The sequence below is a fragment of the Rhinolophus sinicus genome, chromosome X (assembly GCF_036562045.2).
Source record: "Rhinolophus sinicus isolate RSC01 chromosome X, ASM3656204v1, whole genome shotgun sequence".
Lineage (NCBI taxonomy): Eukaryota > Metazoa > Chordata > Mammalia > Chiroptera > Rhinolophidae > Rhinolophus > Rhinolophus sinicus.
This window is the reverse complement of record NC_133768.1, coordinates 70,154,390-70,442,747: the sequence shown is the minus strand read 5'-3', so window position 1 is coordinate 70,442,747 and position 288,358 is coordinate 70,154,390. Positions and strand designations below refer to the sequence as shown.

Here is a 288,358-nt window from a genome sequence, read left to right as displayed (position 1 = left end):
TTCTTCTTGGTTACTGAGAAAAGAATTGGTACCTTCTAAAATAGGAGTATTACATAAATGTTTTTGTACTGGTGGACTCTTTCTACAAATTAATTCTTACCTGGGAAACAGAAATGTATGATTTTGTATTCTCAGAATATACTCACCATGTGTATTTTGAAGAGCAGGCCCATTTATTTTAGTTAACTTTAATTATCCTTAAAACATTCAGGACCATTAAGAGAATTAAGACCAGGGGTGTCCAAACTTTTTTCAACGTTTTTTTACCAAGGGCCATATGCAGTAAAATACACAAACAGCCGGGCCATTCACTCGAGGTGAAGTACGTATTGCCTCACCAGGTTTATTTAAGTAAACTAAATATATTTTTGGAATTTGCTGCGGGCCAATTAACAATGGATTGCAGACTGCAGTTGGCCCATGGGCCACCGTTTTGACACCCCTGATTAAGACGTTTAGTATTCTTCAAATGTAGTTCATAATGTCAAGATTCCCATTTATTTTCTAGTTCCTGAATCTGGGTCAAATCTGCATGCACCATACATCCCCAAATGTGCTTTATCCTTTCTTCCCCCCAGTCTTTGTGTCCTGTTATGTGTTGATCAGTAAAAAAAAAAAAAATATTAACATACAGATGCTTGTACTTAGCATCCGTCAGTCATACCATGGTTAATGATGCCGATGTTGCCTAACATGTCCAAACATCATAAGGCTTGGCTAATGTTTTGATCAGGCCTGAAAAGCATGTTTAAGAGCTTCTTTTATGGACAGCTAGGGGGTAGGAAATAATCACATTGAACCAAGAGTGCAAGTTCTTGCAACTTGTGGTGAAATCTTCCTGAATATTGATTTTGTTTGCTAATAAGCTCAGAAGTTCAAAGCAAGGACCAGAAGCCATGGCTCTCCCTTCCCTCCTTCAGACAAAATGTACTCCTTCTAAACAGACAGGATCGTGAAACAACTTTTTAAAGCTATGTACCCCCCTTGACCTCTTTTCAAGAGGCTCTGTTATTAACATTAACTTAAATTCCCTCTGCTAGAATCGAGTCTTCAAATAAATTACACTCAGATCATTCCTCCCACCTCATCCTAGTGGTATTTAAAAAATGATGCAATGTGGAAAGTTTGTATCGTGGGGTCAGACTTTTAAAGTTCATCCTCAGGTAAGTGAGCACTGCTCTTGATGAGTAGCAAGCAGGTGTGGCAACTGATTGATTGCTGAGCCTACAGAGGATCTGTCACTGGTAACTCAGATATTAAGATAATTTGAGGGTCTGCCCATCCCTTGGTACTTAGAGGAGCAGAAAGAAGGCTCAGCACATCCCAGACAGTTGGGGCTGCTATCCTGCCACATGATAGATACACAAAAGTATATGTCAAATAAATCAATGAAAGAATGAATGCCTATTTGATTTTCAATCACAGCAAGGAAAGAAAGTCCACAGCTCCTTCCCCACCTCCACTACCCACATGCCCTGGTGTCATTCCAGGAACAAGCCCCATCATCATGAGTTTTGTTTTATTCCTCAGAAATCAAGACTGGGACTTTTGTAATTGACCAGTGACTGAGAACATCAATGTACCTAGGAAACCTACATTAATTAAACTAAAGGCTTAAAAAGAAGCCACTAGATTGAACATGCAGGAGGCTGTTGGTGGCTTTTAAAAGAGCACTTTCAGTGGAGTGGTGAAGGCAGAAGCCACCCTGCAGTGGGCTGAGGTGAGTGGGTGGGAAAGTAATAGAGGCAGGAAATGTAGGCCACTCTTTTAAGAAATGTGTCGGCAAAGGGAAGGTTGGAGGGGGAGAATAGCAGCTTTAGGGGATAGCAATTCCCTGTATTCTCCCTACCAGGGGAAGGTATTTTTAGGGAAGGCATCTATTTTATTTGGACTAAGTAATCCTTGAGGCCAAGGGAAAATAACTTATGGAATCGGAAAGGTTAAGGATATAGGAAAAAGAAGGAACAAAATCAGGAGAAGGTTCCAAAGAGTACTTGGAGGTTAATCTTGTCCAAGGAGGCAAGAGTGGGGCTTACTTCTTCCTTTGCATGGATACAGAATGAGGAAAGAATACAAAGAGAAATATTGAGAAGAGGCAGAATAGTGATAGAGATGTATTATGGACATTGTGAAGAGATTCAAAAGGGGAGACAAGAATTATGAGGCTCAAAAGGGCTTTGGGGATGGTGGTGACTAGCAGACAACAGAAGGCCTTCTGTTCTCCTGGTGAAGGGCAGTCAAGGGGGCACTTGAAGCATTTTCTGAACCATTGGTCCCAGTAAGAGTAAGGGCCTGACCTCAATAAAAGCAAATGCTATCTGACCAGACCCAGCTCTCCAGGTTTCTGCTTCAAGAGTCTCTATAGAGAAAAATAACCCACTGGAGTAATCAGCTTAGCTTCCATTTTTCCACAGGAAAAACCAAGTGAGTGATATTTTTCAGCCTGTAGGAATCATCAGTTCTCGAACTGTCTTCCTGCTAGTGGAGAGGAAAGGACTAGAACTGTGTGATTTACATAAAGGACAACTTCTGGTCAATAAAGAGTTATTAGAAGTCACTCATGCCTCCTGGGAAGTTTTAACACCAGGCTAAAACATTCTAAATCCCACGTATCTTACCCCATATCCTAAAACTTCACCACTGTGTTTAGACTATGTTGCCTCCCTACCTGCTTATCTAGAACATTCTCCCCTACAGCCAGCCATCATGCCTGAAATCCCAACTATTAGAGTCACTTACTTGAGCTAATGTTATATTTTATGAAGATATGTTGAAATGAGAGAGATGACCTGGCAACATATGGGTACCCAGTGACAGCCACATTTGCAGGGAGCTTGGTGTCAGACTACCTTGCTATCACCTTGGGAGCATGGGGCCTTGAGGAAATAAAGCTGCAGAGAGCTCTGGAAGATTGTAGGACACAGTGTGATGCTAGGAAGACAGATCAGAATCTGACAATACACTGGAAAAAGTCCAGGGCACTGAGCTCTGGACACAGCTCTCAATTAGGGTTTAGAGGCCTTCCAAAAGACAACTTTTAGACACTTTGTATTTTCTAGGTCCAGTATGGGGTCCTGCAAGATGTTATTTCTATGAGAGTACATGGAAAAATAATTCCTCTTCCTGCTAATATGTTCCAGGTTACTGTTTTAACAAACTAAAGGAATGCTATGATAATTCCAATGGAGAGAGAACAGTTACTTAAAAAGCCTCAACGCACAAACAACCTCAATTTAGGGCCAGGCCCAAAGAGTTATTCAGGTGAGGGAAGATACTGCTGAAAGGTCTTACCCTAACACAAAATGACAAAGATTCTTTTTTTTTTTTTTCAATTTATTGGGGTGACAATTGTTAGCAAAATTACATAGATTTCAGGAGTACAATTCTGTATTACATCATCTATAAATCCCAATGTGTGTTCACCACCCAGAGTCAGTTCTCCGTCCATCACCGTATATTTGATCCCCTTTACCCTCATCTCCCACCCCCAACCCCCTTACCCTCTGGTAACCAGTAAACTATTGTCTGTGTCTATGAGTCATTGTTTCTCATTTGTTTGTCTTGTTCTTTTGTTGTTTTTGTTTTATATACCACATATCAGTGAAATCATATGGTTCTCTGCTTTTTCTGTCTGACTTATTTCACTTAGCATCATACTCTCAAGATCCATCCATGTTCTCACAAGCGTTCCTATATCATCTTTTCATACCGCCGAATAGTATTCCATTGTGTATATATACCACAACTTCTTTATCCATTCATCTATTGAAGGACATTTTGGTTGTTTCCATGTCTTGGCCACCGTAAACAAAGCTGCAATGAACATTGGAGCACAAGTGCCTTTGTGGATAAATGTTTTCAGATTTTTTTGGTAGATACCCAGGAGAGGGATTGATGGGTCATATGGTAATTCTAGTCGTAATTCCCACCAACAGTGTATGAGGGTTCCTTTTTCTCCACAGCCTCTCCAACACTTGTAACTATTGGTCTTGTTGATGATAGCCATTCTGACTGGGGTGAGGTGATATCTCATTGTGGTTTTGATTTCCATTTCTCTGATGATTAGTGATGTTGAGCATTTTTTCATATGTCAATTTGCCATTTGTATGTCCTCTTTGGAGAAACGTCTCTTCAGATCATCTGCCCATTTTTAAATTGGGTTGTTTCTATGTTTTTTTTTTGAGCTGCATGAGTTCCTTGTATATTTTGGATATTAGTCCCTTATCGGAGGCACTGTTTCCAAAAATCTTCTCCCATTCAGTTGGCTGCCTCTTTATTTTTTCGCTGGTTTCTTTTGTTGTGAAGAAACTTTTAAGTTTCATATAGTCCCATTCATTTATTTTAGCTTTTATTTCCCTTGCCTTTTGAGTCAAATTCAAAAAATGCTCTTTGAACCCAAGGTCCATAACTTTAGTACCTATGTTTTTTTCTATGCAGTATATTGTTTAAGGTCTTATGCTTAAGTCTTTGATCCATTTTGAATTTTGGTACATGGTGACAGATAGCAGTCCAGTTTCATTCTTTTGCATGAGGCTATCCAATTCTGCCAGCACCATTTATTGAAGAGGCTGTCTTTTCTCCATTGTATGTTTTAGCTTCTTTGTAAAAATTATCTGTCCATATTTATGTGGTTTTATTTCTGGGTTCTCAATTCTATTCCATTGGTCTATGTGTCTGTTTTTCTGCCAATACCATGCTGTTTTGATTATTGTAGCCCTGTAGTACAAGCTAAAGTCAGGAGTGTGATACCTCCATTATTGTTCTTTTTCTTAAGATTGCTTTGGGTATTGGGGTCTTTTGTGGTTCCAAACAAATCTGATGATTTTTTTGTTCTATTTATTTCAAAAATGCCATTGGGATTTTGATGGGGATTGCATTAAATCTGTATATTACTTTGGGTAATATGGTCATTTTAACTATGATGATTCTTCCAATCCATGAACACGGAAAGTCTTTCCATTTCTTTGTGTCTTCTTCAATTTCTTTCAAAAATGTCTTATAGTTTTCAGCATATAGGTTTTTCACGTCCTTGGTTAAGTTTATTCCTAGGTATTTTATTCTTTTTGCTGCAATTGAAAAAGGAATTGTTTTTTGTATTTCTTTTTCTGAGATTTCATTGTTGGTATATAGGAAGGCAATGGACTTTTGTACGTTGATTTTGTAGCCGGCAACTTTACCGTATTCAGTGATTGATTCTAATAGCTTTTTGGTCGAGTCTTTAGGGTTTTCTATATACAACATTATGTCATCTGCAAATAATGATGATTTAACTTCTTCATTCCCAATCTGGATGCCTTTTATTTCTTTCTCTTGCCTGAGTGCTCTGGCAAGGACTTACAACACTATGCTGAAAAGCAGAGGTGATAGGGCAAAGCCCTGTCGTGTTCCTGAATGCAGAGCAAAAGGCTTCAGTTTTTCACCACTAATTATGAGGTTAGCTGAGCGTTTCTCATATATGGCCTTTATTATGTTAAGGTATTTTCCTTCTATACCTATTTTATTAAGTGTTTTAATCATAAATGGATGTTGTATCTTCTTAAATGCTTTTTCTGAATCAATTGATATAATCATATGATTTTTGTCCTTGATTTTGTTTATGTGATGTATCACATTGATGGATTTGCGGATGTTGAACCACCCTTGTGCCCCGGGGATGAACCCCATTTGGTCATAATGAATAATCTTTTAATGCATTGTTGTATTCGATTTGCTAGAATTTTGTTTAGGATTTTTGCATCTGTATTCATCAGAGATGTTGGTCTGTAGTTTTGTGTGTGTGTGTGTGTGTGTGTGTGTTGTCCTTACCAGGTTTTGGTATCAGGGTAATGTTGGCCTCATAAAATGAGTTAGGGAGTACTGTCTCTTCTTCAATTTTTTGGAAGAGTTTGAGCAGGATTGGTGTTAGATCCTCTTTGAAAGTTTGGTAGAATTCGCTAGTGAAGCAATATGGTGCCGGACTTTTGCTTTTGGGAAGGTTTTGGATGACTGATTCAATTTCATTACTGGTGATCGGTCTGTTTAGATTTTCCAGTTCTTCATGGTTCAGCCTTGGAAGGCCATATATTTCTAAGAACTTGTCCATTTCTTCTAGGTTATTGATTCTGGTGGCATATAGTCCTTCATAGTATTCTTGGATGATCCTTTGTATTTCTGTGGTGTCCGTGATAACTTCGCCTTTTTCATTTCTGATTTTGTTAATTAGTGTCTTCTCTCTTTTTATCTTAGTGAGTCTAGCCAAGGGTTTGTCAATTTTGTTAATCTTTTCAAAGAACCAGCTCTTTGTCACATTAAGTTTTTCTATTATCTTTTTGTTCTCTATTTCATTTAGTTCTGCTCTGATTTTTATTATTTCCTTTCTTCTGCTGACCTTGGGTTTCATTTGTTCTTCTTTTTCTAGTTCTTTAAGGTGTAACATGAGGTTACTTATTTGGGATTTTTCTTGTTTCTTGAGATAGGCCTGTAATGATATAAATTTCCCTCTTAAAACTGCTTTCACTGCATCCCAAAAATTTTGGTAGGATGTATTTTCATTGTCATTTGTTTCTATGTATCTTTTGATCTCTCCTCTAATTTCTTCTTTGACCTGGTTGTTCTTTAAAAGTATGTTGTTTAATCTCCATGTATTTGTGTTTTTCCTGCTTTCTTTTTGCAGTTGATATCCAATTTCAAAGCCTTGTGATCAGAGAATATGCTTGGTATGATTTCAATCTTCTTAAATTTGCTGAGGCTGATTTTATGTCCCAATATATGGTCTATCCTTGAGAATGTTCCATGTACACTAGAAAAAAATGTATAGTCTGATGTTTTAGGATGAAGTGCTCTATATATGTCAATTATGTCCATTTCATCTAATGTGTCATTTAGGGCTGCTATTTCATTATTTATTTTCTGTTTGGATGATCTATCCATAGCTGTCAATGATGTATTTAAGTCCCCTAGTATAATTGTGTTTTGGTCAATTTCTCCCTTTAGTTCTGTTAGTAGTTGCTTGGTATATTTTGGTGCTCCCTGATTGGGGGCATAAATATTGATGACTGTTATGTCTTCTTGTTGTATAGTCCCGTTTACCATTATGAAATGTCCATCTTTGTCTCTTGTTATCTTTTTCACCCTGAAGTCTGTTTCATCTGATATCATTATGGCTACACCTGATTTTCTCTGGGTACCATTTGCTTGGAGTGTCAATTTCCACCCTTTCACTTTGAGTCTATGCTTGTCCTTGTAGCTGAGATGTGTCTCTTGGAGACAGCATATGGTTGGGTTTAGTTTTTTGATCCAATCTGCTACTCTGTGCCTTTTTATTGGTGAGTTCAGTCCATTTACATTTAGGGTGATTATTGATATGTGAGGATTTCCTGTCATTCTATCTTTAGTTTTCTGGTAAGGCTGTGTCTCCATTGTTTCTTTGCCTTTTTGTTGTTGTCTATTATTTCTGTGTGGTGGTATTCTATGATGTTTCCCTCTGTTTCTTCTTTTATTACAGTATATATTTCAGTTCTGGATTTTTTTTTTGAGTGGTTACCCTTAAGTTTATGTAAAAGAAAGTTTGATATTTAGAGTATTCCATGTTCTTCATCACACTTACTTTCTCCATTCCCATATTCTGGTCCATGCCTTTACTCTCTCCCTTTTAATGTTTTGGTTGCCACAAATTGTCCCTGTTGATGGTGGTTGAATAGCCTCCTTTAGTATTTCTTGTAGTGCAGGTCATGTATTAGAAAATTCCCTCAGCTTCTGTATGTCTGGAAAGGTCTTTATTCCTCCTTCATATCTAAAGGATATCTTTGCTGGATATATTATTCTTGGCTCATAATTTCTCTCTTTCAATAGTTTGAATATTTGGTTCCACTCCCTCCTGGCTTGTAGAGTTTCTGCTGAAAAATCTGATGATAATCTAATGGGCTTTCCTTTGTAGGTTACCGTCTTCTTTTCCCTGGCTGCCTTGAGGATTCTTTCTTTGTCGTTGATTTTAGACAGCTTCAATACAATGTGCCTTGGAGAAGGCCTGTTGGGATTGAGGTAATTAGGTGTTCTATTTGCTTCTTGGATTCGAAGATCCAGTTCTGTCCACAAGTTTTGGAAATTCTCATCAACAATTTGTTTGAATAAATTATCTGTTCCCTTCTCTCTTTCTTCTCCTTCTGGTGTGCCCATTATTCTTATATTGCTCTTTATGATAGAGTTAGAAAGTTCTTATAGTGTTCTTTCATTTCTTTTAAGTCTCAAATCTCTTTCTTCTTCCAGCTGTGTAATTTCCAGGTTTCTATCTTTGATGTCACTGATTCTTTTCTCCATTTGGTCAACTCTACTACCTAAGCTGGTTATTTCATTCTTAATTTCTTCTATTGAGTTCTTAGTCTCCAGAAATTCTATTTGGTTCTTTTTGAAAATTTCAATCTCTTTTGTAAAATGCTCATGTTGTTTTTTTATTGTGTTTCTGAGTTCACTAAACTGCCTTTCTGTGTTTTCTTGCATCTCGTTAAGTTTTTTCAGAACTGCAATCTTGAATTCTCTGTCATTTAAGTCACATATATCTTTAAGTTCGTTTTCTGGAGACTTTTCAGTTTCTTTCTGAGCTGTCTTATTGCCTTGGTTATTCATGGCAATTACTGATTTATTATTTATCTTCCTGGACATCTACAGGAGTAGCTTCTGCAACAGGTTGATAGGAAGAGGTCTTTCTTTTGTTTTCTAGTACTTTGGGTAGAATGTTTGACTTTGTTTCCGACTGCAGCCTTTTTTTCTCTCTCACATGGTTATGCTATGTTTTCTCTGCACTATTCCAGCTTCTCACATAATGGGGTGATTCCCTGGGAGACGGGCTTCTCCTCTGTTAATAGTTCACCTGGGTAACAGGGCGCAGTGTCCGTGTGGGTATGCGGAGAGCTTTTGATATTCCAAAGCTCTTCCTGCACTTGATTCAGATCCCATATATTTCAGCAGTTCTGTTTCCTCCTGCAGGGACCCGCCCAGATAGTTGGGGCCAGGGGTGGGATAAGTTCTGAGAGGTGGCCCAGAACAATTGCAGCAACTACCACCACAGCCGGTCCTGCTTCCACAGCTCCCTCCACTTTGCTGGAACTAGTTGGGCTGGGAATCTGTATCTGTGGTCCACAGTTCTCAGAACAGCAAATATTCTGTTGTTTTGATCTGACACTGCTACTGTTCCGCTTGTACCACCGGGCAGGTGGGGGCGGGGCAAGCTCTGGGAGGGCAGGGAGGGGATGGCTAGTCTCAGTGCCTAAGGCTTCTGTTCTCTGCTCGGCAGTGAGGGCTTAAACCACTGTTTTCAGCCTTCTTCCTTCAGTCTTTTCTCTGAGGTCTCTGCCGTGTGCGTTGGGTTTATCCGTGTTATATGCTGTCCCCTCAGCCTTGTGGGCCATAAACAGAGCTCTAGCAGTCTGAGTTCTTCCCTCTCCCACAGCTGTGGTAGTTCCGGGATGCAGTGAGGTCGGAGCACTGAGCTAGGTCTGCGTCCTGCACCTGTGCGGCTCCGTCTCCGCACTTCTCCCTTCCCTTCTCCCCCACTCACGCAATTTGCCCACCTTTTAGTGAATTCAGTAGTGGGCCTCTTTGTTTTTCCTATCTGCTGTGCAGGGAGGCCTTTATGGGGTTGCAGTTGTTCGATTAGTTGTAAATTCCAGGGGATATTTACAGAGGCTCAACTCATGCCACCATTTTGATGACCAATGACAAAGATTATTTTCTCCCGGTATAAGATCTGTCACCTTACAATGAGATAGATGCCTTAGGATGCATATACCCCTGGGCGAGGCATACATACGTTAAGGTTTTAATGACTGAAAGTAGAGCCTATTCTGGAAGTAAGATTTTTCTATTTTGAAAGTGGAAATATCTTTATTGTCACTGTGATTATACAAGTACCACATATTATTTGTAAGCACTCAAACAATGCAAATGTACAGTAAGTAAATAATAAAAGTCCTTCATAATGCCACTTTTCTATAAATAAAAAGTTGTGTATATCCTACTATAAATGTCTATAGATTTTATTTAACTATAGAATCATTTCATTTATGCTATTTTGTACCTTAATTTTTTTTTATTAAATTTATTGGGGTGACAATTGTTAGTAAAATTACATAGATTTCAGGTGTACAATTCTGTATTACATCATCTATAAATCCCATTGTGTGTTCATCACCCAGAGTCAGTTCTCCTTCCATCACCATATATTCGATCCCCCTTACCCTCATCTCCCAACCCCCATCCCCCGCCCCCCTTAACTCAACGATATGTTATGACCAATATACAGAAGTAAGCTCCTAACAAACTGACTCTCCTGCAGAAAATAATGATAATCTCCTGATAAACCCAATAAAACTACTACCTGACAGCTCTGGACCTTAAACAGGGGGGTTAAAAAGCATTCCCTTGAGAATTTGTAACCGCAATCTGGCCTCCACATGAGGTTGGGATTCACGCTACATATCCAAAATCCTTAAGCAAAAATTTCAACTTCAAGTGGTTCAAGGTTGATACTGTGTTTCCCTGAAAATAGGACCTAACCGGAAAATAAGCCCTAGCATGATTTTTCAGGATGAAATCCCCTGAACATAAACCCTAATACATCTTTTGGAGCAAAAATTAATATAAGACCCCATCTTATTTTCAGGGAAACACAGTAGTATCCTCCAGGCTACTGACAGAAGCAAGTGCAAATCATTGCTGGAAGAATTTTAACTGAACTCAGGTTGAATGTGTACATATCATGTAGCCAACCCAGAATTCCTTTCCTAGCTGTATAACTAGAGAAACTCTTACACATGTCCAAGGGCAAACATGCATAAGAATGTCTATAGCACCTATAATTTTAATATCAAAAACCCTGCCAATAATCCATACATCCATTAACAGAATAGATAAATCCTAATATAATTATAAGGTTGAATATCACACCAAAGTTAAAAGGAACTATCGCCACTCACATCAACATGAATGAATCTGAAAACATAATATTCAACAAAAGAACAAGATACAGTATGATTTTTTTATACGAATTTCAAAAACATAACGAAACAATATTTAGGAATACACACATGTGTAATAAAAGTCAAGGGAATGATTTATCCAAATTTGGGCTAGCAGTTATCTCTGTGTGGGAGGAAGGGGGATGCAATCAAAAGCAGACAGGTAACCAAACAATTATTCGCAATTTTTATTTTCATAAGCTGGGTGATGATGACTTAAGTGCTCATTTTATTTCACTCTGTTTTCATTCTTCAAAATCCACATACATAAATTGAGGAATACACAAATAAATGGAAAAATATCCCATGTTCGTTGATTGGAAGGATTATTGTTGTTAAAACATCCAAACTACCCAAAGATCTACAGATTCAGTGCAATTCCTACCAAAGTTCCATTGGCAATTTTAACAGAAATACAAAACAAAACAAACAAAAAAAAATCCTCACATTTGTATGGAACTACCAAAGACCCTGAATAGCAAAAACAATCTTGAGAAAGAACAACAAAGCTGGAGGCATCACACGTCCTAATTTCAAACTATATTACAAAGCTATAGCAATCTAAAAAGTGTGCTACTGACATAAAAACAGACACATAGATCAATGGAACAGAAGAGAAAACCCAGAAATACAACCACACAAAAATGGTCAACTGTCTAATTGTAAATTTCCTCTTCTTTTTTTTTTTTAATTTATTTTTTAAATTTATTGGGGTGAAAATTGTTAGTAAAATTACATAGATTTCAGGTGTACAAACTCTGCCATGTATGGACACAGTGAGAAGATGGCCATGTGCAAGCCAGGAAGAGGGTTCTCACCAGAAACAGAGTGCCAGCACCTTGAATGTAGACTTCTCAGCCTCTACAATTGTGAGAAATAAATATCTGTTGTTAAAAAAAAGATGGTCAACTAAATTTTGACAAAAGTGCCAAGAACGCACCATGGGAAAAGGACAGTCTCTTCCACAAATGGTAGGAAACCTGATAGACCCATGCAAAAGAAATGAAACTGGACAGCTATCTTACACCATTCCTGAAAATTAACTCAAAATGGATTAAAGACTTAAATGTGAGACCTGAAAATATAAAATTCCTACAAGAAAACAGAGGCGAAAAACTCTCTGACAGTGGCCTTAACAATGATATCATAGATATGACACCAAAAGTACAAGAAACAAAGCAAAAATCAACAAGTGGGATCACATCAAGCTAAAGAGCTTCTACACATCAAATGAAATGAGCAACAAAATGAAAAGGCAACTTACAGAATGGGAGAAAATATTTGCAAACCATATAATTGTAAGGAGATAATATTCAAAATATATAGGAAACTTACATAACTTAATAGCAAAGTAAACCAAATAATCCAATTTAAAAATGGATAAAGGAGAAGAGAGATCCAAGACGGTGGTGTAAACACTGTGTCTGCTTCCTTGCATGAACACATTACAATTACAATTAAATTATAAAACAATCAACCTGGAGAATGATCTGAAAACTAGCTTAACAAAAGTTGTATAACTAAGGATATAAAGAAGAAGCCACATTGAGACTGGTAGGAGGAGTGGAAATGTGAAATGGGCTGACCCCAAACCTCCATGTGGCGGTTGAGAACCGGGAGGGATATCTCAACCACAGAGGTTCCTGCCAGATGAGCGAGAGACTCCAGCCCCACACCGGCCTCCGCAGCCCAGAGTACAAGTGCCAGGAAAAGGAACCCCCACAACATCTGGCAGTGAAAAACAGTGGGGATTCCAACCAAATGGGTGGGACAGAAGGCTGCAGGAAACCCAGATGTCTTCTTAAAGGGCCGATACACAGCCTAACTTGCTCATATGCACTCACCCTGGGCTCGGGCAGAGGGACAGTAACTCGAGGGGTTTCAGAGGCATACGGGGGACAGACTGAGGTGTGTGGCTTTGCAGCAAGGGCAGGAGGACAGTCGTATTTTCCCTGTGTGGGATCCTTCTCTCATGCAGCCAGCAGGTGGACGCCATCTTTCCTGTGTTGAGCCCTCCCCCCAGAGGCCAAGTCTGAATTTGATTGGACTGAGCTCTGCTGCTCCACCCTGCTGACTCCCTGAGACCACCTCCACCCAACTCGCCCAACACCAGAGGCACTTTTTCCAAGAGGACCTAGCCCCACCTGCATTGTACTCTTTCTTGAAAAACCATCAGAGAATGCAGGACCCAGGCAGGTGGCCGCTGGCCTCTGTGTGCTCTGAGACTTTTGCTGAGAAGCTCCAGGCTCAGCACTAGCACCAAACGAAAGTCCACATTAACCTGGTGACCACAACTCTTTTCCCTCTACTGCCTCCCTGAGACACTGCCTCACCCAACTCATGTACCACACAAAGCTTTATTATTGGCTGAACCATAAGGGAGCTGGCAGGTGGGGTGCCCTTGCTTTTTGTGGAGCTATCCCAGACGTGGTACTGGTGACAGTGTGGCCTCTCCCATGCACCTCCACAGTTCGCACAGGCAGGGAACAATCATGGATCACTTTGTAGCTCATATCAGGTAGCCCCGGATGGTCACAGGCAGTGGGTGAACTGGACCTGTACTGGAGCACCTCACAAGAGGCCCCAAAACCAAAATACTTGGGAATTGGCTTCAGACAACAGCAGAGCACCACCCATTTAGCCCCACAAGTGGTACACACAAAGGGTGGTCTCAACAGGTACCAGAGCCTGCTGGGGTGAATAGCACTCCATGGGGTAAATTCCCAGCAGAGCAGCCTGTAAGCTGTGGATGTAGCAAAATCCCATAGCCAATCAGCCTGAGGATCAATCCTACCCACTGATGTCCCAATAGCAATCAAAGCTCAAATATAACAGGAGGTCAAACACAACCCACACAAGGGACACTCCAGGAACACCCAAAGCAGGTGAGCAGGGAGACTGTGCCAGGGCCCCCACAGGGCACCTACTACATAAGGTCACCAGCCAAGACTGGGAGACATAGCATATCTAACTAATACATAGAAACAAACAGAGAGGCAACCATAATGAGGAAACAAAGAAATATGTCTCAAATAAAAGAACAGGAGAAAACTCCAGAAAAAGAACGAAACAAAATGGAGGCAAGCAACCTACCAGAGACAGAGTTCAAAACAATGGTTACAAGGATGCTAAAGGAACTTAGTGAGAACTTTGACAAAGAGCTATCAAGCATAAAAAAGAATATAGAAACCATAAAAAAGAATCAGTCAAAAGCGAAGAATACAATAACTGAAATGGGGAATACACTAGAAGGAATCACCAGCAGACTAGATGAAGTAGATATCAAATCAGCGATTTGGAAGACAAGGTAGCAGAAAATATCTAATTGGAACTACAAAAAGAAAAAAGAATCCAAAAACTAGGATAATTTAAGAGACCTCTGGGACAATATCAACCATAACAACATTCGCATCAGAGTGGTACCATAAGGAGAAGAGGAAAAGCAAGGGATTGAGAACCTATTTGAAGAAATAATGACAGAACAGTTACCTAACTTGGCAAGGGAAACAGAAATACAAGCTCATAAAGTGCAGAGTTCCAAACAAGATGAACACCAACAGGTCCACACCAAGACAAATTATAATTAGAATGGCAACAGTTAAATACAAAGAGAGAATTCTAAAAACAGCAAGAAAAAGGCAACTACCATGTTTCCCTGAAAATAAGACCTAACCAGAAAATAAGCCCTAGCATGATTTTTCAGGATGACATCCCCTGAACATAAGCCCTAATGCATCTTTTGGAGCAAAAATTAATATAAAACCAAGTCTTACTTTCGGGGAAACACGATAGTAAATTATAAGGGAGCTCCCATAAGATTGTCGGCTGATTTATCTACAGAAAGTTTGCAGACCAGAAGGGATTGGCACAAAATATTCAACATGATGAAAAGCAAGGACCTATAACCAAAATTACTCCACCCAGCAAAGCTATCATTTAGAATGGAAGGACAGATAAAGAGCTTCCCAGACAAGAAAAAGCTAAAGGAGTTCATCACCGCCAGACCAGAATCACAAGGAATCTTAGAGGGACTTCTTTAAGATGAAAAATAAAATCAAAATTATAAATAATAAAACGTCAATAGCTACATATCTATCAACAATTACTTTCAATGTAAATGTATTAAATGTTCCACTCAAAAGACATAGGAGGGCTGAACTGATAATAAAAAAAAAACTTATATATGCTGCTTACAAGAGAATCACTTCAGATTGAAAGACACACACAGATGGAAAGGAAAGGGATGGAAAAGGATATCTCATGAAAATGGAAATGAAAAACTAAAAATAAAAGCTGAAGTAGCAATACTTATACCAGACAAAATAGACTATAAATCAAAGGCTATAACAAGAGGCACAGAAGGACCCTGTAATCCAACTTCAGGGTATTTATCCGAAGAAACCAAAACACTACTTTGAGGGGACATGTGCATCCATATGTTCATTGCAGTATTATTTTCAATAGCCAAGATGTGGAAGCAGCCTGGGTGTCTGTCGATGGAATAATGGATACAGTAGGTGGTACATATACCCAGGGTGCCAAAAAAATGTATACACGTGACTTGTATTCCTCTTATGTTATTAATATGTATTGAGTATTACCATTTTAATACATAAAATATGTATACATTTTCTGCACCCTCTATATACAGTAGAATATTAATCAATCATGGAAGGGAATGGGTTCTTGCCATCTGTGACAGCATGGATGGACCTAGAAGGTACCGTGCTGAGTGGAGTGTAAGACAGAGAGAGAGACTGATGCAATGTGATTCCACTTATATGTGGAAACTCAAGAACAAAACAAACAAATAAAACAGAAACAAAAAAGATGGACAAAGGACATGAATAGACATCTTTCCAAAGAAGACATAAAAATGGTCAACAAGTATATTAAAAGGTACACAACACTACTAATCACCAGAGAAAAGCAAATCTAAACCACAATGAGATGTCACCTCACAACTGTTAAGATGGCTATTATCAAAAAGACAAAAGATGAGTGTTGTCAAGATTGTAAAGAAAAGGAAACCCTTGTACACTGTTGATGGCAATGTAAATTGGTACAGCCACTATGGAAAACAATATGGAGGTTACTCAAAATATTAAAAACAGAACTACCATATGATGAAGTAATCCTACTTCCAGGTATATATCCAAAAGTAATGATATCAGGATCTTGAAGAGATATATGCACTCCCATGTTTACTGCAGCATTATTCACAATTGCCAAGATATGGAAACAACCTAAATGTCTGTTGATTGACAAATGACAGATTAATGATTAATGAAAATGTGACGATACAGATATAGACACAAATGTAGATATATTACATAGTTATCTCGTTGTTCTTTATTTCAAAAGCATTTTAAAACAAATCTAAAGCATGTTTTTTGCCTCTACATACTTCAGTATGCCTCTCTAAATAGTATGTATACGACGTCTCACAATTAAATTCGCGAACTCGTTGAAACGATGTTGCTAACATTTTTTTATATCAGAGGGATTACTCATTATGAATTTGTACCAACTGGACAAACAGTTAACCATGTTTACTATTTGGAAGTGCTGAAAAGGCTGCATGAAAAAGTTAGACAACCTGAACTTTTCGCCAACAATTCATGGCTCTTGCATCACGCCAATGCAACAGCTCACATGGCACTGTCTGTGAAGGAGCTTTTAGTCAGTAAACAAATAATTGTATTGGAACACCCTCCCTACACACCTGGTCTGGCCTCCAATGACTTCTTTCTTTACCAGAAGATAAAGGAAATATTGAAAGGAAGACATTTTGATAACATTCAGGACATCAAGGGTAATATGACAAAAGCTCTGATGGCCATTCCAGTAAAAGAGTTCCAAAATTACTTTGAAGTGTAGACTAGGCACTGGCATCAGTGCATATCTTCCCAAGGAGAGTACTTCGAAGGTGACTATAGTGATTTTCTGCAATGAGGTATGTAGCACTTTATCTAGAATGAGTTCGAGAACTTAATTTTCTACAATTTTTATTACACATCACCAATGGATTATTATTCAGCCATAAAAAGAAGGAAATCTTGCCATTTGCAACAACATGGATGAAACTAGAGGACATCATGCTCAGTGAAAAAGTGAGAGAGAGAAGGACAAATACTGCATGACCTCACTTATGTGTGGATTCTAAAAATGCCAAAATCATAGAAGCAGGGAATACAATGCTGGTGGCCAAGGGATGAAAGAAGGAGGGAAATATGGAGATGCTAGTCAAATTGTACAAGCCTTCAGTTATCTGATGAATAAGTTCTAGGGATCTAATGTAACAGCATGGTAACTATAACTAATGACTGTATAGCATACTTGAAATTTGCTAAGAGAGTAGAACTTAAGCACTCTCACCAAACATAAACACACAAAATGGCAACTTTGTAAAATGATGGCTGTGTTAATTAACCTGATTGTGGTATTCATTTCACAAAGTGTACATATATCAAATCAAAACTTCAAACATATACAATTTATTTGTTAATTAAAAACAAATTGCAGACATCATCAAAATGGTGGCGTGAGGTGAACCTCTGTAAATCTCCCATGGAATTTACAACTAATCGAAGAACTATAACTCTACAAAGGACTCCCTGCACAGCAGACAGGCAAAACGAACAGGCCCACTACTGAATTCACCTAAAGGTGGGCGAATTGTGCCAACGGGGGAGAAGGGAAGGGAGAAGTGTGGAGATGGAGCCGCGCGGGTGCAGGACGCAGACCTAGCTCAGTGCTCCGACCTTGCAGCACCGCGGAACTACCACAGCTGTGGGAGAGGGAAGAACTCAGACTGCTAGGGCTCCATTTATGGCCCACAAGGCTGAGGGGACAGCACATAACATGGATGAACCCAACACACACGGTAGAGACCTCAGAGAAAAGACTGAGGGAAGAAGGCTGAAAACGGTGGTTTAAGCCCTCACTGCCGAGCAGAGAACAGAAGCCTTAGGCACTGAGACTAGCCGCCCCCTCCCTGCCCTCCCAGAGCTTGCCCCGTCCCCACTTGCCAGTGATACAAGTGAAACAGTAGCAGAGTCAGATCAAAACAACAGAATAATTGCTGTTCTGAGAACTGTGGACCACAGACACAGATTCCCAGCCCAACTAGTTCCAGCAAAGTGGAGGGAGCTGTGGGAGCAGGACCGGCTGAGGTGGTGGTCACCACCATTGCTCTGTGTCACCTCTCACAACTCATCCCACCACTAGACCCACGTATTCGTGTGGATCCCTGCAGGAAGTAAACAGAACTGCGGAAATATATGGGCTCTGCATCTGGTGAAGGAAGAGCTTTGGAACTTCAAAAGCTCTCGGCATACCCACACACACACTGGGCCCTGTGACCCAGGCGAACTATTAACAGAGGAGAACCCTGTCTCCCAGGGAATCCCCCCATTGTGTCAGAAGCTGGAATAGTGCGGAGAAAACATAGCATAACCATGTGAGAGAGAAAAAAAGGCTGCAGTCGGAGAGAAAGTCAAACATTCTACCCATAAGTACTGGAAAACAAAAGAAGGACCTCTTCTTATCAACCTGTTGCAGAAGACACTCCTGTAGATGTCTAGGAAGAGAAATAATAAATCAGTAATTGCCATGAATAACCAAGGAAACAAGACAGCTCAGAAAGAAAGTGAAAAGTCTCCAGAAAACGAACTTAAATATATATGTGACTGAAATGACAGTGAATTCAACATTGCAGTTCTGCAAAAAATCAACGAGATACAAGAAAACACAGAAAGGCAGTTTAATGAACTCAGAAACACAATCAAAGAACAACATGAGCATTTTACAAAAGAGATTGAAATTTTAAAAAAGAACCAAATAGAATTTCTGGAGATTAAGAACTCAATAGAAGAAATTAAGAATGAAATAGCCATCTTAGGTAGTAGAGTTGACCAGATGGAGGAAAGAATCAGTAACATCGAAGATAGAAACCTGGAAATGACACGGATGGAAGAAGAAAGAGACTTGAGACTTCAAAGAAATGAAAGAACTCTACAAAAACTTTCTGACTCCACCAGAAAGAGCAATATAAGAATAAAAGGCATACCAGAAGGAGAAGAAAGAGAGAAGAGAACAGAGTATACATTCAAACAAATTGTTGATGAGAACTACCCAAAATTGTGGACAGAACTGGATACTCGAATCCAAGAAACAAGTAGAACACCTGATTACCTCAACCCCAACAGGCCTTCTTCAAGGCACATTGTATTGAAGCTGTCTAAAATCAACGATGAAGAAAGAATCCTCAAGGCGGCCAGGGAAAACAAGACAGTAATCTACAAAGGAAAGCCCATTAGATTATCATCAGATTTTTCAGCAGAAACTCTACAAGCCAGGAGGGAGTGGAACCAAGTATTCAAACTATTGAAAGAGAGAAACTATGAGCTAAGAATAATACATACAGGAAAGATATACTTTAGATATGAAGGAGGAATAAAGACCTTTCCAGACATACAGAGGCTGAGGGAATTTTCTAATACACAACCTGCACTACAAGAAATACTAAAGGAGGCAATTCAACCACCAGCAACAGGGACAATTTGTGGCAACCAAAACATAACAAGGGAGAGAGTAAAGGCATGAACAAGAATATGGGAATGGAGAAAGTAAGCGTGCTGAAAAAAAACGGAATACTCTAAATATCAAACTTTCTTTTACATAAACTTAAGGGTAATCACTAAAAAAAAATCCACAACTGAAATACATACTGTAATAAAAGAAGAAACACAAGGAAACATCAGAGAATATCACCACACAGAAATAATAGAACAACAAAAAGTCAAAGAAACAATGGAGACACAACCTTACCAGAAAACGGAAGACAGAATGACAGGAAATCCTTACATATCAATAATCACCCTAAATGTAAATGGACTGAAATCACCAATAAAAAGGCACAGAGTAGATCAAAAACTAAACCCAACCATATGTCGTCTCCAAGAGACACATCTCAGCTACAAGGACAAGCATAGACTCAAATGAAAGGGTGGAAATTGATACTCCAAGCAAACGGTAGCAGAGAAAATTAGGTGTAGCCATACTGATATCAGATGAAACAGACTTCAGGGTGAAAAAGATAACATGAGACAAAGATAGACATTTCATAAAGGTAAAGGAGACTATACAATAAGAAGACATGACAGTCTTCAATATTTATGCCCCCAATCAGGGAGAACCTATATATACCAAGAAACTACTAATAGAACTAAAGGGAGAAATTGATCAAAAACACAATTATACTAGGGGGCTTAAATACATCATTGACAGCTATGGATGGATCATCCAAACTGAAAATAAATAATGAAATAGCAGCCCTAAATGACACATTAGATGAAATAGACATAATTGACATTTATAGAGCAATTCATCCTAAAACATAAGACTATACGTATTTTTCTAGTGTACATGGAATGTTCTCAAGGATAGACCATATATTGGGACATAAAATCAGCCTAAGCAAATTTAAAAAGATTGAAATCATACCAAGCATATTCTCTGATCACAAGGCTTTGAAATTGGACAACAACTGCAAAAAGAAATCGGGAAAAACCACAAATACATGGAGATTAAACAACATACTTTTAAAGAACGACTGGGTTAAAGAAGAAAGTAGAGGAGAGATCAAAAGATACATAGAAACAAATGGCAACGAAAATACATCCTATGAAAATTTTTGGGATGCAGCGAAAGCAGTTTTAAGAGGGAAATTTATACCATTTCCGGCCTAGCTCAAGAAACAAGAAAAATCCCAAATAAATAACCTCATGTTACACCTTAAAGAACTAGAAAAAGAAGAACAAGTGAAACCCAAGGTCAGCAGAAGAAAGGAAATAACAAAAATCAGAGCAGAACTAAATGAAATAAAGAACAAAAAGACAATACAGAAATTAATGACAGGGGCCGGCCCGGTGGCTCAGGCGGTTAGAGCTCCGTGCTCCTAACGCCGAAGGCTGCCGGTTCGATTCCCACATGGGCCAGTGGGCTCTCAACCACAAGGTTGCCAGTTCAATTCCTCGAGTCCTGCAACAGATGGTGGGCTCTGCCCCCTGCAACTAACATTGAACACGGCACCTTGAGCTGAGCTGCCTCCCAGATGGTCAGTTGTTGGTTGGAGTGCGGGCTCTCAACCACAAGGTTGCCAGTTCAATTCCTCGACTCCTGCAAGGGATGGTGGGCAGCGCCCCCTACAACTAAAATTGAACACGGCACCTGAGCTGAGCTGCCGCTGAGCTCCCGGATGGCTCAGTTGGTTGGAGCCTGTCCTCTCAACCACAAGGTTGCCGGTTCGACTCCCGCAAGGGATGGTGGTATGTGCCCCCTGCAACTAGCAATGGCAACTGGACCTGGAGCTGAGCTGTGCCCTCCACAACTAAGACTGCAAGAACAACAACTTGAAGCTAAACAGAACCCTCCACAACTAAGATTGAAAGGACAACAATTTGACCATTGTTCCCCAATAAAGTCCTGTTCCCCTTCCCCAATAAAATCTTTTTTAAAAAAAATTAATGACAAAGAGCTGGTTCTTTGAAAAGATTAACAAAATTGACAAACCCTTGGGTAGACTCACTAAGATAAAAAGAGAGAAGACACTAATTAACAAAATTACAAATGAAAAAGGGGAAGTTATCACGGACACCACAGAAATACAAAGGATCATCCAAGAATACTACGAAGGACTAAGTGCCATGAAATTCTGAAACCTAGAAGAAATGGGCAAGTTCTTAGAAACATATAGCCATCCTAGGCTGAACCATGAAGAACTAGAAAATCAAAAAAGACCGATCACCAGTAACGAAATTGAATCAGTCATCCAAAACCTACCCAAAAGCAAAAGTCCGGGACCAGATGGCTTCACTATTGAACTCTACCAAACCTTCAAAGAAGATCTAATACCAATCCTGCTCAAACTCTTCCCAAAAAATTGAAGAAGAGACAGTACACCCTAACTCATTTTATGAGGCCAACATTACCCTGATACCAAAACCTGGTAAGGACAACACAAAAAAAGAAAACTGCAGACCAATATCTCTGATGAATACAGGTGCAAAAATCCTAAACAAAATTCTAGCAAATCAAATGCAACAATGCATTAAAAAGATTATTCATCACGACCAAGTGCGGTTCATCCCCGGGCACAAGGATGGTTCAACATCCACAAATCCATCAATGTGATACATCACATAAACAAAATCAAGGACAAAAATCATATGATTATATCAATTGATGCAGAAAAAGCATTTGACAAGATACAACATCCATTTATGATTAAAACACTTAATAAAATAGGTATAGAAGGAAAATACCTTAACATAATAAAGGCCATGTATGAGAAACGCTCAGCTAACCTCATAATTAGTGGTGAAAAACTGAAGCCCTTTGCTCTCCATTCAGGAACACGACAGGGATGTCCCCTATCACCTTTGCTTTTCAACATAGTGTTGGAAGTCCTTGCCAGAGCAATCAGGCAAGAGAAAGAAATAAAAGGCATCCAAATTGGGAATGAAGAAGTTAAATTATCACTCTTTGCAGATGACATGTTGCTATATATAGAAAACCCTAAAGACTCCACCAAAAAGCTATTAAAAACAATCAACGAACACAGTAAACTTGCTGGTTACAAAATCAACGTACAAAAGTCCATTGCCTTCCTGTATACTAACAATGAAATCTCAGAAAAAGAAATACAAAAAACAATTCCTTTTGTAATTGTAGGAAAAAGAATAAAATACCTAGGAATAAACATAACCAAGGATGTGAAGGACTTATATGCTGAAAACTATAAGACGTTTTTGAAAGAAATTGAAGAAGACACAAAGAAATGGAAAGACATTCCGTGCTCATGGATTGGAAGAATCAACATAGTTAAAATGGCCATATTACCCAAAACAATATACAGATTTAATGCAATCCCCATCAAAATCCCAATGGCATTTTTTATAGAAATAGAACAAAAAAACATCAGATTTGTTTGGAACCACAAAAGACCCCGAATAGCCAAACCAATCTTAAGAAAAAAGAGCACTACTCTAGGTATCACACTCCCTGATTTTAACTTGTACTACAGGGCTACAATGATCAAAACAGCATGGTATTGGCAGAAAAACAGACACTTACGTGAATCGAATAGAATTGAGAACCCAGAAGTAAAACCACAAAAATATGGACAGATAATTTTTGACAAAGAGGCTAAAAACAGACAATGGAGGAAAGACAGCCTCTTCAATAAATGGTGCTGGGAGAATTGGATAACCACGTGCGAAAGAATGAAACTGGACTGCTATCTGTCACCATGTACCAAAGTTAATTCAAAATGGATCAAAGACTTAAGCATAAGACCTGACACAATAAACTGCATAGAAGAAAACATAGGTACTAAACTTATGGACCTTAGGTTCAAAGATCATTTTGTGAATTTCACTCCAAAGGCAATGGAAGTAAAAGCTGAAATAAATGAATGGGACTATATGAAACTTAAAAGCTTCTGCACAGCAAAAGAAACCATCGACAAAATAAAGGGGCAACCAACTGAATGGGAGAAGTTTTTGCAAACAGTGTCTTCGATAAGGGGCTAATATCCAAAATATACAAGGAACTCATGAAACTCAACAACAAAAAAACAAACTACAAAATTGAAAAATGGGCAGAGGACCTGAAGAGACATTGCTCCAAAGAGGACATACAAATGGCAAATAGACATATGAAAACATGCCAGAGGGTAAGGGGGTGGGGGGTGGAGGGTGGGTGATGAGGGTAAGGGGGATCGAATATATGGTGATGGAAGGAGAACTGATTCTGGGTGATGAATACACAATGGGATTTATAGATGATGTAATACAGAATTGTACACCTGAAATCTATGTAATTTTACTAACAATTGTCACCCCAATAAATTTAATTTAAAAAAAAAAGAAAACATGCTCAACATCACTAATCATCAGAGAAATGCAAATCAAAACCACAATGAGATATCACCTCACCCCAGTCAGAATGGCTATCATCAACAAGACAAATAGTTACAAGTGTTGGTGAGGCTGTGGAGAAAAAGGAACCCTCATACACTGTTGGTGGGAATGCAGACTGGTGCAGCCGTTATGGAAGGCTGCATGGAGGTTCCTCAAAAAATTGTGAATAGAATTACCATATGACCCAGCAATCCCTCTCCTGGGTATCTACCCAAAAAAATCTGAAAACATTTATGCATAAAGACACATGTGCTCCAATGTTCATTGCAGCTTTGTTTACGGTGGCCAAGACATGGAAACAACCAAAATGTCCTTCGATAGATGAATGGATAAAGAAGTTGTGGTATATATACACAATGGAATACTATTCGGTGGTAAGAAAAGATGATATAGGAACATTTGTGACAGCATGGATGGATCTTGAGAGTATAATGCTAAGCGAAATAAGTCAGACAGAAAAAGCAGAGAACCATATGATTTCACTGATATGTGGTATATAAACCAAAAACAACAAAAGAACAAGACAAACAAATGAGAAACAAAAACTCATAAACACAGACAATAGTTTAGTGGTGACCAAAGGGTAACATGGGTGGGGGTTGGGAGATGAGGGTAAGGGGGATCAAATATATGGTGATTGAAGGAGAACTGACTCTGGGTGCTGAACACACAATGGGATTTATGGATGATGTAATTCTTAATTGTACACCTGAAATCTATGTAATTTTAGTAACAATTGTCACCCCAATAAATAAATAAAAAATGTTGAAGGAACGGAAAGCCCTGTGTGTTTTTTCAGAGGCAAAGTTGAAACTGCAGATTTGCCTAAGCAAAGTCTCAAGCATTTATTGAAAGCCAACTTGGTTGATGCTGTGGGGCTAAAATCATGAATGAGCAATGGGCCATGTCCTTCAAGGGATTCTCCTCCAAGCAGAGAGACAGGACATGAATACATGGAAAGGTTCTCTAAAATCAAATACCCATCTACACCCAGTATGGAGTTCACAGAGGGAAAGAGCACTATAAATGGGGTGGACAGGAAAGGTCTCAAGGAAGAGGCAGTTGCTGAGCTATATCATGAAGACAAGGCAAGATCTGAGTAGGAGGGGGAGAGAGTTCTGTTCTGTTTGGAGTTCATTTGAAGAGCAGATGGACGTAAGGAATCCCAAGCACTTCTTACAGTACTTATTGGCTCCCTGGGCAGCTCTGCCCAGTGATAGACTCCACTTCCTCGGCTCATGACCAAAGAAGGTACAGCCAACATACAGCTCATCTAAAACTGTGAATAATCCAAGAATTATTTCAATTTATCTTTGGAAGGTATCATGTTTTTTTTTTTCTCCAGCAGATTTTATGTTCCTATTTATGTTCTGTTCATCAGATGCTAAAATGAGTTTCCATTTCCTAAGCCCACGTTGTCAAAACTATCCCTGCCTGATTCTCCCTACCTCCTTTCTCCACACTCTGCATCAAACCTTATCTATCTCAGGTCCAACTTAAGTGTGGATCTCACAGATCCCCCTTCTCTGATGATGAGTCAGTGGATGCTAATGAATTAGTCAGTAAATAATCCCTATTAATGTGTTATCACTCCCAAATAATATGCTGGCTTAATCAGGCTAAAATGACTTCAGTATCCAAAACCCCCTAAGAAATGATTAATTGTGGGAATTTTAGACAATAGCTTTAAGCAGAAGCTATTTGGAGACTTTAGTTCATCCCAAAAGTATGTGCCTCTGTGCTAGGACATCTCTGCCTGGGGAAAGCAGGACTTCCAGGCAACAGATGAGAAAAGACTCCCTGTGGCTGCGCCTCTGGCATATCACTTTACCTGGAGCCCTGGAGCACTCCAGAAGGAATCCACAGGCTGGACTCTTAGCAGGTTTCTGGGCCAGTTGGTTCCATGGTGAGAACCTTCTGCTAATGAATCCTGGACCTAACCTATGAGCAAGTTCTTTTTCATGGGCTTATCTTGCACTTACCGTTGACACTAAACCAGGTGCTTTTTTCATCCCATTTGCCCTAATACCCAAAATAGTCTCTACCAAGTACCTAGTGGAGAATTTATGGGTTTTCCCCTCCTTCTGCTTTATTACTGAAATTCAAAAGATGTCTACTGGGGGCAAAATGATATCTTTCTTTACTGTTCCTTCTAGAGAAGTCATTCCCATTTTCAGAAGAAGCAGGCTTTCTTCTCCCCAAATTGAGGAAAAGTCACTTGGTCCAGAGTCACAGCTTTGCTAGGTGCCCACAACCAAGCAGAGGCTAGGTTAGACCTTTTTCCTTTCATTTCTTCTCTAGTCCCTTGAGCTAGAAAGAAGGGGGTGGCCTTGTCCATTACCAGTGATAGAATTAGGTGCATCAGGTGAAAGAATTGGGAAGAAATGAGACAAAAACACCTGAGCATAAGAGGTGCTCCAGGAAGTTCCCGGTGTAATAGACAATGTTTACTGAGTAATCAAAAAGAATATGCTAGATACTCTGATGTGTACTTTTCACAACAGCCTCATAAGGTAGGTACTGTTATTATTATTTAAAGATAAGGGGTAAAAATGAGGTTCAGAAATGTTCAGTAACTTACCAAGGGTCACATAGCAACTTAGTAGCAGATTCAACTGCTATATCATGTTGCTTGTAGGTGCAAGGAGAATGTCTGGGCTTGCAGGTGAAGAATAAGCAGAAAATTGGCAGAGAAACAGTTAAGCAATAGGTAATTGACATCAGGGAAACCCAGTAGTGGCTGGGGAGTAAGAGGAGGGCAGGCAGGACAGTATGTAGAAGTAAAGCAGAACCTAGCAAGGATCCTATCTATCACCAGGCCTAGAATCAAGAGGCAAGCACAGGATAAGAGCACAATTACATCAAGATAGGCATTTAGACATGGGAGGAATCCATCAGGAAGCAGAAGACAAGGCTGACTCAATGCTGACTGCATGCTGTGGGTCAAGGACTCCACAAATCTACCCTGACTCAAGAGAGTACATGAGATAGGACTGGACCTCCATGAATGCAGAAACTAAGCAGTCACAGCTGTGGGGCCAAGAATCCAACTAGGATTAGAACTAAAGGAGGGAGGGTTATTTTGGAGATGTAATTTTAAGATCTCTCAGTTCAGGGCATAGCAAGGGGGAAATAGAATTATTTAAACTTTTCATTATATACTATACATATTGTCTGAATTTATCTTAAAATAAGGCTACTTTGACTTGGTTTTCTTTTTGTGGAAATTAAAATGTCTTTATGTAGGAAATGCCCCTTTTACTCATAGGCAGCAGTGGATAGAAGCTGGAGAATGATGTCCTCTTAAAATATTCTCTATTGCTTTCAAATTTAGCACTATGATATGCAATCTGTTTTCTTCTGCTCCTCTTTGGACCATGAAATGGAAATGAAAGTAACTAGCCTCTATGCAAGAAGTGGAGAAAAGAATCCATTGCCTAAAAACACTATATCCAAGAGCTCATAGCAGGGTAGGACCCGGAAAATGGTACAGAGGCAGTTCTGTTTATTTCCAGCGACCTCTAGTTCCCCTATATCCCCACCCAGAATGAAACTCTCTAGCAACACCATGACTTTGGTCCCAATCCCATGAAAATGAACCTACACTATGTCCCATAACCTCAAGGTCCTGATAAGTTAAGTTCTGCTAATGTTTGGATCACATTACGTGCAATTGGGGGGAAGATTGTTATATCCCAGCTTTGACTACTTTGAGGACCAGAATCTTGACTGCAATAGACAGTTGGGTTCACCCTGAAGTCACTTGCAAAATACATGCCAAGGTTCTCTTATAAATACAGGTAATTAAGAGTATCCATATAATGCTATGAAATGTATTAGAGTGTATTAAACAGTATAGTAGATGTTATGATATGACTCCCACATCCACCATTCAGGACCAAAACCCTCATTTCCACCTGCTGAAAGTATTAATGGCTTGACAGTGCTGAGCTAAACCCTCTCCAAGACTTGTGCAACCCCGGGACGGAGTGCCCCTTTGCCTCACCCTAGTCCTGGTTCTGACGTGAATAGTCTTATCTATAAAGAAGTTGAATTTGTCATTAATAAATCTTCCCATGAAGAAAACTCCATTCCCAGACAGCTTCACTGGTGATTTCTATCAAATATTTAAGGAAGAAATAATACCAGTTCTATCCAAACTCTTACAAAAAGTGGAAGAAGGAGGAATATTTTCCACCTCATTCTGAAAGGCCAGTATTATTCTGATACCAAAACTGGAAAATATATTATAAGTAGCAAACCAAAGACCAATATCCCTCATGAACATAGATGAAAACTTCAAAACAAAATTTTAGCAAATAGAATTCAACAATATAAAAAAGGTTGATACATTGTGATCAAATGGGGTTCATCCAAGGAATGGAAGATTGATTAAATCAATGTAATTCACCACATTAACAATTTCTTTTAAAAAGCACGATAATCTCAACAGAGGTAGAAAAATCATTTGATTAAAATGTGACATCTATTCCTGAAGAAAAATTCTCATAATGCTAAGAACTGAAGGAAATTTCCTCAACCTGATAAAGAACATCTATGGAAATAAACTAGTTAACATTACAATTAATGGTCAAAAAGTTGAATGATTTTTTCCTTAAGTCAGAATCAAGAATTTCTATTCAATATTATACTGCAAGTCCTAATTAGTACAATAAGGAAAGAAAAAGACATCAAAATTGGAAAGAAATTGGTAAAACTGTCTTTGAGGATGACACGATTGTCTATGTAGACAATCCTATGTAATATACATAAAATCTACTACAATGAATAAATGAATTTAGCAAAGTTGAAGGATACAAAGCTACTATAAAAAAATCAAACACATACCTGTATACTAGCAATAAACAATTAGAAACTGAAATTTTAAAATAACACAATTTGCAATAGAATAAAAAATATGAAATACTCATGGATAAACCTGATAAAATATGCATAGGAACTGTATGATAAAAATTACAAAATGATGATGAAAAATATCAAGGAGACCTAAATAAATGATGGAAATATATTGTGTTCATGGATCAGAAAACTCAAAATGTTAAGATGTCAGTTCTGCCCAATTTGATCTGTGAATTGAACACAATCCCAATTCTAAATTCCAGCAGGCCCTTTTTTAGATATGAATAAGGTGGTTCTAAAATTCGTATGGAAATACATACAATGTATTTGTATGTATTGGGTATAGAATACCCAAAACAGCTTTGAAATAAAGAACAATGTTGGAGGACTTCCAGTATCTGATTTGAAGACATAAAACTACTGTAATCCAAACACTGTGGTATTGACATAAAGATTGACAATCAGTGAAATGCAACAGAAAGTTCAGAAATAGACCCACATAAATATAGACAATGATTTTTGACTATCTATAAAGGCAATTCAGGGAAAATAGGATAGCTGTGGGTTTTTTTGTTTTTGTTGTTTTGTTTTGTTTTGTCTTAACAAACAGTGCTGGCAAATGGAGGGGGGCCACATACCATGTTTCCCTGAAAATAAGACCAGGTCTTATATTAATTTTTGCTCCAAAAGACACATTAGGGCTTATGTTCAGGGGATGTCATCCTGAAAACTCATGCTAGGGCTTATTTTCCGGTTAGGTCTTATTTTCAAGGAAACATGGTAGTAAGGAATGTGAGTGGCCTCTATGAACTGAGAGTGGCTCCTAAATGACAGCCACCAAGGAAATGGGGACCTCAGTCCTCCAACCACAAGGAACTGAATTCTGCACCAACAAGAATTATCTTGGAAGTAGATTTTTCCAAGAGCCTGCAGACAAGAACTCAGCCCAACCACCACCTTAACTTCAGCTTTGTGAGACCCTGAGCAGAGAACCTAGCCACACTAGGTTCTTATTTACACAGGAGAAATGAAAACATATTCATACAAAAACTTGTACACAAATGTTCATAAATACTTGATTTGTAATGACCAAAAACTTGAAACAACCCATATGTCCATCAACAGATGAATGAATAAACAAATTGTGGTCTATCCATGAAACAATACTACTCAGCAATAAAAAAAGAATGATCTATTGATACACTCAACAATATGGGTGAATCTCAAAATAATCATACTGAAAAAAGTAAGACCAAAAAACTATACATACTGTATGATTTAATTTGTATAAAGCTTTAGAAAATGCAAAATAATCTATAAAGACAAAGCAGATGAATATTTGCCATGGACAGGGCAGGGAGAATAAAGAAGAGTGATAGGGTGGGTTTCTAAAGGGGCACAAGGAAACTTTTATAGTGATGAATATATTTACTATAGTGATTGTGTTGATGGTACACATGTGTTAAACATCAAATTGTATAAGTTTAGTCACTTAATATTTATGTATGTATAGGCTGCATTTGCATCAAGAAATAGCTTGAGTGATGAATAATCTTAAAACAGATGGTAAATACTGGCTAAAGGTGTTCACCCTCCCAGATATTTGTATTTTTAGCAGTAATTTCAATGCCTTCATTGAAAGGAGTGACTAAATGTCAGGTTGTGATATGGGATAACAGGGTGCTTAAATCTATTAGTGCTTGAGCCAGACTGTATAGGTTTGAATTTCAGTTTTTTCAACTCACTAGCTGTGTGGCCTCAGGCATGTTACTTGACTTCTCTGTGTCTCAGTTTCCTCATCTGCCAAGGTACATAGTAACTATCAATATAAGTAAGCTATTACTGCTAGACATATTTCTTGAATATCTATGTGCCTGATCCTTTCACAGAAAATGGGAAATTTCTGTCAGGAATATTTATGGGCCATTAAGGGATCCCACCACCTGTACCACTAGCACAAACAGGGTCAGGACTCAACTGCTTTCTTCTGACTGCATTGAATTATAATAAACACCTAGAAGAGCATATAATAAACTTCTGTCCTAGATGCAGAACCTAACTTGATGGCTTCTTTGGTCGGTGCCACTACTTTATGCTAAATTCCAAGCCTCTACACTGCTCACAGAGTAATATCTGCAGTATCTCCATGGCCTTTTCTTTCTTAGAATAAACTTTTATAATCTAATCTCTTGATCTCTCAAACATACAGTTTCCATGCATTCATTTGACTGATATTTAATAATCACTATGTCCTGGGCAAGGTGTGAGGAATGGCAATTACAATGTTGAAGCTATATTACAGCCCTCAATAAGTTCACAAGTTTGTGGGGGAGACAGGGAACCCTTCAAATATCACAACCTATCTACAAAATCTCTGTTGGCACTGTTCTCACGGAGCATGTGTGTCTGCAAAACCAAATCTTCCCTGATTACCAGATAAACTCCATAAAGAGAGAGTTGGGGACCACAAGCAGGTGAAACAATGAAAAGGATAGGTGACTTTTGATTCCCTTTCATGTGAAACTGCTTGAGCCCCTGAAAAACTATGAAAAAAGAGAGAAAAATCCTATTCCAAAAGGAATGGGCAGGACTAGCGCTACCATCCTTTCTTGAATACTTCTTTGCTCATCCCCAAAACCCCACCCATTACAGCTGTTCTTTCTTGCATAGAGTGCTCTTTGTCTAGCAATTGTCACAGTGTGCGCTTTCTTCCACATTCTGTCTCTGCTGCCAGTCTATAATTAGCTACTCTGTAAAGATTATTGGGAAATAACACAAGTAATACCAACCCAGTCAACACTCCTGGGGGAGTGAAAACACGATGTTGTCCAAAAACAACAACAGAGGAAGCCAAGTTCAGGTCTAATCTCTCCCCAGCACACTTTGGAAAACCCCATACTATATTCACTCAAAGGCAAATCTCACTGGGGAAGGCCCTTCCCTTACCATGGCACCAGAGCCTTTCACAGGACCAACTCCTAGGTAGTCTTATTCTTTTGAAAACACACACACACACACACACCATTCAGATGGAGAGACAGAGAGGACTATGGCACCATAGTCCCCACAGCTGCTGGTGCCAGGGTTAGGACTAGAACTATGCCCTTTAAACTCCAATTAGCTGCTGAGCCTGCAAAGCTATAATTCAGCCATAAGCTCAGCCACTCTAGTGAATAAGGGTGAGGAAAAAGATCTGAGGTGGGACGTGTAGTAGCAATATAATTTGGATAAGTTGGGAAGTACATCGCAGTCATATCACTGGGGCAAAGAACAATGGAAAGTTCCTTAGGAAGAAAGGCATAAAACATATATGGAAAGCAGCGAGAAGCTCAATTTGACCACAGCACTGGGTGCATGAAAAGTAGTGACGGGAACAAAGGCTGGTGTGCTACATGAAGAACAGCATGGTACAGTGGTGAAGAACATGGGCTTTGCGATGGAACAATCCAAGATGGAAGAGTAGATACATGTTGTGCTTGCCTCATCCTGTGAACACATCAAAATTACAACTCAAGTATAGAACAATCAACTTAGAGAACCATCTGAAGTCTAGCTGAGCATAAGTTTTATAACTAAGGATATAAAGAAGAAGCCACATTGACAGTGGTAGGATGGGCAGAGATGCAAAACAGGCTAGCCCCAAACATCCATGTGGTGGATGAAAATTGGGAGGGATATCTAGACCACGGAGGAGCAAGGAACTCCAGCCTCACACCAGGCTTCCCTTCCAGGAGTACTGGTTTCAGGAAAGAAGCACCCACAACATCTGGCTGTGAAAAACAGTGGGGATTCTGACCATCTGTGTGGGATGGAAGGCTGCACAAAACCCAAAATGAGGTGTGTGGCCTGCAGGGAGGAGGGGGACATCCTGGAGGACAATCGACAATTTCCCTGTTTGGTTCCTCCTCCCATGCAGCCACAGGCTGGCACCATCTTTCTTGTGTTGAGCCCGCCCCCTACACTTACAGCCAAATCTGAATCTGATTGTCCTGGTGAGCTCTGCAGCTCTGCCCTGCTGACTCACTGAGACCCTGACACACCCAACTCCATACCACAGGAGGCTATATCTGCCATTGAACCTTACCAGAACCAGCAACCAGAAGCAGGTGGCAGCAGGCCTCAGGGTGTCCTGGCTTTTGTGGAGCTACCCCAGACCTGGTACTGGTGGCAGCCATCCTCAGTTCACAGCGTGGCCTCACTCACGTGACTCCAAGTCCAGCACAGGCAGCCACCAACTGTTGATCACTTTGTAGCTCTTACCAGGTAATCCCCAAACAGTCACAGGCAGTGGATGACCTGGGCCTTCATTAGAGCCCCTCCCAAAAGGCCCCAGAACCAACATACTTGGAGGATGGCTTCAGACCACAGCAGAGCACCACCCAATTTGCCCTACAAGTGACACAAACAAAGGGTGGTCTTAACAGGCACCAGAGCCCATTGGGATGAGTCCTGCTCCATGTGGTAAGTCCCCCAGCACAGCAGCCTGTAAACTGTGGATGTGGCCAAACCCCAGAGCCAGTCAGCCTGAGGACCAATCACACCTATTGACATGCCAATAGCAATCAAGGCTCAAATATAACAGGAGGGCAAACACAACCCACATAAGGGACACTCCAGGAGCACCCAAAGCAGGTGACCAGGGAGACTGTACCAAGGCGCCACAGGGCACCTAATACATGAAGCCACCCAGCCAAGACTAGGAGATATAGCAGATCTGCCTAAAACAAACAGAGAGGCAGCCAAAATGAAGAAACAAAGAACTACGTCTCAAATGAAAGAACAGGGGAAAACTTCAGAAAAAGAACTGAATAAAATGGAGGCAAGCAACTTACCAGAGACAGAGTTCAAAACATTGGTTATAAGGATGCTCAAGGAATGTAGTGAGAACTTCAACAAAGAGATAGCAAGCATAGAAACCATAAAAAAGAACCAGTCATAAGTGAAGACTATAATAACTAAAATAAAGGTTGTACTAGAAGGAACTGCCAGCAGACTAGATGAAGCTGAGGACTGAATCAATGATTTGGAAGAAAAGCTAGCAGAAAACACCCAGTCAGAACAAAAGAAGGAAAAAAGAATTTTAAAAAATGAAGATAGTTTAAGAGATCTCTGGGACAACATGAAGCATAACAAAATTCTCATGATAGGGTTACCAGAAGGAGAAGAGAGAAAGAAAGGGATTGAGAATCTATTTGAAGAAATCATGACTAAAAGCTTTCCTAACCTGGCAAAGGAAATAGAAATACAAACCCAGGAGGTGCAGAGAGTCCCAAGTAAGATGAACCCAAACAGGCCCACACCAGGACACATTATAATAAAAATGGCAAAGGGTAAAAACAAAGAAAAAATCCTAAAACCAGGAAAAGAAAGGTAATTAGTAACTTAGAAGGGAGCTACCGTAAGATTGTCAGCTGATTTCTTAACAGAAACTTTGCAGGTCAGAAGGCATTGGCACAAAATATTTAATGCAATGAAAAGCAAGGATATACAACCAAGACTACTCTACCTAGCAAGGCTATCATTTAAAGTCAAAGGACAGATAAAGAGTTTCCCAGACAAGAAAAAGCTAAAGGAGCTCATCACCACCAAACCAGTATTACAGGAATGTTAGAGGGACTTCTTTAAGATGAAAAAAAAAAATTTAAAAATACGAGTAATAAAATGGCAATACTTACATTATGTATCAACAATTACTTTCAATGTAAATGGATAAAATGCTTCAATAAAAAACATAGGGTGGCTGAACGGATAAGAAAATAAAACCCTTATATATGCTCCCTACAAGAGAATCATTTCAGATTGAAAGACACATACAATCTGAAAGGGATGGAAAAAGATATCTCATGAAAATGGAAATGGAAAAATAAAAACAAAAAATCTGGGGTAGCAGTACTTATACCAGACAAAATAGACTTTAAAACAAAGACTATAACAAGAGACAAAGAAGGACCCAGTAATTCCAATTTAGGGTATTTACCTGAAGAACCCCTAAATGCTACTTCAAGGGGACACGTGCATCCATATGTGCATTGCAGCATTATTTACAGTGTCCAAGATGTGGAGGCAGCCTGGGTGTCCATCAATGGAAGAATGGATAAGGAGGAGGTGATACATATATACACTGGAATATTGCTCGGTCATGGATAGGAATAGGTTCTTGCCATCTGTGGCAGCATGAATGGACCTGGAGAGTATTGTGCTGAGTAGAATATGTCAGACAGAGAAAGACAGATGCAATATGATTTCATTTATATGTGGAATCTAAAGAACAAAATAAACAACAAAACAGAAACACACTCATAGAAACAAAGAACATTTAGATGGTTGCCTAATGGGAGGGGGATTGAGGGGGTCAGTGAAAAATGGGAAGAGATTACGAAGTACAAATTGGAGGAGGAATACCAAGATGGCGCAATAGGTAAATGCTGTGCTTACCTTCTCTCACATCCACATCAAAATTACAACTAAACTACAAAACAACCATCATTGAACATCACCTCAAATCTTGCTGAACCGAAGCTCTACAACTGAAGATGTGCAGAAGAAGCCACCTGTCATGCGGGGTGTCATGCGGGGTCTCTGGTCCCACTCCCCACATAAGAATACAGGATATGGCGAGGCCAAAAAGGAACACCAATAAAGCCACAGATAGGGGAGTCATACCATTATATTCTCGCTGGCAGCTGGGTTGGAGACACAGGAAGCAGGAGCCACACGATCTGAAATCTGCCATCCACTTCTCTGCCAACCGCTCCTACTTGGTAACTGCAATCGTGCTTGCTAACTTAGCCATGGCAGTTATATCAGTGGCTAATGGCTAACCCGTAACAGCTGATGGCCAACTAGTCACAGATGATAGCCATGTACTACCCAAGCCAGCACCTTTCCACGTGAGGCTAAGAGCCTGGAAACTGCTCTCTGGGACTCTGTCCCCACACCACCTCAAGACTGGTAGGAGGGGCAGAGACGCAAAACGAGCTGGTCCCATACCTGTGTGTGACCATTGAAGATTGGGAGGGAGCAGCAGCTGGAAAGATGGCAGGGACATATGGTTGGGCTTGGGACAGGGGCTGGAGAGGCAGCTTTCTCCTGGACGGAGGAGCTGGTGGAGGCCATTGTTTCTTTGTTGTGGCCTCCCTTTTCCCGGCCTACAGACACAGATGGCCACCATATCTGAGTCTCCACTGTTTGTTCGCCACACCCTGGTGATTCAAGGCCCCACCCTGCCCTACTTTCAGGCACACCCAAGCTGCTTCCAGTGGATTTTTCATGCAAACCACCTGCCTTATCTCATGCTGCAGATTTTCCCAGGGTGTCTAAACAGTTCGCAGAACCCACACAAGCAGCATCTGGCTTGAGCATGTCCTGTATCTCTGGCTGAGCAGCCCGAAGATACTAGCAGCAGCCAGCCTTGATTCACGGCTTGGCCTCTCAAGGTGCATCCAAACATGGCACAGGTGGCAGCCATCTGCTTATTTCTTTGTGGCTCCTGCTGAGTGGCCCCAGGTCAGCACGAGCTGTGGCTGAACTTGACCTACAGCAGATCCCCTCCAAGGTGGTCCCAGGGCTGGTGCCCCCCAGTGGCCAGCTTCAAAATTACCCAACCACCTCCAAGTATGACACACCCAAGGGGCAGATTGGGCAGACACCAGAATCCTGCGGAGACAGATCCTGCTCTGTAGGGTCAGCCCCTGCCCAACAACTCTTCCACTGTAGTCAAGGCCAGTTCTCACAACCAGTGAGCCCAAGGGTCAGTCCCTCCCATTGATGTGCAATTATCAAGCAACACTCAACTACAAGAGGAGGGCACACACAATCGGCACAAGGGACACACCTGGAGTGCACAGCTCAGGTGACCAGGAAGACTGTGCACATGTTTTGTTTTGTTTTTTAAGATACAGTTGATTGTACTAGATTGAAAATGAGGGTAATGAGTACTACATAAGGCCACTCTACTGAGACCAGAAGACAGCAGCTCTACCTAACACATAGAAACAAATACAGGGAGGCAGCCAAAATAAGGAGATAAAGAAACATGTCCCAAATGAAAGAACAGAACAAAGCTCCAGAAAAAGAACTAAACAAAATGGAAACAAGCAATCTATCTGATGCAGAGTTCCGAACACTGGTTATAAGGATGCTCATTGAAAGCAAGGACCTACAACCAAGATTACTCTACCCAGCAAAGCTATCATTTAGAATTGAAGGGCAGATAAAGAACTTCCCAGACAAGAACAAAAGCTAAAGGAGTTCATCACCACCAAACCAGTAGTATTACAAGGAATCTTAGAGGGACTTCAAGATGGGAGGGGATTATGGATGGGTGAAAAAGGGAAGGGATTAAGATATATAAATTAGTTGTTACACAGTAGTCATGGGGATGTAGGGTATAGCATAAGGAATATAGTCAATAATATTGCAATAACTATGTATGGCTCCAGATAGGTATTAGATCTATCAGGGTGATAGATGGGAAAGGGGTTGGTGACAAGATGAAAAAGGTGAAGGGATAAGAAATACAAATTGGTAGTTACAAAATAGTCATGGGAATGTAAAGTATAGGGAATATAATCAATAATATGGTGAAAACTATGTATAGTGCCAGGTGGTACAAGTCAGAGGGATCACTTCCTAAATTATATACATGTCTAACCACTATGCTGTACACCTGAAACTAATATAAAATAATATTGAATGTCAACCCTAATTGAAATTTTTTTAAATTTATTTTTTAAATTTATTGGGGTGACAATTGTTAGTAAAATTACATAGATTTCAGGTGTACAATTCTGTATTACATTATCTATAAATCCCATTGTGTGTTCACCACCCAGAGTCAGTTCTCCTTCCATCACCATATATTTGATCCCCCTTACCCTTATATCCCACCCCCACCCTCCTTACCCTCTGGTAACCACTAAACTATTGTCTGTGTCTATGAGTTTCTGTTTCTCATTTGTTTGTCTTGTTCTTTTGTTGTTTTTGGTTTATATACCACATATCATCAGTGAAATCACACAATGGAATACTATTCGGCGCTAAGAAAAGATGATATAGGAACATTTGTGACAACATGGATGGATCTTGAGAGTGTAATGCTGAGCAAAATAAGTCAGACAGAAAAAGCAGAAATTTTTTTAAAGTGGGGGTAAGATCAATAATATTGTGATAGCATGGTACTGTGTCAGATGGTTGCTGGACGTATCATGGTGATCACTTCTTTAGCATAATGAATGAAATCAATAATGTGGTAATAACACTGTATAGAGCTAGGTGGGTACTGTTGAATAACTTTGATGTCCACCTGAAACTAATATAATATTGTATGTTAGCTGTATTGTAATTAAAGATCTTTTTAAAAAAAAGATATAGTTGATTGTACTAGATTATATGAGGGTAATGAGTACCTAGGATTAAATAGCTCAATGCTTAGCATAATGATCAAGGGGGATGGTAAAAGGGGGTCAAATATATGGTGATGGAAGGAGAACTGACTCTTGGTTATGAACACACAATGTGATATATAGATGATGTATTATAGAATTTGCACTTGAAACCTATGTAGTTTTGTTGACCATTATCACCCCAATAAATTTTAGTAAAATAAAATAAAATGGTTGTGTTGGGACAAAATAAAATGACCTATATAAATCTTTTAATAAAGCATTTAATGAATAGTAAAAAAAAGGGAAGTACAAATTGGTTGTTACAAAGTAGTCATGGGGATGTAGGGTATAGCAGAAAGAATGTAATCAATAATATTGTAATGTCTATGGTGTCAAATGGGTCCTAGATTTATCAGGCATTGGGGAACAGAGTGAAAAAGGTGAAGGGATTAAGAAATACAAATTGGTAGTTACAAAATAGTCATGGGGATGTAAAGTAAAGCATAAAGAATATAGTCATAATTTGGTAATAGCTATGTATACTGCCAGGTGGGTACTAAACTAGTCAGGAGGATCATTTCTTAAATTGTACAAATGTCTATACACCTGAAATTAGTACAAAATAATATTGAATGTCAACTATAATTGAAAGATTAAAAGGGCAGGGGAAAATGAAGGGAGTAAAAGGTTTTCCAGGTATATTTCCAGGTATAAAACAAGCAAGTCATAAGGATATAACATACAGCATGGGGAGCATAGTCAATACTGTGATAGCATAGACGGTGTCAGATGGTTGCTGGGTTTATGGTGATCACTTCTCTAGGTATATAAATGTGGAACAACTATGGTGTATACCTGAAGCTAATATAATATTGTATGTTAGCTATATTTTTTAATGAAAATCTTTTAAAAATAAATTAACCATGTTTATTTAAAAAATAAAATAAAATTTAATGTTGATCTTTGAAAAAATAGATAAATACATAAATAAATAAATAAATAAATAAATAAGCATGGGCTTTTGTGCCAGACTGACTCCCTAGGTGTGACTTTCAGCTCCTGTGTAATCCTGGCCACATTACTAAATTTCTGTGCCTCAGTCTACTCACCTTGAGAATGAAGACAATAACAGAATGGTCTTAATGATGCTTTGAGGATTCAATCGAGTTAATCCATATAAACTTGGAGTACTGCCTGGCACATTGGAAGTGTTCACCAGATATTAGCTGTTTTCATTACTGTGGAGACAGACTGTGAACTGCTTTGAATGGAAGTCTAAGAGGACAATATGGGGTCAGGTCCTGTGTCATCCTAAACTTTTGCTCCTTCCTTCCTCCTCGACTAGAGCTATTTTCTGGAGGCCACGAACTCCAAGCTGCAGGCTCAGATGTGCCTCAGGCTCTAGGATTCACCCTGACCATAGAACTATCAGCCATACCTGCCCAGCATACTTGCCTGGAACTTTTCCTCGGGTCAGCCTTTCTGCTGGGCCAGGCCTGACCTCATGTCCCAGATCTGAAAACTAGCTATTCATTTTGCTTGGTCTTAAGACCCTGTTGTCCCCCAATCCTTCCTCAGTTCTTGCTACTGCCTTTTTCCCTTTGTATAAGTCCCAGTGCAGATAATCTTCATAGTCCTCCCATCCCTCAAGAACTAGAACACTGTCTTGCTCCTGCCAGTTCCGTCCTTCCCAGAGACTGCAGTCCTGGGCCCAAGCCCCAAACCAGTCTAAGTAGGGTCTTCCTACCTCCTGACAGATTTCCTAGAGGCTGGCCAACTGCCAGCCTGTCTGTGTCTCTAGCATCTGCACCTGAATTCCTGTCACCATGCTCCACCCACCTGTCAAGACATCTGTACTACTTTGCACTGAAGCCCCTGACACAGAGGACATGCCAGGATTACCACCTGCCAAGCTCCATTGCACTGTGTTCTGCCTGATGGATCATAATTATTTCTGTCACCTGCACTGTATGCTCCCCAGGGTTTGCTCCTGCTCTTGGTGAGAGAAGAGGCAGGAACAGATCATGCAGGGCCTCCAATGCAATGCTAAAGAGCTTAACCTTGATCACAGAGACTAGTTGCCTCTAGCACTTCCTTTTTTTTAAATTTTATTTTAGTTTTTTAAATTTTATTTTATTAAATTTAATTTTATTTTATTAAATTTATTGGGGTGACAATTGTTAGTAAAATTACATAGATTTCAGGTGTACAATTCTGTATTGCATCATCTATAAATCCCATTGTGTGTTCATCACCCAGAGTCAGTTCTCCTTCCATCACCATATATCATTCTTGTGACAGAAAAGAATTTGAGCACGGATCTCTGATTTACAGATATACTAATTAATTTATATATACATAAATGTTCCTGTATTAATATATTATGGACTTGTGTGATAGCACACAAATATAAAAAATTAAACAATGAATAAAAGCAAATATAAACAGAATCTCTGATATTTTCTTATCACAGAGATTGTGCATTTTAGAAATGTCCCTGTGGAAGGCAGAGTGTAGAATACGGCTTGAAGAAGGCAAACATGGAGACCACAGGAAAGACTGATCTGGGTAAGAGATAATAATGGCCTGAACTCTGAGCTGTGGTATAAAGGGATAAAATAGAGACACGGAATAAATTATGAATAAACATCTTAAGAAGCTCACAATCTAGTGGGGGAGATAAATCAGCAAAGCAACATTATCTAGGACAAATGTTACAATCAGTTCCACTGTTAGTTCTGGACAAGAGGGGACCTGCCCTAGACCCAGTGCTTTAGAAGATTATGCAAATCACTAACACACACACACACACACACACACACACACACACACACACACTACATTTATTAAATACATAGCTGCTTCTGTCACTCCAGATCCAGGATTCAGCACTGTCACCGCTGAAGCCATAACCCTAAAATCCACTCTCATGACTAATACTGTTTAGTCAACGATCTATATATCTTGCCCTATGTTCTCAAAACAAAACACAACCGAGTTTAAATGCTGTTGGGGTTTGGAGATTGCACCTCTGCCAACTTTAAAGATTGACAAAGCCTTAGCATATGGAGAGAATTTGGGTGGGAGAACCATGTTGGAAAGAGAAAAGACAAATTAATTGTCAAATTAATTTTCCATATAAATACAGCAGATTTTTGCATAAGGAAGTATTACTTCCAAGTAATGCCAATCTTCCATTTTCTTGTTCCCCTTTGTATTCTAATTCATAGTTTCAAAGGTATTCATTAATTAACACAGTGTTTGTGACAATTGCACATGGCCACTAAGGATTATTTTGCAATATTGAACAATACTTACTATGCCTAATATGTACACAAAGATCGAGATGTAACACACATTAAGCATGATACCAATACCCATACTGACAACTAAATGGACACTGAACATTAGAATTGATAATAATTTCATTTTTCTGAAGACATTTAATATTTAATAAAATATCAAAAGAATTAAATTAAAATCTCGTCATGTAACTTTAAAATTTAATCATAGTTAATTATAATTTTGTATTGAATTTTAAAGGATAATCTTGAATATTTTTAAAGAAAAATTACTTTTTTAAAACATATGAAAAATAACTTTGGGGCCGGCCCAGTGGCTCAGGCAGTTGGAGTTCCTGTGCTCCTAACTCTGAAGGCTGCCGGTTCAATTCCCACATGGGCCAGTGGGCTCTCAACCACAAGGCTGCCTGTTCAATTCCTCAATTCCCGCAGGGGATGGTGGGCTCCGCCCCCTGCAACTAAGACTGACCACAGCACCTTGAGCTGAGCTGCCACTGAGCTCCCAGTTGGCTCAGTTGGTTGGAGCAGGTCCTCTCAACCACAAGGTTGCCGGTTCAACTCCGGCAAGGGATGGTGGGCTGTGCCCCCTGCAACTAAGATTGAAAGGACAACTTGACCTGGAAAAAAAGTCCTGGAAGTACACACTGTTTGTTCCCCAATAAAGTCCGGTTCCCTATCCCAGTAAAATCTTTTTTTAAAAAAAATTTTTTTTTAATAATTTTTAACTTTGTTCACTTCTACATGCTTTATTTTTCATTTTGATGATTCAATTGAGTACAAAAAATGATGATTCATTTTTTTGTACTTTGAATACAATTACATTTTATTTAACTTTAGATAATTACTGTCCATAGAATAACTTATGTAGAAGTCTTGATTAGAACAATATAATCAATGATTTCACTGACAAAAGTCAGGAAAATAAATTTTATGGAATAAATATACAATAATGTATTAATTATATTATTTTATTATTCATTCTAACATTGCCAACCTACCACAGAAGATATGTACCACCTAGATATGTACCATGATAATTAAATCCAGTTATCTTGATATTTTGCTGACTTTCAGTCATATGAAAACATTTTGTAATTTTTTCAGTTCTGTCATTATGAAGGTAATCATAATGCCTTCTACTGTCAAAGTAGAAGGTTAGAACAAATTTCATTTGTTAACTTGATTAATAATTATTAAATATTTAGACATAAGGTCCATGGGTCTTCATTGTACTCTTGTCCTGATTTTAGTGTTTATAAAACAGAGGGGCTATGGTAAAAATCTGCCCTGCTGTGACCGAAATCCCATTTTATAAAGGCATCGAGGTTCAAAAGGGTTATTTAACTTTCCCAAAGTTACCCAGCTGGTAAATGGTAGAGGTAACACTTGAATTCCAGAATATGCTCTATAAGAGTATTAAGAGTGCAGCCTATGCTCTTAACCATTATGCTATGCTGCCTTCTAAAGACAACCAAGAATCAAAATAGTCAGGAAATTATTGTGATAGTACAAATGAGAAGTGACGGGGGCCTGAACTAAGGTAATAGCTGTGGAACTGTAAAGAAAGGGTCAGAGTAGACTTTTGAGAGAGGGAAAATCTCATGCAGACCCTAGCCTCTCTGATCTACCACTTTTGGCTACCATTACTAAGGCCATGGCTACCCCAAAACATTAGACTTTGACCCATCTTGATCCAGGCCCTAGCTCTACCTCACTAAGCCGCTGTTTGAATTTGAGCAAGTCATCACCCATTCTGTACCTTAAAAGGATATATATTAGCTTATTTTTGTATTCTTCCAGCTGTTGGACTCTATGACTTGATGTGTAAGGCAAAGGTGAACCACTGAGATTTGTTTTTTCTTTTCTTTTCTTTGAACAGGGTATCTGATGAAAGGCATACTTGAATCTAGAAAATTAAGTACCTAGTAATATGCAAGAAAAACTAGAATAGGAAGCAATCAGAGACAAATAGATCCTTTAGGAAGATATTGCAATAGTTCAAGTAAGAGGTAGTGAGGAACTGAGTCATTCCCTTTTATATCATTAATTTATCTTTCTTCTGAGTTTTCTCCATAACAAATGTCAAGTATCTGCCATGTTTAAAAAGAAAAATCTTCCCTTGATCTCTCTAACCACTGTCCCACGTCTCCATTCCCCTTAACTGAAATCTTGAAAGAATCATTTACAGTCACTGTTTCTACTTTACTTCCCATTCTCTCTTCTATGCCCTCTATTTGGGCTTCCATTTCTATGTTCCACTGAATCTGATCTTGCTTAAGTTATCAATGATCTCCGTATTGCCAAATCCAACAGATATTATTTTTCTCTTTATCCCTATTTCTGCACATAAAAAATCACCCCAAACTTAGTGGCTTAACACAACAATCATTTATTACCTCTCCCAATTTCTGAGAGTCAGTTATTTGAAAACAACTCTGTCTTATACACAGTTGCAGTCAGATAAGGGTTAGGGCTGGAATCATCTAAAGGCTTATTTATTCACATGTCTAGTGCCTGATCTGTGGATGCTCAAACAGCTGGAGACTGCAACACCTGGGGTTCCCTGAACATCTCTCCCTATCTCTATGTGGTCTCTTTACCTGGTTTCTTCTGACATGATGGCTCGGAGCCCCAAAGGCTTATGTTCTGAGAAAGACAGAGAACCAGTTAGAATCTGAATTACATTTTATTAGCTAGTCTCAGAAGTCACATAATGCCACTTCTATCATACTCTGTTGGTGAGGGAAATCACAAATGTCCATCCAGGTTCAAAGGGAGGGGATATAGAATCTACTTCTTAATGAGGTAGAGGCAAGGTTACATTGTAATAAAAGCATGTGGGATGGGAGTTACCACTATGGCCATCTTTGGGAAATACAATCTCTTCTTGAAATATGGTTTTCCCTTAGTATCCAGGATGCCATCCTGGTTTTCCACCTACCCTAGTAACTGCCCTTTCTCAGTCTCCCTTGCTTGTTGTTGTTCTTTGCTTGACCTCTAAATGAAGGCATTGCCCAGGGCTTGGTTCCACTCAACTCTCTTCTGTATTTACTTTCTGTCCCTTGGCAACCTTATCCATCTATTTGGCTTTCAATGACAACTCCCAAATTTATATCCCCAGACCTGACATCTTCAGTGAATCTTGAATTTATATACCCAATTGCCTAACTGACATTTCTCAGTGATACAAATCTCATCCTTAACATGTTCAAAATATACTCTTGGTCCCAAACCCCCACCACCACCCAAAACCAAATACCCACTACTGAGATGGGTGATTTTCCTATCTCAGTAAATGTACCACAAGTTACCCAGTTGCATAGGTTCATCATCGACTCTTTATTTCCCCTCATATCTAATGTATAATTCATCTGCAAGTCCTGTCAAATGTACATTCACAATATATCCTATATCCTTCCATATCCATCTCTAACTACCATCATCTTAATTCAAGTCACCGTAATCTCTTGCCTGGATTTTTCCAATAGCTTGCAATTGGTCTTTCTGACTGTGGTATTGCCCTCTTGCAATTCATTCCTCATACAGTAAATGGAGTATTATTTAAAATAAATGTATATTGAATCATGTAACACCACTTCTTAAAATCCACCAATGGCTTCCCGTTGATCTCAGCATAAAATGTAAATTGGTTCCCGAGCTTACAGAGTTCTAGAGTAGCTCAGAGCCTACAAGTTCTTAGTTCTTGTCTCTCCCCACATCTCTGACCTCATCTCCTGCCACTCTCCCCTTTATTTAGCGTACTATAGCTATACTGGCCTTCCTGCTGTTCATCAAACACAGAGGGCTTGTTTCTGCCTCAGAGCCTTTGCACTTGCTCTTCCCTACACATAAATGTTCTTCCACCAAGTCTTTGATTGGTTGGCTCTTTCTTGTCATTCAAGTCTCTGCTAAAATATCACCTCCTTGATGATGCCTTCTCTTACCATCCAGACTAAATCAGTACAAGTATGTGCACATACACATGCATTGTGTCAGTTTACCACATACTCCTGTTTTGTTTTCATAACATTTACCATTACTTGAAATTATCTTGTGTTATGTATTAATTATCTTTCTCCCTCTCCATAATATAAAGTCCACTGGAAGTGGGATTTTTGTCTGTTTGTTAATTGATGTGCACCTCACAAATACGTTGAATGAATGAGCAAACCAAGCTGGGGTGGTGGGAGTGGTGGTGGTGTTGGTGGTATAAAGTGGCAGATGGCAGATGCTATCAACATTTAGAAAATATCAAGGTCTCAGCCCACTTACAAGCTCCACATGCCTCCAAATTGTAAAACAAAGAAAGAAAATCTAACTTGTTAGCACTTTGGGTGGTCCTTGATCCATTTGCACTGCCTTCTCTCTGCTTCTTCTTTATGGTCTCTCTCTGCTTCCTTATTTTGTTGTTCTCATTCCCTTGCTTTATCCTTCTCTAATTATGCATCAAGCATGCCTGTAGCTTCACACCCAGCCTTCTGTGTTAGTTCTTCTTGGAGCCTTTGGAGCTAAAGGGGTGCTGGACCCTTCCTAGAATCCATTCCCTACAGATTCTTTTTTTCCTTCCAAATATTAGTGATAAATCCCCCTTCTTAAACAAAGCATATCACTCAGGGATTTGGCCAAAATGATTGCTATTATTAATTTAAAGATGCCAGACATTCTGAAGGTCAGAAAAGCATTCCCCATTCACTCTTCTAAGCTACTCAAGAACTCGTTTAATTTTTTTTCTTTTACTTTTTATTTCTTTTTGCATTTCTTTTTTTTAAATTTTATTTTATTAAATTTATTGGGGTGACAATTGTTAGTAAAATTACATAGATTTCAGGTGTACAATTCTGTATTACATCATCTATAAATCCCATTGTGTGTTCATCACCCAGAGTCAGTTCTCCTTCCATCACCATATATTCGATCCCCCTTACCCTCATCTCCCACCCCCCACCCCCCACCCCCCTTACCCTCTGGCAACCACCAAACCATTGTCTGTGTCTATGAGTTTCTGTTTCTCATTTGTTTGTCTTGTTCTTTTGTTGCTTTTGGTTTATATACCACATATCAGTAAAATCACATGGTTCTCTGCTTTTTCTGTCTGACTTATTTCGCTCAGCGTTACACTCTCAAGATCCATCCATGTTGTCACAAATGTTCCTATGTCATCTTTTCTTACTGCCGAATAGTATTCCATTGTGTATATATACCACAACTTCTTCATCCATTCATACAACAATGCATTAAAAATATTATTCATCACGACCAAGTGGGGTTCATCCCCGGGGCACAAGGATGGTTCAACATACGCAAATCCATCAATGTGATACATCATATAAACAAAATAAAGGACAAAAATCATATGATTATATCAATTGATGCAGAAAAAGCATTTGACAAGATACAACATCCATTTATTATTAAAACACTTAATAAAATAGGTATAGAAGGAAAATACCTTAACATAATAAAGGCCATATATGACAAGCCCTCTGCTAATCTCATAATTAATGGAGAAAAACTGAAGCCCTTTGCTCTATGTTCAGGAACACGACAGGGCTGTCCCCTATCACCTCTGCTTTTCAACATCGTGTTGGAAGTCCTTGCCAGAGCAATCAGGCAAGATAAAGAAATAAAAGGCATCCAAATTGGGAATGAAGAAGTTAAATTATCACTCTTTGCAGATGACATGATGCTATATATAGAAAACCCTAAAGATTCCACCAAAAAGCTATTAGAAACAATCAACGAATACAGTAAAGTTGCTGGCTACAAAATCAACGCACAAAAGTCCATTGCCTTCCTATATACTAACAATGAAATCTCAGAAAAAGAAATACAAAAAACAATTCCTTTTGCAATTGCAACAAAAAGAATAAAATACCTAGGAATAAACTTAATCTTTTTGCATTTCTAATAGGTTACTGTAGTGTCATTTCTTTCAAATTCTATCGAGGTTTTGTTTGTTTGTTTGTTTGTTTTTTATTAAATTTATTGGGGTGACAATTGTTAGTAAAATTACATAGATTTCAGGTGTACAATTCTGTATTACATCATCTATAAATCCCATTGTGTGTTCATCACCCAGAGTCAGTTCTCCTTCCATCACCATATATTCGATCCCCCTTACCCTCATCTTCCACCCCACCCCCCCCCCCCCTTACCCTCTGGCAACCACTAAACTATGTCTGTGTCTATGAGTTTCTGTTTCTCATTTGTTTGTCTTGTTCTTTTGTTGTTTTTGGTTTATATACCACGTATCAGTGAAATCACATGGTTCTCTGCTTTTCAAACTAATAGACGGGCCCTGGTGTAAATCAACTATTCCATGCTCACTTCCTGCAGAGTTGGCACCATCATTTCAGTAAACCAAGTTACAAAAAAGAAGGAGGGGAGGGAGGGAGGGAGGGAGGGAGGGAAGAAAGAAGGAAGGAAGAAAGAAAGGTTGAAATTGTACGTTAAACCAGGTGCCTAGTTCCATGGATACACACAACCAATTTCAGGTCTTGGTAGTTTAAGGACAAGTCTAGCATAGGCAACTCTCTGAACTGGATATTAGCCCTAGCTCAGATTCAGCCTCAAGTCTATTGACTTTATTCTGATTTTAAATTCATGAATGTCTGATTCACTGTTATTGACAGTTTAGGGCAACTGCTCAGCACCTTTTCTGCTTCATCTGTTCCAAAATCTCAGAAAGTTTGGGTGTGTTTCTAAATAAATTTTGTTTCATGCTGACTTCACAAAACCACCTCTAGGCTCTTCTATATATTTCTATATCTAGCCCTAGTTGCTGAGAGCTATGTCACTCCCCCATCTGCTCTCCTTGGTGGCAGCACTCACAGCATTCCACACACAATGTGATACTGCAAACAAGAATCTTGTTCAAAAAGACAGATTTTGCTGCAATATTGTTCCCATATTTTCCCTTCCTTATCCAGCCTTACTTGACTTTGTTCACCAACTGAGTACAAGAGGTGGTGTGCTACTTTATCCAGTTGAGGAAGCCTTTGTTTCACTCCTAAAGGATTCCTATACCAGACATTCTAGAACAATGTGTGGATGAATATGATTGAGATTGCCATGGAAGGGCCATCCTGCCTCTTTCCCCTCCCTGGCAACCAGTTTGCTGTTCTCTGTGCTTCCAGAAAGAGAGAGGTATTAGAAGCTCAGCCTCAGTGTCATTTAGTGGATTTGAAATGGACCCAGTGAGTACAATGTACTAACACACCTTATTAACTAGCAAAGTAGAGTGTAGGGGTCAAAGAGATGTGTTCCTATGTGTTCATTGCAGAGAGCTGGACATTCGGAGGTTGTCTGCAGTCTCACGGCTGTGATTGGATGCTGTAGGAAGAACAATGAGAAAGAGAGGCATAAGCAGGGAAAATGGAAGCATTAGGGCAAATGCCTTAGGTATTTCCTGGGTAGTATCTGCACCAAAGTTTTAAAAGTCTTCTAACGTCTTTATCCATCACTATAAATTTCACTGTTAAAAAAAAAAAATCACACCTGAGACTTTGTACCTCTACCACACTCTCCTTGAATCAGAAGGGCAGAGGGGGGATTAGGGTTCTCCCAATCTAGTCCACTCCTCAAAAGTGATGGAAACTAGATTCAGGCAGGTGAGCACCTAATAGGGTATACAGATATTGAATTATAATATTGTACACCTTAAATCTGTAAAACGTTATTAACTAATGTTACCTAGATAAATTTAATTTAAAAAAAATAGTGACAGAAACAGACCCCAGCTGCTGCTCTACTACAGCAAGCAATTTAAATTATATGAGATGCCTTGGTCTGCTTGGAACCCACAATATGATGAGAAGACTTCAGAAATCCATCAAATGGAAATTCCTGTTATTTGACCTGCTTAAGGAACTAGGAAATGGGCCTCTCAGACACCCATATGTACTGTCTAGCTTTGTCCATATGGTCTGGCCCAATTCAAAAGGAAGTCTTCCCTGAAACTCCCTTCCTAAGCCTAAGCCAACAGCACTTACATAGAAGACTTTGAAAAGGCAGTCTAACCGTGACTTTCAATTTAGGCCTCTTGCACCTCCTTTCTCCTTTTTATGGGCACGTCATTAAACCAGCTGCCAGACAGGACCAATTCACCTCAGTTCCTTGTTCTACTCTGTCCTTAGCATGCATTCTTGTGACACTTTGTTCTAGATTCCAACAGGAACATCTGTGGGGACAGAGTCCCAGAGAGCAGTGTCCAGGCTCTCGGCCTCATGTGGAAAGGTGCTGGCTCGGGTAGTAGATGGCCGTCAGCTGTGGCTAGTTGGCCATCAGTTTTTACTGGTTAGCCATTAGCCACTAATATAACTGCCATGGATACGCTGGCAAGGATCATTGTTGGTTGGTTGGCAGAGAAGCGGACAGCAGATTGCGGCTAGCAAGTGAGGATAGCAAGAGGATTGTGGAATGCGGATCGTGTTGATCCCATTTCCTGTGTCTCGCCCGGCCGCCAGCGAGACGGGGTACAGGAAGACCCCTCAATGGGTGTGGGGACAGAGCCCCAAAGAGCAGTTTCCAAGCTCTCGGCCTCACATGTAAAGGTGCTGGCTCAGGTAGTAGATGGCCATCAACTGTGATTGGATGGCCATCAGCTGTGGCTAGTTGGCCGTCAGCTGTAACCAGTGAGCCATTGGCCACTAATATAACTGCTGTGGCTATGCTAGCAAAAAATGGGAGCTAGCAAGAAGATGGTGGCTCAGCCTGCAAGTGGCGCAGTGAGGGTTGAGCATTGTGCGGCTCCTGCTTCCTGTGTTTCCAACCCAGCCACCAGCGAGAATATAGTGGCATGACTCCCATATCTACGGCTCCGTGGGTGTTCCTTTTTGGCCTCACCATGTCCTGCGTTCTTATGTGGGGAGCAGAAGCTGAGACCCTGCATGACACCCAACGTAACACATGGTGCAGCAAGCAGGGTCTCCCGCAGGCCGCCACACACGACAATGGGGTACTGTCAGATGTTTGCTTTTGTGTCTCGACCAGCTGCCATCGAGAATATAGTGGTATGACTCCCCTATCCATGGCTCCATTGTTGTTCCTTTTTGGCCTCACCATATCCTGTGTTCTTGTACAGGGAGTGGGAGCTGAGTCCCTGCATGACAGAAGACCACTCCCCTCCTTCTAAAGGAAAAAAATAGATTCTTCCCTATTTGCTTGCCTTATTGACAGAATTTCTAGCTGTTTTGCTGCCTGTGAGCAATTATTTTTAAAAAGTGTGCATCACTCTAAAAGGAGTGGCATGTTAAGGTGCCACCAACCAAGAAACTGTAAGCTTATTAGAAGGAAGATGAAATTAAAAAGGAAAAGTTAGTGTCTTACTTTGGGATGCCACCAAGCAGGGCAGACCCTAGCCAGAGGGCTTGTAAGCAACAGGGTACCAGCAGGGACTTTGGGCATGGCATAGAAAGATAGGATTCCCATCATCATCAGTTTGCCACTTTCTCCAACAGTTTGCTACCAGGTAGAAGAGCATGGGCCTTTTCTATTTCTCCTAAAAAGAACCTTTTCTCCTTCCTCATGTCAGCATAGTTGCATGCTGATGGAACAATCTGATCAATACTTGACAAGACAATGTTAGATCAAACAGCAACAAGTCTTGCTCAGATAATTAAACATGGGCTAGAATTAGATGAGGACAATGAAGACGTCTTAATAGAGGGACAGCAAGCCAGGTACCTTCACCATCTCTGGAACCCAAACTTTCTCCAATGTCATAAGTTTACAGGTCTGTAAATTAAACCCTCTGCACTTAAGTGAGTGACTACTGGGTGTCAAACTCTGTTCTGGGTGCTAGAAGGGAAAATCAGGCAGCAAAAGCCTGAGCTCTGCCTTCAAGTAGCTTGTGATGGAGGTGAGATTATTAGATATATTTGTACCAAACACAGGAGACTTGTTTTAACACACCAGTTGAGCAAGGGTAAGATCCAGGGATCTAGAGAACAACCTAGGACACTGAGGTAATCCCAAATCATGGAGTTTTCAAGTCTCAAATTTGAGTTGCTGGGAGAAAGTAGGGCAAAGGACTGGATCCATGTGACATGGAAGGGTCAGAAGCCCGAAAATGGAATCAGATTCCAGGTGAAGACAAGTGTGGGAGCTGGGAAGATCATAGCTAAACCCTAGAGTCAGAGAAGGAGCCTGATTCAAAGAGAGAATGGCAGACATGGTGACAAGAACCTTAAAGTCAAGGCAGATCAAACCAGGCAATTATGGGATGGCCTGTCAAACAGGATTTAGGCACAGCAGCAGGAAGAATACCAAAGGAAGTCAAAGATAATGTCAAGGTTATTGTCAAAAGTCATGCAAGGGGTTAAGGAACGAAAGAACAATTCTGGCAGCTTAGCTGCTTTTCCAACTTGCTTGATTTTCTATTCCCCAAAGAGCCATTAAGACAAAAGCCCTGTCTTCACATTGATTGACCATTAAAATCAGCTTGTACCAAAGCCCAAGCTCCACCACAGACCAACTAAATTAAAATGTCTAGGGTGGAACCCAGGCAGCAGTATTTTAAAAGTTCCCTGAGTGATTACCATGATTAGTGAGAATCGAGCATCACTGCTTTAAGGTACTGAACAGCTTTAAGAGATTACCACAGAATAACCTTAGTAAGAAAAGCTTCTGAGAGAAAGTGAATGCTTATCAAAGACTTAAAATATAAGTGTTTTAGTCAGGGTTCTCCAGAAAAATGAGCCAATAAAAGATCAAACTGGCAGACAGACAGAGAGATAGATAATTTTTAAAGGAGATTTATTATGATGAATTGGCTCATTCAATTATGGAGCCTGAGAAGACCCACAATGTGCTGTCTGAAAGCAGGAAGCCCAGGAAAGCCGGTGGTATAATTCAGTCTGAGACCAAAGGCCCGAGAACCTGGGAAGCCAATGGTTTAAATCTCAGTGTGAGAGCCACAGAAGAGGAGATGAGATGTCAAGCAATGTGGCAGGAAGCAAAAAGAGATGAATTCCTCCTTCTACCTTTTGTTCTATTCAGCTTTCAAGAGATGGATGAGGCTCACCCACAATGGGAGAACAATCTACTTTACTGAGTGCACCAATTCAAATGCTAATCTCATTCATAAACACCCTCATATACACACTCAGCAATAATGTTTAATCTTGGCATCCATTATGTATAATAATGTTTAGTACTGACTGACACCTAAAATTAACCATTACAATAAGCAATATTAGGCTAGATGAAAGGAAGTGGGTCTTCCACAGTGGATGAACAAGGAAATGTTAAGCCATATTTAGGCCAGAAGCAGAAACCTTATCGTAAAAGCTATATTGCCTTTATCTCCTAGAGGCCTGTGATCAGCAGGCCTTGGCGGGTCCAGACAGGATGGCAACCTGGGGCCATGGTGTGGAGCTGGAGGGCTTGGTCATTCCCTGAAACCCTTTGTCAATGAAAACCCCTGAAGCATTGAAGGGGGAACGGCCTCGTTTACCCTCCTATAAAACTCCACACCCCTCTTTGCTCAGAGAGGTTATGATCTTTTCCCTCTGCTCTCGCCTGACTTCCCACAGCTCAAATACGCCCAATAAATTCTAATAGACCAATCTTGGCCTCCCGCGACTCATTCCTCCAGCCTTGCCCAACAGGAATGTGAACGCAACAAATGATGTGATGGAGATTATATATCTCACCATGCAGGAGAAGGGACTATCTGATATGATCCGACCGCAGTGGACGTGAGAGCCACTGAAAGTCTATGAAAATTGGCCAGGAGAGGAAAAGGAACCTGATGGGGACCCTGAAATTTGGGCCAACCAAGTTGATCTTTCACACCATGTCAGAAGTAGTTGAAATAAGGAATCTATCTATATTCTTGAAGGCTGTTCACTTCTGTGTTCTTTGCCCTCTCCCACAAATTTTCTGTTAAAGGTACCTTTTGAAGAACTCCAAACTTGTTTCTGATTAACTAAGGTAAAAGGCATTTCGTCCCAGTTGGAGGAGAGAGACAGGTAATGCTGACTTATACTCTGTTCTCAAAGCTTATAGGCCATGGCCTTCTTCAAAGATCAGGAAATTATGTTTCTTCATCAACACTGACCAGATGGGCCACGTACTGCATATTTGCTGAGGCCTCTCCCTGCTCAGCTGCTAGGTAAACACTGATCCCAAACTGATGATTGAAGATTTGCAGCACTAAGTGCCCCCAATTCTCTCCCAATATGTTTCTCTCAGCAGATGGTCTGTTTCCTGGCCCAGATAAAATAAAAAAAAAAACATTGGTTATAAACTCTCAACTTCCTGGGTCCCTCCCTACACACTTTTCTATATCTGTACTCGTACCTACCTTCTTGTCTCTCCTACAAGGAAGGAGGGGACCTGCTCATAAATCTGGCCAAGCCCCCACCCGAACATTTAATCCCACCTCTGTCTCCCTAGGAATCCTGCTCCAATGAAGAGCCTTTATCTCTCCCATATCTTTAACATTTAATTGGCTCCTTCCCCTCCACAAATAAAAATCTGAAAAATCTCAATGTAAATAAACACACAAACTCTTACCTCCCTTGATACTCTATCCCTTCTTGATATTATCCATCATCTCTCCTTATATGACCAAGCTTCTAAAGCAAGTAATCTATACTTGTTGTCTCTACTTTCTCAACACAGACTCTCTTCAACCTATAACCTGGCTTTCACTCTCACTGATCTCCTGAAATTGTTCTCACTCAAGTCACCAATGTCTTCCTTATTTCTCAAATACGTGGACCTTTCTCAGTTCGTAGCTTCACCTCTCAGGAGCATGTGATGCTTGACAACTTTCTTCATCTTTATGTTTCCTTTTCCTTTGGCTTTTATTATGCCACCTCTCTGACACATTTTTCAGTCTTCTTTCCTGGCTTCCTTACTTTAGCCATGTTTAAATATGGCTTTTGCTCAGGATTCCACCCAAGACTCTCTTGTTTTATTCTCCCTGGGAGATCTCATTGACTCCCAAAGTGTCTACTAACACCTATATGCTTGTGACTCCCAAATCTAGATCTCAAGTCCGGGTATTTCCCATAAATTTCATATTCATGCATGTAAATACTCGCTAGATACCATCACTTGAAATATTCCACATTGAAAGGCAGTGTAACCTACTAGTTTATAGTGTGGACTGTGATTCAAGTTTTAGCTCGGTCATTTACAACAATGAGGAAGCAATTTGACCTCTTAATGCCTCAACTGTAAAATGCGAATGACAGTAGTACCTACCTGTGAGAATTAAATGAGACACTGGACATAATATGCTCATCACAGAGCCTGATATATAGTAAGCATTCAGTGCATGTGAATTATTGTTGCTACTTATTATTATTATTGCCGATTCAACATAACAAAACTGAAAATATAATTCCACCCCCTCAGAGCTTGTTCCTTCTCCTGAATTCCTTAAAACAGTGCTACCACCATCCTCGCAAACTAAATACAGAAATCCATGAGTCATCTTAGTGTCTCATTTCATCTCCTCCCCTCTCTTCTGCCCTCCCCTCCCTTCCCCTCTTCCCTCACAACAAACATATTGGATAGGTCCATACCACTTTTATCCTGTTCTTCAAATAGTCCAGAACCCTTTAAAATTGAAAAAGACTAACCTAACCTCATAGCCCTCAGACTCCCCACAAAAAGTATCACTTGATTATAAACTTTTGTTGATTCAATTCACCTTTCTAGGAAAAACTTTTCCTACTGCACCTGGTCTCAGTCCGACTCCTGGGTATATGTCATAGCCCCTTCCTCACCACTCCCCCCACTTCCCACTCAAATTTCTTACATTCCTGACTAAGGCTACACAGCCCTCTACCCTATTGGGTCTACCTGCATATCTGACCAAGAACATCTGTTGGCACGGACTCACGTGCACTGGACCAAAAGGGAGTATTCTCTAGACTGTCCCCCAAGAAGTTATTTAAATTTAAATTAATTAATAACTAAATAAAAAAAATTTTCCTCCTTTTCTTTTATTTTTTATAACATTTGTTTTGTTAGTTTCAGGTGCACAAAACAATGTAATAGTTAGACATTTATCATTTATATCCCACACACAGTGACAAACCCCTCCACTCTTAATTACTAATAGTCACTAAAATATGGTAATAAAGGTCTGAACTGGTAGGAGATTAGTATAAGAGCTACTGAGAAAGGAAGAAGATTCTAGAAGACTGGATGATTGACTGCTTAGGTCACAATGGAGAAGAGTAAGTGGAAAGGATTGAGGAAGGAGGGTGAGATGACAGAGGAGGAAGAGGAGGAGAAACAGTGATCAAAACTATGATGACAACGATGATGGCAAACATAAGCTTCTTAGGAAACAGCCGTAGATAAGGGTTAAGGAGAAACATACTTGAAAATGAAAAGAAGGAAGAAGAAACTAAGTAAGAAAACAACCAGGCCAGAGTGATGCCACAGAAATCAAGAAAGAGACTGTTTCAAGAAAGTACAAAGAGGACAGCTTCTTCTTTTTTTTTCTTTCTTTTTTTATTAAATTTATTGGGGTGACAATTGTTAGTAAAATTACATAGATTTCAGGTGTACAATTCTGTATTACATCATCTATAAATCCCATTGTGTGTTCACCACCCAGAGTCAGTTCTCCTTCCATCACCACCTATTTGATCCCCCTTACCCTCATCTCCCACCCCCCACCCCCCTTACCCTCTGGTAACCACTAAACATAGATTTCAGGTGTACAATTCTGTATTACATCATCTATAAATCCCATTGTGTGTTCACCACCCAGTGTCAGTTCTCCTTCCATCACCACATATTTGATCCTCCTTACCCTCATCTCCCACCCCGCTCCCCCCTTACCCTCTGGTAACCACTAAACTATTGTCTGTGTCTATGAGTTTCTGTTTCTCATTTGTTTGTCTTGTTCTTTTGTTGTTTTTGGTTTATATACCACATATCAGTGAAATCATATGGTTCTCTGCTTTTTCTGTCTGACTTATTTCACTTAGCATTATATTCTCAAGATCCATCCATGTTGTCACAAATGGTCCTATTTCATCTTTTCTTACTGCCGAATAGTATTCCATTGTGTATATATACCACAACTTCTTTATCCATTCATCTATCGAAGGACATTTTGGTTGTTTCCATGTCTTGGCCACCGTAAATAAAGCTGCAATGAACATTGGAGCACACATGTCTTTATGGATAAATGTTTTCAGATTTTTTGGGTAGATACCCAGGAGAGGGATTGCTGGGTCATATGGTAATTCTATTCGTAATTTTTTGAGGAACCTCCACACTGCCTTCCATAACGGCTGCACCAGTCTGCATTCCCACCAACAGTGTATGAGGGTTCCTTTTTCTCCACAACCTCTCCAACACTTGTTACTATTTGTCTTGTTGATGATAGCCATTCTGACTGGGGTGAGGTGATATCTCATTGTGGTTTTTATTTGCATTTCTCTGATGATTAGTGATGTTGAGCATTTTTCATATGTCTATTTGCCATTTGTATGTCCTCTTTGGAGAAATGTCTCTTCAGGTCCTCTGCCCATTTTTCAATTGGGTTGTTTGTTTTTTGTTGTTGAGTTGCATGAGTTCCTTGTATATTTTGGATATTAGCCCCTTATCGGAGGCACTGTTTGCAAAAATCTTCTCCCATTCAGTTGGTTGCCTCTTTATTTTGTCGATGGTTTCTTTTGCTGTGCAGAAGCTTTTAAGTTTGATATAGTCCCATTCATTTATTTTAGCTTTTACTTCCCTTGCCTTTGGAGTCAAATTCATAAAATGCTCTTTGAACCCAAGGTCCATAAGTTTAGTACCTATGTTTTCTTCTATGCAGTTTATTGTGTCAGGTCTTATGCTTAAGTCTTTGATCCATTTTGAATTAATTTTGGTACATGGTGACAGATAGCAGTCCAGTTTCATTCTTTTGCATGTGGCTATCCAATTCTCCCAGCACCATTTATTGAAGAGGCTGTCTTTTCTCTATTGTATGTTTTTTGCTTCTTTGTCAAAAGTTATCTGTCCATATTTATGTGGTTTTATTTCTGGGTTCTCAATTCTATTCCATTAGTCTATGTGTCTGTTTTTCTGCCAATCCCATGCTGTTTTGATTATTGTAGCCATGTAGTACAAGCTAAAATCAGGGAGTGTGATACCTCCAGTATTGTTCTTTTTTCTTAAGATTGCTTTGGCTATTTGGGGTCTTTTGTGGTTCCAAACAAATCTGATGATTTTTTGTTCTATTTCTTTAAAAAATGCCATTGGGATTTTGATGGGGATTGCATTAAATCTGTATATTGCTTTGGGTAATATGGCCATTTTAACTATGTTGATTCTTCCGATCCATGAGCACGGAATGTCTTTCCATTTCTTTGTGTCTTCTTCAATTTCTTTCAAAAATGTCTTATAGTTTTCAGCATATAGGTCTTTCACATCCTTGGTTAAGTTTATTCCTAGGTATTTTATTCTTTTTGCTGCAATTGCAAAAGGAATTGTTTTTTTATTTCTTTTTCTGAGATTTCATTGTTAGTATATAGGAATGCAATGGACTTTTGTACGTTGATTTTGTAGCCAGCAACTTTACTGTATTCGTTGATTGTTTCTAATAGCTTTTTGGTGGAGTCTTTAGGGTTTTCTATATATAGCATCATGTCATCTGCAAAGAGTGACAATTTAACTTCTTCATTCCCAATTTGGATGCCTTTTATTTCTTTCTCTTGCCTGATTGCTCTGGCAAGGACTTCCAACACGATGTTGAAAAGCAGAGGTGATAGGGGACAGCCCTGTCGTGTTCCTGAACGTAGAGCATAGGGCTTCAATTTTTCACCACTAATTATTAGATTAGCTGAGAGTTTGTCATATATGGCCTTTATTATGTTAAGGTATTTTCCTTCTATACCTATTTAATTAAGTGTTTTAAACATAAATGGATGTTGTATCTTGTCAAATGCTTTTTCTGCATCAATTTATACAATCATATGATTTTTGTCCCTTATTTTGTTTATGTGATGTATCACATTGATGGATATGCGGATGCTGAACCTTCCTTGTGCCGCGGGGATGAACCCCACTTCGTCGTGATGAATAATTTTTTTAATGCATTTTTGCATTTGATTTGCGAGAATTTTGTTTAGGATTTTTGCACCTGTATTCGTCAGAGATATTGGTCTGTAGTTTTCTTTTTTTGTGTTGTCCTTACCAGGTTTTGATATCAGGGCAATGTTGGCCTCATAAAATGAGTTAGGGAGTACTGTCTCTTCTTCCAATTTTTGGAAGATTTTCAGCAGGATTGGTATTAGATCCTCTTTGAAGGTTTGGTAGAATTCACTAGTGATGCCATCTGGTCCTGTACTTTTGCTTTTGGGAAGGTTTTGGATGACTGATTCAATTTCGTTACTGGTGATCATTCTATTTAGATTTTCTAGTTCTTCATGGTTCAGCCTTGGAAGGCTACATGTTTCTAAGAACTTGTCCATTTCTTCTAGGTTATTGAATTCGGTGGCATATAGTCCTTCTTAGTATTCTTGGATGGTCCTTTTTATTTCTGTGGTGTCCGTTATAACTTCCCCTTTTTCATTTCTGATTTTGTTAATTAGTGTCTTCTCTGTGTTTATCTTAGTGACTCTAGCTAAGGGTTTGTCAATTTTGTTAAACTTTTCAAAGAACCAGGTCTTTGTCACATTAATTTTTTCTATTAATTTGTTCTCTATTTCATTTAGTTCAGCTCTGATTTTTGTTATTTCCTTTCTCCTGGTGACCTTGGGTTTCATTTGTTCTTCTTTTACTAGTTCTTTAAGGTATTACATAAGGTTATTTATGTGAGATTTTTCTTGTTTCTTGAGATAGACCAGTAATGATATAAATTTCCCTCTTAAAACTGCTTTTGCTGCATCCCAAAAATTTTGGTAGAATGTATTTTCATTGTCATTTGTTTCTATGTATCTTTTGATCTCTCCTCTAATTTCTTCTTTGAACTGGTCATTCTTTAAAAGTATGTTGTTTAATCTCCATGTATTTGTGTTTTTCCTGCTTTCTTTTTGCAGTTGATATCCAATTTCAAAGCCTTGTGATCAGAGAATATGCTTGGTATGATTTCAATCTTCTTAAATTTGCTGAGGCTGATTTTATGTCCCAATATATGGTCTATCCTTGAGAATGTTCCATGTACACTAGAAAAGAATGTATAGTCTGATGCTTTAGGATGAAGTGCTCTATAAATGTCAATTATGTCCATTTCATCTAATGTGTCATTTAGGGCTGCTATTTCGTTATTTATTTTCTGTTTGGATGATCTATCCATAGCTGTCAATGATGTATTTAAGTCCCCTAGTATAATTGTGTTTTGGTCAATTTCTCCCTTTAGTTCTGTTAGTAGATGCTTGGTATATTTCGGTGCTCCCTGATTGGGGGCATAAATATCGGTGACTGTTATGTCTTCTTGTTGTATAGTACCATTTACTATTATGAAATGTCCATCTTTGTCTCTTGTTACCTTTTTTCCCTGAAGTCAGTTTCATTTCATATCAGTATGGCTACAGCTGATTTTCTCTGGATACCATTTCCTTGGAGTGTCAATTTCCACCCTTTCACTTTGAGTCTATGCTTGTCCTTGTAGCTGAGATGTGTCTCTTGAAGACAGCATATGGTTGGGTTTAGTTTTTTGATCCAATCTGCTACTCTGTGCCTTTTTATTGGTGAGTTCAGTCCATTTACATTTAGGGTGATTATTGATATGTGAAGATTTCCTGTCATTCTATCTTTAGTTTTCTGGTAAAGCTGTGTCTCCATTGTTTCTTTGCCTTCTTTTGTTGTCTATTATTTCTGTGTGGTGGTATTCTATGATGTTTCCCTCTGTTTCTTCTTTTATTACAGTGTATGTTTCAGTGTGGATTTTTTTTGAGTGGTTACTCTTAAGTTTATGTAAAAGAAAGTTTGATATTTAGAGTATTCCATTTTCTTCAGCATGCTTACTTTCTCCATTCCCATATTCCGGTTCAGGCCTTTACTCTCCCCCTTTTTATGTTTTGGTTGCCACAAATTGTCCCTGTTGATGGTGGTCAATAGCCTCCTTTAGTATTTCTTGTAGTGCAGGTCGTGTATTAGAAAATTCCCTCAGCTTCTGTATGTCTGGAAAGGTCTTTATTCCTCCTTCATATCTAAAGGATATCTTTGCTGGATATATTATTCTTGGCTCATAATTTCTCTCTTTCAATTGTTTGAATATTTGGTTCCACTCCCTCCTGGCTTGTAGAGTTTCTGCTGAAAAATCTGATGATAATCTAATGAGCTTTCCTTTGTAGGTTACCGTCTTCTTTTCCCTGGCTGCCTTGAGGATTCTTTCTTTGTCGTTGATTTTAGACAGCTTCAATACAATGTGCCTTGGAGAAGGTCTGTTGGGTTTGAGGTAATTAGGTGTTCTATTTGCTTCTTGGATTCGAGGATCCAGTTCTGTCCACAAGTTTGGGAAGTTCTCATCGACTATTTGTTTGAATATATTCTCTGTTCCCTTCTCTCTTTCTTCTCCTTCTGGTATGCCCATTATTCTTATATTGCTCTTTCTGATGGAGTCAGAAAGTTCTTGTAGAGTTCTTTCATTTCTTTTAAGTCTCAAGTCTCTTTCTTGTACCATCTGTGTCATTTCCAGGTTTCTATCTTCGATGTCACTGATTCTTTCCTCCATCTGGTCAACTCTACTACCTAAGCTGGCTATTTCATTCTTAATTTCTTCTATTGAGTTCTTAATCTCCAGAAATTATATTTCGTTCTTTTTAAAATTTCAATCTCTTTCGTAAAATGCTCATGTTGTTCTTTGATTGTCTTTCTGAGTTCATTAAACTGCCTTTCTGTGTTTTCTTGCATCTCGTTGAGTTTTTTTTAGAACTGCAATCTTGAATTCTGTCATTTATGTCACATACTTCCATATCTTTAAGTTCCTTTTCTGGAGACTTTTCACTTTCTTTCTGAGCTGTCTTGTTGCCTTGATTATTCATGGCAATTACTGATTTATTATTTCTCTTCCTAGACATCTTCAGGAGTGGGTTCTGCAAGTTTTATAGGAAAAAGTCTTTCTTTTGTGTTCCAGTATGTGTTGGTAAAATGTTTTATTTTCTCTCCGAGTGCAGCCTTTTTTTCTCTCTCACACTGTAGTGTTATGTTTTGTCTGCACTATTCCAGCTTCTAACACAATGGAAGGATTCTCTGGAATCCTCTGGGGTTCTCCTCTGTTAACAGTTCACCTGGGTCATAGGGCACCACGTCCCTGTGGGGATGTGGAGACCTTTTGAAGTTCCAAAGCTCTTCCTGCACCAGATTCAGAGCCTGTGTGTTTCAGCAGTTCTGTTTACTCCTGCAGGGATCTGCTCAGATAGGTGGGGACCAGGGTGGAGTGAGTGATGAAAGGTGGCCCAGAGCAATTGCAGCAACCAACACCACAGTCAGTCCTGCTTCCACAGCTCCCTCCCCTTTGCCGGAACTGGTTGGGCTGCGAATCTGTGTCTGTGGACCACAGTTCTCACAACTGCAAATATTCTGTTCTTTTGATCTAACACTGCTACTGTTTCGCTTCTAGCACTGGGCAGGTGGGGCCAGGCCGTGCTCTGGGAGGGTAGGGAGGGGACGGCTAGTCTCAGTGCCTAAGGCTTTCATTCTCTGCTCGGCAGTGAGGGCTTAAACCACCATTTTCAGCCTTCTTCCCTCAGTCTTTTCTCCGAGGTCTCTGCCTTGAATATTGGGTTCAGCCGTGTTATATGCTGTCCCCTCAGCCCTGTGGGCCATAAATGGAGCCCTAGGAGTCTGAGTTCTTCCCCCTCCCACTGCTGCGATAGCTCCGGGATGCAGTGAGCTCGGAGCACTGAGCTAGGTCTGCGTCTTGCACCCACGTGGCTCCGTCTCCGCATTTCTCCCTTCCCTCCTTTCCTGCTCACGCAATTTGCCCACCTTTAGGTGAATTCAGTAGTGAGCCTCTTTGTGTTGCCTGTCTGCTGTGCAGGGAGTCCTTTGTGGAGTTATTGTTCAATTAGTTGTAAATTCCAGGGGAGATTTCCAGAGGCTCACCTCACGCTGCCATTTTGATGACGTTTCGGATGAAGAAGAGAGCTGTAAGAGAGTCATGCTATAGAAAAATCTATTCAGATGAAAATTGAGAGAAAGCCATTGGAATGAAATCCTGATAATATGCAGAAGAAGCATTTTAGTTGAGTATTCATCCATTTGTAGCTCATTCAACAAACATTTCCTGAGGGTCTACCATGGACCAGGCACTGTGCCAGGTCCTGGGTAATACATTTATGAATAAAATCAAATACTTATTGTCTTCATAGCATTTACAGACTAGTGGAGGAGACAGACAATAAACACATAAACAATCAAATAAGTGCATATCAAATATAATTGTTAGTTAAAAAACAGTATATAGGGGTGGGGAATAATGGAAAGATCCCACTAAATAGCATGCTTAAAGAAGACCCCTCTGGGTTCATAAGTAACATTCAGAGAAGTCAGACTAAAGAATGAAAGACTGAGTGTGCTGTAAGAAAATAGAGGCAGACAGTATGGCTGCTATTTTCAGAACTTGAAAAGAAGCAAAGAGATAAAACAGTAGCTCTGAATGATTGTGAGACTCTTATTTCACCCTAGAGAAGATATGAGTAAAAGGTAATGAAGAGAGAATGTCTCTAATATCAAGATGACATTAGAGAAACAGCAGAAATTGATGGAGTGTAGCCTCACTTTAGGAAGGAAAAGGAAAATTTAAAACTCAGGTGGAGGGACTAGCCTTTAAAGAAGAGGAACAATTCTTTGGCTGAGTCAAGAGGGGGAAATGACAGGAAACAGAAGATACTGAGAAATTCTGAGTAGGTGAAGAAAGTGTAAATAAAATATAAGGAAAGCAGGAAGTATCTGGTGTTCCATGGTGGGTAGCCTTTGTCTTCTCATGATGTACTAAGCAAGATCATCTGCTGAGCGTGTAGGGGAGCAGAATTAAGAGTTTATACACAGAAAATATCTGGAACATCCATTGTAGTGAATATGATAGGATGTCAACAAAGATGAATAGACTAATCGCTGATGGAACAGTAATGGTAGAGAGTAGATAAGATATAACGGGATAAGAACCGATAGCATCATTCTGTAGGCCACCTAGTCAACAAATGTTCGTGCCTTCCTCCCACAACTATCAGCATGCCAATTCTGAGAAAGGAGAAAACAGTGATGACCCAAGGTGGGGACAGACCTGGTGAGCATGTGTCTGTCGAAGAGTATAGAATTCAAGGATATTGGAGTAACCAATGGCATGGCTGGCCATGGGGTCTCTGGTGGGCAGGAAGGTAAGAACAGGCAGGAAGGACATTGTGAACTAGGAAGGATTGAGTATCTAGAGTTATGATATGGGGGAAATAGCTGATTCAGTGTGAATGAGAAAGTAGGAAAGTTAAAGGATCAGAGATTATGGAGAGAGATGGGGGTAGCTCTGAATTTGAGATCACAAAGTTGAAATAATTCAAATTTCAGAAATGTCCCAGGTGTGGTTGTGGTTGGCTGAAGTGGAGTAGAGAGGAATTATATATTTGGCGAGGAAGTCAAGGTGTTGTACTGGCCATCTACCTACAGGAAATAAGAAATAAGATTGTTGGGAGACCTGTAAGGTGGGTACAGAAGTCAAGGGATACATGAAAGAAAGTCATAGAGACGAATATAGAGATTCTATTCCTACAGTTCCCAAATATCACCATATCACTTATCCTTCCAAGCCCAAGATGTAAGGATTGTTTCTCACATTGTAAATAAGGAAACTGAGGTCCAGAAAATTTAAATAGCATTCCAAGTTCACAGAGCAAAATCTGTGTCAGAAACTGCAATCTGGCACTAAAATAACGAAGCTTCATGGAATGCCATTTCCTTCCATTATAATGTTTGCCTACAAATACCCTGACCCCTGAGTTCTACCTATCCATTTCTGCCTCTGCTTTGCTGGAAAGTAGGTAAACTTCGGTGATTAGGCTTCAACATGGAAGGATGGACTATTTTCTTCTTGTTTTCCAGGGTATTCTGAGGCAACTGTTCCTAGAAAGATAATAGAGACATGACTTCATACTTATTACTGTATTAAGCATAAATGTCATGAGAAAGGACAAGTTCACTGGGATTTATTAGGCTTCTTTAAAGTATTGAAAATATGCTGATATATCCATACATTTCCTATTTTATCTAGTGCTTTGTATAAATACAGGTGTCACCAACACAAAGGAAAGATAATATGTAATTGAAAGCAGAGGAAAGAAACTGACAGCAATTTTATAAGCAATAACAAGATCTGTGAAAGGAACATCTTTACAAATTGCCACTGCCTAAGGATAACACAAGCACAGCCTCAAAACACATCATTCCATCTGTCTGGTAGCAACACTGCTGTGGGAAGAAGAGTTTCTAAATGCCACCCAAATTATCTCTGAGTTAGTTTTCTTGAGGGACACCAAAGCTGGCCCATCCCCCAACCCTAAAAAGGCAGTCATTTCTGCAACACAAATCCTGGAGGGCTCCTGAACTCCTCAGTTAATTTTTGTGTGAAAGTTGGCTTAAGAAGTTTAAAAGAGCTACTTAGTTCAATCTAGTTAGTTGTTTATTGTGATGACATAAGATCAACGCTGATCAAATACCTTTTCAATCAATGATTTGGATGATGGGTGGTGGTGCTGTTGCTGCAGCCAACAGGGATTGGGTGTGTACTATGTGTCAGGCACCAGCCTAAGCATCTTACCTAAATAGATTCAACCACCTACTTGACATCACTACTTCTATGTCTCATCATTACCTAGACGTTACGCTGCCTCAAATAAGACTCTTAAAGACAAAAAAATATTTCAGAAAGCTACAATCTAATAGGGGAAGACAAATAATAAATAAGGAAACAAATTATTATGTTGGTGCAAAAGTAATTGTGGTTTTAGCAATTATTTTTAACCTGTTAAACTGCAATTACTTTTGCACCAACCTAATAATATATACTATCAAGCAGTGATGACCACTACAAAGAAAATAGGAAATGAGTGGCTGGAGAGAGATGAGGGAAATCAGGACTCACAGAAGCCAAGGAAGGACAAATTCTTCAGAAAGGAGTGGTCCACAGGGACAAACACTGCAAGGAAGGTCAAGGATATATAAGCACAGAAGACTGTCCATCTAATTTAGTGACATGAAGTTCACCAGTAACCTTAGTGAGTGCCAATTTAGTAAAGTGACGGCAGTGAAAACAGACTGCAGTGGGTTGAGCGAATGAAAGGGAAGTAAGAAAGCTAAAAAGGAATGTAAGCAATTCCTTAAAGAACTATAGCTATATAATGGAGAATGATAAGGCATTAGCCAGTAGTGGACCTCAGATCAAAAAAATATTTTCAAGATGGAAGAGATGTAAACATGTTTATATGCAGAAAGGTAACTGCCCATAGTGAGGAAGAAGTAATCCTCAATTTCATACAATTCTAGATCAACAAATCTAAATCTGGCTTAAAACTCATTCCACACATCTCCTGTAGTGTAAATTGCATGGCGCTGTGACTATTACTTTCCTTGATGCTCTGAGGTCTTTCTCGCTTACTTGCAGTCACAAAATTCCAAGTGAGGCAAGTAAATGTGCTGTTGCTATCTCAAGACCCCCATTTGCTTCAATGTCAGTTTTCAGTCACCTGTAGCCACCAGAAAGGCATGAAATCAGAGGGGTTTTTTGTTTCACTTTTTTATTTCTTTTTTTAACTCATCTATTGCAGTAAGCAACTGCTGAAAAGTGGGTGATGACAAAAATAGCCAAAAACTCCAAACTAAGATTATTGTCAATGCAAAGTAAACTGAAGATTCACTGCTTAATAATAACTTGGAAAAAACAATAAGTCAGTGATATAAAAACTCAGAAGCATTGAAATCAGGGTCTCAAAGAGATATTTGTTACACCCATGTTTGTATAGCATTATTCATAATAGCTACAACATGGAGGCAACCCAAATGTCCATCACAGATGAGTGGATAAGCAAAATGTGGTACTTATGTATACAGACAATGGAAAATTCAGCCTTAATAAGTAAGGACATTCTGCAATAAGCTGCATCACAAATGAACCTTGAGGACATTATGCTAAGTGAAATAAGCCAGTCACAAAAAGACAAACACTGTATGATTCCACTTATATGAGGTACCTAGCATAGTCAAAATCTAACTAACTTCTAACACTTCTAACACAGTGTCATACTTCTAACACTTCTAATAATTGTTCCTGATGAATAGAAATAGAGTTGATTTCTGTATGTTGATTTTTTCATCCAACAATCTTACTAAATTCTTATTAGTTTGAATAATTTATCTTTATCTACTTTAAGCTCTTTATGGTAGAATTACAAATAATGATTGTTTATTGCTTCCTTTCCAATTATTACATATTTTATTTATTTCTCTTTTCTTTATACAATAGCTAGAACTTCTAGCATAATACTGAATAGGACTAAGGAGAATCATCATCCTTATCTTTTTTCTTAACTCAAAGGGGATATTTTTAGTATTCCTCCATCAGAAATAATGTTTGATGTAAGAGTTTTACAGATTCCCTGTATCAGGACAGAAGTTCCTTTTATTTCTAGTTTGCAAAGGTTTATCATTATTATTATTATTAATGCAATTTGTATTTTTCCTGGTGCTTTTTTGTATCTATTGAGATCATCTTATATGATTTTCTCTTAATGCAGTGAATTATATTAATTGATTTTCTAATGTTACATCTACCTTACATTTCTGGAATAACCCTTGCTTGGTTGTGAAATATCACCTTTCTTACACTTTGTTGGATTTAATTTTACAGTATTTTGTGGTTTTTACATTTGTGTTCATGAGTGACTTTGTCCTGTAATTTTACTTTCTTTTTAATTATCTTTATCTGATTTTGTTACTGAGGTTTTACTGGCTCCATAGAAAAAGTTGAGGTATATTTCGTTTTACTTCCTTAGAATAATTTGTATAAAATTGAAATTACCTCTTCTTTAAATAATCTGAGGCTGGTGTTCTCATTACATGATGACTTTTTTCATTTTTTCATTTTTATTAAATTTATTGCGGTGACATTGGTTAGTAAAATTATATAGGTTTCAAGTGTACACTTCTATAATACATCATCTATATATTATTGCATTGTGTGTTCACCACCCAGAGTCAGTTCTCCTTCCATCACCATATATTTGTGATTATTTTAAACTACTGATTTTATGTGTTTAACAGTTATGGGATTAGTTAGTTATCTTGCACCATCCCATTGAGGGTGTGGTCTTTGGATTCCCAGCTTTATGCAGGGATTTCCTATTAAAACTATCTGTCTTGTCTCTAAGCTTCACCTGTGCCCCCAACTCCTAATGTAGGAAGTAGTAGATAAAGACTATGACTAGTATCCCCAGAGAGATAAATGACATTGTATCCATGCAGCAACAGCAGTATGCTATAAAAAGGAATAACCAGAGAATAAGTAAAAGCTCTTAGAAATTAAAAGTATGAAATAAAATATACAAGAGAAGGTTTTAAAGAGAAAATGGAGAAAATCTCTCAAAAAGTAGAAAAGAGACAAAGTTGTAAAATAAGGAGGAAATATAAAAACATTAAGATTAGGGGAAACTGGGTACAGGGCATATGGGAACTCTGCAAAACTAAAATTATTTCAAAGTAAAATGTTTTAAAAGTACAGTTATTGATTTTAAAAGAAAAGCTTCAAGTAGCTCTCCATTGCCTGTAACTGTGATATCCAATATGGTAGCCACCAGATCATGTGGTTATCTAGCACTTGAAATGTGGCTGGTATAAATTGAGAAATGGTATAAGTATAAAATACACACTGGATTTTAAAGACTTAACATAAAAAACAAGAATATAACACATATCACATTTTTTTAGATTGATTACATGTTGAAATGATAACATTTTGGATATAGTGGGTTAAATAAAATACATGATTATAATTGAAAAAACTAAAGAAAATCATTTGTTCATAGAGTGAGCTCTATGAACTGAACCTGTATTGAGCTAAACCTCATAGAAACACACCAACACAGAACTAGTCATCAGCAATCAGTGAAGAGGGGTATAGTCAGTTTCCAACTGGGGTCAGGGACTGAGCCAGAGGGAAGCTGTGTTGGCCTGGGTTAGTACTTATTTGCGGGAGTAGACACATTCTATCCTTGGCTACCTTTCTTATGTGTCTCATTTTCACACTGCTTCCTCTGGTGTCTTTTCATCATATCAGTATAAAACCTTTAAAATATTTGTTTAAAAGGCACCCCTTTTGGTAATCGTGTTCATGGGGAGCAACCTCTCCCCTTGTTCCTCTTACCTCAACACAGCTCTCCTTCTGACAATGTGAAGCCCAGTATTTTACACTGAATGTAATGGGGTTCTGAATCCTATTTAGTACATCACTGAAGTAGGCTTCTTAGACATTATGTTTAAAGGCCAACAACCCAACAGAAAAAATGGTCAAAGAATGCAACAGTTCACTGAAAAGGAAACTCAAATGGGTCTTAAACATATAGAAATATGTGCAACTTCACTAATAATAAAATAATTGCAAAATAAAACAACTTAAATATCCTTTCTATCAAATTAGCAAAAAATTTGAAATCTGGTAACTCACTATGTGGTGAGGCTACAGAGAAAGGAAAACTCATACATTGCTGGTAGGAGTGTAACTAGTACACTTCCGTGTAGAGCAATTTGGCAACATGTAAAATATATTTATCACAAATGCATTTACTCTTTGATCCAGGTATTCTGTTTTTAAGAATTTATCCTACAGATATACTTGCAAACACATGAAGGCAAAGGATTAGGAAAAAAAAAAAGAAAGCAATTCCATCAACAGGGATTGAGTCAGGGGAAAAAAAAGGGTATACTTGTTAAATAGACTATTATACAGCTATAAAAAAGAATAATGAAGCCCTCTCTATATTGGCATCAAAATATTTCCAAGATATCTTGTCAAGTGAAAAAGCTAAGTGCACAATGTTGTATATACTATACTACTATTTGTGCTTTTAAAAAGGTGGAGATAATCATATATTCATATTTGTTTGTGTTTGCAAAACTGTACAATGAGTCTTAAGACCCTAATGAGAGTGTTTTGGAGTATGTTTATAAAAATTATTTCCCTTCCCTTCAGGAACCCATGTACTTCTTGTCAAATCCCGTCCTCTCCTAATTCCCTTCATCAACCGATCTTTTAGAGGAAGTCAGTTATCCCCATCACTCTACCACCCCTCTATATATCTGCCTTGCCCTTCAACATCCTATTCATCTCCCAAGCTTGTGCTGTTAAACTATTTTAAGTTCTGTTAACGGCTTTTATGGGGCAGCACCTGCTCGTAAGATTTTAAGAAGCACTTTCAAAATCTCGAAGGCAATGGTAGTTGTTGGTTACCTTGTAAAACTGACTAGAAAAGCTGAGAACGATGGAGCCAGCCTTTGTAATAATTATGGCTTTGCAAAAATTCAAGTAGTAAGTGAAAGATCCAGTATAGGCAATTTGTGACTCATTGAAATCAAGTCCTCAAATCCTTGTAAACAAAGCCCCACAAAAAACTTCTTTAGAGTCTGAGGCTTTGGCAATTTTTAGCTGTGGCAAGGACTTCTGTAAGATTTGAAGGTCATATGTTGAAAATGAAGCAGATATAGCATTTGGTCTTATGTCTTTTTCCCTAAGCTCTACTTTTCTTCTAATTTCCAGCTCTTTTCAAAGTCCTGACCATCACCCTTGGATACCCCTCCATCACTGGAGGAAAAAAGGCACTGCCTCCATCCAACCAAAAGGAGAATTAGCTGACATGAATGCTTTTGCAGGATGTAAAGACTGAGCAGGGACAAAAGACAATGAAGCTTGCAGAAGTGAAGAGCAAGGCCAGAAAGCCTCACTGGGACCCCTGTTTCTTTTGCTGAAGATGATGACATTGGTAGAAAACAATGAGCTGGGACCATTAAAGCCTTTGAAATGCCTGGGCAGCCAAAGCTCTGCAGATCCATTATGGCAGCCTTCTAAGTGTGAGCCTCTGCCAAGCCAGGGTAAGTGGGTATCTGACACATTGGAATGTGTTCACTTCTTTCTCAGCAAAGGCTGTTAAAGGCTAGGTTGATTTTTGTTTGTTTGTTTGTTTGTTTTTTGAAAGGGTCTGATGAATAAAGACTATTTATGAAAAGGCTGGTGCTTTGAAGGAAGGAAAAAAATACCTGCTGACAGACATGAAAACATGCAATTTCACAGACTTTCAATCATTCTCAGCACCTCTCGTACATCCTGAGCCACATTTCATTTTCTTATCTCTGGGTACAAAAGGCTGTCACCATATTTCTTCAGCATGTTAGCTATCTCTCCGACCTCTGTCACACAGAAACACAAATATTGTGTATGGTACACATGTTCAGTTTCTAGACAACACTCTTACCTTCTCCTCTGCTACTTGACTTAACACTTTGTACCTATGAGATTTTGTATTTTCACATCAAACGGGAAAGATGAGCCATTCTTCTTAGTAAGGTGGGGTGGTAGCTTTAGCCAGTGCCCATTTAAGCAAGTGTTTCCCAAACCTGATCTTGATCAAGCCCCACAGTATCTCCCCATAATTGAAGATGGTCTTGCAAAGACTCAGTAGAAAATCCACCCTAACTTTTGAAAGTCTTAATAGGACCTTAAGGAAACTGGACAAGTGGTTATAACTTCAGCTAAAATATCAGTTTTCAGGGTCAAAAAACAGGCAGCTGTTTCCATGTCTTGGCCACCGTAAACAAAGCGGCAATGATCGATAGATGAATGGATAAATAAGTTGTGGTATATATACACAATGGAATACTATTCGGCAGTAAGAAAAGATGATATAGGAACATTTGTGACAACATGGATGGATCTTGAGAGAGTAATGCTAAGCAAAACAAGTCAGACAGAAAAAGCAGAGAACCATGTGATTTCACTGATATGTGGTATATGAACCAAAAACAACAAAAGAACAAGACAAACAAATGAGAAACAGAAACTCATAGACACAGACAATAGTTTAGTGGTTGCCAGAGGGTAACGGGGGCGGGGGGTGGGGGGTGGGAGATGAGGGTAAGGGGAATCGAATATATGGTGATGGAAGGAGAACTGACTCTGGGTGATGAACACACAATGGGATATATAGATGATGTAATACAGAATTGTACACCTGAAATCTATGTAATTTTACTAACAATTCTCACCCCAATAAATTTAATAATAATAAAAAAAATAAATAAAAATAAAAAAAAAAATAAAAAAAAAAACAGGCAGCACTACAGCTACCAAAATTTTGGAAAGCACTTCATTTGCTCTTTCATTAGGCATATATATATTAAGCTCCTGTTATGTAGCAATATGCTGTTAAGTGCAGGGTACACAAAATAAAATCCAAAACTTGCCCTCAATAGGATTAAAGCCTGGTAAGAAGAGATAAATATGTAAACAGATGAATAGAGTGTAATGATGGAAGACTGCCCAGGGTACAGTGGAGACTGAGGAAGCAGATGACCTTTAAGAAATAAATAGGTAGGAGTTGTTGTGGAACTGCCATTTCCTCCGTTTTCGGTCTCTGCACCTTTCTCGGGCCTCCCAACAGCACTATGTTGGGACAGAGCATCTGGAAGTTCACAACCTCTGTTGTCCATAGGAGCCACTATGAGGAAGGCCCAGGGAAGAATGTGCCATTTTCAGTGGAAAACAAGTGGTGGTTGCTAGTTATGATGACTCTGTACTTTGGATCTGGATTTGCCACACCTTTCTTTATAGTAAGACACCAACTGCTTAAGAAGTATGTTTTACTTAATCCATGAAACGGATATGAAGGGGAGCATTTTAAGAGGTGCAGTCACTTTGAAAAATGGATCAAACTGTTGAATTCAACATACTAGATATGTCTGTAAATAAAGTTATGTCATGACCCTTAATGCCTCTTCCATGAAATACAAAAGATAATAATTTTTTTAAAAAAAGAAAGAAAAAAGAAATAAATAAATAGGTATTGCTTTTTTGCAATCGGTTTGCCACCAGAGCAAAGATATAGTGAAAGCCACCGCTAAATCTAACCCAAAATGGAAAAGGAAATGACACACAATGTCATTGTCATTGGACACGTAGATTCCAGCAAGTTTACCACCACTGGTCATCTGATCTACAAATGTGGTGGGATTGACAAAGGAACCATCGAAAAAGTTGAGAAGGAGGCTGCTGAGATGGAAAAGGTCTCCTTCAAGTAATGCCTGGGTCTTGGATAAACTGAAAGCTGAACAAGAGCTTGGGATCACCATTGATATCTCCCTGTGGAAATTCTAGACCAGCAAATGTTATGTGACCATCACTGATAGCCCAGGACACAGAGACTTTATCAAAAACATGGTTACAGGCACATCTCAGGCTGACTGTGCTGTCCTGATTGTTGCTGCTGGTGTTGATGAATTTGAAGTAGGTCTCTCCAAGAATGGGCAGACCTGTGAGCCCATTCTGGCTTGCACAATGGATGTGAAACAACTAATTGTTGCTGTCAACAAAATGGATTCCACTGAGCCACCTTATAGCCAGAAGAGATATGAGGAACTTGTTAAGGAAGTCAGCACCTACATTAAGAAAACAGGCTACAACCCTGACACAGTAGTATTTGTGCCAATTTCTTGTTGGAATGGTGACAACATGCTAGAGACAAATGCTGACATGGCTTGGTTCAACGGATGGAAAGTCACCCATAAAGATGGCAATGCCAGTGGAACCATGATGCTTGAAGCTCTGAATTGCATCCTGCCACCAATTTGTCCAACTGACAAGCCTTGGCGCCTGCCCCTCTGGGATGTCTACAAAATTGATGGTGTCGGTACTGTCCTTGTGGGCCGAGTGGAGACTGGTGTACTCACACCCAGTATGGTGGTCACCTTTGCTCCAGTCAGTGTTACAACTGAAGTAAAGTCTCTTGAAATTCACCATGAAGCTTTGAGTGAAGCTCTTCCTGGGGATAATGTGGGCTTCAGTGTCAAGAATGTGTCTGTCAAAGATGTTCATCGTGGCAATATGGGTGGAGACAGGAAAAGTGACGCACCAATGGAAGCAAGTGGCTTCATGAGTCAGGTGATTATCCTGAACCATCCAGGCCAAATCAGTGCCGGAAATGCACCTGTGCTGCACTGTCACACAGCTCATATTACTTGCAGATTTGCTGAGCTGAAGGAGAAGATTGATGGTGATTCAGGGAAAAAGCTGGAAGATGGCCCCAAGTTTTCAAAATCTGGTGATGCTGCCATCATTGACATGGTTCCTGGCAAGCCCATGTGTGTTGAGAGCTTCTCTGACTACCTTCCCCCGGGCTGTTGTACTGTGCGTGACATGGGACAGACAGTTGCTGTGGGTGTCATCAAAGCAGTGGATAAGAAGGCAGCTGGAGCTGGCAAGGTCACCAAGTCGGCCCAGAAAGCTCAGAGGCTAAATGAGTATTATCCCCAATACCTGCCACCCCAGTCTTAATCAGTGGTGGAAGAACGGTCTCGGAACTGTTTGTCTCAATTGGCCATTTAAGTTTAATAATAGAAGACTCGTTAATTATTACAATGCATCGTAAAACCTTTAGAAGGAAAGGAGAATGTTTTGTGGACCATTTGTTTTTTGTGAGTGTGGCAATTTTTAAGTTATCAGTTTTTTAAAATCAGTACTTTTTAATGGAAACAACTTGACCAAAAATCTGTCACAGAATTTTGAGGCTCATTAAAACAAAGTTTAATGATCCCTTTTACCCTCATCCACCACCACCCTCTCCCCTTACTCTCTGGTAACCACTAAAGTATTGTCTCTGTCTGAGTTTTATTTATTTGTTTGTCTTGTTCCTTTGTTGTTTTCAGTTTTATATACCACGTATCAGTGAAATCATATGGTTCTCGACTTTTTCTATCTGACTTATTTTGCTTAGCGTAAGATTCATCCATGTTGTCCCAAATAGCACTATTTCATCTTCTTTATCCAATCATCTATCAAAGGACACTGGTTGTTTCCGTGTCTTGGCCACTGTAAATAAAGCTGCAATGTATTGCAGAATTGTACACCTGAAACCTATGTAACTTTACTAATCATTGTCACCCCAATAAACTTTAATTTTTTAAAAAATTAATGAAAAACAAAGAACTAAATAGGTATAAACCAACTAGATTGTGGTGGGTGAGGGGACATGTGTTGTGAGATATATTTCAAGTATACATTTTGTTGATAATAACACAAGCTACAGCACAGAAATGTGAAACAGGGCCTAGGAAGCAATTCTACATGGCTAAAGACGGTTTAGAACCAAGTGAAATAAAAGGTGTGGATGATTGTTTTAGTAATGGCTCACAATTTGTCCACAGATCCCTGTATACACAGCCTTTTGAAACTTTGCCACCCCTACCATCAAAACCTTAGCCATTTGACTTATTTTGGCCAATGTGACAATACCAATTGTGAGGCTTTAAAAATGCTTGTACATTGAGGCTTGCCCTCTTTTGTTGTTGGGTAATCCAGCTACCACCAACATGTGACTGAGGAGTGATACAAATATCCATGAATATTCTCAGTTAAGCAGAAAAAGCAACTCAGAAAACCCATTTTGTTAGTATTATGGGTAAGTAAAAATGGGCTCTTCCCTAACTTCATATAAACAAACTGTACTTCTTATAAGTAAACTGTTTGGTACTCCTTGTTTGCTTCCAGGACAGTCATTTCCCTATGCACAGAAGCAGTACAGTTTTGTGGTTAAAGACGCAGGCTCCAGAATCCAACTGGCTGTCCAGGAGCGTGGTGACCCCGGTGTAAGGTGTCCATAACTCTTGAGAGCTGGCAGAAGATGCATGGAGCCGAAGGCAGAGTTAGGCATGCTTTATTCACAGGCTTTCTGGGCACAGCCAGCCTTGTTAGGGTACCACCAGCCTTGTATGACGGCCGGGCTTTTATACTGTGCTGAGACAATAGTGGCTCACAGACGAGGTGCTTATATAAGTGTACATAAACAGCGACATCTTCAGGATGGACGGTGCCTGCGCAACATTCCATGGTAGGTAACTGGCGGGCCACTGCATCAGGTCTGCAGAATGGCCGGGGAGGGAGCCTGACTGACTCTATTTTCCCTACAGTGGCGTAGATTCCAATCTTGGCTCTATCACTTATATGGTGTGTGAATCAGGGCAAGTTATCTAATATCTGTGAGTCATGATTTCCTCATCTGTATAATGTAGATAATAATGATACCTCATAGGGTTTTGTGAGGGCTGAGATTTGTTATTATTCAGCTTCCTGCCTCTGAAAAACCATAAGCAGCATTTACTATACGGAAGGTATTCAACTGTAACTCTTGCTGCTCAGATTTCACATTTCTCTAAATAACCTTAATTAAGGAGACAAGTGCCCCACTCAACACATAACAAGTGTTATGAATGAATCACTGGATAGTTAAGACCCAGCGGCAATAGGAAGCCACCAGAGAAGCTAAGTCAGGGACTGAGGTGCACTTGCCCTGCGTCTCCTTCCATTTAGCCAACTGGTCTCCCTGAGGTGAGAGGAGAATGACTATTCATTTCCTCCAAGGCATTCAACTGTTTAAAGGAATCCATTACCAAAGTGTGTCACCTCATCTGAAATATTCCCAGCAGCATTTACAAGTGTCATACTCATCTTCTTCCACTGAGAACAAATTGAATCCCTAGGCTGTTATTTGGCACCAGCTTCCGGAAGTCTTCTCTTCTTCTTACCACTATGTCTAACCAAATTTGCTTTAGTATCACGCACAGCACCACCCTGATTTTCCCAAGGATTGATTTCCCTTCATAGAACTCTGAAGAACTTCCTGCTTCGCTGCAGTTCACTGGAAGAATGCCTCCAATTCATTCTAAGCAGCCAAGATTTCATCATCAAAACTGCCATATAAAATTGCAAAACTGTCATGCTACATCTCAGGAACAGTACTTATTAATCAGTCAAGAAGACTGACAGATTTCAGCATTCTTGTGAAAATAGTTAGGTAACATATCTATAACTTTTCCTTAAAAAATAATCCCAAAAGTCCTGACTCATTTTATCCCAACAAAGATAAAGCATGGCAGCATAGATTTCACAGAGGATAACTTTTGGTCCCTAGAGGTCAACCTTCTCATAAGCACCACTGTGAGCAGGGTGAAAGTGATTTACCAAATTTATCTGCCTAGTAGGCTTCTTGCCTCCGACTTGCAAAGCTTAAAGACTCCACCTGCCTTCCATTTCCCCACCAGCTGTGTTATGATCCTTCATGGGAAAGGCTCTGAGGTACTGCTGTCTCTAGTGGTAACACTCAGTCCACCAGTTATGCTTCTTCTTCCAACACTGAAGTTTAATTGGTTTCAATATTCCTTCTCACTTTTACCAAACCTCAGTGGAGTCATCCTGAAGAACCTCATTAAGTTAACTGGCAAAGGAGAGCTACGTTGGCTTCAGACAAGTGCTCAAGGACAAGTGTTCAATGATGCTCCAATTCTCTCAGACCACCTAGAAGAAGCTGACCAAGCAAGCAGCTGTGATTAGAAAAACAAGTAGGTCGATCAGATGGCTCCAAGAATGGGGACGATGGCCCAATACTTTTCATTTCTAGGAGAGGCAAAAGGATGACGAATAGATGAGGATTGATTTCCCCAGCACCATGGGAAAACATAGTCCCAAACCAACTCTCAGCTCAGAAATTGTAACTTTTTTTGCTTCATTTTATGAAAATTCAGAGCTTCATAATTTGTTGACAATACAAAGGAAGATATATGGCAGATGTTGCATTTTTCTATCTGATGGGAAAATTAGCTAAAAAAAACAACACAGGACTTTTGTGTAAGATAACACCAGTATCTTTTCCACAGGTGTCGCATAAGGGCAAACTCAGCTGTAAGCCCTTTTCTCAATTTAATTCAAATTACTATCTCATGGTTCTCTCAAGGTTACCCAACTCAGAAAGAAATAAAAAAAATAGGAAAACACAAAAGATACTTATTCAAGGGATTGGTGGGCACCAACCCTCATGTGTGTTGTATCTGCTGATTCTCTGACTTCCAGGACCCTTGATTTTTATTGCACACTTGACTCAACTGTAACAGCTTTTTTTCCTCCTTAGCAACTGCTAACTTGGAATTTCATCTCTTTATTGATGGCCCACAAAGTTATCAAGTGCCAAAGGAGTTAAGTGCTTTAAAGTTTCCTCATTGAATTATCAGAAAAACTCTATAATGTTTATATTATTACTCTTAATTTTATAGATAAAGAAAATTGATCAAAATGGCGGTGAGAGGTGAGCATCTATAAAGCTACCCTTGAATTTACAACGAATCGAACAACAATAACTCACAAAGGACTCCTTACAGAGCACACAGGCAAGATGAAGAGGCCCACTACTGAATTCACCTAAAGGGGGGCGATCGCACAAGCAGACAGGAGGGAAGGGAGAAGTGCGGAGACGGAGCCACGCGGGCACAGGACGCAGACCTAGCACAGTGCTCCGAGCTCGCTGCATCCCGAACTACTGCAGGTGCAGGAGAGGGAAGAACTTGGACTGCTAGCGCTCTGCTTATGGCCCACAGTGCTGAGCAAGCAGCATATAACACGGCTGAACCCAACACACCAGGTAGAGACCTCGGAGAAAAGACTAGGGAAGAGGCTGAAAATGGTGGTTTAAGCCCTCACTGCCGAGCAGAGAATGAAAGCCTTAGGAACTGAGACTAGCCGCCCCCTCCCACCCTCCCAGAGCTCGCCCCGCCCCCACCTTCCCGGTGATAGAAGCGGAACAGTAGCAGTGTCAGATCAAAGGTACAGAATATTTGCTGTTCTGAGACCTGTGGACCGCAGACACAGATTCGCAGCCCGACAAGTTCCGGCAAAGGGGAGGGAGCTGTGGAAGCAGGAATAGCTGTGGTGGTGGTCTCACCATTACTCTGGGCCACCTCTCACAACTCACCCCGCCCCTGGCCCCACCTGTTTGGGCGGATCCCTGCAGGAGTAAACAGAACTGCTGAAATATATGGGCTCTGAATCTGGTGAAGGAAGAGCTTTGGAACTTCAAAAGCTCTCCGCATACCCACAAGGACACTGCGCCCTGTGAACCAGGCGAACTATTAACAGAGGAGAAGTCCATATCCCAGGGAATCCCCCCATTATGTGAGAAGCTGGAATAGTGCAGAGAAAACATAGCACTACCATGTGAGACAGGAAAAAAAGGCTGAAGTCAGAGAGAAAACAAAACATTCTGACAGAGGAGGAAAAAAGGTGGCGTGAGGTGAGCCTCTGTAAAGCTCCCCTGGAATTTACAACGAATCGAACAACAAAAACTCCACAAAGGACTCCCTGAACAGCAGACAGACAAGACGAAAAGGCCGCCTACCATAGTCACCTACAGGTGGGAGAACCGCACGAGGGGGTAGGGGGGAGGAGGAAAAGGAGAGGTGCGGAGACGGAACCGCGCGGGCGCAGGAGGCAGACCTAGCTCAGTGCTCCGAGCTCACTGCTTCCCGAAACTACCGTAGCTGTGGGAGAGGGAAGAACTCGGACTGCTAGGGCTCCGCTTATGGCCCACAGGGCTGAGGGGCAGCATATAACATGGCTGAACCCAACACTCACGGCAGAGACCTCAGAGCAAAGACTGAGGGAAGAAGGCTGAAAACGGTGGTTTAAGCCCTCACTGCCACAGAGAAAAGAAGACTTAGGCACTGAGACTAGCCACACACTCACTACCCTCCCAGAACTCGCCCTGCCCCAACCTGCCTGGTGCTAGAAACCGAAACAGTAGCAGTGTCAGATGAAAAGAATAGAATATTTGCTGTTCTGAGAACTGTGGACCGCAGACACAGATTCGCAGCCCAACTAGTTCCGGCAAAGGAGAGGCAGCTGTGGAAGCAGGACCGGCTGTGGTGGTGGTCGCCATTGCTCTGGGCCACCTCTCACAACTCACCCGCCCCTGACCCCACCTATCTGGGCGAATCCCTGCAGGAGTAAACAGAACTGCTGAAATATACGGGCTCTGAATCTGGAGCTGGAAGAGCTTTGGAACATCAAAAGCTCTCTGCATACCCACGGGACACTGCGCCCTGTGACCTAGGCGAACTATTAACAGAGGAGAAGCCCGTCTCCCAGGGAATCCCCATTGTGTGAGAAGCTGGAATAGTGCAGAGAAAACATAGCACTACCGTGTGGGAGAAGAAAATAAGTTGCAGTTGGAGAAATAATAAAACATTCTACCAACAAGTGCTGGCAAACAAATAAAGACCACTTTCTATCAACCTGTTGCAGAAGTCACTCATGTAGATGTCTAGGAAGAGAAAAAGTAAACCAGTAATCGCCATGAATAACCAAGGCAACAAGATAGCTTAGAAAGAAAGTGAAAAATCTCCAGAAAGGGACTTAAAGATACAGAAATATGTGACTTAAATGACAGAGAATTCAAGATTGCAGTTCTGAAAAAACTCAACGAGATACAAGAAAACACAGATAGGCAGTTAAATGAACTCAGAAACTCAATCAAAGAACAGCATGAGCATTTTACGAAAGAGATTGAAATTTTAAAAAAGAACCAAATAGAATTTCTGGAGATTAAGAACTCAATAGAAGAAATTAAGAATGAAATAACCAGCTTAGGTAGTAGAGTTGACCAGATGGAGGAAAGAATCAGTGACATCGAAGATAGAAACCTGGAAATGACACAGATGGAAGAAGAAAGAGACTTGAGACTTAAAAGAAATGAAAGAACTCTACAAGAACTTTCTGACTCCATCAGAAAGAGCAATATAAGAATAATGGGCATACCAGAAGGAGAAGAAAGAGAGAAGGGAACAGAGAATATATTCAAACAAATTGTCGATGAGAACTTCCCAAATTTGTGGACAGAACTGGACCCTCGAATCCAAGAAGCAAATAGAACACCTAGTTACCTCAATCCCAACAGGCCTTCTCCAAGGCACATTGTATTGAAGCTGTCTAAAATCAAGGACAAAGAAAGAATCCTCAAGGCAGCCAGGGAAAAGAAGACGGTAACTTACAAAGGAAAGCCCATTAGATTATCATCAGATTTTTCAGCAGAAACTCTACAAGCCAGGAGGGAGTGGAACCAAATATTCAAACTATTGAAAGAGAGAAATCATGAGCCAAGAATAATATATCCAGCAACGATATCCTTTAGATATGAAGGAGGAATAAAGACTTTTCCAGACATACAGAAGCTGAGGAAATTTTCTAATACACGACCTGCACTACAAGAAATACTAAAGGAGGCTATTCGACCACCATCAACAGGGACAATTTGTGGCAACCAAAACTCAAAAAGGGGGAGAGTAAAGGCCTGAACGGGAATATGGGAATGGAGAAAGTAAGCGTGCTGAAGAAAATGGAATACTCTAAATATCAAACTTTCTTTTACATAAACTTAAGGGTAACCACTCAAAATAAATCCAGAACTGAAATATATACTGAAATAAAAGAAGAAACAGAGGAAACATCATAGAATACCACCACACAGAAATAATACACAACAACAAAAAGGGAAAGAAACAATGGAGACACAGCCTTACCAGAAAACTAAAGATAGAATGACAGGAAATCCTCACATATCAATAATCACCCTAAATGTAAATGGACTGAACTCACCAATAAAAGGCACAGAGTAGCAGATTGGATCAAAAACTAAACCCAACCATATGCTGTCTCCAAGAGACACATCTCAGCTACAAGGACAAGCATAGACTCAAAGTGAAAGGGTGGAAATTGACACTCCAAGCAAATGGTACCCAGAGAAAATCAGGTGTAGCCATAATGATATCAGATGAAACAGACTTCAAGGTGAAAAAGATAACAAGAGACAAAGATGAACATTTCATAATGGTGAAGGGGACTGTACAACAAGAAGACATAACAGTCATCAATATTTATGCCCCAATCAGGGAGCACCGAAATACACCAAGCAACTACTAACAGAACTAAAGGGAGAAATTGACCAAAACACAATTATACTAGGGGACTTAAATACATCATTGACAGCTATGGATAGATCATCCAAACAGAAAGTAAATAATGAAATAGTAGCCTTAAATGACACATTAGATGAAATGGACATAATTGACATTTATAGAGCACTTCAGCCTAAAACATCAGACTATACATTCTTTTCTAGTGTACATGGACATTCTCAAGGATAGACCATATATTGGGACATAAAATCAGTCTCAACAAATTTAAGATTGAAATCACTAGTGAATTCTACCAAACCTTCAAAGAGGATCTAATACCAATCCTGCAAAAACTCTTCCAAAAAATTGAAGAAGAGACAGTACTCCCTAACTCATTTTATGAGGCCGACATTACCCTGATATCAAAACCTGGTAAGGACAGCACAAAAAAAGAAAACTACAGTCCAATATCTCTGACGAATACCGATGCAAAAATCCTAAATAAAATTCTAGCAAATCGAATACAACAACGCATTAAAAAGATTATTCATCACGACCAAGTGGGGTACATCCCCGGGGCACAAGGATGGTTCGACATACGCAAATCCATCAATGTGATACATCACATAAACAAAATAAAGGACAAAAATCATATGATTATATCAATTGATGCAGAAAAAGTATTTGACAAGATACAACATCCATTTATGATTAAAACACTTAATAAAATAGGTATAGAAGGAAAATACCTTAACATAATAAAGGCCATATATGACAAGCCCTCTGCTAATCTCATAATTAATGGTGAAAAGCTGAAGCCCTTTGCTCTACGTTCAGGAACACGACAGGGCTGCCCCCATCACCTCTGCTTTTCAACATAGTGTTGGAAGGCCTTGCCAGAGAAATCAGGCAAGAGAAAGAAATAAAACGCATCCAAATTGGGAATGAAGAAGATAAATTAACACTCTTTGCAGACAACATGATGTTATATATAGAAAACCCTAAAGACTCCACCAAAAAGCTAGTAGAAACAATCAACGAATACAGTAAAGTTGCCGGCTACAAAATCAACGTACAAAAGTCCATTGCATTCCTATATACTAACAGTGCTATCTCAGAAAAAGAAATACAGAAAACAATTCCTTTTGCAATTGCAGCAAAAAGAATAAAATACCTAGAAATAAACTTAACCAAGAATTCGAAGGACCTATATGCTGAAAACTGTAACACATTTTTGAAAGAAATTGAAGACACAAAGAAATGGAAAGACATTCCATGCTCATGGATTGGAAGAATCAATATAGTTAAAGTGGCCATATTACCCAAAGCAATATACAGATTCAATACAATCCCCATCAAAATCCCATTGGCATTTTTTAAAGAAATAGAACAAACAAATCATCAGATTTGTTTGGAACAACAAAAGACCCCAAATAGCCAAAGCAATCTTAAGAAAAAAGAACAATACTGGAGGTATCACACTCCCTGACTTTAGCTTGTACTACAGGGCTACAATAATCAAAACAGCGTGGTCTTGGCAGAAAAACAGACAGATAGACCAATGGAATAGAATTGAGAACCCAGAAATAAAACCACATAAATATGTACATATAATTTTCGATAAAGAAGCTCAAAACATACAATGGAGGAAAGATAGCCTCTTCAATAAATGGTGCTGGGAGAATTGGATAGCCATGTGGAAAAAAATGAAACTGGACTGTTAACTGTCACCATGTACCAAAATTAATTCAAAATGGATCAAAGACTTAAGCATAAGTCCTGACACAATAAACTGTATAGAAGAAAACATAGGTACTAAACTTTCAGACCTTGGGTTCAAAGAGCATTTTATGAATTTGAAGCCAAAGGCAATGGAAGTAAAAGATAAAATAAATGAATGGGAGTATATGAAACTTAAAAGCTTCTGCACAGCAAAATAAACCATCGACAAAATAAATAAAGAGGGAACCAACTGAATGGGAGAAGATTTTTGCAAACAGTGCCTCCGATACGGTACTAATATCTAAAATATACAAGGAACTCATGAAACTCAACAACAAAACAACAAACAACCCAATTGAAAAATGGGCAGAGGACTTGGAGAGACATTTCTCCAAAGAGGACATACAAATGGCAAATAGACATATGAAAAAATGCTCAACATCACTAATCATCAGAGAAATGCAAATCAAAACCACAATGAGATATCACCTCACCCCAGTCAGAATGGATATCATCAACAAAACAAATAGTAACAACTGTTGGAGAGGCTGTGGAGAAAAAGGAACCCTCAGACACTGTTGGTGGGAATGCAGACTGGTGCAGCCATTATGGAAGGCAGTGTGGAGGTTCCTCAAAAAGTTACGAATAGAATTGCCATATGACCCCGCAATCCCTCTCCTTGGTATCTACCCAAAAAATCTGAAAACATTTATAGATAAAGACACGTGTGCTCCAATGTTCATTGCAGCTTTGTTTACAGTGGCCAAGACATGGAAACAACCAAAATGTCCTTCGATAGATGAATGGATAAAGAAGTTGTGGTATATATACACAATGGAATACTATTCGGCAGTAAGAAAAGATGATATAGGAACATTTGTGACAACATGGATGGATCTTGAGAGAGTAATGCTGAGCGAAATAAGTCAGACAGAAAAAGCAGAGAACCATGTGATTTCACTGATATGTGGTATATAAACCAAAAACAACAAAAGAACAAGACAAACAAATGAGAAACATAAACTCATAGACACAGACAATAGTTTAGTGGTTGCCAGAGGGTGAGGGGGGCGGGGGGTGGGGTGTGGGAGATGAGGGTAAAGGGGATCGAATATATGGTGATGGAAGGAGAACTGACTCTGGGTGATGAACACACAATGGGATTTATAGATGATGTAATACAGAATTGTACACCTTAAATCTATGTAATTTTACTAACAATTGTCACCCCAATAAATTTAATAAAATTAAATTTAAAAAAAAAAAAAGACACGTGTGCTCCAATGTTCTTTGCAGCTTTGTTTATGGTGGCCAAGATATGGAAACAACTCAAATGTCCTTCGATAGATGAATGGATAAAGAAGTTGTGGTATACATGGATGGATCTTGAGAATGTAATGCCGAGCGAAACAAGTCAGAAAGAAAAAGCAGAGAACCATGTGATTTCACGGATATGTGGTATATAAACCAAAAACAACAAAAGAACAAGACAAACAAATGAGAAACAGATACTCATAGACACAGACAATAGTTTAGTGGTAACCAGAGGATAAGGGGGGTGGAGGGTAGAAGATGAGGGTAAGGGGGATCAAATATATGGTGATGGAAGGAGAACTGACTCTGAGTGGTGAACACACAATGGGATTTATAGATGATGTAATACAGAATTGTACACCTGAAATCTATGTAATTTTACTAACAATTGTCATCCCAATAATTTTTTTAAAAAAAAGAAGTTGTGGTATATATACACAATGGAATACTATTCAGCGGTAAGAAAAGATGATATAGGAACATTTGTGACAACATGGATGGATCTTGAGAGTGTAATGCTGAGCGAAATAAGTCAGACAGAAAAAGCAGAGAACCATATGATTTCACTGATATGTGGTATATAAACCAAAAACAGCAAAAGAACAAGACAAACAAATGAGAAACAAAGACTCATAGACATAGACAATAGTTTAGTGGTTACCAGAGGGTAAGGGGCGTGGGGATGGGAGATGAGGGTAAGCGGAATCAAATATATGGTGATGGAAGGCGAAATGACTCTGGGTTGTGAACATACAATGGGATTTATAGATGATGTAATACAAAATTGTACACCTGAAATCTATATAATTTCTCTAACAATTGTCACCCAAATAAATAAAAAATAAATAAAAAGAAAGAAAGAAAAGAAGGCCCAGAAGAGTTAGGTACTTGATCAAGTCTCTTATGAAATTAGCTGAATCACTCCTGCTCTACTAAATTCTTATTCTGTACCCTCTTTAAAAAAAAAGGCTTTATTGATATATAATTCACATACCATAAAATTCACCCAATGTGTGCAATTCACATTGGGTTTTGCTATATTTACAAATTGTGAAACTATCAGCACCACCTAAGTTTAGAAAATTTTTATCATCCCTAAAAGGAAACCCTAAACATAGGCAGTCACTCCCCATTCTCCCCCCCCAACACTGCCCCAAACCTAGGCAACCACTTAATTATTAGAACAAATATGAGTTAATTAGTAGTCTGCTCCCTATTTCTATGGATTTTCAGATTCTGGAAATTTCATACAAATGGAATCAGATAATATTTGTTCTTTTGTGACTGGTTTCTTTCACTTAGCATAATGTTTTCAAGGTACATCCAGATTTATGGAGGTTCTTACTCCACCATTCCAAAAGTCTTGTTTATCCCTTCTTAACCAGTCCTATCCCTGTCAAAACCTATACAACGGTATCACAGATTTCAAACAAGAATCTTATACTTCTTTACATAAAATGAAACCTATTATAAACTCTATGTTGCAGATTAATCCTGTCTCATCAGGCTATTACTGTACAGGTCCTTTATGAACTTAATTTTGCTCCCCCAAAACATATCCAATTTAATCTAGCCAATGGAATTCCACTCTTTGAAGTAACCATTAATATTTCCTCTACCACTGCTAGCTATTTACTTCAGAATTTGGGCTTTCTCACTTTCAACTTATCTCCAAAGGCTATAAGCCCAATAATCTTCATGTTTCCTTAATTGAATAAGGAAACTTTGTTAACGTCTCCAATTTTCAAAAAAGATGAAATGATGTAGTAATGTAAGTTACATTTTTTTCTTCTGAACAATGAAAATGTTCCTACTTCAACAACTCAAACAGCAAATCGTGCGCGTGTGTGTGTGTGTGTGTGTGTGTGTGTGTGTGTGTGTGACACTGAGTGGGTGTGTCTTGGAATGCTAACAACCAAGTCAGAAAATCTTACCAATTATGAGTTTTTCTGGCTACATTTTTGCTTCAAAATTAAGTCTCTGCTCGAAATCACAGCCCTTCCCTGGCTCCTTTTAGTTGTAAGGTCTCTTCTAATTAGTGAGGTGTTGACATATTGCTACTCACAAGAGAGACTCCAGGTTCTTCCATAACAGTAAGAAAACTCAAGCAGAGTGCTTCCGTCAAGATAAATGCCCAAAGTGACCTAGGAGGATATGTGTAAATGTGAACATCTGAAGAACACTGCGGGCTAAATATTGAAAGAGCCTTACCAATTTTCTTGTGCTGTTTCCTTTCCTTGTGTTTGCAGTTGTCAAATTGCCCAATCATGTCAGATGATGAACCAACTAATCCTCAACGTGAAGGTGTGGGTTCTACATGCCTGTCAGCTCTACAGAGATTTTTCAAAACTGAGTTCTGAGGGTATACATTTTTTTAATTCATATAAATGGAGATGAATTAAGATGGAGAAACACCCATGATGTTTTAGATGGTAAAACCAAATATTATGAAGATATCAATTCCTCTCTCCTTAACGTATAAGAGTACCTAATTCCAACCAAAATCACAATTGGGTTTTCCTTTGAGACGTGGACAAAATACATTTAAAGTTCATATGTGATAACAAACAGGAAGAATAGCTAAAATTTTAAAATAAGATTTTTAAGGAAAAACATGCAGTCAGATATTAAACATATTACAAAACTACAATAATTATAAAGGTCACTGGTGCCAGAACATACATTTTAAAGCAAGAGAATAACAAGTCCATAAAGAGATATGGATTTATGTGAGTGTTCAATACACAACAAGTATATCATTTTGGTATGGGAGAGTAATGGATTGATTATTCAATGTTATTATCAATAAATAATACTGGACTAATTGACATAGTATTTGAAAAAACATTTAGACCCCTTTCTCACTATATATATATATATATATATATATATATATATATATATATATACTAAATTCCATATAGACTAAAAAGTTAAATATTTTTAATAAAAAATTATGGGAGAATATCTAAACATAGAGTGTGGACGTTTTTTATTCTAAGGATGAAAGTAAAAAAGAAACCCTAATAAAATGTTTTGACTACACCAAAGATTTGACTACACCAAAATATATATAAAATACCATAAACAAAAAATAAAGAAAAATAACTGGAGCTCCTGCACGACAAAAGAAACCATCAACAGAACAAAGAGGCAACCAACCGAATAGAAGATATTTGCAAACAACATCTCCGATAAGGGGCTAAATAAAAATCTCGTACAACTCAGTAACAAAAAAACAAACAATCAAATTAAAAAATGGACAGTGGACCTTCATAGATACTTCTCCCAAGACAACATACAAATGGCCAACAGATATATAAAAAGCTGTTCAACTTCACTAGCTGTTAGGGAAATGCAAATCAAAACCACAATGAGATATCCCTCACACCAGTTAGAATGGCTACCATCAACATCACAAACAATAACAAGTGTTGGAGAGGCTGTGGAGAAAAAGGAACTCTCATGCAGTATTGGTGGGAATGCAGACTGGTACAGCCACTATGGAAAACAGTATGGAGGTTCCTCAAAAAATTTAGAATAGAATTATCATATGGCCCAGGAATCCCTCTTCTTGGCATCTACTCAAAAAATCTGAAAACACTTATCTGTAAAGATATATATATTCTGATGTTCATTGCAGCTTTATTTACGGTGGCCAAGACATGGAAACAACCATTGTCCTTCAATAGATGATTAGATAAAGAAGATGTATATATACACAATGGAATACTACTCTGCCATAAGAAAAGATGAAATACTGCCATTTGCAACAACATCGGTGGATCTTGAAATTATTATGCTAAGCAAAAAAAGTCAGGCAGAAAAAGTCAAGAACCATATGACTTCACTTATATGTGGAATATAAAACTGAAAGCAACAAAGGAACAAGACAAACAAGCAAAGAAACAAAAACTCATAGACACAGACAACAGTTCAGTGGTTACCAGAGGGTAAAGGGGGTGGAGGGGTGGTAGAAGAGGGAAAAGGGGATCAAATATATGGTGATGTGTTATAGAAATGTACACTTGAAACCTATATAATTTTACTAACCAATGTCACCCCAATAAATTTAATTTAAAAAGATATGAATGACTTACAGACTTAAGATAGTAAAATTCACTAGTGATCAAATAAATTAAAACTCATGAGATACCAGTTTCACCTACAAAACTTACAAAAAAGATGGAGAAACAAGCAGCATTTTTAACATTTATAATAAGTGAAATAACATTTCTAGAGGACAATTTAGCAAAATCCATTACGATTCTTTAAAATATGCAGTCCTTTTTTTCTAGCAATTCCCCCCTCAAAGAATTCATCCAACATAACATAATCAATAAGGTACATAAATATTAATGTAGGGAATAGATTATCACAGCATTATACATAATAGTGAAACAGGTACAAAAAATAAATAGAACAATAGAAGAGGGGCAATAGTGGGCCCATAAGTTTAACAAAATACTATATAGCTATTAAAATTATTTTGTAAAATAATATTTAATAACTTGAAATAGTATTCCCCATATAACTTTAAGTGAAAAAAAGCAAGTTACAAAACAATGTATTTAATATGATCCCAGCTTTGTAAAATGCATATATATAATAGTGACCTATTTTATTTGGCAAATTGTGGGGATTCAATGAGATGGTGCATGTAAAACACTTAGTATATTGCCTAACACATGGTAGTTTTTCATAAGTCAAGGTTTAGAAGCAGAAATCACTTCCTGGGTTGATAATAGAAGGAATTTAATGCAGGGAATTGGTAATAAAGGGGATGAAGGAGTTGAGAATCCAAACAGGGAAAGGTAAGGTAATCCATAGATTAACAACAACAGAAAGCTAGGGCTTGGAGGCACAGTAGGAGGAGGTGGTGTTACTAGAGCCCAAATATTTAGTCATCAGAGGTAAGCTTGAAACTTAATGCACTTGTCTGTCAGGAACTGAATCCATAGGGAAGATTCAGCTGTTATAGGAGATGCCACCCTAGGTGGAGAGGGAGGCAGAGAAATACTCTAGTTCCTCCCTTCCTACAGTGTAACAGCCTCCCTCCAATATATCTCATTGGCTGATCTAGCTATAAACTAGAGGTCACCACCCTCTGGGCCCCACCCTTGATACAGAACAGAACCTGGGAAGGATGAGGTATGGCATGCTGTTTATGCAACAAGAACCATTATTGCTATTATTGGCCTCATTAATACGATGCAGAGCTAACTGGCTAGAGGCAGTCTGTTACATAAGGGGAAATGTGCTAAATGAATGAGAGCCAGATCTGGTCATGTCCAACACCATTTACATTAGTCATGGTGTGACTGACTCACAAGGGATTGGCTGTATATTTTAACCCTTTGAGGTTCAACATGTGCTTCTGAGTTGGAATATCATGTTTTAGCTTGGACATAAGCTTTTCCCTACCCCTAAACTTAGGCCACTTCCCAATTTCATAACTAAATGTTACTTACAGTTCCATAAATTCCGACCAAAATATGTAAACTGAAATGTTTAAATTTTTTTGATGTTCAGTTTAAACAGCCCAATTATAGACTAAATTTAAATTAAACTCAGTATGAATCAGATAGCTTATATCTCTGTGTGATGGCTTTTATATTAAATGGTTTACATGAATGCTGTTGTTTATCTTGAAAACAGGTTGTCATGCATATTAATGAGACCCAGGTATTAACTTCATGCTGTGTTCTTTCCAACAGAGAAAATCTTTACATTAAGTTAAAGTGTTTTTACAAGTATTTGTTGTAATACATATAAGACAACATTTTGTGCATCACAGAGTTTACCAGGTTCATTTCCTAATTCCAGCTCATTTCTTAATTCCTCTCCTTTCCCACTCTACTTTTGCTTTTGGATGCTGAAGTTTTCCAGCCAGACATGATGGTAGCCTGAAGGTCCTGAGGAGCTAAAGAAGGACAGACTTTCCTCCGGCAGCTGTTCAAATGGCACGTCTTTGTGTTTATCCATGTTCTGCCCAAGGTCATTTTATACTCGCCCCTTGTGGCTTTTTCCTTTCCTACCAGGAAGGAGACTGGCCAAGTGATTGCATGTTAAAGGACCCCATATCTTTATTATTTTGTAATATTTGCTTGGAGTACTTTCTTTTACTCTTTTGATCATTTTTGTGACATCTCTGTAGGTCTCCAGCTTTCCTTAACAGTTCAGAAACCTGGGCTGGTTGGACTTCTCTCAGAGGACCTGATTGATGCTCTATATAGCAGGAAAATGATTTCATGGATCTGGCTCATCTTGGAGAAAGTTATCAGAGCAGCTATGAGCTACCTAATTTTCTGATTGGTGTGGGATTATTTTCCAAGGGATTACCCTCTGAATGAGTGATGGGCACACACTCTTCTGAATTTTACAGTTCTTGACCACTTTCTGTAAGTTGGGCATTGTACTATGTTCTGGGAATATAAAGGATGTATGAGACCATCCTAGCACTTGGAGATTTTGTAGTCACACAGAGGATACTTGTACATAAAGTTTTAAAAAGTGTAGTATGGTTTTAGACATATACATTGGGTGATTCTGAATCTCAGCAGAAGCACACAGACCAGCTTTCAGTTGAGACCCTAGAGGATTTGATACCTGGAGCTCAGTTTTGAAGGAGAAGTACTTATTCCAGTGAAGAGGTAAGGAAAGGGCATTCCTGGAAGAGAGAACAGTGTGAGCAAAGGCAAGGAGGTGTGAGGAAACATGGTCTTTTCAGCAGCTAAGAGTTACTCTTGATTTAAGAGTGAGGTGAGATATGATGGGAGGTAAAGATTAAGAGGTATGGTCAGGATATGAATGTCCTGCTTGCCATGCTGTGGAGTGTGGCCTTGGATTTGTTCCAGGGGTGGGAGTGAGATAGGATGGGGTGAGGAGGGATGGAAAGGTTTAATAAAGAGTATGTGGGAGAGATGTCATAGGAATGGCGGCAGCAGAGCACACTTTTTGAGTACTCCTCTGGATCTTATCACAAATGGGACATCTATAACCCATCAAAGGACTCTCTGCTCATCACGCAGAACAGCTAAGCGACTCGTGCAAGGATTACTTGAAGGTGGGCAAATTGGGCGAGCAGGGAAAGAGGGAAGGGAGTGGAGTGGAGATGCGGCCCGCATCTGCGGCCATGGAAACGCAGCCAGCATCCTCAGCTGCAGAAACACAGGGGATCCCAGGATGGAACAGAGAACACAAAGCCAGGAGGTGGGCTCTTTCCCTGCGTCCCACAGCTGATCTCTCCCGCCGAGGGGACAGCATATCCAGCATTTGAGGCAATAACCTCAGCTGATTGCTCCAGTTGGGACATAGGCCAGACAAAGGACACAAACTCCACACCTGGGTCCCACCCCCCTCTCTTCCAATCCTACCCCCACACTTCCAGAGACTTAAACTGGCCCCTGAACTGAGGAGTGGTGTCAGATTACAGAGGAGCCTTAGTGTTCAGGCTCTGGGAAGACTGGCGTGCAGCTCTGACCCAGGGAAGAGGCTGGGAAGAGTGTGATTTTTGCTTGGCTAGAAGAGAAGAGACCCCTCCACCCCCAGCCACCACCTTTTCCGGTCTGTGGGAAGAGTGTGACACGGCTAGGCTGGGAGAGAGAAGCCTCCTCCATCCCCAGTCCCCACCCTTTCTGGCCTGCCTAGGGCAGGGCAATTACAACTCCAGAGGCACTCCCAGGGATCAGCAGTAGGCAGCAGATGCAGCCCTGGGCTTTCAGGGGCTCAGAAATCTCCCGCCCACCACACACACACACACACACACACACACACACACACACACGTGCGGAAGAAGTGCTCTAAGACTCAGGAGAACTGTACACAGGGCTGGTGGTGCTACTCTCAGTGCACATATGAGCAAGCAAGACCAGAAACTGCCCTGACTTTGTAGAAACTACCATCCAAACCCCTCATCCCCACGCATCTAAGTCTGCAGATCCAACATCACTCTGGGCACCAGGTGACCGGCTCTGCCTGCACATTACGCAGAGGATGCTTTGGTACAGCAGAGGACAACATGGAGATTACTTGGCGGGCTTAAGCCAAGACTGGCACTGCTTTTTATTTTGTTTTGTTTTGTTTTGTCTATATATATCTTTGATATATTTGCCTGTGTTGAGTGGGGGTTGTCGGTTGTTTTTACACGTGAAGGTATTTTATTTTTTCTTTGTTGTTGTTGTTGTGCTTGCTGATTTGCTTTGTTCAGAAATTGCCCTACCAGGGCCCAGCTTAAGAGGCACAAGATTCAACATACCCAGAGGCTAACTCCAGACCAAACCAGAGTACTACCGGGTTTGACCTACAAGTGACACACCCAGAGGGAATTCTCTACAGGCACAAGGGCCCATAGAGGCCAAACCACATTTAAGCGGTCAACCCTCATGCAGCAGAACACCCTGCGGTGGGCAGAGCCAAGTCTCACAACTAGTCAGCCTAGGAGTTAACCCCTCCTACTCACAAGTGAAAAGCAATTAAAGATCTTCTTTAACAGGACAATATACACAACACAAGAGTCACCTTTGGAGCACACGCAGAGGAGAAGAATGAAGTAGTGCAAGTCAAATATAAAGGACACATACTACATAAGATAACCCAGCAAGAACTAAGAACTCTAGGGGATCTACCTAATACATGGAAGCAAACACAGAGAGTCAGCCAGAATGGGGAAACAATGAAACATGTCCCAAATAAAAGAACAGAAGAAACCTCCAGAAATGGAACCAAATGAAACAGAGGTAACCAACCTATCAGAGAAAGAGTTCAGAACACTGATGATAAGAATGTTTAAGGAGCTTAGAGACGACATAAGAAGGATGTAGAAGTCATAATGAACAACCAGTTAGACCTAAAGAACACAATTACTGAAATAAAGAACTTGCTTGAAGGAATTAACAGCAGGTTAGATGAAGCAGAGGATCGAATCAGCGACTTAGAAGATAAGTTAGCAGAGATCACCCAAACAGAACAACAGAAAGAAAAAAGAATAAAAAACAATGAAGATGGTTTAAGAGACCTATGGGATAACATCAAGCGCAACAACATGCGCATCATAGGAATACCAGAAGGTGAAGAGAGGAAGCAAGGGATTGAGAACATATTTGAAGTAATAATGTCTGAAAACTTCCCTAACCTGATGAAGGAAACCAACATACAAGCCCAGGAAGTGCAGAGAGTTCCAACCAGGATAAACCCAAACAGGTCCACACCAAGACACATTATAGTTAAAATGGCAAAGGTTAAAGACAAAGAGAGAATCCTAAAAGCAGCAAGAGAAAGACAGAGGGTTACATAAAAGGGAACTCCCATAAGACTATCAAATGACTTTTCTACAGAAACATTGAAGGCCAGGAGGAGTGGCAGGACATACTCAAAGTGATGGAAAACAAAGGCCTACAACCTAGGTTGCTTTATCCAGCAAGGCTATCATTTAAAGTTGATGGAGAGATAAAGAGCCTCCCAGAAAAGAGTAAGCTAAAGGAATGTATTACCACCAAGCCAGCATTGCAAGAAATACTAAAAGTACTTCTGTAAATAGAAGAAAGATGAAAACAATCTAACTACAAATTTAAAAATGGCAATAACTATGTACCTATCAATAATCACTTTAAATGTAAATGGATTAAATGCTCCAATCAAGAGACATAGGGTGGCTGAGTGGATAAGAAAGCAAGACCCTTGTATATGCTGTATACAAGAGACTCACCTCAGATCAAAAGACACACACAGGCTGAAAGTGAAGGGTTGGAGTAAGATATTTCATGCAAATGGAAATGAGAAAAAAGCTGGAGTTGCAATACTTATATCTGACAAAATAGACTTTAAAATGAAGAACATATAAAAAGACACAGATGGGCACTATATAATAATAAAGGGATCGATCCAACAAGAGGACATAACTCTAGTAAACATGTATGAACCCAACATAGGAGCACCTAAATATATAAAACAGATATTAATGAACGTAAAGACAGAGATCAACAGTAACACTATCATATAGGGGACTTCAATACACCTCTGACAACAAGGGTCAGGTCTTCCAGACAGAAAATCAATATGGAAACAACAGCTTTAAATGACGCATTGGACCATTGGATTTGTGTGTGTGTGTGTGTGCTTTTTTTTTTAATTTATTTTTTAAATTTATTGGGGTGACAATTGTTACTAAAATTACATAGATTTCAGGTGTACAATTCTGTATTACATCATCTATAAATTTCATTGTGTGTTCACCACCCAGAGTCAGTTCTCTTTCCATCACCATAGATTTGATCCCCTTTACCCTCATCTCCCACCCCCCACATCCCTTACCCTCCGGTAACCACTAAACTATTGTCTGTGTCTATGAGTTTCTGTTTCTCATTTGTTTGTCTTGTTCTTTTGTTGTTTTTGGTTCATATACCACATATCAGTGAAATCACATGGTTCTCTGCTTTTTCTGTCTGACTTATTTCGCTCAGCATTACACTCTCAACATCCATCCATGTTGCCAGAAATGTTCCTATATCATCTTTTCTTACCGCCGAATAGTATTCCATTGTGTATATATACCACAACTTCTTTATCCATTCATCTATCGAAGGACATTTTGGTTGTTTCCATGTCTTGGCCACCATAAACAAAGCTGCAATGAACATTGCAGTACACGTGTCTTTATGTATAAATATTTTCAGATTTTTTGGGTAGATACCCAGGAGAGGGATTGCTGGGTCATATGGTAATTCTATTCCTAATTTTTTGAGAAATCTCCACACTGCCTTCCATAACGGCTACACCAGTCTGCATTCCCACCAACAGTGTATGAGGGTTCCTTTTTCTCCACAGCCTCTCCAACACTTATTACTATTTGTCTTGTTGATGATAGCCATTCTGAATGGGGTGAGGTGATATCTCATTGTGGTTTTTATTTGCATTTCTCTGATGATTAGTGATGTTGAGCATTTTTTCATATGTTTATTTGCCATTTGTATGTCCTCTTTGAAGAAATGTCTCTTCAGGTCCTCTGCCCATTTTCCAATTGTGTTGTTTGTTTTTTTTGGTGGTTAAGTTGCATGAGTCCCTTGTATATTCTGGATAGTAGCCCCTTATCGTAGGTACTGTTTGCAAAAATCTTCTCCCATTCAGTCGGTGGCCTCTTTATTTTGTCGATGGTTTCTTTTGCTGTGCAGAAGCTTTTAAGTTTCATATAGGCCCACTGGTTTATTTTTGGTTTTACTTCCATTGCCTTTGGAGTCAAATTCATAAAATGCTCTTTGAACCCAAGGTCCATAAGTTTAGTGCCTATGTTTTCTTCTATGCAGTTTATTGTGTCAGGTCTTATACTTAAGTCTTTGATCCATTTTGAATTAACTTTGGTACATGGTGACAGATAGCAGTCCAGTTTCATTCTTTTGCACGTGGTTATCCAATTCTCCCAGCACCATTTATTGAAGAGGCTGTCTTTCCTCCATTGTCTGTTTTTAGCTTCTTTGTCAAAAATTATCTGTCCATATTTATGTGGTTTTATTTCTGCGTTCTCAATTCTATTTCATTGATCTATTTGTCTGTTTTCCTGCCAAGACCACGCTGTTTTGATTATTGCAGCCCTGTAGTACAAGCCAAAGTCAGGAAGTGTGATACCTCCATTATTGTTCTTTTTTTCTTAAGATTGTTTTGGCTATTCGGGGTCTTTTGTGGTTCCAAACAAATCTGATGATTTTTTTGTTCTATTTCTTTAAAAAATGCCATTGGGATTTTGATGGGGATTGTATTGAATCTGTATATTGCTATGGGTAATATGGCCATTTTAACACTGTTGATTCTTCCAATCCATGAGCACGGAATGTCTTTCCATTTCTTTGTTTCTTCTTCAATTTCTTTCAAAAATGTCTTATAGTTTTAAGCATATAGGTCCGTCACATCGTTGGTTAAGTTTATTCCTAGGTATTTTATTCTTTTTGCTGCAATTGCAAAAGGAATTGTATCTTGTATTTCTTTTTCTGAGATTTCATTGTTAGTATATAAGATAGCAATGGACTTTTGTACATTGATTTTGTAGCCGGCAACTTTACCGTATTCGTTGATTGTTTCTAATAGCTTTTTGGTGGAGTCTTTAGAGTTTTCTATATATAGCATCATGTCATCTGCAAAAAGTGATAATTTAACTTCTTCATTCCCAATTTGGATGCCTTTTATTTCCTTCTCCTGCCTGATTGCTCTGGCAAGGACTTCCAACACTACGTTGAAAAGCAGAGGTGATAGGAGACAGCCCTGTCGTGTTCCTGAACGTAGAGCAAACTGCTTCATTTTTTCACCATTAATTATGAGATTAGCAGAGGGCTTTTCATATATGGCCTTTATTATGTTAAGGTATTTTCCTTCTATACCTATTTATTAAGTGTTTTAATCATAAATGGATGTTGTATCTTGTCAAATGCTTTTTCTGCATCAATTTACATAATCGTGTGATTTTTGTCCTTTATTTTGTTTATGTGATGTATCACATTGATGGATTTGCATATGTTGAACCATCCTTGTGCCCTGGGGATGAACCCCACTTGGACCACTTGTATTTAATCGATATTTTCAGAGCATTTCACCCCAATGCTGCAGAATACATGTTTTTCTCAAGTGCACATGGAACATTTTCCAAGATAGACCATGTGTTAGGCCACAAAACAAGTCTTGATAAATTTAAGAAAATTGAAATCATACCAATTATCTTCTCTGACCACAGTGCTATGAAATTAGAAATGAATCACAGGAAAAAAATCGGAAGACACACCAATTCATGGAGGCTGAGTAACATGTTACTAAATAATGAATGGGTCAACCAGGAGATCAAGGAAGAAATCAAAAGATATCTCAAGACAAACGAAAATGAAAACACGACGACCCAAAATCTATGGGATGCCGCTTAAGCAGTCCTAAGAGGGAAATTCATAGCATTGCAGGCCTACCTAAAAAAAATAAGAAAAATCACTAATCAACAGTTTATCTTCACACTTAAGCGATCTGGAAAAAGAACAGCAAAATAAGCCCAAAGGGAGTACACGGAAGGAGATAATAAAGATCAGAGCGGAAATAAATGAAATAGAAACCAGAGAAACAATACAAAAGATCAATGAATCCAAAAGTTGCGTTTTAGGCAAGATAAACAAAATTGACAAACCTTTAGCCAGACTCATTAAAAAAAAGAGAGAGGGGACTCAAGTTAATAAAATCAGAAATGAAAGAGGAGAAGTGACAACAGACACCACAGAAATACAAAAATTTTTAAGAAATTAGTATGAGCAACTATATGCCAACAAATTCGACAATCTGGAAGAAATGGACAATTTTTTAGAAGCATACCACCATCCAAAGCTAACTCAAGAAGAAACAGAAAACCTGAATAAAGTGATGACCACCAGGGAAATTGACTCAGTAATCAACAAGCTCCCAACAAACAAAAGCCCTGGACCAGGTGGCTTTACAGGTGAATTCTACAAAACATTCAAAAAAAAATTATCACCTATTCTTCTCAAGCTCTTCAAAAAAATCCAGAAGGAGGGAAGGCTCCCAAACACTTTTTAAGAAGTCACTATCACCCTGATCCCAAAATCAGACAAAGGCACTACAAAAAAAGAAAACTACAGGCAAATATCCCTAATGAATACAGATGCAAAAATCCTCAGCAAAATATTAGTGAACAGAATTCAGCAATACATTAAAAAGATCATATACCATGATCAAATAGGATTCATTCCTGGTATGCAAGGTTGGTTCAACATCTGCAAATCAATTAATGTGATACACCACATTGACAAAATGAAATCATATGATCATATCGATAGATGCAGAAAAAGCATTTGACAAATTCAGCAGCCATTTATGATAAAAACCCTTAAGAAAGTGAGAATAGAGGGACCATATCTCAACATAATAAAGGCCATATATGATAAACCCACAGCTAACATCATACTCAATGGGGAAAAGCTAAAACCATTCCCCTTAAGATCAGGAACAAGGCAAGGTTGCCCACTTTCTCCACTTCTATTCAACATAGTGCTGGAAGTTCTAGCCACAGCAATCAGACAAGAAAAGAAATAAAAGGCATCCAAATTGGTAAGGAGGAAGTAAAATTGTCATTATATGCAGATGACATGATACTATATAGAGAGAACCCTAAAGACTCCACCAAGAAACTATTAGAGCTGATAAATGAATTTAGTAAAGTAGCAGGACACAAAATTAATATTCAGAAATCATTTGCATTTGTATATGCCAATAATAAAACATCAGAAAGAGAAATTAAGAAAACAATCCCATTTACAATTGCTTCAAAGACTATAAAATACCTGGGAATAAATTTAACCAAAGAAGAGAAAGATTTGTACTCAGAAAATTATAAGACACTGAAGAAAGAAATGAAAGAAGATACAAATAGATGGAAACACATACCATGTTCATGGATGGGAAGAATTAAAATAGTTAAAATGTCCATACTGCCTAAGGCAATATACATATTCAATGTAATTCCTATCAAACTACCAAGGACATTTTTCATAGAAATAGAAAATATTTATATGAAATCATAAATGACCCTGGATATCATCGGCAATCTTGAGAAATAAGAACAAAGTGGAAGTATAACGATGCCTGACATCAAATTATACTACAAGACTACAGTAAACAGAACAGCATGGTACTGGCATAAAAACAGACATATAGATCAATGGAATAGAATAGAGAGCCCAGAAATAAATCCATGCCTATATGGTCATTTAATCTACAACAACAGAAGCAGGAATTTACAGTGGGATAAAGATAGTCTATTCAATAAACGGTGCTGGGAAACCTGGACAGACGCATGCAAAAAAAGGAAGCTTGACCACCTCCTTACAGCGTATACAAGAATTCAAAACGGATTAAAGACTTAAATGTAAGATATGAAACCATAAAACTCCTACAAGAAAATATAGGAAGAGTCTTTACAGACATTACCTGGAGTAAGATTTTTACTGATATATCCCCTTGGGAAAGGGAAGTAAGAGAAAAAATAAACTTGTGGGATTACATCAAACAAAAACGTGTTTTCATAGCAAAGCAAACCATCAATAAAACAAAAAGGCATCCTACTGAATGGGTGAAGACATTTGCCAATGATATATCCGATAAGGGGTTAATATCCCAAATACATAAAAAAACTCACTCAACTCAACTCCAAAACAACAAACAACCCAATTAAAAAATGGGCAGAGGACATGAAGAGACATTTTTCTAAAAAGGACATACAGATGGCAAAGAGACATATGAAAAATGCTCAACCTCACTAATCATTAGAGAAATGCAAATAAAAACCACAATGAGATACCACCTCACCCCAGTCAAAATGGCTATCATCAATAAATCAACAAACAACAAGTGCTGGCGAGGATGTGGAGAAAAGGGAACCCTTGTGCACTGTTGGTGGGATTGCAGATTGGTGCAGCCACTATGGAAAACAGTATGGAGGTATCTCAAAAATCTGAAAATGGAACTACCTTATGATCCAGCAATTCCACTCCTAGGTATCTATCCGGAGAAATCCAAAACTCTAATTCAAAAAATTTATGCACCCCTATGTTTATTGCAGCACTATACACAATAGCCAAGACATGGAAACAACTGAAATGCCCATCGGTAGATGACTGGATTAAGAAACTGTGGTACATTTATACAATGGAGTATTACGCAGCCATAAAGAAGAAAGAAATCTTACCATTTGCAACAACATGGATGGACCTAGAGAACATTATGTTAAGTGAAATAAGTCAGACAGAGAAAGACAAATACCATATGATCTCACTTATATGTGGAATCTAAAGAAAAGAATAAATGAATGAACTAATCAGAAACAGTCTCAGAGACATAGAGGAAAAACTGAGGGTTGCTAGATGGGAGGTGGGGTGGGGAGAAGGGGGAAGGTGAGGGGATTAGAAAGCACAATCGGTAACCACAAGATTGCAACGGGGATACAAAAGTCAATTTACGGAATGTAATCAATAATGTTGTAAAGATTTTGTAGGGTACCTGATGGACACTTGTCTCATTAGGGAGACCACCTCAGGGATGATGTAGATGCCTGATCACTGCACTGTACACCTGAAGCTGAAACTGAACAATAATGAATGTCAACTACAATTTTATATATATATATAAATAGTTACAAGTTACAATAGTTATATATATATATATAGTTACAAGAAGTGGAGTGCAGCATTAGGAATAGAGACTAGAGGCAGTGGAAATGTAATGGCTGTGTGCGATGTCAGGGGGTAGTGGATGGGGGGAGGGAGGTTATCACTGAGTGAGGGATATAAATGATAAATGTCTAACTATTATATTGTTTTATACACCTGAAACTAATAAAAATGTTTTAAAAAGCATTTTAAAACGTGATATGAAGAAAATTACAAAAATTCTTTGCCATCCTATTCCATCTCCTTCACTATAGTGATCCTCCAGCCACACTTGGGAAGAACTGCTCTTGGTGGGCTGTACTCTACAGTCAGTAGATGGTTTCCAAACTGCTCTTTCATCTGTACTTAAGCTATTGTCTGTCAGGAGAAATGGGCCTTTGAACACCTCCATGCTCAGAAGGATGAAAGACCATTTCCGAAAGTAGCCAACTGTGAGGGCTCCTTCCAGCTTTTGTCACAGAGAAAAATGCAATCCAAAGTTTCAGTGAACTATCAAAAGGGAGATGTCTTCTGGATTCAAAGAACAATTTTTAAAAACTCTTTTATCATTTCAATTCTAGAAAAACATGTCAGGTAAATAAAATTTCAAAAAAAGAAAGCAAAACAAAACAAATTGTTCATAGACCTGAATGTAAAATATAAAACTCCTACAAGATACTATGGGAGAAAACCTAGATGACCTTGAGTATGGTGATTATTTTTTAGAGACAACACCAAAAACACAATCCAAGAAAAAAACAATTTATTAGCTGGACTTCATTAAAATTAAATACTTCTGTTCTTCAAAAGACAACATCAAAAGAGTTAGAAGACAAGTCACAGCCTGGGAGAAAATATTTACAAAAGACACATCTGACAAAGGATTGTTATCCAAAATATACACAGAATTCTTAAAATTTAACAAGAAGAAAACAAATGATCCAATTTAAAAATGGGCCATAGTGGTTACCAGAGGAGAGGGGGGCAGGGCGGTGGTAGATGAGGTAAAAGATAAAAATTTTAAAAATAATAATAAAAATGGGCCAAAGACCTTAACAGACACCTTATCAAAGAAGATGTACAGATGGCAAATAAGCACATGAAATGATGCTCCACATCCTTTGTCATCAGGGAAATGCAAATGAAAACAACAATGAGATGCCACTACACATTATTAGAATGACCAAAATACAGAACACTGACAACACCAAATGCTGGCAAGGATGTAGAGCAACAGGAACTCTCATTCATTGCTGGTGGGAATGCAAAATAGTGCAGCCCTTTTGGAAAACAGATTGGTGGTTTCTTACAAAACTAAATATACTCTTACCATATGAACCAGCAGCCGTGCTCCTTGGTATTTAACAAAAAGCAGTTGAAAACTTATGTCTACACAAAAACCTGCACACAAATGTTTATAGTAGCTTTATTCACAATTGTCAAAACCTAGAAGAGACCCAGAGGTCCTGTGGTAAGTAAATGGATAAACAGTGGTACATCCATCCAGAGAACAGAATATTATTCAGCACTAAAAACAAATGAGCTATTAAGCCATAAAAAGACAAGGGGGAACCTTAAATGAATACTACTGAGAGAAGCAAATTTGAAAAGGCTGCATACTATAAGATTCCAACTATATGACATGCTGGAAAAGGCAAAATTATAGAGACAATAAAAAGATCAGTGGTTGCCAGGGGGTGGGGTGAGGATGGAGGAGGGATGAATAGACAGAACACAGATTTTTAGGGCAGTGAAGATTTTTAGGGCAGTGAAGATATAATAATGGATGCATGTCATTATACATTTATCCAAACCCATTGGATGTACAACACTAAGAGTGAACCCTAAGGTAAACTATGGACTTTGGGTGATTATGATGTGTCTGTCAATGTAGGTTCATTCTTGGTAAACATGTACCGCTCTGGTAAGTGATGTTGATAATAGAAGAGGATATGTATGTGTGTGGGCAGGGATATCTGGGAAATCTCTGTACCTTCCTTTCAATTTTGTTGTAAACCTAAAACTGCTTGAATAAAATGAAGTCTTATTAAAATAAGAAGTACATATTTGAGAAGAGCACTGAAGGATGAGTATTATTTTGACATGTGGGAATTGTTGAGGGTGGGGAGTAGGGCATAGAAGAAGCAGAAGGGAAATCATCTCCAAAGGTTAACAGGGAGTGGGGACAATTTAAACGAAAACACCAAGACTGCAGACAAACATACAGCATGTTCAAAGAGCAAGAAATGCAGTTAGTCTGGAGCGTAAGTGAATAGCCTAAGATCAAATGTCAAGTTAGGTTGTGACCATCGTGTGGCAGACCCTGAATACCAAAGTATCGAATCAGAACTTGTGTCCCTAGGCATTAGGGAGGCACTAAAGGTTTTTGAGAAGGAGAATGATGTATTTTCAGCATAGATATAATGTAGACTGCCTTGTCCTTTCATCTCTACCCTGTAACAGTCAATGACAGCACTTACATTACATGAGTCATATCTAGCTATACAAACAAACCTTGGGCCAGTTACTTACTACTGTTTGTTAGGTACTTCTGAGGCATTTTAAGGTAATGTCAAATGTCTGGGTCCTCAAATAAGACTCAGTTCAATTATTTATCTCTACCACTACCTGTGTTCTTTATCTTGGACTTATTGCTTAAGGTTACTCTATAAACAATCTTTAAACAGTACAGTGTAATAGTTAAGGGAGTGATTTGTGGAGTCAATTACAATCACCACTCTCTAGCTGTGTGACCTAGGTCAAAAAATGTAAGCTCTCTGAGCCTATTTCTCATCTGTAAAATAATATCAATAGTACTACCCAATATCATGTGGTTCTTGTGGGTACCACAAGAAAGTGCTCATAGAACATAGTAAGTTCTCAATAAACAGTTGTTACAATCTGTATAAGCATAGATTTTAGTGGATTTTTCAGATTGGCAGAAATGGCACCATTTCTAACATTGTATCTTTGAGAAAATGTTTTCAGAATATCAGGGGGGGAGCAAAGGACATCTTTACAAAAGAGCTTCTCATCTAGTTACGTCTAATTCATTCACTCATTTATTCAAAGTTGAAGCCTCAACAGAAGTGTACTTCTATCCTGACATTCTTCAGGCATAACAAAGAATATATTTTGCTTCCTGTGCCTTTGTCAAGCTCATTATGTCTGTGACTCGTTAGTGTCCCAGGAGCGACTGAAATATTTTGGTTTCTATCTCAGTTGAAAGAAATATTGTCGTCTTTCCAATGTAAAACATTAAATGAATCCTGATATTTCTCTTCTTTTAAAAATATTGTTCTAAGACAAACAAATGAGAAACAAAAACTCATAGACACAGACAATACTTTAGTGGTTACCAGTGGGTAAGGGTGGAGGAGAGTGGGAGATCAGGGTAAGGGGGTCAAACATATGGTGATGGAAGGAGAACTGACTCTGGGTGGTGAACACACAATGGGATTTATAGATGATGTAATACAGAATTGTACACCTGAAATCTATGTAATTTTACTGACAATTGTCACCCCAATAAATAAATTTTAAAAATCTTGTTCTGATTATAATTAGCATACCCATTAGTAACCATCAGACGTGCTACACTTGGCTGAAACAAATGCATTTATAAACCAAATAATTCTATGCTAGAGCTCATTCCGGGAGAGAATCTTACAGGTGTCTGAGCACTGCTGAGGACTCAGCAGGACTATCCCTGCACTCTACAGAGCTCTGACTTTCACCCAATACCCTTTAATATGGCCCCCCTTGGTTTACCTGCCATGCTGGTGAGATAGCCCTCTGAGATCCTCAGGTAATGCAGTCCTCAAATTATTAATATGTTAGAACCAGTCCTGCTATGAATCACTTGTGCAAACCCTCTAGGCATTTGGGGGTTACAGAATTGTAACCAGATGTTTCCACATTCACCCTTGGATTTCATAAAGCCAATACACCACATTTAGTTCCCTACCCAGAAGCATAGGTGGAGAGGGGGTAAAGGGAAAGGAAAATGGTGCTTGCCAGTAAACAGGACAACATATTTCAGTGGCAAGTGCATGGTCTTTGAAGTTCCAGGTACCTGTATTTGAATGATAATTCCATCACTTACTTGCTATGCTATCTTGGGTAATTAACGTCACCTCCTAGAGCCCTTAATTTTCTTATCTGGAAAATGGGATAATAACGGTACCTATCTCCTAGACTTGTTGTGAGGATTAAATTAAGAGAAAAAGAAAACTGTAAAGCATAGCACATAGTAGGCACTAAATAGTAGTTTCTCTTCATTATTTGTTGGTTTCTATGTCAAACAACAACACTTATTAGTCTACGCCCTATGTGTAGCCTCTCTAGTACTAGGCACTGTAGAGTGTAGAATGATTTATTTTCTGCATATGAAGTGTCTATTTTTATTTTTGTTGTTTAACAAAGTATTGACTTTAAAATTTTAGGGGTGAGTCTTCGTTCCCCCACCCCTTTAACAAAGTACTGACCTTAAAATTTTAGGGATGAATCTTCATTCCCCCACCCCTTGGAAAGAGTTTTTCTCCCAGTTCCTTCCCACTCCTATACAACATGTCACTCTTCTAGGCCGACTTGAAATTGGAACAACAGAAGTCTCATACTGACTGCCCATCCTGAAATCACACAATTTTCTCTTGCCCAAATGAAGTTCCATCTTCTCAGAAAGAAAAAGTAATCTATATTTTTAAAAGTTTGAATAGTAGTACACAAACAGAAAAGACCTGTGAATGAACTTTGCTCTCTCTTTTTTTATCAGTTTGCAATACTCCCTCTTCCCCCAATCTATTCACCTTACTCATTCCAACTCCAAACACCATCCCCACAAAAGATCATTCTATGAAGATGTAAGCAGTGGGTGGATTATACCAAACAATGCATCCTGGTTCTCCTGACTTCAAGTGATGTTCATCAATCACTGCTGAACAAATATTTGTAAGGTTGCTGATATGGATTCATAGTTGCCCAGATCTTTATTACCTGTATTATGTATACTCTGGCAATTTGTGGAGCTAGTCAGCTGGAGAGAAGAGTTCTTAGGGTAAACATCAGGAATAGGAAAATGAGGCCAAAGAGTATAGTGGCATGGAGCAATTAAGCAGAGGGTCATCAGTTCCATATTACTTTACATCAAAGCACTGATGACTTTGTTTACACAGATCATGAATATTTTGAAGACATTTCTATTTAGGGAAACATTTTCTTTAATTGTATAGTATATGAGAGATTTTTAGGATGCTCCCAGAAAGTGAACTCACTAGCACCTTTGAGTATAAATAAAATGATGGTTTGGACTTCAGTTCTAATATTCTTTGTCTATAATCTAAGCCTGCAAATCAATCTGGAGGGAAACACGTAAGTTTCAGAACTGGTTGTGTTAAAACTATTAGTCTATAATTATTTTTCCCCAATCTGGTTTGATGTAGATCAGTAAAAAATCATAAGTCTTATCATGTAGTACATACTCCAACACTTTCTTAAATGGAGGCTAAATGTAACTTAGTCTTTTCTAGATGCACCAATGTCTTTAAAAATAAAGAAGACGTGGTATATATACACAATGGAATACTATTCTACCATAAGAAAAGATGAAATAGAGCCATTTGCTACAATGTGGATGGATCTTGAGATTATTATGCTAAGCAAAATAAGTCAGACAGAAAAAGTCGAGAACCATACGATTTCACTGATATGTGGTATCTAAAACTGAAAACAACAAAAGAACAAGATAAACAAATAAAGAAACAAAAACTCATAGACACAGACAATAGTTTAGTGGTTACCAGAGGGTAAGGGGGGGGGTAGATGAGGGTAAAGGGGATCAAATATATGGTGATGGAAGGAGAACTGACTCTGGGTGATGAACACACAATGTGATATATATAGATGATGTATTACAGAATTGTACACCTGAAATTTATGTAACTTTGTTAACAATTGTCACCCCAATAAACTTTAATTTAAAAAAGAAGAAACAAACCAAATGGGAATGATTGCATTATGCTGTACAATGTATAATATAGAATTATAATGCAGTATAATACTAATAGTCCCTATGCTAAGTGACCTCAGACTATAGTACTTTTTGAGAATTTGATGGCTTATTTAGTTGTTTCCTTCCTCACTTATACAAATATAAAAATATAAGCTATCATTTCTTACTGTTGTCAGTTTCCCTTTAAGCAGGTTTTCCTTCTAATTTGTTTCAAGCATTCATTCATTCAAAAAGATTTATTGACTACCAATCATGTGTCAAACACCATGTTGGGCACTGGAAATGTGACGACAAGAGATAAAGTCCCTGAAATCTAGGAGCTCACAGTACATTTGAAGAGACAGGCAACTGAAGAGGCAATTATAATGCCACGCGATATAAGCTATAATAAAAGTAATCACAGGGCACTGGAGAGACATCTAATAGGGGTTACTTAATCCAGATGGGGTGGGGGACAAGTTGAAGATGTCAGTGAAGTCTTCCTGGAGAAAGTTAACACTGAGCTGAGTTTTGAAGGATAAGCAGGAGTTACCCAAAATGTAGGGGCTAAAGGGTGACTTAAGAAGATGGTGAAGCAGCATATGCTTATAGGGCAACAGGCAAGAAGTCATGTGGTCTTGAATGGTAGTAGCAGCTCAGATGGAGAGTAGGAGAGAGATTAGAGAGACATTTGGGAGGTGCTGTTCAACACAACTTAATAATTCATCGAATGTTGGGGTGAGGGAGGGATAAAGTCTAGAAATAAGTTTGGGTCATAGGATGAACAAAGGAATCACTGAGCAGGATTTAAAAATCCAGAAAGAACAAGTGTGAAGACGAAGACAACAGATGCAGTTTTGAACATGTTAGATTGGGTGGATATTTTCAGTAGGCAATTTGATATATGGGATCTGGTACTCAAGAGAGAGAGAGCGAGAAAGACAGAGATGCCAAAGCTTTTACTCTGTGTGGGTTAAAAAAACTGGAGAACCAAGTTCATTTAATCGGTGCATAAAATAAAGAAAATAGCTGTGACAGAGGACCTAAGGAGCTTCTGTATGAACATGAGCTGTATGGTGATGACTTTTTGGCAGCCACTTTTGACTGTCTAACCAGTATCTCAAATTTAACATGTACAAAACAAGACTCTTGATTTCCTCTCACACCTCAGCATATTTCTTTTCCAGTCTTCTCCATTTCAGTTAATGGTATACCACCACCCATCCAAAAACCTAGGACTTATTCTTTAAGTGTCTCTTTCCCTTACTTCCCACATCTAATACACCTGCAAGTCTTATCAACTCCACTTCAAAAATACACCCTGAATCCATTCACTTCTCTCCATTTCCACTGCTCTCTCACTAGTTCAAGCCACCATCATCTCAGGCCTATACCACTGCAAGAACATCCTAACTGGCCTCCCTACCTCCACTCTTGTGCAAATAAGCCAACTGGTTACCACTTCAGGGTCTTTGCACTTGTTAATCCCTCTGAAAGTTACTTTCCCCTGATCTACACGTAGTGCACTCCTTCTTGTTGTTTAGGTCTCAACTCAAACATCACCTTCTTAGAGAGGCCTTCCTTGATGACCTAGTTCATTCTGGCTTGGCCTCATCACACAGGCCCACAAATCACCCTACTATAGAACCCCATCTTATGTTATTTATAGCATGTCTCTGTTTATGAAAATCATCTTGTATGTCACCTTATTTATTATTTATTTTCTGTTTCACATCCCCCTCAACATAGACACTAGAACATGAGAGAGCAGGAATTTTGCCTGTTTCACTCACATTTGTATTTATATCTCCTACAGTAGTTCTCACCACCTAACACTTGTTCAATAAATATTTGTTAAATGTGGAATAAATAAAAATATGTTTATTATTCAGAGGTCTTTTTCTCACTGCCTGGTTCTGGATTGTGTTGTGCTATTCTCTGTGTGTATGTCATGAGACTGATTTTCTTATGTGGTTCATAAACTGGCTCGCAATATATATACATTCACCCAGTAAAATTCCATTTTTACAGAGTTGACAGATATAAAATACACTCTGTAAAAACAGATTTCCCAGGAATTAGTAATTTTCCTTGTGAACATACTGAGAATTCTAATGTATTGAAATAATGGTGAAAGAAAAAATTTTCAGACTTTGTTATACTTTTTATAATACAGTGAAGCACAATAAAAGACAAAGATCCAAAATTATCACTTAAGTCTTCAATACTTATGTTTTGAAAATTTTGCTTCTGTCCAAAGAAGAAGCCATCAAAATGGAATTTCCCTTGAGCTTTCAGACAAACTGGGATATAGCTATTTCACTGACAGACAGACACCCTTTTGCCTGCAAGCTTCAGCGTCTAGCTACTGCCCTGTCGATAGGCACACTGACAGAAATCACAAGGCCTTCTCTAGCTTTCATCTCAAAGAAAGGGCCAATGGATCAAATGTCACCTCTACAAAGGAGAGATTTTAAACAAACTGCCCAAAGCCATTTGCATCTGCCCTCTGTCCCCGGTGACTTCCCCAGACACACAGGACTCCCAGAGACTGCTCTTAGATGCTGCCACAGATCCAGGAGTGAAGGTTGATTATCGTTTTCAATCACAGTTAGGCTCAATCATGAGACTACATATCTTCTGAGAGATCCAGGGCCCCTTGCCAACACTTCCCTTGCTGCTTGTATGCCTAGCTATGTCAGATTGGGCAGGGGGTGGGCCACCATCCTGAAAAGTGCTAATGAATTAAGGAGTTTAATTCCCATCTGAGTGACATAAAGATACTTTTTTCTGAGGCTTCCCTACTCATAAATACCTTCTCGGAGCAGCTGTTACACCATGCTATAAAATCATCTGACTAATCAATAGAAGTTCAACAATGAAAATTTTACTCAGGGATTAGAATATCAATTGTTATTCTAACCAAGACTTTGTCTTCTCATATCAGGGCCAGAGAGACTTGTACTTAAAATACATGAAGCTGAGAGTGTGTGCCTGGGTGAATAAAGTGGGGTTCATGAAACCTTATCTGATCAAATTGTTTTCATAGTGTATTTATCCTACTGGGTAAAAGCTTTCCATGCAAGAAGTACACCCAGAAAAAATTCTATTCCCTGCACAAAGAGTGACAGACCCATAGACAAAAATGCTCGCAGTGAGATCAAATTATATACATTGCCCTGTTTGCTAAAGATTCAGTCGTCAGGAAAAGAAGTAATGCAAATACTGCTCTGCTGAAGCTCCTTATAGAAGGCAACAGGAAAACATGGATTTGAAAGTCTAACGTTAGCTAGTGGAAGCATACTGAATTCAAGGTTACGTCCACATCAAGAAAGATTTGCTTTAATGGAAAATTAGCTCTGCTTAAACCACTAACATAGACTTCTGTTTTATAGTTTAGAGACATTACAAAGTGTTTGGTTTGGTTGTGTTAGGCATAGAGGAAAGAGATCCAGTGCTTTTCATCATGAAATGCTAACATCTCTGCCTTCAGCATATATGCTGAATATGACCACTTCTCAAAACCTCCACTGCATCCATTCTGGTCCAAGCCACTGTCATCTCCAGTTTGGATTACTTTAATAGCCTCTTTACTGATGCCTCTGATGCTATCCTTGCCCTCCCACTTCATTCTACTGCCAACAATGTAACCAGAGTAATCCTGTTAAAATAAAACTCACATCAAGTCATTCTTTTTTAAAATAATTGTTTTACTTTTCAATTAGAGTGACACATAATTAGTTTCAGGTGTACAACATAGTGATTAGACATTTGTATAACTTATAAGGTGATCACCCTGATATGTCTAGTACCCACCTGACACTACATACTTATTACAATATTATTGACTATATTCCCTGTGCTTTACTTTACATCTGCATGACTACTGTGTAACAACCAATTTGTACTTCTTAATCCCTCCCCCTTTTACATCCAACCCCCCAAACCCCCTCCTAATTGGCAACCATGACAAGAAAAAGCTAAAGGAGTTCATCAATACCAAACCACTATTACAAGGAATGTTAGAGGGACTTGTTGAAGAAGAAGAAGGAGGAGGAGGAGGAGGAGGAGGAGGAGAAGAATCAAAAATGTGAATAAGAAAATGACAATAACTACATGTCTATCAATAATTACTTTAAATGTAAATTAATTAAATGCTCCAATCAAAAATAGGGTGGCTGAGGTGCGTCCGGATGGCTCAGTTGGTTAGACCGTGAGCTCTGAATATCAGGATTGCCGGTTCAATTCCCAGATGGGCCAGTGAGCTGCACCCTCCACAACTAGATTGAAGACAACAAGCTGCCGCTGAGCTGCCACGGGGGCATCCGGATGGCTCAGTTAATTAGAGCACAAGCTCTTAACAACAAGGTTGCTGGTTCAATTCCCACATGGGATGGCGGTCTGTGCCCCCTGCAATTAAGATTGAAAACGGTGACTGGACTTGGAGCTGAGCTGCGCCCTCCACAACTAGATTGAAGGACAACGACTTGGAGCTGATGGGCCCTGGAGAAACACACTGTTCCCCAATATTCCCCAATAAAAAGCACTAGGGTCAACCTACAAAAAAATGGGGTGACTGAATGGATAAGAAAACAAGACCTTTAAACAAGGCCTTTACATATTCAGCCTATAAGAAACTCACTTCAGATCAAAAGACACACAGAGACTGAAAGTAAAGGGATGGAAAAAGATATTTCCTGAAAATAGAAACAAAAACAAAATCTGGGGTAGTAATACTTATACCAGACAAAATAGACTATAAAACAAAGGCTATAACAAGAGGCAAAGAAGGACCCAGTAATTCCACTTTTGGGTATTTACCCGAAGAAACCCAAAACGCTACTTCGAGGGGATGTGTGCATCCATATATTCACTGCAGCACTATTTACAATAGCCAAGTTATTCTTTTTAATCAACACCCAATCCCAAATTAATCCTCATCTCATTCGAAGTAAAATCCAAATTCCAGTAGGAAGTAGCAAGGCTGGGATTTTTGCCCATTGTCTCCAGAGCCCATATCCTTAGCCACAACTTCCCAAAAGCCTGAACTTTGAGGCTGGCCTTTAGCTAGTTCCCATCTTTAGTCGTCTACTGTTCCCATGAGAGACCCGTTCCATTCTGCTCTGTGGTACGACAGACCCCTGCTGTGCCCTTCCATATAGGCTTGCCTATTCCTGCCTATGCCACACATAAGGAGCTTTTCCATACAAACCCCCACTCTCCATTTTCAAACATCACATACTCATCATGCATATATTCATCCATTCGAGAAGTATACACAGACCGCCTACTACATGCCAGTCACTAGGAATACAGAGATGAACTCTGCCCTCAGTCTAAGAGCTCACAGTTGAGTGAAACAGAAATGAGTGTATGCAGACTAGTAGAAAGGTATCAGTAGAGAGGAATTTCAGAGATCACAGCTGTGATCTCTCTGAGGTGACAGCTAGCTAATATGCTAAACATCTGCCCTCACAGATTAAAAATGTACATTTTTAACAGAAACCTTCTAGAGAAAATGACTGAACCTTGGCCCAGAAGACTGATGCTAATGGCAGCAATTCCAGTTCTATAGCAAGCTGATAGGTTTCATATATTAGGACAGGGATTCTTTAAGAAGACTCTCAATTAATGTCAGATAGATCATTGCTCATTCTGACTACACAAAGGGCATCTTCTTAAAGAATGGTCATTATAAAGTCAGTGCTTCAGGGTCTAGTAAATAGGGCCTGGCTTCAAGATTACCCATTTTGTTCCCATATATACAGTTGTTTCAGGGAAGGTGTGATCAAGGGCGTATCCTGATCCAAGTAACACTAAACCAGAATATAACACATTATATCACTATGGAGATTAAAAGACAGAAATTTTGGGAGAACACAAATGCACCCAGTTTCAAAATCAGAAGATTCTGAGAGTAAATGGTGATGCAGATGTGAAGTTTGGAATTATGAAACTACACTGAAATGGTACAGGATTAATGGTAGTAGTTGCCAAAATGTAGTACTAAATAGTTTTTTTTTCTGTTTTCTTTTCTGGATATTTGAAGAACTACTTTTTAAAAATTACTTAATCCACTGCTAGGTATCTACCTAATAGAAATGAAAACTTATGTTCACACAAAAACCTGTACACCAATGCTTAAAGCTATTATGCTTTATTCATAACAGTCAAAAGGTAGAAACAATCTCTATGCTTTTCAAAGGGTTAATGGTTAAACAATCTATGCTTCATCTTACCATGAAACACTACTCAACTATGAAAAAGGAAAGAATTATCAATACACACAACTTGGATGAATCTTAAACGTATTTTGCTAAGTTAAAGAAGCCAAATCCAAAAGGTCACATGCCATATGATTCCATTTATATGACTCTCTGGAAAAGAGAAACCATATAAATGAAAAATCAGTCAGTGGTTGCCAAGGGTTAGTGGTACAGGGAAAAGGATTGATCTTAATGGGGGCAGCATGAGGGACTTTTCAGAGTGATGGAGCTGTCCTGTATGGTACTGGTGGCTACACCACTATATGCATTTATCAAAACCCCATAGAATAGATCTATGCACCATAGACTGAATTTTACTGTATGTAAAGTTTAGAAAGTTCAACCAGAATACTGGGGAGAAGGGTGATGGACTGAAGACTGTGACAAATGAATCCAACTGTATTACAAATGAGTCACATGATGAAGGTGATGGGGAAGAAAGGAGCTGACCTAAATAACTATGAAAAACAGGGTGTTGATTAAATACTATAAAACTAAAGACAAAAAATGGTATATAAACATTGCACTCTAGTTCATAAATTTGTTTCTCATGGGGGTATGGCTTAGGTCATCTGAAATTACTTTACTAACATACTACTAGGGTTGAAAATTTAAGTAAATATATTGTAGATAATGAGAACCAGGTGCCTCAGGGTAAGAGAAAAAAGGTACAAATAAGGAAGGGAAGAGAAGGCTAAAATGAACCCCATGAGCTGGGTTGAGTCATAGATATCAATATGGACTCGTGGGTTTTTTTCTTAATGTAATCCAGATAGATACAGAAATAAATGTAGACATATGCCTGTATAAGCTAAAACATATACGTATATTTCCTAGCTATATCCACTGAGAGGGGCTAGAAGCAGTGATACCTCAATAGCAAGCACACTTAAGGCACAGGTCATGGTTTTGAAATACCACTTTCCATTAAATGAAAGACTGGCTGGTTTCAGGGCTGGAGAAAGGAAAACAGAAGATGAGCCTGGCTCATCTCGTGGTGATGAAAATAAGGGAAGTGGTAAAAAAAATAATAATAATAATAAATAAATAAATAAATAAATGAAGGGCATGTTAAAAGGGCACAGGAGCCAACCTGAAAGAGATTCCAAATGGCTAAAATTGGAACAATTTGATCAATAAACTAAATAAAACTAATATAGGATTATAACCCAAAGAATAGAATAAATATGTTAGTCTGCTCTGGTAAACAAATAAGTGAATGAATGAATCAATGAATGAATCAATGAATGAATGAATGAGGGAGTAGAGACAACTCTCTCTTACAGAAGAATTCCAATTTTCCAACTAATATATGTGCAAGGAGTGAGGGAAATAGAAAATCATCACCATTAGAACATCACAGTAATAATTGCTTCAGGCAAGATCAACTGATGGATATTAATATTAGTGGGCAAATCTTAAGCAGAAATAGGATATTTGCACACTTTCTAAGTACCTCCTCCAAAACATTTAGTAATTACAAAGGGGAAAACTGCAAGTTTACAGTGGAAAATCCTGACAGACACCATCTTTACCAAGGGATGAAGATTATCATCACCCATAATACATAGCAACATCATGTACCCCCTGATAGACTGCACAAAGAAGGGCACACCAATGTGTTAGCGTTTCCAATGATGTATGACATCAATCTAATCATGAGAATACATTGGAAAAGCCCCAATAGAGGGATAGTCTACAAAATAACTAGCAAGTACTCCTCAAAAGTGTCAAGGTCATGAAAGACAAGGAAAGATTAAAGAACTGTCGCAGATTGGAGGAGACTAAAAAGACATGACAATTCTTGCAATTTGAGGTCTTAAACTGGATTCTCAAACAAAAAAGGGACACTCGTAGAAAAAATGGTGAAATTTTAATTAATTCTGTAGGTTAATTAATAGTATTGTACCAAGGTGATTTTCTTAGTTTTGATAATTGAAACATGGTTATATAAGATATAAACATAAAGTGAAACTGGATGAGGGGTATGCAGAAATACTCTGTACTGTTTTAACATTTAGTCTAAAATTATCTAAAAATGAAAAGTTTTGACAAATGAATTACTTTTCCATGAAAACAAAAGTAGTAAGTCTAGTAAAGGAAACTACCAGATGCACACTCCTATTGGTAAAGAGAATAGCTACTACTCATGCACAATCAATGCAAAGGAATATCATAACTTAGAGTGAAGAATAAGAAAAGGGCACATATGTTAAGTCTTTCTCTGGCCAATATCTATCAAAGTTACCTGTGTTAATTTTTGTCAATGTGTGCTCGCATTGGCAACACATATACTAAAATTGGAACAATACAGAGAAGATTAGCATGGCCCCTGCGCAAGGATGATATGAAAATTTGTGAAGCGTTCCATATTTTTTAGAAAAGGGTAAAAGGGATCAAATATGTGTTATGGAAAGAGAACCAACGGTGGGTGATGAACACACAATGTGATACATAGATGATGTATTACAGAATTGTACACCTGAAACCTACGTAACTTTACTAACAATTGTCACACCAATAAGCTTTAATTTTTAAAAACTGTCAATGGTTTTAAGTAGTTTTCTTACCACTAAAGTGGACAAACAGAAGAAATCACTATTGCTGCCTAGATCAATATTGGGGTGCTAAAAGCAATGTATTTGTAGATTCTTGTATGAAGAAAAATAGGATTTCCTAAATTTCTTCCCCTGAAAAGTTGGAGTGGTTGTCAGCCACCATGGAAGCTAATCCTGAAGACTTAGACCTAGGAACCAAGAGGTGCGGACTACCTTGGCTGGCTCACAGTAGAAAGTGTCAGAACTCTTCATGTGTCTTTAATTGTTCTTACCAGGCCTCTGGAGGCACCGGAGTGGAAATTAGGATTATAAGGTAAATATGGGAGACTACGTGGCAACCTAGAGCATCCCCAGACCAAACGTATTTAAATCTAGATAAAGAACTCCATGAATATGACATCAAATTGCATACTACAATACCTTGGGTCCCAATGAGAACTATCAAAATCATGATAAATAACAGTAGGTAACACTTAACTAAATGCTTGGCACATTGCTTAAATTAACAATGTTAATCTCACAACTGCTGTATTGGATAGGTGATTGGGCTATCTTCATCATTAACAGATGAGGTAATTGCTCTCCACTGAGGCTAAATAAAAAGCCCCAGTCCCACAGGCAATAATAAGTGGTAGAGACAGGTTCTAGACCTAGACAGTCAACGCCCAGTACCCATGGTGTTAATCACTATGGTATGGTACCCCCTCCACTAATGCTAGTGTCAGAAAGCTCTCATTCTGAAATACCTAAACACTGGGACCATATTGAGAAACGTGGAGTTCTACAATACTGATTTGCTATTTTGATCATTGTGTATTATGTCTTCTGCTTAGGCACATTATATATTCAGTTTGAAAATTTACAAAAATATCATTTGTCTAGCAGTTGACAACATGCTCCTGGTGCAGTCCCGTTTTCTAAGCATGAGGCAGAGCCAGGGGTTGTCCATTCAATTCACTTTCACACTTGAGTTTAGAAAATGATCCCTGTGTAGAACTGTGAGAATAGTCAACTGAGAAGCTACCCAAGCAAACCCATGGAGTTCTCAGAAAGCCAATTCAACCTCTGGATTTAGCTGTCATGAATAATGTGGGTGTATCCAAGAAACTGTTTGGTAATTTGTTTATAGTAAATAGTTATTCTGGGATAATTTAGAATGTCTTAGAAAACTGTACTCAGATACCAGTTTGTTAATCCAGAAGAATAGTCAAGTTTGAATAGTCAAGAAGGATAGATTTCAATCATTAATCAGGAACATTTAATTTATTTAGCCTACAAAAAGCCCACTCTTAATACTTGAGATGATCTTATTGCAGTCTCCACAATTTTTGGGTAGCACAAGCTTCAATTTTAGAAAGTAACTACTATATACTCGCATGAATATATAAAAGGCTTACTTATCAACTTTGCTGATGAACCAAAGCAGGAAAGGATTAACTAATTCACTGGAGGGCAGAATTCCAATTCCAAATATTTTCAATAGGCTAAAACCAACAAAAATTCAATTATACAAATACAAGATGGGGGAAGCCTGACTTGACAGCAGCAGTTCATGTGCAAAGCTGACCACAAATGCACTTGAATCAATAGTGTACCATGGCCTCTAAAATGACTAATTTTAAAGATTGTAATCTGCATTGACAAAAATTTGGTCTAGTCATTCTTTCTGTATACTCAGCTGATCACTCCACATCTGGAACACTCTTGTCCAATTCATAGCACAACATTTTGAAAGGCAGTAGCAGCCTCACAATTTCTGCATAGAAAGGGCTTATGATACTGAAGTATTTAGGAGTGAGATATTATAATGTCTGTAATTTACCCGAAGATATTTCAGTAAAAGAAAAAATAGATGAAGTAGTATGGTAAAATGTTAACAACTGTTAAATCTAGGTGATGAGGTACATGGGAGCTCATTATAGAATCTATGTTTCTGTATGATTGAAAATTTCATACTAAATGGTAAAAGAAAGGGGCCTCCATGCAGCAATCTGGTTAGAAGGTAATTGAAGTGGCCAGGGGACTTGTCTTGAAACTTCATTTACATAACAAGCATGTCTTTTTTCTTAAATGGTGTATTTATTTGAAGTGGCATTGATGGGGACAAACGGAGATTTGGAAGGGATAAGTTAAAGTCCCCCAAGGTACTATCATTGTTGAAAAGTCTTAATAAGTCACTTACTCCAACATTGAAAAGGATGACAGAAAATGTTTAGGAAGGCCAGGGAGTATCACATGCTCCTGGTATAAGTGCCTCTTCTCCAGCCTCCCCTAGCTTCACCAAACAAAGTGGCCAATAGACCAGCCCCAGAAGGAGGCTCTAATTAGCACTGATAATCTACCTCCTTCTAGGAACCCAACAGGACTAATCCTGACACATCTTACATCCCTGCTTACTCGAGTCACCTCCACAAGTCCCAGCCTCCCAGCATGCATCATTACCTCAATTCCCAATCCCTTAAGGCTCCACATATTCCCTAATCTGACTCAATATCCTGCTTACCAATGAACCCCCAAGCCCTCCTGCTATGGTTTCATTTCATTCCACTTCTTATTCTAAAGGAAGTTTGGCTCTTCCCTGAGGTCTCTGCTTCCACACAGCCCTCTCAGATGGGCTGCATGTTTTCTTTTCTACACCTTTCATATCACTCACTGGACCTGGAGGTAGAGATGTGTCCTCCTTTTTCCACTTTGTCACTTCGAAGACATTTCTCCTCCCTTTTTCTTCAAAAACCCCAGCCAAATTGACGTGTAGACCATCAGTCTATGCCAATTGCCACCCCTCTTTATGGTGTGCTCCACCAAACTCTCAGTACTCCCCTTTGTTCATTCATTGGGACTGTTACCAGGGACAGTCTTTTTCTCTTACCATTTCTCCTGTGATTTCAATATCACTTCAGGATATAGCCAATACCTTGGTCCCACCATCCCTTGACATCACTTCTAATAACCTTCTGTTTCCCATCATCCCAGCGCAGTCACATACTCCAATGGTCATACTCTAGAAGTCATTACCAACAACTGTATCATCTCCATAATTTCAAATCCAAACTTCCCTCTCTCCTACATAACTTCCACTTGCAATCCGTGGATCCCACTACCCTCACTGTCTATCTGTCATTTCTTTTTCTTTTTTTTTTTTTTTAATTAAATTTATTGGGGTGACAATTGTTAGTAAAATTACATAGATTTCAGGTGTACAATTCTGTATTACATCATCTATAAATCCCATTGTGTGTTCACCACCCAGAGTCAGTTCTCCTTCCATCACCATATATTCGATCCCCCTTACCCTCATCTCCCACCCCCCACCCACCGCCCCCGTTACTGTCATTTCATGTCTTCACTTTCCATACTACCCAGCTAAATCCCAGGTTCTATCATTATATCCACAGCCATGTATAAATCTGCAAGTGGAGGAAATATCTTTACTCCCTCCATCAAACTTAACTTAACCTTGGTTAAGAACAACTACACCTATGCATCGGAATAGTTCCACGTTAAGTTTAATTTAACCAGAACTCTCAATGCCTGACAATCCTAAGTGTTTCTAGTCAGCTTCTTGTCCTTCTCTCCAAGACAATGATTTCACACTTGTTTTCCTGCATGAAACCTCAAACAATTCCCCTTGCAGAACTCTCAGCTAATGATTTCACTTATTTCATGGAGAAAACACAATCAGAAGAAAATCGCCTCTGTTCGGTCAAGATGTAGCAATAGGTAAATGTTGAGCTTACCTTCTCGCATGACCACATCAAAATTACAACTAAACTACAAAACAACCATCATTAAGAATCACCTGAAATCTTGCTGAACCAAAGCCCTACAACTACAGACATATAGAAGAAGCCACCTGAACACTGGTTAGAGGGGCAGAGATGTGGAATGGGCTGGTATAACACCCATGTGTGGCCATTAAAAATAACGAGGGTTATCTCAGCTGCAGAGGTCAACCCCGAAAGGAGCAAGGGGTCCTAGCACCACACCAGTTTCCCAGCCCAGGGTTCCAAGTGCCAAGGAGAGAAATCCCCATAGTTTCTGGTTGTGAAAACCAGTGGAGATTGAGACTGAGTGAGACTGAGGGCAGCTGCAGTCCCAGGCGTTCCTCTTAAAGGGAATGCACACAAATTTACTCACTGATGGAATCACTGGCTCTGGGCTCCAGAGCTGGGGCAGCAGTTGGAGAGGAGACAGGGACATACAGGGGGAGGGGCGGGGCGGGGGGGCGGGGGTCGAGCTGTCTGGATTCAGGATGAGGGCTGGAGGGGCAGCCTTCTCTGGGATGGAGGAGCTGGCAGAAGCCGTTGTTTCTTCGTTGAGCCCTCCCTGTTCCTGGTGTGCGGACACAGGTGGCCAGCATATATGAATCTCTGTCAAGCTACCTGATACCATTTGTCTGCCCCATCCTGATGATTCTGGGACACCACCCCATCCAGCTTTAAGGCACACCCAAGCCACTTCCAGTGGCTTTTTCCTACAAACCACCTATCTTGGCTAATGCTGCAGAGTTTCTGAGGGTCTCTCAAAGGTTTGTAGAACCCAGACAAGCAGCATCTAACTTGAACATGTCCTGTACCTCTGTCTGACCAGACCTAAGCCCAGCACTAGTGGCAGCTGGCATTGGTTCAGGGCTTGGCCTCTTGAGACACTTCCAAGCATGGTGCGGGTGGCAGCCATCTGCAGATTCCTCTTTGGCTCCTGCCAGGTGGCCCCGGGTGGGGAACAGGCTGCAGCTGAACTTGACCTGCAGCAGATCCCCTCCCAGGTGACCCTGGGGCTCACACACCCAGTGGCCAGCTTCAAAACAAGATGGAGCATCACCCAGCCACCTTCAAGGATGACACACCCAAGCGGTAGATTGGGCAGGGACCAGAGCCCTGCTGAAGCACACCCTGCTCTAAGGTCAGCCCCTGTAACACAACTCCTCCACTGTAGTCAGGGCCAGTCCTCACAACCAATCAGCATGATATCAATCCCTCTCATTGACATGAAAATAGCAACCAAGGCTCAACTACAACAGGAGGGCATACACAAACCACACAAGGGATACACCTAGAGTGCATAACTCAGGAGACCAGGAAGGTGGCCCCACTAAGCCCCACAGCACACCTACTACATAAGGCCACTCTAGTAAGACTGGGAGACATAGCAGCCCTTCCTAATACATAGAAACAAACATATAGAGGCAGCCACAATGGGAAGACAAAGAAACACGTCCCAAATAAAAGAACAGAACAAGGCTCCAGAAAAAGAACTAAATAAAATGAAGATAAGCAATCTACCAGATACAGAGTTCCAAACACTAGTTATAAGAATGCTCAATGATCTCAGGGAGAATTTCAACAAAGAGATAGGAAACATAAAAATGGAGATGGAAAACATAAAAAAGAACCAGTCAGAGGGTAAATGGGATCAAATATACGGTGATGAAAGGAGAACTGACTCTGAGTGGTGAACACACAGTGTGATATATAGATGATGTATCACAGAATTGTACACTTGAAACCTATGTAACTTTACTAACCATTGTCATCCCAATAAACTTTATTTTTTTAAAAAAAAAAAGGGATACAATGATAGAAATGAAGAATGCATTATAGGGAATGAACAGTAGATTAGATAAAGCAGAGAACTGAATCAGCAATTTAGAAGATAAGGTAGCAGAAAACACCCAATCAGAACAGCAAAAGGAAAAAAAAATCCAGAAAAATTAGGATAGTTCAAGGGGCCCCTGGGACAACATCTAAAGTACCGAAATTCACATTATAGGGGTACCAGAAGAAGAAGATAAACGGCAAGGAATTGAAAACTTATATAAAGAAATAATGATGGAAAACTTCCCTAATCTGGCAAAGGAAATAGATATACAAGCCAAGAAAGCACAGAGAGTCCCAAGCAAGATGAACCCAAAGAGGCCAACACCAAGACACATCATAATTAAAATGCCAAAGGTTAAAGACAAAGAGAGACTATTAAAAGCAGCAAGAATAAAGTAGTTACCTACAAGGGAACTCCCATAAGACTATCAGTTGAATTCTCAAAAGAAACTTCAGGCCAGAAGGGATTAGTAGGAAATATTCAAAGTGATGAAAAGCAAGTACCTACAACCAAGATTACTCTACCCAGCAAAGCTATCATTTAGAATCAAAGAAGAAATAAAGAACTTACCAGACAAGAAAAAGCTAAAGGAGTTCATCACCACCAAACCAGTATTACAACGAATCTTAGAGGGACTTCTGTAATACAAAAAAGAGAGAGAGAGAGAGAGAGAGAAAGAGAATAACTACATACCCATCAACAATTGTATTCAATGTAAATGGATTAAGTGCTCCAATTAAGAGACATAGGGTGGCTGAATAGATAAGAAAACAAGACTCTTACATATGCTGTGTACCAGAGACTCACTTCAGATTGAAAGACACACAGAGACTGAAAAAAAAAGGGATGGAAAAAGATATATCATGAAAATGGAAATGGAAAAAAAACTGGGGTAGCAATACTTATACCAGACAAAATAGACTTTAAAACAAAGACTATAATAAGAGACAAAGGAGGACCTAGCTATCCAACTTCTGGGTATTTTTCCAAAGAAACCCAAAATCCTACTTTGAGGGGACATGCCCATCCGTATGTTTATTGCAGCATTATGTACAATAGCCACGATATGAAGGCAACCTGGTGTCCCTGAATGGATAAAGAAGAGGTGGTACATATATACAATGGAATATTACTCAATTGTAAAAAAGAAAAATGAAATTTTTCCATCTACAACAACATGGATGAACCTAGAGGGTATTGTGCTGAGTGTAGTAAGTCAGACAACGAAAGACAAATGTCATGTGATTTCACTTATAAGTGGAATCTAAAGAACAAAATAAACAAACAAAACAGAAACAAACTCATAGATACAGAGAACATTTCTATGGTTGCCAGATGGGAGGGGTTTTAGGGGTGAGTGAAAAAGGGGAAGGGATTAAGAAGTACAAATTGGTTGTTACACAATAGTTTGGGATATATAGTATAGCATAAAGAATATTGTAATCAATAATATTGTAATAACCATGCATGGTGTCAGATGGGTCCTAGATCTATTGGGGTGATAGATGGAAAAGGTGTTTGGGAGCAGGGTAAATAAGGTGAAGGGATTAAGAAATACAAATTGGTAGTTATAAAATAGACATGGGGATGTAAAGTATAAGGAATATAATCAATAACATGGTAATAACTATGTACAGTGCCAGATGGGTACTAGACTAGTCAAGGGGACAACTTCTTAAATTACATATTAGTAAATGTCTAACCACTATGCTGTACACTGGAAATTAATATAAAAGAATAACGAATGTCAACTGCAACTGAAAATTTTAAAATTTTATAAAGGGGAATAAGAGGTTCAAATTTCCAGGTAGAAAACAAATAAGTCATGGGGATGTAATATACAGCATAGGGAATATAGTCAATAATATTGTGATAGCATGGTACAGTGTCAAATTGCTGCTGGGCTTGTCACGGTGATCACTTTTTCAGCATAGGAATTATAATCAATAATATAGTAATAATTACATACAGTGCCAGGTGGGTACTGTTGAGTAACTATAATGTACACCATAAAATAACATAATATAGTATGTTAGCTACATTTTAATAAAATCTTTTTTTTAAAAAAGAAGTGGGACCAGCCTGTTCCATATCTCTGCCCCTCCTACCAGTCTCAAGGTGGCTTCTTCTATTTGTCCATAGTAGTAGGGTTTCAGTTCAGCTAGACTTCAGGCGATTCTCAGTGACAGTTGTTCTGTAACTTAGTTGTAATTTTGATTGGTCATGAGAGGAGGTAAGCACAGCATTTACCTACTCCACCATCTTGACCAGAAATCTCACTCAGTTCTTTGTATGCATTATCTCCAATTCTCACAAAGATCGTGGAAAACAAGTATTATCAAGTCTATGATAGATTGTCTGGAAAAAAAATGGCTACAACAATTACCTTTCCAAATTCATGCCCTTGAGTAATCCCTTCCCATACCTACTCTAAGCTTGGTCATATGACTTACTTGATCACTGGTACAATAGCAAATATGAGAAAGCTGAAACTCAAAAAGGGCTTGCACATTGGGTCTTGCTCTCTCTTGATGCTCTTGGTAGCCATTGTTCACCAAGTGAATGAGCACAGGCCAGCCCACCAGGTGATGAATAACACTAATTATTCCTACCACCCCTGTTGACAATCAGCCAACTGCCAAACATATGAGTGAGGCCAATTGACATAAATGGATGAGTGCAGCCAACTGACAAACATGAAGCAGAGACAGTCCCAGCTGAATACAGTCCAACCTACCAATCCACAGAATCATGAGCAAATAAATGGTGTTTTTTTCAAACCACTACATTTTGAGATGGTATGTTATGTAGCAAATGCCAACTGATAATAATGCCCATTATACAGAGAAGGAAATTGAGGCTCAAAGAAGTTAAATAACTTTACTGAGCTCATTCTATAGCCATTATGTGGCAGAATAATAATTTTAAACCCAGGTCTACATATTATTTAATTTAACCTTTACATCTGCTCTATGAAATAGACATACTATTATTACTGTTATTTTAAACATGAGGAAACATGTACAGGGAGGCTAAACAATCTGACCAAGGTTACATAATTAATAAGCAGTAACATGTTAACTGAACTCATTGTGGTGATCATTTTGCAATATATACAAATATTGAATCAGTATGTTGTACACCTAAAACTAATATAATGTTATGTCAGTTATTATTCAATAAAGAATAATAACGGGGAAATCAACAGTAAAAAATAAATATATAACTAGTAAAGCCAGAATTTAAACTCAACTATGCCTGATTTCAGAGATTGTGCTATTTTCACAACCTCAAGCTGAGGGTTCTGGTTAGTTGAGGATTCCAGTTAGCTAATTCTTCCCTATAGAAAAACTGATTGCTCCAGCACTATATTAGCACCAAACAAGATTGCATTTCAAAATGCACTGCTTAGCTCCAAGCATACAAACATAAAATGCATAAAGGAGAAAGAGCAATGGAAAAGGAACAAGACTTGGGAATTTGAATTATTAAAACAACAACAACAACAACAAAACATTAGAAAGCAGGTCTGGTTTTATAAATAGCAGATAAGAAAAACTCATTAAAATAACCAAAGCACTAAGAGGAATATAATTTAAGACAGGAGCTCATAAAAAGGATATTTTAAACTAGAACCGAAGTAGCTAGCAGGCACCAGCTCCAACCAAGGAGGAACGTGTTCATTAACACTAAAAAGTACTGCATTGGCTGCCCATCACATTCACATGTGTCCTTCACTGACTTTCTGCGTCAGTCTAAGTGCTGCCTGGCATTGGAATTATTTAGGGTAGAAAAGAGAATGTGGAGGGAGGGAAGAAGAGGTAACACTTATTGAAGATAGCATGGGAAGAGAACTGGACTGCAACTAAGTAGCCAAGTGACCTTGGGTACATTACTTAACCTCTACAGATCTTAATTTCCTGATCTCTAAGGTCCCTTACAGTTCTAAAATTTCATGATTCTATGATGATATGAGAGGGGAGGTAGTGACCAGCAGTAAGTCATCACTGCTGAGGACCAAATAAAGAACAAATGATCTCAGATAACAGCATTCCTTCATTCACTCAACAAGCATTTATCGAATATCTACTATGTATTCTAAGCTTTGTTCTTGTCCTTGAAATCATAAGGGACATGTCAATGAATAAATACAATTCAATGTGATAATCCCAGCAATAGATATGCAGAGCACAGAAGAGGTGTGATTAACGACAAGAATGCTGATGCATAGGCTCCTAGCATTCTATGCACCTGGATTCAATCTCAACTTAGCTACTGACTAGCTGTATGACCTTAGACAAATCATTTAACCTCTCTGAGCCTCAGTTTCTTATGTGTTCTCATCATAATAGGCTCTGAAGCTACAGTCTGAGTTCCCTATAGGTTTGATTCTCAAGCCTCCGCAAAGGCAAAATACAGTCAGATGGGGGAACTGAAGCCAGATTATAGAGGGTTTGAGGAGGAATAAGATATAAGAAGAGACTGTACAGAAAAATCTCTCAAAATAAGCTGGCTGTGAAGAGGAATAGGGAAATGGAATGGTAGCTAGAGGAGGAATGTGGAGTCAAGAGAGAGGAGTTTGTTGTTTTGTATTGTTTTTTGAACAGAGGTTGTCTAACTTGGTTGCTTGTTTATGTAAAACACCCAGGCAAGAGGGAGATAGTCATAGTGCAGGAAAATGAGGCGATAACTGAAGAATCCAAGTCCCCCATGAAGGCAAGATTGGATGGAATCTAGAAGGGATTGGCCTCTGACAGGATCACCTTCTCCTGTCAGAATGCACACATACTGCATTGTAAAAGGCAGAAAGACAGTGATGTTAGGTGTAGTTAGGAGGGTGGATTTAGTGGTGGGACAAGGAGAACATTTCCATTTTCTGGATTCTGTTTACTCAGTGCTATGTAGGGTGAGGCCGCCAGTGAGTATGAGAAGAAATGAGCGGTGGGAGAGGGAGGTCCCAGGAGAGAGAAGGAAGAGGACAGCTCAGAGAATTACCATCCAAAAGCCCTCACTAAGGAAGAGTAATGGAAGTGATGGACAGTGTCAGGTGTCCATTTGAAGTTCATGATGAATGATGAGAGTCAGCCAAGTTGTTAAAGTCTAAGCTATTTTAAAAAGGGGGAGGGAGGAAGGAGGATAAGATAGCCAAGGGTTAGGATATGACAGCTCAGTGGATATGACAAATAGAGAGGGAAAGGGAAAGTGATGATAACAATAGTATGGATACACTGTAAGCTAGGGAAGGAGACAAACATAAACAATGATGGGCTGGTGGAGAGAGAAAATGTAGTGGGAATCAATGGATTGGAGCTGTAACCTGATAAGGTTGAGGAACTCCAGCAGTGGAGGTCAAGATTTACAAAATAATGCAGTTTGTAGTGATGAAAAGGGCTAGTACATATACATGACCAAGTTAAAGTGAGTAGAGGAAAAGATCATTGACGTGAAGGGATCTAGGAAGTGAAAAGCCCTGATGAGGGATGGGTCATCCACACAAGTGTTGAAGTCACCAAAAATGATCACCAGAGTCAGTGTGGAAAGGACCACAAAGCCTAGAGGGAAAGATCCCACCACCACCACCACCAAGGGAATTTCTACAATATCCCTCAGGCTACTAGGAGGTAAGGGAAATCAGCATACAGATCCCAGCCACTTGGGGACACTGCCTCCCTACCTGCCCTGTGCCCAGATTCGGGAGATTCAGTATACCCCAAAGCTGGTCCTCTCTCCTCTCCCCACACTCTCAAATTCTTCTACTCTCAGACAACTCATCTCTGAATTTCCAAAAACAGATTTTTCTTTAAAATAAAGGCCTCATGGGGCACGTAAAGCTCTGACATCCTTGGCAAAGATGTTGAAGACCTCAAGAATGATGAGAGGAAGGAAGAGGAAGAAAGCAAACCATGAACTAGGCCTGCAATAAATGAGAAGTCATCAGGAGGTTGGTAGATGATGGCAATGAGGAAGGTAGAAGGGTGGGGCTTTTGCAGGAAGAAGAGAGAGCAATGATCAGGAATTTGGGGGAGCAATGAGAGCCCCAACCTCACCTCCTGGGCAACATGGTTAGGAGGCAGCCAAGGTTCCAATTGTGGCAAGAGTCAGAGGACATGTACTATTAAGAAGCTAAGAATATAAGGACTTTGCCCTTCACAGATAGGCATTTCTAGAGGGTACAGTAAGGGCTTGGGGAGAATTAGAAGGAAGTAGCTTCTGTCTGATTGTAAAATGACTGGGGCAGTATGGAGAGTGTGCGGTTGCCAGGGAGGCTTGGTAAGGCACAATAGGATTAGTTCTGACAATCCCTTAGGGGAGGGTGAGCAATTCATTGTAGGTTGAGGTCCAGAATATTTCATTCAATGACAGTCTTCATTCCTAAAATGGACACATTTTTTGCCCACATGAGGCAATATGAAGGATGTTCAATCAAAATTCCTGTGACGTAAGGGCCACAGCATCAGAGGGGGAGCAGTTCTCTTGAGACTGACACAGTAGAATGGTGTTGGTGACTTACTCAAAGCAGCTCCTCAGGCCTCACCCTCTGAAATGTCTGGCAGCAGTAGCTTATGCCTGTTTTCTCTTATAATGTGACTTGAACCAGATTTTTTTTCAGTCCATAAAACACTTGTCAGGAATACCGGTATGGATCCTTTCTCAGTCTCAGCTCCCTCATTCATCAGACCAGCTTTTTAAGGACAAGGTCAAGTGGGAAATATGTACAGTAGGAGAATAAGAAAATAGTGCATTCCACATGATCTCCAACATCACTTCCTTATTGCAGTGAAGGAAGCCCAACATTATGCTTCACTTCCTGAGTAGTTGGCCTTTATCAATGTTGTCCGTTCAGGTTGCACCAGCTTGGGGCTTGGCTGACAAATAGATGAGTCCCAAGTCCATGCAGTTCAATGGGCAGCCAGAATGCTGCCTCAGCTTAGGGCTGAGCTCAGAGCAGGGCTATATCTAGACCAGTTTCCCCTCACCGACAGGTGATGGCATTTACTCCATCAGTGGGCAGGGAATCACCTATACCTCCACTTGTGCTCATTCATTCCCAACCTCTGGGCTGCTCTATCCAAGGCCTCTGGGTGCACAGATGTGCAAGTTGAGCCAGGCTATAAACCTCTGCAGTATTAATAATACTGATTCTGCTGGTCTGGGAGCACACATTGAGGACCATTGGTCTAGATTAGAACTTTGCCTCCATTTATGCCCTTTGTTAATCAACTCAGCTTCCTAGACCGGACCTTATCAAAAAGTAGGCACTAAATTGTTCTGGAGAGATATATCCCCTAAACCAGCTTCCTTCCCAACTTCTCAGCTCTGCCACTGATACCACATTTCTTCCAATTACTTGGGCTTGAAATCTCTGTCTCGTATTCAGATCCTGCCTATATAGTCAGTCATCAACTCCTTTAAAAACTTCCTTTAAAATGCCTCTCATGCCTTTCCTCCCTGTCCCCAATTCCAACATTCTAGTCCAGGCTTTTATCATCTCAAGCTACCTGGGCCCTTGACTCTTAATCTCTCCCTTCCAACCCATCTAGTATACCACCACCAGGCTAATCTTCTGACCTCTGAGGCTTCTTCCAATTTCAAGTTCAGTATACCTTTCAACATGTCACCTAATTAATCTAAAAGCCTAGCAAAATTCCTGCTCCATGGGGACTGCACACCTTAACAATCACTGGTCCTCCATTTTCTCTGCTTCTCCAAAAGCTAACCCTACCTTCTGTCTGATGGTTCTGGAAATGTAATCCTAAAAAACACATGCATCAGAAATATCGAGCTGTGGGGTGGCCAGTTAGCTCAGTTGGCCAGAGCATGGTGCTAATAACACCAAAGTCGCTGGTTCAATCCTCGCATGGGCCACTGTGAGTTGCGAAGGAGAAGAAGGGGAAGAAGGAGAAGAAAGAAATATCAAGCTGTCTGATAAAGATGCATATTCCTGAGCCCCACTTCAGACCTACTGAATCGAATGCTTCTAAGAGCAGAGCCCAGGGATTTGCACTTTACCAAGCTTCCCAAGGAAATTCAATGCATGTTAAAGTTGGGCAGCCACTTTTCTAATGCCTTGCTAATAAATATAAACCATCATCACTTCCTCTGTATGTTATCTGTTGCTGTGTAACAAATTACCCCCAAAACTTAGTGGCTTAAAACAACACATTTATTATCTCACAGTTTCTGTGGGTCAGAAATCCAGGCATGGGTTAGGTGGGTCCCTTGGTTGCAATCAAGGTGTTGGTCAGACCTATAATCATCCCAAGGCTCAACTAGGGAAAGATTTGCTTCCAGGTTTACTCACCTGGCTGTTGGCAGGATTCTACTGAATCCTCATAGGCTGTTGGACTGAAGGCTGTTGTTCCTCCCTGGCTGTTGACCAGCAGCTGCCCTCATCTTCTTGCCATGTGTACCTCTCCTAGGTCAGTTCACAAAATACCGTGTTTCCCCAAAAATAACACCTAGCCGGACCATCAGCTCTAATGAATCTTTTGGAGCTGATGGCCTGGCTAGGTCTTATTTTCGGGGAAACATGGTAGCAACTTGTTTCATCACAGCAAGCAAGTAAATATAGCCAGAGAAAAAGAGAGCCAGTAAGACGAAAGTCACAATCTTTTGTAACCTAAGCATGGAAGTGACGTCCTATCACTTTTGCTCTTTTCTTTTCTTTTTTTGTTTTGATTTTAAATAACCAAAATGGATTTATTTATGTCACTGACAACATGCACAACACTGTGATTGTATCATTACTTTGTTTGGTTTCCTTAAACATTACTTAAGTATGCATTAAAAATAAATGTTTACATTTAAGAAATGTAACGTATTAAAGAAGTTCTCTGTAAACATACCTCATTCTCAATATATTTTCCTGCTTTCATACATAAATAACTTAATCTACAAAGTCAAAATAAAACTATTAACTCTTATGGTCTAAAATCTTTTTTCTATTTGTTAGAAAGAAGCCCCTAGGTTCCAGCCCACACAAAAGGGGAGAAGATTACACACACATGTGAATTCCCAGCAGATGGGGATCACTGGGAGCCATTTCAGAAGTCGCCTGCCATACCTTCTTCAACATCAAATACACACGTTTAGCCCATGTTCTTGCCTACTTACCCAGCCAGGACAGAAGACTTAGAGACAACAGAGTCTGGTTCACAAGAAAACAATGCATAAAGATATGATTATCTTAGTGTGACTATTTACATTATAAAAGTCTCTGATTTTAGTGAAGGAGAAGCAATTGACCAAGGCCCAAAGTGGACATTTGGGACCTCTGACAAATAGATATCCATCAGCTGGACCACTTTTCAACCCTGCCTGCAGATTAGAATGCTGGGGAGCTTTTCTTAAAAAGTCCTGATGTCCAGGGTCCCACCACAAACCATTTAAATCAGAATTTCTGAGGCTGGAGCTCTAGGATCAACATTTTTAAAAGATTTTCAGATTATTCTAATGTACAGCCAGGATTAAAAACCCCTGGGCTGGCCCATTCTTCCACACTCACATGCACTGTGTGTGTGTGTGTGTGTGTGTGTGTGTGTGTATGTGTGTATGTGTGTTCAGCATACATGTGTGTTTTGTTCATTGCAAAGTTTACATAAATGAATATTTATTTCTACATACCACTTATTCACATTTGGAAAAAAAGATAATTTAACATGCATCCTTGGTATATTAAACTCTGAGGGTCTACATTTTTATTCCAACAGGCTTGTAAGTTCACTGAGAAAGTAAAGTCTAAAACATACATGAACCATCATTTAAACTGTTTGCTACCAATGCAATCACAGAGGGAGTCAGTTTCTTATTTTGTTTTATTAAATTTATTGGGGTGACACTGGTTAATAAAATCATATAGGTTTCAAGTATACAGTTCTATAATCTATCATCTTTATATTGCATTGTGTGTTCACCACCCAAAGTCAAATCTCCTTTGAGTTGGTTTCTTATTAACACTGAGAATTAACAGAAAATGGGGAGTCCATAGGCTTACATTGAACAACACTATCTAGAGTTAGCAATGTTCATAAGAAGGACTCAATGAACATTTCATAAGTACTGTATGTGAATGAAGTATACTTACCCATAATTTAATGCATCCGATCAACAGATTCTTTTGTACTTTTTAAAAATTGAAACTTGTTGCCAATATTTAAAATAAGGAAATTTCATACAAAGATCCAGATTCGGGACTTCTCTTTTAAAACCCAGCATTTTGGACAACACTGTACTTACAATTTCCACAGGGTAACAATCAGCAGAAAGTGAATAATAGCTCCCACTTACTCTCCACTGTCTCCCCAAACAGACATATTTCACTCTTTGACATCCTCTGCCTTGCCCCAGCAGGCATCTGGAAAAAAGCATAGGAGAGTGGTTAAGAATGTAGGCTCTAGCATCAGACTGCTTTGTGTCCAAAGGCTGCCTCTGTCTATCATTGTTTAAAGGTGTGAGTTGGTAAGTTAGTTAACATTTCTGTGCTCCAGTTTCTTTTTTCTGAAGATCATGGATAATAATAAAACTTCCTTTACAGAATTGTTAAGAGGATAAGTAAGTGAATTGATACACACAAAGAGTTTAGCACCATGCTTGGCCAGAAGGTCAGCACTCAGTAACTGTTAGCTGTTGTTACTTGAGTTGAGTGCAGTACAACACAGTAGTTAAGAGCCCGTGCACTGGAGTCAGGGCCAAAACCCCAGCTCTAGCACATACTAGTCATGTGGCCTTGAGCAAGTTACTCAATATTCTTATTTACTCATCTGTAAATTGGGGGTAACAATAGTACCTAACTTTGTAAGGTTGCTATGAGAGGACTAAATGAGATACTGTTTGTAAGGTGCCTGGCACAGAGTAAACACTCAATAAATGTTACCTATTATTGCTATTTTAATCTATAGAGAAGATGAGATTAGCACACAGGACACTGGTGAGGAAGATCGAATCGAGACTCAAGTTGGGAGATGTGTAGATTAAACAGACTGTGGAGCAGGAGACATAAGAAAGTCTTAAAGCATTTCTGAAGACCAAAACAAACATTAGGGATTAGCTTCAGAGGCTGACTCTAAAGAGGCTGTCTAAGAGCCAGGGGAATTTACCCACTTCATCTGCACTTGCCCCAGCAGTTTGGAAATGTACTCCCTAAACCCAAATCTCTCACAGGGCTACCTACCGTCTTTGTAACCCATCAATGCGACCAACATGATACATTAATTGTGTCCTTAGACATCCAAGATAATTAAAGTACTAAAAATAATGGCTCCATAGATATGAATGTTCCAGAAATTGACAGATATGACAAGTAATGGAAGCAGAAATAACAAGAGTGGAGGAGCGCACTGCTGTTCAACCTCTCTTTGCCTGGCCTCTGACAAGGTAATCAAAACACATGCAGAAGAGTTGCATTTTCATTGGGGTGGTGACATTCATGCATTAATGGAACTCAAACTTTAATGACTGTAAGATTTAGACAGAAGAGAAAAGCAGGAGTCAGTCGCCTGCTTCCCCCAAACTGGACTACTTCAAATTCTGCCCAGGAATCACTGACAAGTAGTGATGTGAAGGTTGGTCCACAATTCACCGTGGAAACCTGGGAGAGTGTGATAGTAAGGAGCCCAAGACACGTAAAATGTGTCTTAATTATCAATACACTCTCAGCTCACGAGACTGTTGCACATCATCTCATGGATTACCTAAAGAAAATTTTTAAACTCAGGGAGACTTTCCCAGCACCTCTGCCCATGCCTCTGAGCTCCTTATGCCACAGATGTGTGCTCATAGAATACAAACTCATTTTAATATTAGCCTAGGAAAACACAATCAGAAAAAGCCTACAAAACAAAAACTAATAAGGTGACTAAAACCATGTGCAGTTCTAAAAAAAAATTCTACCAGTTTTGTTGATATTCTCCACAGTAGTGGTCCATGCATTGTATTACTTGATTTGCATATGCTATGGGAATTAGCCACAACAAAAATTTAATTCCAGGCTATTCTGACCTTGTTTCAGAATGCCTCAAGGACATCGCTTCCCTAATACTCAGCTAGTGCTCAACTCAGCAAGGGGAATTTTAACATTGAAAGAAGTAAACCAGAACTTGGAAAGTAGATCTGCCAAAAACATCAAATGATTCATTCTGAGATCAAGTGCTAATGATCTGTGGATTAACATGACTAATGGAAAACTGGCTGTAATTCACGTTATTAAGTGCTGTCCCATCCAGGAAATGGCAACAGTGGAAATCAGGTAGAAAGGTTGAGATAGCAAAGCATGGTATTGAGGAGTAAAAACGGATAACTAATGTTAGCATCTGCTCTCCCCTGCCAAGGGTCCAGAAAAGAGAAGCCAGCACTGGGTTTCTAAATTGGTACTTTTCAAACTTTAATGTGCATCACCTGGGGATCTTATTAAAATTCTGATTCCTACTTGGTCGGTCTGTGATGAGGCCTGAAGTTCTGCATTTCTAACAAACTTGCAAATGATGCTAACACTGCTGGCCAATGCACTCACACTTTGAGTGCACAATTAAAAAAGTCAAAAAAACACTTTTTTTTTAGAAAAACCGAGACTGACGTCATCAAAATGGCGTCATGAGGCGAGCCTCTGGAAATCTCCCCTGGAATTTACAACTAATCAAACAACTATAACTCCACAAAGGACTCCCTGCACAGCAGACAGGCAAGACAAAATGTCTGACTACTGAATTAACCTAAAGGGACGTGGCGCCCTATGACCCAGGCGAACTGTTCACAGAAGAGAAGCCTGCCTACCAGGGAATCCCCGCATTGTGTGAGAAGCTGGAATAGTGCAGAGAAAATATAACACTACAGTGTGAGAGAGAAAAAAGACATGCAGTCGGAGAGAAAATAAAACATTCTACCAACACGTACTGGAAAACAAAATAAAGACCTCTTCCTATCAATCTGTTGCAAAATCCACTTTCTTTTACATAAACTTTATGGTAACCAGTCAAAACCAAATCCAGAACTAAAATATATACTCCAATAAAAGAAGAAACACAGGAAAACATCATAGAATACCACCAAACAGAAATAATAGACAACAACAAAAAGGCAAAGAAACAATGGAGACACAATCTTACCAGAAAACTAAAGATAGAATGACAGGAAATCCTCACATATCAATAATCACCCTAAATGTAAATGGACTGAACTCACCAATAAACAGGCACAGAGGAGAAGATTGGATCAAAAAACTAAACCAAACCATATACTGTCTCCAAGAGACACATCTCAGCTACAAGGACAAGCATAGACTCAAAGTGAAAGGGTGGAAATTGACACTCCAAGCAAATGGTACCCAGAGAAAATCAGGTGTAGCCATAATGATATGAGATGAAACTGTCTTCAGGGTGACAAAGATAACAAGAAACAAAGATGGACATTTCATAATGGTGAAGGGGCCTCTACAACAAGAAGACATAACAGTCATCAATATTTATGCCCCCAATCAGGGAGCACCGAAATATACCAAGCAACTACTAACAGAACTAAAGGGAGAAATTGACCAAAACACAATTATACTAGGGGACTTAAATACATCATTGACAGCTATGGATAGATCATCCAAACAGAAAATAAATAACGAAATAGCAGCCCTAAATGACACATTAGATGAAATGGACATAATTGACATTTATAGAGCACTTCATCCTAAAACATCAGACTATACATTCTTTTCTAGTGTACATGGAACATTCTCAAGGATAGACCATATATTGGGACATAAAATCAGTCTCAACAAATTTAAGAAGATTGAAATCATACCAAGCATATTCTCTGATCACAAGGCTTTGAAATTGCATAACAGCTGCAAAAAAAGCAGGAAAAAACACAAATACATGGAGATTAAACAACATACTTTTAAAGAATGACTGGGTCAAAGAAGAAATTAGAGGAGAGATCAAAAGATACATAGAAACAAATGACAATGAAAATACATCCTACCAAAATTTTTGGGATGCAGCAAAAGCAGTTTTAAGAGGGAAATTTATATCATTACAGGCCTATCTCAAGAAACAAGAAAAATCCCAAATAAATTACCTCATGTTACACCTTAAAGAACTAGAAAAAGAAGAACAAGTAAAACCCAAGGTCAGCAGAAGAAAGGAAATAACAAAAATCAGAACAGAACTAAATGAAATAGAGAACAAAAAGACAATAGAAAAAAATAATGTGACAAAGAGCTGGTTCCTTGAAAAGATTAACAAAATTGACAAACCCTTGGCTAGACTCACTAAGATAAAGAGAGAAGACACTAATTAACAAAATCAGAAATGAAAAAGGGGAAGTTATCACGGACACCACAGAAATACAAAGGATCATCCAAGAATACTATGAAGGACTATATGCCACCAAATTCAATAACCTAGAAGAAATAGACAAGTTCTTAGAAACATATAGCCTTCAAGGCTGAACCATGAAGAACTGGAAAATCTAAACAGACCGATCACCAATGTGAAATTGAATCAGTCATCCAAAACCTTCCCAAAAGCAAAAGTCCGGGACCAGATGGCTTCACTAGTGAATTCTACCAAACCTTCAAAGAGGATCTAATACCAATCCTGCTCAAACTCTTCCAAAAATTGAAGAAGAGACAGTACTCCCTAACTCATTTTATGAGGCCAACATTACCCTGATACCAAAACCTGGTAAGGACAACACAAAAAAAACTACAGACCAATATCTCTGATGAATACAGATGCAAAAATCCTAAACAAAATTCTAGCAAATCGAATACAACAATGCATTAAAAAGATTATTCATCACGACCAAGTGGGGTTCATCCCCAGGGCACAAGGATGGTTCAACATCCGCAAATCCATCAATGTGATACATCACATAAACAAAATAAAGGACAAAAATCATATGATTATATCAACTGACGCAGAAAAAGCATTTGACAAGATACAATATCCATTTATGATTAAAACACTTAGTAAAATAGGTATAAAAGGAGAATACCTTAACATAATAAAGACCATATATGACAAACCCTCAGCTAATCTCATAATAAATGGTGAAAAACTGAATCCCTTTGCTCTACATTCAGGAATACCAGAGGGCTGTCCCCTATCACCTCTGCTTTTCAACATAGTGTTGGAAGTCCTTGCCAGAGCAATCAGGCAAGAGAAAGAAATAAACGGCATCCAAATTGGGAATGAAGTAGTTAAATAGCCACTCTTTGCAGATGACATGATGCCATGTGTAGAAAACCCTAAAGACTCCACCAAAAAGCTATTAGAAACAATCAACGAATACAGTAAAGTTGCTGGCTACAAAATCAACGTATAAAAGTCCATTGCATTCCTATATGCTAACAATGAAATCTCAGAAAAAAAAATACGTAAAACAATTCCTTTTGCAATTGCAGCAAAAAGAATAAAATACCTAGGAATAAACTTAACCAAGGATGTGAAAGACCTATATGCTGAAAACTATAAGACATTTTTGAAAGAAATTGAAGAAGACACAAAGAAATGGAAAGACATTCCGTGCTCATGGATTGGAAGAATCAACATAGTTAAAATGGCCATATTACCCAAAGCAATATACAGATTTAATGCAATCCCCATCAAAATCCCAATGGCATTTTTTAAAGAAATAGAACAAAAAATCATCAGATTTGTTTGGAACCACAAAAGACCCGAATAGCCAAAGCAATCTTAAGAAAAAACAATACTGGAGGTATCACACTCCCTGACTTTAGCTTGTACTACAGGGCTACAATAATCAAAACAGCATGGTATTGGCAGAAAAACAGACACATAGACCAATGGAATAGAATTGAGAACCCAGAAATAAAACCACATAAATATGGACAGATAATTTTTGACAAAGAAGCAAAAACATACAATGGAGAAAAGACAGCCTCTTCAATAAATGGTGCTGGGAGAATTGGATAGCCACGTGCAAAAGAATGAAACTGGACTGCTATCTGTCACCATGTACCAAAATTAATTCAAAATGGATCAAAGACTTAAGCATAAGACCTGACACAATAAACTGCATAGAAGAAACCATAGGTACTAGACTTATGGACCTTGGGTTCAAAGAGCATTTTATGAATTTGACTCCAAAGGCAAGGGAAGTAAAATCTAAAATAAATGAATGGGGCTATGTGAAACTTAAAAGCTTCTGCACAGCAAAAGAAACCATTGACAAAATAAAGAGAAAACCAACTGAATGGGTGAAGATTTTTGAAAACAACGCCTGTGATAAAGGGTTAATATCCAAAATATACAAGGAACTCACGCAACTCAACAACAAAAAACAAACAACCCAATTGAAAAATGGGCAGAGGACCTGAAGAGACATTTCTCCAAAGAGGACATACAAATAGCAAATAGACATATGAAAAAATGCTCAACATCACTAATCATCAGAGAAAAAAATGCAAATAAAAACCACAATGAGATATCACCTCACCCCAGTCAGAGTGGCTATCATCAAGACAAATAGTAACAAGTGTTGGAGAGGCTGTGGAGAAAAAGGAACCCTCATACACTGTTGGTGGGAATGCAGACTGGTGCAGCCGCTATGGAAGGCAGTGTGGAGGTTCCTCAAAAAATTACGAATAGAATTATCATATGACCCAGCAATCCCTCTCCTGGGTATCTACCCAAAAAATCTAAAAACATTTATCCATAAAGACACGTGTGCTCCAATGTTCATTGCAGCTTTGTTTACGGTGGCCAAGACATGGAAACAACCAAAATGTCCTTCGATAGATGAATGGATAAAGAAGTTGTGGTATATATACACAATGGAATACTATTCAGCGGTAAGAAAAGATGAAATAGGACCTTTTGTGACAACATGGATGGATCTTGAGAATATAATGCTAAGCCAAATAAGTCAGACAGAAAAAGCAGAGAACCATATGATTTCACTGATATGTGGTATATAAACCAAAAACAACAAAAGAACAAGACAAACAAATGAGAAACAAAAACTCATAGACATAGACAATAGTTTGGTTGTTACCAGAGGGTAAGGGGAGCGGGAGGTGGTAGATGAGGGTAAAGGGTATCAAATACATGTTGATGGAAGCAGAACTGACTCTGAGTAGTTAACACACTATGTAATATATAGATGATGTATTACAGAATTGTGCACCTGAAATCTATGTAACTTTACTAACAATTGTCACCCCAATAAACTTTAATTTAAAAAAAGTCTAAAATAGAGAACAGCAACCTACAGCCCACAGGCCTGATCTGGCCCACTGCCTGTGTTTGTACAGCCAAGGTTTTTATATATCTTTTTCAAATAATTAGGGAAAAAACTCAAAAGAAGACTGATATTTTATAATATGTGAAAATTATGTTAAATTCAAGTTTCAGTGTCCATAAATGCAGTTCTATGTCCATTCATTTGCATATTGTATATAGCTGCTTTCTAGCTGAGGTGAGTATTTGCAACAAAGATAACCCACAAAACTAAACTATCTGGACCTTTACAGAAAAAGTTATCTGACCCCTGTTCTAAAGGATTAATGAAGGTGATTATGCTATATCAGTCCATGGAGAGAAGGGCTTTGAGCTGGGAAGGGGAAGCCACAGCCTGAGACAGAGCTTGTACTCCCTCCCACTGAGACTGCGAGAGGTCAGAGAACTAAGTGACAAAGCCAGTGCACCGTGTACGCGCACAGTGTCCCAGGCAGGTCAGCAGCCAAGAGGGAAGAACTCAATGAGCAGTATCTTTGGGCCCACTCGGAGTAGCAACGCCCAAAGACAGGTGCCTGTCAGTGGCAGCCTCTGGGAGTCCAAGCAGCAACAGTAAAGCTGAAACTACTAAGGACTAAGGACCTAGCCCTCACCTGATTTTCTGGCACAACAAAAGCCCAGGACTCTTCAGTTATCTCATGAAGGAATGTAGAAGCCCCTCCCCTAAATAATGGAGATTTAATTTCCTGCCCATACAACATGTTGGGGGCTCTGAAAAGATTACATTTCATTTATAGAAATAAAGAAACGGGACATAACTAGGGTTGCTGTACTAAAATACCACAGACTGAGTAAACAACAGAAATTTATTTCTCATAGTTCTTGTGGCTGAGAAGTCCAAAATCAAGGTGCCAGAAAGGCACCTTGTTTCACGAAAAATAAGACCAAGCCTTATACTGTATTTCCCCAAAAATAAGACCAGGTCTTATATTAATTTTTGCTCCAAAAGACACATTAGGGCGTATTTTCAGGGGATGTCTTATTTTTTTCATGTACAGCAGTCTACATTTATTCAAATACAGTCATGTCATCTTCTTCTGGAACATCGTCATAACATACTAAATGCATCCATCTGGTTGACAATCTTAACTGGGGCTTATTTTTGGGGTCGGTTTTATTTTCGGGGAACACGGTAGGTTTCATACTGAGGCCTCCCTTCTTGGCTTGTAGATAAACCTCCATTCCACTGTGAACTAATATGACCTTCTCTTTGTGCATATTGATGGAAAGAAGGAGAGAGGGAGGAAGGGGGAGAGAGGAGAGAGAGGAGGAGAGAGAGGAGGAGAGAGGAGTGCAAAGGGAGAGGAAGAGACGGAGAGGGAAAGAGGAAAAGAGAGAGAGAGGGAGAGAGGGAGAGGGAGACTGAGATGGAGAGGGGGCGAGGGAGAGGGGGAGGAGGAAGGATAGGGAGGGGGAGAGATCTGGAGAGCACATGGAAGGGAGAGCATGTGTGCAAGCGCGCCCTCTAGTGTCACATCTTATAAGAACACTAATCGTAGCTAATCAGGATCCCACCCTTATGACCTCATTTAATCTTAATAACTTCCTTGTAGGCTTCATCTCCAAATACTGACACATTGGAGATTAGGGCTTCAACATACGAATAGGGGTGGGGCACAGTCCAGACCATAACACTGCCTGTCGTGCGGGGCGGCCTGCGGGGTCTCAGCTTCCACTCCCCACATAAGAACGCAGGACATGGTGAGGCCAAAAAGGAAGACCTACCGAGCCACAGGTAGGGGAGTCATACCACTACAGTCTCACTGGAGGCTGGATTCACATGACGTCCGACCTACTGTCCGCTTTCCTGCCTGCCAACCGACCGACTCCACTCTCCAGCGCAGCAGCAGCAGTTATATCAGTGGCCAAATGGCTAACCGGTTACAGCTGACGGCCAACTAACCAAAGCCGTCGGCCACCTACTGCCCGAGCTAGCACCTTTCCACGTGAGGCTGAGAGCCTGGAAACTGCTCTCTGGGGCTGTGTCCCCACACTGCTTTTAGTGATATGGACTAAAACTCATATCTGCTATAGCCATTTATATCCCTGATATTATGAGTCAACAGAGATGACAGAGATTCTGGTCTGATTTGATGTGAGGATGCAAGGAGGTACCCTTATCTCAAGCTATCTCTTCCACTGACCAGCCACTCACTCCCATACCCAATATCAGGTTACCTCACTCAAAGGTCCAGGTAAAACTATAAATCCACTAAAAAGAAGAGTTGTACTTTACCCTAATGGCAGAGAAAACTCCCTAGGTCTGGAGAGCACAGCCCAATGTGTCCTCGATAGAAAATACAGTATTGTAACTGTATTTGTATATTGTATTTGTATACTGTATGTTGTAATTGCATGGACTCTCAGCCAGACTGCCATTTACCCAGCCCTTTGACCTTGAACAAGTCATTAACCTCTCCGAACCTCAGGTTCCTGTTCATAAAATTGGCTTAAACATAGTAATCTACCTCTTAGGGGTTGTGGGGACAGAGCCAGAAGTGCAGTTTCCAGGCTCTCAGCCTCACGTGGAAAGGTGCTGGCTTGGGTAGTAGATGGCCATCAGCTGTGACCATTGAGCCATTGGACACTAATATAACTGCCGCAGCTGTGCTGGGGAGTCAAGTTGAGTCGAGTGGAGGGGAGTCGGTCGGTTGGCAGAAAAGCGGACAGCAGGTCGCACATCATGTGAACCCAGCCTCCAGTGAGACTATAGTGGTATGACTCCCCTACCTATGGCTCTGTGGGTGTTCCTTTTTGGCCTAGCCATATCCTGCGTTCTTGTGTGGGGAGCAGGACCAGAGGCCCCTCATGAGTCCCTGCACAACAGGGGTATTATGAAGATTAACCCAATTAATATGTGCCAAGCACTTAGAATAGAGCCTGGTACACAATAAGCACTCGATGGGCATTAGTCATTATTTTACCTTAAAGGTTTGAGGGAATTTTGCATTTTACTCCAGGACATAATTCAAATTAGGTGCCACCATGAAAAAGTGACAGTCTAGAAGGAGGCTATACATAGCCCCTGACACACTGCCATATACATCCAGGATTTGCACGGTCCAGTTTAAAAAGCATAAAGCCAAGGACAACCTTGGGAAACAGAGGGAGAGATACTGAGGAACAGAAACTCAGGCAAAGGAAGGAAATATGAAAAAACATGGATGTTGGAATGTTGTCCAGAAAGGCCCAGTCTAGATAAAACAATGTGACAGGATGGGAACAGTGTAAGGGCACTGAGCCTGGGAGGAGGGGCGTGGTTAGAGGTTCTCACCTTTCTTGTGAGTCCCACTGTCTGAGTTTCTCTGGGACAGAAATACCTTTCAGCAATCCCAACCCAGACCTGCTCCACCCCAAACAGCTTTTTCTAAAACACCCAGATCACTGGAGAGTTTGCCACAAAAAGGCCATTTTTTCTATTGGAACAAAGCGATGTGATTCAGCAATAGCAGCTGAGACACTGTCGTCCTTCATTCAGAAACAACAAAGGAAATCATCCTTAGGAGACACAAGCCCATGTACAATAGACTAATGGGCAAAATATTTGCCAGACTGTCGGCCCTTTACGCACAGTATGCAAATGAGTTGACTCAAAGGGAAGATTTCTTTCTCCCTGTGTTGACCAGGAAGAAACGATTTTTCAAGTGGTTAAAAAAAAAAAAAACATGACTCTACAGCTATATTGCTCCTGCTGCAAAGGCAGCCTCCACACTTAGATTTTTTATTGTTCCATCGTCCTGAATACATATAATTATTCTAGGTCTGGTATTATCTGTTCTGCACAAACAGCAGAGTATCTTTCTGAACTTCTGTCCTGTACCACAAGGACCTACCAAAATTAAATCCACAGAATAACGGAAAGTGAAAGGATGCTTCCATGCCTGGTGCAAAATTTTCAGGAGGCAGGCTATGTCCCCAAGCTCTCTGCCCCTATGATACACACAGGCACATGCACGTGCGTGTAGACACATACATAGTCCTTCCTCAAGAGCCATGTACTTCCCTCAGGACTTGATAAAGGAAGATAATTACAGATCCTCAAAGTCTTTCCACTGCATTATGCTTGGACTGTACTGTAGGGATGTAGCCACCGCCCACACACAGCCTGGAAAGCAACCGGCTCGCCTTAGAACTGCCTCAAGAGCCATATGTGCATCGGTTGCAAAGCCAACTGTGATTTCTTCCTGTGCACATGGTTCAATATATGTTTTTGCACAGGCAGGTGTGGACGTGAAAGTCATTTTTCAAGAACTCTGATCCTCAGTTATACATATTTATACACATAGCAGTGTTACAGAACTTTCTATTGAGAGAGGGACACCTTGTGGATTATCTCAGAACTGAGAATTTCTGGAAGCCAAACCAGAACAGCACTGCTGATGATAACAGCAGCCACTCTTTCCTAAGCACGTCAGTCCTGTGTGCCAGGCACAGTACTAGAAATTTCACCTTGGTTATCTCAATTAGTCCTCAGAGTAAACCTGGGAAGTAGGGATTCTTTTTTCAAATTATGCAGACAGGGAAACTGAGGCTCAGAGAGGTTAAATAATTTACCTAAAGCCTCACATCTGGTAAGTGGAAGAGTCAGGAGTCAAATTCAGGCTTTACTGGTTCAAAGCTGACTTGCTTTCCTTATGTTATAAAACCACCATTATATGTAGCAGAAGAATGAGAATTGATACCGCATAGTTCATTGGTTAAGAGTGTGGACTCTGGTGCAAGTTTGATTGCAAATCCAATATGAGTACTCTCATGTACTCTTTCGTTATTTCATGCTGCTAATCTCATCCGTCCAGCCAGGCCGTAGGTTCCCCATGAGTAGGGAGCATTTCTTCTTCATCTGTATTTCCATAGGCCCTAGCACTAATCTGAGATGTTAATTTTTTTTTACTGGTATGAATATACATTTTATTGAAGCAAAGTACACCGGGGTCATGTTAAACAGAAAGCTGGATGTACACAATGCCAAAAACATATGTGAGTCAATCAGGCCCTCACTCAGGATAGTCCTTAGATAATGAGGCTGGGTTTTAGGTCACGTTTATGCAAGTGTCCCCCACTCACATGACACTCCCTTTTTCTGTCAACTCTGTTCATACAGTGCTTTTCAACAATTTCAAAATAAAGTGTGTAAGGCTGTGTTCCAAACACTGTACATATTTATTCATTTAATCCCTACACTAAGGTACTACTATTATCCCTAGTTTACAAATGGGAAAACTGAGGCTCAATATGGTAAATAACTTGTGCAGGATCACACAGCCAATAAGTGACAGAGTCAGGATTCAAATCCAAGCTACATGGTTCTAGAACCCACAGTTTTACCCACTCTGCTACAGGGCCTCAGCTTTCACACTGATGCTCAGTGGGGTGGGCACCAGCTGTCTTTTCCAAAGGGGAAGACAGTACATTTTCAGTGATAAAAGAGAAAAACTAACTCTCCAATGTTACAATATGTATATGCGATGCCATGACAACCGGAAAGGGGAGAAAAGCCATCTAATAATGACGAGTATAGCCATTATCGAGCCCTTGCTAAATGCCAGCTCCTGAGCACTTTATATACATTATCTCTTTTAGTCCTTACAACAACCTTGTGAGGTTATGTTATTAGCTCCATCTTTAGATGAAGAAATAGAGGTTTACAGAGTCCAAGATACAGAACTAGTTAAAATGTAGAGCCTATATATTAACCCAGATATGCCGGCCCCCAAAGCTAGGGCTCTTAAGCACTATACTATACTTGTCATTTGGATTTGTGCAGACAGAGGCGATTGAGCTTGTGCTTGCACACTAAACTGGTTGTACTAGCATCAAGCAAGAGAGTTTGAGTATTATTTGCCACTCTGGACGGCCACAGAACTAGGGTCACTAGACAGGGGACAAGAAGAGACAAGAGCTATGCAGTCACTGACAATCAGAGTTTGAAGCACAGAACGATTCTGGGACAGATGAACTGATGATAGTGTGAAGGTATGGCCTGGGCCAGCAGAGACCGTAGAACAGTGGTTCTCACACTTGAGTGGGCCTCATAATCTCCTGGAAGGTATGTCACAGCACAAGTTGCTGGGCCATTACCCCAGATTTTCTGATTCACTAGGCCTCGGGTTACCACCTGAGAATTTGCATTAATAACCAGTTCCCAAGTGATGCTGATGCTGAAGGTTCTGAAGCCACACTTTGAGAACCACTGCCACTGGGGATTCCAGACAGGAGGCCTATCCATGAGGATGTGAGATAACTTATGACTCATTTACAAGTGATGGAGATGGTGAGAAGGCACCAGCTAAGAGTTAATCCTGACATCATGTATTGGGCCCTACCTGCTTCATGGCCTCTCTACTTTGTACTTGCAGGCTCAGTCCTACTCCTATTTAAAGGACAAATCCTGACTATGAGCAAGATGGATTTAATCAAAGAGCTTCCCTCATCAATATCCTGGGCATTAGCACAAGTTATACTGAGAAATCAGTTTCTATCTTAGTCTCAATTCCTGTTCCTTGGAATCTAATACCCCAACCATCTATAAAGAAGGTCCTGCTTTGCTGATGTCAGACCCACCCAAGGACTCGGACTTCGGCCTCTGATTCACAGCTCAGTAACAGATGTGTCGCTACCTGTTGTCTGGCATGCCCAGTGCTCACTGTGGGTCAAACACTTGCACTTCTGGGGTACTCAAGGCTACTTTTTCCCCCACCAAGGAGAAGCATCTCTCTTATGGCTCAAAGTGCTGTCAGCACCACAAAAATCTACTTTAGCAGGATTCCCAAACACAAAGGTCTCTGGTGAGAAAAGTCAAGGGGATCAGTATTCACCTTTCTTTTAAGACTCATATGGTTGGTACAGAAAGACTGGGCCTAGACAGTCCTCCTGCTGGAGGTCTTTGGAAGGCCAGGAGGAAGAGGGTAGAGAAAGGAAAAAAGACATGAGTGCCTTACATTTGCTCTGCTCTTAATCTTCAGGAGACTCTCGCTCATTCCCATCCTTCACTTCCCTCATTTGGAATGGTAGGAACTAGAAGGTTAAGTGGATAGGACCAAGAGGACACTGGTGGGAAAAAGAGGCCTAGGGTACCCTGTGTCCAGTGGGGGCTTCGTGCTAAAGCAACAGGAGCATTCTCAAGGCTTAAGAACGGTTCAGGCCACCTCTCCTGGAGCCATCGAGTACAGAAGTTGAGGACCAAAACCCCACCAATTGGTGAAGAACATGCATTTGCCTATGGTGTCTCCTCTATGCTTTACATTACTTAGAGCCCTAGCAGAACAAAAACAGTAGGTGACTGGAAGTGACTTAAAAAACAAATGGATTCAAGACATGTTGAAGTCAAAGTAGCATTGACTATCTGAGTGACATCCTGAAGCTTCAGTTTCCTCAGCTCTAAAATAAATACAGTAATATCGCCTACCACACAGAGTTGTTGACAGGATTAAATATAATAATATAATACATTATAATAATATAATACATAAAAGTGCTTAGCTGTGCACAGTGTCTAGCACATAGTAAGGGCTTCATAATTGGTGTCTGTTACTACTTTTATTATTTATTATTATTATTTCTCAGTGCTTTTGGACTGAAATGGGCCCCTGTCTTGCTATGTGACATTCATCTTACTACTCTGCGTTTCAGTTGCTTTATCCATATCAAGGAATATGAATACCTGCTCTACCCACCTCCCCAGTATATATTGAGAACAAAACTGTGCATATGCTTAGAAAAAAAGAGATGAGACCAATCTGAATGTCAGGTGGTAAGAACTATTGTTACCTGACTTCTAGTAATCATTATTCTCATGAAAAATAATTTAATAAAACCGTCAACCCAGCATCAGTCAGTACCATCCTCCTGATAGCTCCATCAATCATCTTAAGATGACAGGTTTCTGTGTTGACTTGCAAGTCATGTTGCATTTTGTAGACTTCTTAATTAAAAACCTAATTAAGCTAGTGCTCCAATCTCATTTACTGAAAGCTGGGCAGTAAACTTTGTTCCAACCCTGAGTGAGAGAAAAAGTGCTATAAAATGTGGCTAAAGATACAGGCAGGGGCCAGAGCAGACTGTTCAGGCCCTTGTGGACCATAGGAACAATTGTCTTTATTCTAAGGGCAATAGAAGCTAGTGCACGGTCTTAATCTGAAGGGCAGAAGGGAATGGTGAAGATATAGTTTTATTTACTCTGGCTGCTATAAGGAAAATGGATTGAAGAGACGCAGGAGTAGAAGTTGAGGGACCAGTCATTAGGCTGCTGCAGTTGTCCAGGTGACAGATGTTGGCGTTTGGGTCTAGAGTGACATCAGTGAGGATGGAAAGATTTGAAAGATCATCTAAAAGGTGAAATTGACAGGACTTGGTGAGGGGTTTCATGTAGGTGGGAGGGGAGAGTGGCCAAGAATGACCCCACCAGCACCTCCAGGTTTCTGGTTGGAGCAACTGGATGTATTATGAGGTCTTTCACGGATCTAGAGGAAGGGAAATAGGCTGGGGCAGATGTATATCACAATTACAATTTGGACTATGTTGAGTTTGAAGTCACTGTGGAACTCCAAGTATATAGGTGGGTATACAGGAATGGCACTCAAAAAAGACAAGTCTGAACTGAAGATATATGCTTGGGATACATTCATTCCTGCCCCTAACTGTTTACCTGGATCATAACCTGGGCCTGCTGATTATGCTTGCTTCACACTCTCACCTACACCGGTCTAGTGCCTATCTCAGCCAGTGATTAGATCTAACCTAAGTGTTTGCCTTTGCCAGGCTGGTACTGCTGCAAAAGTTAAATGAACCACAGCCAATCGTGTCCTACATTGTAATAGTGTGCCCATTAGGTGTGTCCAGATCATGGATGTCTACAAGACAGAGCAGGATGGTTTAGGGTAGTAGGTTCTGATGGTTAATGTTCTCAATAGGAGAGAGATCCCAAACAAAAGTCAACTGGCAGCTTAGAGTATGACGTGTATGTCTATACACCTTGAATTCTGAGACTAAAACTGATCTTCAGACATCCAAAGGCAGGAGGAAGGCACAAGCAGAACCTGAATGAGCATATACATTGCTGGTGGCATTTGGGCTTCAACAGGGACACATAGGGAATGGGGTGAGAGCAGAGGCTATTTAGGTAATAATGTATCAGGCATCAGTGTATGCTAGTCTTAAGCACCTTTTGCTAGTAATTTAGCTTAACTATTGAGAGGTCTTCATATTGAATTATCATGCATATATTTTTAAATTAAATTTATTGGGGTGACATGATTAATGAATTTATATAGGTTTCAAGTGTACAATTCTGTAATACATCATCTATATATTGCATAAACTGATCCAGAATCAGTTCTCCTTCTGTCACCATATATTTCACCCCCTTTACCCTCTTATACCTCCCCCCTCCCCCCTTGTCCTCTGGTAAACACTAAACTGTTATCTGTGTCTATGAGTTTCTGCTTGTTTGTTTGTCTTGTGTCCTGTTCATTTGTTGCTTTCACTTTTATATCCCACATATGAGTGAAATCATATGGTTCTCGACTTCTTCTGTCTGACTTATTTTGTTTAGCATGATAATCTAAAGATACATCTATGTTGTCCCAAATGACAGGATTTCATCTTTTCTTATGGCTGAGTAATATTCCATTGTATATATGTACCACGTCATCCTTATCCAATCATCTGTCGAAGAGAACTTCAGTTGTTCCCATGTCTGGGCCACCATGAATAATGCTACAAGCAACACAGGGTACATATATCTTTACAGATAAATGTTTTCAGATTTTTAAGGTAGATACCAAGAAGAAGGACTGTTGGGTCATATGGTAATTCTATTAATTTTTTGAGGAACCTCCATACTGTTTTCCATAGTGGCTGTACCAACTTACATTCCCACGAGCAGTGTATGAGGGTTCCTTTTTCTCTACAGCCTCTCCAATACTTATTACTTGTCTTCTTGATGATAGCCATTCAAACAGGCATGCGATGGTAACTCATTGTGATTTTGATTTGCATTTTCCCAATAGTTAATGGAGTTAAGCATCTTTTCATATATATGTTGACCGTTTGTATGTCTTCTGGGGAGAAGTGTCTGTTCAGGTCCTCTGCACGTTTTTAATTGGATCATTTGTTGTTTTGTTGTTCATATGTGTGAGTTCTTTATATAGTGTGGATATTAGCTCGTTATCGGAAGTGTTGTCTGCAAATATCCTCTTCCACTTTATTGGTTGCTTCTTTGTTTTGTTGATGGTTTCTTTTGCTGTGCAGGAGCTTTTTAGTTTGATATAGTCCCATTCATTTATTTTTGCTTTTACTTCCCTTGCCTTTGAGGTCAAATTCATAAAATTCTCTCTAAGACTAAGGTCCATAAGTTTAGTACCTATGTTTTCTTCTATGCCGTTTATTGTTTCAAGTCTTACATTTAGGTCTTTGATCCATTTTGAGTTAATTTTGGTATATGGTGACAGATAGCAGTACAGTTTCATTATTTTGCACGTGGCTTTCCAATTTTCCCCGCACCATTTATTGAAGAGGCTGTCTTTTCTCCATTGTATGCTTTTGGCTCCTTTGTCAAAAATTATTTGTGGGTTTATTTCTGGGTTCTCAATTCTGTTCCATTGGTCTGTGTGTCTGTTTTTAAGCCAGTATCATGCTATTTTGATTGTTGTCGCTTTGTAGTATAAATTGAAGTCAGGGAGTGTGATATCTCCAGCCTTGTTTTTTTGTTTGTTTGTTTGTTTTTTTGTTTTTTGTTTTTTTCTCTCCGGATTGCTTTGGCTATTCGGGGTCTTTTGTGATTCCATACAAATCTGATGATATTTTTGTTCCGTTTCTTTTAAAAATACCATTGAGATTTTGATGGGGATTGCATTAAGTCTGTATATTGCTTTGGGTAATATGGCTGTTTTAACCATATTGATGCTTCCAATCCATGAACAAGAAATATCTTTTCATTTCTTTGTGTCTTCTTCAATCTCTTTTCATAGTGTCTTATAGTTTTCAGTGTATAGGTCCCTTACATCCTTTGTTAAGTTTCTTCCTGGGTATTTTATTCTTTTTGTTGCAATTGCAAAAGGAAATTTTTTTCATTTATTTTTCTGAAATTTCATTGTTAGTATGTAGCAGACACTTGAACACGTATTTTAGCACCAGCTGCTAGGTCCTCTAGAGACACTCAACATATCCAGATGCAAGCTTCTCAGGAAGGACCATCAGAGCCTCAACAGCGGCCAGAGCCAAGGCCAGCCCAGCTGCACGTGACATATTTCTAATGTTGCAGGAAATGATGTAACCAATGGAGACCTTATTATAGATCCTCACTACTCCTATGCCCAGTGAATGAACAATATTTGAAGAGGAAGGAAGAAACAGAAATAGGTTCAAATACCTAATTTGCTATTTATAAGCTGTGTGCCCTTGAACATATTTCTTCACCTCTCTGAGCCTCAGTTTTGTCATATGTAGGTTGGAGGTAACAAGATTGTTGTGAGAGTTAAATAACACATATACACAGTCAATAATATAGTACTTAGCACATAATAAGAGTTCAAGAAAAGTTCATTCCCTTCTCCCGGAGTCTAACAATGTTGTTTTACCTAAATCATTCATTAGAACTCAAAGCTGACCTGAAACAGAAAGCACCCCAACTCAAACTGGGTGCTTTCAAGCTGACAGCCTCGATGCTTAAAGTACTGGATACAGCAAATTTAAATCTGCCCAGATAATTATGTTCAAACTTCGAAATTATAAGTCAGAAATGATTTTAGCTGAAAGGAAGGCCAGACAAAGTAAAATTTCAAATTTGAACTTATCTCTGGACAGGAATCACTGAATTGTCCTTCTCTTTGGAGATTTCTCTATTAGTTTTCATCAAGCCTTTCCATAGCCTTGTGAATTCACTGACATTCATGAGATAGTAGCCATTTGCTTTTCAGGAAATTTTTCACACAGATGACAGAAAAGTGTCAAGAACTAAAAGGATGGAATCCCAACCACTTTTGGCCTTGAACCCCTTTGCAGCATCATTTGGAACCTTGATTTTCTTATGAAACAAGTCAGAATGATAGCTTACACATGTGGAATGCTTTGACATACACGATCTCTGCCTGACTCCAACTTCCTTGCAGGGGTCCAGGGGAACCTTTGCTGGTAGACCCTGTCACTCAAAACATCAAGAGATGCCATGCTCCAAGGGACAAGTAGAGCTGAGAATTGGGTGGGGTAACTGTGCCTTGTAAACCAAGAGAATCTGGGAACAAACACTAAAATCTATGAAGCTAGTAAAATTACATAGATTTCAGGTGTACAATTCTGTATTACATCATCTATAAATCCCATTGTGTGTTCATCACCCAGAGTCAGTTCTCCTTCCATCACCATATATTCGATCCCCCTTACCTTCATCTCCCACCCCCCACCCCCACCCCCCTTACCCTCTGGCAACCACTAAACTATTATCTGTGTCTATGAGTTTCTGTTTCTCATTTGTTTGTCTTGTTCTTTTGTTGTTTTTGAATTGTCACCCCAATAAATTTAATAAAATAAAATTAAAAAAGAAAAAGTACAAATTGGTAGTTACAAAATAGTCATGGGGATGTAGTATAAAGCATAGGGAATATAGTCAATAATATTGTGATATGTGGTACATTGTCAGATGATTGCTGAACTTACCATGGTGATCATTTCTTTAGGTATATAAGTGTTGAATAACATGTACACCTTCAACTAATATAATATGTGTGTTAGTTATATTTTAATAAAAATGTTTTAAAATTAAAAAAAAAATCTATGAAGCTGAATACAGTATATTTTTAAAAGAGAACAATGCCAGAAATTGGAGGGCCAGTTGTCTGAGAGTGGGGTGGTAGGGACAACAATGGCAAGGGGGGAACTATACCTGGATAGATGAATAGAAAAAGTGCTCCTTTCGTGGCTGGGTTTAAAGGGCCAGGAACAAATATATTGTGTTAAATTCACCCCACTGCTTCTGTTGTATTCAGTATCCCAAAATACTGTGTATTCAGAAGAGAGATAGAATAGCATGAGCCAGTACACCTTGAGACCAGACTTATGCAGTTTCATTTGACTGTGAGCTCCTTGAAAGCAAGGACTGCATTTCGTTTCACACCTAACCAACTGCCAGGATCAAGATCAATTCTGTTGATCTCCTATCTTTCCAACAATCTCACTCTACGCCCACCATGAGGTTGACAATTAAGTTCGTGAACTTGTTGCAACGATGTTGCTAACCTTTTCTGATATCAGAGGAATTATGCATTATGAATTTGTACCAACTGGACAAACAGTTAACCAAGTTTACTATTTGGAAGTGCTGAAAAGGCTGCATGAAAAAGTTAGACGACCTGAACTTTTCGCCAACAATTCATGGCTCTTGCACCACGACAATGCACCAGCTCACATAGCACTGTCTGTAAGGGAGTTTTTAGCCAGTAAACATATAACTGTATTGGAATACCCTCCCTACTCACCTGATCTGGCCCCCAATGACTTCTTTCTTTACCTGAAGATAAAGGAAATATTGAAAGGAAGACATTTTGATGACATTCAGGACATCAAAGGTAATACGACAATGGTTCTAATGATCATTCTAGAAAAAGAGTTCCAAAACTGCTTTGAAGGGTGGACTAGGCACTGGCATCAGTGCATAGCTTCCCTAGGGGAGTACTTCGAAGGTGACTGTAGTAATACTCAGCAATGAGGTATATAGCACTTTTTCTAGGATGAGTTCGCAAACTTAATTGTCAGACCTCATACATGCCAAACATCCCTCATCTCTACCTGGACAGTACATAGGTGATTCAAACTCATTAAGTCCAAAGCTGAACTTATGTTTCCACCTCAAGCGAAACCTGCTCCACCTCCTGTGTTGTCTATCGCAAGCACATACCATCACCCCAACCCAATGGTTCGTGCCAGAAACCTGGAAGTCATCTTCGAATGTTCCGTCTCTTTTACCTACTTTTTCCAAGCAGTCATTAAAGTCCTGTGAACTCTACCTTCTAAATCTCTCTCGTGCTCTCTCTCTCCCTCCCTCCCTCCCTCCCTCCGCCCCCCCCCCAACAGTTCTCAAAATTCGTGGTGCATCAGAATCACTTTGTAAGAGATTGTTAAACATGAAATTGTTTGGACTCCATTCCAATCTTACTGACTCAGAATTTGTAGGGACAGGATCTTAAATCCATATTTTTATAAGCTCCCCAGGTGATTAAAGTCTGATAGCCCAAGGATCAAGCTTTGAGAATCACTTTTCTAATCCACCCCTCTTCTCCAGCCTCCCTTCCATTGCCTTAGTTCAGGAATTCATCATCTCTCCTCTGTATACTTTAAGGTTCATGAGAGTAGGGACCATGTCTGTTTGAATCATTATTGTATCCCCAGTGCCTACCTAGTGTGGTACCAGACACATTGTAAAGTCTCAATACATTTTTGTGGAATTAATGAATTAACTAGGATGAGGAGGTAGCAGTTATATAGTCAGGATGAAGTTGTATACATCTTGTTGCCATTCAGTTAGAAAAGTCATTTTAGCCAAAGATATAGCTTATCTAATCATAACCCTACAATACGCATTTTACTTAAGAATCTCAAAATTATATGCATGCTGGTTGGGGTAATGCTAGCTATTGTAACAAATAAACTTAGTGGCTTAATACAATAGAAATGTACTTCTCGCTCACCTAACAGTCCAGTGTGTATGTCCCTAGTCAGCAGGTGACTTTTCAGGTGGAATTATAGGGACCCAGGCTCCTTATATCTTGTGGCCCTTCCATCTTCAACACACTTAATTCCAAGATCACTGTGATTGTCTGCATCAAGAAATGGAAAGAGGGTGTAGAATGAACACCTGCTTCTAAAACTGACATGAATCACTTCTCACATTCCATCAGCAAGTATTAGTCGCATGGCACCACCTAGATGCAAAGGGAGCTCAGAAATATAATCCCAGTGACAACTCCATAGTGATGAGGAACATTAATTTCTTGATTAGTCATCTTTGCCATGCCATATAAGCTGATAAGCTGACTCTGCCAATCCACTTAGCCCATATATTTAATTGAACTTTAACATTAGAGGCAACTTACAAAATAATTTTCATTTCAGAGGTTGGCTGCATTGTTCAATTGTACCAGAAGGAACATGGGGTTGTTTTATAGCAGAAAATGTCCCTGAGGAGCTTCGCTAGGAACAGAACCAAGAGCCAGATGAGCTAAAGGTGCCAACTGGCTCACCTCTCCTAGTTTGCTCTGCATCTCCTTGCTGGCAAATTCAACTAAAACACAAAGTACAGTTATTTTCAAATATGGGCTTTTGACCTCAGAGCTCCCAATCCCTCCTGGGGATGGGCAGATTTAATGCCCAAATGACAACTCAGATAAGACTAAGACAAAGAGTTTGCATCTGAAAGATACCCCCAGAAAGTTTCAATGGCACAAATTCATCTTCATCAAAATTTGGCTGCCTGAATACACACGCAAAACAAATATTTTGTTTGGGTATATTTGTGCCAGTTTTCTAAACTATCATAGAAAACCTCTGGGGCACAGACATTTAATCATTCTGGAATGAAATGGCTTTGGGGACAGCATGTCTTTGGGTCTATTTCTGTTCAAAGTCTTAAAGTGCCTCAAGTGCCTGACTAGCCTGATGGATTGGGTGCTGAACCCTGAGGCTCTTGAGGTCAATGATTTATGGCGGCTGAAAGTTCTGAAATGCCATTCTGCTGAGAGAGCCTGGCAGCATTCATTCAATAAAATTAGCAGACACTTGAACACGTATTTTAGCACCAGCTGCTAGGTCCTCTAGAGATACTCAACATATCCAGATGCAAGCTTCTCAGGAAGGACCATCAGAGCCTCAACAGCGGCCAGAGCCAAGGCCAGCCCAGCTGCACGTGACATATTTCTAATGTTGCAGGAAATGATGTAACCAATGGAGACCTTATTATAGATCCTCACTACTCCTATGCCCAGTGAATGAACACTATTTCAAGAGGAAGGAAGAAACAGAAATGGGTTGTTAACCCAGACTCAACCACTCCCAACTCTCTTCAAGTCATTGAAAGAAGAGCCAAGTCCCAGTTCCCAACCTGTGTTGGCCCAAGTGGGTCTACCTCATAAGCTTGAGTGAGAAATGTAAGAGCCTTGCTCCTGGTGAGTGCCTCTGCATGTGCTATCAGCCCTACATCTGTGGAAGGAATCCAGGCCAATCCACCCCACCTCTTGCTGGGCCACTCTGTCCCTCACACTAGGGTTCCTGGTCCTTTAGCTCAACTTTGCCTCCAGGTTATACTTTCTTAGGCTCCCTCATTTAACAATCTGTTGTGGACTTGCCTTTTTGGCTCAATGGCACTCTCCCTCTTTTACTCCAGCCCTAACCACAGTTCCTCACTTGGCTCTGATCATCATGCACTACACTTTGGAGTTACTGGCCCTGGTACTGTGGGAACAATCACATGAGGTGTTTCCTGCACCATTTTCCACACAGATAAGAAAAAAGGCCACCTCTCATCAATATATATACACAGAACAATATTTCATTGACCACTTACCACCCAGGATTGTCAGTGACTGCCACATCTCAGCCCCATCCCAGACGTTTGGAATCAGCATTCAACTACCTGTGAACTGCTCCACCCCTTCTTGGCTGTTCCCCAGCACTAGGCCAAGGTGTCAGATAGTTTCACAATATAATCAGGCTCTAGGTCACCATTGTATTGATAATTATCTACTGCGGCATAACAAATTATCCACACTCTTCACAGCTTAAACAATAAGCATATCACAGTTTCTGAGGGTCAGGAATCCTGGAGCAGCTTAGCCGGATGGTTCTGGCTCAGGGTTTCACAGTATACTGCAGCTGTAGTACAACTCTACAGTCATCTGAGGGGCCTGAAGGAGCTCACACGTGTGGCTTCTGGAAGGAGGCTTCAGTTCCTCCCTATAGGGGCCCCTCCATACGTCTAGTCACATCACATGACAGCTGGAATCCCCTACAGAGAGTGGTCTGGGAGAGTTCCCAGAATCAAAGCCACAATATTTTGATAACCTAATCTTGGAATTGATATTTCGTCATTTCTGCTCATTAGAAGCAAGTCACTAAGACTAGCCCACATTCAAGGGGAAGGAAACTAGGCTCCACCTCTTGAAGGTAGGAATATCAAAGAATCTGAGCAGATATCATTAAAACCAATATAGCCGTCAACACCTTTGGAAGAGAGGACAAGGCTTTCTCTGGCCCCTTTCTGCCCATTTCTGTTGAGCACTCAGGGCATCTCCAATCTCCTTAGATATTTGATGCCCAGCGGTGGGGAAAGTCTTGCCCTGTATTCCAGTCAATTTTTGGGTTCCAGCTACCTGACTCACTTGCTATCAGCACTACTACCCATAGGCCAGGCCCTGGTCCACTACTCCCCAGTCTAACAAAGTCCCCTGGATTTACCTGGTCTCCCTCCAAGGTTTTGCTATATCTGCCCTGCACTTCTATCATAGGAAGAATATGACACTTCTGGATCATATTCCCCACAGCTGCCAGACCTGGATAGGATTTGCCATGCCTCAGTTTGGACTTCATTTCTAATTGCACAGTTCCCCTCGGAGCCACTTCTGTTACCTTTGCTTTTCCCCCGCCATTCTTGCCAAGCTTCCCACTAAATTAGCCTCTTCATTCCCAGCTGATGATGACAAGATGCTGAACTGGATCCTTTCCAAATGGAAGCCCAATATTCACTACCTAAATACAGAGAAGATCTATAAACGTTCATGAGAAAATGGCAAAGAACAGATCCCCTACTAGGCCACCCAGAGATATCCTTAAGACCCCTTCCTAGGCCCAAAGTACAATAGTAACTACCAAGGAGGCAATTCCCTTGTACCTGAAAAAAAATGTGGTTTTTAATTTATTATTTTTTAATTATGATTTTAAATAGTCTATCCCAAAGCCCCTAATAACATTTAGCTACAGATACCAATCCAAATTATATTCCCATTAGTGTCATAAGTAGCCATATATTGTCACATTTTATAAGTATGTACCTATTTTTTATTTCGCCTTTTTCATTTAATATTACTTCAAATACATATGCCCATATATCAATATAGTCCCCATATTTGTCATCTTGAATGGCCACAGGTCATTCCATCTCATTGACATGTAAGGTTTTATGTAGCCACTCATTTCTTGCTGACTATTTAGTTGTTTCCAGCTTGTAATGGTCACAGTAGAACATTTCTACAAATTACTTTCTTTTGTTTTAAGGTTATAAATTAATTTTTGTCTTAAGATTATTTCAGGGGGAGGAAAAATGGTGTCGTGAACTGAGCCTCTGTAAAGCTCCCCTGGAATTTACAACGAATCGAACAACAAAAACTCCACAAAGGACTCCCTGCACAGCAGACAGGCAAGACGAAGAGGCCCACTACTGAAATCACCTACAGGTGGGAGAATCGAGCGAGCAGGGGAAGGAGGAAAGGGAGAAGTGTGGAGACAGAGCCACGCGGGCGCAGGACGCAGACCTAGCTCAGTGCTCCGAGCTCGCTGCTTCCAGGAACTACTGCAGCTGCGGGAAAGGGAAGAACTCAGACTGCTAGGGCTCCGCTTATGGCCCACAGGGCTGAGGGGCCAGCATATAACACGGCTGAACCCAATGCTCACGGCAGAGACCTAGGAGAAAAGACTGAGGGAAAAAGGCTGAAAACGGTGGTTTAAGCCCTCACTGCCGAGCAGAGAACGGAGCCTTAGGCACTGAGACTAGCCGCCCCCTCCCTCCCCTCCCAGAGCTCGCCCCGCCCCCACCTGCCCGGTGGTAGAAACAGAACAGTAGCAATGTCAGATCAAAACAACAGAAAATTTGCTGTTTTGAGAACTGTGGACCGCAGACACAAATTCGCAGCCCAACTAGTTCCCGCAAAGGGGAGGGAGCTGTGGAAGTAGGACCGGCTGTGGTGGTGGTCACGGCCATTGCTCTGGGCCACCTCTCACAACTCACCCTGCCTCTGGCCCCACCTATCTGGGCGGATCCCTGCAGGAGTAAACAGAACTGCTGAAATGTACAGGCTCTGAATCTGGAGCTGGAAGAGCTTTGGAACATCAAAGCTCTCCGTATACCCACCAGGACACTGCGCCCTGTGACCTAGACAAACTATTAACAGAGGAGAACCCCGTCTCCCAGGGAATCCCCCCATTGTGTGAAAACCTGGAATAGTGCAGAGAAAATATAGCACTACCGAGTGGGAGAAGAAAACTAAGCTGCAGTTGGAGAAAAAATAAAACATTCTACCAACAAGTACTGGAAAACAAAAGAAAAACTGCTTCCTACCAACCTGTTGCAGAAGCCACTCATGTAGATGTCTAGGAAGAGAAATAGTAAACCAGTAATCGCCATGAATAACCAAGGAAACAAGATAGCTCAGAAAGAAAGTGAAAAATCTCCAGAAAAGGCACTTAAAGATACAGAAACATGTGACTTAAATGACAGAGAATTTAAGATTGCAGTTCTGAAAAAACTCAACGAGATACAAGAAAACACAGATAGGCAGTTAAATGAACTCAGAAACTCAATCAAAGAACAGCATGAGCATTTTACGAAAGAGATTGAAATTTTAAAAAGAACCAAATAGAATTTCTGGAGATTAAGAACTCAATAGAAGAAATTAAGAATGAAATAACCAGCTTAGGTAGTAGAGTTGACCAGATGGAGGAAAGAATCAGTGACATCGAAGATAGAAACCTGGAAATGACACAGATGGAAGAAGAAAGAGACTTGAGACTTAAAAGAAATGAAAGAACTCTACAAGAACTTTCTGACTCCATCAGAAAGAGCAATATAAGAATAATGGGCATACCAGAAGGAGAAGAAAGAGAGAAGGGAACAGAGAATATATTCAAACAAATTGTCGATGAGAACTTCCCAAATTTGTGGACAGAACTGGACCCTCGAATCCAAGAAGCAAATAGAACACCTAGTTACCTCAATCCCAACAGGCCTTCTCCAAGGCACATTGTATTGAAGCTGTCTAAAGTCAACGACAAAGAAAAGAATCCTCAAGGCAGCCAGGGAAAAGAAGGCGGTAACTTACAAAGGAAAGCCCATTAGATTATCATCAGATTTTTCAGCAGAAACTCTACAAGCCAGGAGGAGTGGAACCAAATATTCAAACTATTGAAAGAGAGAAATCATGAGCCAAGAATAATATATCCAGCAAAGATATCCTTTAGATATGAAGGAGGAATAAAGACCTTTCCAGACATACAGAAGCTGAGGAATTTTCTAATACACGACCTGCACTACAAGAAATACTAAAGGAGGCTATTCGACCACCATCAACAGGGACAATTTGTGGCAACCAAAACTCAAAAAGGGGAGAGTAAAGGCCTGAACGGAATATGGGAATGGAGAAAGTAAGCGTGCTGAAGAAAATGGAATACTCTAAATATCAAACTTTCTTTTACATAAACTTAAGGGTAACCACTCAAAAAAATCCAGAACTGAAATATATACTGAAATAAAAGAAGAAACAGAGGAAACATCATAGAATACCACCACACAGAAATAATAGACAACAACAAAAAGGCAAAGAAACAATGGAGACACAGCCTTACCAGAAAACTAAAGATAGAATGACAGGAAATCCTCACATATCAATAATCACCCTAAATGTAAATGGACTGAACTCACCAATAAAAAGGCACAGAGTAGCAGATTGGATCAAAAAACTAAACCCAACCATATGCTGTCTCCAAGAGACACATCTCAGCTAAGAGGATAAGCATAGACTCAAAGTGAAAGGGTGGAAATTGACACTCCAAGCAAATGGTACCCAGAGAAAATCAGGTGTAGCCATAATGATATCAGATGAAACAGACTTCAAGGTGAAAAAGATAACAAGAGACAAAGATGGACATTTCATAATGGTGAAGGGACTGTACAACAAGAAGACATAACAGTCATCAATATTTATGCCCCCAATCAGGGAGCACCGAAATACACCAAGCAACTACTAACAGAACTAAAGGGAGAAATTGACCAAAACACAATTATACTAGGGGACTTAAATACATCATTGACAGCTATGGATAGATCATCCAAACAGAAAATAAATAACGAAATAGTAGCCCTAAATGACACATTAGATGAAATGGACATAATTGACATTTATAGAGCACTTCATCCTAAAACATCAGACTATACATTCTTTTCTAGTGTACATGGAACATTCTCAAGGATAGACCATATATTGGGACATAAAATCAGTCTCAACAAATTTAAGAAGATTGAAATCATACCATGCATATTCTCTGATCACAAGGCTTTGAAATTGGATATCAACTGTAAAAAGAAAGCAGGAAAAACACAAATACATGGAGATTAAACAACATACTTTTAAAGAAGGACTGGGTCAAAGAAGAAATTAGAGAGATCAAAAGATACATAGAAACAAATGACAATGAAAATACATCCTACCAAAATTTTTGGGATGCAGCGAAAGCAGTTTTAAGAGGGAAATTTATCTCATTACAGGCCTATCTCAAGAAACAAGAAAACTCCCAAATAAATAACCTCATGTTACACCTTAAAGAACTAGAAAAAGAAGAACAAGTAAAACCCAAGGTCAGCAGAAGAAAGGAAATAACAAAAATTGGAGCAGAACTAAATGAAATAGAGAACAAAAAGACAATAGAAAAATTTAATGTGACAAAGAGCTGGTTCTTTGAAAAGATTAACAAAATTGACAAACCCTTGGCTAGACTTACTAAGATAACAAGAGAGAAGACACTGATTAACAAAATCAGAAACGTAAGAAGGGAAGTTATCACGGACACCACAGAAATACAAAGGATCATCCAAGAATACTATGAAGGACTATATGCCACCAAATTCAACAACCTAGAAGAAATGGACAAGTTCTTAGAAACATATAGCCTTCCAAGGCTGAACCATGAAGAACTGGAAAATCTAAACAGACCGATCACCAGTAACGAAATTGAATCAGTCATCCAAAACCTTCCCAAAAGCAAAAGTCCGGGACCAGATGGCTTCACTAGTGAATTCTACCAACCCTTCAAAGAGGATCTAATACCAATCCTGCTCAAACTCTTCCAAAAAATTGAAGAAGAGACAGTACTCCCTAACTCATTTTATGAGGCCAACATTACCCTGATACCAAAACCTTGTAAGGACAACACAAAAAAGAAAACTACAGACCAATATCTCTGGTGAATACCGATGCAAAAATCCTAAATAAAATTCTAGCAAATCGAATACAACAATACATTAAAAAAATTATTCATCACGACCAAGTGGGGTTCATCCCCGGGGCACAAGGGTGGTTCAACATCCGCAAATTCATCAATGTGATACATCACATAAACAAAATAAAGGACAAAAATCATATGATTATATCAATTGATGCAGAAAAAGCATTTGACAAGATACAACATCCATTTATGATTAAAACACTTAATAAAATAGGTATAGAAGGAAAATACCTTAACATAATAAAGGCCATATATGACAAGCCCTCTGCTAATCTCATAATTAATGGTGAAAACTGAAGCCCTTTGCTCTACGTTCAGGAACACGACAGGGCTGTCCCCTATCACCTCTGCTTTTCAACATAGTGTTGGAAGTCCTTGCCAGAGCAATCAGGCAAGAGAAAGAAATAAAAGGCATCCAAATTGGGAATGAAGAAGTTAAATTATCACTCATGCAGATGACATGATGCTATATATAGAAAACCCTAAAGACTCCACCAAAAAGCTATTAGAAACAATCAACGAATACAGTAAAGTTGCTGGCTACAAAATCAACGCACAAAAGTCCATTGCCTTCCTATATACTAACAATGAAATCTCAGAAAAAGAAATACAAAAAACAATTCCTTTTGCAATTGCAGCAAAAAGAATAAAATACCTAGGAATAAACTTAACCAAGGATGTGAAAGACCTATATGCTGAAAACTATAAGACATTTTTGAAAGAAATTGAAGAAGACACAAAGAAATGGAAAGACATTCCGTGCTCATGGATTGGAAGAATCAACATAGTTAAAATGGCCATATTACCCAAAGCAATATACAGATTCAATGCAATCCCCATCAAAATCCCAATGGCATATTTTAAAGAAATAGAACAAAAAATCATCAGATTTGTTTGGAACCACAAAAGACCCCGAATAGCCAAAGCAATCTTAAGAAAAAGAACAATAATGGAGGTATCACACTTCCTGACTTTGGCTTGTACTACAGGGCTACAATAATCAAAACAGCATGGTATTGGCAGAAAAACAGACACATAGACCAATGGAATAGAATTGAGAACCCAGAAATAAAACCACATAAATATGGACAGATAATTTTTGACAAAGAAGCTAAAAACATACAATGGAGCAAAGACAGCCTCTTCAATAAATGGTGCTGGGAGAATTGGATAGCCACGTGCAAAAGAATGAAACTGGACTGCTATTTGTCACCATGTACCAAAGTTAATTCAAAATGGATCAAAGACTGAAGCATAAGACCTGACACAATAAACTGCATAGAAGAAAACATAGGTACTAAACTTATGGACCTTGGGTTCAAAGAGCATTTTATGAACTTGACTCCAAAGGCAATGGAAGTAAAAGCTAAAATAAACGAATGGGACTATATGAAACTTAAAAGCTCTGCACAGCAAAAGAAACCATTGACAAAATAAAGAGGCCACCAACTGAATGGGAGAAGATTGTTGCAAACAGTGCCTCCGATAAGGGGCTAGTATCCAGAATATACAAGGAACTCATGCAATTCAACAACAAAAAAACAAACAACCCAATTGAAAAATGGGCAGAGGACTTGAAGAGACATTTCTCCAAAGAGGACATACAAATGGCAAATAGACATATGAAAAATGCTCAACATCACTAATCATCAGAGAAATGCAAATCAAAACCACAATGAGATATCACCTCACCCCAGTCAGAATGGCTATCATCAACAAGACAAATAGTAACAAATGTTGGAGAGGCTGTGGAGAAAAAGGAACCCTCATACACTGTTGGTGGGAATGCAGACTGGTGCAGCCGTTATGGAAGGCAGTGTGGAGGTTCCTCAAAAATTACGAATAGAATTGCCATATGACCCAGCAATCCCTCTCCTGGGTATCTACGCCAAAAATCTGAAAACATTTAGAGATAAAGACACGTGTGCTCCAATGTTCATTGCAGCTTTGTTTACGGTGGCCAAGACATGGAAACAACCAAAATGTCCTTCGATAGATGAATGGATAAAGAAGTTGTGGTATATATACACAATGGAATACTATTCGCGAGTAAGAAAAGATGATATAGGAACATTTGTGACAACATGGATGGATCTTGAGAGAGTAATGCTGAGCAAAACAAGTCAGACAGAAAAAGCAGAGAACCATGTGATTTCACTGATATGTGGTATATAAACCAAAAACAACAAAAGAACAAGACAAACAAATGAGAAACAGAAACTCATAGACACAGACAATAGTTTAGTGGTTGCCAGAGGGTAACAGGGGCGGGGGGTGGGGGGGGGGGAGATGAGGGTAAGGGGGATCGAATATATGGTGATGGAAGGAGAACTGACTCTGGGTGATGAACACACAATGGGATTTATAGATGATGTAATACAGAATTGTACACCTGAAATCTATGTAATTTTACTAACAATTCTCACCCCAATAAATTTAATAAAAAATAAAAAAAAGAAAAAAAAGAAAATATAAATGATGAACTGCCAAATTAAAACAAAAGATTTATACAGAGAGAGAGAGAGAGAGAGATTCACAGGCGGTAAATTACAGCATAGGGAATGTAGTCAATGGTATTGTAATAGCTATGTACGGTGTCAGATGGGTAGTAGACTTGGCGGGGTATCACTTTGTGAGGGGTGTAAATGTCTAATCATTATGTTTTTCTGTACACCTGAAACTAATTTTTAAAAAGCAAAAAAAAGATTTACAACCAGTATGTATTGGAAGGAATGGGCCTTTTCAAGCCCTTGCTTAAATCATTCAGTGCTTTTCCATTGTTCTTAGAATGAAGTTTAAAACCATTAACGCTGCACAGTTTGTCTGGTCCTTGCCTTAGATTCAGCCTCATCACCTCCACATTCCTGCTTTCCTGTCACCTTAGCCTTCTTTTAAGTCCCAGAATAGGAGTCAGCAAACTTTTTCTGTAAAAGGAAAGATCATAAATATTTTAGGCTTTACAAGGGGGCCATATGGTGTCTGTCAGAACTATTCACTTCTGCAGTTGTAGTAGAAAAGCAACCATAGACAATATGTATATGAATGGGTGCCCTGTCTTCAGATAAAACTTTATTTACAAAACTAGGAAATGCTCTGGCAATTCTAGTTCGCCCACCCCTGCCCTAGGACATCCATATTCCCTGTAGTCACTGGACCTTTGTTTTTCCCACATGCTGTCACCTCAACTTGAAAGCATCTTCCCATCTCACCTTTCCCTCCCATCCTCACTAACCCATCACTCAAACCTCCTTGGCCTAAGTCCTTCCTTATCATCTTTCAGATTTCAACTCAAATGCCATTTCCTTCGGAAAGCCTTCCTTGATGTCTAGACCAAGATTGGCCCCCCTCCCATACACTCTCCTGGCACATCGTGCCTTTTCTTCATAGCCTGTAACACAATATGTAGCTGCGTTATTTAATTTGTGATGATGGAAAAATCCTCATTACATTCTGAGTTCCATGGGGACTAGGACAGTGACCATTTTATTATTATATTTCCAAAGCTTACAAGACAGCCAAAAATCCTTGCTCATTAAATCCTTGCTGAATAAATGACTGAATGAATGATATACACCAAATGGTTACCTTTGGATAGTTGGATTTTAGGTGATTTTTGGTTTTCTCCTTTGTGCTTAAATATGTTTTCTGCTTTCCAAGTGGCACTCAAATTACTTTTGTAACTAGGAAAAATAAAAATAGAAAATTCAATTTTTAAAAACATCATAAAAGCAATGCAACAATACATGTGAAATGATGACATAGGAATAAGAAGACTTTGAGCAAATGCGTGATCAGAATATGTGGAGTTACTCTGGAAGGTCTCCCTGGAAGTGGTTGTCAAGCCAGGTCTTCAAATTGATGGTTGTATGTAAACTGGTGAAGGGGGAAGGGAGGGCACAGCAGGTTAGGTGACTAGGATGTGCAAAGACGTCAAGGTGGGAAACAACATGTGCTCCTGTACTGTTACATGAAAATGGAAATGGAAAATCACAAAACCAAAACATTCAGGAGAGACCCAAAACAAACAGCTTGGAGAAGAGTTAATGGTTTCCGTTGAACTTTTTCCCCCTCTCTTTTCTCTTCTTCATCTTGCTTTTGAAACTGTATAAAATGGCAAAGCCCCAAGAGTACCTCTGATGTACACGCTAAAGAATCCAAGATAATTCACTTCTAATCAAACTTGAATGCTCCAGCTTAACTGGGGCTCCGTGGAGACATGTGGTCCCACCTGGGTGACACAGCAAATGAAATCCCTCACTAGACAGCACCAGTGATAATTCAGCTACTTTTATAAAGTGCACTGGAATCACATTTTCTCAGAGACTGTCTGCAGGTTCCTCTCAGCTCCTTGAATTTCAGCTCTTGCTCCTTAATCTATCAAAAAGACTCACTCCCCAGCTAGGAATGCGCCAAACATTTTGACTAAGTACTTATCTGCACAACCACAAAACCAATATCATCAGTTAGGGGAAAACAATTTCCTCTGGCAAGTAGAGACAGCCTAATTGCTTAATCTGACAGGTTATTAATGGTTCAAGCCAACCAAAAGCATAATGGATATTGATAACCACTGGCAGGTTGGACATTTGACGCATACAGTATTGCTGAAAATTACTTATATCAAGGGTTGCAACTGACCATCAGACTAAATTGTCCAATCTCTGTGGGTTTCATTAAACAGTTCTATCAACTTGATAAAGTGGCAAGCCAGAAAGTTAGCACATTAAGTGTAGCTCTGGGGGGAAAAAAGGCTAAGAGGGTGGAGGATATTTACAGTATTTATGTTCCAAATCAACGTGAAAATAAATTTCCTCGGCAGTATTATACTCTGGGTGTTGGGGACAGTTCTCTCCCCTCTCTATTTGGATGGTTTGGGAAATCAGGCCTAGACTGAGCCATAACCTAAAATGACTGTGATGTGGAGGGGAGCTGACAGTGGCATTGAGTTTCGTGTTCCAGGATTTCAGGGCCTGATTCATTACTCATTGGGCTCTTTTTGAGAAAAGGCCGAGTTTCACCCAGAGCAGGCATCATTTCCTCATGCCCCATCTCTCCTTTGCAGAGCAGCAGGGATAGGCTAACATGTGGACAGAAACTGCCAGTGCTCCAGATCCCACTGGTGGGGGCTGAATGCAGCCCAGAGCCTCGTTGGGTGGAAAGGACTTTGAAGAGGCACAGGGAACCCAGGAATCACTGCTGGGCTACCACAGAGGAAATAATTCACAGCACACTGAAAGTTCCAACCTGCATTCTTCTGTCTTGTATGTTAATAAACCCTTTCCATCTGATCAGTAACAGTGGAAAGCCAAGTCTTAAAGATTAAACTGGATTAGAGGTTTAAAAGAAGAGAAATGGCTCTACTAAGTGTGTAGAATAACAGAAGACTAAGAATTAAAACAGCAAGAATGGCAACAACAAAAAGAAGCCCTCACAGGGAAGAGATGATGTAAACCTGAACTAAAACAGTGGCAAAGGCAGTGCAGATGGAAAGGAGGGGATGGGTATAAAAGATATTTAGGGAGTAGAATCCACAAGATTTTGTTATTGATGGAGAATTGGGTACTGAGGGAGGAATCCAGGTTTGCGATGCTAACACATAACTTCAAATAAAATTATTGAGTTAATGTTTGTAAAGCACTTAAAACAGTGCCCGCTACATAATAAGAGCTGTGTAGGTGCTTGCCGTGATCAGGATTATCTTCCCAGCCAAACCGGAAGTGTGAAATGCCAGACTAACCAGGATGTGGCAAAAGAAGTTCCACATTCAAAAGAGATTCCATATGTTTCTACGGTTAACCGTTTGCACTGTGCCACCCTCCTATACCTGTCCTCCCAGACATACAGGTCACCGGCTCAGGTTTGGGCTGTTACTGGCGGAATAACAATAACCAGCATCCATCTACCACTCTACCTTGAATCAAGTGCTTTTACATGTCATTTCATGTGACCCTCACAAGAACACCAAAGGTTGACAGAAGTGAGGTGCTGGCTGTTCACATCAATGTGCTTAGTGATTTCTCTAGCTCCAACTGGGGTTCTGTGGGGGCAAGACTATGTCTTTTTTGCCCTTATCATTCCCCCCATAGAACCTAGCACTTCATAGGCAGTTTCAGGGGTCAGTTCAGTACAGAAGCAGGGTTTAAACTACGACCTGGAACCAAACGACCTGGACTTGAAACCCAACTCCAACACTGTATGATCTTGAAAACTTAGTTCACCTCTTTAAGCCTCGGATACCTCATCTGTGAAATGGGAGCAATAACAGTGCATTCCTCAGATGATTTTGGGAGGATCAAAAGAGATAATACACATGAAGCCCTTAGCACAATGTCTGGTGTCCTGTCCAAGAAATGAGAGTTATACTTGATATGGTTTGAATATATGGAAGCACAACTAACAGAAAGGCGTTTGAAATAGTGAAGGCAAGAGTTCAGGGGGTTATCACTGTGTGAGGGGTATAAATGATAAATGTCTAACTATTACATTGTTTTGTACACCTGAAACTAATAAAAAAAAACAAAAATAAAAAAATTTAATCTTAAAAAAGAAAAGAGTTAAGGTGTCAAATTGTGGGGATATTTTTCCATCAAAAAGATAGAACAGTGTGTGCACAGGAAGAGATTTGCACAGCCAGGAAAGGAGCTAAGAGCTCTGACGGTGAAGAGGGAAAGGTATGAGGGAAAAACAGCCCAAAATAGATTCAAGAACCGGTTGCTTGGCCTGGAAACCTGAAAAGTCCTAAGTGGGCTCCTCTGAATATTATGTCCCAATTCAAAAATGTGAGCTCAATTATGTTTAGATCAAAAAACTCTGGCATGCACTGCAAACAGCTGGGCCCTTGCTATAAATTCCCCGCTGTGACCAAAGCATAATGAAGTTGGGGCTTTTTCATGTGCAATTTTTTAACCCGCAAAAGAAAAATATAGGTCTAAAAAGTGAAAAAAATGCAACTGCCCTGTTAGACTCTATTTAAACCTATTCAGATCCAGAAATAGAAGCCCTTGCCAGTCAAAGCTAAATAGCTTCTCAAGCATCCCAGTCAAACCAAAAGGGGCCATAGAGGCTTAGCAAATAAGACCAGGGCTGAGAGAGGCCGGAAATGCCCACTTCGCTCCTCCAAACCCTGTGCCTGGGCTGCTTACACCACCTTTCTGCAGTGCTCTGCAAAGGCCCTCAAACGGTCCGCCAGGGTGGCAGCCAGGCTTGGCAGAAAAGTAAGGCACCAAGGTAAATGCATCCAAGATAGAGATGTAGAGGACTTGCTTCCTTTAACCTGGTGTCTTTCTGGATCACAAAGAGCCTATCGAGAAACCAAAAGTGCTGAGGTAGGCCCTGGCCCTGGGAGGAGACAAGGGTAAGAAACACCATCAAAATAGCAGTGACATAGTACTGCCTTAAGCATGAGGAAGGGCTCCAGCACAGGGGCCATTTAAAACCAACTGCCTGAAGTGAAGGGCTGCTTTGCCACCTCAAAATACTTCACCAAACAATACACGGGTCATATTTTTCCTTCATCTCACAGTGATTTCTGAAAATTGGGGCTGTCTCTCCCAAACAGTTTATGGTGACAATTAAAACAGTTTTTTTCAGCCCCACTGATTAGCTGGACCACATATAAGTACGTGATCCTATACCAGTAGCTATCTTTTCATCTACCATACCTCACCTCTTCAATTATCCTGTAAGCTCATGGAAGTCTGAGGTTGTATCTTATGCTTTCTCCAGAAGGAAGTCCCCAGAACATGAATGGCTATGATGCATTAGAAACAATCCTTGGGAGAGCTGAGTTCAAATCTTGCCTCTGATATGGTAGGTCTATGACACTGACTCGGTTTCAGGACATTTCTGGACTCTAGGTGGCTCATCTGTGTAAGAGAGATGTTTTAATAAGGGCAGAAAACTGCTTCTAGAATGGGAGGAAGAGAACTTGGGATGCAGGAAGCCACAAAATCCCCCTGGAGCATTCATTTTACTCAAAGAGAGAGAAGGGAAGGGACAAAATTATTCGTGTATCAAGACAAACCAGAACTGTGCTCGCTTCGGCAGCACATATACTAAAATTGGAACGATATAGAGAAGATTAGCATGGTCCCTGCAAAGGGATACACACAAATTTGTGAAGCATTCCATAATTTAAAAAAAAAAACACAGAACTATCATAGAGTAAAATGCAAAATTCTCAAGATTTTCTTAAAGATCAAGCATGAAACTTCAAAGTAAATTTGTTCTTATTTAAGGAAGCACATTGGGGAAGCACCTGGTTTTTACTAGGTACAGAATGAATACTAATTAAACTGCACTATTAATTCTTACATATACTTAGGTTAAATAAAAACAGAAAAGAGCACACAATGTGATATATAGATGATGCATTCTAGAATTGTACACTTGAAACCTATGTAATTTTACTAACCATTGTCAAGCCAATAAATCTATTTTTTAAAAAAAGAATACTATTAATCAAGATCATGCTAAGTCTAACAATGCAAAACATCCCAGGGGGGTAAATCTCAGATAACTCTGCCAGAAGGCAGGTACTACATCAAGAAAATAAAGAGTCAACCAATCGAATGGGAGATGATATTTGCAAACAATGCCTCTGATAAGGGGCTAATATCCAAAATATATAAGGAACTCAACTCAACAACGAAAAAACAATCCAATGAAAAAATGGGCAGAGGACCTAAAGAGACATTTCTCCAAAGAGGACACACAGATGGTCAATAGACATGAAAAGATGCTCAACATCATTAAAATCAGAGACCTATACACTTTTTTTTAACATTTTTTAAATTTATTTGGGTGACAATTCTTAGCAACATTACATAGATTTCAGGTGTACAATTCTGTATTACATTATCTATAAATCCCACTGTGTGTTCATCACCCAGAGTCAGTTCTCCTTTCATCACCATATATTTGATCCCCCTTACCCTCATCTCCCACCCCCACCCCCCTTACACTCTGGTAACCACTAAACTATTGTCTGAGTCTATGAGTTTCTGTTTCTCATTTGTTTGTCTTGTTCTTTTGTTGTTTTGGGTTTATATACCACATATCAGTGAAATCATACGGTTCTATGCTTTTTCTGTCTGACTTATTTCGCTCAGCATTACACTCTCAACATCCATCCATGTTGTCACAAATGTTCCTATATCATCTTTTCTTACTGCCGAATAGTATTCCATTGTGTATATATACCACAACTTCTTTATCCATTCATCTATCGAAGGACATTTTGGTTGTTTCCATGTCTTGGCCACCATAAACAAAGCTGCAATGAACATTGCAGCACACGTGTCTTTATCTCTAAATGTTTTCAGATTTTTTGGGTAGATACCCAGGAGAGGGATTGCTGGGTCATATGGCAATTCTATTCGTAATTTTTTGAGGAACCTCCACACTGCCTTCCATAACGGCTGCACCAGTCTGCATTCCCACCAACAGTGTATGAGGGTTCCTTTTTCTCCACAGCCTCTCCAACATTTGTTACTATTTGTCTTGTTGATGATAGCCATTCTGACTGGGGTGAGGTGATATCTCATTGTGGTTTTGATTTGCATTTCTCTGATGATTAGTGATGTTGAGCATTTTTTTCATATGTCTATTTGCCATTTGTATGTCCTCTTTGGAGAAATGTCTCTTCAAGTCCTCTGCCCATTTTTCAATTGGGTTGTTTGTTTTTTGTTGTTGAGTTGCATGAGTTCCTTGTATATTCTGGATATTAGCCCCTTATCGGAGGCACTGTTTGCAAAAATCTTCTCCCATTCAGTTGGTGGCCTCTTTATTTTGTCAATGGTTTCTTTTGCTGTGCAGAAGCTTTTAAGTTTCATATAGTCCCATTCGTTTATTTTAGCTTTTACTTCCATTGCCTTTGGAGTCAAATTCATAAAATGCTCTTTGAACCCAAGGTCCATAAGTTTAGTACCTATGTTTTCTTCTATGCAGTTTATTGTGTCAGGTCTTATGCTTAAGTCTTTGATCCATTTTGAATTAACTTTGGTACATGGTGACAAATAGCAGTCCAGTTTCATTCTTTTGCACGTGGCTATCCAATTCTCCCAGCACCATTTATTGAAGAGGCTGTCTTTGCTCCATTGTATGTTTTAGCTTCTTTGTCAAAAATTATCTGTCCATATTTATGTGGTTTTATTTCTGGGTTCTCAATTCTATTCCATTGGTCTATGTGTCTGTTTTTCTGCCAATACCATGCTGTTTTGATTATTGTAGCCCTGTAGTACAAGCCAAAGTCAGGAAGTGTGATACCTCCATTATTGTTCTTTTTCTTAAGATTGCTTTGGCTATTCGGGTCTTTTGTGGTTCCAAACAAATCTGATGATTTTTTGTTCTATTTCTTTAAAATATGCCATTGGGATTTTGATGGGGATTGCATTGAATCTGTATATTGCTTTGGGTAATATGGCCATTTTAACTATGTTGATTCTTCCAATCCATGAGCACGGAATATCTTTCCATTTCTTTGTGTCTTTAATTTCTTTCAAAAATGTCTTATAGTTTTCAGCATATAGGTCTTTCACATCCTTGGTTAAGTTTATTCCTAGGTATTTTATTCTTTTTGCTGCAATTGCAAAATGAATTGTTTTTTGTATTTCTTTTTCTGAGATTTCATTGTTAGTATACAGGAAGGCAATGGACTTTTGTGCATTGATTTTGTAGCCAGCAACTGTACTGTATTCGTTGATTGTTTCTAATAGCTTTTGGGTGGAGTCTTTAGGGTTTTCTATATATAGCATCATGTCATCTGCAAAGAGTGACAATTTAACTTCTTCATTCCCAATTTGGATGCCTGTATTTCTTTCTCTTGCCTGATTGCTCTGACAAAGACTTCCAACACTATGTTGAAAAGCAGAGGTAATAGGGGACAGCCCTGTCGTGTTCTTGAACGTAGAGCAAAGGGCTTCAGTTTTTCACCATTAATTATGAGATTAGCAGAGGGCTTGTCATATATGGCCTTTATTATGTTAAGGTATTTTCCTTCTATACCCATTTTATTAAGTGTTTTAATCATAAATGGATGTTGTATCTTGTCAAATGCTTTTTCTGCATCAATTGATATAATCATATGATTTTTGTCCTTTATTTTGTTTATGTGATGTATCACATTGATGGATTTGTGGATGTTGAACCATCCTTGTGCCCCGGGGATGAACCCCACTTGGTCGTGATGAATAATCTTTTTAATGCATTGTTGTATTCGATTTGCTAGAATTTTGTTTAGGATTTTTGCATCGTATTCATCAGAGATATTGGTCTGTAGTTTTCTTTTTTTGTGCTGTCCTTACCAGGTTTTGGTATCAGGGTAATGTTGGCCTCATAAAATGAGTTAGGGAGTACTATCTCTTCTTCAATTTTTTGGAAGAGTTTGAGCAGGATTGGTATTAGATCCTCTTTGAAGGTTTGGTAGAATTCACTAGTGAAGCCATCTGGTCCCGGACTTTTGCTTTTGGGAAGGTTTTGGATGACTGATTCAATTTCGTTAATGGTGATCGGTCTGTTTAGATTTTCCAGTTCTTCATGGTTCAGCCTTGGAAGGCTATATGTTTCTAAGAACTTGTCCACTTCTTCTAGGTTGTTGAATTTGGTGGCATATAGTCCTTCATAGTATTCTTGGATGATCCTTTGTATTTCTGTGGTGTCCGTGATAACTTCCTTTTTTTCATTTCTGATTTTGTTAATCAGTGTCTTCTCTTTTATCTTAGTAAGTCTAGCCAAGGGTTTGTCAATTTTGTTAATCTTTTCAAAGAACCAGCTCTTTGTCACATTAATTTTTTCTATTGTCTTTTTGTTCTCTATTTCATTTAGTTCTGCTCTAATTTTTGTTATTTCCTTTCTTCTGCTGACCTTGGGTTTTACTTGTTCTTCTTTTCTAGTTCTTTAAGGTGTAACATGAGGTTATTTATTTGGGAGTTTTCTTGTTTCTTGAGATAGGCCTGTAATGAGATAAATTTCCCTCTTAAAACTGCTTTCGCTGCATCCCAAAAATTTTGGTAGGATGTATTTTCATTGTCATTTGTTTCTATGTATCTTTTGATCTCTCCTCTAATTTCTTCTTTGACCCAGTCCTTCTTTAAAAGTATGTTGTTTAATCTCCATGTATTTGTGTTTTTCTTGCTTTGTTTTTGCAGTTGATATCAATTTCAAAGCCTTGTGATCAGAGAATATGCATGGTATGATTTCAATCTTCTTAAATTTGTTGAGACTGATTTTATGTCCCAATATATGGTCTATCCTTGAGAATGTTCCATGTACACTAGAAAAGAATGTATAGTCTGATGTTTTAGGATGAAGTGCTCTATAAATGTCAATTATGTCCATTTCATCTAATGTGTCATTTAGGGCTGCTATTTCGTTATTTATTTTCTGTTTGGATGATCTATCCATAGCTGTCAATGATGTATTTAAGTCCCCTAGTATAATTGTGTTTTGGTCAATTTCTCCCTTTAGTTCTGTTAGTAGTTGCTTGGTATATTTCAGTGCTCCCTGATTGGGGGCATAAATATTGATGACTGTTATGTCTTTTTTTGTAAAGTCCCCTTTACCATTACAATATGTCCATCTTTGTCTCTTCTTATCTTTTTCACCTTGAAGTCTGTTTCATCTGATATCATTATGGCTACACCTGATTTTCCCTGGGTACCATTTGCTTGGAGTGTCAATTTCCACCCTTTCACTTTGAGTCTATGCTTGTCCTTGTAGCTGAGATGTGTCTCTTGGAGACAGCATATGGTTGGGTTTAGTTTTTTGATCCTATCTGCTACTCTGTGCCTTTTATTGGTGAGTTCAGTCCATTTACATTTAGGGTGATTATTGATATGTGAGGATTTCCTGTCATTCTATCTTTAGTTTTCTGGTAAGGCTGTGTCTCCATTGTTTCTTTGCCTTTTTGTTGTTGTCTATTATTTCTGTGTGGTGGTATTCTATGATGTTTCCCTCTGTTTCTTCTTCTATTACACTATATATTTCAGTTCTGGAGTTTTTTTGAGTGGTTACCCTTAAGTGTATGTAAAAGAAAGCTTGATATTTAGAGTATTCCATTTACTTCAGCACGCTTACTTTCTCCATTCCCATATTGCGGTTCAGGCCTTTACTCTCCCCCTTTTTGAGTTTTGGTTGCCACAAATTGTCCCTGTTGATGGTGGTCGAATAGCCTCCTTTAGTATTTCTTGTAGTGCAGGTCGTGTATTAGAAAATTCCCTCAGCTTCTGTATGTCTGGAAAGGTCTTTATTCCTCCTTCATATTTAAAGGCTATCTTTGCTGGATATGTTATTCTTGGCTCATGATTTCTCTCTTTCAATAGTTTGAATATTTGGTTCCACTCCCTCCTGGCTTGTAGAGTTTCTGCTGAAAAATCTGATGATAATCTAATGGGCTTTCCTTTGTAAGTTACCGTCTTCTTTTCCCTGGCTGCCTTGAGGATTCTTTCTTTGTCGTTGATTTTAGACAGCTTCAATACAATGTGCCTTGGAGAAGGCCTGTTGGGATTGAGGTAACTAGGTGTTCTATTTGCTTCTTGGATTCGAGGGTCCAGTTCTGTCCACAAATTTGGGAAGTTCTCATCGACAATTTGATTGAATATATTCTCTTTTCCCTTCTCTCTTTCTTCTCCTTCTGGTATGCCCATTATTCTTATATTGCTCTTTCTGATGGAGTCAGAAAGTTCTTGTAGAGTTCTTTCATTTCTTTTAAGTCTCAAGTCTCTTTCTTCTTCCATCTGTGTCATTTCCAGGTTTCTATCTTCGATGTCACTGATTCTTTCCTCCATCTGGTCAACTCTACTACCTAAGCTGGTTATTTCATTCTTAATTTCTTCTATTGAGTTCTTAATCTCCAGAAATTCTACTTGGTTCTTTTTAAAATTTCAATCTCTTTCGTAAAATGCTCATGCTGTTCTTTGATTGTGTTTCTGAGTTCATTTAACTGCCTATCTGTGTTTTCTTGTATCTCGTTGAGTTTTATCAGAACTGCAATCTTGAATTCTCTGTCATTTAAGTCACATATTTCTGTATCTTTAAGTGCCTTTTCTGGAGATTTTTCATTTTCTTTCTGAGCTATCTTGTTGCCTTGGTTATTCATGGCGATTACTGGTTTACTATTTCTCTTCCTAGACATCTACAGGAGTGGCTTCTGCAACAGGTTGATAGGAAGCGGTCTTTTTGTTTTCCAGTACTTGTTGGTAGAATGTTTTACTTTTTCTCCAACTGCAGCTTATTTTCTTCTCCCACACGGTAGTGCTATGTTTTCTCTGCACTATTCCAGCTTCTCACACAATGGGGGGATTCCCTGGGAGACGGGTATCTCCTCTGTTAATAGTTCGCCTGGGTCACAGGGGGCAGTGTCCATGTGGGTATGTGAAGAGCTTTTGAAGTTCCAAAGCTCTTCCTGTACCAGATTCAGAGCCCGTATGTTTCAGCAGTTCTGTTTACTCCTGCAGGGATCCACCTGGATAGTTGGGGCCAGGGGTGGGGTGAGTTGTGAGAGGTGGCCCAGAGCAATGGCGGCAACCACCACCACAGCTGGTCCTGCTTCCACAGCTCCCTCCCCTTTGCCAGGACTAGTTGGGCTGTAAATCTGTGTCTGCAGTCCACAGTTCTCAGAACAGCAAATATCTTCTTTCGATCTGTCACTGCTACTGTTCGCTTCTAGCACCGGGCAGGTGGGAGCGGGGTAAGCTCTGGGAGCGTAGGGAGGGGCCGGCTAATTTCAGTGATTAAGGCTTCCGTTCTCTGCTCGGCAGTGAGGGCTTAAACCTCCATTTTCAGCTTCTTCCCTCAGTCTTTTCTCCAAGGTGTCTGCCATGAGCGTTGGGTTCAGCCGTGTTATATGCTGCCCCCTCAGCCCTGTGGGCCACAAGCAGAGCCCTAGCAGTCTGAGTTCTTCCCTCTCCCGCAGCTGTGGTAGTTCTGGGATGCAGCGAGCTCGGAGCACTGAGCCAGGTGTGCGTCCTGCGCCCATGGGGCTCTGTCTCTGCACTTCTCCCTTCCCTCTTCCCCTGCTCGCACGATTCACCCATCTTTAGGTGAATTCAGTAGTGTGCCTCTTCGTCTTGCTGTCTACTGTGCAGGGAGTCCTTTGTGGCGTTATTGTTTTTCGATTAGTTGTAAATTCCAGGGGAGCTTTACAGAGACTCACCTCAGGCCGCCATTTTGATGACGTACTCCCAGAGACCTATACACTTTTGATAAGAAAGGTGAACCTATTTTACAAGGCCTACATGATCTGGCCCCTGCCTACCTCTCCAGTCTCATTTCCGATACTTCCCATTCTTTAAATTGTAAGTCCTCGTAATCAATCACAAACTTTTGTACATCTCTTAGCTAGCTGAATTGCCTGACAACTCCAGGTAGGAAATTCTCTCTGGCTGGCCTCTGTTTTCTATTTGGTTATAAGATAATGTGCTGAGAATGGTGGTGGTGGTGGGGTCATGAGTTTTCATTGAGGGAACCACTGAAGTTCTCAAATAGCCTTTGGGAAAACAACAAGGAAGCCCTGTGAGACTAACACCTTCAGAGGCCAGCAAAACAGAACTTTCTCAGCTTCCAGCTTCAGCAGGTAAAGAGTCTGCTAAGGGAGACACATGTGGAAAAAGTATGTGCCCAGAGAGGGTCTTGGGCATTGGAGTCACCTCGTCTGGAGGACTTCAGAGAGACCCTCACCAGGGCTTACAAGGCTCTTTGGGTTTTAGTTGTCCCACATCCCCTTCCCCAGGAAAGCTTATGTTCCATCATGCTCTCTATCACCAGTTAGCCTTTGCCCATTCAGCCTGGAAATATGCTTCCCTGTTCCCCATCCTTCTTTGTGTTGTCAACACCATTCACCCTTTAGATCTCTATTTTTTGTCCTTTATTTTTCATTCACTCACTCAAAAAATATTTTCTGAATGTCTACCATATGCTAGACACTGGGGCTACAACAGTGAAAAAGACAAAAGAGGTACCTGCCCTCATAGAGCTTATAGATAATTAATCAAGCAAGGTGATGTTCTAGGCAGTGGCTAGATGGTTGACTTAAATTGAAAGGCAAGTGTAGAGGACCAAATGGTGCCCCAAAAAAAGATATGTCCACCCAGAACTTCAGAATGTGACCTTATTTGGGATAACAGTCTTTGCAGGTGTAATTCAGGTGAAGATCTCAAGATGAGATCATCCTAGAATAAGCGGGTTTTCAAATCCACTGACAAGCTTCCTTATAAGAGACAGTAAAGGAGAAGACACAAATACAGAGGTAGCATGTGAAGATGAAGACAAAGGTTGGACTGATGCTGACATAAGCCAAGGAACACCTGGAGCCACCAGAAACTGAAAGAGGAAAGGAAGCATTCTCCCCTAGAGCCTTCAGAGGGAGCACAGCCCTGTGACACCTAGCTTTTGGACTTTGAGCCTCCAGAGCTATGAGAATGACTTTCTGTTGTTTTGAACCAATTATGGTAGTTTGTTATGGAAGCCCTAGGATACTAATACAGCCAGAGAATTTCTCCCCAAAATGATTTTTTTGTCTGAATTTTAAGTGATGAGAAGTAGTCAGCCATATGAAGATCTGGGGAAAGTGAACTCCTGACTGAAAAACAGTAAGTGCAAAGATCCTGAGGCAGGGACAAGCTTGAAATGTTCAAGGAACAGAAATAAGACTAGTATGTCTGGACATTGAGTGGGGGAAGAGAAGTTGATGAGGAGGAAGATCGTGCAAGTCTGGTAGGTCATAGTAAAGAATTTGGGTTTTACGCTGTATGTTGATGGGATGGTTTCAAGCTTTCCACATTTGAAATAAAATCTGAATTCTCTACTATAACTAAAACACCCACCAAGATTTGACCTATGCCTACCACTATCATTCTCACTTACTTTGTTCCATCATCACTTGCTATTTTCAATTTTAAGTAAAGCTATTCTTTCCTTCAAAGTCTTTGTATTTTCTGTTTCTTCTGTCCTGGAATGTTCTTCCCCCAGACCTTTGCTTGCCCGGCTCCTTCAAATCATTTCGTTGCCAGCTCACATGTTACTTCTTAGAGAAGTCTGCTCTAGTACACAGCCAATTATTCTTTTGATTAACCCTGTTTTATTTTTTCATGTCTCATCACTTTTGAAATTATTTTGTTAATCTCTTTAACTGTTTGGTGTCTATCTTCCTCACATGACTGTAAGCTCAATTAAGGCAAGAATATTTGAACTGTACTTTAGAAGTAGAAGGAGTTTGCTTAATGTATACATGAGAAAGGGGAATGCGCCAAGAACTGAAAAAGCAACTGCTTCAGAACTGCTGGAATGTATAGAAGGAGGATAAGGTGAGGGAGTTGGGGAGTAGTGGAAGATGAGACAATTGCATTTTTTAAAATATCACTTTGGCTGTTGAATTATAGTGGGCCAACAGTGCAAGATGAGAGACCACTTATTCGTTCAAGACTATGTATTGACCACCCACTACTTATCAGGTACTGTTTGTGTTTTCTCTGCAAATGAAACAGACAAAAATTATTGTCCTCTTGGAGGTTGCAGTCTATTGGGGACCAGTTATGTAGCGGTTGTAGATGATAAAGACTTGCACTAGAAGTGAGACAGTGGAGATGGAGAGAAGTGATTGGATTTGGGATGTGTTTTGGGGAGAGGTGGAGTAGACAGAACTTAATGAATAGAATAGATTGGACATCGCTTCCTCCACAAAGTCTTCCCTGCACCCCCCAATATTAGATTATGTGTCACAACACCCCATGTTTACCCTATTGCTACATACCTTGTACTACAAATATTTACGTTTTACCTGTATCTGAACACATTATATCAGAACCCATGGCATAATGCTTGGGACAGAACAGGTACTCAACACATGTATTAAAGAAATAAACTTATTTAATATTAATAATATTTATTATTATTAAATAAATTTACTAAATATGTAAACCAGTTCCTTTACCAAGATAGTATTCGTTGCCTATCCACTGCAATCTCATTTAATATGCTGTGGTTTTATTCTGGTCTCTGATTAATGCAAAAATTTCCTTTCTAGATTGATACCATAAGAGCTTCTATTTAAACTGTGAAAACATTTGTGAAAAGACTGAAAAATTACATTATCTCATTATGACAGCTGCACCTGATTAAGCATTGCACAATCAGAAAACTGAAAGTTCAAAATTATAAATGTAGTGTCAGGTAGCACATTCATAAGAAATCAAATATTCAATCAGGCTTTTACATTTGAAAGGCCAGTGGCCAAAAGCACACCGCATCTTTAGGTAATGGTCAGTGCAGTTCTATAGTACCAATTACAGCTCAGAAAATCATTCAGAGATAATTTAAATGGAGTTCAAGCTCATGGGATCCCAAAGAGCCAACAAAATTTAACAAGAAAGAAAAAAATGTCACATTCAGCCACACACCAGAGGCTTGAAAGTAATAACTGTTACTGTTACTTAAGGGGAGTGGGGGGTGGGGAGTGGGAGATGAAGGTAAGGGGGATCAAATATATGGTGATGGAAGGAGAACTGACTCTGGGTGATGAACACACAATGGGATTTATAGATGATGTAATACAGAATTGTACACCTGAAATCTATGTAATTTTACTAACAATTGTCACCCCAATAAATTTAATTAAAAAAAACCATCTCTCCACAATTCTAACTATAAATATCCAGCACTGTAGCCCTTCTACAGTTACCCAAAGGAAGATTAAACCTCAGTTGTCAGTTGCTGATATTTGGTGATTGGTTTCAAATGGACGTTTTCATTATAAATGACTATGTACAAATGGCTTTGTGTTCTGCAGTACTTGTGAGTCCCCCATCGAAAGTCAAGAACGATATGGAAGCATGTTAACTCTGATTGTAGTAGCCAAAAAGATCCTAGAGCAACAAGGACTTCAGTTAGGGGCTACGGGACTCTAGCTCAGAAAATCATCTCCTCCAGCCTTTTCTCTAGCCAAATCTTTCAAAGCATTCTCTTCCCATGTGAGTGACCATCATGTCACAGGTTAGGCAACCAGGAAAGGGATCACCTGGCTGTTCCTCAGTGTCACACAGCAACTAAACTACAGGTGAGACTAAAACTCAATAGCTCTGGCTTCTGATTCTCAAGAGAGGATTAGAAGAAGAAAAAAAAAAACTGGGCACTTGATAATCAAGATTATCACATATCAAAATACTACCCTGAAAAATGCCAGCTTGTCTCTGTCAAAAGCTCCTGAAATCCCGCCCCCTCCAAGAGGCATTCCTAATTGATCAGAGGAAAGGAGATGGTTTCTCCAGGTCCCTTGCTTTTGTCCACAAATGAAATTCCCATGAGCTGATAGGAAACTTGACCTTATCGGCATGTGTGGTTTTCAACGTTAATTATTCTGACATCTGTGTGTCAAAAACTGTGATCAAAACAAAGGAATATATGTGCATCACTTCTATGATATTACCGCCCGAAATGCATAACCTGAACCTCATCATGAAAAAACATCAGACAAATCCAAATTCACAGACATTCTATAACATAATTGGCCTGTACCATTTTAAGATGTCAAGGTCATGAAAGACAAAGACTGTTAACTATTTCAAATTAAAGAAGCCTAAAGGGATACGAACAGTGGCAGTGAGGCAGACTTCTTGAGTTCTCCTCCGGAACTTACCACAAATTGAACATCTATAACCCATCAAAGGAATCTCAGCTCATCACACAGAACAGCTAAGAGACTCATGCGAGGATTACTTGAAGGTGGGCAAACTGGGCAAGCAGGGGAAGACGGAAGGGAGCGGAGTGGAGACGTGGCCTGCATCTGTGGCTGTGGAGACGCAGGGGGTCCCAGGACAGAACAGAGACCACAAGAGCCAGGAGGTGGGCTCTTTCCCTGCATCCCACAGCTGATCTCTCCTGCCCAGAGAGCAGCACATCCAGGCTTTGACGCAGTAACCTCAACTGAAACCTCCAGCTGGGTCCTAGGTTGACAAAGGACATAAACTCCACACCTGGGCCCCCCCGCCACTCTCCCAATCCTACCCCCGCCCTTCCAGAGACTCAAGCTGGCCCCTGAACTGAGGAGTAGTGCCAGATTGCAGAGGAGCTGTAGTGCTCAGGATCTGGGAACACCCGGCGTGCAGATCTGACCCAGGAAAGAGGCTGGGAAGAATGTGACACAGCTGGGCTGGGACAGAGAAGACCCCTCCATCCCCAGCCCCCACCTTTCCTGGCCTGCCTAGGGCAGGGCAATTACAACTGCGGAGATACACCCAGAGGTCAGCAGCAGGTGGCAGAGGCAGCCCTGGGCTTTCAGCAGCTCAGAAATTTCGCACCTTCCACACACACACCCCCATGGAAGAAGTACCCTAAGACTCAGGAGACCCGGGCACAGGACTGGCTGTATTACTCTCAGTGCACATACATGCAGGCATGAACAGAAACTGTACTGACTTTGTAAAAGCTACCATCCAGACCCCACAGACCCACTCATCTAGAACTGCAGTCCCAGGTTCACTCTGGGCACCAGGTAGCTGGCTCTGCCTGCACAAGATGCACAGGACTCTTTGTAACAGCAGAGGACAACCTGGAGATTACTTGGTGGCCTTAAGCCAAGACTGGCGCTGCTCTTTTTGTTTTGTTTTGTTTTTGTATTTTTGATATTTTTGCCTGTGTTAAGTGTAGGTTATCGATTGTTTTTACATGTGACTGTATTTGGTTTTTTTCTTTGTTGTGTTGTTGTTGTTGTGCTTGGTGATTTGCTTTGTTCTGAAATTGCCCTACACCAGGGCCCAGCCCAAGAGGCACAAGATTCAAAACACCCAGAGGCCAACTTAGACCAAACCAGAGTATTACTGGGTTTGACCTATAAGCAACACACCCAGAGGGAATTCTATACAGGCACAAGAGCCCATAGAGGCCAAGCCTCATTTGAGCGGTCAACCCTCACGCAGCAGAACATCCACTGTGGGCAGAGCCAGTCTCACAACTAGTCAGCCTAGGAGTCAATCCCACCTGCTGACAAGACAAAAAACAATTAAAGTTCTACTTTAACAGGACAATATACAAAACACAAGAGTCAACTTTGGAGCACATGCACAGGAGACTAAGGAAGTGGTGCAAGTCAAATATAAAGGAAACATACTACATAAGATAACCCACCAAAAACCAAGGACCTTAGGGCATCTACCTAATACATCAAAGCAAACACAGAGAGTCAGCCAGAATGGAGAAACAAAGAAACATATCCCAAATAAAAGAAAAGACGAAACCTCCAGAATTGGAACCAAATGAAATAGAGGTAACAAACCTATCAGAGACAAAGCTCAGAACACTGATGATAAAAATGTTTAAGGAGCTTACTGATGACATAAAGAAGGATAGAGAAATCATAATGAACAACCGGTTAGAACTAAAGAATACAATAACTGAAATAAAGAACACACATGAAGGAATTACCAGCAGTTAGATGAGGCAGAAGATTGAATCAGCAACTTAGAAGACAAGTTAGCAGAGATCACTCAAACGGAACAACAAAAAGAAAAAAGAATAAAAACAATGAAAATGGTTTAAGAGACCTCTGGGATAACATCAAGTGCAACAACATGCGCATCATAGGAATACCAGATGGTGAAGAGAGGGAGAAAGGGATCGCAAACACATTTGAACTAATAATGACCAGAAACTTCCCTAACCTGGTGAAGGAAACCGACATACAAGTGCAGAAAGTGCAGAGAGTTTCAACCAGTATAAACCCAAACAGGTCCACACCAAGACACGTTATAGTTAAAATGGCAAAAGTTAAACACAAAGAGAGAATCCTAAAAGCAGCAAGAGAAAGACAGAGGGTTACATACAAGGGAACTCCTAGAAGACTATCAAAAGACTTTTCTACAGAAACTTTGCAGGCCAGGAGGGAGTGGCAGGAGGTACTCAAAGTGATGAAAACAAAGGCCTACAACCTAGATTGCTTTATCCAGCAAGGCTATCATTTAAAACTGAAGGAGAGAAAAAGAGCTTCCCAGAAAAGAATTAGCTAAAGGAATTTATTACCACCAAGCAAGCATTACAGGAAATATTAAAAGGGCTTCTGTAAACAGAAGAAAGATGAAAACCATCTAACTACAAATTAAAAAATGGCAATAACTATGTACCTATGAAAAATCACTTTAAATGTGAATGGATTAAATGCTCCAATCAAAAGACATAGGGTGGCTGAGTGGATAAGAAAGCAAGACCCTTGCATATGCTATATACAAGACTTACCTCAGATCAAAAAACACACACAGGCTGAAAGTGAAGGGCTGGGGAATGATCTTTCATGCAAATAGAACTAAGAAAAAAGCTGGAGTTGCAATACTTATATCTGACAAAATAGACTTTAAAATGAAGAATATATTAAAAGAAAAAGATGTGCACTACATAATAATAAAGGGATCAATCCGACAAGAGGACATAACCCTAGTAAACATCTATGCACCCAACATAGGAGCATCTAAATATATACAACAGATATTGACTGACATAAAGACAGAGATCAACAGTAACATTATCATACTAGGCGACTTCAACACACCTCTGACAACAAGGGACAGGTCTTCCAGAGAGAAAATCAATATGGAAACAATGGCGTTAAATAACACATTGGACTAGTTGGATTTAATCGACATTTTCAGAGCATTTCAACCTAAAGCTGCATTTGTCTTTTAATATATTCTTCATTTTAAAGTCTATTTTGTCAGAGATAAGTATTGCAACAAGTTCTTCTCAAGCACCCATGGAATATTTTCCAAGACAGACCACATGTTAGGCCACAAAACAATTCTTGATAAATTTAAGAAAATTGAAATCATGCCAATTGTCTTCTCTGACCACAGTGCTATGAAACTAGAAATCAACTACAGGGGAAAAAGTGGAAGACACACAAATACATGGAGGCTGAATAACATATTACTAAATAATAAATGGGTCAACCATGAGATCAAGGAATAAATCAAAAGATATCTCGAGACAAACAAAAATGAAAACATGGCAACCTAAAATGTTGGATGCAGTGAAAGCAGTCCTAACAGGGAAAATCATAGTAATGCAGGCATACCTAAAGAAACAAGAAAAATCACTAATCAACAGTTTATCTTCAACTTAAGGGATCTGGGAAATAACAGCAAAATAAGCCCAAAGGGAATACAAGGAAGGAGATAATAAAGATCAGAGTGCAAATAAATGAAATAGAGACCAAAAAAACAACAATACAAAAGGTCAATGAATATAAGAGCTGCTTTTTAGAGAAGATAAACAAAATCGACAAATCTTTAGTAAGACTCATCAAAAAAGAGAGAGAGAGGAGGAGACATCATCAAAATGGCGGCATGAGGTGAGCCTCTGTAAAGCTACCCTGGAATTTACAACGAATCGAACAACAATAACTCCACAAAGGACTCCCTGCACAGCAGACAGGCAAGACGAAGAGGCCCACTAATGAATTCACCTACAGGTGGGTGACTCGCGCGAGCAGGGGAGGAGGGAAGGGAGAAGTGCGGAGACGGAGCCACGCGGGGGGCAGGACACAGACCTAACTCAGTGCTCCGAGCTCGCTGCATCCTGGAACTACCGCAGCTGCGGGGGAGGGAAGAACTCAGACTGCTAGGGCTCCGCTTATGGCCCACAGGGCTGAGGGGGCAGCATGTAACACGACTGAACCCAATGCACATGGCAGAGACCTTGGAGAAAAGACTGAGGGAAGAAGGCTGAAAATGGAGGTTTAAGCCCTCACAGCCGAGCAGAGAACGGAAGCCTTAGGCACTGAGACTAGTCATCCCCACCATACCTTCCCAGAGCTTACCCCGCTCCCACCTGCCCGGTGCTATAAGCGGAAGAGTAGCAGTGTCAGAACTAAGAACAGAACATTTGCTGTTCTGAGAACTGTGGACTGCAGACACAGATTTGCAGCCCAACTAGTCCTGGCAAAGGGGAGGTAGCTGTGGAAGCAGGACGAGCTGTGGTGGTGGTCTCCGCCATTGCTCTGGGACACCTCTCACAAGTCACCCCACCCCTGGCCCCACCTATCTGGGCAGATCCCTGCAGGAGTAAACAGAACTGCTGAAACATACAGGTTCTGAATCTGGTGCAGGAAGAGCTTTGGAACTTCAAAAGCTCTCCACATACCCACACGGACACTGCGCCCTGTAACCCAGGTGAACTATTAACAGAGGAGAAGCCCATCTCACAGGGAACCCACCCATTGTGTGAGAAGCTGGAATACTGCACAGAAAACATAGCACTACCATGTGAGAGAGAGAAATTATGAGCCAAGAATAATATATCCAGCAATGATATCCTTTAGATATGAAGGAGGAATAAATTCCTTTCCAGACATATAGAAGCTGAGGGAATTTTCTAATACACGACCTGCACTATATAACCCAGCATTCCGTCTCCTGGGTGTCTACCCAAAAAATCTGAAAACATTTATACATAAAGACACGTGTGCTCCAATGTTCATTGCAGCTTTGTTTACGGTGGCCAAGACATGGAAACAACCAAAATGTCCTTCGATAGATGAATGGATAAAGAAGTTATGGTATATATACACAATGGAATACTATTCAGCGGAAACATGGATGACAACATGGATGGATATTGAGAGTGTAATGCTAAGCAAAATAAGTCAGACAGAAAAAGCAGAGAACCGTATGATTTCACTGATATGTGGTATATAAACCGAAAACAACAAAAGAACAAGACAAACAAATGAGAAACAAAAACTCATAGACACAGACAATAGTTTAGTGGTTATCAGAGGGTAGGGGGTGTGGGGGTAGGAGATGAGGGTAAGGGGGATCAAATATATGGTGATGGAAGGAGAACTGACTCTGGGTGCTGAACACACAATGGGATTTATAGATGATGTAATACAGAACTGTACACCTGAAATCTATGTAATTTCGCTAACAATTGTCAACCCAATAAATTTTTTAAAAAAGAGAGAGAGGACCCAAATTAATAAAGTCAGAAATGAAAGAGGAAAGTGACAATAGACACCACAGAAATAAAAACATTTTAAGAAATTACTCTGAGCAACTATATGCCAACAAATTAGACAATGTGGAAGAAATAGAAAATTTTCTAGAAGCATACAACCATCCAAGGCTAACTCAAGAAAAAATGGAAAACTTGAATAGACTGATGACCACCATGGAAATTGAATCAGTAATCAACAAGTTCTAAACAAACAAAAGCCCTGGACCAGACGGCTTTACACGTGAATTTTACAAAACATTCAAAAAAGAATTATCACCTATTCTCCTCAAAGTATTCCAAAATATCTAGAATGAAGGATGGCTCCCAAACGCTTTTTACAAGGCCACTATCACCCTGATCCCAAAATCAGACAAAGACATTAGAAAAAAAGAGAAATACAGGGCGATATCCCTAATGAATATACATGCAAAAACCCTCAACAAAACATTAGCAAACAGAATTCAACAATACATTAAAAAGATCGTACAACATGATCAAGTGGGATTCATTCCTGTTATGCAAGGGTGGTTCAACATTGGCAAACCAATTAATGTGATACACCCCATTAACAAAATGAAAAATACAAATCATATGATCATATCAATAGATGCAGAAAAAGCATTTGACAAAATCCAGCGGACATTTATGATAAAAACTCTTAAGAAAGTGTGAGTAGAGGACCATATCTCAACATAATGAAAGCCATATATGATAAACCCACAGCTAACATCATACTCAATGGGGAAAAGCTAAAACCATTCCCCTTAAGATCAGCAACAAGGCAAGGTTGCCCACTTTCTCCCTTCTATTCAACATAGTACTGGAAATTCTAGCCACAGCAATCAGACAAGAAAAAGAAATAAAAGGCATCCAAATTGGTATGGAGGAAGTAAAATTGTCATATGCAGGTGACATGTTACTATACAGAGAGAACCATAAAGACTCCACCAAAAAACCATTAGAACTGATAAATGAATTTAGTAAAGTAGGAGGATACAAAATTAATGTTCAAAAATCAGTTGCATTTGTATATATCAATAATAAAATATCAGAAGGAGAAATTAAGAAAACAACCCCATTTACAATTGCATCAAAGACTATAAAATACCTAGGAATAAATTTAACCAAAGAAGTAAAAGATGTGAACTCAGAAAATTATAAGACACTGAAGAAAGAAATTAAAGAAGAGACAAATAGATGGAAACATATACCATGTTCATGGATAGGAAGAATTAATATAGTGAAAATGTCCATACTGCCTAAGGCAATATACATATTCAATGCAATTCCAATCAAACTACCAAGGACATTTTTCACAGAAATAGAACATATAATCTAAAATTTATATGGAACCATAAAAGACCCCGGATAGCCTCGGGAAGCTTGAGGAATAAGAATAAAGTGGGAGGTATAACAATACCTGACAACAAATTATACTACAAGACTACAGTAATCAAAACAGCATGGTACCGGCATAGAAACAGGCACAGAGATCAATGGAACAGAATAGAGAGCCCAGAAATAAATCCATGCCTATATGATCATTTAATCTACAACAATGGAAGCAAGAATTTACGGTGGGGTAAAGACAGTCTATTCAATAAATGGTGCTGGGAAATCTGGACAGACACATGCAAAAAAATGAAGCTGGACTACCACCTTACACCATATACAAGAATATATTCAAAATGGCTTAAAGACTTAAATGTGAGATCTGAAACCATAAAATTCCTAGAAGAAAATATAGGACAAAACTTTACAGACATTACCCGGAGTAAGATTTTTACTGATATATCCCATCAGGCAAGGGAAGCAAGAGAAAAAGTAAACATGTGGGATTACATGAAACTAAAAAGTTTTTTCACAGCAACGTAAACCATCAATAAAACTAAAAGGGATCCTACTGAATGGGAGAAGATATTTGCCAATGATATATCCGATAAGGGGTTAATATCCAAAATTTATTACAAAAACTCACTCAACTCAACTCCAAAACAACAAACAACCCAATTAAAAAATGGGCAGAGGACATGAAGAGACATTTTTCTAAAGAGGACATACAGATGGCAAACAGACATATGAAAAAATGCTCAACCTCACTAACCATTAGAGAAATGCAAATAAAAACCACAATGAGATACCACCTCACCCCAGTCAAAATGGCTATCATCAATAAATCAACAAACAACAAGTGCTGGCGAGGATGTGGAGAAAAGGGAACCCTTGTGCACTGTTGGTGGGATTGCAAATTAGTGCAGTCACTATGGAAAACACTATGGAGCTATATCAAAAACTGAAAATGGAACTACCTTGTGACACAGCAATTCCACTCCTAGGTGTCTATCTGGAGAAATCCAAAACTCTAATTCGAAAAAATGTATGCACCCCTATGTTTATTGCAGCACTACACACAATAGCCAAGACATGGAAACAACCGAAATGCCCATCAGTAGACGACTGGATTAAGAAACTGTGGTACATTTATGCAATGCAGTATTACGCAGCCATAAAGAAGAATGAAATTTTACCATTTGCAACAATATGGATGGACCTAGAGAACATTATGTTAAGTGAAATAAGTCAGACAGAGAAAGACAAATACCATATGATGTCACTTATATGTGGAATCTAAAGAAAAGAATAAATGAATGAACTAATCAGAAACAGTCTCAGAGACATAGAGGAAAAACTGAGGGTTGCTAGATAGGAGGGAGGGTGGGGATAAGAGGGAAGGTGAGAGGATTAGAAAGCACAGTCGGTAACCACAAGATTGCAACAGGGATACGAAAGTCAATTTGGGGAATGTAATCAGTAATGTTGTAAAGATTTTATAGGGTATCCGATGGACACTTGTCTCATTAGGGAGACCACCTCAGGGATGATGTAGATGCCTGATCACTGCACCGTACACCTGAAGCTGAAGCTGAACAATAATGTCAACTACAATTTTATGTGTGTGTGTTTATATATATATATATAAATGTTTAGAAGAAGCAGAGTACAGCATTAGGAATAGAGACAGTGGAAATGTAATGGCTGTGTGAGATGTCAGAGGGATAGTGGATGGGGTAAGGGGGGTTGTCACTGTGTGAGGGATATAAATGATAAATGTCTAACTATTACATTGTTTTATGCACCTGAAATTTAAAAAGTGTCTTAAAAAAAGAAAAGAATTGAAATGAAGTTTTAGTCATCAAAAAGGCAGAAACAGAACAGTAGAAAGTGTTGGCACAGATATCTGATTCCCTCTCTTCACAGGTGTGTCCTATGGCCTCAGTCTAGACAAGTCGCAGGAGCCTGGGCTGGGCTCCAAAGTAAAATGTTTCTTACCCAAGGGACCAGAGTTCTCCATAGCAAGTCAGTATGTAACTAGCAGATGCAGTGTTCAGATGGTGTGTAAGGTTAGAGAGAGGATACAGCCCAAACCTGGGTCACAAAAGCCTACTTTAAAAATGATAGATGACCCTCATGGAATGGAATCAAGAGCAATGTGCTGTGCGGTTCATGTCTTTCCATGTTTGTTGCCATGGATATGCTGGATGGTTTTAAAGAGCAGAAAAGGAGTGAAGCGTTGAAGTTGTGAAAAGTTGACGTAAGTGCAAATATTTTAAAATAGAGTTAGGGCAGCCTTGCATATCTTACTCCGCAAACCTTTGGAATGTTTGACTGGGCAAAATAATCTTTGTACTGAGTCAAACTAGCATTGTATTCCAAACAAATGTCTGCAAACCTAACCGGAAAACAGACCTTCTGACCACAGGGACTAATGATTATGAACATTCTTTAGAATTAGCACCACCAGGTATAGCTAAAGAATACCTTATTTGCACCTATAGAAATTTCTTCCTTGGCTTATTAGCATCAATAGGAATTCCTTGCCTTTGTCCCACAACTGGAATAGTATTTGAGTTTCCGCCTGAATCAGTGCTTTCCCTGTAGCTATTCTTTCATCTCAAATAAACACTTGTCTCTCAAAAAAAAAAAAGACTGCCACAGGGATACAAAAGTCAATTTGGGGAATGTAATCAATAATGTTGTAAAGATTTTGTAGGATATCCGATGGACACTTGTCTCATTAGGAGACCACCTCAGGGATGATGTAGATGCCTGATCACTGCACTGTACACCTGAAGCTGAAGCTGAACAATAATGAATGTCAGCTAAAATTTTATATGTATGTATAGTTACACGAAGTGGAGTACAGCATTAGGAATAGAGACAGTGGAAATATAATGGCTCTGTGCGATGTCAGAGGGGTAGTAGATGGGCGGAGGAGGGTTGTCACTGTGTGAGGGATATAAATGATAAATGTCTAACTATTGCATTGTTTCTACACCTGAAACTAATTTAAAAATAAATAAAATAAATAAATAAAAAAGAATTTAATAAAACCTCATAGACACAGACAATAGTTTAGTGGTTACCAGAGGATAAGGGAGGAGGGGGTTGGTAGATGAGGGTAAAAAGAATCAAATATATGGTGATGGAAAGAGAACTGACTCTGAGTGGTGAACACACAATGTGATATATAAAAGATGTGTTACAGAATTGTACAGCTGAAATCTATGTAACTTTACTAACAATTGTCACTTTCAGTAAACAGTAAACTTTCATAAATAAATAAATAAGTAAAGTAAAAAAAAAAAGAAGCCTAAAGGGGCGCAACAACTAATGCAATGCAATGGATGATACTGGATTGGATCCTGCATTTAGAGTTTCTATAAAGGACATTAGTGGGACAATTTGCAAATTTGAATCAAGTCTGAATATTAGAGAATAGTATTGTATCAATGTTAATTTCCTGGTTTTGATCATTATATTGTGGTTATTTAAGCTAACGTTGTTGTTTTTAGAAACTACACACTGAAGTACTTAAGGATAAAGAAGCATCAGGTCTATAACTTATTCTCAAATGGATCAGACAAAATATATACATATTTATAATAGGAGAGAATGATAAAGCAAATGTGATAAAATGTTAACTTTGGGAGAATCTTGGTGAAGGGTGTATGGGAATTGTTTGTACTATCTTTGCAACTTTTCTGTAAACCTGAAATTATTCCAAAATAAAAAAGGTTTAAAATATCTGTCGTCATCCATCCTTGTCACTCTAGTCTGTTTCGATGGCAAATCCATACACAAATCACCCTCTTTTCCTATAGCTGTAACTCCAATTAATTTAAGAAGCATATAACAATATTTAAATCTAAGAAATAATTTCAGTTCACTTTAACTTCAAAAACAGACACGTGAGGAGGAGGCGATGCAGGGAATCCAAAATAAACCTGGCCAGATTATTCCGGGGATGCTCCTCCAATCAGCTTGAGAATTGGCCCCCTGAAGGGAAGAGGGCTATCTCCGCACAAGTTGCCCTGCCGGGTGCCTACCAACTTGCCAAACACCAGTGAGCATTCGGAGATGTTTGACCACGGCACCAACAACCCTCAAAACCCATTGCCGCAGTATTCCGTTTGGCCACCTGAGGGCGTGCTAAAATTACGTTTGCTAACTCAGGGATTTCCAGGCACTGAGAAGGCACGTGTGGTACCGAGTTTCCGAGTTAACCGGAAAATAAGCCCTAGCATGATTTTTCAGGATGACATCCCCTGAGCATAAGCCCTAATGAGTCTTTTGGAGAAAAATTAATATAAGACCCTGTCATGCAAGGTGTCATGCACGGTCTCTAGTCCTGCTCCCCGCATAAGAACGCAGGATACGGTGAGGCCAAAAAGGAACACCCACGGAGCCATAGATAGGGGAGTCATACCACTATAGTGTCACTGGCGGCTAGGTTGGAGACAAAGGAGGCAGGAGCCACACGATCCACAACCCGCCGTCCACTTGTCTCTGCCAACCAACCTCACTTGCTAACTGCAATCCGCCTCTCTGCAATCCACAATCCACACTCCACTCTTGCCAGCCTCCATCTGCTTGCTAGCTCCCCATTTTTCTGCTAACGTAGCCACGGCAGTTATATTAATGGCCGATGGCTCACTGGTTACAGCTGGTGGCCAACTATCGGCAGCTGATGGCCATCCAATCACAGTTGGTGCCCATTTACTACCCGAGTGAGCACCTTTCCATGTGAGGCTGAGAGCCTGGAAACTGCTCTCTGGGGCTCTGTCCCCATGGATCCGGTCTTATTTTCAGGGAAACACAGTAGGTGTCAGTCCCAGATGTTTTCACATGCCTTCGCAGACTCCTGATGGGCAAAAAGAGAGGAAGTGATAGTTCCAACCCTAAGCAAAACTGTTGCCTACAGAGTTCAACTTCAGTGTCTTCTGCCTGCATTAGCAGCAAACTTTTGCCTTATTGTCAGAGTGCTTTCTACATCCTCTACCCCTTTCTCTTCTCCAGATATCCAGAGCCCTCTTGGTCTCTTTTGCCTTCCTCCAACAGTTTTGCCCCAAAACATTCATCCCCACTCATGTGGGGATAATGATGATAATCCATTGCAGAACGTCATAGTGTAAGAAACTGATGATGGCAATCATGATAGCAGAAGGTCAAGAGAGATGTGAAATGTGACAGGAATCCATGCCTTAAACTATAGGCCTAGGCTTGAATTAGAAATTCATGCCCCAAAGCTGATGGAAGACAATGTGGGGGCCCACAGAAGCTTTTCTCACTCTCCTGAAATCACACCTTGATGACTGAAGGGAGCCTGGTTGTCACCCAGTTAGTCAAGGAAACAGAGTGCCTGGGATTTGTAGGGGAGGAGGAGGGGAACGTTTGAGTTTCAGGACTGAAAACTGGACTATAGAGGGGGGTGCTGGCTGGAAGGTAGAAAGGCAGGTGGAGTCAAGAAGAACATTCACCACCATGGGACATGGCAAATCCTCAGTTACCACAACCTTAAGAAAGGTCAAGTAATACAACTTTAAAGTAAAGATTGCTGACCGTTTTTCACTTGTCCTTCTTCTGACCCCCACCCCAAAAGCAGAAATCTCTTTTAAAGCAGAGAGGAAAACTGGGTGTGACTTCTGGGGGATTTGGTGGTGTAATGAAATTAAAGTCTATCAAAGGGAACATTCATTTCCTAGAACAATGCTCTCTTATAATTTCCAGTGTCCACCACCTATTTTAAGAGAAATCGATTATCGATGAAGATCTGAAATCACTTACTGAAAAACTTGTAGACTTATCCATTTATTAATTCAATAATTGTATACCTGGACTTTAGATGCCTTTTAAGAAGTGAAATAAAAAAGAAGTTTGATTTGGGGCCAGTCTGTTTTACTCCCATTGTCTTTGGAAATGAACTTCTGCAATTAACCATCAAATTCTGATCCCAAGGCTCATCTGCCTCTGCCCCAACTCCCCAGCCCAGCCTGAGTTGCCACCCTACTTCCATGTGTTGAGATTGACCTCCAGGGAGGCAAACCAATGTCTTTGTTTACCCAAAAAGGTGAAACTATATGGTGGAGTGTTGTAGACCACCAACTCATGGAAAGCCGGAGGTGTGCTTCTTTCACTAAGGAGCCTGTACCTTGTTGTCATTGGGTTCCCCGTGCTTCACACATCTCTGATACTGTGTATTTTGAATAAGTAAATGTTCATTTTTGTGAGTTCATGGTGCTTTTAAAAGAATTTATGAAGTAATATACCACCCGAAGCTGGCAAATGCCTATCACATACTCAACTCTGTAACATCATAATTCTTTAAGTTCCAGTTAAAATCACTTTTCTGAAAATACAGGAAGGCAAATAGCTAAAATACTGCCAAAGTCAACCTTTGGGAATGGATTTGCTTCCCTACTATAATGTTCCACATTATACACCTGGTACCTTCCAATTAACTTATAACAACAAGTATGCCCTTAAAATCCATAACGTGAATATTCTTTTATGCCTAAAAAAAGCAGTGTGATGTTAACAAACAAAATACCCACAACTTGCCTCAGGAGACCTGGATGTAAATTACTGCAGCGTTTATGGCTAAGTCAGGTGGGGAGATCCCTGTAATTTTTCTAGCCTTCTCCATCCTCTCTGCCAGGAGGACACCGCTTGTCTTTCAGGACTCAGCTCAAGGGTGAGTTCTGTGAAGCTTTTCCTTTTTACAGACCTTCCCCTGATGCCAGTAGATTTGTCTAACACTTCCCTTTGCTCATCTCCCTGCCGTGCCACTACAGACTTCAGGCAAGTCCCTAGGATTCCCCAGCCCCCCCACACACCTATCACGTTTGTCTGCTCACACATCTGTCTCCTCTGCCCAAAGATTAGGCTGTCTTTGTCTTTGTAGCTAGTTTTCCTAGCTCAACACCTGGAATCCTATAAACCCTCGGCACAGGTTCATATATTTGTATGTTTTCATAACTATGCATTATATTTTCCCACTTGTCTGCTCCCTTCATTCTAGCCTTGTAATTAATTGATTCCACAGTTGGAGCTAAAGCAAGCCAGTCTTAGGACAGAAGCCAGATTGTCCAGCAGAGGGCGCCCCTAAGCCCTGGCTGGTGCTAGGATGGCCTGGCAGATCACCTCGCCAAACTACATACAGCCTCCCAATGCCCTCTTCCCCTTGCTCAGGAAAATTGATCTATTGTCAAGCCTGACACAACTCAATGTCTGGACATTGATGGAAGCTGGAAGTACAGGGCCAGCCACAGGAGTCCTTCCAGAAAGAGGTGGGTAGCGTCATCGGCAATGAGCATTAAATGAGGCACCAAAATCCCAAGAAGAATAAAAATTACTGTTTTTCTTGTTGTTATAGATAACACGACCAAGCACTAACTAGGTGCCAGGCACTATGCTAAGTGCTTTAACTATGATCTAATTGTCATAACAACCCTATGAGGTAGAGGCCATTATCATCTTCATTTCACAGATAAGGAACCTGAGGCTCAAAGAGGTTAATGGAACTTTCCTGTTCATCTCAATAGTAAGTGATGGAGCCAGGATTCGAAGTCCAGTTTGTTTAATACAAAGCCCCCACATATATCTAGTGTGCCATAATTCAATGAAGAAATCGAGACCAGGAAACGTGGTTAAATAGGAAACAAGAACATGTGTTGGTTACTGGACAGTTGATTTTTAGAAAGTTATACAAAGCACCACCCAAAATCATCTCTCATACCACTCTCTGGGAAACAGAGTTAAAAAAAAAAAAAGCATTGTCTCCAGAAGGTCCTGGTTCAACTGCAAATATATAAACTAAGCACCCTTAACTATGCTAGTGATGAGTGTTTATTGGACAAATGGGCTTTCATGACTACAGCTTTGAGAGGACCGGATGCAGGGTAGGTGTCAGAGACCAAAGGGAGACCTTAAGATGCCATGGAGAGAAAAGTGCCCTGAGTAAACTGGAAAGATTTGTAACAAAATCATTGTGCTGCTCAGAGGCTAAACCCAGGCTCCCATCTCCTGACACCTAATTATGCCCACTGGCCCCCAAGCTCCACTGGCCCAGAGGGACAAGTGTCACACTTATAACTAACTGCCTGAGTATAACTCTTAGGGCATGAATGCCGGTATTTCACTATTGCCATATGATACCGGTCACCTGTTTCATCTCTAACGGTAGCCGTACTGCTGTATGTCTCACCCCAAGGAGGTCTGATTCCCATTCACACTTAACTCCTTGTGGGGGAACAAGCCAATGAGAAGGACCCCATTAGTGTCCAAACAAAGCCCCCATGGAGGTGACTTGCGAGCTTTGCACACTCACTTCTGCAGACATGTGGCAGCACAGCGAAGTGGAAAGTTGCCAGTTGAAACCTTTGCCACCCCAACTGGGGTCATACATGTTTATGTGGATGGTATACCCTTCTGTCTCAGAGTGACTGGAGATGTGTCACAGGGGCACACTTTCCTGCCAAATGCACTGTTCCTGAGCTGAGCCTGAGATAAAGGCTCCACAGCAAACCGTGCCTAGAATCGTACATTCCAGGGGCCGCTGTGCCTGGCACTGTGAAAAAGGAGGGAGCTTGACCTTTTTTCCTCAGGCCAAGCCCACTGCTGCTGCTCGAAAGGCCAGCCTTGGTGAGACCATAACTAGCACTTCAAACCCTGATCACATGGATATTATGAGTTACTACAAGGCTGCAGTTAAAAAGTGATTCCAATTCAAAAATCTTTATGCACTCCTAAGTTTATTGCAGCACTATACACAATAGCCAAGACCTGGAAACAACCGAAATGCCCATCAGTAGATGACTGGATTAAGAAACTGTGGTATATTTATACAATGGAGTATTACGCAGCCATAAAGAAGAAAGAAATCTTACCATTTGCAACAACATGGATGGACCTAGAGAACATTATGTTAAGTGAAATAAGTCAGAAAGAGAAAGACAAATACCATATGATCTCACTTATATGTGGAATCTAAAGAAAAGAATAAGTGAATGAACTAATCAGAGACAGTTTTGGAAACATGGAGGAAAAACAGAGGGTTGCTAGAGGGGCGGGGGGGTGGGGATAAGGGGAAGGTGAGAGGTTTTGGGAACGTACAGAGGGATAGTGGATGGGGGGAGGGGGGTTCACACAGTGTGAGGGATATAAATGATAAACGTCTAAGTTTTGCTTTGTCTTGTGCACCTGAAACTAATTTTAAAAAAAAAGTGATTCCATTTGAAATCAATTTAAAGGAAAACATTTGTAAATAATGGTATTGGTGGTATTTGAAACGGCAAAAGTCTGTGAAGGAGATCCTCATGTGACCAATACTTGGGGACTCCACACTTCCAAAGGAGTACCACAACAGTGGAAATCCCAGCCATGGGTGCAGGCCTGTCGGACATGGGGGACTCTCTGGGGACAGACCACTGTTTCCGCATCCTTGACTTCCTAGGAGTCAGCCTAGCCTGCCTGTAATGAAGGACAAGGTGCACACATTCTCCAAAGCCAAGAAGAAGAAAACGTGGCTCACACTTTCTGGGGGACTAGAGCCAAATTCTCCCTGCCCCGTAGAAACCTGAGGAGAGCTTTGGGGCTGAGTCTCCCACCAGCACAGAGATACCGTGATGAGTTTCACTAAGCATTGAAGCAAGCGTTTAATTTTTTTCTTTTCCATTTTCCCTCATTTTACCCATCCTATAAAAAAAATATCCAACTTTATTAAAGCTAACCAGCTCATTTATTTGAATTAGCACAAGGAGATTCCTGGATTGCAGAGCACAAATATTTAAAATAAATGCATTGCCTGTTTAGCTTAAGAAACGTTTTCTGGGGCCCAGCCTGGTGGCTGCCCGATGGCTCAGGCAGTTGGAGCGCTGCCCTCCTAACACTGAAAGCCGCCGGTTCGATTCCTACATGGGCCAGTGAGCTGCGCCCTCTACAGGTAAGATAGTGAACAACAGCTCTCCCTGGAACCTGGCTGCCGGGACCAATCCAGCAGCAGACTTGGGCTGCTGTGAGCGACCGACACACGACTGGCGAAACAACGGCCTGAACTGGAGAGGGGGAGGTGGAAACGGGGGAAAGAAAAACAAACGTTTTCTGTAATGGGATGGGTAAAACACCGGTGTGTGGGAAGAGGGAGATGCTTCTTGCTAATATCCCAATAAGACTACTGTATTCCACAGACTTGGAGTGGTAAAAAGAGGCAGTGGTAAGAGGAATTTTAGCCGGAGATGGAGGTTAACCCCGCCCATTGGTGTCAACAGAGGTGGTAAATGTGCTCTAGGGAACACTGCCAAGAACACAAGAAGCTTCCATCTTATCCTAGTATGCCTGATAGGTCCCCTGTCACCACTAGAGAAGTCCACTAGAGTTGGCAGCATTCTAAAATGGTGCCAGCTCTACTAATGTGCATTCAAAATATACCAGAGAACATATTTTAAAAGTCCCAAACCTGTAATTCACCCTGCCTGCGACAAACCATCCATAGACCTCAGCTCATGGCTCTGGCTACTCCTTAGCAGAACCCTGTACCCAACTCATTGAAGTAAGAGTATAGTTCCCAAATCTTTTCCTTTGGGATAAATAAGTGCACAGCTAAGATGAGTTACAGTTTCCATTTCCACCCTGTCTCCCCCAAAACACCAGCATTGCCAAAAGTATAAATCAAACTCTGGTTCAGGCATTGCTAATTCTTCTTGCCAGCAGTAAAATCTGGCTCTATCTGTCCACCAAGCACATACAAAGTAAATAATTCAGCAGTAGATTTTAAAAGGGGTGCACATACATTTTGAGTTCATCATCTGTATGCCTTCTTCATTTGCATCAGAAATCATATAATTATTGCCCAACCCTGGAGAAATCAGGTTACAAACTCCTTTCCCCTTACACCCCCACCTATGAGCTAAGTGATGGGGACAGTGACCCTTTGCAAATTATTGGGGCCCTGGAAGTTAACTTTCCACGCTTGACTGTCAAGGTTATCCAATTTTAATTCAAATGATAAAAACGGCAACTTTGAATACAGATATCAATTATCTAGAGTGCTAATTTTCCCCTCAGCTTCTGACTCTATAGTCAACTGCCTATGTGATATAATAGATATCTGGAAGGCCCACCAGCACCCCAACTCAAAATTGGATTCATCCTTTTTCCCCAAAACTTGGCCCTTCCCATATTCCTCTTAGAAAGTGGTGTCATTTCCTGGCTCAAGCCAGAAAACTAGGAATTATCCTTGATAGCTCCCTCATCTTTAATCACTACATTCAGTCCACCAGTAAATTCTATTTCTTCCACCTCAAAAATAAACCCCAAAATAAGTTTCTTCTCTCCACCTCCATCGTCATCATCATCTCTTACCTAAGTGACTGCAATAGCCTCCTAATTGATCTCCCTGCTTCTATAGTTCCACCTTCAAGAATTCTTTCTCCCTACATCAGCCAGTGTGGGATTTTAAGAAAACACACATCAAATCGTATTATTATCCTACTTGAAACCCTTCAATGAGATACATAGTGTTCATAGATTCAAAGATTCAACATAGTAAAGATGCCAATTCTCCCCAAATTGATATAGAGTTTTAGTGCAACTCCTATCGAGATCCCTGCAAGATTTTTTGTAAATATGGACAATATTATTCTAAAATTTATATGGAAAGGCATAGGAGCTAGAATAGGTCAAACAATTTTGCAAGCCAAGAATAAAGTGGGAGGAATCAATCTACTTGATTTCAAGACGTAACTACAGTAATTAAGACTGTGTTGTATTAGCAGAGGGACAAACATGTAGATAAGAGAAACATAACAAAGAATCCAGAAATAGACCCACACAAATATGCCCAACCGATTTTGGACAAAAGTGCAAAAGAATTAAAATGGTGCTGCAGCAATTGGACATTCATGGGTAAAATGATGAACCTCGACTTAAACCTCAGACCTTATATAAAAATTAACTCAAAATGGATCACGGACTTAAATGCATATCATAAAACTAAAAAGCTTTTAGAAAAAAATAGGAGAACATCTTCAGGATATGGGACTAAACAGAGTTCTTAGATAATGACAAGATCCACAAGGGGGAAAAATTGATGAATTGGGCCTCATTGAAATTAAAAACTTTTAATTGGATGAAGGTGGTCAAAAGGTACAAGCTTCCAGTTGTAAGGCAAATAAGTCCTGGGGACGTAATGTACAGCATGGTGATGATAGTTAACAGTGCTATGTGGTATATTTGAAAATTGCTAAGAGAATAGATCTTAAAAGTTCTCATCACAAGGAAAAAAAACTTGTAACTATATGAGGAGAAGGATATTAACTAAATATATTGCGGCAATCATTTCACAATATATGTATATCATTATGCTGCACACCTTAAACTTATACAGGGCTGTATATCAATTATATCTCAATAAAACTATAAAAATAAAATATTTTTTAACTTTTGCTCATCCAAAGACCCTGCTAAGAGGATAAAAAGACAAGGAGAAAATATTTGCAAACCACAAATCTGACAAAGAATCTAGACTACATTTTTCAGATTCCACATATAAGTGAGATCATATGGTTATTTGTCTTTCTTTGTCTCACTTATTTCACTTAGCATAATACCCTCCAGGTCCATCCATGGTGACACAAATGGCAAGATTTCATTCCTTTTTATTGCTGTGTAATATTCCATTGTATATTTCAATTTAAAAATGTTAAGGAATCAGGAATACATATAAAAAACTCTCAAAATGGACTGTGTAGATGTCTGACCACTGGGCTGTACATCTGAAGCTGAATACTATGGAATGTCATATATATATATATATATATATATATATATATATATATATATATATATATAAATTTTTTTTCATGGGATGTGGAGTACAGCTTAGGGAATAGACTCAATGAAATTGTAACAGCTATATATGATATCAGAGGGGTAGTAGATTGGGGAAGGGGGGTTATCACTTTGTGAGGGGTGTAAATGTTTAACTAGTACATTGTTTTGTACACCTGAAACTAATAAAAATAAAACTCAACAAGAAAAACAAAAAATCCATTTAGAATATGGGCAGAAGACATTCACAAACATGCCCCAAAGAGGATATGTATACAGCTGGCAAATAAGCACATGAAAAGATCAACATCACCAGCCATTAGAGAAATGCAAATTTCCTTAATGAGATGTACACAATGAGATACCACTGTACACCTATCAGAATGGCTAAGAAAAAAAAAGTGACAACATCAAATGTTGGTGAAGATGTAAAGAAACTCTATTAATGATACTGGTAGGAATGTAGAATTGTACAGCCACCCCAGAAAATTATTTGGCAGTTTATTTAAAAATGAAACATACAAACTTACCATAAGACCCAGAAATCAGATACTTGGGAATTTATAGCAAAGAAATGAAACTGATATTCACAAAAAAGAAAAAATCTGTACATGAATGTTCACAGCAGCTTTAGTCATAATAACCAAAAACTAGAAACAACCCAAATGTCCATAACAGGTAAATGGCTAAACTACGAAGGAATAAAAAGGAACAAACTATCGATATAAGCAACAACCACAAATAGATCTCAAGAGAATTATGCTGAGTGAAGAAAAAACTCCTGTCTCAAATGAGACATCCACATAACATTCTCAAAGTGACAATTACAGAGATGGAAAATAGATCAGTGGGTAGCAGGAGTTAGGGCACTATGAAGGGGTAATACTAGGGAGTTTTTCTGAGGTGACAGAATAGTTCTGTATCCTCATTGTCATGTTGATTACATGGATCTATACAAGCCATAAAATGTCATAGAACTACACACACACACACACACACACACACTCACACACTGAATCCAATTAATATCTGTACTTGAGTTAATGCAGTGGTTCACCACAGGCAATGTTGCCCCCCTACCAAGGGGACATTGGAAATGTTTGGAGATATTTTTTGTTGTGAAAATTGAGGGGATGTTACTGACATCTAGTGTTACTGACATCAGGGATGCTGCTAAGCATCCTACAATTGCAGATAAGACAGCCCCCCACAACAAAGAATTATTCAGTTCCAAATGACAACAGCGCCAAGGTTGAGAAACTCTGAGTTAATAGTATTGTACCACTATCAATTTTCTGATTTTAACAAGTACTATGATTATATAAGTTATTATCATCAGGAAAAGCTGGATAAAGGTACATAGGGACTCTCTGTACTATTTGCAACTTCCTGTGAGTCAAACTATTTCAGAGTAAAAAATTATATTAATTATTACTATTACAATGACAACTAATAATAATAATAATACCCCCAATGACTACCTATTGCTCTCAAAATAAAACCCAAACTCTTAAACATATATTTCAAAACCCAATTCTACCACTTACTAGCTGTGCAAACTTGGGCAACTGAAACCCTCTAAGTCTCGGTTTTCTCATTTATAAAGTGGAAATAATAATGCTGCAAGGATTATGTAAATTAATAATGTTCATGAAAGCACTCTAAATTAGGAACTGCTATGCAAATGTGAAGAATTGTTATCACTTTTCAGCCCTGGCTCCTGTGTCTCCAGTCAAAATGAACTATTTACCAGCCCACAAATATGCCCTTTCTGTGTCATCTTCATTTTGAGCTATCTAACTAGACTCTCTCCCCCATCTCTGAACTCTACCCATTGAAATTCTTTACACAAATAATTTATGCACAAAAATGCACTGGTTATAAAACAGAGAGAAAAAACTTTAATGTTTAACATTGGAGAAAATGGTTAAGAAAATTGTTACATAACACCTTAAACTTATTCATTCATTCACTGATTCAACAAATATTTATTGAGTATCCAATTTGCCTGATGCTGAAATAAAATAGTATATATGGTTGGCAATAAATATTGGTGGAATAAATGAATAAGAAAATGGATGAATGAATAACAGACTATCATGTAATCAATTATTCAAAGATTTAAAAGATTTTAAAGTGTAGGAAGTACTTGTGATATAATGTTAGACAAGTAACATAGAATATCAGATACCTAAGTGGAATGCAGTACTTGTAAAAAGTATTAAAAAAATGAAAATTGTCTTTATTAGTGCTGGATGATAGACAAAGTTATGGGTGTGCTTTATTTTATTTTATATTCTATTGGGCTTCTTCATGCTTTCCAAATTTATCACAGCAATCATTTATTTCTTTTATAATTAGAAGGGAAGCAGTATTTATTTTTTTAAAGTAAAGAGAAACTCATAACAACATTTCAAGGTTCGTCTTAAAGGTCATCTCTTCCATATGTTTCCAGATTTGTCCTGAATGTGTCCTCTCCCTCCTTTGAACTTCCGTAAGATTATTTTGCTCCTCTCTTGTGGTACTTGCCTTGTTCCACTTTATATCAAAATCTTTTGTATATTTTTGTTCTCTCCATGTCTTGCTCATCTCTGTGGCCCTTGTACACAGTACCTGACACTGAATTGGAATACACACACACACTCACATGTGCACAAACACACACACATTCACACACATATGGTAGGGAAGAAAAGGATGATAGCAGTGGGAAGGAAACAAGAGGATGGAGGCAACATTGGACCAGCTTAGCTAGTAAAAGTCTGCAGAGTCTTGGCCTTGGGCAAGACTAGCCACACTTACTCATATTCTCCATCTTTGCCAACCAATCAACAAATCCTTACTGAACGCTCACTATGTACTCAGCACTGCTTTGGGGAACACTAAGAAGTGTACAAAGTGTAAGGAGTTTACAATCTAATTGAGAAATCAAAACATACATCCATATACATACATACCAACACATTCATGCATTCATGTCTGCATACATTTAAAGGTAACTCACACTCAAGTGGTATGTAACGTTAGAGAATCAAATGAATACTTCAGGCTGTAAGTGCTGTAAGAGCTCGGAAGGCAGTGAGAGTAGTGTGGGCAGGGTGGGATGGGAAGACTTCCTACGAAAGGTTGGAATTAAGGAAGAACTTGAAATAGTTGGAAGCCAATGGTAATGAGCACACTGCAGTTTTCTTTCACCTTAACGTAGACTGACAGCAAATTACTGTCCCAGATCATAGCAAGGATCAAGAAATTCATGAAAGGTTTCCTCTGAAGGATCCCACAGAGAATGCAGCAGTAGGGAGCAACCTTTCCAGGCTTCAGCCCAGGATGCCCTAGGCAGAGTAAAGAAATCCTTAGAGATGGTATCCAATTCCCACATCCACGCTTGTAGCCATTAACAGCAGTCATTCGACAAGCTTTCTGGTCCAAAGACATTAGGGAGAATTAAAAGAAAAATCATGGAATTTTATCCTTGGCTGCTGGTAACAGCAAAGAGGTCCAGCCTCTGGATGGGATTTCGTGCGCAAATGATCCAGTTTCATAGAATAAACCTGAAGGGACTGTGGTGTTCCAAGACAGGATAAGAAATGAAATGGGGAAAAAAATCACTTTTATTGCCAGATAAAATCGCCAGCAGTTACAGATAATGCCAGGCTGTCTTGCCTCCCTTCTGTTCTCTCTGATGGCTAGGGCTAGTTATGCAAATAGCCTTAGAGAATTTTTCTCTCATTTTGTCAGTGTAGACACAGTCTTAAGAATCTGAAGGAATTACAGAGAACTGCGGCTCTCCCAAAGGTAGGTATGAGATGCCCCCATATGCCCCTTATATCTCTAAGAAGTAATGCCTATTGAGAAAAAAAGCCAAAGTTTCGGCTTCTGACATGAATAAGTTATTAACAATATTTAATAAAAACAGACATCTCCTCACTGGCGTTTCATCAAAAGCCACTCCACTACTTCCTATCAGTCTTTCTGTGTGGATTATCAGGGATGCTCTGCATGGCCTTTTGGTCGAGGACTGAAAAAGTTTTAAATCCCTAACTACAGAGTCCCCTTGTAGGGAGAAGAAAGAATTAGAAACCACACAGTGCCGTGAATGTGCAGAAAGCCTCAAGCCCACCCTCACCGCTGCCCACAACTAGGACAGATGACCCTTACTTACAGCAGAAACATAATCTATGAGCATGAATCTTCCATAATATCATAGCTCTCTTGACTGCAAAGATCCTTAAAAATCATCTAGGGATTGCCTCAGTTTACAAATCAGAATAAAGACTGCTGTTCTTTATTCAAAGATCATTAGTTCCTTCACAAAGGAACCATTGTCTAGCAGGACTCTTCCTGGAAGTCTACGTCTGCATCATCCAGTTGGCCTTCAGCAAGGGGAAGGCAGGTAAATGTGCCATCTTGGTGCCGAAGTGCCAAAGCCACAACCAGGACACCTGAGCCTTATGGGACACCAGCTCCAGGTTATCCTGGCACTTAGCTTCTGGAGGTCAGTACCTAATGCCTGCCTCAAAGAAAGAGGAATGAAGTACTGATTTTTGCTACAGCATGGATGAACTTAGACAACATTATGCTAAGTGAAAGAAGCCAGACACAAAAGGCCACATCCATTTTATGACATGTCCAGAGAAGGCAAAACTATAGAGACAGAAAGTATAATAGATTCATGGTTGCCAAGAGTTGGGGAAGGTGTGAATGGGAAGTGAGTACTGAATGGGTAAAAGTTACTTTTTGGAGTGATGAAAATGTTCTGGAACTAGGTAGTGGTGATCATTGCACAGCATTGTGAATGTACTAAACACCACTGAATTATACACTTTAAAATGGTTGTGATGGTATATTTTACATTATGTGTATTTTACCACAATAACAAAGAAAAATTGCATTAATCTTTTAATTCTGTTTCTAGAAATTCTATTTGCTTCTTTTTGATATTTAATTATTTCTTCCTTGTGTTTTTATACCCTCTCATTTATTTAAACATGTTTTTAAATATTTTGCATCTGATAAGTCTTTGGAGATCTACATTACTGGTTTACTGTTGGTACTAATGGTGGGTTTTAAAAAAATTTTTTTTTCGTGTTTGACAGGGCTTTATCTGTGAGAATCTTGTTAAATCCTCAGTTAGGGGTAGGTTCCTCCAGAAAGGATTAGATTTGCTTTTACCACAAGTCTGGATCAGCAACCAGGAATGAATTAGACTATGCTGATAGGGTTCATTTGAACTTCAAAGTGACATGAGGGCAGGCTTGTGATGGCAAACATCAAGGGACACCGTTAAGAAAGTGAAGTCTCACAGGTCAAGACAGCAGAGTAGATAAATGCTGTGCTCACCTCCTCTCAGGACCACATTGATTACAACTAAACCACAGAACAACCATAATTGAGAATTGCTGAAGTCTAGCTGAACCAAAGCCTTACAACTACGAACATACAGAAGAAACCACCTTGAGACTGGTAGGAGGGCAGAGACGCAGAACGGGCTGCTCCCATACCCATATGTGACCATTAAAAATCAGAAGGAATATCTCGGCTGTGTAGGTCCCTCCCCATCCCAGTGAGCAAAGCGTCCCAGCCCCCTGACCCCCAACCCAGGGTTCCAGTGCCAGGGAGAGAAGTCCCCAGAACTTCTGGCTGTGAAAACCAGCAGAGATTGTGGCTGAGTGAGACAGAGGGTGGCTGAGACCCAGGCACTCTTCTTAAAGGGACCTCACATGGACTTACTGATGGAATCACTGGCTCTGAGCTTCAGCACTGGGGCAGCAGCTTGAAAAATACCAGGTACATACAAGGAGGAACTGAATTGTCTGGCTTCAGAGTTAAGGATGGAGAGGCAGCTTTCTCCCAGACGGAGAAGATGGCCGAAGCCATTGTTTCTTTGTTGAGTCCTGCCCCTCCCTGCGTGCAGGTGCAGGCAGCTGACATATCTGAGTCTCCTGACTGGCTGTCACCTTCTGTGTGCCCTGCCCTTGGATTCCCTAGGACCACGCCCCAACCAACTTTTGGCCACACCAAAGCCTATTCCAGTGGCTTTTTTGTATAAACAGCCTGCATTGGCTCATGCTGCAGACTTTCATAAAATCTCTCAAAGGTTCACAAAACCCAAACAAGCAGCATCTGGCTTCAGCATGTCCAGTACCTCTGGTTGAGCACCCCTAAGCCTGGCACTAGCAATAGCGGGCCTTGGTTTGTGGCTTGTCCTCTCAAGGCACCTCCAAGCACAGTGCAGGCGGCAGCCATCTCTGGATTGCTTTGTGGCTCATGCCACGTGGCCCCAGGCAAGGCACAGACTATGGCAGAACTTGGCCTGTGGTGTGAACCCTCCCAACAGGCCCTGGGGCTGGCAGGCCCAGTGGCCAGCTATCGACTGGGCTGGAGTATCACCCAGCCCTTTCTAAGGATGACACACACAAAGGGTAGACTGGGCAGGCACCATGGCCTCGCTAAAGTGATCCCGGCTCTGTAGGGTAAATGCCGTACAACAGCTCCTCCACCCGTAGTCACGGCCAGTCCTCACAACCAAACAGCTTGAGGGTCATTTCCGCCCACTGATGTACAAACAACAATCTAGTCTCAACTACAGCAGGAGGGCAGACACAAGGGACACACCTGGAGCACCCAGCTCAGGTGACCAGAGAGACTGCACCACTGGATCCCACAGGAAACCTTCTACATAAGTCCACTCTATTAAGATTAGGAGATATGGCAGCCCTACATAGAAACAAACACAGGGAAGCAGCTAAAATGGGGAGAAAAAGAAATATTTCCCAAATTAAAGAACAGAACAAAGATCCAGAAAAAGAACTAAACAAAATGGAGACAAGCAATCTACCAGACACAGAGTTCCAAACCCTGGTTATAAGGATGTTCACTGATCTCAGGGAGAACTTCAACAAAGAGAGAGAAAACATAGAAAAGAACCAGTCAGAAATAAAGACTACAATAATAGAAATGAAGAATACATTACAGGGAATCAACAGTAGCTTAGATGAAGCAGAAGATCAAATCAGCGATTTAGAGGATAAGGTAGCAGAAAATACCCAATCAGAACAGCAAAAAGAAAAAAAAATTCCAAAAAAATGAGGAGAGTTTAAGAAGCCTCTAGGACAACATCAAGTGTACCAACATTCACATCATATGGGGTACCAGAAAGAAAAAAGTGAGAGCAAGGAATTGAAAACCTATTTGAAGAAATAATGACTGAAAACTTCCCTAACCTAGCAAAGGAAATAGATATAAAAGCCCAGGAAGGGCGGAGGGTCCCAAACAAGATGAACCCAAAGAGGCCCACACCAACACACAGCATAATTAAAATGCCAAAGGTTAAAGACAAAGAGAGAATATTAAAAGCAGCAAGAGAAAAGCAGTTAGTTACCTACAAGGGAGCTCCCATGAGACTGCCAGCTGATTTCTCAACAGAAACTTTGCAGGCCAGCAGGGATTGGCAGGAAATATTTCAAAGAGATGAAAAGCAAGGACCTACATTCAACCAAGATTACTCTACCAGCAAAGCTACCATTTAGAATCAAAGGACAGATAAAGAGCTTCCCTGACAAGAAAAAGCTAAAGGAGTTCATCACCACCAAACCAGTATTACAAGGAATGTTACAGGGACTTCTTTAAGACAAAAAAATAAAATAAAAAAATATGAATAATAAAATGGCAATGACTACATATCTATCAACAACTACTTTAAATGTAAATGGATTAAATGTGCCAATCAAAAGATAGAGTGGCTGAATGGATAAGAAAATAAGACCATTACATATGCTGCCTACAAGAGACTCACTTCAGGTCAAAAGACATACGTACACTGAAAATAAAGGGATGGGAAAAAGATATTTCATGAAAATGGAAACAAACAAATGAAAAAAGCTGTGCTAGCAATACTTATACCAGACAAACCAGGCTTAAAACAAAGGCTGTAACAAGTGACAAAGAAGGACCCAGTAATCCCACTTCTGGGTAATTATCCGAAGAAACCCAAAACACTATTTCAAGAGGACATGTGCATCCATATGTTCATTACAGTATTGTTTTCAATGGCCAAGATGTGGAGGCAGCCTGGGTGTTTGTTGATGGATGAATAGATAAAGAGGAGGTGGTACATACATATAATGGAATATTGCTCAGCCACAGAAGGGAATGGGTTCTCGCCATCAACAGAGGTATGGATGGACCTGAAGGGTATTGTGCTGAGTGAAGTATGTCAGAGAAAGACAGATGCAATGTGATTTCACTTATATGTGGAATCTAAAGAACAAAATAAACAAACAAACAAAATAGAAACAAACTCAGAGATACAGAAAACACTTTGATGGTTGCCAGATGGGAGGAAGGTTGGGAATGGATGAAAGAGAAGAAGGGATTAAGAAGTACAAATTGGTTGTTACGAAGTAGTCATGGGAATATAGGGTATAGCATAAGAAATATAGTCAATGATATCGTAATAACTATGCATGGTGTCAGATGGGTACTAGATGTACTGTGGTGATAGATGGGAGGGGGGTTGGGATAAAGGGTAAAAAAGGTAAAGTATAGGGAATATAGTCGATGATATGGTAATAACTATGTATAGTGCCAGGTGGGTACCAGACTAATCAGGGGGATCACTTCTTATATAAATATGTAATCCCTATGCTGTACACCTGAAATTAATATGAAATAATATTAAATGTCAATTCTAATTGAAAAATTAAAAGGCGGAGGAAGGTGAAGGTGAATAAGAGGTTCAAATTTCCAGGTATAAAACAAATAAGACATGGGGATGTAACTTATAACAGTGTAGGGAATATAGTCAATAATATTGTGATAGCATGGTACAGTGTCAGATGGTTGCTGGACTTATAATGGTGATCACTTCTTCAGGTATATAAATGTTGAATTACTATTGTGTCCACCTGAAACTAGTATGTATTGTATGTTAGCTATATTTTAATAAAAATCTTAAAAAATAAAAAACTGGAAACAGCTAAAAATAATGTGATAGTAGCTTCAAAAAAAGTGAAAAGAAAACTTACAGAATGGAAGAAAATATTGGCAAATCATAGAGTCTAGTATCCAGAATATATAAAGAACTCTTACAACTCTAGAACAAAAAGACAAACACCCAGTTAATAAACGGGCAAAAGACTTGAATAAACAATTCTCAAAAGAAAATATATGAGTCACCAATGAGTAAATTACAAGATGTTCAACATCATTAGCCATTAGAAAAATACAAATCAAAACCACAACGATACCACTTTGCTCTTACTAGGATGGCTATAATTTTTTAAAAAACAAAATAACAAGTGTTGGAGAGGATGTGGATAAATGGGAACCCTCATACATTGAAAGTGGGAATGTGAAATGGTATAGCTGCTGTGTAAAACACTTTGGCAGTTCCTCAAAAAGTTAAACATAGAATTATCATATGATCCAGTAACTCCACTCTTAAGTATATACCCAAGAGAATTGAAACAGATATTCAAACAAAATTTGTACATGAATGTTCATAGCTATCAAAGCAGCACTATTCACCAAAAGGGAAATACAACTGAAATGTCCATCAGCTGATAAATGGATAAATGAAACACGGTATGCCTGTACAATGAAATATTATTCAGCCAAAAAAAAAAAGGAATGAGGTACTGATACATGCTACAACTTGGGTGAACCTCAAAAACACAATGCTAAGTGAAAGAAGTCAAACACAAATGGCCAAATATTGCATGATTCCATTTGTATGAGATATCCAGAATACCTAATTGCATAAAGTACATTCGAGTTATGTACAATGTCAGATGGGTAGTAGACTTGGTGGGGTTATCATTTTGTGAGGGGTGTAAATGACTAATCATTATGTTGTTTTGTACACCAGAAATTAATAATAAAATTTAATTTAATTTTAAAGAAGATCAAGCAGAAGAAAACGATATGGAATATTAAGGTCAGGGCAGAAATTTGAGATCTTAAATAGGTTTCTTAGGGCAAACTTTACTGAAAAAAAGTGATATCTAGGTGAAATAATAAAAATATGAATAAGAGTGAAATGCTAGAATGAACATTACCAACCACTATAAATAATAAAAATGAAAGTAATAATAATAATAATAATAAAATGGATTTCTTACAGAGCTTAGGTCTTTGTCAGTCTAGAGCTTTTTGCTGAACCACTATTTTATTAATTACAATGTGCATCATTCTCTTGTTAATAATTTATAACTAACTGAAATTTAATAAACTCAGTAATTTTCTTAAAATTACTGAACTTAAAAAAAAAGTACGTTAGTATTTACCAGGGGCTGCAGGGAGTAGGGACTGGGACATATTGCTAATGGGTACAGACTTTCTTTATAGGGTGATAAAAATGCTCTGGGATCAGATAATAGTGATAGTTGCACAACATTGTGAATATATTAGAAATGACAGCATAGTATACTTAATTTTTAAAAAATCATAATACCTACCAGTATTGAGCATGTTCTCTCTACAAAGCATCATTCTCAAAAAGGTCAAATCGTAGGTCCAACACTTACCAAGCAGCTGGGTGCCTTCAGGCAAGTTACTTAACCTCTCTGTGACTCAATAACATCATCTGTAAAATGTGAATAATAGTGTTATCTAACTCCATAGGGTTGTTATCAGGATGAGATGTCTCAATATATAGAAAGCACTATGCATTTGCGACAACATGCATGAACCTAGAAGGTATTATACTAAGTGAAATAAGTCAGACTGAGAAAGACAAATGCCATATGATCTCACTTATATGTGAAATCTAAAGAACAAAATAAACAAAACAGAAACAGACTCATAGATACAGAAAACAAGCTAATGGTCACTAGATGGGAGGGGATTAGAGGGCTGGGTGAAGAGATTAAGAAGTACAGTCTGGCAGTTACAAAATAGTCATGGGGATGCGAAATACAATATGGGAAATATAGTCAATAATATTGTAAAAACTATGTATAGCATCAGGTGGGTACTAAACTTATCGGGGGATCACGTCATAAACTATATAAATGTCTAACTACTATACTGTACACCTGAAACTGATATAAAATAATATAAATGTCAACTATAATTGAAAAAAAAAAGTCATGGGGATGTAAAGTGCAGCATAGAGAATATAGTTAATAATATTGTAATAACTATGCACAGTGTCAGATAGGTAACAGACTTATTGGGGTTATCACTTTGTGAAGTATATAAATGTCTAATCATTATGTTATTTGTACACCTGAAACAAGTATAATATTGTATGTCAATGGTAATTGAAATCAAATTTTTAAAAATTAAAAAAACAACACTATGAACAATGCTTGGCACATAGTAAGAATTAGCTAAATATTAGCTAGCTATTTGTGATCATTTCAATTAATCCTCACAACAACCCCATGAAGCAGGTACTATCAGTTATTCCCAGTTTACAGATGAGAAAACTAAGGCACTGGGAGAATAAGCAAAACAGCAGGTTAGCCAGCTGGCTAATAACAAGGGAAACTAGGATTTTGACACCAGCCGTCTGGCTTCAGGGTCCCTGCTGTCAACTACTGCCATGTTCTACCTCACATAAATCTAGTATATCATATATCGAACCCTTGAATTCATAGCTATTTTTGCATAGGATGAGGTTCAATTATGTATTTAAGGTTTTGAAAAAGAGAATCAATTTAAGTAAACATGTGAAATAAACACTACCATGACTGGTACCCAGGTTTGGCAAAATTTGCAAGGAGCACATGACTGACCAAGGTTTAGAAAACAGTGAAAAAAACCATGGAAATCTAAGATCTGACAAAACACACCTGAGCTGTTACCAATGTGCTAGGTGGCTACTACACACCATGCTTAAAACCTGTATGATTCTCTTGTGTAATAATTCAGCCCAGGCCAAAGTTGCTCACCATAAGATGTGAAACACAGTAGTCACAATTTTTAGGAGCCCATGAAAATATGTTAATTTCTTTTGAAATCAAAAGAAAATAATTAATATAATCCAGCTCAGATTATATTCATCTTCATACCAACAGTTATAAATATAATTTTTTAAAAAATTATGAAGGAAGGGGTCCACAAAGGCAAAAATGCCTAAAGCCCACAAAAGTCCTAATGTGGTCCTGATTCAAGAGTAGGTCTCAGACCTCTCCTCTTAACTGTATCTTCAAAGAACCAGCCCAGCAGCCAATGCATGTAGCACCCTGCTCCTGTTAGTGTCCGCTCAGCATTGAGCGAAAATGAAAAGACAGGCTGGTAACATGATTCACGATCCTACCCTTCCCTCCAAAAATGCCAGAACAGAGCTAAAAAGTTTATATCCTGCATAGGGATAATATTAGGGTTTGAGATCTTTGCGAGTTAAAATCCAATTGACAGTTTACTCATTGGCTCTAATTCCAAAATAAAAAAGAAAGATGGAAAGTTAAAAAAAAAAAAAAAAAGGCTGGGAAGCCCAGCACTCCTGGATCCCAAACCTCTGGCTTAGGGAGAGACAGATGAAGTTGTGGTGCAAGGGAGAAGAGGAATGAACCGGCAAAGACTCTGCCCAGGGGCCTTCTTCCCCTGAAAACCTTCCCTCTCCTGGCTCCTGCCTGGAACCTCACCACTACTTACTCGTTTGAAATAAGACGGCAGTAATATAACGTGGTGAGAAGTGCACCGACTTTGTAGTCAAATGCGCTTATATGACAACCGTCAAGTTGCCAGGCTCCCCTGGGGATCGGGATTTCTGTGTAAAAAAAAAAAAAAGGAATAGCAATGGTGGTTTAAAAGGTAAGAGTAAAATGGGAATGATAATAATGTGCTTTAAAAGATAAAAATAAGATAAATTATGTACAGTGCCAAGCGGAGGGCCCATTATTAGAAGTTATTTTTATATATGAAGGGCATTAACAGGTCCTGGAGCACCCGTAAACACTTCTTGGAGTAAGAACTATAGAGTCATCGATTGTAGCCTGGCTTTTTCAATTTGATACATTAGTGGGGGAAAAACAGCTCTGGAAGATAATTCCATGAAGAGGGAGGGGGAGAGGAAGAAGTGGTAGTGGAGAAGGCCAGAACTCTTCTCAAGTCTACTGTACTGGCCCAGGAATTAAGCGCGCTTTAGGCGCTTACTACAGTTCGGCCCGAGAATAAGGCTCACTTTAGGTGCCTGCTGCTGCACTCGTGCGGAAATACAGCGCTTTGGGCGCTTGCTACATACAGTTGTGGCCCGGGAATAAGGCGCGCTTTAGGTGCAGTACAGTAAGAAGCGCAGCAATTCAGCACAGTAAATGTTGCATACTCCAGGAACTGAGGAAAAGGGGCCCCGTGTAGCATATGCATTCTTGGATTCACTTAGCATTTGGTGGGTTTCTACACTCGTACTCTGACGTGGGTTCATTACTAAAAATCTGAAGTCCTTGGAGTTTTCTCAAGAGACACGTGGGGTTTCTTGCAGCGTGCACCTGAGCACCCGGACTGCTCTACAAACCCACCCACAAACTCCCGCTCCCGAACGCACCGGAACTGATTTCAAAAACCCTGTGCGTTTAGCCTCCAAGATAATCATTTCGTCTTAACCACTAGCCCAAATGCAGATGGGCGCGAATGAAACAACCAGACAGTCCTATCTAGTAGTCACCAACTTCTAGGAGGGGGAAGTCTCACTCAGAGCCCACTAACAACTTCGCTTCAGCGTGCTTAGGTGGCTGAGCGCTCCGCGCTTTCCCCAGCACCATCTCTCAGTCATTTCCTATGGGAAAGCAAGGGACACCGCGCCATTCGCGGAATACGGATTCTCGTGGGTTGGGCGGAGGAATAATCATCAAACACTTCTTCACCAGCTCCCTGAGCTAATGTGAAGTCTTGCCCCCAAGACGGCTTTCACAGTCCAGCAAGCCCCTTCCTCCGTCAGACACTTGGTCCAAGTCGGGAGTAGCCAGTGAAGCTGCAAATTGGAGACACCGTTCCCCACACAAGCATGCCCACTACCAGTACCACTCTCGTACACACTCGCCACACTATTTTACTTAAGCACCCTGGGTGCGAGCGCGCCCCCATCAGGACCCACAGACACCACGAGAGGTAGTGTGCACGCTCTAAGACAGGGCGTCTAACGGACATGAGCGTGAACTCTTTGAATTTGCGGAAGGCAACGTACCCCTATATAAGGCGCGCCATCGCGATACGCGGCGCCAGAAGTGGTCTGTAGCCAAGACAGCACCTCACCTAGCCGTTGGTTCCAGTTCGAGTCCTGACCCGGGGATTCCTACGAACGCGACCGCAGACTTTACAGAAGCGCGACACTTCGTCGACAGCACTCAGGCCATGGAATCTCATTCCGGGCGCAGCCACACTGACGCCGACTATCGCAACCTGGGAGTCGACGGCGACGGAGAACTGCGTGGTGAATGCCTTGGCCGAGACAGGGGTTTGGCAAAGTCCAGAAAAATTTCCCTGGGAGGGGCGGGTGGATGGGACGCTGGGCGGCAGTCGCCGCTCCGCTTCCTTTACGGCCCTTTGCCCCTTCCAGCCCACCACCGTGGGCGCCAACGCCGCGGTCTCTCCCTTTTGCTTTCCTTCTTCTCCAGATGTGCCGCCTACCGTGGCCTCGGTGGTTGTGACGGGGGGAGACGAGGCTACACGGTCCGAACCTGAGGTTGGAGCAGAAGCAGCAGCGAACAACCTTGGCGAGGGAGGGGCCACCCCCTCGGAAGTCGAAACCCGTCCGGGCGGTGGAGGTGGCGCCCACGAGCGCCCGCTGCCACAGGCGGAGGTGGCCCCCATGGCCGCGGAGGGGCCACAGGTCGCTGGGAGGAAGCGGCGCCGCATCCGCGCCGCTTTCACGCCGTTGCAGGTGCAGGAGCTGGAGACTTTTTTCCACCGCGGCCACTACCCCGACTTGTTCCAGCGGTAGGTGGCTTGCTCCGGAGGCGCCCAGTTCTCCAGGGGGCTCGGGCTCGTCGCGGAGCGCCTTAGGCTTTTTCCCAGGACCTTTCTCACTTAGGGGGTTCAAGGACGCCGGGGCCCGCCTTGCTCTGTGGGGTTGGTGCGACGCCTACAGCGCTTGCGGGGCTGCGAAACAGGAGAGGGACTAGGGTGAAGGAGTAAGGGAGGGTCGATTGGACCCTACTTTTATTTAAAATTTTGGTAGTTTATCATGGATTTCTTGCATTCGTTTTTATATTTTGGTGTTTATCGTGATGACTCAGTTTTTCGCGCCCCTTAAATTTTGCGAGGGGAGCGTCCCACTTGCCTCACCCCAGCGAGTCTAGGCCCCGCCACTAGGAGCGCTGTTTCCAGGCGGCAGAGTTTTGAGCTGTTAAAAGCCTGCAGCCCCTTCGCTCCGCTAGTCTTCCTCGGAACCCTTGTCCAGACAGACTGCTATAGTAAACGAACGGGCAAATCCTGTTCTGGCCAGGCAGGAAAGGGGGACCAGGACGAGATGGTGTGAGGTTTAGGGGAGCCCTTTCTGGTTCCGCTATGTTCAGCCTTCGCCCGCCAAAGAGCAACAGAATATCCCCTTGAGTGCTAGCCGATGTGGTTTGGAGTTCCTCCTTGAGAGTTCACCTCTCCGTTTTCAATGAGCAGAAATACTCTGGTTCGAAACACCGCTTTAAAGGTGTTTTGGCGTTTTATTTATTTTCACGGAGGGATCTCCTAAGAAAAGATTTCCAGGGTTCTCCGCTGTTCCACAAACAGAAAAATTGATTTAGTCATATTCAACTAACAGACAGACTACCAGGAACTTTCACATATATTCCCTTTTTCTATCTTATTTAAAAGATATGTTGTCCATGGAAAAACTCTCCCCAAAGCAAGCCTCAAGCTGTATTACAGAAAACTGCACTGGGGAGGGAGGGGATTTAGAAATAATGTACATGGTATATTTCATTTTTCTCCATAACTTCAAATACTTAATATTTGCAATTTTTCCCCTTCAGAGAGCAAATTGCAAGACGCCTGAATGTGACTGAAGCCAGAGTGCAGGTCAGTAAATCTTAAAAGAACAATTGGCAGGGCAGCCATTCTAGAATATACTTTAGATTTTGTCCTGGACATTCTCAAGTTGGTGTGTTTTCTTCTCTTTTCCATTTTAGCAAATAAGTTCTGAACATTGGGTGCTTTGGGGGCTAGAAAATGGGCTAAGTAAGCTTGAGCTTATGAAAAATGCCCATTACCAGAGGAAATATGATTTCCTAAAGGGAAAATAATGGCACACATCTCTACACACACACACACACACACACACACACACACACACACTTTTTTCCAATAAAGTTCACCTACTTCTAACACTGGTATCCTTTAAGAAGGATGTTAGCCTTCCCTAAAGGAATATTTCTATGTGGCATCATGTTGGGCTCAGTCCCACCTGGGAAGTATTCAAATTAATGCACTGAAGAGGTAGGTTATAAGAAGGTTCAACTGTACTAAATTATTTAAAATATTTAAAATCAGGCATAAGCTCTTGGCTAAATGAGTGGATTTACAAATAGTTAGACATTGGCATGAAGGAGTAATTCACAACACAGAACACACTATGTGAGTAACTAATATATGTTTAAACTGAGATGGGTGTAGCTTCAAAGTCCCAGTACCTGGTCCTCCTGCATTGTTCTTAAGTGTTTTAGTGTTTTGTAATGCAGTGTAAAGAGTGGCAGCCTTAAATTTCAATTTTTTTTGAAGACTTTAATGTTAACCTGAAAACATTGTTAAAATATTGTAATTGTGGTGGTAATGGGGAAAGGATTGCAAGCTTTAGAAAATTATCTTTAAAAAGAAAACAATTTTGACTAAAATTACACTGACCTAAGAAGAGGTGAAAAATTAGAGAAGAATTGTATACATTCAAATAGATGCATTGCAGATGCCACAGAAATTCAATTTTATGAAACTACTAAATGCAGAAGTAAGAATACTATTGAGTAATTTTTAACATCTGAGATTTTTTTTTTCCTTTTTGGTGTTATTATTTTGAAAAGGTGGATTTTTCTAGAATTTGGTTGTAAGAGTGCTCTCACTTCAGGCCAGATTCTTCTTCCCTGTGTTAATTTAAAATATTTTTTTCATTTATTCAGGCAGTGATTACTAATCTGTAGGTCATAGGATCAAAAAGTGACTATTTGAGATCATAGGAAACCACAGTTACATCAAAAAAGGATTTGCCCCCACCCAAACATATAGATACATCTCAGATGGCTTAGTAGTTTTGGCCCAGAGTGCAGGTGTGCATGAGTGCAGTGATAGAAACATGCCGCACATCTGTCAGGGGTGTGCAGAAAAGCAGCCCAACACATCAGGCTACTGAAAGCTGGCATCCTAGTGCCACAGCCTGGGCTAACAGTCAGGCTGGTCTCAGGGAGCAGGAGGCCTCCACTTTCTCAGGCTGGCAAGGTGAACTCAGAGGAAAAGAATCACAAGGTTTACTGAGTAGCTTTTCCCCCTCCCTGGGTTTACATAGTTCTCTCAGTGGGTTTCTGAAGGGAAAATGAGCCAGAAAACACAAAAAAGGGGGGAAAACAATGCTCTCATATATTTCCAAACTCTGCAGCATGAAATTCCCCCAAGAACTTGATAGACACTGCCCAGCCCCTCTTTTGCAACTATAGTAGACCTGTTTTTTTAAACCAATATTGGGAATATGGACCTAAAATATCAGCCTATACCCAAATTTGCCAGATGTGGGCTTTGATTGTGTTTAGGGAGGTTTCACCACAGGTACATTTGAATTGTTTCAAAACTGAGCACTATTAACAATGGCCTTCTTCAGACTATATATTCATGCAGCAGTAGGACCCTAAATCTTAAGATGGGAGAGAGAAAAGGTGGTTTTAGACAGAGAGAAGAAGCCCTCTGTCTCACTTAAATTTTGCAGTTTGGGATCTTAAATACAATGGAATTAAATACAGTGGAAACCCCATCAACTAGTATGCTAAGAGGACAGTAAAGTCTAATTGACAGCTTTTAGTCTGTTTATTTATTTGTTAATAGTTGGCTCTCACTTAGGGAAGAGCCTCTTGTGACCCGTTGTTGAACATCTTCCTAAAATGTATAACTGGATCTTCCAGCCATAGGATAGGTTTGGGGTGTACTCGTTAAGGAATGGAGTTGGCAGGGCCTAGGGCACCACACCACTCTGGGTAACAGCAGCTTCTGTCCACCCGGGATCCTGAAACTAGCTAGAGCTGAATGAGCTGAACTTGTTCTGAATCCAGGAGGGTTTGGAGGGTGGGGCAGATTGGAGTATGCAAAATTGACAGTGGTGGCAATGCCCAATTTTCTTATCTGGGGAAAAGGAATTTGAGTTTAGTGAATTTGGATTCAGTTAAGCTAAACTTCCCTTAACACTAATGGCTAAAATATCTAGGCAGTGTCCAGGGCTTCAGCAACTTTCATTTCCCAGCAAGACAAGGCATACAGTCCCTGGACCCCCTGATCAAGCCTCCCTTACCTATCACCTGTTTAATTCTTAACAAGGTTTCAGAGAAAGAATGGTCCCTTAAACATCATTGAAGGAGACCTTCTGTCTAAAAGTGCAATGTGCGGGGACACTTTCAAGATGGTGGATTAGAAAGAAAGAAATAAAAGTGCAACGTGCTCCTATGGTTTAGTTACTTCAAACTGGAGATGGGATTTTTCAAAGAGGGGGTGGTTCCCCTCAGTATGACTTTAATAGGGCCCACCTTTATAACATGCTCAGCTCCCCCCACTCCCAACCAGGGTGACTATCCCTGGTGAGAAGGTGGTGGAGGCGGCTGGACAGCTGATAGTCCAACATTTCTTTACCCTGTTACCAGACATGAGCATTAACAACACCCCAGTGCAATTCATCAGATAGACCTGCATCCAAGACCTCGATAAAACCATTAAAAAATACTGAAATGGGAGGAGAGAGACAAAGCAATGTGCCAAGGTCTGGACCAGGTTTGGCTCATTAAGGATTAGCTGAAGGAGAAGGTTTGCTGTTCACTTTCCTAAGCTATTTTAGCAATAAGGAAATAGCTTCTCCTGCTGCAGTGTAAAATCTCAATGGCAGAGTTGCATGTTGTGTGTTTTCTATTATGACATTAACTGTTCAGTATACTAAACCAAGCGTGTTTTGCCCCTCTGATTCAAGGTTTGGTTTCAGAACCGAAGGGCCAAGTGGAGAAGACACCAGAGGGCACTGATGTGCAGAAATCTGATCCCCATCGCCTTTGGCCCCCCTATGGGGGTAATCATTGATGGGGCCTGTGCTGCCATCCCTGTTCTGGAGCCTGCATGGAGATTTGTTCCTCTGGTGCCAGGTCCAGTCATGCCACCAGGGCCACCCCCACCACCTGGGCCACCCCCACCACCTGGGCCACCTCAGCCACCTAGGCAGCCCGTAATGCCTGTGCCACTCCGGCAACCTGTGCCTGCGTTCGCTTTTGCTCCAGTAGGTATGGCATGGGCCCCTGTCATCAATGGTCATTTTGTAGGCCCCTTTTTCTGAAGTATGGTCTTCATGACAATTTTTCCAAAGTATTTTTCTGCCAGATATAAATTGTGCATAGCACAACATGAACGTTAATTCATCAAATAGCTGTTATATGAATTTAGTAAGTGAAAAGTTCAATGCCTGTTGTTGTATGGCACGTTGTGTTTTCAATAAAGATGCAAGTTAACAATATATTGGTTTTGAGTGTCAATGGTATAAGTACGGTATGCATGGGAATGGCTGAGGGAATGCCATTCAAACAGGATGTCAGAGGCTTCCTTTCATAATGTCATAGCCCTGAGTCACCATCTCAGAGTTCTCCAAGTGCCCGTAGTGGGTTTACACTGACCACACATTCTCCTTGCATGCCTCCCCCCACCCACCCTCATCCCCAGCTTGCCCCATTGGGAGCACATATATATATATGTGTGCAAGATGGGAAGGGGTGAGTCTAGTGAGAAAACTTTCCAGGCAGGGCCAGGCTCCATTCATTCCAAGGATTCAATAGCCATGGGAAACTTCTTGAAAGGCTACTCATGGGACTTTAAGGGAAAGTGGAAAGCAAAACTCCATTCAGTACTCCAGATTTGGTTCACTGCCCTCTATGTTGTGGAGGTGATAGGGTAATTGGAACCATCCTGGTTCAGAGACACAAGAGGGGGCTCCATTAAGATCAGAAAAGGGCTCTTCATTTTCCCACCTCTACCCCAAGAGAGCCTATTATAGTAGCTTCCTCAGCTCAGAGGCGAATAGTCACACCTTCAAGGGTATTGAAGAGATGGCCCCATGAACAATGTTCCAGAATAAGCAGTCATTGAACAGAAGCAGACCTTCGCTTTGTTCATGCTGTCTTCATAGAAAATTTCTAGAGGAGAAAACAAGAAAAACAAAAATGGGAGGTGGGGGAATGAAGCCAGGCCCACTATTTTTAAAACATTGCTTTCTTTTCGGTAGAACTTCTTTTCAGTAGACTGCAAATAAGTGTCATGGTGACACCAGAATTTCCTGGGAGGTGGATTGGGGAAAGGGGAGGTAGCAGAGACAAGTTTCTCAGCAGTTATGTTCCCAGTTTGAAGGGAGGCTCAATTTTCTTGAGAAAGCATATGTTTTTTGCATTGTTGTCTGATACTTTTCCATTCCTTCCTTTCCACCCTTCACCCATACGGATGCCACACATCAGCAAAGCAGTTGTATCTACCGTGTGACTTTTGCAGCAAGGAGGTTATTGCTACCCCTGTTGGGAGTGAGGAACATCCAGGAAGGTACCTGTGCATGCCCACTGCCATCTTCGCCACGTGATTTTAAAACCCAACCATTCTTATTTCCCATTGTGGACCCCTTTCCTTCTTGTTAAACATCAGGTTCCTCAGTGCTTTAAGTCCCCCTGGAACTATAGGGTCTGTACATATAAAAGCTCCAGAACCTCATCCAGCCTTGGGATCCTGGAGCTTTTAATTTGCACAGTAAAATCCTGCTATTAACTCTCATAACCAGTTTGACACATACAAACAACATTTTTTTCATCTCAGGCTACTTGGAAGCAGCAAAGATGTGAATACCCTTTCCCATAAGTGGACAGGGTCTTCATGAGACATATACGTATACTATTTTTAAAATCATACCTACTTCTTCCAAATGCCAGATGATTTAAGGAAGGATTGTGGGATGGGTGCAGAGGAAATATGCAAAACACTTCTGCATATAATATGTTCCCCTCAGGCTACGTTTTAAAAGGGAGAGTCTTCTAAAATAATCCCCACAAAGAACATTTCTCTTAAAGTGCATCCCCAATATCCCTAAGGCATGGATCACAAATTAATTATTCTAATATAAGGAAATTATTTTGATTTATTAAAAACCATTAGAAACTGGCTATCAGCAAAAACACAATCTCAGGAGTACAGGACCTGCAGCATTTCACAGTAATTCTGGATGTGCTCTTTCTGAAGTTGTTTTCACATTGAAGAATACGTAACAGGGAGCTTTCACAGTAGTAACTTTCACGGTCAAATTAAGCAGAGAAGATATGAAGTATCAGGGGGAAATAAAGCTTTTTTTGATTAAAACTAGATTTATGTAACCTGGATCTCTTTTCAAACAAATCTAATCAGCACTTTGGTGATCTCACCTAGAAGTACCTGACAATCAAAATTGCAGCCATTATTTGGACTACACGTACTTAGGGGAAAGGGGGCAAGGAAGGAAGGGACTAGAAATTATTCTTTAGCTGAGAATACAAGGGTCTCCCTTGAAATAGGAGTGAAAAGTGACTTTTTAAACAAAGAGAAGAATTACTGTAAATGTACAAAAATAGGGGAATGGAGTTTAATCAGCTGTTTTCAAAAGATCAGACATTTGCCTGAATTCTGATCATGGAGTGTTATGCCTACCACTGGGCATACTCTGAGAACATATGGATATACCATTTTCCTACCCAGTCATTTGGTGCTGGTGTGAGTCTAGGAATTGATGAAAACCTGAAAGTAAAATAATGGTTTAAAATAATGAGTCCTTCCCTGAATTTCCTGATTGGTAAGTCCAGCTTTCTCTAACTTGAGTCCCACAGGCCAGGGCCTGCTATTGAATAAAGTGGTACATAAACTGGGGTTCTCAGATCTTGAGTGGATGCTTTCTGGAGGCAAATGATATAACCTTCATAACATACCCTTCTTCTAGGAATGCTACATGAAATTATTTTTATTTGGGTATTCATTTGAGGCTTTCCTCATGCACCCTCCCAATTAGTCAAAGCAGTAGGATGTCCCAAAGAGAATGAACCCTTGCCTTAGCTCCTCTTCTTATCAGATACTTTCTCATTTTCCTTTGAGGTACTTTCACACAAGGTCACGTTAATTTGGCAAATGAGACAAACTTACGACTCCTGCAGTAAAAGGATGGCGACAACAGGGAACCAATCCCATCGCTTCATGCCACTTTTCCAAGCAAAATGCCATCTTCTTCTAGGGGACACTCAGCTTAGAGGAAGAGACCCTGGCACTGTCTCTGAGCTGGAGGGGGCTTTCACAGTCACCCAGTCCACTCCCTTCATTTTACAGGTGACGGAACACAGGCCCACAAGCAGTGGAGCGGCCTGCCCGAGGTAGCGTGCACATTTCATCCTGGAGAAGGCCAGCCTCTGTGTTAGCCATTACCTCCCCTGGACCCAGGATTTTCCAGTTAAGGGCAGCACATGCCAGCTCAGGTTCAGCTTCTCAGTGCTTATCACCTCCATCTGCCCAAAACTCTTTCCTTCACAGGAACACACACCCAAGGCTCTTCCCCAAGCCTTGGCACTGGGCCATTTTACCTCTAGGAAAAGTAAGCAACTTCCCCTGAAGGCATGCAGTGTCCTGGTGTCCACTCTTGAACGCTGAACAGCAGGGGCTTGAGAGAGTGATGCAGTTTGTACCCTCCTCACAAAAGGCCGAGTGTGTTTCTACTACAATAACCCTTGTATCCCCCAATCCCCTTGCAAAGCTGGGCCTGCCAACTGGCAGCACAACACATAAGCAACAGCCAGCTCTGGGCTTGTATTGAATTAACTTTTTTTGTAAAGTAGGCTAATAGTTTAGAAATTGTCATTATGCAATTAGTATTCATTTTGAAATGTGGTTATTTATGCTTTGCCTTGATCAATGTCACACTCTCTCCTCCTCAGATGTCACTGCAATGCTATGCGGCAGGGACCCAAGGTGCAATGGTGTAAATTTCATTTTCAAATGCAGTCCAATGGTCTGTATGCCTCCCCATGCAAAATGTAGATCTTTAGGAGACTGTCTGGATTCCCAACATTTACATGCAAATATTTTTAGACTAGGAATACAAAAGACTCCTTCTGAAAGCACACTCTGTTGTGCTTCACAAATAAGGGGACACAAGTGATTGAAGAGGTGGCACACAGGCATGGGCAGCATAATTGATACACCTGGAGCCTTCTGAAGCACAACCCCCAGACAAAACTAGGGCCTCTATGAGAACTACAGAGTTGGAACACAATTTTCTATCCTTGGCCCAAAAATCTTGGTTTAGAGAAAAAACAAGAAGCAGGGTAGAGACCAAGGAATGGTCTCTGACCAGTTCCCCTTGAATAAGGGAGACAAAGAGATAAAGCAAAAGATGTTTTAAAGTCAGGAGTGGAAAAGGAGGCCGTGGCAACCCAGGGGAGAAAGAAATCCATGTCCACGGCTGGGACCCGAGCTGTTGCTGGGGGGTAGGGAGCTGGGTAGTGAGTGGGCACTGGCAACTGGGTAATGTCTCTGGGAGCACAGGGAGGTGACCCTGGCCAGCTGGGCTTTACCAAACAGAAGAAAGGAAAAACAGAAGTCAGGTTAATATGCCAATCAGTCCTTAACATTTTCCATAGTCCAAACCACAAGGTAAAGCAATGAGGCTGCTCTTTTTCTTTTCCTCTCATCTCTACTTTGACTCAACTGATCACCTTAAGGGGTCTCACCAGGATTGAAATATTCACAAGGAATGACAGAAGGTCAGGACAGAGAAGGGGTCCTGCTATGTGACTGCCCCCAGCCCAGGTCCCTAGCTCCAGCACTTCAAAAACCACCCAGGATGGTTCTATTTCTTCATTTTAACCAGAAGGAATTCCTAAGGATGCCCAGTGAATTCCCTGGGCCCACCCTCAACTCCAAGAGTCAGACAGAAATAGTGCAGGGTATTAAATTGGTTCTTCTGGCTTTAATTGGCTTTTCTTTTCTCTTGTCAAATGAGAATGGGATTTTATTTGCACATTTTCAAAGGATCCCAATCTGCTCATGAAATCCTTATATAGGGGGAAGCTGTGGGGCAGAGATTTCCTTAAGCAGCTCAATGGGAGAACTCTTAGGGGGGGAGTAATTGCTCGGTGCTGCCTACTTCTTTCCCTTCTGCTTCTTGTGTACTACAAAATAGTCATTGCACACGATGATGAGCCCAGCAGTTAGCAAAAGGAAGCTCTGGAAGCCCACTCTGCCAGCACAGCACTGGTCCACGTCCTTCATTATTTTTTTCCATGGCCAGAAGATCTTTTTGATTTTCCAAAAATCCAGGGAACTCCTTTTCCCCTGAGAGTACCTTTGTTAAGTAGCCTTTATCCTCAGCAAATTTGTGAAACGTGAACATCATGTTTTCTATTGTGTGTTCCATTTCAGGCAGCATTTGGGAGAGGTATTGGCCTGAGGCAGGATCGCTCTGCTGGCTGGGACCCGCATCCAGTGAGCAGAGCGCCACCAGCTGGGCGCCTTAGTAGGTGGGGGAGAAGTTAAATGGTATTTTTAATAGCTCTATTAATAGCCCCCACACACACAAGATTTCAGGAACCTCTGCACAAGTGTAGCTTATTCTCCCACATAACTGATAAGCCTTATAATATTATGAACCAACATACCGATTAAATAAAGTCACGTTTGCAGGGAACTTCAGTTTATCAGGATTCCATATGGGGTGCCAAAAAATGTATAAAAGTGGACACTTTGGTCAATGTTGCTCAAGCAGGAGTTGGCCATAATCATAAGTGTCTGGACGCTGATGGTAACCACTTTGAGTGCCTCTTGTAATTGCAGAAGTCAAACGTGAATTGTATTCACCTTTTTTTTCTTTTTCTTTTTTTCTCTCTTTTCTTTTTATTAGTTTCAGGTGCACAAGACAAAGTAATACTTAGAGGTTTATCATTTATATCCCTCACACTGTGTGAAACCCACTACCGCCATCCACTATCCCTGTGACATCGCACAGAGCCGTTACATTTCCACTGTCTCTACTCCTAACACTGTACTCCGCTTCTTGTAAGTATATACATACATATATATACACACATATACATACATATATATATATATATATATATATATATATATATATATATATATACACATAATTATAATTGGCATTCATTATTGTTCAGCTTCAGCTTCAGGTGTGCAGTGCAGTGATCAGGCATCTACATCATCCCTGAGGTGGTTTCCCAAATGGGACAAGTGTCCATCGGATACCCTACAAAATCTTTGCAACATTATTGATTACATTCCCCAAAATAATTTTCAAAACCCCGTGGCAATCTTGTGGTTACTGACTGTTTTCTAATCCCCTCACCTTCCCCCTTATCCCCACCCACCCTCCCATCTAGCAACCCTCAGTTTTTCCTCTATGTCTCCAAAACTGTTTCTGATTAGTTCATTCACTTATTCTTTTCTTTAGATTCCACATATAAGTGAGATCATATGGTATTTGTCTTTCTCTGTCTGACTTATTTCACTTAACATAATGTTCTCTAGGTCCATCCATGTTGTTGCAAATGGTAAGATTTCTTTCTTCTTTATGGCTGCGTAATACTCCATTGTATAAATGTACCACAGTTTCTTAATCCAGTCATCTACCGATGGGCATTTCGGTTGTTTCCATGTCTTGGCTATTGTGTATAGTGCTGCAATAAACATAGGAGTGCATAAAGTTTTTGAATTAGAGTTTTGGATTTCTCTGGATAGATACCTAGGAGTGGAATTGCTGGATCATAAGGTAGTTCCATTTTCAGATTTTTGAGATACCTCCATACTGTTTTCCATAGTGGCTGCACCAATCTGCAATCCCACTAACAGTGCACAAGCGTTCCATTTTCTCCACATCCCGCCAGCACTTGTTGTTTGTTGATTTACTGATGATAGCCATTTTGACTGGGGTGAGGTGGTATCTCATTGTGGTTTTGATTTGCATTTCTCTGATGGTTAGTGAGGTTGAGCATTTCTTCATATGTCTGTTTGCCATCTGCATGTCCTTTTTAGAAAAATGTCTCTTCATGTCCTCTGACCTTATTTTAATTGGGTTGTTTGTTTGTTTGTTTGGAGTTGAGTTGAGTGAGTTTTTTATAAATTTGTGATATTAACCCCTTATCAGATATATCATTGGCAAATATCTTTTCCCATTCAGTAGGATCCATTTTTGTTTTATTGATGGTTTCCTTTGCTGTGAAAAAACTTTTTAGTTTGATGTAATCCCACATGTTTATTTCTTCTCTTACTTCCCTTGCGAGGGGATATATCAGTAAAAATCTTACTCCGGGCAATGTCTGTGAAGTTTCTTCCTATATTTTCTTCTAGGAATTTTATGGTTTCAGATCTTACATTTAAGTCCTTAAGCCATTTTGAATTTATTTTTGTATATGGTGTAAGGAGGTGGTCCAGCTTCATTTTTTTGCATGTGTCTGTCCAGGTTTCCCAGCACCATTTATTGAATAAACTGTCTTTACCCCACCAGATATTCTTGCTTCCATTGTCGTAGATTAAATGACCATATAGGCATGGATTTATTTCTGGACTCTCTATTGTGTTCCATTGATCTGTGTGTCTGTTTTTATGCCAATACCATGCTGTTTTGATAACTGTAGCCTTGTAGTATAATTTGATGTCAGGTATTGTTATACCTCCCACCTTGTTCTTATTTCCCAAGATTGCTGAGGCTATCTGGGGTCTTTTATGGTCCCATATAAATTTTAGGATTATATGTTTCATTTCTGTGAAAAACGACATTGGTAGTTTGATAGCAATTGCGTTGAATATGTATATTGCCTTAGGCAGCATTGACATTTTAACTATATTAATTCTTCCTATCCATGAACATGGTATGCGTTTCCATCTATTTCTATCTTCTTTCATTTCTTTCTTCAGTGTCTTATAATTTTCTAAGTACAGATCTTTTACTTCTTTGGTTAAATTTATTCCCAGGTATTTTATAGTCTTTGAAGCAATTGTAAATGGGATTTTAAAAAATTTTCTCCTTCTGATGTTTTATTATTGTTATATACAAATGCAACTGATTTCTGAATATTAATTTTGTATCCTGCTACTTTACTAAATTCATCTATCAGCTCTAATAGTTTCTTGGTGGAGTCTTTAGGGTTCTCTCTATATAGTATCATGTCATCTGCATATAATGACAATTTTACTTCCTCCTTACCGATTTGGATGCCTTTTATTTCTTTTTCTTGTCTGATTGCTGTGGCTAGAACTTCCAGCACTATGTTGAATAGAAGTGGAGAAAGTGGGCAACCTTGCCTTGTTCCTGATCTTAAGGGGAATGGTTTTAGCTTTTCCCCGTTGAGTATGATGTTAGCTGTGGATCTAACATATATGGCCTTTATTATGTTGAGATATGATCCCTCTATTCCCACTTTCTTAAGGGTTTTTGCATAAAAGGCTGCTGGATTTTATCAAATGCTTTTTCTGCACCTATCGATATGATCATGTGATTTTTATTTTTCATTTTGTTAATTTGGTGTATCACATTAATTGATTTGCGGATGTTGAACCACCCTTGCATACCAGGGATGAATCCCACTTGATCATGGTGTATGATCTTTTTAATGTATTGCTGAATTCAGTTCACTAATATTTTGTTGAGGATTTTTGCATCTATGTTCATTAGAGATATCGCTTTGTAGTTTTCTTCTTTTGTGGTGTCTTTGTCTGATTTGGGGATAAGGGTGATAGTGGCTTTGTAAAAAGTGTTTGGGAGCCATCCCTCCTTCTGGATTTTTTGGAAGAGCTTGAGGAGAATAGGTGATGATTCTTTTTTGAACGTTTTGTAGAATTCACCTGTAAAGCCATCTGGTCCTGGGTTTTTGTTTGTTGGGATATTGTTGATTACTGATTCAATTTCCCTGGTGGTAATCAGTCTATTCAGGTTTTCTGTTTCTTCTTGAGTTAGCCTTGGAAGGTTGTACACCTCTAGAAAACTGTCCATTTCTTCCAGATTGTCAAATGTTGGCATATAGCTGCTCATAGTAATTTCTTAAATTTCTTTGTATTTCTGCGGTGTCTGTTGTCACTTCTCCTCTTTCATTTCTGATTTTATTAATTTGGGTCCTCTCTTCTTTTTAATGAGTCTGGTTAAAAGATTGTCGATTTTGTTTATGTACTGTAAGAAGCCAACTCTTGGATTCATTGAACTTTTGTATTGTTTTTCTGGTTTCTATTTCATTTATTCTGCTCTGATCTTTATTATCTCTGTCCTTGTAATCCCTTTGGGCTTATTTTGCTGTTCTTTTTCCAGATCGCTTATGTGTGAAGATAAACTGTTGATAAGTGATTTTTCTTGTTTCTTTTGGTAGGACTGCAATGCTATGAATTTCCCTCTTAGGACTGCTTTTGCAGCATCTCATAGATTTTGGGTCATCGTGTTTAAATTTTCGTTTGTCTCGAGATATCTTTTGATTTCTTCCTTGATCTCCTGGTTGACCCATTCATTATTTAGTAACATGTTATTCAGCCTCCATGAATTGGAGTGTCTTCGGTTTTTCCTGTGATTCATTTCTAATTTCATAGCACTGTGCTCAGAGAACAAAACTGGTATGATTTCAATTTTCTTAAATTTATCAAGACTTGTTTTGTGCCCTAACATATGGTCTATCTTGGAAAATGTTCCATGTGCACTTCAGAAGAATGTGTATTTTGCAGCTTTAGGGTGAAATGCTCTGAAAACATCGATTAAATCCAAGTGGTCCAAAGTGTCATTTAAGGCTGTTGTTTCGATATTGACTTTCTGTCTGTAAGACCTGTCCCTTGTTGTCAGAAGTGTGTTGAAGTCCCCTAATATGGTGTTACTGTTGATCTCTGTCTTTATGTCAGTCAATATCTGTTTTATATATTGAGGTGCTCCTATGTTGGGTGCATAAATGTTTACTAGGGTTATGTCCTCTTGTCAGATCCATTCCTTTATTATAATATAGTGCCCATCTTTGTCTTTTAATATGTTCTTCATTTTAAAGTCTATTTTGTCAGATATAAGTATTGCAACTCCAGGTTTTTCTCATTTCCATTTGCATGAAATATCTCACTCGATCAAAATGGTGGCATTAGGTGAGCCTCTGTAAAGCTCCCCTGGAATTTACAACTAATCGAACAACAATAACTCCACAAAGGACTCCCTGCACAGCAGACAGGCAAAACGAAGAGACCGACTACTGAATTCACCTAAAGGTGGGCGAATCGTGCGAGCGGGGCAGAAGGGAAGGGAGCAGTGCGGAGACAGAGACGCGCGGGCACAGGACAGAGACCTAGCTCAGTGCTCCGAGCTCGCTGCTTCCCGGAACTACCGCAGCTGGGGAAGAGGGAAGAACTCAGACTGCTAGGAATCAGTTTATGGCTGACAGGGCTGAGGGGACAGCATATAACACGGCTGAACCCAACACTCACAGCAGAGACCTCAGAGAAAAGACTGAGGGAAGAAGGCTGAAAACGGAAGTTTAAGCCCTCACTACCGAGCAGAGAACGGAAGCCTTAGGCACTGAGACTAGCCGCCCACTCCCTACCCTTCCAGAGCTTGACCCTCCCCCACCTGCCCAGTGCTAGAAGCGGAATAGTAGCAGTGTCAGATCAAAAGAAGAGAATATTTCCTGTTCTGAGAACTGTGGACTGCAGACATAGATTCGCAACCCAACAAGTCCTGGCAAAGCAGAGGGAGCTGTGGAAGCAGGAAGAGCTGTGGTGGTGGTCTCCGCCATTGCTCTGGGCCACCTCTCACAACTCACCCCGCCCCTGGCACCACCTATCCGGGCGGGTCCCAGCAATGCTAAACAGAACTCCTGAAACATACGGGCTCTGAGTCTGGTGCAGGAAGAGCTTTGGAACTTCAAAAGCTCTCCGCATACCCACACGGACACTGTACCCTGTGACCCAGGCGAACTATTAACACAGGAGAAGCCCATATCCCAGGGCAACCCCCATTGTGTGAGAAGCTGGAATAGTGCACAGAAAATATAGCACTACCATATAAGATAGTAAAAAAGGCTGCAGTCAGAGAGAAAATAAAACATTCTATCAACAAGTACTGGAAAACAAAAGAAATACCTCTTCCTATCAACCTGTTGCAAAAGCCACTCATGTAGATGTCTAGGAAGAGAAATAAAAAATCAGTAATTTCCATAAATAACCAAGGCAAGAGGACAGCTCAGAAAGAAAGTGAAAAGTCTCCAGAAAAGGAACTTAATGATATGGAAATATGTGGCTTAAGTCACAGAGAATTCAAGATTGCAGTTCTGAAAAAACTCAACGAGATGCAAAAAAAACACAGACAGGTAGTTTAATGAACTCAGAAACACAATCAAAGAACAGCATGAGCATTTTACGAAAGAGATTGAATTTTAAAAAAGAACCAAATAGAATTTCTGGAGATTAAGAACTCAATAGAAGAAATTAAGAATGAAATAACCAGCTTACGTAGTAGAGTTGACCAGATGGAGGAAAGAATCAGTGACATCGAAGATAGAAACATGGAAATGACACAGATGGAAGAAGAAAGAGACTTGAGACTTCAAAAAAATGAAAGAACTCTACAAGAACTTTCTGACTCCATCAGAAAGAGCAATATACAAATAATGGGCATACCAGAAGGAGAAGAAAGAGAGAAGGGAACAGAGAACATATTCAAACAAATTGTCGATGAGAACTTCCCAAATTTGTGGACAGAACTGGACCGTCAAATCCAAGAAGCAAATAGAACATTTAATTATCTCAATCCCAACAGGCCTTCTCCAAGGCACATTGTATTGAAGCTGTCTAAAATCAACGGCAAAGAAAGAATCCTCAAGGCAGCCAGGAAAAAGAAGACGGTAACCTTCAAAGGAAAGCCCATTAGATTATCATCAGATTTTTCAGCAGAAACTCTAAAGCCAGGAGGGAGTGGAACCCAGTATTCCAACTATTGAAAGAGAGAAATTATGAGCCAAGAATAATGTATCCAGCAAAGATTTCCTTTAGATATGAAGGAGGAATAAAGACCTTTCAGGACATACAGAAGCTAAGGAAATTTTCTAATACACAACCTGCAGTACAAGAAATACTAAAGGAGGCTATTCGACCACCATCAATGGGGACAATTTGTGGCAACCAAAAGATAAAAAGGGGAAGAGTAAAGGCCTGAACCAGAATATGGGAATGGAGAAACTAAGCATGCTGAAGAAAATGGAATACCCTAATAGCAAACTTTCTTTTACATAAACTTAAGGATAACCACTCAAAAAAAAATCCAGAACTGAAATGTATACTGTAATAAAAGAAGAAACAGAGGGAAATATCAGAGAATACCACCACACAGAAATAATAGACAACAACAAAAAGGCAAAGAAACAATTGAGACACTGCCTTACCAGAAAACTAAAGATAGAATGACAGGAAATCCTCACATATCAATAATACCCTAAATGTAAATGGACTGAACTCATCAATGAAAAGGCACAGAGTAGCAGATTTGATCAAAAAACTAAAGCCAACCATATGCTGTCTCCAAGAGACACATCTGAGCTACAAGGACAAGCATAGACTCAAAGTGAAAGGGTGGAAATTCACACTCCAAGCAAACGGTACCCAGAGAAAATCAGGTGAAGCCATAATGATATCAGATGAAACAGACTTCAGGTTGAAACCGATAACAATCGAAAAAGATGGACATTTCATAAAGGTAAAGGAGACTATACAACAAAAAGACATAACAGTGATAAATATTTATGCCCCCAATCAGGGAGCACTGAAATATACCAACCAAATACTAACAGAACTAAAGGGAGAAATTGACCAAAACACAATTATACTAGGGGACTTCAATACATCATCGTCAGCTATGGATAGATCATCCAAACAGAAAATAAATAACGAAATAGCAGCCCTAAATGACACATTAGATGAAATGGACATAATTTGCATATATAGAGCACTTCATCCTAAAACATTAGACTATAAATTCTTTTCTACAGTACATGGAACATTCTCAAGGATGGACCATATATTGGGACATAAAATCAGCCTCAGCAAATTTAAGAAGATTGAAATCATACCAAACATATTTTCTGATCACAAGGCTTTGAAATTGGATATCAACTGCAAAAAGAAAGCAGGAAAGAACACAAATACATGGAGATTAAACAACATACTTTTAAAGAATGACCGGGTCAAAGAAGGAGAGACCGAAAGATACATAGAAACAAATGACAATGAAAATACATCCTATCAAAATTTTTGGGTTGCAGCGAAAACAGTTTTAAGAGGGAAATTTACATCATTACAGGCCTATCTCAAGAAACAAGAAAACTCCCAAATAAATAACCTCATGTTACACCTTAAAGAACTAGACAAAGAAGAACAAGCAAAAACCAAGGTCAGCAGAAGAAAGGAAATAACAAAAATCAAAGCAGAACTAAATGAAATAGAGAACAAAAAGACAACAGAAAAAATTAGTGTGACAAAGTGCTGGTTCTTTGAAAAGATTAACAAAATTGACAAACCCTTGGCTAGACCCACTAAGATAAAAAGAGAGAAGACACTAATTAACAAAATCAGAAATGAAAAAGGGGATGACGTCACAGATGCCACAGAAATACAAAGGACCATCCAAAAATACTATGAAGGACTATGTGCCACCAAATTCAATAACCTAGAAGAAATGGACAAGTTCTTAGAAACATATAGCCTTCCAAGGCTGAACCATGAAGAACTGGAAAATCTAAACAGACCGATCACCAGTAACGAAATTGAATCAGTCATCCAAAACCTTCCCAAAAGCAAAAGTACTGGACCAGACGACTTCACTAGTGAATTCTACCAAACCTTCAAAGAGGATCTAATACCAATCCTGCTCAAACTCTTCCAAAAATTTGAATAAGAGACAGTACTCTCTAACTCATTTTATGAGGCCAACATTACCCTGATACCAAAACGTGGTAAGGACAACACAAAAAAAGAAAACTACAGACGAATATCTCTGATGAATACAGATGCAAAAATCCAAAACAAAATTCTAGCAAATCGAATACAACAATGCATTAAAAAGATTATTCATCACGACCAAGTGGGGTTCATCCCTGGGGCACAAGGATGGTTCAACATACGCAAATCCATCAATGTGATACATCACATAAACAAAATAAAGGACAAAAATCATATGATTATATCAATTGATGCAGACAAAGTATTTGACAAGATACAACATCCATTTATGATTAAAACACTTAATAAAATAGGTATAGAAGGAAAATACCTTAACATAATAAAGGCCATATATGACAAACCCTCTGCTAATCTCATAATTAGTGGTGAAAAACTGAAGCCCTTTGCTCTATGTTCAGGAACACGACAGGGCTGTCCCCTATCACCTCTGGTTTTCAACATTGTGTTGGAAGTCCTTGCCAGAGCAATCAGGCAAGAGTAAGAAATAAAAGGCATCCAAATTGGAAATGAAGAAGTTAAATTGTCACTCTTTCCAGATGACATGATGCTATATATAGAAAACCCGAAAGACTCCACCAAAAAGCTACTAGAAACAATCAACGAATACAGTAAAGTTGCTGACTACAAAATCAACATACAAAAGTCCATTGCTTTCCTATATATTAACAATGAAATCTCAGAAAAAGAAATACAAAAACAATTCCTTTTCCAATTGCAGCAAAAAGAATAAAATACCTAGGAATAAACTTAACCAAGGATGTGAAAGACCTATATGCTGAAAACTATAAGACATTTTTGAAAGAAATTGAAGAAGACACAAAGAAATGGAAAGACATTCCGTGCTCATGGATTGGAAGAATCAACATAGTTAAAATGGCCATATTACCCAAAGCAATATACAGATTCAATGCAATCCCCATCAAAATCCCAATGGCATTTTTTAAAGAAATAGAACAAAAAATCATCAGATTTGTTTGGAACCACAAAAGACCCCAAATAGCCAAAGCAATCTTAAGAAAAAAGAACAATACTGGAGGTATCACACTCCCTGACTTTAGCTTGTACTACAGGGCTACAATAATTAAAACAGCATTGTATTCGCAGAAAAACAGACACATAGATCAATGGCATCAAATTGAGAATGCAGAAATAAAACCACATAAATATGGACAGATAATTGTTGACAAAGAAGCTAAAAACATACAATGGAGGAAAGACAGCCTCTTCAATAAATGGTGTTGGGAGAATTGGATGGCCACGTGCAAAAGAATGAAACTAGACTGCTATCTGTCACCATGTATCAAAATTAATTCAAAATGGATCAAAGACTTAAGCATAAGACCTGACACAATAAACTTCATAGAAGAAAACATAGCTACTAAACTTATGGACCTTGGGTTCAAAGAGCATTTTATGAATTTGACTCCATAGGCAATGGAAGTAAAAGCTAAAATAAACGAATGGGACTATATCAAACTTAAAAGCTGCTGCACAGCAAAGGAAAGCATCGACAAAATAAAGAGGCAACCAACTGAATGGGAGACGATTTTTGCAAAATATACAAGGAACTCATGAAACTCAACAACAAGAAAACAAACAACCCAATTGAGAAATGGGCTGATGACCTGGAGAGACATTTCTCCAAAGAGGACATACAAATGGCAAACAGACATATGAAGAAATGCTCAACATCACTAATCATCAGAGAAATGCAAATCAAAACCACAATGAGATATCACCTCACCCCAGTCAGAGTGGCTATCATCAACAAGACAAATAGTAACAAGTGTTGGAGAGGCTGTGGAGAAAAAGGAACCCTCATACACTGTTGGTGGGAATGCAGACTGGTGCAGCTGTTATGGAAGGCAGTGTGGAGCTTCCTCAAAAAATTATGAATAGAATTACCATATGACCCAGCAATTCCTCTCCTGGGTATCTACACAAAAAATCTGAAAACATTTATACATAAATACACGTGCGCTCCAATACTCACTGCAGCTTTGTTTACGGTGGCCAAGACATGGAAACAACCAAAATGTCCTTCGATAGATGAATGGATAAAGAAGTTGTGGTATATATACACAATGGAATACTATTCGGTGGTAAGAAAAGATGATATAGGAACATTTGTGACAACATGGATGGATCTTGAGAGTATGATGCTAAGCGAAATATGTCAGACAGAAAAAGCAGAGAATCATATGATTTCACTGATATGTGGTATATAAACCCAAAACAACAAAAGAGCAAGACAAACAAATGAGAAACATAAACTCATAGACACAGACAATAGTTTAGTGGTTACCAGAGAGTAAGGAGGGTGCGGGGTGGGAGATGAGGGTAAGGTGATCAAATATATGGTGATGGAAGGAGAACTGCCTCTGGGTGGTGAACACACAATGGGATTTATAGATGATATAGTACAGAGTTGTTCACCTGAAATCTATGTAATTTTACTAACAATTGTCACCCCAATAAATTTTTAAAAACATTTATATATATATATCTTACTCCAACCCTTCACTTTCATCCTGTGTGTGTCTTGTGATCTGAGGTGAGCCTCTTGTATACAGCATATACAAGGGTCTTGCTTTCTTATCCACTCAGCCACCCTATGTCTCTTGATTGGAGCATTTAATCCGTTTACATTTAAAGTGATTATTCATAGGTACATAGTTATTGCCATTTTTAAATTTAGTTAGATTGTTTTCATCTTTCTTCTATTTACAGAAATCCTTTTATTATTTCTTTCAATGCTATCTTGGTGGTAATAAATTCCTTTAGCTTATTCTTTTCTGGGAAGCTCTTTATCTCTCCATCAACTTTAAATGATAGCCTTGCTGGATAAAGCAATCTAGGTTGTAGGCCTTTGTTTTCCATCACTTTGAGTATCTCCTGCCACTCCCTCCTGCCCTTCAATGTTTCTGTAGAAAAGTCATTTGATAGTCTTACGGGAGTAGTTAGATTGTTTTCATCTTTCTTCTATTTACAGAAATCCTTTTATTATTTCTTGCAATGCTGGCTTGGTGGTAATAAATTCCTTTAGCTTATTCTTTTCTGGGAAGCTCTTTATCTCTCCATCAACTTTAAATGATAGCCTTGCTGGATAAAGCAATCTAGGTTGTAGGCCTTTGTTTTCCATCACTTTGAGTATCTCCTGCCACTCCCTCCTGGCCTTCAATGCTTCTGTAGAAAAGTCATTTGATAGTCTTACGGGAGTTCCCTTGTTTGTAACCCGCTGTCTTTCTCTTGCTGCTTTTAGGATTCTCTCTTTGTGTTTAACCTTTGCCATTTTAACTATAATGTGTCTTGGTGTGGACCCGTTTGGGTTTATCCTGGTTGGAACTCTCTGCACTTCCTGGGCTTGTATGTCGGTATCCTTCACCAGGTTAGGGACGTTTTCGGACATTAATACTTCAAATATGTTCTCAATCTCTTGCTTCCTCTCTTCACCTTCTGGTATTCCTATGATGCGCATGTTGTTGTGTTTGATGTTATCCCATAGGTCTCTTAAACCATCTTCATTGTTTTTTATTCTTTTCTCTTTCTGTTTTTCTGTTTGGGTGATCTCTGCTAACTTGTCTTCTAAGTCGCTGATTCGATCCTCTCCTTCATCTAACCTGCTGTTATTCCTTCAAGTGAGTTCTTTATTTCAGTAATTGCGTTCTTAATTCTGACTGGTTGTTCATTATGATTTATCTATCCTTCTTTATGTCATCTCTAAGCTCCTTAAACATTCTTATCATCAGTGTTCTGAACTCTGTCTCTGGTATGTTGGTTACCTGTGTTTCATTTGGCTCCATTTCTGGAGGTTTCTTCTGTTCTTTTATTTGGGACATGTTTCTTTGTTTCCCCATTCTGGCTGACTCTCTGTGTTTGCTTCAATGTATTAGGTAGATACCCTAGAGTTCATAGTTCTTGCTAGGTTATCTTATCTTGTATGTGTCCTTTATATTTGACTTGCTCTACTTCATTCTTCTCCTCTGCATGTGCTCCAAAGATGACTCTTGTGTTGTGCATGTTGTCCTGTTAAAGAAGATCTTTAATTGCTTTTCGCTTGTGAGTAGGTGGGGTTAACTCCTTGGCTGACTAGTTGTGAGAATTGGCTCTGCCCACCACAGGGTGTTCTGCTGCGTGAGGGTTGACCACTGAAATGTGGTTTGGCCTCTATGGGCTCTTGTGCCTGTAGAGAATTCCCTTTGGGTGTGTCACTTTTAGGTCAAACCTAGTAGTACTCTGGTTTTGTCTAGAGTTGGCCTCTGGGTGTGTTGAATCTTGTGCCTCTTAAGCTGGACCCTGGTAGGGCAATTTTGGAACAAAGCAAATCACCAAGCACAACAACAACAGAGAAAAATACCAAATACATTCATATGTAAAAACAACCCACAACCCACACTCAACACAGGCACAGATATCAAAGATATAAAGACAAAACAAAACCAAAAAAAAAGCAGCGCCAGTCTTGGCTTAAGCTCACCAAGTAATCTCCAGGTTGTCCTCTGTGGTACCAAAGAGTCCTCTGTGTATTGTCCAGAAGAACCAGTCACCTGGTGCCCAGAATGACATTGCGACTGCGGATTTAGATGGCTGGGGCTGAGGGTATGGTAGTTTCTACAAAGTCAGTGCAGTTTCTGCCCTTGCCTGCACATATGCACACTGAGAGTAGCACCACCAGCCCTGTGTCCAGTTCTCTTGAGTCTTAGGGCAGTTCTTCCGTGTGTGGGGGGGGCAGGGGGGAGATTTCTGAGCTGCTGAAAGCCCAGAGCTGCATCTGCTACCTACTGCTGATCCCTGGGAGTGCCTCTGAAGTTGTAATTGCCCCACCCTACGCAGGCCAGAAAGGGTGCGGTCTAGGGATGGAGGGGTCTTCTCTCTCCCAGACCAGCCATGTCACACTCTTCCTGCAGGCCAGAAAAGGTGGTGGCTGGGGGTGGAGTTGTCTCTTCTCTCTTCTCTCCTAGCCCAGCAAAAATCACACTCTTCCCAGCCTCTTCCCTGGGTCAGAGCTGCACGCCAGTCTTCCCAGAGCCTGAGGCTTCCTAAGGTTCCTCTGTAATCTAACACTACTCCTCACTTCAGGGGCCAGTTTAAGCCTCTGGAAGGGCAGGGGTAGGATTGGAATGGGGGGAGGGACCCAGGTATGGAGTTTGTGTCCTTTGTCCGAACCTAGGACCCAACTGGCTGCCCCCTCGGCGGGAGAGATCAGCTGTGGGATGCAGGTAAAGAGCCCACCTCCTGGCTTTTGTGTTCTCTTTTTCATCCTGGGATCCCCTGCAGCTCTGCAGCTGCAGATGCCGGCCACGTTGACGCGGCCGGCATCTGCCAGGTCTCCACTCTGCTCCCTTCCCTCTTCCCCTGCTCGCCCAATTTGCCCACCTTCAAGTAATCCTTGCACGAGTCTCTTAGCTGTTTTGCATGGTGAGCAGAGTCCTTTGATGGGTTATAGATGTCCCGTTTGTGATAAGATCCAGAGGAGAACTCAAAAAGTGCGCCCTGCTGCCGCCATTCTTATGACGGCATCATCTTTTGTTATTGGTCTATATTGAGCATTACAATTTTAATAGCTTTTTTCCTTTCTTAAAATTTGTATACATTTTTTGGCACCCTCTGTATTATTGAAGAAAAAAGTTAAATGCCAGGAAAGTCTTTTTTCCCTCTTTTCCTTTATTTAGGTCTTTTTTTATTTACTTTTTTTCCCTGTAGTTTTCATTTGTTGTGCTTTTATAACCAGTTAGAGGAAATCCCAGGGGTCAGCACACATTCAGTCTAATTGCCTACATCTCATCCAGTGACCCTCCTAGCAAGGAAATTTGGTCTCCAGAATGATGACTCAGACACTACAACCTCACAGCAGATCCCCAGAATATGCTATGCTCATTCCTGACCCTACACATTTGCATGTGCTCTTCCTGTGCCTTCTTCACCTAGCTGAATCATTCAGGGCTTGCCTGTTTATCCCTTGCCTTTTCCTCCTCCTTTCATGACTCCTCCCTTTCTCAGTCCTGCCTATCCAGCTGTTGTGTCGCCTCCCTGAATCCCTATAGACCTGAGGTATGGATCACTCATTTGACAAAAACCTTCATAACTTATGGCATCCCACTGAAACTTAACCATTTTGTAGATGTACAATTCTTGTAGCCCCTGCCTGCATAGTAAGCACCTGAAGTTTCCAACTGGGTCTCCTATTTTCTCGTTCCCCTATTGCACTGAGGATTTTGCTTTGCATTGAACAATAAAAAAACAGTGATAATGGTAATAGCTAAAATTTCCATAAGACTTACAATGTACCAAATACTGTACTGAGCAATATGCACCAATTACAATTATTGCTATTTTGCAGATCAGGAAACTAAGACACAAAGAGTTTAAATAACCTGCCCCAAATGACACAGCTGATAACTGGATATAATATAATTCAAACCAAAGTCTTTGTCACTTTGATGTATACATAGTCATTGAATCAAACATGGAATTCAGTTTGCTGGACTCTAAATTTGAGAGGAAAATTGACTAATGAATGTTTTCACAATTTTTTCAGCAGAAAAGCTAGAAATACACATTAATTTCTCTTTAAGTTACAATTCATCAGAAAGTTCCATTAAGAAGAACCGAATTATACACTTGAAAGCTATGTAACTTTACTAACAATTTTCACCCCCAATAAACTTTTAAAAAAATGAAAAAAATAAAGAACCCCATTTTAAACCCTTGTGCACTGTTGGTGGGATTGCATATTGGTGCAGCCACTATGGAAAAAAGTATGGGGGTTCCTCAAAAAATTAAAAATAGAACACTTTATGACTCAGTAATTCCACTTCTGGGCATATGAACACACAATATTATTGAAATCTGGAAGTGTCATACTGTAAAAAGCAAGGCAAGATGAGGACATGAATGTGGCCAACTCTCTCCTCCTTTGCATCTGATGTTTTCAAAGTGTGCCTATTTTAGTATCTGTTTGTTTTTCAGTTTACTGGTATAATTTATCTGACAATAGTTGTAAAAGTAGTTCAAGGATTGTATATATAGTCAAGTGAATTTCAATAAGAGTACCAAGACCATTCAATGGGAAAAGGACAGTCTCTTCAACAAATGGTTGTGGGAAAATTGTATATCCACACTCAAAAGAATGAAGGTAGACACTTACCTTATACCTGTTGACTCCAAGAAGGAATACACTTGCCAAAACAGATGGCTTGTGGTAAACTGGGCTCAAATTCATAATCAGAGTGTAGTAGTTATTGCTGGCAGAGGCCTCTCATGCACTGTGTTTCAGGCAAAAGCCATAGAAGGAGCTACCAACCTCCTGAACACTGAGTCAACCATTCTAAACAAGTTCCTGAAATCGTATTTCAAACAATGGACTGAGACCTTACCCGTCGGATCAGAGCTGAGCAGCTATACCCTCATTTGCATCTTTACTGACCAATCAGAGCAGCTCCAGAATGACCAATCGTGACACATGATTCTGTCCAATCAGGACAGTATTATTTGAACCAATCAGGACAATGCTATTTGGTCCAATTAAACTATGCAAGTTTGGGTTCCTGATTTATATAAAAAATTGACCAATCAGGGACCAGGGCAGGCACTTTATATAAGTGGGCCTCCCCTCTGGGGGGCAGAAGGGGAGGATGATGTGCTTTCCATTTTTTCCAGAGGTTGTGTTTCCTCATTTTGTAAACTATTCACCTAAATAAAGTCTCTCCTCTTTCCCCACCTTAGATTGGGGACTCCTGTTGGCATTAGATTAGAGGCAGAGATGGTTTGTTGATACGCCACATACAAAAATTACCTCAAATGGATCAAAAACATAAATAACATGGGTGCCAAAAAAAGTACACATTTTAAGAGATGTTATCTATGTATTACTTTTCGAAGTTGAATTGAATTACAGTAGCAATGTGTAGTATTGATGTTCATTCAAAAGATGGCATTAATCATATGAATGCTAGTGTCATTCATTGTACTACAATTTTAATACAGTTTTTTCTATCTTAAAATCTGTATACATTTTTTTTTTGCCTCTTCCCCTAGGGGCCTGGCATGCAGCAGACCACTCAAATGCTCTATTTAAATCATGCACTGTGCCCTGCTTTATTGGCTCTATCTATCTATCTATCTATCTATCTATCTATCTATCTATCTATCTTTTGTACACACGTGCACACATGCGCACACACATACACATGAGATCTTTAGCTTGAAAATATCCTGGAATGGTCATTTCAGCTCATTTCATTCTGTACTTCTCTTGGACAGAAGTTGTCCAGTTGCTCCCAGTGAGGTCAAATGAGAAACAATTATCCATTTATGGCAGAGTTTTTCCAATGCGAAATTCCAATTGGCTAACCCAGGGATTTGGTAAATATTTCGTAAGTCTAGTGGCCTAATATCATCAAACTACTTCCTATAAAAAGCAAGAACAATTCATCATCAGAGAATAAAGCCTGGTAAGCCAGGCATTAGAGAGAACAACAAAGCCAGCACCCTACTAGTGTATCAGGACTCATAAGTTTGTATTGACCAAGAAGTATTCAGAAAGAAAATTATTGTTTAAAAAATCCTTTTGAAAATAAATTAACGATTAAAAACTTTAGTGCCACATATAAGTGAGATCATATGACATTTGTCTGTCTCCAACTGACTTATTTCACTTAGCATAATGTTCTCTAGGTCCATCCATATCATTGCAAATGGTAAGATTTCATTCTTCTTTATAGCCTAGTAATACTCCATTGTATAAATGTACCACAGTTTCTTAATCCAGTCGACTACTGATGGACATTTAAGTTGTTACAAAGTTTGGCTATTGTAAATAGCTCTGCAATAAACATAAGGGTGCATATATTTTTTCGAATTAGCGTCTTGGATTTCTCTGGTTAGATACCTAAGAGTGGAATTGCTGGGTCATAAGGTAATTCCATTTCTAGTTTTTTGAGATACCTCCATACTGATTTCCATAGTGGCTGCATCAAATGAGCAAAGTAAACAGAAATAGTCTCAGAGGTATAGAGGAAAAACTGATGGTTGCTAGAAGGGATAAGGGGAAGGGATTAGATAGCATAAATTGGTAACTATAATATTACCACAGGGATATGAAAGACAGTTTGGGGAATATAATCAATAATGTTGTAAAGATTTTGTAGGGTGTAAGATGGGAACATATAGGGAGACCATTTCATGGACGGTATAGATGCTTGACCACTGCACTGTACACCTGAAGCTGAAGCTGAATAATATTGTATGCTAACTATAATTTAATATATTAATTTAATATATGTAATCATGGGATATGGAGTGTAGCATAGGGAATAGAGTCAATGGGATTGTAATAGATATATACGATGTCAGAGGGTCAATAGATTGGGGAAGGGGGGATATCACTTCGTGAGGGGTGAGATGTCTAATTATTGCACTGTTTTGTACACCTGAAACTAATAATAAAAAAAACTTTAGTGCCATAATTTAAATAGGACTTACAAATTCAAATATATGTACTATAAAAAGGTCCCCACCCTCAGCCCACCTCCAATAGCCCCTCCCCCAGTCACACTCCGAGAACCCTGCCTTTTTGCACTGGGTGCCAGACATGGCCGCTAGAAGGTCTCAGATTGCGAGGCAGGGTAGTGAATGGAAGCTGAATGCCCCAGTAGACCATGACATACAACAATTTGTGTAGCCACTACGTAAATCCTTCCTCTGCGCTGTGCTGAGCATGCACAGGAGCTGCCCTCGGCAAATGTGACTCCACTGGTCGCTTGCGCCTATCTGCCTGTGCCCACTGGCCTCAGCTCACTTTCCAGTCAAGAAGCACAAGCTGCTCCCAGGAAATCAGGTAAGAGAAGCACGGGGCCACTTGGAGGGCTGGGGAGGGAAGCGAGAGCGGGTTAGGGGGGAGATGGGGAGCAGGGAGCGGGCGTGGGGGGGAGGTGTTGTTTTCTATGGAACTAGAAGCGCATATCCATCAACCTTTGGGCGGGTGGAACAACTACTTTTTCCAAAATTGGCTTTTATACGCAGTCGATCGAAAATGGACAACCTGGTTTCATGAAAGTAAGCGGTAGGCCTCCCCACTGAAAACCTTCTTGGAAATTTTGCCCAATCCCCGTCCCAACTCCCATAGCCTTTCTGACAAAATTTACGTCTTGAATCTTGAATCTCACCCTGTGACCAATTGTCTCTATATAGAGAATATCCACTAGTGTGGTCAATTTTTTTCATTTAACATTATTTCATCAATATTTTTCCACATTTGATCATACTTGTTACATTGATCATTTTAGTGTTTGCATTCATATACTGTAATTTGTTTAGTTTTTTTCCTGGTACATAATGAGCAATCAATAACTATTTGTTAAACATCTTTGTGTACATGGATGGGTAGTTTTTTTCTTTGAAATTATTTTCTTTTTTATCATAAAATAATTGAACTTTACTAATCTTTTATTTTTTCTATTTGACTTCTCAAAAAGGGAGTCATGGTTAAGAATTTTCTTTGATATGATTTTATGATTATATTCTCTTTTCTATTCTGAGACTTTTCCATAAGAATATTCACTTTAATGCGAATTCTACTGCATGGCTGGAAAAGTGGATATGCAATAACACTTTCAAACTCTTTTCTCTCTTCCTTTACTCTTTCATGCTTCTCCTGTGCAGGTGTCTGGCTCTGGCTTTTTCTCAAGATTCTTTCCTTGAGTCTTTACTCTATGAGTTCTCTCCCTTGAATCATGCATTCTGGTGATCTTTAATTTGTATCTGTTCCCTCTCATTTACCTGTTTTATTCTCTGTGCATTCTGGACACCATGTTCTTCTGGCACAATTTTTGGGAATGTTGGTTCACTATGGGATCGTAGTAATTGTCCAAACATTTTCTTCTTAAATTCTTTCACCTGTCCTACTTGATGTATTGCTTCTATATGTGTTTCATCTCTCTCTCAGGTACCAAATAGTACCATTTTTGTCTCTCTATGCTTTGGGTTGTTTTCCCCTCCAATTTCTTCCTGATTTCATTGCCTGTCTCTTGCTCTTTTATCATTCCCACTGATCTTTTATTATAGTAAGACTCCGTTTTGGCAAGCCAGTAGTCAAGAGAAAGATCTTGCTCCCTACAGAGTGCTTCATACTCTTTTTGATATTTTTGAGTTATCAGTTGTCTTGCTGCTTTTGTATGCACACCACCTAGATTCAATATTTTTTTCTCCAGTGGGGACTGCTGACCTGAAGCAAATCTAGGGTCTCTAGATGCTTTAGCCTAGGCCAATCCCTTCCAAAGGCCCAGAAAAGCCCTCAAAGCACACAGCCAGCTCGAGTTCGGCAGAAAGCCCTTGTCTGGCCCGCAAGGCCCAAGGAGCACTAGAACTGTAACTTCCAAAAATGCTTACTTAGCTTTCTTTGTTTTTCTGAAATTATTTTCTCAGGCTAAATTTCTGGGCCTGGAATACATTATTCAGAGGATAAGAATTTTTCCATTGCTCTACTTACATATTGCTGTGGAAGGCAGTGTACAGTTTTGGTTAAGAACACAGGGTTTGGACTTCAACAAAGCTTTATTAGGCTGGTCTTGCCTATATTAGCTATTATGGAATGGGAGAAAAATAGTCCCCATGCATAGGAATGTTATGAGGAAGGTGGGCACAATACATGTTGGCGACTGTTGTTATTATGATCATCACCTCTAACATGTATTTCTGCACAGCCTCACGAACATTGGGTTTTATTTCTTAAAACAACTTTTTGGTTGATTAAACGGGTATAAATTGGTACTCTGTTGTATTTGTACTTCCTTATCCCATAATAGAGTTTACATATTTTTCAAGTATTGATTTATCCTATGTGCTTTTTGTTCTGCAAATTGTCTGTCCTCTTCCCCACATTGGGATTATACTTTATCAAATAATTGTCTTAAATGAAGAGTTGTCTATTCTATTCTTTAGATTTGATTTTACCTGATTTTAACTCAGTTAAAATACCAGCTGAGGTCAGTTGTGCCTTACAGTAGGAGATATGTAGTTTTAAGTTAATTTTTTCCACATTTCTATCCAATTGTTCCAAAGTGCTTATAATACAAAATATTTTGCTCATCATTGTATGGTGCATATTTGACACCTGTTAATGTTATATAAGCTGAAAGTTATTTTCAACCTCTTTCTTCTGTTCCACTGATAAATATTTCACATTTGAGCCAGCATCACCACCTTAAAAATTACTGCTTTATAGCTTGTTCTAATGCGTGATGAGATTAATCTTGTTACTCTTTAGACTTCTTTTGTCTTCTTGCTAATTTTCCCTTTTAAGTGAAATTGTGTTAAAATTAGAAAATAATTGGGAGCAGGCTGTCATATTTACAAATAGGCTGTGTTCCCATTCAAGAGCAGGTCGATAGCGAGTCATTTTACCAATAAAACCTGAATTTTAAATATTTTGTCAGAATTGTTGAAGACCCTAATCTATTCTCTCTTTTGTACTGGGGCCAATTCTCTTTGTAACATTCAGTAGCTGTGTTAAGCAGAGTAATACCTCCTCCCAGGGATGTCCATGTCCTATTCCCCAGAATTTGTGAATATGCTACGATACATGGGAAAGGAGAATTAAGGTAGGAGATAGAATTAAGGTTGTTAATCAGCTGACTTTAAAATAGGAAGATGACCTTGATTATCCTGGTGAGCCCAATGTAAGCACAAGGGTCCTTAAAAGTAAAAGAGGGAAGCAGAATGATGAGATGGTCAGAGTGATGAGATATGTAAAAGGACTCTGAACGGCCATTGCTGGCTTTGAAGATGGAGGAAGGGGGCCATAAGTCAAAGAATATAGGCTGAAAAAGGCAAGGAAACAGGTTAGTCCCCAGAGCCTCCAGAAGGGAATGAAGCCCTGATGACAACTTGATTTTAGCCTAGTGAGATCCATGTTGGACTTGTAACCTACAGAGGGGTAAGATAATATATTTGGGTTCTAAGTCACTAAGTTTGTAATAATACATTGTAGCAGCTATAGGAAACTAATACATTAGCTAAGTGAAAGTTGTATAAGGATTTTCCTTACACTGACTCTCTTGCTCTCTGCCCTTAACCTTCTTCCCCAAGGTGAGTAAAAGTTAGTAGGCCTGCTCTTGGCCCCTGCCTGCCTTTTCAGGCTCCCAGACATAGGAGATATCTTTCCAAATAATAGTTGCTTCAGCTTGGTACATTGTGTATCACTTTTTTTAGTCCTGCCTTCCCACTTTTGTCCTTCTGCCTTCATCCCTGAAACACTTTGGAATCTGTAGGTGCTCGGAAATGGGGAAAATGCGGTAGGGGAGCTTGACATTGCACTCCCATCATGAACCCCTCCCAAGATCTATCAGACTTAAAATTTTTTCACACCATCCAAAGACTTTCTCAAACATACCTCTTTCCCTTAAACTCCAGACAAAATTTCCTGGAATCACTTGGCACTCGTTTTCAAGTGTTTGATAAGTTCACTCTTAGGATGAAAAGCCAAGAGGCCATCAGTTTGTGGCAGGCTGGATTTGGAATTTCCACAACAAACCCATTGTGCCTTTGACAATTAAAATCTTTATAATTAGAATGCTCTTTAATTTCAAAGTATATGAATGAAAAGATACTTTCATTTTATTTCACATATAAAATGTATAGAAACACTGACCATGAACCACATATTGCTGGGATAACATAAGATTGAACTAGTCTAAGGGGCTTGTCGGAGAGGGGATAAAATTTCCTTTTGCTGGGGCACACTGGTGGAGATAGTACTATTATAAACTGTCCCGCTTTGGGTAGCTTTCATTTATTGGTCTTTACTCTGTGCCAAGTGATGTGCTAAATAATTTAAATAGATGATCGTATTAGATCCACATTAGCCCGAAAAGTCGAGTACTAGTATCCCATTTAAAGATGAAGTTGTTCCCAAAGTCACAAAGTGCGTACAAGCCAGGATTCAACATAAAGTGTCTCTGACTCCAAAGCTCTTGCTCTGTCAAGTTTAATACAGTGGTAAAGCACTGGAATGCCAGTGTTAGTGTGATCTGCATTCCAATCCTAGCTCTGCCACCTCCCAGCTGTTTGTTCTGGGAAAGTTATCTAAACTCTATGTCTTCAGCACCCTTCTCTATAAGATTGGAATAGTAATAATGAAAGGAATAAATAACATAATTTATGCACCTAGCATAGCCCCTAGCCACAGAGTAAGCACTTAGGAAATGTTCACTACTATTACTCCATACTGTCTCCTATCATCACATTATAACCTGTCATGCCACCCTTCAGATGTGGCACAATGGAAATAGACCTGATTGATTAGGACTCAGGTGGTCTGAGGTCTTGTCGTGGCTCTATTACTGAAATTGGAACAGGCCACTTAACCCTCTGTATCTGTTATTTTATATAAAATCATGAGAGCAAAACCCTGCCCCATGTATACAAAGTTGTTCTAGGGACCAAGTGTAATCAGGCATATTTCAAAAAAACCAAAAGTATAGAGATCCAAGATGGCAGAGTAAATAAATATCGTGCCTGCTTCCTTCTGTGAATGCATCAAAATTACAACTAAATTATAGAACAATCAACCTGGAGAACCATCTGAAGTTTAGATGAACAGAAGTTTTATAACTAAGGATATAAAGAAGAAGCCACATCGAGACTGGTACGAGGGGCAGAGACCTGAAATAGAATGGCCCCAAACTGCCATGTGGTGGATAAAAATTGGGAGGGATAGCTCAGCTGCAGGGGAGCAACGGACCCGAGCTCTGCACCAGCCTCCCAAGCCTGGAGTAAAATGGTGCTGGGAAGAGAAGCCCCCAGAACATCTGGCTGTGAAAACCAGTGGGGATTCTGACCATCTGGGTGGGATGGAAAGCTGTGGGAAACCCAGACATCCTCTTAAAAAGGCCCACACAGACTCGCTCACAGGCACTTACCCTGGGCTCCAGCAGAGAGACAGTGACTCGGGGGGCCCTCAGAGACATACAGGGAGCCTTGGTGACAAATGAGGGTCAGACTGAGGTGTGTGGCTTCAGGATGTGGGCTGGAAGATAGTTGCCATTATCCCTGTGTGGGGTTCTCCTATGCAGCCAGCAGGTGGACGCCATCTTTTCTGTGTTAAGCCCTCCCCCACACCCTTGGCCAAATCTGAATCTGATTGGTCTGGTGAGCTCTGTTTGTTCCTTGCTGGTGACTCACTGAGACCCTCACCAAACCCAACTCCATACCGCACAAGGCTTTATCAGTGGCTGAACTTTACAGAAGCCAGAAACCAGCAGTAGGCCTTGAGGTGTCCTGGCTTTTTACGGAGATACCCCAGACCTGGTGCTGGTGGTAGCCATCCTTAGTTCACAGCATGGCCTCTCCCACACACCTCCAGGCCCAGCAAAGGTAGCAATCAACTGTGGATCATTTTGTAGCTCCTACCAGGTAGTTCCCAACTGATCACAGGCATTGGCTGAACTGAGCCTCCACCACAACCCCTCCCAAGAGACCCCAGAAGCAACATATGTGGAGGTTGGCTTCAGATCACCACCCAATTAGCCCCACAAGTGGCACACCCAAAGGGCAGTCTCAACAGGCACCATTGACTGCTGTGGTAATCCCACCGCTCCATGTGATAAGCCCACCACACAGCAGCTTGTAAGCTGTGGAGATGGCCAAACCCCACAGCCAGTCAGTCTGACGGTCATTCCCACCCACTCATGTGCCAATAGCAATCAAGTCTCAAATATAATAGAAGGGCACACACAACCCACACAAGGGAGACTTCTGGAGCACCCAGTGCAGGTGACCAAGGAGACTGTGACACTGGACCCCACAGGGCACCTACTACATAAGGCCACCTGGCAAGACTGGGAGACATAACAGATCAACCTAATACATAGAAACAAAAAGAGAGACAGCCAAAATGAGGAAATAAAGAAATACATCGCAAATGAGAGAACAGGAGAAAACCCCAGAAAAAGAACTAAACGAAATGGAGGCAAGCAACCTACCAGGGACAGAATTCAAAACACTGGTTATAAGGATGCTCAAGGAATGTAGTGAGAACTTCAACACAGAGATAGCAAGCATAAAAAAATTCATGGAAACCATAAACAAGAACCAGTCTAAAGTGAAGCATACAATAACTGAAATGAAGAATGCACTAGAAGGGGGCCGGCCCAGTGGCTCAGGCAGTTAGAGTGCCATGCTCCTAACTCTGAAGGCTGCCAGTTCGATTCCCACATGGGCCAGTGGGTTCTCAACCACAAGGTTGCCAGTTCAACTCCTCAAGTCCTGCAAGGGATGGTGGGCAGTGCCCCCTGCAACTGAAATTGAACACGGCACCTTGAGCTGAGCTGCGGCTGAGCTCCCGGATGGCTCAATTGGTGGGAGTGCATCCTCTCAACCACAAGATTGCCGGTTCAACTCCCACAAGGGATGGTGGGCTGCGCCCCCTGCAACTAGCAACGGCAACTGGACCTGGAACTGAGCTGCGCCCTCCACAACTAAGACTGAAAGGACAACAACTTGAAGCTGAACGGCACCCTCCACAACTAAGATTGAAAGGACAACAACTTGACTTGGAAAAAAAGGTGTGGAAATACACACTGTTCCCCAATAAAGTCCTGTTCCCCTTCTCCAATAAGAATGCACTAGAAGGAATCACTAGCAGACTACATGAAGCAAAGCACCGAATAAGTGATTTGGAAGTCAAGGTAGCAGAAAACTCCCAATCAGAACAAATGAGGATAGTTTAAGAGACATCTGGGACAATATCAAGCATAACAACATTTGAATAATAGGCGTACCAGAAGGAGAAGAGAGAAAGCAAGAGATTGAGAACCTATTTGAAGAAATAATGACTGAAAACTTTCCTAACTTGGTGAAGGAAATAGACATGCAAACCCAGGAAGCAAAGAGAGTCCCAAACAAGATGAACCCAAACAGTCCCACACCAAGACACACTAATTAAAATGGCAAAGGTTAGAGACAAAGAGAGAATCCTAAAAGCAGCAAGAGAAAGGCAACTATTAACTCATAAGGGAGCTCCCATAAGACTGTCAATAGATTTCTCAACAGAAACTTTGCAGGCCAGAAGGGATTGGCAGGTAATATTTAAAGTGATGAAAAGCGGGGATCTACAACCAAGACTACTGTACCCAGCAAGGCTACCATTTAAAATCAAAGGACAGATAAAAAGCTTCCCAGACAAGAAAAAACTAAAGGAGTTCATCACCACCAAACCAGTATTACAAGGAATGTTAGAGGGACTTCTTTAAGATGGAAAAAAAAACAAAAAAAAAAACAAAAAAAGATCAAGAGACAAAGAAGGACCTAGTAATCCCACTTCTGGATATTTATCTGAAGAAAACCCAAAATGCTACTTCAAGGGGCCATGTGCATCTATATAGTCATTGCAGCATTATTTACAATAGCCAAGATGAGGAGGCAGCCTGAGTGTCCATCAATGGAAAAATGGATAAAGAGTAAGTGATATATATATATATATATATATATATATATATATATATATATATATATGTATGTATATATATATATATATTCAGCACGATATTCCATTATATATATATATATATATAGCTTGGCCATGGAAGGGAATGGGTTCTTTCCATTTGTGGCAGCATGGATAGACCTGGACGGTATCATGCTGAGTGGAGTACGTCAGACAGTGAAAGGCAGATGCAATGTAATTTCACTTATATGTGGAATATAAGTAACAAAATAAACAAACAAGCAAAACAGAAACACTCATAGATACAGAGAATATTTTGATGGTTGCCAGACAGGCAGGGAATGGAGGGAGTGGATGAAAAATGAGAAGGGATTAAAAAGTACAAATAGGGGGGTGTAGGGTATAACATAAGGAATATATTTAATAACATTGTAATAACTATGTATGGTGGCAGATGGATACTAGATTTATCAGGGTGATAAATGGGAGGAGGTTTGGGGGACAGGGTAAAAATGGTGACGGGATTATGAAATACAAATTGGTCTTTACAAAATAGTCTTTTGGATGTCAAGTAAAGCATAGGGAATATAGTCATAGTATGATAATAGCTATGCATAGTGCCAGGGGAGTATTAGACTCATCAGGGGGATCATTTCTTAAATTATACAAATGTCTAATCACTATGCTGTACACCTGAAATTAATATAAAATAATATTGAATGTGAACTGTAATTGAAAAATTAAAAGGGGAGTAAGGTGAAGGGAAATAAGAGGTACAAATTTCAGGTGTACAATACAGAATTGTACACCTGAAATCTATGTAATTTTACTAAGAATTGTCACCCCAATAAATTTAATGAAATAAAATTTTTAAAAAAAAGAGGTACAAATTTTCAGGTATAAAACAAGTCATGGGGATGTAACGTACAGCATGGGGAATATAGTCAATAATATTGTGATAGCATGGTATGGTGTCAGATGGTTGCTGGATTTATGGTGATCACTTCTATAGGTATATAAATGTTGAATAAATGAAGCAAACTGGATGGGGACTGTAGAGAACCGGGAAAGAATACAATAGCCCCGCCCCTTATCCTCAGTTTCGCTTTCCATGGTTTCAGTTATCCACAGTCAACTGCAGTCTGAAAATATTAAGTGAAAAATTCCAGAAATAAACAATTCATAAGTTTTAAATTGTACACCATTCTGAGCAGCATGATTAAATCTCAAGTTATTTTCATTCTGACCCACCTGGGCCATGAATCATCCCTTTGTCCAGCATCTCCACACTGTATATGCTCCTCACCCACTAGTTACTTAGTAGTTATCTCATTTGTCAGATCAACTAGTGCGGTATCACAGTGCTTGTGTTAAAGTCACCCTTCTTTTACTTACTAATGGCCCCAAAGTGCAAGAGCAGTGATGCTGGCAATTCAGGTATGACAAAGAGAAGCCATAAAGTGTTTCCTATAAGTGAAAAGGTATGTATGTATAGAAAAAATAATAATATATAGAGGGTTCAATACTATCTGCCATTTTAGGCATCCACTGGGGGTCTTGGAACATATCCCCCACATATAAGGGAGGACTACTGTATGTCTCATCCCAAGGGGACGGCTGTACTTAGCTCCAGCTGATGAATGCTGGGTGGAAATCTGGGTCTGGGGTGCCAGGTTTTCCAGTTTTTTAAGAGAAACAAACAAACAAAAAAACTTATATGAAATCTTCCAATCTTTAAATATTGGCAACTAATTCAAATATGTTTTATCAACACTGTGCTAGTCAACTGAAACAAGTTTGAGGACCAGATTCAGCCTACCACTGCCAATTTGCAATCTCTGCCTAAAAGGCTAATTTGAGGCAAATTTCACAATTTGGAAGCAGTGTAAAGCAATGGAAAGTCCTTCCAAAATCAACAAAATTAGAATGCCATCATTCTGCCCTTATCATCCTCATTACAAGTCCTGTTCACATATGTGCTTTGTTCTCCACCTTCCATCCCCACCTGTATTTCTCTGACTTTATTCTTTACTCTTATTACCTAGTTCTGATCTCAAATTCCTGACCACTGAGGGCCAAAACATCAAGAGGTTCCAAGACAAGAGCCCTCACAATAACAAATCAAGTTTTAGGTCCCACCTGACTTGACCCTTCTCTTCTCAATGATAACCATGGGAGACGCTTAAGAAACATTATGCCCCAGGGGTCAAGGGAATAGGCTGGGGAGGGCACAGCACCCTAGGGGAAGAGCAGGTATTGTGTTATCCTTGAAAACCAAAGTAGTCACTCTTGATTGATGGCTCACAGGGCAGGTATTTAGTGTGTGTTTTCTAGTCATGGTGATAGAAGGAGCAGGTGGGTCTGTCCCCCTTATTCACTCCTCCCATGACTTGGCACTTTTGAAAAAATTGACAGAAGTCCAGTGTAGCCATAGACAGGAGAGTGGATATAGATATGGCTAAGTTAGCAGGCAAGAACAAGGGCATACAGAGTCTTGTCAAACCCAAAATGGTCCAGTGAGTCTTGGACACTATGGAGGCTAGAGGCACAATGCAGAAATAATCCCTGCCCTCCAGTAGTAGACAGTAGCCAGCAGGGTATTAGGCAAGTGCCATCAGAATTGCTAAAGAATGTTATTGGAAGTGTTGACCCCGAGAATGAATGTACATGTGGAGAAGGGTTTCTGGTGGCTAACTGGGCTCAAACTTCTAACTTGAACCTAGCAGTTGTTGCTAAACAGGGGCCTCTCACACAAGCCATTCTTCAGGGAGACGACTGCACTATACCCCTTGCCGCCTGCCCTGAACTGCCTGCCTGCACTGTGTTCCTGCCAGCTGAGCCAACCCTTATAAAGGAGTTCCTTGAATCATATTTCAACCAATAGGACTGAGACTTTCTCCCATCTAATTGGAGCTGTGCAGCTATATCCTCATTAGCATCTCCACTGACCAATCAGAGTGGCCCCATTCTGACCAATCAGGACAGTCCTTTCTGGAGCAATGAAACTGCAAGGATTTGAGTCCTTATTTGCATGAGGATGGACCAATCTGGGAATAGCAGCGGGGACGTCTGTCTATATAAGTCAGCTCCCCTCTGGCTAGACATGAGCACTTTTCCACCAAAAATTGAAGAGTGATTTCCCGGCTGGAGCTGAAACACTGAAGATGTCTCCCTGGGGCAGAGCAGAGCACCTCAGAGCAGAGTGGAGCACCTCAGAGCAGAGCACCTTGAAGCAGAGCACCTCAGAGTAGCTCAGAGAGGAATAGCTCAGAGCAGAACACATGCGGCCAGCAGACCTTATCAAGGGAGGCCTAGAGGGCTCCTCCCATCAGAGACACACTCTCTGTCCTCCCACCTCTCCAGACCAGTCAAGCACAAGAGAACCACTAGCTCTCCTTCCTTTCAAAGATGGCACCCTTTAGCACAGAACTTGACTGTCTCCAAGTATTAGCCTAATCATATTAAGTTCACCTAGGGGTCAGGAGTCTAGGTTTGAAAAACCCTCTCCTATTTTCTAGTTTCTTTCGACATAGTAATGTTCCTTAAATGGAGCAATTGCTGACTCCTGTAGTAAGTCAATGCCTATGATAAAAGTATGGGCCTTCCTCCAAGGCCCTGCCCAGCCACTTTCAGTGAAAGAAGCTGGCAGAGGAAATTAACCTAGAAGGCATGTGGTCTCACTCAGAGCCCTACAAACATGCAGTAAAACATCCCCAGATTCCTGTTAGCCCTAGGCTTCTGGGGAGTCACTTGTGGCCTTGCTTTTTGGCAATCTCTTGTTGGTACTGGCAGATATCCAGCTAACATGTACCTACTTAGCATCAGGTTATTGTTTTTATTCATGCTTATGTTGCAGCCTTAATACATGAAATCAACCTGTCCATTTGTAAAGGACATGACCATCTGCAAATAGCTAGCTTGGTTTTGCCCAAATGAAGATGGAAAACACTTAGGGCCTCTAAATCTATTACAGCTAGTATTTCTAATGTGAGGAAGAATAAACACACTTCAGCTTAAACAGGAACTAATTCTACCTTTCTCTGTCTAACAAGGTGATCAAAGCAATTTCATAAAGCTTAAATGCCTCACACTATAACTATAACGGGCTCATTATTTTATTTATTCTGTGTATCAAAAATCAGAAGTAACTTTATGTTTTCATTACTAAATGGACTCTTTCCAAGTATATGGACATTTCAATTGGTTTTCAATGGCCCTAAGGTATTCTCCATCTTGGACTGATATGATATGTACATAACATATACACATAAACATAAGATACTCATATGTATATAAATACACATGCATGAACACACATCTACATGTGTGATACACATATACATGCAGTCATACACATATATACACATGTATACAGACATACAGGCAGATAAATTGATATAGATCTAAATGTATATATACACACATGTAAACATACAGACACATATACACACATATACACACAGATACATGCACTTAAAACCAATACTATGAGGAATGCTGATTATATAGGAAGGAAGAATTAGCAAACTCATTTATTTCCTGTTTATGTTGACAAATAAACCTTTTCTCTATGATTAAAAATTTGTTACATGTCATTAATGATAATAATGAATCCATTTTGGATTTTTCGGGTCTTCTTGAATTTCACAAGTCAAATTTAGATCAAAAATGTTTTAAGATCAATATTCAAGTAAGTTAATAAGTATTTCCCTTTTGGAATTGATACATAAGGCAAAGGCTAATTAGTATGTTTTAAAATATCATTTCTATTATGAGATTATCCAACATAATATTAAATCCAGTTTAAAAAAAGCCTTGCCCATTCAGTCCCAAATGTATGAACTGATTTAAATACAAAAATATAATCGTTCTTGATAAGACGGGTGTTCTCTTTAAATAAGGGGGAAGGATATGAGTGTGCGTTAGTATACAGGTTGTAAGTGGAGAGTGGAGAGGCTGTGTTCAGAAGGTATTAGGTTATTTACTGGATCGATTATATTATGCAATATTTCCCCCAAAATGGAATACACAATGAATGAATTGCTCTCTAATCTTTATACTATAATACAAGAGTTGTTGTAAAAATAATGGCCAATATATTTTCACCTGCTTAAATAAAGTAACCCAGGATACTTCGTAAAATCTCTACGTGCACCATCTAACTTGTTTTAAGTACTACAAGCTGGAAACAGGGTTTCCTAAATGCAAGTTTTTTATTGTGCGTGATGCTTTAAACTAATGCTGGGTTCAGCCAAATAGATTCCAAAATTGTGTAAATAATTTTCCTACAACAGCTAATCATGACTTATTATTTCCTTACAGAATTGATTTTGACATAACTTAAAATTATATTCCACTGTCAAAAGTTTAAAAACACAAATAACCCCAATGTAGACTGTAAAAATCAGATACAATCAAGAGATAATGACTATGAGTATTGCAGCCTTTTTATATATGAGTTCTGACAATTAAGTTTGTAAATTGTTGCAAAGATGTTGCTAACCTTTTTTTATATCAGAGGGATTATTCATTATTAATTTGTACCAACTGGACAGTAAACCAAGTTTACTATTTGGAAGTGCTGAAAGGCTGCGTAAAAAAGTTAGACGACCTGGACTTTTCACCAACAATTCATGGCTCTTGCATCACGACAACGCACCAGCTCACACAGCACTGTCAGTGAGGGAGTTTTTAGCCAGTAAACAAATAACTGTATTGGAACACCCTCCCTACTCACCTGATCTGGCCCCCAATGACTTACTTCTGAAGATAAAGGAAATATTGAAAAGAAGACATTTTGATTACATTCAGGACATCAAGGGGTAATACGATGACAGCTCTGATGGCCATTTCAGAAAAAGAGTTCCAAAATTGCTTTGAAGGGTGGACTAGGCATTGGCATCGGTGCATAGCTTCCCAAGGGGAATACTTTGAAGGTTACTATAGTGATATTCAGCAATGAGGTGTGTAACACTTTTTCTAAGATGAGTTCATGAACTTAATTGTCCGACCTCGTGTGTGTGTGTGTGTGTGTGTGTGTGTGTGTGTGAAGCCACTAAAATTATAATGATTTAAATGTATTTTTATTGTCATTGAATATGTTCATGATATACTATTAAAGGAAAGTCATATTATAAAACAGAACTTATATGACCTAATTTTTATTTAAAATTATATATACATATGTATATATAATACATACATATGTATATAAAATACATTTAAATCATTATAATGTTAGTGGCTTCATAGAATCTTAGTATATAGGTTGCCATAATTTAACCAATATCCTATTGTTGGACATTTCAGTTATCTGCAATTAACACCATGATGAATATCTTTATATTACATTGAACCATATATAATTGCCATTGTTGTAGATCAAAAATGGTCAAATATTGGCATTTTCATATTATTCAACTTAATACATACCGTGTTTCCCCTAAAATAAGACCTAGCCAGACAATCAGCTCTAATGCGTCTTTTGGAGCAAAAATTAATATAAGACGCAGTCTTATTTTACTATAATATAAGACCTGGTCTATAATATAAAATAAAATATAATATAATACCGGGTCATATTAATTTTTGCTCCAAAAGACGTATTAGAGCTGATTATCTGGCTAGGTCTTATTTTCGGGAGGAAACGGTATGTATTTATGCCTTTCATTAGGATAAATTTCTAGAATTGCTGGATCAGAAGATATGCACGTTTCAAAAGCTTGGAACATATTACCAGATTCAGAGTTGATCTTTATTACCTGTTATTTCTGAATCTTCTTTTCTTTCTTACTGGGGTTCCCCATAATATTGTAGAGAGAAATACAGATTAAGTAGTGTGAGCTGTTCTCATCTAATGTTTGGACAATAGCTTACTATGACAAAAACAAGGTATACATGTTTTATAAAGTAATAATAAACTCTCACCAGATTTTAAGTCTCATACACTTACTTTTTAAAAAATAACCATTTTCACTAAAATGTCACTGCAACCAAAGAGTTTGTGCTGCCCTGAAATCCACTCTTACTGTCCAGCAAGGGTATTTACATTCTTTTTTTGAAGTATCAGATGAAAGTCCCAGTTGAAATATTATAGTGAGAAATACTGGAGTCAACTAAGTTGTCCTAAATATTGTATAGCAGGTAACTTCCACCTGTTTTCATTTCTTGAAAATTGGTATTGTACTGGAGGATGTGTCTTGAGAATATGATCCTTTTTAAAATAAAAATTTTAGCACATTTTAACCAGATGTTGCAGAGAAAATACACATATGGGAAAATAACGTCCAAATAAAAAATTTTAAAGCATAGATCTTTATGTAGTCTTTAAAAGGAAAGAAAAGAGATGTAAAGTTAGATCTAAGTGTTGTTTTCAGGTATCTGCATTGAATACCACAATACAGTAACAGTAATAGCCAGTGGTTCTAAGATCTTTGAATTACCCTAGAATATGAATAAATATGAATAAGAAGAAAATGAGGAAAGGTTAGGTAGGTGTGGTAGATTAAATTATTGACACAAATTATTTATTCCACCTTGCATCCATGTCCTTTGCCATGTGATTATGCAGTTCCTCTTAGTAAAGGCGAAGCGTACTTTCCCACCCCTTGACTTTAGGCTCAGCCATGTGACTTGCTTTGGCCAATAGAATATACACAGAAGTGACAGTGTGCCAGTTCTGGCCTAGACTTTAAAAGGCAATACTTGTCTCTCTTCTCTTCTCTTCTCTTCTCTTCTCTTCTCTTCTCTTCTCTTCTCTTCTCTCTCTCTCTCTCTCTCTCTCTCTCCTTTTTTTGAGATATAATTCACATATCATACAATTCATCCATATATATAGTTTAATTAATGCTATGGTGTTTAGTAAAACACATTTGTGAAATAATCATTATAATAAATTTTAGAACATTTTCAACACCTCAAAAATATGCCCTATATCCATCAGCAGTCACTCCCCATTCTCTCCATCTGACTTTCCCAGACCCTGGCCATAGTTAGTCTACTTTCTGTCTCTACAGATTTGCTTATTCTGGACATTTCACATAAGTGGAATCACACAATATGTGGTCCTTTGTGACAGGCTTGTTACACTTAGCAGAGGTTCATCCATGTTATAGTGTGATCGAGTACTTCATTTCTTTTTACAGCTAAGTAATATTCTATTATGTGGATATACTATATTTTATTTATCCACTCATCAGTCGATAGAAATTTGGGTTGATTGCATATTTCCATGGCTATAATGAATAATGCTGCTTGAACATTTGTGTACAAGATTTTGTGTGGATGTATGTTTTCAAGTTTCTTGGGTATATATCTAGGAGTAGAATTTCTGGGTCATATGGTAACTCTCGGTTTAACCATTTGAGGAACTGCTGAACTCTTTTGTAAATTGGCTGCATCATCTCACATTCCCACCAGCAGTGTACCATTCTGCACTTCCTCACCGGCATTTTCTGACTATAGCCTTCCTAACATGTGTGAGGTGTTATCTCATTGTGGTTTTGATTTTCATTTCCCTAATGAATAATGATGTTGAGCAACTTTTCATGTCCTTATTGAGGATTTGTATATCATTTTTAGAGAAATGTCGATTCAGATCCTTTGTCCACTTAACTCTTGTGCCTCTGCCATGGCCAGGAGAACAGCTTGCCCTGGAGAACAGCTTGCCCTGGGTAGCCAGTGTACTTCCATCCTGAGCCCCAGAATGAAAACACCTGGAGCCAATCAGAACCAACCATCCGCAATGAGCCAACCCCAGTCAGACCCATAGCTTGAAGCATAGCCTCCCAACCCAGCTGCCTAGATCAGACAACCCCTAATTAACATATAAGAAATATATACTTATCGTGTTCCACTGAGATTTTGTGCTTGGTTGTTACTCAGCAATACTTGACTGATATTGGAGGGAAGGAAAATAGGTGACATTACTAATTATAGATGGCAATATCTGTATAGAACTGATGATAGCAATTCTTTGCCTCCTATCTCCCCTCTGCCTCACAAAATAAAAAAAGAACATACCCTCTACCCTTAGGGACACCTCTGACAGTTCCCTGGTTACCTTTTGAAATACCTCATTCCACACTTATTACTACACTACTAGTGTTTCCTTCTAAGAAGTACCTGAAGAATAAAATTAATTCTATAATAATTTTAAGTAATCTGAATATACAACAGTAATCTATCTGCTTTTTATAATCTTATCACTATTAGTACTTAATTATGTCTTCCTTCTGCCCATCTACCCTTATGACTTACCACTCCCACCCTACCAAAAAGAAAAAAAAATCCTGGATAAGAAAGCCCTGTGCGAGGAGCCTGGAGGTGAATGCAATATCCTGGACACAGCCAGGCTCTCTGGGCACAGCCAGGGTTTCTCAGGGCACCACCAGTACTTCTGGGCACAGCCAGACTTCCTGGGCTTCTTAGGGTACAACCTGCCTTCCCGGACACAGCCAGGGTTTCTCAGGGCACCACTAGTACTTCTGGGCACGGCCAGACTTCCTGGACTTCTTAGGGTACCACTAGTTTCCCCGGGTACAGCCAGGGATCTCAGGGCACTGCCACTCTCTGTGGGCACAGCCACACTTCCTGGACACAGCCAGGGCTTCTCAGGGCACTGCCACTCTCTCTGTGCCTCTCAGGGTACCCTGCTGGAACAACAGCGACTCACAATCAAGGTGCTTACATATTCTCGATGGCGGCCAGTCAAGACACAAAAGCAAATATCCCCCAGTTCCACTAAATGGTGGTATGTTCCCAAATAGTCAAGCGGTCCATTAAATTAGGGATGGAAGGCAATTCCCCATAGTCCATAGTCTTTCGCCAGGGCTGTCCTGGGGGTGAGGGACGACCTTGACCTCACCCGCATCTCCCATGGAGGACTCGGCAAACCTTTCCTCCTGGGACAAGTCCAGCATCCGGGCTGCCTGAGCAGGAACTTCCCGGCCCACAGGGCCACAAGGACCTTTGCTTTCTCCGGCCTGCGCTGGTTGGGGAACTGTCCGCATCTTCCCACCCCTCCACAGGGGTCCAGCTCTCTGGCAGCTGCTCCTCCTGGTCTTCCTGAGACTGAGTGTTCATATTTACAACTGCTCCACTGCCCTTCGGAGAGCTTTGGCTGGCACCGTACCCTGCTCGCTGCACCATTTGTCGTACAGGAGACCCTGCTCGCTGCACCATTTGTCGTGCAGGGAGGTGTCATGCAGGAGACCCTGCTCGCTGCGCCATTTGTCGTGCTGGGCGTCTGGTGGGGTCTCTGCTCCCGCTCCCCATACAAGAACGCAGGACATGGTGAGGCCAAAAAGGAACACCCACGGAGCCATAGGTAGGGGAGTCATACCACTATATTCTCTCTGGCGGCACTATACTCTCACTGGAGGCTGGATCCACACTGTCCGCAAACTGCCATCCACGCTTGCCAGCCCAGCCACCATCTTCTTGCTAGCCCCCATTCTTCTTCCTCTTCTCTGCTAGCGTAGCCACGGCAGTTATATTAGTGGCCAATGGCTCACTGGTTACAGCTGACGGCCAACTAGCCACAGCTGATGGCCATGCAATCACAGTTGATGGCCATTTACTACCTGAGCCAGCACCTGTCCATGTGAGGCTGAGAGCCTGGAAACTGCTTTCTGGGGTTCTGTCCCCACACCCTGCATTTCACCCTAAGTGACACCATGGTTCTCAGAGTGTTCCATAGGCCACCGCATCAGAAATATTTGAGGCACTTGTTTAAAAGGCAGATTCCTGGGATCTATTGCAAGCATCAATCAACAATATCTGAGAGTGTTTACCACCAGTCTACCTTTATAACAAGTTTCTCAGATGATTTTGCCTTTCTGGCATTCTTGCCACGCCTCCCTCTACACACACCTCCCCAGCCATTGTGTCATGTAACGCTCTTCCAACTGCACATGCTCAGTTAGAGAGTGGCCTATTGCCTTTGGTCTCTGGACATAAAAGGCCCTTTTCCTGTTCAGTGGGGTGCCCCCACCTCTACCTAACACCTCTCCTCCCAAATGTGGTTTCTGTGTGGTTAAAATTCTAAATCACTGCTCTGACCCATCGGAGGCCTGCTTCTCCCATATCGCCCTATCTCATAGCAACAGGAGGACTGACATCTGTTAGATATGGTGTCATGCAGGGTGTCATGTGGGGTCTCTGGTCCCACTCCCCACATAAGAATGCAGGACATGGTGAGGCCAAAAAGGAACATCCACAGAGCCATAGACAGGGGAATAATAGCACTATACTCTCACTGGCGGCTGGGTTGGAGACACAGGAAGCAGGAGCCACACTGTCCACAACCTGCCATCCACTTGTCTTTGCCAACCAACCTCACTTGCTAGCTGCAATCCGCCGTGCTAACTGCAATCCGCTCTTGCTAGGTCAGACACCATCTTCTTGCTAGCCCCCATTTGCTGCTAACGTAGCCATGACAGTTATATTAGTGGCCAATGGCTCACTGGTTACAGCTGACGGCCAACTAGCCATAGCTGATGGCCATCCAATTACAGCTGATGGCCATTTACTACCCTCAGGTAGTAACCTTTCCACGTGAGGCCGAGAGCCTGGGAACTGCACTCCTGGCTCTGTCCCCACAACAGGATTTCCTCAGGCAGAGACGGCAGGAAGAGGCAGCAGTTTAAGCAAAGACTGTTAGAGATTCAAAGTGTGGGCTTTGGAAGGAGAGGGTCATAGGTTCCTGCTCTAGTCCTGCCCTTTCTTAGCTCTATGGAAGACCCCACCCTCTTGCCCCATGTCGTGCGGGAGACCCTGCTCGCTGCGCCATTTGTCGTGCGGGGCGGCCTGGGGGAGTTACGCGGGGTCTCAGCTCCCGCTCCCCACATAAGAACGCAGGATATGGTGAGGCCAAAAAGGAACACCCACGGAGCCATAGGTAGGGGAGTCATACCACTATATTCTCGCTGGTGGCTGGGTTGGAGAAACAGGAAACAGGAGCCACACAATTCTCAACCCTAACTGCGCCGCTTGCAGGCTCAGCCACCATCTTCTTGCTAGCCCCCATTTTTCTTCTCTTTCTGCTAGCATAGCCACAGCAGTTATATTAGTAGCCAATGGCTCACTGGTTATAGCTGACGGCCACCTAGCCACAGCTGATGGCCATGCAATCACAGTTGATGGCCATTTACTACCTGAGCCAGCACCTGTCTATGTGAGTCCGAGAGCCTGGAAACTACTTTCTGGGGCTCTGCCCCCACACTCCACCCCTACAGGCTCTCGCCTCACAATCTACGCGACAAGCGTCTTCCGCGAGGGGCCCTGTGCGAGGAGCCTGGAGGTGAATGCAATATCCTGGACACAGCTAGGCTCTCTGGGCACAGCCAGGGTATCTCAGGACACCACCAGTACTTCTGGGCACGGCCAGACTTCCTCGGCTTCTTAGGGTACCACTAGTTTTCCCGGACACCCAGGGTTTCTCAGGGCACCACCAGTACTTCTGGGCATGGCCAGACTTCCTGGACTTCTTAGGGTAACACTAGTTTTCCCGGGCACAGCTAGGATTTCTTGGGGCACTGCCACTCTCTCTCTGGGCACAGCCAGACTTCCTGGACTCAGCCAGGGCTCTCAGGGCATTGCCACTCTCTCTGGACTCATCCAGACTTCCTGGGCACAGCCAGGGATCTCAGGGCACTGCCACTCTCTCTGGGCACAGCCAGACTTCCTGGGCTCAGCCAGGGCTCTCAGGGTACTGCCACTCTCTCTGGGCACAGCCAGACTTCCTGGACTCAGCCAGGGCTCTGTGGGGACAGAGCCCCAGAGAGTAGTTTACAGGCTCTCGGCCTCACGTGGAAGGGTGCTGGCTCGGGTGGTGGATGGCCGTCGTCTGTGGCTGATTGGCCGTCGGCTGTGGCCGGTTAGCCGATTGGCCACTGATATAACTGCTGCGGCTACGGAGGAGAGCCGAGGACTGCCGAGGATTGCCAAGGAGCGGAGCAGAGCCGAGGAGAGCAGAAGAGGAGAGCCAAGGAGAGCGGAAGAAAGGAGAGGAACAGAGTCGAGAGAGTGGAGAGTCGTCAGTCGGTCGGTTGGCGAAAAGGCGGACGGCAGGTAGCGCGTCCGGTGGGCCCAGCCTCCAGTGAGACCATAGTGGTATGACTCCCCTACCTATGTCTCCGTGGGTGTTCCTTTTTGGCTTCACCATATCCTGCGTTCTTGTGTGGGGAGCAGGAGCAGAGACCCCGCAGGCCACCCCGCCTGAAAAATGGCACGGCGAGCAGGGTCTTCCGCACGACAGGCTCTCAGGGCATTGCCACTCTCTCTGGGAACAGCCCGACTTCCTGGGCACAGCCAGGGTATCTCAGGGCTCAGCCAGACTTCCTGAACTCAGCCAGGGCTCTCAGGGCACTGCCACTCTCTCTGGGCCTCTCAGGGTACCCTGCTGGAACAACAGCGACTCACAGTCAAGGTGCTTACATATTCTCAATGGTGGCCAGTCAAAACACAAAAGCTAATATCCCCCAGTTCCACTACATGGTGGTATGTTCCCAAGCAAACAGTCAATTAAATTAGGTCCATTAAATTAGGGATGGAAGGCAATTCCCCATAGTCCATAGTCATTCGCCAGGGTTGTCCTGGGGGTGAGGGACCACCTTGACCTCACCCTCATCTCCCATGGAGGACTCAGCAAACCTTTCTTCCTGGGACAAGTCCAGCATCCGGGCTGCCTGAGCAGGAACTTCCCGGCCCACAGGGCCACAATGACCTTTGCTTTCTCCGGCCTGCGCTGGTTGGGGAACCATCCACATCTTTCCACCTCTCCACGGGGCTCCATCTCTCCAGCAGCTGCATGGCTTTTCCTGTGCTGGTGGGAGAACCGTCCACGTCCTCCCACCCCTCCACGGGGGTCCAGCTCTCCGGCAGCTGCTCCTCCTGGTCTTCCAGAGACTCAGTGTTCATACACACAAACTGCTCCACTGCCCTTCGGGGAGCTTTGGCCGGCACCGTACCCTGCTCACAGTGCCATTTGTCGTGCAGGAGACCCTGCTCGCTGCACCATTTGTCATGCAGGGCATCCGGCGGGGTCTCTGCTCCCGCTCCCCACAAGAGAACACAGGATATGGTGAGGTCAAAAGGGAACACCCACGGTGCCATAGATAGGGGAGTCATACCACTATATTCTCGCTGGCAGCATCCGCCTCTCTGCAATCCGCTCTTGCTAGCTCAGCCACCATCTTCTTGCTAGCCCCCATCTTTCTTTTTTTCTGCTAGCGTAGCCACAGCAGTTATATTAGTGGCCAATGGCTCACTGGTTACAGCTGACGGCCAACTAGCCACAGCTGATGGCCATCCAATCACAGTTGATGGCCATTTACTACCTGAGCCAGCACCTGTCTATGTGAGGCCGAGAGCCTGGAAACTACTTTCTGGGGCTCTGCCCCCACACCCCAACACCCCTCTAGTCTGTTCTGCTGTATAACAGCTACACCTGCTCAGGTTGGTGCCTGTGGCCCTTTACCTCTAGACAGGAAAAACCCCTCTGGGATTGATAATCATCCCCACTCTCCACATCTCTCCCTTCTGTAGATGTGTAGTAGTCTAGTGGCAGCCACTCTGTCTCACTTCCCTCCCAGTCCCCTGCCTGACATGACTTCCAGTGCTCTTCCTCAAACATGGTTGCTAAATTGTTAGAAATCATTCCACTGAACAACGTGTGCCCAGTTTGGTGTTTTTTATTGTAGATGATTTATCGATTCCAGGCCTTGTGGCAACCTCACCCCAAATACACAAACTCAGCTGCAAAACTCCAGTCTCAGTTACTTCCCCCCAGTCTTCCGTATTATTTGCAAAATACCCAACTGAATATTAAAACAGTGATTCTCAGTGAGGTCTGAGGAAGAAAAGAATCAGCCCCTTCGAGGAAAGTGTTAAAATATAGATTCCAAGGTCCCACTTAGACCTGCTGGATCAGAGTCTCTGGGCATGAGGATCTGGTTTTTCTTCTTTTTTTCTTTTTCTAAGCAACTCTCAATTGCAAGTTTGCTTGGGGATGGAAGGAAGAATGATGAGAACATAGACGTGTCTATAGAAAAAGAGGATGATAGTATCAAAGAAAAACATTGCTCATCTCACTCTTTTTTACTTATTACTCTTCTGTTCTCCCTCAACAATGAAGGGCAGAACCTAGGCAGGAGCACATGTGGTGCTGCTTGTTCGGACAAAGCTTACTGGGAAGCCTGACCCCATGCCCAGGTTGTATAATCTTAGGATCATTTGACTAATCAGGTTATAGTACTATGTTAAAAGGAAGTAATGGAATAGCGTGTTCCCCTTCCTAGGCTACAACCCTTTTAACAGGGACCCTATACAATAAATCTTAAATGCAGAAATGGCCTGTGTTAGAATTTCAGTCCTGTGGCAGACTGGTGGAAAGGAGAGGGAGCTGAGCTACTAACAAATGGAGACACAGAGGGACGAGATAAAGGAGAATTGTAGTGATTCTCTTGAAATATTGTGTTGGCAGCAACCCTCTTAAGGAATCTCTGGATACTGCTGTATAGCCTGAAACCTCTGGCCTAGAGAGCATCTCATTCCTAGGAAGTAAAATGCCCTGTGTTTATGATTGTGCCTCCAGGAGTCCAGCTGGACTGGACCTTGGCAAGGCCACATGGCTTGGTTAACAAATTCAATAGAAGTGGCTGCTGGCTGGACAGATCTATTTGGTGGCCTTGCAGTTCTGCCTTCTCTTGTCTAGGTGGGTATTAAGTTAAATCTAAAATGATCAATTACATTTGTTTGTATGGGAAGGAATTTCTTTTTTTTCTTTTTTTTTTTTCAAGTCATAGGAACTTTTACTGGAAACAAATGCGCTGCAGCAAAGTGACTCTCAGTGCACGCTGCCCAATGGGCGAGATGAGGGTACAGGTGGGTGCCAGGAGCTGGCTCAAGCCCAGGGTGGATGACCACTGGGGCCTGCTTGCCAGGTCTTGGTCCCTTTGGGCCAGAGTGCACAGGCTTGTCCTGACCCAGTACAAAATGCCAAAACAAACTCTGGGGTCCAACTGTCCCTGCCCACGTCAGCTTCTTTGGGCAGGGCAATGGCTCTCTCCACCAGGCCATGCTGTCTGTCCAGTCCAGCCCCAGTGCAGGCAGCAGGGCTTGTGGGGGGTGAGTGGCCATCCAGGGGCTGGAACCAAAGGGTTAGGTGGGCAGCGCTGGAGCTCTGGCAGTGCCAGGGTCTGACCAGCAGCTGGGGAGGCCCTGGGGCCCCTCAGACAGGCAGGTAGGGATTTCTTTTTTAAAAATCATGAGCCTTTTTGCCTAAAGAAAGAGTAATCACATTTTAACTTGAAAAGCGATGGTAACAGGCAGCCATCCTTATGTATTCAACAGGAACCTGCAAAGCACCTATTTTGTATGCAGTACAGAGCTCTGGGCTGTCTCTTTGCCCCAGCAGATCCCTTTGCCAGCAATGCATGACTGTCTCCTAATCTTGTCTTTTAAGACAAAGTTTAAATTTCTCCTCCTCAGTCTTCCCCAGTCTTAAGTGGCCCATTCACCAATCACTCCCCATCCCATTACCTGATTTTATCTTCTTCACAGTGCTTTTGAATACCTGAAATTATCCTATTTGTTTCCTTTCTCCCTCTCTCTCCTCCCTCCTTCTCTTTCTCCTTCTTTCTCTTCTTTCTTCCCTTTCTCCCTCCCTCCCTGCCTTTCTCTCTCTCTCACTCTCATCCATCTATCTTTCTCCCTCTCTCTTTTTCTCCCCCACTCCCTAGAACATAAACTCCAGGAAAGAAAGCAGGTCTTGCCTGTATCTCTCATTTCAATATTCCCAGTGCATAGCCACTCAAAAAATACACACACACAGACACACACACACACACACACACAGAGGGTGCCAAAAAAAATGCATACACATTTTAAGAAAGGAAAACTGTATTAAAATTGTAATACTCAATATATACTGATAACAAAAGATGAATACAAGTCACATTTGACTTCTGCCGTTACAAGAGGTGCTCAAAGTGGTTACCATCAGCGTCCAGACATTTCTGATTATGGCAAACTACTGCTTGAGCAACGTTGACCAGTGTCCACTTGTATACATTTTTTGGCACCCCCTGTATTTGTTGAATAAATGAGTGAAACACTTGACAAATAGAAATCCTCAGACAGGTCTTAAATGATATGGCCACGGGTCAGAAGGAAAACCAGCTTTTCAGGTAAAGAGACTAGACTAGAATGATCAATGACCTGAGTTTTCTGGGGGCCAGAGAGGAGCAGACAGCCCATGCCCATGGGCCAGGTTAGGGTACAATGAGAGCTCTCATTGGAGGAATGGGAAGATATGGAGGGAAGAGGAAGGAGCAGGGAGCATGCAATGCCACAGGTGATGGGATGAGGATATACATGCTCCAAAAAGCAGTGAGAAAAAATTAGGGAAAATATTAGGTGATATATTTTTTAAAATATTACCTCATGTAATCCTCACAACAATCCAAATGATTTTCTCAGCATCACACAGCTAAAAAGTGGAAGAGACAGCAGTGGTAGCCCAGTCTCTCTGATTCCAAAGTATTAGGTTGGTGCAAAAGTAATTGCGGTTTTTGCAATTATTTTAACCTTTTAAACCTCAATTACTTTTGCACCAACCTAATATAAATAACAAAACAGAGCAGTGTAGCAGCCTGCATAGTGCACGATTAGAGCTGGCTAATTCTGTTTATTCATTTCATTTCCATCTTTAACATTTAATGCTAAGTCAAATATAGGAAAAGAAAAAATCTCTTTAAGTGACTTATACATTTGAGAAAGAAAAACATAAAGATAGCTAACATACATAAATAGCAGAAAAAATACAAGTTGAGGTAATTGGCTTCTACAGTGAAGAAAGCATTTGTCGCCCCCTTTCCATCCTCACCACCACTGCCTTAATCGAGACTCTAATTGTCTCTAATCTAGATCTCCCCTTGTAAATTCTGTTCTTCAAAAGAAGATAAGTATAATCAGTCTTCCTAAAGCACCAATGGGGTTACCCCCCTGCTTAAAAGCTTGCAAACAAGCTCTAGTAATTCCCTTGATCCCACATCCCCCTCCAACTACCCTCCACGTCTCTGTTTCCTTTCACAGTAAAGTGCCTCAAAACAATTGTCCCGGGCATCTGGGTGGTTCAGTTGGTTAGAGCGCAAGCTCTGAACAGGGTTGCCAGTTCGATTCCCACATGGGCCAGTGAGCTGCGCCCTCCACAACTAAACTGAAGACAATCTGGGGTGGCCGGATGGCTCAGTTGGTTAGAGTGCGAGCTCTTAACAATAAGTTTGCCCGTTCAATTCCCACATGGAATGGTGGGCTGCGCCCCCCTGCAACTAAAGATTGAAAATGGCAACTGGACTTGGAGCTGAGCTGTGCCCTCCACAACTAGATTGAAGGACGACTTGGAGCTGATGGGCCCGGGAGAAACACTGTTCCCCAATATTCCCCAACAAAATTAAATAAAACAATTGTCTTCACACTGGCTCTCTTCATTTCCTTAATTCCCATTCTCTCTTATACCCATTTCATTCTGGCTTCTGCTCCTCAACATTAAAACAAAAAACCCTGCTTATTTTTTAGGTAACCAATGATCTCCATGTTGCCAAATGCAATGGACCATTTTCCTACCTCATCTTAGTCTCAACAGCATTCCAGTGCCTGTTTCTAGAAATACTATAGTAGACTCCTCTTCTGACTTCTCTTCACTCCCCAACATCTAAATGTTGGTGCCTCAAATCTTGGTCATAATTAACACCGCTCTATATTCTCTCCCTATGTGATCCCATCCAGTCTTAGCTTGAAATACTACCTACGAGGTTGGACAATTAAGTTCATGAACTCATCCTAGAAAAAATGCTACATACCTCATTGCTGAATGTCACTATGGTCACCTTCAAAGTACTCCCCTTGGGAAGCTATGCACTGACAGCACCTAGTCCACCCTTCAAAGCAATTTTGGAACTCTTTTTCTGGAATGGCCATCAGAGCGTCGTCATATTACCCTTGATGTCCTGAATGTCATCAAAATGTCTTCCTTTCAATATTTCTTTTATCTTCAGGTAAAGAAAGAAGTCATTGGGGGCCAGATCAGGTGAGTAGGGAGGGTGTTCCAATACAGTTATTTGTTTACTGGCTAAAAACTCCCTCACAGACAGTGCCGTGTGAGCTGGTGCGTTGTCGTGGTGCAAGAGCCATGAATTGTTGGTGAAAAGTTCAGGTCGTCTAACTTTTTCACGCAGACTTTTCAGCACTTCCAAATAGTAAACTTGGTCTGGCCAGCACAGGACAAACTCTGCGCATGAGTAACCATTGCAGAGCCCCCCACTCAGCTGGTTGATTTTTCAGAGCTGTACTATAATCTGAGGCTCTTCCTCCCCGATCTTCCTTCCCTCTCTGCTTTCACAAATGTGAGACCTACATCACAGTCTAAAGACAAGTAATGTGATGGCAACTTGGACCACAATGGTAGTAATGGTGGTGGTGAGAAGTGGGCAGATTTTGCACGTATAGACAATAGGGTTTGCTGCTAAGATTGGGTGTATGTTGTGAGCTAAAGAAAGAAGTCAGGGATGATGTCAACAATTATCTAGTGTATCTTTGTTTTCTAGTTCATTCTATTTTTATCACTTGCCTTCTATTCTCTTTAGTTTTATTCTGTTGTTCTGTCTCTGAAATCTTAACTTGCACACTTAATGAATTAATTTTTAAGCCTTCCTTCTTTTTTAATATAAGCATTTAGGCTATAAATTTCCCATGAGTACTACTTAGCTGCATGCCTTGAGTTTTGATGCATGGTATTTTCATTATCATTCTATTTGTATATTTTAATTTCAGTATTTCTTCATTGACTCATGAGTTGCTTAAAAGTGCATTTTCAAACTTCCAAAGATATGGGGGTTTTTCTAATTATCATTTTTATTGATTACTAATTTATTTGCATTGTGGTCAGAGAAAAGCGGTCTGAAGAAGATATTTGTAAAAAAAATTCTTCACATGAGCTTTAAGGCCTGGTATGTGGTCAAATTTCATAAAAATGTTCTGTTGGCTTGCTGAGATTTCTGTAATAATTGAACATAATGTTCTACATATTCCATTAGATTCAGCTTGGTAATTGTGTCATTTAAATCTATATCTTTTTTATTGAATTTTTATCTGCCCGGCCTATAAAATACAGAAAGAATTGTTTAAAACCCCCACTGTGTTGTGGATTTGTCAATTTCTCTTTACTGCTCTGTAAATTTTGCCTTATATTTTTTTAATTTAAGTTTATTGGGGTGACAAGTTTTAGCAAAGCTACATCTGTTTCAGGTGCACAACTCTGCAATACATCATGTATACATCACATTTTGTATGTGCCACCCAGAGTCAGTTCTCCTTCCATCACCATTGTTAGGCATATTCAAGTGTAGAATTACTGTATTCTTCTGGTGACTTGCAACTTTTATCATTACATAGTGACAACCTCACTTATTTCAGTAATACTATTTGCCCTCAGGTCTATTTTGCTTGATATTAATACAGCTATACCACCTTTCTTTTGGTTACTACCCTGTTTCCCTGAAAATAAGACCTAGCTGGACAATCAGCTCTAATGTGTCTTTTGGAGCAAAAATTAATATAAGACTTGGTCTTATAGTAAAATAAGACCAGGTTTTATATTAATTTTTACTTATATTATGCTAAAACAAATATAGTAAAATAAGACTGAGTCTTTAATATTATAATTAATATAATACCAGGTCTTATATTCATTTTTGCTCCAAAAGACGCATTAGAGCTGATTGTCTGGCTAGGTCTCATTTTCGGGGAAACATGGTATTTGCCTGATGTATCTTTCCCCATTGTTTGACTTTCAATCTTGTATGGGTCCTTATGTCATAGAGGTGTCTCTTGTGTAGAGCACTTGGCTTATTTTTAAACCTAGTCAATAATTTGTCTTTTAACATTAGTTGTTTTACATTTGTTGTAATTTAGAAACTAGACTTTTGGTGGTCAGCTCTATAGTGTATACAGATATTGAATTATAATGTTCTAACACCTTAAATTTACATAATGTTATTAACCAATGTTACCTCAATTAAAATTGAAACAAAATGGGGTTCCAGTCAAGATGTCAGAGGAGGTGAATGCTGTATTTGCCTCCTCCCATGACCACATTAAAATTGCAACTAAATTATAGAAAAATCAACCTGGAGAACAATGAGAAGTTTAGCTGAACAGAAGTCCTATAACAAAGGATATAAACAAGAAACCACCTCGAGACTGGTAGGAGGGGCAGACACATGAAACAGGCTGGCCCCACACCCACATGTGGAAATCGAAAATCAGGAGGGATATCTTGGCTGCAGAGGTCCCCCCTGGAATGCAAGGGCTCCCCAACCCGAGCACCAGTGCCGGAAAGAAGAGTCCCTATAGCATCTGGCTGTGAAAATCAGGGGATTCCGTCTATCTGGGTGAGACGGAAGGTGGCTGGAAATGTAGGTGTCCTCATAAAGGGCCCATACACACACTCTCTCACTCCCAGGCATTCACCGTGGGTTCCAGAAAGCAGACTGCGGCTCAGGAGGTGTCAGAGACATACAGGAAGAGACGGAGTTGTGCGGCTCCAGGGTGAGGGCTGGAGGGAAAGCCACCATTGTCCCTATGTTGAGCTCTCCTCCCATGTAGCTGGTGGATGGATGCCATCTTTCCTGTGTGTTGAGCCCTCCCCTCACATGGCCAAATCTGTATTTTCATTGGCCTGGTGACCTCCACTCACTCCATTCTGATGACTGCCAGGGACTCTGCCCCACCCAACTTGCGCAACGCCAGAGGCTTTTTCATGGCTGGCAGGCAACTCAGTGTTGTCCAGCACTACAGTCTTTCTTGGACAACTCTCCAGGGTCCAAAGACACCAGGCAGGCAGTAGCTGGCCTCAGTGTGTTCTGAAACTTTTGTGGAGTGGACCCAGGCTCAGAACTGGCATCAAATCTGAATCTGAATTAACCTGCTAAACACTATTTGACCCACACTGGTGACTCACTGAGACCTCACCCCACTCAACTCATGTGCCGCCTGAGGCTGTTTCGGTGGCCTGCAGGCAGCTGGTGTTGGCCCATGCTGCAGTCTTTCTTGGACAACTTTCCAGGTCCACATGACCCAGGCAGGCAGCAGCTGGCCTCAGTATTCTCTGAGCCTTTTGTAGAGTGGCCCTAGGCTCAGAAGTGGTGTCAAATCTGAATCTCCATTAATCTAGTGAACACCGCTCACCCCACGTTAGTGACTCCCTGAAACATAGCCCCACCCAACTCCCATACCACCGGAGGCTTGTTCCGTGGCTAAGCCTTACAGAAAGCTGGCAGGTGGCACACCTCAGGGTACCCTAGGCCTTTTGCTGAGCTGCCCCAGGCCCAGTATTGGTGATGGCCAACCTCGGTGCCCAGCGTGGCCTCTCCCATGCACCTCCAGGTCCAGCACAGGCAGCGACCCGGTTGCAGTTGGGGACTGCTTTGTAGCTCATACCAGGGAACTCTGGACCAGTCACAGGCCGTGGCTGCCCTTGGCCTGCACAGGAGCCCCACCCAAGAGGCCCCAGAACCACCACCTTCAAACCATAACAGAACACCACCTGAATAGCCCCACAAGCAACACAGCCAAAGGGTGGTCTTGGCAAGCACCAGAGCCCACTGAGGCAAATCCTGATCCATGGGGTCAGGTTCCGTACAGCAGCTCAGACGCTGTGGTCGTGGCCAATCCTCACAGACAGTAAGCCTAAGTGCCAACAGCAATCAAGGCTCAACTACAAGAGGAGGATACACACAAAACATACAAGGGATGCTGCTGGAGCCCCCGGTGCAGGTGATCAGGGAGACTGTGCCACTGGGCCCCAGAGGGCACCTACTACATAAAGCCTCCTGACCAATACTGGGAGATGTAGCAGATCTACCTAACATATAGAAACAAACACAGAGAGGCAGCCAAAGTGAAGAAACAAAGAAATATGTCCCAAATGAAAGAACAGGAGAAAACTCCAGAAAAAGAACTAAATATAACGGAGGCAAGCAATCTAGCAGATACAGAGTTCAAAACACTGGTTATAAGAATACTCAATGATCTCAGGGAGAACTTCAACAAAGAAATAGTAAGCCTAAAAAGGGACATAGAAACCATAGAAAGAACCAGTCAGAAATGAAGAACACAACTGAAATGAACAATACAACAGAAGGAATCAACAGCAGATTAGATGAAGCAGAGGATCAAATCAGCAATTTGGAAGACAAGGTAGCAGAAAACAATCAATCGGAACAAGAAAACATAAAACAGTTTAAGGGATGTATGGGGCATCAAGCATAAAAACATTCACATCATAGGGGTACCAGAAGGAGAGAACAAGGGATTAAGAAACTATTTGAAGAAATGATAACTGAAAACTTCACTAACCTGGAGAATGAAATAGACATACAAGTCCAGGAAGCAGAGAGAGTCCCAAACAACATAAACCCAAAGACGCCCACACTAAGACACATCATAATTAAAATGCCAAAGGTTAAAGACAAAGAAAGAATCTTAAAAGCAGCAAGAGAAAAGCAGTTATCTACAAGGGAGCTCCCATAAGACTATCAGCTGATTTCTCTACAGAAACTTTGCAGATCAGAAGGGAGTGGAGGGAAATATTCACAGTGATGAAAAGCTAGGACCTACGACCAAGATGACTCTACCCAGCACAGCTACCATTTAGAATCAAAGGACAGATAAAGAGCTTTCCTGACAAGAAAAAGCTAAAGGAGTTCATCACCACCAAACCAGTATTAGAAGGAATGTTAGAGGGACTGCATTAGGACGGGGGAAAAAGATTAAAAATATGAATAATACAATAGCAATAACTACCAATAGCAGTAACTATCTATCAATTACTTTAAATGCAAATGGGTTAAATGCTCCACGCAAAAACACAGGATGGCTGAATGGATAAGAAAACAAGACCCTTACATATGCTGCCTACGAGAGACTCACTTCAGATCAAGAGACATACAAACTGAAAGTAAAGGGTTCGGAAAAAGATATTTCATGAAAATGGAAATGAAAAAAAAGGTGGAGTAGCGATATTTATACCAGACAAAATAGATTTTAAAGAAAAGGCTGTAACAAGAGTCAAAGGAGGACTCAGTAATCCCGCTTTCGGGTATTTATCCAAACAAACCCAAAATGCTACTTTGAGGGAACATGTGCATCCATATGTTCATTGCAGCATTATTTACAATAGCCAAGATATGGAGGCAACTTAGGTACCCGTTGATGGATGAATGGAGAGGAGGTGGTATATATATATACAATGGAATATAGTTCAGCCATGGAAGGGAATGGGTTCTTGCCATCTGCAGCGGCATGGATGGACCTGGAGGGTATTGTGCTGAGTGGAGTGTTAGACAGAGAGACAGATGCAATGTGATTTCACTTATATGTGAAATCTAATGAACAAAACAAACAAACAGAACAGAACAGAAACTCATAGACACAGAGAACATTTTGATGGTTGCCAGATGGGAGGGGGATTGTGGGTAGGTGAAAAGGGGGAAGGGATTAAAAAGTGCAAACTGGTTGTTACACAGTAGTCATGGGGATGTAGGGTACAGCATAAGGAATATAGTCAATAATATTGTAGTAACTATGTATGGTGTCAAATGGGTACTAGATTTATCGGGGTGATAGATGGAAGGGGGGTTGGGGTGCACAGTGAAAAAGGTAAAGGCATTAATACAAATTGGTAATTACAAAATAGTCATGGGGATGTAAAGCATAGAGAATATAGTCAATAATATGGTAACAATTATGCAGAGTGCCAGGTGAGTACCAGACTAGTCAGGTACTCACTTAAATTATGCAAGTATCTAGCCACTATGTATACACCTGAAATTAGTATAAAATAATATTGAATGTCAACTCTAATTGAAAATTTTTAAAAAGGAGGAAAAGGTGAAGCAGAATAAGGGGTCCAAATCTCCAGGTATAAAACAAGTAAGTCACAGGGATGTAATGTACAGCACAGGGAATACAGTCAATAATATTGTGATAGCGTGGTACAGTGTCAGATGGTTGCTGAACATATAATGGTGATCACTTCTTTGGGTATATAAATGTTGAATAACTATTGTGTATACCTGAAATATAATATTGTATGGTAGCTATATTTTAATTTTAAAAAAATTTTTAAAAGAATCAACAAGTTTTCAGGAAGGACCCACATCTACATTTATACAGCATTAAAAATGTCTCCACAGCCTCCCTTGTGTTTGGTAAGTGGCTGAAAAGGAATCATTATCAGCAGCACACAATGGGGAAGCTGGATTGAGGGTGATGTTCTTAGGAAAAGATAAATAAATTTTAGAATTTCAGAGGTGGAAGTGATCTTAAAATTCAACTAGTCCAACTTCCTGAGAAATATCTTCTGCAACAACTTTGCTTGATAACTATCTTGATAAATGTTTCACATGTATTTGGAAATAATGTGTATTCTGCAGTTGTTGAGTGTTGTTTCATATGTTAATTAGGTCAAGATGGCTAACTGTATTGTTCAACTCTTCTATTTTCTTTTGTTCAATGAATTATAATAGAAATGAGCTGAAATCCCCCCCCAAAAAGTCTAAACATAAAAAAAAAAAAAACTGTGTCAATTACAGGATGCTTCTTCATTGTGCAGGGATCTCCTGTCCTGGCAAGATGTTTTACATCCCTGGCCCTTGTCCACCAAATATATGTAGGACTGTGCCCAAACTGTGACAACTCAAACTCCACACGTCTAAATCTCCTCACAAAGAGGAACACTGGCTGAGTTGAGAGCTCTGCTCCAGATAATACTGCAAATTGAAAGTTCTTTCTAAACTGCTACCTTTTCTGCTGAGCCTTCTTTAACGTTTTCCCAAGCTCATCAACCTGTCCTTCTTGTGTCCTCTTAGAATCCCAAGTATATTTGTTTTAGAAATTATCCTTTTACTTTTGTTAATTGTTAGTATACTTTTCTATGTCTTTCTTGAAATTGTAAGGTCCTTGATGTTAGAAGTGTTTTTATCTCTAACACCCAGCAGAGTTCAAGCACAAGTTTCACACTCAGTATATGTTAGTTGAAAGCATGCATGACTGGATTAATGAAATAACTAATGCAAACATCAAATATACTGAGTCCACATGATCCAAGCAATGAACTAAATTTATAGTTTTAAATTTTGATTAGTTACACACACATTGTATTATGTTGTATACATGGGATTTACTAGAATTAGAACTTAGATTGAGAAACAAATAATTATTTGAAAATCCTTTTTAACATGATATTGGCATTAAAAGGTAAATAAACAGGTATACTTCACATAAAAAAGAATAAACTTAAAATGGATTAAAGACTTAAATATTAGACCTGAAACCATAAAAGTCGTAGAAGAAAACATAAGCAATAAACTCTTTGATATTGCTCAAAGTAATATTTTTTCTGATATGTGGCCTTGGGCAAGGGAAACAAACAAACAAAATAAACAAATGGGACTACATCAAACTATAAAGTTTTTGCACAGCAAAGGAAACCATTAACAAAATGGAAAGACTACTATTGAATGGGAGAAGATATTCACCAATGATACACCTGATAATGGGTTAATATCCAAAATTTATAAAGAACTCACACAACACCAAAAAAACTAACAATCCAATTAAAAAATGGGCAGAGGGCCTGAATGGACATTTCTCCAAAGAGGACATACAGATGGCCAACAGACATATGAAAAGATGCTCAACATCACTGATTATCATGAAAATACAAATTAAAACCTCAATGAGATATCACCTCACAACTGCAAGAATGTCTATCAACAATAAATCAAAAAACAACATGTGCTGGTGAGAACGTGGAGAAAAGGAAACCCTTGTGCACTGTTGGTGGGTTTGCAAATTGGTTCAGCCACCATGGAAAACAGTTTGGAGGTTCCTCAAAAAACTGCAAATAGAATTATCGTATGACCTAGCAATTCCACTTCTGGGTATTTATCTGAAGAAACCCAAAACACTAATTGGAAAAGATATGTGCACCCCGATGTTCACTGCAGTACTACTTACAATGGCCAAGATGTGGAAGCAACCCAAGTGCCCATCAATAGATGATTGGATAAAGGGTGGTACATATATAAAATGAAATATTACTTGGCCATATAAAAAGAAAGAAATCTTACCATTTGTGACAACATGGATAGACCTAGAAGACATTATGCTAAGTAAAGTAAGTCAGACAAATACCATATCACCTCACTTATATGTGGGAATCTAAAGAACAAATACACAAACAAAACAGAAACAGAGTCATAGATGCAGGGAATGAGCTGATGGTTGCCAGATGGGAGGGGGGTTGGGGCATGGTTAAAAAGGGGGAAGGGATTAAGAAGTACAAATTGGTAGTTATGAAATAGTCACAGGGATGTAAAGCATAGGGAATATAGTCAATGATATGGTAATAACTATGCATAGTGCCAGGTGGGTACTAGTCAGGGGGATCACTTCTTAAATTATATAAATGTCTAACCACTATGCTGTAAACCTGAAATTAATATAAAATAATACTGAATGTCAACTGTAACTGAAAAATTTATAAAGGGCAGAAAAGTAAAGGGGAATAAGAGGTCCAAATTTCCACATATAAAACAAGTCATATGCATGTAATATGCAGCACAGGTAATATAGTCAATAATTTTATGAGAGCATAGTACAGTGTCAGATGGCTGCTGGACTTATCATGGTCATCACTTCTTTAGGTATATAAATGCTGAATAACTATGGTGTACACCTGAAACCAATATAATATTGTATGTTAGCTATATTTTAAAAATGCTTTAAAAATAAAATAAAATGTATTTGATTTCTTTCAGCCATTTTGTACTAGGTATGTGTGTCCATTTCTCTGTTTCTATTTTTCTTTTCTTGCCTTCTTTTGAATTAAAGGTCAGTTTTTTTCTTATTCCATTTTCTCCCTTTACAGATTGGAAGTTATAGCCTCTATTTTCAGTCATTATCCTTGAAGTTCAAATTTAATTCAAAGACTACCAGGGGTGCCAAAAAGAATGTATACACATGACTTGTATTCATCTTTTGCTATCAATATATATTACAATTTTAATAGTTTTTTCCTTTCTTAAAGTGTGTATACATTTTTTGGCACCCTCTGTATACAATGTCCTTAGAATATTTTGACTCCAATCGTCTCCTACTGGCTTAAATGCTCATTTTAAAGCATTTTATTGAAATATAACATATCTACAGAACATTGCACATTAGTGTACAACTCACTGAATTTCCACAAACAACACAATATTTAACTAACCAGCAGCCATATCAAGAAACAGAACATTACCAGTACCCCAGAAGGACCCCTCAGATACCCTTACACCATACAGTATGTGCTCCTTTGTATTTGGTTTATTTTGCTCAACATTGTGTGTGTGATTCATCCATATTGTCAGGTTTAGTTGTAGATCATTCATGATCAAGACTGCATAACATTTCATTTTGTGAATATACTCCAATATATTTATCTACTCACCCGTGGCCATTTGGGTACTTTACAGTTTGGGGATATTATTGTGTTGCTAAAAATACTCCAGTACATGTTTTTTGCAAACATACAACTTTCTATAGGGTATATATCTAAGAGTGAAATTGCTGAGGATTAAGGTATGCATATGTTTGGCTATGGTAGATATACGGCCAACATTTTGTACAGTTCTGGTTCTTCCCCTTCCTCACCCACACTTGAGTATACCATTTTTAATCTATTTCAGTTTTTGCTATTTTTTTACACCACAAAGTAGATATCACTATTATTATTTTATATTGTTAATGTGTAAATCACATGTTTTCCTTTTGGAGCTTCTCCCTCCCTTTTTCCCCACTTTTTTATTAAGTATAATTGACAGATCTTAAGTGTAATCATCCTTCCTTCTTGAGTATCAGATCACCTTCTGGGATTATTTTTCTTCTTCCCGAAGGACATCATTTAGAAATTTCCTTAGTGAGAGTCAGTTGGTGGTAACCTCTGCTTTGGATTATAAAAATGCCTTTATTTTGTCCCATACTTTTAAGTATTTAAAAAATTCAAACATACTTTAAAGTCAAGAGAATATAATTAACTCCCATGGACCTACTGCCCATCTTCAACAATTACCCAATCATGTCAACCTTCTTTCATCTTTACCTCACATGCTTTAGCACCACCTGGATTATTTCGAAGGAAATTACAGACAACATATGATTTAATCCATAACTATGTCAATATATAGCTCTAAATACAGGTCTAAAATATAAACTCTTTTAAAAATGGAAGAACCACAATACTATTATCACACTAGGAAAAATTAATAATTCTTTAATATTTAAGAGATCAATGAATATCCAGTCAGTGTTCACATTTTGCCTGATTGTGTTTTTTAAAAACAATATGCTTATATCAGGACTCTAATAAGGTCCATAAATTGAAATTAGTTCATATGTTTCTCATGTCTCTCTTAATTGATAGGATTCCCCCTCCATCTTCTTCTTTTCCTTGTAATTTTTTGTTCAGGAAATTGGGTTGTTTGTTCTGTTGAGTTTCCCAGAGTATGGATTTTGCAAATTATATTTCTTTGGTTTTAGTTTCATTTGAGCTCAAACCAACTAGTTACATGCAATCCTGAACCAAAGAAAATACATAGAAACCAGGCCATTGAAATTTACACTTTATTTCCTCCAGAGATACATAAACAAGGATGGCATTATCTCCATCCAATGTGAAGTGCTAGGTGATCAGGCACCCTCCATGTTTACTTACTATTTCTTTATGTGTTTTATATGTATACCAAATAATGACTTAAACAACTAACAACACTTAAACAAAAAGATCAGATAGATATCAGATAGAATTGGTAGACACTTTAGCTTAAAAAGTGAGGATAACATCAAATCTTTTGAGTACTATACGTGTATGCATTAACATGGGGAAAGGCAGATAGAGAATTTGAAAATTTTAACTGAAATTTTTATTTCTTTCAGAAATTAAGGAAAAACAAGTCATCATATTCCTTTGCTACAAATGGTGGTGTTTTAAACTACATAATAAAGTATTTCCTCAATAGAAATTCTTTGGGAGGTTTTTAAATGGTCATACTCCCAGTGGAAATAAATCTTTTAATAACTGTCTTATTTAGATATACTCACAATACACTAATGACAAGGCAATTTTCTAAATGCATATGAGATAAATAGAATTAATACTAATACTACTAAGCAAATATGATATTTTGTTGTACTGTTACCATAGGTGAGTCACTAACTGAAATGATTAATTACAAATCAATGTTACTAGGCTCACTGAGCAAATATTCTTCCCTTGCAAGGCAGTTAGAAGCTCCAAATTTATAATCTAGAGAGTTTATTTTAGCTATAAGCAGACATAAGAATCAGAGTATTCGTGTGCAATTAACCTAAAATGATGACCACCTTATAGTATATTTGGCATATTTGTATCATGCAAGGTATTGTATTAATATATAAAATGAAATCAAACACTACAGATAAAATTTGTTAATATAATACTAAGAGAACGAGTCTTGAATTTTAATGCATGTCACTATGATATTAAAAAATTACCTTAATTTTGAAAAAAGGAAAGCCTCTTCAATAAATGATGCTGGGAAAATTGGAAAGCCACATGCAAAAGAATAAAACTAGACTGTTCTCTGTTACCATATACCAAAATTAACTCTAAATACATTAATGATTTGATTATAAGACCTGAAACAATAAAATACATAGAAGAAAACATAGGCACTAAACTTATGGACCTTGGTCTCAGAGGGTTTTTTGTGACCTTAACCCCAAATGCAAGGGTAGTAAATGCAAAAATAAATGAATGGGGCCACATCAAACTAAAAAGCTTCTACACAGCAAAAGAAACCATCAACAAAACAAAAAGGCAACCAACCAAATGGGAGAAGATATTTGCAGACAATACCTCTGATAAGGGGCTAATATCCAAAATATACAAAGAACTTGTACAACTCAACAACAAACAATCCAATTAAAAAATGGCCAAAGGACATGCCAAATAAAATAACAAAATTTTTATTTAAAAAAAAAAAATGGGCAGAGGACCTGAAAAGGCACTTTTCCTAAGACATACAAATGGCCAACAGATATATGAAAAAAATGCTCAACTTCACTACCTACGAGGGAAATGCAAATCAAAACCACAATGAGATACCACCTCACACCTGTTAGAATGACTGTTATCAACAAGACAAGTAATAACAAGTGTTGGAAGGGCTGTGGAGAAAAAGGAACCCTGGTGGGAATGTAAATTAGTGCAGCCACTATGGAAAACAATATGGAGGTTCCTCAAAAAAATAAGAATAGGGGCGTCCGGATGGCTCAGTTGGTTAGAGCATGAGCTCTGAACAACAGGTTTGCCAGTTCGATTCCCACATGGGCCAGTGTGCTGTGCCCTCCACAACTAGATTGAAGACAACAAGCTGCCACTGAGCTTCATGGGAGGGGGGGAGGCAGCCAGATCACTCAGTTGGTTAGAACGCAAGCTCTCAACAAGGTTGCAGCTTCAATTCCCACATGGGATGGTGGGCTGTGCCCCCTGCAACTAAAGACTGAAAATGGTGACTGGACTTGGAGCTGCGCCCTCTACAACTAGATTGAAGGACAACGACTTGGAGCTGATGGGCCCTGTAGAAGCACACTGTTCCCCAATATTCCCCAATAAAATTTATTTTTAAAAAACTAAGAAGACTAGAGCTACCATATGACACAGCAATCCTTCTCCTGGGCATCTACCCGAAAATTTTGGAAACACTTATTCAAAAGATATATGTACCCCTATGTTCACTGCAGCATTATTCATGGTGGCCAAGACATGGAAACAAACAAAGTGTTCTTCGATAGATGATTGGATAAAAAAGATGTGGTACATATATACAATGGAATACTCCTCAGCCATAAAAAGATGAAATATTGCCATTTGTGGTAACATGGATGGATCTTGAGAGTATCATGCTAAGTGAAGTTAGTCAGATGTAAAAGGACAAGAACCAACCATATGATTTCACTCATATGTGGGATATAAAACAGAAAACAACAAACGAACAAAAAACAAACTCACAGACACCTACAACAGAATGGTGGTTACCCAAGGGGAAGCGGGGTAGCGGGAGGATGAAGAGGGTAAAGAGGGTCACATACATAGAAGGGAACTAGACTCTAGGTGGTAGGCACACAATATACAGATGTTGTATTATAGAATTGTATGCCTGAAACTTATTAACCAATGTAACCTCAATAGATTTAATTAAATTTAAAAAATTATCTTCATCATTTTGTAAATGGATTTGGCTTCATTTTGCAATCACTGGAACTTGTAACCTTAATAAGTAGCATTATCATGACCTAAATCATTTTGCTAGGAACAGGGATTTACAAAGAAACAAACAATATTCATGCTTTCAATAAATACTCTCTTAAAACAGGAGAAAATGCAGAACGATGGTGCTTAGATTTTTTTAAATAACTCTACTGGAATTAAAATCTCCATTAACCTCAGATTAACAAAGCTATAATTAATATTACATTAGCAAGTTCTTTACACATGTGCAAAGAACCATGGGGATATAAAAATGAAAATGAGGACTAGTGGGGAAGACAAACCTCCCTAATTGTAAGGCAGAATGGCATACTAGCTATGTAAAGGTACAATAAACATTTTAGTAGTGCTTAGAAAAAGTAATATACCCCAACAGAGAGGAATTAGGGTTGCCTTAACATGCACCAGAATTAGGACTTCTGAAACACCTAAATGCAAACTATGCTAGTCCATAATGAAGTTTTTACTGGTCTGGAAGTGACAATGTAAAAAAGCTTTTCATATAGCTTCTTTATATTATTTCCTTGGCATTAAAAATTGCTCTCCTTTAATGAAATGCATCCTGGGTCCCTCTTTTGTGAAACTTTGAAAACCAATACAAAAGAATGTAAGCTGTGTGAGGGCAGACTGCGCCTGCTTCTTTACCACTTACCCCTAGTATTTAACACAGTGCCTCGCATGTAGTAGGCGTCCAGCAAATATTGTTGAATAAGTGACGAAGCAGCATCTGAGTTTTCTTTTGCAGGATGAGAACAATGTAACAGGAAGTCATTTCACAGTATATTTAGTAAATGACGTATTATCTATTGCTGCGCAGCAAATTACCCCAAAATTTACAGCTCAAAACAATACACAGTTATCTCACAGTTTCTGTGGGTCAGAAACCTGGACGTGCCTTAGATGGGTGCTTGAGCTCAGGGTCTCTCACTAGGCCACCGTCACCTCAAGGCTCCACTGGGAAGATCCACTTCCTAGCTCACTCATGAATGTTGGCAGGATTCAGTTCCTCATGGGCTGTTATATTATCCTCAAGGCCTCAGTCCCTCGGTTCCCTGCCACGTGGGCCTCTCCACAGAGCATGTCACAGCATGGCAGCTTACTTCATCAGATTGGGCAACTGAGAAGACGAGAGTACAAGCCAGACAGCCGTCACAGTCTTTTGTAATTTAATGACAGAAGTGACATCCCATGACTTTTGCTGGATTCTGTCAGTTACAAGCAAGTCACAAGGCCCAGCCTACCAGCCTATATCCAAAGGAAGGGGATTACAGAAAGGCGTGAATCGCCACAATCCTTGGGGACCACATCAGGTGAATACTACAAATACGGAATAGACTAGTTGGTTTGAGTGTGGGGTAAATAAAGAAATGCATAGAAGATAAAACAGGAAATTAGACTGGGGCCCACCAGACCATGGGGGCTCTTTAGATGTCCTAAATTGTCTGGACTTTGTTCTGACCCTCACTATTAAAATGCATTTCATGGATCAGCAGCATTCAGATCTCCTGGACACCTGCTTCAAACTAAGAATCTCAGACTCCGACCCCAGACCTACTGAATCAGAGTCTGCATTTTAACAAGATCCTACGTATTACACATTAAAGTTTTTAAAGTGCTGCTCTGGATGTCAAGCAGGAGAAAACAGCTTTGGTGAAAAGACTGACCATGAAAGAAAGAAGAGGAAGAAGACCAAATCAAAGATGACTACAATTTTTGAGGATGCAAGATACGATTAGGTCTGATGGTGGCATTAGGAGATTTACAGAAGAATGTGGTTCATTCTCAGTATCAGTGGTTTCCACACTTACTCTGCAATAGAACCACCAGAGCAGCTTTTAAAAAGAGGTGCCCAGCTCCTTGTAGAAATGCTGATTCCAGTGCTGGAGCACTGTGTAGTGCCAGAAAATAAAGTGCTCAAAATACAAAAGAATAGGGGTAGGTCAAGGGGACACCACAGCCAACTTCTAAGGGTCCCCAGTGTCCAAACCAGAAAAAGTTGAACAGAATAAATAACATAGTATTACATTATAACCAAGTATAAATATCCATGAATGCATACTGATATAAATGATTGAATAAATAAATGGAGAAAAGGGAATTCTTCCATAGAGAATTCCCAATAATAAATGTAGATGTTTCACTCTCTAGGAGGTGGAGCCTATTTCCCCTCTCCCCTTGATTGTGGGCTGGACTTGCTTCCAAGGAACAGAGTATGGAAAGGGAAAGACAATAGCTTTGCAAGGAAGAGCCTGGCGAGCGCCAGCATAGCCAGGTGGTCAGTTAGCGTGCCTAGTGTTAAGTCATGTTGATGGTGCGCACCCTTTAGGATGATGTGGTGAGAATGGCACCTCACCTTTGTGGAAATCCTCCCCGCATCCCCAAACCCCAGTCTAATCACGAAGAAAACATCAGAGAAACCCAAACTGAGGGATGGCATTCCACAAACTGACCAATTCTTCTCATATTTGTCAAGATTATGAAAAACAAGACAGAAACTGTCACACACCAGAGAAGGCTAAGGAAACATGCTGATTAAATGCAATGAGCGATCCTGGATTGGATTCTGGAATAGAAAAAGAACATTAGTGGAAAAACAAGTGAAATGTGAATAAAGGCTGTAGTTTAGTTCACAGTAATGTGCCAATGCTAATATCTTAGTTTTCACAAATGTACCAAGTTATGTAAGATGTTAACTTTAGGGGACAGGGTAACAGGTATGCAGGAACTCTGTACTATACAAGTTTTCTCTAAGATAAATTACAAAATAAAATGTTGATCATAAAATAGATGCCCAGGCCTTATTGTTGAGATTCTAATTTAATTTGTCTCAGTTAGGGAGGGTGGTGGTGGTTAGGCACCATTATTTTCTAAAAGTTCCCCAGATGATTCTGATGCTCAGCCAGAGAATCCTTACTCTATACTAGTGGCTCTCACACTTAAACGTGTATCATTATCCTTTGAGGCGTTCGTTAAAACAGGTTGCTCTATCCTCCCACTCCCCGAGTTTCTGATTTGCTAGGTCTGGAGCGGAGCCTGAGAATTTGCACCTCTTACAAGTTCTCAGGGAACGCTGGTTTTGCGGGTGTGGAGTCCACACTTTAATCACTGCTCTATAACAAAATCCTAAGGTTTTGTTATAACCACTGTGAAAAATGGAAGCATGAGATAAAACCGTGTGATATAGTGGAAAGAGCACGAGTTCACAGCTCAAGGGACCTGGATTCTAGTCCTGAATTTGTCATTATTCAGTCATAGGACCTGGACGAAGCACTTTACCTCTCTTGGCCTCAAACTTCTCTCGTCTGCAAAATAAACAGACTGGTTTAATGACCATTAAAAATCTATATGTCTTCCAAATTTTGAGATTACCTAGTTCTGTTATCTTGGACTTGATAAACAATTTCATGAAATCTAACCCAATATTTCTAAAACATTACTGGAAGATTTTTCTCTAGAATACATGTTATGATTGTGAAGTAATAAAGACCATTTTTAATAAGCTAATATATCCAAATTAATAACATCTCCATTATATGTCATCACCGTACACTTAATCCAATGTTGTTATTGCCCAAAATATTTCTGTAACTTTTCTTTAATATACATTGAAGCCCGTTTAGTTTTTAAGGCCACAAAAGAAAATCAGTCTTAACGACTTTTAAAAGCACACCTCATTGACAAAATGTAGCAATTTCTAGCGTTCTCACCCACATTAACCACCAGCCAGCCTCCAAATGACCCTTGGTTATTTTCAAAAACCACAATTGCCTTAAAAGGGTGGAGTCCTCTTAGCCATTAGGAGGCAAAAAACAATTTGGGAGTTTTCAAAGATATTGAGCACTCCCCAGAAAAATACACCAGCACGCAAAACAATTTTGCCAAAAATTTTAATCCCTAGACTCCAATTTATAAACACCTGTTCTAGAGAGAGAAAGATTTACCACTACCAAGATAATCAAAACGTTCAGAGAAGACTCAGAAGGAATCACTTGAAGACAAGTAGCCTGAAGGAAACAAATGCACAATAGGAAAAGCACTGGACTAGGGGTGTGAATAAATAAACTAAAGATCAGGATTCTGATTCAGCTGTGTCACTAACCAGTGTGGGGCAAAGAAGTCACTTTCCTGCTAGTGTAAATTTCCTCATGAGCAAAATGGAAGTGACTGAGCTACATCAATGTGCTCATTGGACCAGCAGCATCTGCATCACCTAGGAAGTTATTAAAAATGCAAAATCTCAGGCCCCACCCCAGACCGACTGAATCAGAAACTCTGGGGGTGGGGCAGGCCATCTGTGTTTTAACAAGCCCTCCAGAGAATTCTGATACTCACTCAAGTTCAAGAACCAAGCTAAACAATCTCTAAAGTCTGTCCAAGCCCTCAAGCTCTGTAATTTATTTGGAAAGTATAAACTTCAGTAAATTAAAATATAAAACCAAAACCAACACTCTGTCATATCTGTTTAAAAAGATTTCCTAAAATTAGTTTCTAAGGGTTAAAAGATAAGAATATTTTTCCTTGTATTCCCCACAGTACCCTTGCAAAATTCCTTATAAATACAAGGTAGTCAAGTCTTTACCATGTGGGTCAATTTTGGCTAAAAAAGAAAACCGGACCCAGAGATAGGTGAGACAGGAAATACCTGGTTCAACTTATCTTCAACAGTTACTTCCCTCCCTACTGCCTGCTACCCAAATTATTCCATGGCTTAACAGAGCAGTAAGAAAACTACTGGAATTGGTTTTAATCTAAAAACAATAAAGATCTCACTTTCAATGAAAATGGGCTCAGGACACACCATCAGGGCTTACCAAGCAATAATAAAAATAATTATTCTACCTTATTACTAATACAATGCAGAACAATTTTGAAATTAATAAGACTAATGGCTATGGTTTTGATTCCAAGTAAGTAGGACGGATATGTGATAGGGAATTATTTTTATTTATGGAGGTATGATGATACCATAGTTATTTATAAAACAGTGTCCTTATTTTTTAAAATCTGATACTGAAATATTTAAAAATGAAATGTCACCTGGGGTTAGCTTTAGTATCATCAGGAGTTGAGGTAAGGTGAGTGGGTAAAAGAAACCAGATTGGCCATGAGACAAGAGCTGAAGCAGATATGGGTCTGTGGGGATTCATTTTACTGTCCTACTTAAAAATTTTCAGAAGACAAGGCTGAAATATATATAGTTATCTGCTATTTTTAAGAGAAAAAATAAGCATAAAATGGGATCCTGGCAACCAAATGAATAAACTGGAATGTTAAAAATGGTATTTCCCCCATTACAAAGGGAAATAACATTGTACCTAAATCCAGTATCTGTCAATCCATCACTAAGAAACATGGATAATGTAATATAAACATCCCATTTACATGAGATCCAAACTGATAGCAAAAGGGTGAAGGATTGTCAGACCCAAGTAACAGTGACTCTGTTAAGGCTCGCATGTGACCAGAATAAAGAAGCACTCTGAGGGATAATTCTGAAATTGACATTTCTACTTATTTATAAGCTTTTTTTTTTTTAAATCGGAATCTTTAAAAATTTGGGGCGTCCAGATGGCTCAGTTGGTTAGAGTGCAGGCTCTCAACAACAAGGTTGCCAGTTCAATTCCCGCATGGGATGGTGGGCTGTGCCCC

The 288,358-nt window shown here is 39.9% G+C and overlaps 1 protein-coding gene, 2 non-coding genes and 3 pseudogenes across 3 annotated transcripts; 5 read left to right on the top strand and 1 right to left on the bottom strand.

The window, feature by feature from the left end:
* The first annotated feature begins 72,128 nt into the window (after positions 1 to 72,128).
* On the top strand, positions 72,129 to 72,338 carry LOC109439004 (cytochrome c oxidase subunit 7C, mitochondrial; annotated as a pseudogene).
* Positions 72,339 to 72,596: 258 nt separating this feature from the next.
* Positions 72,597 to 74,013, top strand: LOC109439005 (elongation factor 1-alpha 1; annotated as a pseudogene).
* A 3,786-nt stretch (positions 74,014 to 77,799) lies between these two features.
* On the top strand, positions 77,800 to 219,288 carry ESX1 (ESX homeobox 1). Its single transcript, XM_074323310.1, has 5 exons — positions 77,800 to 77,812; positions 213,841 to 214,124; positions 214,222 to 214,601; positions 215,633 to 215,678; positions 218,809 to 219,288. Exons 1-5 carry the CDS (start codon positions 77,800 to 77,802, stop codon positions 219,163 to 219,165), a joined length of 1,080 nt encoding a protein of 359 aa, XP_074179411.1. The 3' UTR covers positions 219,166 to 219,288.
* LOC141569820 (U6 spliceosomal RNA) lies at positions 115,195 to 115,301 on the top strand. The gene has a single exon (XR_012493600.1). It is a non-coding gene; the product is annotated as a U6 spliceosomal RNA (small nuclear RNA).
* Positions 168,611 to 168,716, top strand: LOC141569845 (U6 spliceosomal RNA). Its single transcript, XR_012493627.1, has one exon. It is a non-coding gene; the product is annotated as a U6 spliceosomal RNA (small nuclear RNA).
* Positions 219,289 to 224,015: 4,727 nt separating the features above from the next.
* On the bottom strand, positions 224,016 to 224,301 carry LOC109438760 (protein S100-A10; annotated as a pseudogene).
* Between the last annotated feature and the right edge of the window lie 64,057 nt (positions 224,302 to 288,358).

Coding starts and splice junctions, on each gene's coding strand:
- ESX1 (XM_074323310.1), top strand. Junction 214,125..214,221: donor TTGGCCGAGACAGGGGTTTG/GCAAAGTCCAGA, acceptor TGCCCCTTCCAG/CCCACCACCGTGGGCGCCAA. Junction 215,679..218,808: donor TGACTGAAGCCAGAGTGCAG/GTCAGTAAATCT, acceptor CTCTGATTCAAG/GTTTGGTTTCAGAACCGAAG.